We start from the raw sequence: 243,793 nt of genomic DNA, 5'->3' as shown, positions 1-243,793 counted from the left end.
AACAGGTGAGAGTGGAATATTATTTCTTAAAAATAATACGCTGTCTTCACATCAGAGGTTTAGCAATGTTGTCCTGTCTGGAGCAGAGGAGGCAATTTCACAATTGGAGAGCCAGAAGGCTGCAGGATGGGTGGAGTGATGGACAGGATGCTCAAGGGAACACAGAGCTACACATGGTGGGAGCAGAGTGACGGTGCTGGACCTGGTCTTGAGGCTCTTTGAGTCGCTGCCTGTCATGTTTGTAGCAGCAGATTGAGGAAGAGATGAAGGTGCAGAATACCTGATGTGGAAAAGAGACTGCAACCAACTTCTTCACACAAAACTTGCACACAAAAAGCAAATAAGAGTAGAGACAGAAGCTGACATAGTATGAGGACATTTATTTTGGAGATGGTAAAAATGATGTACTGCATTAATTATTGTTAACCAGTTTTCAGCTGTTGATATAAACTCTTTCCAGACACCCTTCAAATGGCAAAAACATTGTTTCATAGCCGCCAGAAACCAAAGATACAAATGATCAAGTTAATAAACACTGTTGTTTTCCTTCCTGAGAATCTTAACCGGAATGCAAATGAATACAAAATAATAAATACAACTGGCAACAAAAAGGAAACACTGAAAACAAACCAGTACAATGAAAAGAGATTTGGATGGTAGAGTGATATATTAAGATGATGCACTCGTAGCTTATGGTTACTGCTCTCTGGATGGTTTTACATGAATGAATAAAAAAAAAATGCACACTAAATAGCTGCTGGAGAAAAAGCAACATGTTAGCTAGGTCTGGCATCACAGAAACAAACTCTTCAACAGTAAGACAATCCTTTTTTTTTTTTTTTTTTTACTTTAAGGCAAATTAGTATCCAGTTTCGTGACCATTTGGCTGCTGAATTTTACAAAGTCACCACAGAAAAGTGCATTGCAGTAGAAACACTGATATTTGGCAAACTTTTCATCTTTGGGTTAAACGAATGACGCATCGTGAATGCTTTTTCTTTTAGGTGTTTGACCTTAAAAACAGCCTATTTTTCATTTTTTAACGTAATAAATCAATACTAAAATACACTGTTGGTTTGGTCAAACTTGATTCATTCATGCACACATTGTTGGAATTCTTTGAATTCATAATTGAGTGCTTACCGTTTAACCCTCATTTATACCTATGAATATCTTACAAATTAGACAAATGATATAAACTATAACAACTGGCAGAGGATCCTGACAGTTGCTGGAACTCCGATCGAGATTTGGCACTTCCAACAGTCCTAGACAACTAATATACAAAAAAGGGTTTTGGTATGTCTTTACTTGTGGATACAGTACCAGTTCCCATTCCAGCTTTTAGACCACTCAGCCTCTCATAAAATTATCCTCTGTCTTGGACAATGTCTCAGAAGTCCTCTCCTACAGCAACCAACTTAGAGTATTTCCCAACATAATCCAAATGTCACACTAATCTCTCCTGGAGATTACAGCAACAATGTTTATTTTGTTTTATTAAAGGAACCCAAAAAACAAGCTCAAATTGAATCCAAACTTGATCAAGGATATTGAGTTAAGCATTATTTGCCATAGTCCTTGTTATTGTTTTTGAATAGAACATTATGTCCTTCCAATTACTCAACCCTATAGTCCTCAGAGCTGTGTCTGTCATGATAGGAGTATTTTGCAAATGTAAAGCAAACAACCCTGTGTTAACACGGGCATCGTGATCCTCACACCGCTCACTTTTCCTAGGAATGCTGAAAGACGGGGGAACGCTCCCCTCTTCGCCCACAGGCCGCCTCCAGCTCTCTCCAGACACTCCAAGCCAATTAATTTAATTGGCTACGTCCACTTTTTTTCTCTACTAAGTCCTTAGGAATGGACCAGCCAGCTGTTGGCATCCTCCAAGTCTGTGTCCAGCTCCTCGTCTTCATCCAGGGGCTCCGGGGTTCGGAGGGCCAGCTCTCGAAGGAAAGCAGGAGAGTAGGCGGTGGGTTGGGAGACCGACTTGAGGCCAATTTTTTTCTTCATGAGGTGGAACTGGTCACGAATGAAGTTGTAGAACTCGTACTCGTAGCGCATGCGGTGGTACAGTACCTGCAAGGCCTCTAGAGTGGGCGTGTGTTTACGTACGGTGCCTGTCATGTTTCCCATTTTCCTGTAGTCTGCAGAAAGAACACATTTCAAATGTTTTAGAAAAATGCACTTGCATTATTTTATCTTTTTTAGGTTCTTTTTTTGGGCTAAATGTCTTAATTTGAGACAAGACAGTGTATATAGGATGATAGAGTGTGGCATGACATGTGACCAAAAGAGTCGAGCCACTTTGAGGACTACAGCCTCTGTACATGGGGTGGCGCAGGATGAAACTGTTGGCTACTGTTGGCTACCTGGTGCCTACTACATTTTTATTAAAAAAAAAAAAAAAACTGTGTTTCTGCCAGTGGTCTGTCCACAATATTTGACTGGGTTGGGCTCAGCTCAGTCAATGCTTTATATATTTACTGTCAGACACTTGGCTCCAATCCAAATATAACTCTGCTGCTATGAGGTCTCTAACACATATGTATTACAGCTTCACAAACCTAAAATAAAAATTACTCTTGGATAGTTGACACAATCTAAAGATATTTCCACAAAATTATCAAGATGAATGAATTCATGAAAATACGTACTAACAACTACGAACATAAAGCTAACCAATTGTGCATTACATTTCTGTGTATAGTTTTCAAAATAGGTTTTGACATATAAATCTAAGTAGGACACGACATAGAAATGCCACAAAGGTCTGCAGCCTGTTGCTAAACAACCCAATAAGTTCAATAGATCTTGAGAGCTGCCTCGGACTGGACAGATAAACATTCATGGTTTGTGACACCTGGGATGTCCAATCAGAATTTAGAAGAGGCCCATGCCATCCTTCTTCTGAAACTCCCCTGATTTCAACATAGAGCATTTTTGAACAAACACCTACCAGGGCTCTTGTAGATGTTGAGTACTCCAGTAAAGTAATGAGGTAAGAGCCTCTCCAACAAGAGGAGAACATCCTCCAGCTCCTCCAGGATTCCCACAAGAAGGTAGTTCTCTAGCACGTTCTGTTTGGCCCTCTCCAGAGCCCATACTCCAGGCTCCCTGATGGTAAGAGATGGAAAATAAAAGGGTAAGGGACAGGAAACCCAGAGAAACCGAACAATAAAAACGGAAAGAAGTACAACAGCAATGTCCAAAACGTGAATAGAACTTGTCATGCAATACCTGCATTGAGGATGTTGTCCACAGAAATAAGGGATGATGTAAAAAACTCTTGGGTTGGAGCACTCTGGGTAATTCTCTAGAATGCACACATTGATATCCTAAAAGCAGAAAAAAGACATACCTTTTAATATTACACGTTTTATTACTTCATGGTTCATTCAATTAACTGTGTATGAATCCCAAACAGATTGCATTGATATGTGTCTGCCACTAGAGGGAGCCACTCGCCAGTACTGCTGTGAACACTCTGATAAACATATGAAAGGCAAACAACATCCTGAGCACTTAGATAAGCTCTGCCCCTTCACCCCAGCTGCTCTCTGAGGTGCTAAACAGCAAATCAGATTCCTGCTCACTTGAAAAAGATACATATATGAGATTTAAGGTGGAATTACCATTGTCCAGCTGCATAAATCAGAATCAATAGCTTGTTGTTATGCAGTGATTATGCAGAGGTGAACATTTTGTAGCAATCCGGACAGATATGTGAACTTTAAAACGTGTCAACATGTGGGGGGAATCAAAAAAATGAAAAGGAAAAAGTAGTGGAGAGATTAAAGACATGCATGCAGGAGGAAAGCTAGCCAGCCACGTTGTAATGTGGAACTTACAGTCAAATCCATGTCAGGTGACGTAAGCTTTATGGATGGCAACAAGTCCTGAGCAACAAAACACTCTGAGAAGCATTACTCCATGTGTGCGGGGACACTGTACAACCAGGCTATACATGCATGAAGCAAAAGGTGCTGACAGGTCCACATGAGTTCGAAAGTGGAAGCAAATTCAAAGTGTAACCTTGCCCTTAAGGATTTATGCCCTGATAAAATTGGTAATGGCAGATTTAAACAAGAGCTATTTTTCAAAGCCAACACTGAGGCAGACATGCTCCATCACAAAGACAGAGAACCAGAGGCTCAGACCTTCCCAAAGGAGGCAGACTGCTAGTGAGGGTGACATGTGAGGTGCCTGCGGGTGAACACAAGGAACCAAGTGAAAGAGTAGTCAAAACCACAACACCGTTGATAATGTAAAGATGTATAAAGGTAAGAAACCATGTTTATTTGAGGACATATTCGCTGGAATTGTGTGCCTTTAACACAGCTACACTGTATAGGATACTGTTAACCTTGAATCAGGTTGCTTTGGTGCATTTTAGCTACATGTCACGATAGCAATATCATTTTAATGTGATTTTCGCTCCAGGAGACAGGAAACTATACATCTGGATAACTCTAATGCTACAACCAACAGCAGGAAGTGCGCGGATACACACACTGAAGTCTTTAAACATAAGCTGGGATGACATAAATTATGCACTTGGACGGTTATCTTTTCCTCTAAGCTGAAAACTGTGGTGCAATTGTGTCTCTGATTCACCAAGAGGCTACAGGGTTTGTTTGAACTTTATGACTGAGCTGCACCAGGAACAGAATTTAGTGATGCTCAGTGAAGCACGCCGCTGGGAAGTTCTTCAAGGAAACCACAACAAAACCCCAGAAGAACCTCTAAAAAACAGTCCTGCATAGCACCATTGTTGTTGAGCGGGTCGTGTCCTGACTTGTGATAAGTTTGCCCTGCTTGTTTTTCATTCATAATTTTTAAGAATGATTTTCTTATTTTCTTTTATTTAGATTTTTCATCAGAGAACAAGAGTATCGTCATCACATCCAGTATTATCATATACTGTTTTAAAAAGATATCTGGCCCACAGGCTACCGTTTCCAATCTTAAATGAGCCATAAGTTTTCCATGTTTTGTAAACTAAAGTTGCATTGACTCATTCTCACACACACTTGCCATGCTAGTAAACAGACACTGGCAAAGGACTTTAGACAGGTTTTTCCTAATATAAAGCAGGATTGCAGCTTAGCACAAATGCTCCCAGGAAAATCACTACGAACCGAATAAGAGACAGAATAAGTGAGAAAAAACAAGTGAGAGCCAGAGACAAGGAAACAGAGAAAAGCCTACAGGAAGTGACACGTGTGACGCCATTCACTGAGACTCAGGGCGCACTGCCAGGAAATCCCCCTTTCGGCTTTCTGCGACACTTGATACTGGACCCTTATGCCTCAACATTTAAGGGACCTCTGGGAATCAAGCCACAACTCATTTATATACAAGTACACACAATCAAACTCACACACATACACACACACACACACTTAATAGACAATAAGCACTTTCTTTAAAGAACCCATTAGTATTTCGAAGAGAGCTTCTGTGTGCCTTCTCAGGTTCATTGTTCCTATTCTCACTGTGGATTAGGCCAACTGAGCAGTCACAGAAACTGTAGAAAAAATAGACCCTAATCTCTACAATGGGCTCTATTCCACTGAATGGAATGTATGCATGACTTAAATCAGAAATAATTGATGATGTAGACCTTTCCCGTGGGACAATTTTACTCCGTTTCCACCAGCGAGCGTGGGAGTGATGCACCTTGGGCGAGGGAAACAACCTATTAACACATCATTAATATTTTCACCCTGAGGCTAGTGGAACGTGTTAGAAAAAAGATGCTAATTTAAATATGTCAACAAAGTGCGGAGAAATGTGTGGCTCATTTTAATCATGTTTCTTTTCTTTGAGGAATAATTGCTGAATATTTGCTACTAAATTTTGAATCTGTTTTTCTTCTCCATTAAATCCTAAACTAAATGTCAGACTCTGTAGTTGCTAAATGCTATGCTGGGATAACCAGCTAGTTTCTAGCTCTGTTTTAAGAGTAATTATTTGGTTTATATTAATTTATTCTCCTTTTTAGCTAAGTTGTCCTCTCCACCAATTCCTGAGCAGAATGTCCAACTCTTTAGCTGCTAAATGCTCTGCTATGATTGCTAGCAAGTTGCTAACTTTTGATCCAGAGTGAATATGTATTCTGCATTTAAACATTTTCTTTAAGATTTTGATCATGATCAAATTCTATTTTAAATGTGCATCTCTTTAGTGGCTAAATTATATTGTGACTTTCAATTACCTACTCAATGCTCTGCTGTTTGCTAGTTATTTGCTAATATTGTCTTTTTTAATGAGTAGTAGGCTACACTAATGAAAAAGGCCAATATTTTGCAACATTGAGCTACTAGAAGTTAGTGAGCATTTGATTATTTTGTCCCAGGTTTATTTTATTTTATTTTATTTTTTTATTTCCCTTTTTAATTTGTCTTGTTTAGCAGTTTGAGACAGGTGTATGTAAAAGGTGCTATACGTTTCTTGCTTTATTGTCAAAAAGCTAGAATAACAACAGCAGAGTTGGTTTGTAACAATTTCCAATACAACACCTTACAATCATCCATTGTTAATAAAAAATAGTTAAAGCTGCTTTAAACTTTAAATTCCTAGCATTTACTCTACTTCTCCACCAGTTAGATTTGTTAATGCTTCCAGAAAATACAAAAACAGCTTAGCCTTCACTGATAACTTCACAAAAATTATGTGAACTACTGTTTTTTACAAACTCTCTAAGACAACACCTTACAGTTGTGACCAGTAAGTAGGAAGGTTACATCTTTGGCAATCAATCTGTTGACACCTTACTCAAGGCAGGTGAGGACATGACTGATACCAGTAAAGCTTTTGTCAATATTGTTTTTTTTGAGTATGCGTCATTGTAAATGTCAGATGAATCAAGATGATTTTAAGTTGGCATGGGAATCTCAACTGATCAAACCAGTATTTTTGAAGTGTGTGAACTAATCTGTGCTCCTTTGGTCCAGAGACACTGAATTACATCATTTTGCAATCATTTGCATGCTCGGTGTTCAAACACAAACACACACATTGTGGTAGGCTTGGCAAGTCACTCTCAACAACTCTTCCAGTATTAATCATTTTCATACACACATAACTCTTTAAAGAGACTGAACAAGCCATTTAAACCCCAACTTCTTTCAAAATAAGAGCTCATAAATTAAGTGATAAATGACCGTTCATACATATGCCTTATCCCATACGTGTGTCCAGAGCATGCCTCTGTACAGTGTGGTGTATGTGTGTGTAAGAAGGGGTGTGGGGACTGTTGGAAAATCCAAGGCAACCACAGGAATGTCTCAGTAACACGTGCATCAGGTTTCCACGGCCCCTGCTAGCAAACTGACAGTGTTCTTTCATTGACACCTCTCATATACACGGAGCGCAGGGCAGGCCGGGCTAATGCACAGCAGGCAGGGGATAAATCCAAGACTATGAACTCACTGTGTTGACATAGCAGGGCACTCACACTGATACACACACATCTGAACAACTATATTTGCGAGGACATTCAGAAAAATGTATGCTCTATATTAAGTCTTATTTTGGATTTTGAATTAGTTTGCTCTCTGTTGTATTCAGCCCGACTAGCCAAACATCAAAGTTTTATAGCTCAAATTAAACCTCCTTATCCTCGTCAGGGAGCTCTCACTCGTCATCATTTCAGTCATGTACGAATAAATAAATGTATTAATATCACCCAGGTTCAATTTTATTTGACCGTTTTCTAAAATACCTGCTCACCCTACATTACAGCCATGGACTAATGACTTTTACAAAGAGATACAACTTTTAATTGAAAAGTAGACTAGGTTACAGGGCAAAAGACACATACAAGGTATATGATGTCGGTATATGACACCTCCGGTCACAAGATAGGGTCGTTTGTAATGTTTAATGGAGGCAGACTGACTGACTTTACTCACGTAAATCTGTAACTTTGTTTATGTTATAATGATATGATGCCAATCCCTGTTCAGAAAAGTCATGATTGATTTATATTTTTACTTGACTGAGCATTGGATTTAGGCTTTAAATCACTGAAGACCCCTGTATTTCCACAGCCATTCATTGTAGAAGGACTGTTTTTATCCAGGCAGGGGCAGTGACTTTTGGGCAAAGAACCCAGATGGGGTTGATCTCATCAACACAAATGATTTAGCAGGTAGCTGCAAGCTGTTTGTGCTCATAGGGTAAGCTAGATTGTTGTTTATAACAAGCTCAGTCAATATAATAGGAATACTTTTCTAGACAGTGAATCCTAGATTTGGAGGCCAAGATGAATATAAGTAAAGTAAAAGTGGGTAAGACTCCTGACACACTTCAAGGCAAAATATCACACACTGTACTCTACCTAAACTACCCTCCTCCCCCCCCAAAAAAGAGCTTAACACACTTACTGAATTTGAGTCAGTTTCAAACCCTGTTTAGGACTCTTGGGCAATATAGGGGTAGAAGAGAGCACACACACACACACACACACACACACACACACACACACACACACACACACACACACACACACACACACTCACAGGTAAGCCAGTCTGCAGCCTCCCCGTTCCCCTCAAACTGCAGCAAGGGGCCCCGTGGTCTGCATACTTTAATAACTCAACTCACATGGTCCAAAACTCCAGGGAAAGCAGTGCAATACTTAATTACAGCCCGTCAGACGCGAGCCAGCATGACATTAACTCCTCCTGTAGCCTCGCAGTATGGCCTTCTGAGCTCTGACAGTGAGGAGGAAGGTCTAGCAGTGTACCTGTGATATCGATTTGCCTTAAGATCTTAATACAATCATTATTTTTTTGTGTGTTTTATTGTCAAAATATGTACTTTTTTGTCTTGGTGTTTACCCTTATCTCAACTGCGTCTGTTTGTCTTTCTTTAAAGGAGTTCTAACCTCACATTTGATGCATCACTTCATGCCAACTGTACATTCCTGAATGTTTGAAACTCAGACTGCTTAAACAGCTCCTCTGCTGTGTAACACTCACACAGAGATTTAAAAAAATCAACTTTTTCATTAAAGTGAAGCTTAAAAATGGCATGTACAGTAAAATATCAGACTCTTTGCCTCGAGTTTGTTGCTACAGGGGTAAACACCCCTGGGAAACAGATGAGGAATACTGAGTTTTTTCATGTGGTTATACTAAATAAGGTCTGTAATTGGAATCATAATCACGTTTAAATATTGGGTTAGCATCAGTCTGCCATGGCCTTACAATTTTCCTTCCTTCCTCCCTCCCTCCAGCAACACCACCACGTGTTTAACATCTTCAAAGAGAGCACAGTGTGCTTTATATTTTTGTTGGAGAAATACTCTGTTGCTTACATTTGAACATTTGTTGATATTTATTTCAAGATGATAAAAACATTTGAAATACAAAAAAATGAATTATGTGGCTGACAGAGGACATCAGTGATTGAATTCAGAAATCAGAGAGCCAATGGGATTATTTTCTTATTACAATACTTTTGAGGATTATAAATTGAGTTTACATAACGTAAAACAAGAGTTTCACTACTGTTCCTCTTTGGCTTACATGCCTCTATAATTAGTGAATATCAAGGTCATACCAGAAGAAAGAGAGAAATGAGTATACAGCATTTCAGTTCATGCCTCGACTCAGCTTATAAAACTACCTGGCTTGGAACCAAAACAGATAAAGCAGTTGTTGGCAAGCCTGTGATTTACTCATAAAATGACCGTGCGGATCCGTCAGATAGTGCAAACACATTACTATTTCAATCCATAAACAACTCTGGTATTGATTGAGTTTACGTTTTATAATGGTTTTCTACACCGTGACAAGTGCTTAATCGACAGTTTATTTGTGTTTTTCTATTACTTTTGTAGTTCACGAGATTTTCTCATCACACAAAATTCATCCTGAAATAAAATCTGGGTAAACCCATGTGCTTCATTTTTTTAAATTTCAGTACAGAAAGTGGTCAAACCGAACATGATCTCCTGATTTATTATCGGGAGAGACACTCGTTTAGTCTTCTTCATCACAAAATGAACACCAAATTATGGAAAAAGATGCGCTGCTCTGTAATGAAGAGAAAAGTGATGGATGCAAGCTCAAACTTCACAAACTGATCATGAATCCCTCCAAATGCAACCAAGGCAGGTACAAAGCTTTGGCCACAAAAGCCCAGCTGATTAATCAACTTATGTGTCCGACACGTCTGCAGTCTGTGTGAGACTCCAGCAGAGAGAAAGATAAAGATAAACTTTATTGATCCCCCATGGGGGACATTTTTTCGTTACAACAGCTCAAGCAAAACAGGAAACAGGAATATAATTATTAAAAATAACAAGGAGTTAAAAATCAAACATATTTACATCAGTTAAATAAAGGAAGAAAAAATACAATAAACTTATAATACAAGGTATGTACACCTCCACTTGTGGAAAGAGTTATTGTTATTAAAAACACACACAGTGTGTAGCATGAGGTGGTGATGCTGTTAAAGAGTCTGATTAAAGAGTCTGACTACAGATGGAATGAAAGACCTGCGGTAGTGCTCTGTCTTGCAGGGTGGGTGTCTCAGTCTGCTGCTGAAGGAGCTGCTCAGGGCCCCCACAGTGTCATGCAGGGGGTGAGAGGGGTTGTCCATGATGGATGTCAGCTTCACTAACATCCTCCTCTCCCCCACCTCCTCTACAGAGTCCAGAGGACAGTCCAAGACAGAACTGGCCCTCCTGACCAGTCTGTTCAGTCTCTTCCTGTCTCTCTCTGTGCTCCCTCCTCCCCAGCAGACCACTGCATAGAAAAGTGCAGACGCCACCACAGTGTGCAGTCTGAACCAATCACCATCTTCTTTGTCTTGCTGGCGTTGAGTTGAAGGTGGTTGAGCTCACTCCAGTCGACAAAGTCCATGATGACCTGCCTGTACTCCTGTTCGCTCCCCTTAGACACACACCCCACGATGGCTGTGTCATCGGAGAACTTCTGCAGGTGGCAGCTCCCAGAGTTGTAACTGAAGTCCGAGGTGTACTGGGTGAAGAGAAAAGGGGAGAACACTTTCCCATGCGGGGCCCCTGTACTGCAGACCACCATGTCAGACTCACAGTCCTGAAGCCTCACGTACTGTGGTCTGTTTGTGAGGTAGTCCGTTGTCCATGCAGCCAGGTGACAGTCCACTCCCGCCCCCTCTAGCTTCCCCCTGAGCAGTGCAGGCTGGATGGTGTTGAAGGCACTGGAGAAGTCAAAGAACATGACCCTCACAGTGCTGCCGGTGTTCTCCAGGTGAGTCCAGGATCTCTGCAGCAGGTAGATGACGGCGTCATCCACCCTGATGTTCGGCTGGTAGGCGAACTGCAGAGGATCCAGATTTGAAGTCACCAGGGGGCGGAGGTTGTCGAGGACGATCCTCTCCATGGTCTTCATCAGGTGAGAGGTGAGGGCAACAGGTCTGAAGTGGTTAGGCTCCCTGGGGTGAGGTGTCTTTGGGACTGGCACCACGCAGGAAGTCTTCCACAGAGTCGGTACCCTCTCCAGTCTCAGGCTCAGGTTGAAGATGTGCAGAAGAACCTCACAGAGCTGGTCTGCACAGTCCTTCAGGAGTGTGGAGCTGATGCCGTCGGGACCTGTGGCCTTCCTCGTCTTGATCTTCCTCAGCTGACTTCTCACCTGATCAGCTGCTATGGAGAGGCCGTCGGTGGAGGAGAAAGAGGAGGAGGAGGAGGAGGAGAGGGCTGTTGAGGTGGGTGGCAGGGTACTCAGGGTACTTAGATGGAGTGTCTGAGAAGCGGGCTGGTCTGCGCTCTGGTGGGTGGGGGTGGGGTTGGGAGCAGAATCAAATCTATTGAAGAACAGATTCAGTTCATTTGCCCACTCCCACGACCTCTGCTGTGACCTGAGATGTTATTCAGGCCCCTCAAGACTTCTCTTGCATTTTTATGTTGTAATTGCTCCTCCATCTTTGCCCGGTAGCTGGCTTTCCCCTCCTTGATTTTTTTCTTGAGCTCCTTCTGCACCCTCCTCAGCTCCTCTCTATCTCCAGATCTAAAAACCCTCTTCTTTTCCAGCAGCAGGGATTTCAGCTCAGGGGTCACCCAGGGTTTGTTGTTGGAGAAACACTGTATTTTTTTGGTGGGTACAGTGTTCTCAACACAGAAGTTTATGTAGTCTGTGATACAGTGTGTCAAGCTGTCGATGTCCTCCCCATGTGGGCTACACAGCACCTCCCAGTCAGTGGTGTCAAAGCAGTCCTGCAGCGCCTCAGTGGCCTCCTTAGGGCGCGGTCTCACAGGCCATCTGTACCATGCTGTACTCAAGCACGATTGCCCCCCCTCTGCGCCATTCCCACGCTGGCCGGCACGGCCCGCAATCATACTGGCCAGGACTAACCGTGCTTAAGCACAATTACCTCTTATACATAACGTCGTTATACAACACATAAAAACACAGAGAGCATGACAGCTACTTTACTGACTTTGCGGCTATTTTTAAGCCATTTTAATCAGACACAGCAATAAATAAAGGTAAAAATAAAATAGACGTGAGTCCGCGCGGACGCCCGCACATCGGAGAACAACACAGAGAACATGACAGCTACTTTGTGGCTCATATTGTGTCATTTTAGTCAGATACAGCCATGAAACTCTGGATTTCTCCATAATGAAGGCTGTCAGCATTGTGTACCCGCGTGCTTGTGCTCGTGCATGAAGTGTACCGTGCCGAAGCACACCTCTCCGAAGTGTGCCAAAGCCAAGGAAGTGTACTGTGCCTGAGCACGATACGGAGCGGTCACACTGGCCAAATGAACTGGACTTTAGCGTTGAAGCGTGCTTGGGCACGGTACAGATAGCCAGTGAGACCGCGCCCTAAGGGCTTAGACCACTTCTTCACATACCTAGTACAGACCTAGATGATCTGTATGCATCCTTGGTGTTTGCATACAGTAAGTCTAAAGTTTCATTGTCCCTGGTACAGTCAACATACTGAGTGAAAGTAGGGAAAGTGGCAGACAGGGAAGATAGGAAAGATGTAGATTTCTCCAAAGCATCTCACATTTACTGTTTGTAATAAGCTGTTAACAGACTCGTGTTAATATAAACTTACAGCAAGATTTAATTCCCAGACCGCCGAACATTTAAAGACACCATTACTTAAGGCTGTAAAGCTTGAAGCCAAAGCATCCAGACAATCTGTGAACCATATATTCCTCTGCTGCAAAAATGTAAGGTAAATCTATGCATAATTTCCTCAAGTGAGACAGGTATATACTCAGTGAAAAAAACACTCAATATCAGACAAATAGCTTTGTCTTACAATCCAGATACAACAATAAACCGATGCTGTTAAACAAAGGCCTCACCAGATATCTCTCATCATCCTTCATCCCCGGCGTGCGGATGAGGTGGTTCTGCTCGCCCCTCCAGTCACCAAAGCGGCGGAAGAAGTAGTTGGAGAGGAACCGGTTGATGGGGTCCCGGATTATGTTGATATAGACTGGCTGCTCTATCCTAAATCTGATTAAGACAAATGGAAATACAAATGTACACAATGACACATTTTAAGAGGTGACCAGAAGTTTTGAGGGCAACATTTCACTTGCTCATTCCACTGTACCTGGTGAAGTTGAGGAAGTGAACATGCCGCGTATATAGAAACGGCTGAGGAGAATTACTGATGTTTTTCATGAGATCCACCTGAAAAAAAACAAAACAGAAAGAAAACTCAGTTGAGCTGATGTTTCAACAGAGAAATCAGCCATGTTTAAAAAAAAAAGTCATTTGACGCAAATGGAGATCAAATCCTAAGCTCCAGTACACAATAATGTCATGGTAGAATTCAAACAGTCATTACAGTTGTTGATGAAAACCAAGAACAAAGGCTTTTGTTTCAAAAAGGAAAGGCAATATGGGAGTTCCTATAACCTGTATTATTTATAATTACCAGCAGGGGGGAGACTACACTGTTTGCAGAAAGAAGTGCGATTCATATGAAACCAGATGGAAAAATTAGCCTATTTCTCACTTAATTTAAAACATATTTCTATAGTCTCAATTGCATGTCTCAAGTCTTCTTCAATACAAGGTGATATCAATTTATTAAATACTGGTCTTGTGCCATTCAGAATCAGAATCAGCGTTATTGTCCACGTATGCTCACAGTCACACATACAATCAGAGTAAAATTAACAATAAGCAGTGTAAGCTTTAGGTTGTGGTTAACTGTCAAAGAAAAGTATTATAGAAGCTTTTCAACCAGAATAGAGTCATAAAGATGTTTATCCACCATGCTCTCTAAATATGGTCTCTTCTGGTTACATGAAAAACTGAAAGATTCAAAGGTGGCTCAGTGGAGACTTGCTATTGGACCCAAATGCAGACCAAGAAAAACATTCATCATCTTTAGGTACGGTCAAACGGAACCAAGATGTCACTATTTATTGGGTTAAATGTTTGAACTGAGTTCATGGCCATTGATGAAACGCACTTTGTTTGTGGACTTTTTCTGGCTTTGTGTCCACCTTGATTAAATTTGCAGAATCGTCTTCACCACGGACTGACCTCACCACAGGTCCAACCTCTGCCTCTTCTGCACAAAAACACCATTGTTATGCCCAGCTAACAACATTCACTACTCTACATCGAGTTTCTCCCTAGTCATGCTCAGGAAGGCCAACATTTTTAAAGAAATTATTCCAAGTTTCTTCTTCCTCTGCTGCTATGAAAGATAAAGAAAAAAAAACACCCCAGAGGCTTTCCAGTTCTGCATGGAGAGGCAGGCTCACAGTAGCCAAAACAAACTTTGAGGTATCACAGTAGTGCCATATAAAGCGCAGAGTCCTTGCATGAGCTCTCTTAATAAGGCCATTCAACTGAAATCTCAATTTTAGTCACATATAAAACTTCATAATGGAATAATTCTGTATTTGATAGCCACTTATTCTAGTGGGAAATCAGTTGTTTTGTCTCTGCACCGGTGGGGCTTTGAAATGGAAAAAGGTGAGGCATGCCAATGACCCCCCCCAACCCAACTACTCCAATGTAGTTTTTGAACACAGAAGGAAGATTTCCTAATTGTTTTGGATACTTATTTTTTCTCCTTCTGTTGGTAAGAATATGCTAAAGTCCTGCTGCAGCAACTTTGACCAAACACAAGCAACAGAACCTCTGGAACAAGAATGGCTCCCCAATGGAATAAAACTTCCAATTGAAAGAGACAAACACACTGTGGCCATCAACGCTAGAGTTCCTCTATGAGTGTAATATTTCATTCAATCAATGCTTACTGCTAAACCTAAGTACCATGAATTGATTTTCCTTCTTTTTGTAAAAATGGACCTAACTTTGCAAACAGAGCGAGCAGAAGTGACAGAGGGATGCAATTTCTTCTAAAGAAACTAATAAAATGTTTAGAAGTTGAACATTTTACGGCAGGAGAGATGGTTATAAAGTGGAAGCATGAGTGAGTGGAAATGTACTGAGTTTATAGGGAAGAGGGAGGGTGTGAAGCCTGAATCTGACTGGGGCCTCAGATTAGCTGCCCTGTGTACATAAACAACTATACATATTACTGTTGCTATCCAAATACTGCTGCTGACGTAATAGGTGCCTATGCATAGTTTATGGGGCAGGACATTCATGCAGTTTCTTCTTCCTGAAAGTATTTATTTAACAATCTTTTGATCTTCATAAATTATGCATCAAAGAAGTTGATTTTCCCAATATCTTAAACATAAGTTCATACTAATTAGACCATAGCTAACCCCAGATAACCCCTCCCCCACACCCAGGTTGATGAGCAGACACTGAACACATTGGGCACATTTGGTGTGTTTGTGTGTGTGTGTGTGTGTGTGTGTGTGTGTGTGTGTGTGTGTGTGTGTGTCTGGTTTGTCTGGCCAAACTCCCCTCTCATTTAGCAGGGAAGGCTGCAGGGAGACAGGGGAGGGAGAAAGTGGAGGACAGTCTGAGATTCCAGGCATACCTGCAACCCCATCGACCCCCCCATCACCCCCACCCCACTTCTTCCTGAGCCCCTGTGGCGTCCACACGGGGCTCATCAGGGGAGACGGAGGAAGAGCTAAAACCACGGAAAGCTACTACTGCTGCCCTGCTTCACCTCAGTTCAATTTGTCTTTGTATCTGGTTTCAAAGACTGAAGACGCCTGGATGATCTCAGCTGCCGTGTGGCAAATCTTTCAAGATTTCACACTAAATGCACCTTCAATTTCTCAAGTGCTGTAAAAATGTTCTTAAACTGTAAGAGCGTTACTTCATAAACTAAAGAGATTATATATTTCAATGTTTTGCCTCCTGATACAGATTTGTTTACATATAGACTGATGACTGATTAATATTTTTGAGGAAAGACACTAGTCGCAGATGTTTTTCTGGCTTTTTCCTACACTCTTTTAGCATTTCAGTGATTGACCTGAAATGTGTCCACACCATGGGGGGTTATAGTAAGTTATGCTATTGGATTTGTGCAATGACTGGGTGATGAATGTATTATACTTGATACCCAGTACAACATGTTAGGCTGTATCAAAGGGAGATAGTGATATTTATAGCTACCCTTAATGGTTTCAATACGGATATTGATACGGTTACAAACAGGGCTTTAAATTAACACCTGCCAAACAGCCAATTGGGGGTAAAAATTAACTTTTACTAGTTACGAGCCATTTTGGCTGGTGATGAAGGAAGCAAATATCACTGCATCTGTTTGAATCAGCAGGCTGCAGAAATGATGCAACAAGTGTTGCCAGATTGGGCACATTTGGCTGGTAGAAAATCTGGTTGGCTGGTAATTTTAAAAATCTACTAGCCATGTTGGCTGGTGATCAAAAAAGTAAATTTAAATCCCTGGTTATAGCTAAGGATAAAGGTCCTGGTATTGTATTGTAACAATTTTTTTTGTTGCTAAAAAAAGTAAATCTAAGTTTTAGCAGCCACTTCTAAGAACATTTCCAGTTATTGTCCAAACCAGTCAAATCCAATTCCCTGTAATTGACTAAAGGCAAACTGTTGCTTTGAGAGTAGAAGTTCTAATGCTACCAGGGAAAGACTATTTACAATCTTTGTTTGTAGTAGGGACAGACACTTCCCTGTGTTTGCGCATCTGTGGTGATTCAGAAACACAAGGTTCATGGCTGCAGCGCATTTGTGTGCTGGTAAATGTTTTTGGTGAGCGGGAGGAAACAGGATCCCACATGAACGCAGACACTATCACAATAAAGATGCTGTCTTTCTGTTCCTGTAAGCATTTAAGGTTTTTCTCTAGTTTTTTTTTCCCAAGGAAACATCTCTCTCCCTCTCAGCATGTTTCCCCCCCTGTCCTGTAATGGATAGACAGTTCCCTAAACACTTCAAATCGGCAAAAAGCTCTGCAAAAAAAGTTCCAGGCACCTTCACTTCTGGCAAAAACCTAGCACAGGGCATCAACTCTTGGCAAACAAATCAGCGGCCTAGAGGGAGAGCCAGCTGGAAAACAGTTGGAAATGCTGCTGTCTCCAGCCAGAACCACAACTGATGAGACCAGCATCTCTAAACTTAGACGACGCGCGTCTGGATCTGCATAAATCAACACACAGAGAAGTACACAAGCAAATAATCACACTAAAACTGCAAACCCACTTTGCAGAATCACACCAGCACATACAAATACTCGTAAACAGACTCCCACCTTGCAAAGAAACAAGAATGCACACTCTCTTTCTGAGCATGACACATTCACAGTGATGTTTTATGTCCTTTGAATTAATGAGTCGGACGGTTTCGGGCCTCTGTGTGCGCAGCGCCAGTTTGATGAATGGGTAAACAAGTCGCTGTATCAATATTGGCTTTACATTTACATTGGATTGGTAAGTAATGGCTTTTCATATTTAGCATCTACTGACCATTCCAGTGGTTTTGCAGAAGCTGATTCCTGAAGGCTGCTGTCAATAACGTCACAAGAGGATGTGTGAGTCATCGCCGTAATCCTCCCACAAAGTTAAGTCTCCTTCTCATTGAGATGACTAAAAGGAGGCAGCGCAAAAGTGGTAACTGTCCCTGAGAGATGAGGAAGTTGGACCTTGCACTCAGGAACCATAACCTAAATGAACTTCTGCACTTCAAAAAATTGATGACCTTCTTCAGCCCCCACATAGACTGTATAACACATAGCAGTAGTCCAGAGGAAGAGTTTAGAAATGTCTCCTATTGGTTTCTATAGAGGCATTTTGAAGCCTGACAATGGCTGTTGGCATATTACAAATTAAATCTCAACCTAAAGCAGTACAGGCATAGAGGTGGAGTTCAGGCTGGCCTTTATCCTCATGGCAAAAAAAAAACCTCAAACCTGCACGCCTTACAACTCAACCACGCCTCTATAGTACTTAGGTAAATGTATGCATATCTCTAAGCCTTAATGTGATTATAAAATAAATTAAACCATAATACATGGTTTTACCTAAGAAATTACGTATTTAGACAAAACTCCTTGTTGAACCAGGCTGTAAAGATGTTTATTTTTGGTGTAAAAATGGGCTTTTAAAAATTGTCCCAATGGGGATTTCTTGGTTTTTGAGACACTGTGTATGTGGGGGTTCCCTCCAGGTACTCCGGCTTCCTTCCACAGTCCAAAGACATGATGTCAGTTTAATTGATGACTCGAAATTACCTGTAGGTATGAATGTTAGAGTGGCTGCTTATCTATCTCAATACTGTATGTCAGCCCCTGATTGACTGCCGACCAGTCCAGGGTGTACCCCAACCTCTCGCCCAATGACAGCTGTGAAAGGATCCAGCCCCCCCCCCCGCGGCCCCGAACGGGACAAGCAGACGGGACAAGCAGTATAGATAGTGGATGGCTGGAGTTACACATGTGGACAAAGGGATTTTGTTGATAGTAGACCTGCACTATCACCAATATCAAATTTTGAGTGTAGGACTTTCACTCACTTTTATTTTTCAAAATACAAGCACTGAATACTCGTAGTTGCTCAATGACATTTCGATTAAGTTGTTTGTTGCTCTCAGAGAAGTCTTAACCCAAATCATCTGGTCCAGTCTGGGTCTCTGGCTGAGAGTTATCCTACCAAAATTGGGGCTTATTTTGGAACTCATGTTCATGACAAACAGTGCCCAGGAAATCCAACAATAAAGAAGCTGGAAAATGTTTAATTATTAGTAGTAGTTTATTTTAGTTATTATAAAGACTGTATAAAACTACAGTGTGCCATCTAGATCAGCTCTCTGCACACTAGTGCTCGCCCTGGCACTCCTACTGGCACAGGGCAGCCCGTCTCGATGTCTAAAAGGCTGCGGTTTTTTAAAGGAAAGCAGTTTTTCCTCTGTAAAGCCAACACTCATGTCCTCAAGATATTACAGGAAATAATAAAAAGAGATTCCCTGTTCTTGAGCCTTGTTCTCGTACTGAATGAAAGACAAAACACTGAGCTCCTGCTGCTTTTCTCCTCGCTGTGACCACAGAGTTAATGTGCAAAATATAAATCCATTCAGCTTTTTCCCCCCTGAATACAGCAAGTGTAATATACCTACTGTAAATAACAGGGGTACAGTTTGTTTCTTTACGGATTTAACAACAGCAGCTGTTTTGTTTCTGACTGTTTGGATGAAAGTTAAATGAGTTCAGCCTGTAAAGATAATAAACACATCAAGTGAAAGATCCAGAAGTGGGACATAAAAACCACAATTGGCCATACAATTACAGACAAGCCCATTTTTTTTTGTAATGTGCAAAAATTCTAAATGTGTCTTTCCGAGATTTGGGTAAACTTCATGATCTAATCAAGATCATTCGATGTGATGGACAGCTTAAGTGAGCAAACAGACGTGCTGTGTGTTAATGTGGTTAAGAGGCTGGGTTTGAAACTGTGATATCCTCAAACCTTTAGATAAAAAAAACAAGATGACAACAAGATGACAAGTTACTTTATTACTCAAAAATATGTCATGAATAGTTACAGCTTTTCCTAAAGTCCCCCCTCTAGTCCCATCCTTCATATGTGATTAACAATAATCAAAACACTAAGTGACCCCCTTCAGCTGTACTGAATTTCAGATCTATCACCCACAGCGTCTTGTGTATCTGACCTGTTCATGTTTGGTGAGCCGTGTTTTATTGTGGATGTCTGAGGAGACCAGGTTGAACTGATGTTTCTCAGCCAGTAACCTCAGCAGGATGACCACCGTCCGGCTGCCGCACTTCCCCACACGGTTATACACCACCTGGCTGGGGAAAGGGAGCACCTGCAAGCACACACACAAAAACACACACACATAAACAAAACAAATACAGAGGGAGGGGGAGACAGTAAGAAAGAGCTTCAATATATTTAAGACGTTCAACAAAAAGTTTTTCAAATCTGTTACTCTTACTGGTCCCTTTTTCTGTACGTTAAGACCTTTAATAAAAGTTGTTGTAGCTCAAAAAGGAGAAAACAACACAAAAAACTACATAAATTCATCAGACTGTGACTTGATTGTCTTCTCTCATTCTCTCTGACCTTTGACCCCTGTTTCTCACATGAACTCTGCCTGGGGCTGGACTCAATTGACCCTGCAACATATTCTCTTTCAGTTACGATAGGCACACGCATGCACGCACGCACGCACGCACGCACGCACGCACGCACGCACACACACACACCAAAAACTGAGTGCTTTCATCTTCTGTCCTTGCATGCATTTTCCTCCACTGAGCCCAATGAGTCAGAGATTCTACTGATTTCTCTGCAAAGCGATACTGACACAAGCGTCACTCTCTCCCACAAACACACATGCACACACGCGCACACACACACACACACACACACACACACACACACACACACACACACACACACACACACACACACACACACACACACACACACACACACACACACACACACACACACAAACACACACAGGCACCCAGGCACACACACACAAGCTGCAGCAAACGAACCACATGACTCACCAATTAAACAAGTAGTTCAGCCATGAATGAGACACACAGATGAGGTGGATGTGAGAGTGTGTAAATTGTAGTTTCTGTTGCACAAAGCAGGAAGTTTTTGGTCGACATGCATACTGAACACAAACTCATTTTAGCACCAGGGAAGCAAGAATGCACTAATTTGGCAATTATCCCTGAGGGCCTTCAGGGTTTACACAAGCGGCCCCTGAAGAATGAACACAATCTGAGGGAATTCACCAGTGAGATGAGGAGTGACAGAATCAAGGGAAGACTGGGAGGGCGAAAGACAGGTCACTTTAAAAGCATCTGGAATAACCTTTAAGAGAGATCTCCTTAATTAAAAGAAGACGGATCATTCCCATGCGCCCTTGAAAAGCTTCAATCACTTCCTATTCCAATTTCCTAAAAATGAAACATGGGAAAAGTCGCACAGTTTTAGCTGACATTCCACCACAAATTTGACACAATCAAAGCTGCTCTCATACATTCCCTCATCTACTCTGGACTTCTGGGCACTTCTTTCTGTATATCTGTACACCGGCCAGAGAGCTAAGAGCAGCGATACACACACACACACACACACACACACACACACACACACACACACACACACACACACACACACACACTCCAAAAGCAGCAGTAAAAACAGCAAGAGCCTCTTTGAATGCCAAATCAGTGCAGAAAGACAAAAACAATACAACATGATTGACAGAAAACAAGTGAAGAAGAGACAAAAAAGGAATGAGAGGAAACAGTTTGATGACAGGGCACTTCCTCCCTGATTTTCCCAGAATCAGCATTTATCTAGACGTCATAAGTGATTGAACCAGCTCAACACAATATGAAAGTGAGATGTATGGGAACATTTGCCCCAGGATGAGGGAGGGTAAACTGGAAAAACAATTCAGAGGCGATATTTGTGTTTAAACAAGCTTATACAGGCTTCATTGACAGGCATGCGTCAGCATGTGTCACTTACTGTAAACGCAATTGCACAATTCAAATGTTGCAAAAAGTTTTTAGAGAACAAAAATGATTTAAATTCATTAGAGGTTGCTGGTGTCCCAACACCCCCGAAATAACATTAACTGGGACACATTCCTCTTGCATTTCGGATGATAAAACAGAATAACAATCTATATTTATGATTGTGTGAGTGCTTCACAAAGACACAAAAGTAAAACAGGCAGGGCACAAAAAAACATCAGGGTTTAGTGAGAATTCTTTTTTTTTAAAGTCTTTGTAGCACATGACATATGTATGGATGCGATAGGAAATTAAGATACTGAAAATGTAAATTCAAATATAATCATAGCAGGCTGTCTGACAAACTCTTGTTTTAAGAAAAGAATCATTTGAGCAAACAGGCGGTGGTTCACTTGGACAGCACTCCAGCATTCCTCTATGTTTTCTAACACAATCCTCAGCTTATCACAATAAAAATGATCCGGATAAAACACAGGCAGTGTTTTGCAGGATAACTTTTCCCTGTTGATATGATGAAAAGAGACTGTGTCAGACCTCCAAAGGCCTGCTATTGTATAACACAAGAATAACACCAGAGATGATATCAGAAGTCTTAGACTAATAGTGTCTAACATTGACAGCTCAGGAAGAGTAAGCTCTTACTTTGGGCTTTCGTCATTCTGTCTCTGCAGAGCTCTGGTTTCTGATGCACAAAGTAAGTATGTTGCCACTAAGAGATTCAGTCAATAGTCAATCCTCACTGAAAAAAGAAGGTGGTGTTATGTAACAGGTTCGTTTCTCACTGTGTCAGGTCTGGGTGCTCCTGCTCCTGAGAGTAGGCCTGTTGTTGTATAAACAGATCTGATGTCGATTTTGAGGAGATGAGTCCTGCTCCTTTCCTCTTTTTCACTTTCTCTGTGTTCTCTCTTTCCTCACACACTGCCCACACACTTAAATCAAAAAGCTCCAAACATTTCATGCTGTTTGGAGAGATTTTCTGTTTGAAGTGACATCGGTTGAAACTATGCACATAAATGATCATCTCTGACCAACCATTTCTGCAAAGAATGAGCTGAGTTGGTTGGCTGGCCAATTAAGCACAGCAATACCATGGTCTGCAATACCAGTAACTGGTAGTTTCATTACTGTGGACAGGTGCAAACTCCTGCTGGAAAAAGGAAATGAGCATCTCCACAAAGCTTGTCAGCAGACGGAAGCATGAAGTGCTCTGAAGCACTCCTGGTAGACAGCTGCGTTCACTCAGGACTTGATAAAACACAGTTGACCAACACCAGCAGGTGACATGGCACCACCAAAACACTGACTGGAAAAATTCTCACTGGGCTTCTGTTGTCAAGAGGTGGATGAGAGACACATGAGCAGACGAGCTGAAGGCCACTATCAAAGCAACCTGGGCTTCCATAGCACCTCAGCAGTGCCATAGGCTGATTGGCTCCATGCCACGCTGCATTAATGAAGTAATTTGTTCAAAAGAAGCCCCGACCAGGTATTAAGTAAACATACTTTTCAGAAGGTCAAGATTTCTCTAATATTTTAATTGGTCTGATGTAATATTGTTACATTTTGAGATACTAGATTTTTTTTATCTTCGCTGTAAGCAGTAATCTGCAAGATTTTTTTTTTGTAAGTCTTGAAATATATAATTCCATATGAATTAAATCTAGAATATAAAACAGTTTCACTTCTTTTGAATTAAACTACTAAAAAAAAATAACTTTTCCACAATATTCTAATTTTTGGAGATGCACCTGTGTGTTTACAACTTATCTTGCAATTTAAAGAAATTAAATCAAATTATAACCATTAAAACAATTCAATAGTGTTCTTATGCTGAGCAGAGAATAACTACAGTGATGGAGCAGTTATACATTCTCAGTTCTTCATGTTTTTATGAGCTATCTAATCTGATAAATTCATTGTGAAGGACTGAGACAAAATTGAAAATAATGATGTCTTCAAAACTTTGTCTGAATAATTCCATGTGGGATGGGTCACGTAAAAGACCGCCCATCGATCCATCCACCAATCCATTTATTCTTTCATCCATTCATTTATTCTTTCATCCATCAATCATCCATCCTTCCTTCCATTTATTCTTTCTTTCATCCATCTATCCATCCATCCATTTTTTTATCCATTCCTTCATCCATTCATTCTTTCATTCATCCATTTATTCATTAATTCATTTAACACCACTAATGTTCTTCATTGTTGATTGTGGAATTGAACGCGTTCAAGAAATGGAGATCAAAATGATGTTCTTGGTAACCAACACTTTGTCAAGTGTTCATGAACACTAGATTGATGGTAAGAATATTTCTGGGCGCTCCTGTATATTTTTTGTTTCATTAAATATTCAAAGTGTAAGCCCGCTACAACACCATGAAAACTTTTCTACCAACCCTCATCAAATCTTTGAAGAATCTTTAAAGGCATCTCAGCTTTACGATAGATTTTCTTTTTTCTTTAAATCATTTTATCTTTATTTTACTTTTCTCTTTAGAGCAGACTTGATCTGATTCAACATTTCAGAGTTCTTCTAAAAAAAACATACTTCTGGCATTGCCTTTAAAAGTACCATGGATGAATAAGTATGTCAAAAAACACAATGGTGTCTATATCTGGTTTTCTTTCAGATTTAGTGCATGTAGGGATTAGGAGAAACATGCTGGAAAAGTTTTCATAAAGTGGTATTTAAAAACACATGTAAAAATGTCAAGGGGGAATTCTTGTCATGCTTGCACACTTAAAGACTCATAACTCTATTCTGAGAGCTGGGTGGTTTTTCCATATGCTCTCATTTACATCCAGCTTTCAACTCCATTCCTAATCTTTCCCCACATTAACCAGAACATCAGCTTTCTGCAGTGTGCACATGCTGCAAGATCGATCTCAGCTGCAGCGGTACGTCAACAAAAAGATTAAGAGCAACACGACTGATTGACATGGCATTAGCATCTTGTGTCTGCTTGATGAGCTGATGACGGATATGGAGTCAGTCAAAAGGTTGCAGCTAATGTTTGGCAACAGTCAGCCTTGTCTGTGTGTTTATGAAGGATGTGTGGAGTTGGGGAAAAAAAAGCTAATAAATTTAAAGTAATACAGCCAGAGGGAAAGGAAACGAGGGAGAAAAGTTTGTTCATTTTAAACTTTGGATACTTAAGAGGGCTTGGAAATAAGGATTGACTTAATTTTAGATTCATATTGAACACATTCATTTAAAAAGGTGAATAGTTGGTTTGAGAAGTTGTGGAAACAACAAAAGTCAAAGTTAATTTCTATTCTTCGTTCAATCATACAAATAACAACGGATGATTTTATTGGTTATTGTGCTTTAAAAAAAACGACCTCACTTAAAACATTTTGATATATAAAAAAACAATTGTATAAATAATTCAATTACTGCTAATCGCTTTATTCACTTTGTAATGTTGCATTTGCAACTTACCAAAGGTTGTTACTGCATTATCTAGGATTAATGGTCAATGCTAGTGCAACACAATTGAAATGAGAAATAAAGTGTGAATTATTTATGAGGTAGAAGTATTTGTAAAGCCGTGCATAGTGTCTGCAGCTCTTTCTATCAGGCCGCGTGGAGCCTGGACGCTCCAGCAGTCACAGGAAAGGGCAAAGTATCATCTTTGAAGAACTTTCTCCTTTTTATACACATTTAAAACCAGCGCCAGATTTAAACAATTATTCAAATGATACAGGAACTTTTTTAAGCAAATCAGTCTTCGTGAGTGATCTCAGCTTCTTGAAGACTTTACCCTGCTTTAAAATCTAAATGTTCAGTGTCAGAATGAATTCTATGTTTATATAATAATATTCAGAATAGTTAAGTATGGCTTAAGGACACAACTAAGATATAATAAAAACTACCTGATTTATTTGACCTAACTACCATTCAATATCTGCAGGCTTTTGCAGAATTGACAGCTTGACAACAAACCAACTGTGTTTGATGTAAAATGTCATCGTGAGCCTTTACAAAGGAAACATCAGACTTTTAAGATGATGATTTCTCCGTAAAATAAAACCAGCAACAACTAAATCCAAGAACCACTCTTGAGTGAGCCACAGTTTGTTTCATAAAAATAACACTCCACTTCTATCTGTGTTACACATGCACTGTGGTCGTCTGGTTTGGCTCATAGAGGCATGAACAGCCTTTCAGAGTAAACATAAAACTCACAAACAAAGCCAGATGTTACTGAACTGTACAGCGGCTGAAAAACAAACCTGTATCCAAACAACATAAAGCTAAGCTACATGCTAAATGTTGTGCTTTAACCGGATTAATAAAGAGCACTGCTGTATCAGACTGTGAAAGAAGATACAAATGATACAGGAGGGTATCAAAAAGGCAAGAATGGGGTGAAAATGAGGTGGTGATGGATTAAAGGTGGAGATAATGAACAGACAGAGGGAGAAAGCAGTTGGCAGGGAGAGGAAGAAGGAGCACAGAGAGGAGATAGTCATGCAGACGTGCAGCTGGATGAATACAAGGCCCCTGTGTAACGCTCAGAGGATTACTGTAGCACTCAAGCCAGGTCTAGTTGGTATTTAGAGGGAGTTTGCACGCAGCCCCCTCGCACAGACTGAACCCTTATCCTGCCTGGACTGAACTGACTGGAAAACCAAGGGCAGCTCATCAGAGACAGGGAATCAAAAAAGTCCAAGGACAAAAGGGTAAACATGGGATAAAGGTGAAGGAGGAGTGAAAGGGATATGACATCAAGAGATGGGGAGAGGTAGACTTACTTTTGGAACAGGGGGTCCGTGGTCATCCAGATACGTGGACTCACCTGCAATGACAAGAAAGTATACATTTTAGGATTCAGACAAGCAACTGGAAGGGAGATCAAAAGGCTCCAACTTCAAAGCATTGAATACAACAACTTCTCAGCATTAAGAATCAGGCATTTGAACAGTCTCCAGATTGAAACCCCTAAAGGCACTGAGAATGATATAAGGAGGAAACACTGGCCCCTGATCCAAAAGGCATCTGAGCAAAACAGCAAATGTAACTGCATCTCTCCAAAAGCTTCTTTTGATTCCCCACATTTTTACTTTTCAATAAATGTCAGAACAAAAAAAACACACATTTGTTTCTCAAAATGTTGATAAAAAATGACGGATCATGTGTACATTTTTAGGCTGTAGAATATTCCCAATCAAAGGATACACAAACCATTAAAAAACATTTTCTCTGTGAAAATAAGTTGATTTGGAATACCATGGTTACAGCAATGAAGTTAGAAAAATAAATTGGGGGAAAAAAAGTGGCTCTTGAACTCTCCCATGCCCCCCTGTAGAAGCAACAAAATAGTCAATGCTCCCAACCATCATGGGAATGGGTACCAAAACAAGCATCACATGCCATGCAATATTATTTAGCTTTTTGTTTTTTTAGCTACATGCAGTTTTATTAATTTGAGTCAAGACATGTCTCTGTTATGGTGGTACTGTAACTTCTCCAAAGACTAGCCAATGTGGAAGTACTTTGAGACCGCATTCTTTGTAATGGCCAGCATAGGGCCACTCCACTAATGGCAAAGAAGTCTGAGTATATGGAACCAGATGATAAAATTAGCCTACTTATCAGATCGTTTACTACCTCAAGAATTGTTTTATGTCAGAGTTAATGACCTCAATAGCTAGTTTCAAGGCCTTGTATATGGCAGGGTGTTACTTTTGTAAATTATGACCCCATTGAGTGTGGGATTAATGACAAAGCAGGGTATGCTTCAAGGCATGGCAACCTGTTGTTGCTATGGTGCCAAACAGGGTGGCTATGTCCACTTCTTGGTCTATGGTTGGCCTGAAATCATCATCACTACTTTGTATTGTGTCCACATAAACCACATTTACCCACCTATAGTAGAATTATTAGTAGACTTGCACTTCCACACTCAATACATCATTCCCATCCTCTCTCACCCAAACAAAAAAGTGCTCCACTACATTATATCAAATAAGACCAGTTTTAACCTTTATATACAGTATATATTGAACACTGTGAGACTGTTTTGTCAGGGAACAATGGGGTCCATTCAAGTCTTTCCACACTGACAGTCTATGTTGTGGTTTCTCTCCAAATCCAGGCCCTGGCTTCAGTTTGGCCCTTTCCATCCAGACACACAAAAACACAGACCCATCTCCTCCCGTCACATTTACAACATTCAGATGTTTTACCCCGCTTAAAAAGGAAGACAAATTGCTGCATGTTGGGGGAGTGAAGCTATTGAGAGAAGAAATATAACACAAGTGAACAATCCCTCCTTGTGTGTCTGAAATGTGATCTGACAGACAAGGATGAAAATAGCAAGAAATGATGCATGAACACACTCATCGGTTCACCAGCCAAAGTTTCCAGCTTGGCACCCACTCAGAGACATTATTCAGTGTGCTTGTGCTGGAAGTGTATTGGATGACTTTTTAAGTACTGTTTATGCTAAGATAGTGGTGTGTAAGATAAGAGTAATTAGTCTAACACTGAGATCCAATCTGTGTCGGTTTGGATCTGTTACAATATCACACGCGCACACACACACACACACACGCACACACACGCGCACACGCACACGTGTTGTGGCTCATTAAGTCATCAGGTGTATTAATTATGACACAGCTGCACCCTTGAAAGTTTTTGAGACCTTATCCTGCATCACTTTTGTCTCTTTTTTTATGACTTAACACACATTTTCTGAGGAATTCTGAGGGAGGCGTGTGCATGGTTGCAGCTTCTCTCAAAGGTATTTAAGGTCACGGCATGGCGAGTTTGCAGGCAGGTCGACATCTCTGTTCCTTTCTCTGTCATCCATCACGAACAAGCACCCACCTCCCGCGACCTCCAAACCAAACCCCCCCTCCACTCCATGTCCGTCTTCTGTGTGTGCTTCTCATTAGCGCTTTTTTTTTGGATAGGGGGATTTGGAACTAATTTTTTCCAGGGCACGAAGCTCGTAAAAAAACCTGACAGCTGCCCTGTGCCCCCACCACCCACAGAGAGGGAAATGAACTTAAAGAGCCACTGTACAGAGCTCACTGTACTCGTCGACCTCATTGTCCTGTGATCCACAGTGAGAATTCAAGGAGGAGGAGGAGGAGGATGGAGACTTTCATGGGACTTTATAGGCCTGACTCCAATTCCAAAAAAACGAACAAAGAACACAGCAAAGAAGAATTCAGACTGTACTCATTTGTCTGTGTTTTATTGTTCTCACATGTTTTCATACTAATCCAAACTTTGATGACTTCAGTCTGAGCCCTACACTTCACCATCTGTTCAGATTCACACACAGGAATGGTTTTCAACACCAGCACGGCATTTGACAGCTTTCCTACATTTCAGTATAAATATACTGTACACCCAAATAAGTGGAAGGAATAAACCTTAAAAACTCACTAATATACATAAGCAATAAAGGTGCTGGTCGCAAAAAGGTATTCACAGGATATAAATGATGTCTTCCTTTGATATTAGCAATCTACCCTGATTTCTACCCTGAATATGAACCAGCATGTAAACCCCGATTAAAAATGGTTATTTTCTGTCTTCCTTTTTTCACACTGGTCCATTACTGTTGAAATGAAACCCAGTAATAAACAAGAACAAATATATCCATTATTAAGATTTTGAGTTAGTGCTAAGTATTTTTTGTTGCCCCAACACAATAACCATGGCTATAGCCTTTCCACATGTTTCCAAAGCTTGCACTAATCCAAATGAGCATCAAATCATGATGACAGTGGTAAAAAATATCTTACAATCTAACTGCAACATCATCAATTAGTATACTTCCCAAAATGGTGAACATTTCCCGTAAACTTGTTTGAAAGCAAAACAGCTGGAGGAGAGGTTTGTCACTGAGGATCTGGAAATAGGATTAAGACAGCCTCTATTCATCTCTTACAACAACAGTGCTCAAGTTTCTGCACAACAACCCTGAACAATATGAGGAGGAACTTTGAGTTTGTTAAAATCCATTCAAACGACTCGTGGGAAATTTTGGATCATAGTATCTAATTGAACCGGGATTTCACCCGTTATTAATACACTGAACGAGGCTGTGTCCTTTAAAGAGTGGTGTTCAATCTCTCCGGAGACAAATATAGTCTAAACCAAGGATCAAGTGCAGAGGCTATAGTCCATGTCGCAGTGTGCATGGTTTCAAATCCTACCTCATGTCGTCCCTCACTCTCTCCTCCGATGTTTTGTCTCACATGTTTTGTCTCTCTTCAGCTGTCCTATCCAATACTGGCAAAAGTGACATACACAAAAAGACTGAGGCTATTTGGGAGGTTTGCAATGACACATAAAATGACCAAAGCAGTTAATGTTGGTTTTAATTTGTCACCTTTCTGTTTTTTTTTTGCTAATAATATATAATAGGGGTCATGAATGGTCAAGTGGAGGAAAGGCTCAGGTATGAGAGGCCAAAGGGCTAAGCCAAGAAGTGAAGAAAGAGTTCACAAATCAAACCAAGATCAATGTTCACTTTGAACTCATCCTCATGTTCATCCTGTGTATTCCATGTGTGTGTGTGTATGTGGGTGGGTGTGTGAGTGACTGAAGGAGAAACTAACAGGAGTGTCAGTATGCATAGGCATGTAGCTAAATGGTTAATTGGATTACTGTGTCACAAGATCCATGGACTGGCCTCAATCTAAGAGCAGCTGCAGAACCATTCCTGAGTACAATTATCTAATCAATACGGCAAGATGGAAAACATTATTCACTTTTATGTGTTAATCAATGAATTCTAAAAACAGACTATAAATAACCCAGAAACGTCTAAAATACAAAAGAAAAACATCAGCACATCTGGTAACCAAAGTATGTGAGGCTGTGTGGATGTTGTCCATTTTGGAGTGACAGAACTAGCGTAACAACATAATTTAAAAAAATAATCTATTAATGCTACGTCAGGAAACACTACAGCAAATTAAAGCGAAACATCTTCCCAACGAGACGGTTTCCCAAATCCACATGTTCTATGACTTTCTGAATAACACATGCAAGCAATGCAAGTTGAAAGCCAATTCAGCACATGTTCAAGCACTGTGATTTGTTTGGCAGAACAAAATGTCGAAACTGTCAAGCTGATTAGTGCCATGAAATTCACCAGGTTCCAGTTAATGTGCATCATGTAAGGGAGAACACAAACTAATTTTCCCCCCACAGATTTGAGGAGAGGGAACTCAAAATGTTTGTCAAACTACATTCAATTCCTGTCAACAATCTTCACACTGTTTCTTCTTCTATCCCACTTTTCTGGGCACATCCATTCAACACATTAGGCTGTCCATCGATGAGTCTGGTCCTGCTCGAGGTTTCTGCCCGCTAGAATAAAGTTTCCTTTGAAAAGTGCTCTCTCGTGGTTTACTTTACCTTACTTGGCACTTTATCAATAAAAAATGGCTGACTGATTGATTGACTGACTAACTGAAACCTGAATCCTCGAGTCACAAAGACAGAAGCATCACATTCAACTCAAAGAGCAGATTCAGGCAAAGAAAATGATCTTTCAGTAGGAATTGCTGTTTTGGATCAGAATCAATAACAGGTAACAGTATATGGACTAAAGAAAACACAGCAGAACTATATCCATCTGCTTCTGAAACATGATAATAAATATTGTCTTAAAAACTTAGACAAAGAGAAACCCTAACCCTAACCCTAACCCTAACTCTAACCATTGCTCTGTAATGTAGAGAGATCCACATTCATAAAGGAATAACCACTCAAACTTTCCCAGAGCAGGTCCCTCAGGCTCTGGAATTTTCCCCTTTGGTGTTGGCCTGTGTCAGGAATGCTACAGTAAGTTTTCGGGAATTTCATAAACATGTATTTAGAGCATAGAACATTTCATTTGCTCCGTGAAATTGGCAACCTAGCTAAGTAGAGCTCAGGAAAAGAAACACACATCCCAGAATAGGGAATAGAGGAGGAGGCAGCGGAAAACCACACAGGAATGGCTGCTCTTCTCGGTTGAAGTTAAGGGGCCTTTTTTTTTTTTTTTTTTTTTGCTTTGCTGTGGGGACATGACTCGGAGCAAAAGATGTAGGGTTACAGAGCTGAAGTGCTGGAATGTTCTACAAGTATGTGAAACCAGATTACAGGTTATACAGATCGTGAAGACGAAGCTTTCACATCCTCAACCACATCCTGTTGTAGATGCTGTATCTACTACAGACTGAAATGAAGGAACGGAAAATGTGTACTTGCTTACTGACGTTTTATAGTTGGCACATTTCCTAAAAAAAAAACATTCAAAAATGACACAAGTTCTGCCTATATGGCTGTAAAAAACCCACCCAGTGGCACCTATCTGTGGTTATAGACATACGTGGCAGAATAGAAAGCACATGTAAATTAAGTATATGGCTTAAATACAATCTTTCCTGTGTGTTTTTGTGTCTGTGATGTGTTTGTGTGTGTGGTCGACCAACCCTTTGATTTGGAGAGTGGGAGTTGCCCTCCATTAGTGCAACCCATCCACCTAATTACAGAGGAGAGTTAAGCTCAAGGGTCAGGGTCTCCACCTACTGCGCCCTGCTCTACGCCTCAGTCACTGGAAAATCAACAATGGTCTATAAAGGTGCTATGTGAAATAAAAATAAAGGCAGTGTAACACTGTGTTATTGCAGGTGAGTATATAGGGACCAAAACCTGGTAGGGAATCCAATTTGTGGACTTTTCGCTGCCCTAAATTTTTGGTAACTGAAATGGAAACATGCATACAGATGTGCATATAGGTTTGGAGGCTTCTGGAAGACTGTCAGTATGTCATTTGTGGACATCTGTGGTTACCCTTGTATAAAAGAGAGGAATCAGGAAACTAAGACCAAAGCGGAGCTGTGTTTAGAGCCCAATATAGCAGTCGAAAAAATAAAACATGAACAAGAAGAAGTTACATTTAAAGTTAAATATTTTCCAAAGCTTTTGTTCTGCTTCTGTAAGGATGAAAAAATATTTAGTTCAGGGGGAAATAATTCATTTGAATGCCTACATCTTTGTGTTTTATAAATAGCTAACGTTTAAGTTTGTGTTATAGTTGACAGAGATGCCAAATGACAACCGAACAGCATTTGTAAACACACACTAGGTGGATCTGAAGCAAATCGTGCATGTTTAGTCAGATAACGGTCGATCATCTCTATCTATAGGCAACACTGCGTTTCTGAAAATGACACTCTGAATTGTCACACTCAAAAAAATGTCATACTTGATGTGCTATTTGATGTACAAGAATTTGAAAAAGGCAGTGGATGAGAAAAAAGCTGAGCAAAGTGAGTCAAGTCAAGAAGGACAAACATGAGGAGTAGTAAAACCCAAAGGTCACTGAGCTCTTCAATTTAATGTTGAAGCCACAGCAGGTTTTCCATTACCTTCACATTTTTAAAGCACAGAGCACTAACTACTCTCCAGGAGCATGTCAAAGGGTGTGATTTTTTTGCAGTGTAATCAGCTTAATTTAGTCGGTCAAAGAACATCAAGTATTGCTACATGCAACATCATCTTTTTACACAGTTCTGATTTCTTAACAAAAACATCTTTGACTCATCACAACATGAGACCAAACTCTATCTCTGACTTCCTCAGAAAACCGCACGGCTTTGAAATGAAGAAATGAACCATGAAGTAGAAAACAGGCCAACAATTGAAAGCATAACTAATTTCTGACACATAACTCAATCAAAACAGGAAGCATGACTTATTAGTAGGTGAGGGATTGCTGCGAGTATTCTTTCTTTAACACGTTATCCTGTGGGTGACCCCCGAAGTCACCCACAGAGGAACATCAGAATGAAAAATGTTACTATTCACGGGATGTGATGCTGTAAGAGATTTCCGCTTAGCTTTGTGCTCTGTCAGCTACATCTGGACGAGTCACTTCCCGTTAAGTGCTAAAGTGCAGCTTTGTACGTACCTCTTCTCAGCTTGTGGACATGAGGGCTAACACCAGCTGTCTTTATTGATAAAGAGCCTGCTGATCACCATTTTGACAGACCATTGATTTTTCCCGCACACCCCTACAAAAAAGGTCAAATGGAGGAGTCCTATTATGTGTTACTTCAAGATTTCAATAAACAAACATATGTGCATAGGTGAGGAAAATTTGACATGAAGAAATGTTGATCTGTCAAAAAGGGCTAAAATGCTGAAGAGTCAAGAAAAGAGGGATAAATATTCATTCAAATCATGGAAGTGTGTTGATTTCTATATTCTTCAGAAAAAAAAACTACAATATGATTTGGGTCAAAATTAGTTTTCAAAAATGTTCAGTAATTTGTGACATTTAAGATATAAATAATGGTAGACCTTTTCACAACAACAAAAACAACAGGCGCAGCTCAACTTTAACAGCCAAGTCGTTAAAACCAACCGCAACTGGGCAAATGCGAACCCCCCTGCTGCTTTGCATAAGCTCAAAAAAAAGTATGCTCGATTGGGAAATGCCAAAATCTGTAAACGGCTGGGCCCCACACAGTGTCACAAAAAGACGACACTGATGACTGATGAGCACTGGTATCGTACTCAACTGGCACTGGAGCGGAAATTTTGTGATTGTAGTGAGTAAATCAAAAGTAGTTGGGCAGTTGTTGCGCAATTAGCACCTGCGAGATGTTTTCTCTTCATAAACACCCTTTCTTGTGTCTGTTATTTGGTAAAATGTGAAAACAAATATTTAAAAACCTAACATTTGACATTTTTTTTAACCAGGATCTGTGTTTTCTTATATTATACTTACAGGGAGATTTACTGTAATAGCCTATAAATGTACCGACTCATTTGCTGGGCGGCTGTAGGCTCTGCCAGAAGAAGCTAGAACAACTCCCTGCTTTAATTGTTTGTTTACAATACAGATCCTCTGACCCTGAACCTCAACCCAAAAATTAAAATTTGAGAGACCCTTTTCTTTTTTATGAACACTGGTATGTTTATAAATCTTAGTCTTTTCCTTTTTTTTCCCCCTGTTATATAGCAGTGGTTATCCTCATGGTCTACATGTTGAACCCAGAAACAATCGGTAATGAGTGTACATACTTTTCATCAACAAGCAAAGCTGACCATTCCCCCCAAAAGACCCTGTTAGACGTGTTGAGCGCTTATCATACCATAAGCAAAAAGGACAGGCAGAGGAGTTTGAAATACAAACACATTAATCATGACAAATTTTGATCTAAGATCAGAAAACAGGCAGGCAAGTCTAACCAATCTACTCCCTTGTTTCAGCGGTGACAGTGCTGAGTCACAGCTAAGGCATGCTAAAGATACATCTGGGAAACACACAAAGAACTGGGTGCACACTTATGCCTGGATGCAAAATCATCACAAAACAATATAATTTTAGATTGTTGGTAAACCAAATCTTAACATCTAGTTTGTGTTTTGTTCCCTTTCTCTTTATGTTTTCCATGAATCATTATGCCCGACAGTCAGCGGCATGCTTGTTTAAGGTGTCATGCTTGAAAGTGCACGTAGCCAACAATTAGGCCGTAATCAGGAAGACACTGACACTGTCCTGTCATCATTGTGCTGACAAGGACACAGCCAAGGACATAAATATCAAAAATAAACATGTGAAACACATCTGTGAGGAGCTGGAATTGTTCTACAAATGAGTGAATCAGATCTTAAAGGAGCAGTTTGAAGATTTTGGGAAACACTTGTTAGCTTTCTTGTTGAAATTTGAGGGGAAAAAAAAATATCCTCATGTTGGTATGCTAAAGTTCAACCTGATGGCTCCTGAGCATTGCATATGGACTGGAAGCAGTGTTAAACTAACCTTGCTCTGTCCAAAGGTTTAAATAAAAAGTCAGGACTTTTTAACCTAACTTTAGCTTTAGAGGTGCTGGAAGTTTTACTTTAGCTTTTTCAACATGGCCCATTCTTTATGTTTGCTAAACTCCTATCTAGCTCCTGAGCTCTCAGGTCCTGTAGGTTCCTTGGGATTGTTGGTGAGGATGGCCTGCTGCTATGGACCTCCTTACTGTGCCAGAAGCCCAGTAGGCCTTGTTGCGGCAGCAGAAGCCAGGCTCTCGAGTAGACGGAGCTCCACCAACCTTCAGCAAGGTGATCTAGCACTACTACCACCCGACTTCCCTGAAGCCCAGCCACCACCGTCCCCACCGTCCCCTGGCCTAAACCCTGGATATTTGCACCTCTGTAACGTCTTGCCTTCTATATATGAGGTGTAACGGGGGGACCAAGTCGTCCCACGTCTGTACCAGCATCAGAGACAGAGGTGTTATGTGGGTGGGATGGGGATCACTGTAAGACGGCGCAGCCAGCCGGAGAGAACAGTGTAGTGTGTGCATGTATGAGTGTGTACTGTATGTGGAGCTCCCGCTGTTTCGTTTACATGTCATAACTTTCTTGCTTCCGCAGCAACATCATGCAACGTTAAACACTAATATTACCCCTTTGCGGAATCAATACGAAAGTACAAAGGCACATGAGTTTCGTTACGGCAAAAAAGACAGAAACTGCACAACATAAAAGAAGCATCCTAAAGAGAAAGTGAATTACCATTTACAGCAGCCAGAATTCCTCTGGGTCAGACATGTGACCAAAGAAACAGATTCAGGAAAAAGCAGCAGCTGTAATCTACAGAACAGCAAGGAAATGAGAAGAAAAAAAAATCAAGGGGATCAGAGAGAGCGAGAGGGAAATGGGAACAAAATTTTATCAAATCAGTTTGTGAGGCCTCTGCGGAGGTCGACAGAGGAAGATGAATTGCTCTATCTGGCAGCTAGACATTCCTCACTGGCCTGAAATCCCCTCGGCTGAGAAAAACATAATGATTTCACCAGGACGCACTGATTCATGCTCTAACAGGCGTAGATACAACGCTGAATACATGCACTGGCACACACGTAAGGACTGAACTAAGCAAAGAAATACGCAAAGAAATATGACAACTAGAGGTCTTGTGATATCTTGTGTGATTTTTTTAAATGTAATGAAAGGTAAGGAGCTCACACAGTACTCAGTTGATTACAAATGGCTGGGATGACGAAACAGTATGGAGTGTGATTGATTTTTATTGCTTCCTGACAGGAAGTGCTGGCTCAGGGACCAAGCAGCTGTGAGAAGGACCCTTTCTGTATGCATGACGGCAGGAGACAAACGCATTCCTCTGTATATTGTCATGAGCAGTGACAGAACTTTAATCATACCATATGTACATGTGGTATTTAATATGATGCCTCACTTCATAGAGTTAACATCTAATCTGAGTCCATGTCAGCAGCCTTAAGAGCTACAAGTCCTCATCAGAGTTCGCTCACCAGCTTGCGCGGCAGGAGTGGTGCTGTAGCTCAGCCCTGCAGAACAAACAGGCCGCATAAAGAGTGCCTGTGTGGTGCTAAGTCTCACACTGAAGTGAGGGACTGAGAGAGAGAGGAGAAATAGAGCCAGGGATAAAGAGAGGACGAGAAAAATGAAAGCTTCAGAGAGAAGATGATAAGAAAAAGTGCTACTTTTCTCATGGGCCCCGACAATAGACCTTTATAGGACTGTTAAACTGTTCTGTTTGACACGGAGGAATATGATTTCAGTACACAGACGATCCATTCAAAGACAAATATAAGACAGCGGATAAAGGTCAGATTGATATCACTGACTGTCAACCATCTGAACACATGAGCCAAGCACAGGATTGTCTTGGTATTTCAATCGTAGTTCTATCTGAAGAGAGTAAAGAATATTAAAAAAATGAACCCCACAATAACTTGCACATGTTAAATAGTTTTTTGCTTAGAGAACCAAGCTTTAATCAAGAGAAACAAGTGTACACATTTTCCAATGCAAAGGGACAATGTCCTCTCTCCTCTCACTCAATAATAAAGAAACAAATCAACTGATTTGCATTAAAAAATAAATAATACAAAAACTGTCCCATAGCGTGGGAAACATGAGAACTTTGGTAACCATTTATATTCCCTGTGGAAATAGTAAATACTTGTGGGCAATTTAAGTTTAAATGAAGTAAAAAAAAAAAAAGATGTGCAAAAGCATGTCAACTGGCAGTAAAAAAAAAAACATGAAAAAAGATTGACCACTAAATCCAAAAGCTTTCTTTTGCAATCGTGTTTTCATCAACAAACCAACACACCATGAACAGAGAGTCAAATACAATCAGGTGCCACAGTCAGAGAAGTCTCAACAGACTGTAGAAAGGAGCAAAGCCAACCCAAGTCAAAGACACAACATGCTCCAAATGCCACAAAAATGTTCCGCAAACGTTTAATAGCTGATTCGTTTGAATGAGAAAATAGCTTTCCTTTTAATTCCCCTAATACATCATCATTATGAACAAATTTGGAAGAATTCAACTCTTCCAAACCGTGACGCTACTTCTCCACATGCGACTGTTTTCCGTACACTGCAGATGCTATTTGCCTGTGTGCTCATGCATGAATGCTTCTGCAAAATCATAAAACATGCATTAAAAAAAAGTTTAAAAAAAAGAAGCATTTATCCGCACACATAATGCTTTGAGTATATTTGAGTCACATATGTGTGTGTTTTTACATAGCATGAAACCCCATACCTCTCTCCTATTACACAGTGGATGGTGGCTGAGCCTTTGCCTCTGTGCCTGTAGCATCTGTTTCATAAATACTGGTGGCTCTTGACGGAAACTGCTGTCAGGCTCCATATAGGCTCACATCACAGCTCAGGTCAGTGTTTAGTTAAACCGCCGCTGGACCGAGGCACTGCCCCTCCCTCGTTTTGTGCTCCATTTTCAGGTGTGAAAGTAGAGAACATGTACAACGTGTCCGAGGGGGAAAATAAGCAAAGAAAAAAAGGGATGCATTATTGTGTCCATATGTGCATCTGAGAAAAAGAAGAAATGTGTAGTTAAAGCATGCGTGTGCCATTGTCAAAGTGTGCAAGGACATTTTACAGTGCCCATTACCAGAAGCCACAGGATGTGCGTCTGCAGCAGACCACCTTGTACCCAATTACATCATCGTAGTGCCTCCTGTAACTCGATACACACACACTTCCCTACATAATGTTTTCCCGTCTCTCATCAGATGCCAAATAAAGTGCAAATGCCATGTGTTCAGCACATGTTGCTGATGGTGAAGAAAAGGAGGCGAAACTCTAACAAATTTTCTGAATAACAGTTGAGGTATCACGTATCATCCTTGTAAAATCAGAAACAACTTCACAATCTTCTGGACATATCATCCTGTCTGTACGTTTTTGACTTGAACAACCTCAATGGAGAGAAAATGTTTGGTGATAATGTATTGACAGGCGTTTGGCACCTCGCTGGACCACAGTGGCCAGAAAAAGGGAGCAAAGAGCAACTAGCAAGCAATAAACAACAGATGGCAGCTCACACTTCCAAGAACTGCAAAAAGAGTATTTATAGATGAAGCGTCTGAAACAGGCTGCACAGTGCAGCAACAATGGAGGCTTTTTATAATCAATCCAACATCATCATAAATCAAATTTAAAGGCAGAGTCAGAAAGCAAATTATCGTCTCTGCTGTAGACCCAAGGCAAAAAAATATATCCAAAGAAACAGATTTGAAGATCAAATTGAAATGACAGAATAGGTAGTGTAGTTAAGTTAGGACTTGCAGGTCGATTCATGCCCAGGGGTGTATAATAATTTTGACCATATATCAGTGAACATAGTGCACCGCGCACATAAAAACAGTCACATGCTATTAAATGTAGACAATTGAAACAAGAACAAAGCACTGTTCTGTAGAAAACTGATTCATACAGTCTGTGTCGTAATCTGATGGTGTGATGTAACAGCAAACAGAAACACGAACTTGAGAAACAGAGGAAGACATATTCATCAATAAAGTACTATCCTATTCATCCTTGCTGAGTCAGCAATCCTTGTGAGTGGGTGTTATTAAGAAATTCTAGAAATTCTAGATTTTGAGCCTTCAAAGATATTCTTCAGTGTGTATTATATAACGTACACAATAAAACATAGAGCTGCAAGATGCATGGTGGTTTAATTGTCTATGCCACATTAAGAGCACATAAACACCTTACACTAGACTGGCTATAACACACTCTGTTACAAAGGTGTTTCTCTTACACATCCAATGTCCACGTCCCAGAAAGGCTGAGCAATGGTTTTGCACAATGCAGATGCACTCATATCGCACAGACCCATTGAACAGCAGCACTGGATTTGTTCATTATTATATGACTCATATACATTACTTTCCACCATGGGCAGTTGGGCACTAAGCTGTCAATCAAAAACTCATTAGTCAATGGAAATGTACAAAAAAAAAAACAACCAGAGGTTTGTGTCACACCTTGATTTGTGTCAAACAAAAGCCAGGCAATGCGACATGTACAAATGACAAATCGTTGAGAAAGAAGCTTGAACTGTATGTATAAGAATCATTTCATTAAAAATAAAACTACAATAAAAGACACATTTCTTACAGAGCAGTAATGTGTTGGCAAGTTGTAATCCTTTTCCCCTCTCAATATTGTTTTTTTGTTTGATACCAAATTAGTCTTGGCTTTTAGGTCTACACAAATCTGATTCCATAGAAAGCTCTGTCCAGTAGCTGATGTAAGTATTGAGAAAAGGAGGCTAAATCAGAGCCCTGCAAAACACTCAAGTATTTTTTTTGGTCAAATCATGACAAATCAAAACTGACACTGGTACTTAAAACCAAATTCTTCTTTTGTTTGGTTTGACACAACACATGCACAGTTGGCTTCTGAGCATGACTACACATTGGGCACTTTTCCTTTGCCCACTTCCTTGCCTTTTTTGTCTCGCACTTTCCTGGCATCTAAACACAAACCACAAGCTCTAAGAGAGAAGCAGTGAATGAACATACACACCTATTATAGTTCATTAGAAGCTCAATTTTCTTCATAAAGTGAGTTTCCTTACAGTACCGGCAGTGCCGGGCGTGAAATTTACTCATCTATGTTTCTTTTATCAGCGAAGACTTCCTCTGCTGTTTTTACCACACGTTTATTTGATCATCTTGGTTGGAGCACACTGAAGCCCTGTACTGTGCTCCCTTCAACAGGCACCCTGCTGAGCCCGACACACACACTCTCTCTTCCTCTCACTCTCACACACACATACAGCTAGTGTGCACATGCATGAGAAGCAGAGGCAAACAAGCACAGCATCCACACGACGACCCTGTTGATTCATGTTAATTATGGGCCCGTAGAGCTGCAAACTGTTAAGGTGAGGGAAACTCTCTCACCCTTGACTGGCCTCTCGGAAACGTTGGCACGACTTCAAATCCAGGCCTAACACTAGCTCACAGAGAGAGCTGCAGAAATAAATACATATTGATAATGCTGCTTTTGCATCTTTTTTACTCCAGACAATGAGAACCAGAATAGATGCAGAAAAAAAAAAAAACATAGTGCACCCACACCCAATTTTAAACATCTTGGTTTTGCATGGGATGCATCCAAGTGAAAGACGTCAGCACTGAACCACACACCAGCTCTGCTTCTGCATCTGTCCAACTGTACTTGACTACTTGTGGTCACTCCTGGTCATTTCCGTCTGTATGCTGCTCCTGCTCACAGTTCACAGACTCAGACAGTCTACCCTGGCCTGTAATCAATGTGTCCTGTTGCTTTTAACCCTGCTTATAAATACGCAAGCAGGAATCTGTCCCACTTTTTTAGTCTAGGAGACGACATTGCCAAGAGGGATTAAAGAAAATGGAAGAGATGAGAGATAAAGAGGTAGAGAGAAGAGATAAAGGGAGTCAAAAAGCAGAGGACATCTGGATAACGAGGCGAACAAGGCAGGCAGAGGATGTCCTACTCTTCCACCTGTTTCTGAAAAAAAAAAAGTATTTAGTATTTCAAAGAATGGACATTAACCAGAACAGAAAAAGTCCTCGAAAGCCTGGTTTGACTAATGTGGCTTTCGATCCCTATGAGGGAAGGTAGTCATGGAAAGCTGGGAGTCGTTTTGTGGGAAGAACAACCCACATGGGCCCAGGTTTTGCTGCTCCTTCCACCCCTTGATTTAGACTGAGCCACTGGGATCCTTTACTCTTTACTCTAAATAGACAGGCAGCGACGTGTACACCGCATTCTATTTAAACATATGTAACTGACACGTATGTGACTGAGCAATGTGTGCCTATCCATTAATGAAGGGGTATTGATGCTTGGCACGGGGTAAAAGCTTACAGTCACTACTGGAAAGACGTAGTATTTAAAGCTCCTGTTAGGAGTTTCTGGCTGGTTATGAAACATACTGAAATTTATGATTATGCTTTTATATGACCTACAAAGCAAAAGAGACAATCCTCTAAATGACTTATCATTTCTATGAAGTAATTTTGAATGCCTAAACATTACTGCCAGGGAGGTGCAATCGAAGCGATTAGAGGCAGTAGCGCGGGGCGGTAGTAGCGCGGGGCTAGTGCATGGCGGCAGTAGCGCGGGACTAGTGCGTGAGGCAGTAGCGTGGGGAAGCAGTAGCACAGAGCAGCTGTAGCTCAGGCTGTAGGGACTTGGGTTGGAAACCGTTGGTATGGTAGCTAGGAGGTGCCAGGGCGCGCTGCTGGAGAGGTTCAGCATCTCTCCATTAAAGCCACATTAATCTCAATCATCCCATCAATCTCCACAGGTCCTGTTTGCGTATGTGTGTAATTTCAGGCCTATGTGTTCGACAAGCATGTCACTCAATAACAGAGTGTAAACCAGAATTTTAGTTTATATTGTGTTTCTGTTTTTTACATTTTTCCACAACAGAGAATATGAAGAGTGGTACATTTGACTGTGAAAAAACAGATCAGTCACATCCTTAATTATTATCAGTGTGAGAAGTGGAAGAAATATGCATTATGATAGTATGGGGGGAAAAAGTCTTCAAAGATTTGACCTGATCAGATAGTCAACTGAGTTTAATTTGTGCTCTGTAAAGTAAACACAACCTTTGTAAACGGAAGAATTACTCTCTTTCTCATTATCATGTCCACATGCTGCTATAAACAACTGTGGTCAGTGAAGTTCACCAGCATGATTTCACCACTGGATTCTTTTGTTCAACACTAACAGAAGACACGAGACATATAATTCCATCATGCTGCTTCGTATAACAACAGAAATAAACAAAAAAACAATGTTCCTGAATGTTTTGTATGTTTACTGCTCACTAAAGTGCACCAGGCTGCGGCCTGTGACTGCAGGCTCCAGCTAAGCACGGCCTTGAAGATTGAACCACTCTTTAATTTGGCAATCTGGGTAAGGCTACACTGGCTCGTGGTCAGCGGTTAGCGTCAGAACAGAAAAGCTAAATATAGACAAGCTGACACTTAGCTACATGCTAAAGCAATGATGCTTGACAACCTGCATTAAGATCTAAGAAGGCGACACAAAAGTTGTAGAGAATAGATTCGATTGTTTCACATTTTCTTGTCAGCAACTCTTGTGACAAGTTTTTTAGACCCTGAATAGTAGAGACAGAAAAATAAGGGGGAAAAATACTAGCTGATTGAAATTGACTGTGAGTTTATTATGTCTGTTATCTCTCAGACAGTATAGAGGACTGCAGATTTCAGGCTTCTTATGAAACTTAACATTATTTGGAGCAATTTTGTAAACAATCAAAAATGGCTGCCGCTTTCCTGAAAGTTTCTGTTGTGAATTCTCTATCCTGCAAGTGTCAAACAAACTTGAAGATATTTGAAAAACAATCCAGGGTTGTGTCGCTGAAGAGTTTGCTGTCCAAGAAAGACGTAGCATGGGCCCCCCTTGAAATCCAAAGGGCCAACCCTGGTGCCCCCCCCCAAAGTCCAAAATTCTGACAGGCTGACAGGCTGAAATCAACTAGGCTACTAGATTTTGTTAAAACAAGCTACATGGCCTAGCAACCCACTTCTTTTTCTCAAGTGTATTTGCTAAGATTGACTACTACACTTGTTGATATCACCCCTTAAAAATTAAAAAATGTCCAATCCAAACTATCAATCATTTGTAAATAACTCCAGTGATACTTGGCTTAAATAAAGCAGTGCCTAGACGCAGAATAAAGGCAAGATAAAACATGCATAAACAATAACACATGTTCATGAATCATCAAGCCATTGGGTGGAGAAAGACTCAGCAGAGCTCATAAGGACAGTGGTTTTTGGTTGATATGTCATGTAGTGATTAAAGACACAAACCCTTCAGCTGGCAGTACCACACAGCCAATGTGCACAGTGGCACTGCTCTGTGTTTTTGTGTGGTTGTGTCAAACATATCCACCCGAGTGTGTAGAATAAAACAGAAGCTGCATCTGTTCAGTTAAGAGTTTGATGACCAGGAAAGAAGGAACTTGTAAGTTGTTTTCAGGCTTTCAGGTGAGAAAGTAGGAAAAAAACAATTAGTCATGGTGAAAAAAATTGATGCAAACCAGGGGAAGAAAATAGCAAAGGAACAGAGGGGAATGGAAAAGATGAATGGAGAGAAAAAGAGGGGAGAAGATGGATTCTGGGTCAACAGTGGCACCGGGCAAGATATTTCTTGGGGTGATAATTTGTGGAAAAGAATTAGAGCTGCTTTCTGCAGACGAATGGATGGATTTATGGAAAAGACAGGTCCAACTGGCACAGGATTGGTCCAGTCCTTACCAGACTGGTGCGCAAGGAAGGTGCTGATGGGCCAAGAGGCAGGCAAGTTGTTCTGGGCCGGGTCAGTGGAAACACACTACACAACCAGGATCTTAGCCAGTTAACCAGGCCAGACACAGGATGGCTTTTCAAGGGCCACCGCAACAGTGTGTGTGTTTAAGTATCATCCAAAAACTATAGAGTTACCTATTTAACCTCAACCTCAGTTTATCCGAGTTCCTAACATGACCTTAGGTCTCTTGTTAAAGTCTGAAGATAAACCAGTTTACTGTGGTGTTTTTTTTTTTTTTCACTCCTGAACTGAACTGGGAAGATAAGAGGTTGAAAAGTTTAAATTTGAATCGTCACTCTCTCTTTCAAACATTCACTTGCACTGGTCAATTGCAGCTCTCAAACCATGTAATTAACACCACCGACCACGCCCGCTGACTTCTCAGCTGAACCAATCCCCTGTTGAGAAAAGGACTCAACCTCAGTCCTGACCAGAACAGGAAAAAGAACAAGTTCTTGGAAGCAGGGCGTTTGTGTATCTTTGGATAAAGACTTTGTTAACTTTGGACTGTTTAGTTTTCGCTGCAGATGTCTCATCAAAACATCTGGAAAAATGTGGTTTCATCGATGGACCTAAAGAACCTTTTTTTACAGGGTCAAGGTTGCAGCTTACAACTTAAGCACTATAGTTGAATGTTTGCAGCAGCAATTACTTTTGGAGGAATCAGGGAGAAAAAAACACTTTGTATTATATTGTTTAGTTTGTAAGGTTGACAGGGTGAGAATTTTTAGCACTAGGTCATGCTTTTTGGCAGATATGATGCTATCCTGTTTCCAGGAGACAAATGTTGAGGGAAAAGTCTTATAAGCCTAAAAAAGAGGGCCAGTAAGAAAGAAAGAGAGAGAGAAGATTGAGAGAGAGATAGATTGAGAGAGACAGAGAAGTGGTGGGAGAAAAAGGTTGGTTTCAGGAGAGAAGTGCACATTTTGTGACAGAGGTGTGAGATTTGGCCTAGGTGAGGTTTGCTTTCAGCGGAGGCCGGCCACATTCCATGGGAACATTTCAAAAATGCTTTTCAGGCCATCTTTGGAGAGTCCACCCCCTCCTTTTGCCATCAATGCATGAATCTGTCTCTGTCCGAACAAGAAGCTGTGGAGCAGTGAAATGTCTTTATTCTCAATGGGTAGTTACAGCAGTATTCCACTTAATGCGAGCAGGGACAAATAGAGTCTCTTCTGATCAAAATATTAGATGAATGTTCTGGAAGCTACGCAAAATCCCATACAGAGTTTAAAGAAGAGGTTAGTATTTAAGTTGAAAAAAAAACGGCCCCAGATTTGACCATAAAGTATCTTGAATAATCAGATTGTGGATTGCATAATGGGATATTATGGTACACATTTCTGCAACGCTGTCAGTGTAAACATACTGCAGTCTCTGTGTCTTTAAATGTGTCAAAACCTTTAAACTTAAACTTATTAAGTAACCCCCGATCCTGAGGTAGACAAGCACCACTTCAGGCTCCTGTCTCGGTTACAGAGTTATGACTTTCTGATTGACGTGCAGAAATGAAGACCTGTTGCGTAAGCCTTTGTTTGGACGGGTGTAGGGAGGGGTTACAAGACTTCTTTGGAGGTTTTCTTATTATTTAGCTTGGCCCTCAGATATGTGGAGTGCCTCTGTAAAAACTATCATTCTACAAACAAAAATAAATGCATTCTTTGTAGCTTGTGTGAAGTGTTTCCTTTCTTGTAAAAAAAAAAGAAAACTATAGTGCAAGGTACAGACCTGCTCTTGGTCTAAACCCAGGAAAAGATTGCAGTGCTATGAAATAAAAAGGGAGGTAATTTCATTTCTTGCAGCACTTGTTTATAATCAGTGAAACAATTAAATATGTTATGTAAGCTCAGCAGCTGCTGAAGGAGTGTGAAAATGTGTGTTAGTATGTTTGTTATCCCAGTCTTCCAATAAATCTGAGTCTTAAACCAACTAGAAGCTTGAACATGTTTTTTTGAAGATGCTTGCAAATGAATAAATGACAGCAAAATCAGAACTTATACTGTACAGTCTTTTTAATGTACCCATTGGGCTTTTTAGGGCAAACAGGCTTGTGCAAAGTAGATGAAACACTCCCAAACCCCAGAGGCTTGAAGCTATAGAAGATGATAACCTGTAATTTGGTATCAATTTACTAAAAAGATAAGATAGATGTTGTTGAAAGACCTACAACTGACATTGCCTTGAGTGCTTAGTCCTGGTGTCAAAAACAAAAGACTGTCTAAGAAAACATTAAAAGTTTCTGTGCATCCTATTGACTTTTACAACTGAAAATGATAAATGGTATAACAAATAAACAATAAATAAATAAACAATAAATAGATGATCAATAACATGATATAGAAATAAATATAATAAATTAATAAAGACAACAGAGAAACACAAGCCCTACCATGGTTTGATTTAGCATTTAGCTTATTCACTCAAAACATCCAAAAGTTAAAACAAAACAAGAGTTTGATTTGATAATCAAAGCAATATTTGGGGCAATGTACAGGGAGTTCATTTTTTTGTAAGTCAGCCGTTTTGATTTCATGATGAATGAGGCCTATTCATAGTAAGGGTGCCTGCCTAATCTGACTGACATCGGGCACAATGTAGCTGACAGGAGGCTTAAGCTAGGCCTGCCTCAGCTCCCGCTCATCTGCTGTTCTTTTAAGACAGCAGATCCAATATGGCGTTGGCTACTGTTGTGCTTCAAAACTCCACTTCAGAAACCAACGGGTGATTTCACTGAGACATTGTCCATGTTTCTATACAGTCTATGTTTATACCATTTTATGCTGTTGAACTTGTAAGCAAGCTAAGCTAATGCTACAAGAGTCATGCTTTGTCTCGAACAACTCCTCATGGCTAATTGCTCCACAATGTCAATCTCCTTTACACTAATTTAGGCAGGCAGTACATCCATGAGGTCTGGATATAGTGCCGATGAGAGTAAAACAAAACAGTATTGTGTTCACAAAATCACAATATTTAGCAAAAAATAAGCTAACAATCCTCTAAGAGCTGGGTTCAACTGCAGTCAGGTGATAGGCAATGTAATTCTTGGTGAGAATATCTCTAAATGATACACTTTCAGACGAACATAATGAAGTAATCCATTTCTACCACTGATATATTCATTAAAGTTGCTTTAAAGAGTTCTTTTACATTTTTATAGAATTACTCTGTTAAATATCATCATTTCTAGAAAACAGCAGAACAACTTTCTTTCTCTTTGAACCCAGCTGAACCCATAAAGGGCACAGACTATTTAAAACTTTAAAGTGTAAGGCAATACATTTCCCTCAACCAGCACGTTGTGGTTTCACCAACATGGGTTGGGCATAGCCTCTATATCTGCCCTGCTGTATATTTAAGGCTTCTATTTTAAACCACTATATATTTTTTCATTGCCCAGAAATGAGGCTAACAGAAAGGGCTGTGGTAAATTACCCAGAATAAAGATAGGCAAAACCCCTTGAACAAGGTATTTCGTTGACCCCTTGGTAACATGTTTCCTCCCAACAAGTCCCATAACGACCAATTACTTGACTTTGGGTTGTGTTTGCCTCCCTGGACTCTGAAGAGAATCCAGTTCTTAACTCAAATTGGAAAGTGATTGCTTGCTTCCTTGCTACTGTTTAATGACGAGTGTCTATGTAGCCAACAAAGTGTAAACAAAAAAGCAACATGTCGCTCTTCTGTAGCAATAAACAGAGTAATGTGGAGTGTTTCAAAACTTGCCAAAGTAAGCAAAGAAACTTGTTAAATAGGCTCACAACCCCAATGCGCAGAGATATCAGGGGAACAAGGGTACAGCTAATCCAAAAACCAACATTGCTCCCAAAGCAAACTACAATTACTATGTTTCTAATTATGTCATGAGAGGACCTGGACATAGATTAGAGGTCTGGTCCTCCTGGGCGAACAAGGTTGAGCTGTTCAAAGCTTAGGGCATTCAATTTACACAGACACCTAATTTTCTCACATGAACTCTATTTATCTTGGCACTGGTCTTTTAAATGATGGGATGTACAGTACCTGGTTACCCTTTCAAGCATCAGCCAGGGTACCACCCAGCAGCTGTGGGCTCTTAGCCACACCCCAATTCACGAACCACCGCAGAAGCTAGCATAAAAGTCACCACAAGCAGCCTTCATCAGTGCCTTGGCAACCCTTTAAAATAGTTCCTAAAAAACAACTCCCACTTCTGAGCAGCATTATGTTTTCTTGACTACATGGAGGATAAATGACTCAAATAAAAAGACTCAATCTTAACACACCTGACTTTAACAACATAAAGTTGAGCTATGAAAGCCTGCAAAGGATTACTTCTCCATTTGGAAATACACTTCAATTATCTTTGTTTGATGTGTCTTTGCATTAAGGGAATAGTTTGTGAAGTACCCTTTTCTTTTTTCCAAAGACTTACAGAACTAGATAAAACCCTCTCTGATTTCATATATGCTCATATTTAGTATACTATTGGGCTACCTCCAACATATGGTTAGCTTTGCACGAAGATTGGAAAAAGAGCAAAACAGCAAGCTTTCTTTTGTTAAATTTTAACAAGGTCAGCCTACAATCACCTGTAAAATTTACTGAATTAATACAGAATATCTTGTGTCTTTATCTATGTTAAAAAAATGGGAAACTAAATATTCAACATTTTATGCAGATGTGTGTGTATGTCAATTAGCTTAGCATTAAGAAACATCTAAGTTGGCAACACACAGTTCAAAAATGTGCCTACAGTGATCTCTTAAGCTTGAATATGAACTTGATTTTGTTGTTCAAATCCTTTTTTCATTTTTTGATTAAAATAGAAGGATGTTCATTAAGGACAATTTCCAAAAGAAGTAATTAAGTCGTGTAACCGCATGAAACATTTTATCATGCAGTTTTTAATGGGGGAAAAGGGAGTGGGTCAAATGCTAACAATGTCATCTAAAGTACAGTTAAGTATAGTGTGTGTTGAACTGAGTATATCCCATACATATTTGTAGAACAATAAATCACTTGGCCACAATCATACATCATTAATACATACTTAATTTGATTAAGAATTTTGAGGTTATTTGTCAAAAGCAAAGGCAGTAAACATGCAGAAGCACAGCACACGAGTCTGGTCACTAACTGTTGCCCAAACATTTTCTGAGATTTTTCTCAGGTTATATCAGCCATAGCTCAGCAAGCTTTGAGCAGCACTTGCAGTTTAGCAGCGTTGGTGCATTTTTCTCTCCATCTGCTCTCTTTTTCATGTGGTGAAAACAACTGCACTAACGCACAGTAATTGCCCTGTGTTGTTTTAGTGTTTGCCCGTCTCTCTGGAGAGGGCAACAGCAGCCTCTAAGGCATGGAGATGCTAATTGGTAACGCTAATTGCTACTATTATGTAAATTGCAGAGTCAACATGAAGCTATGTAACAAATCATTTCACAATTGAATACCAAAAATAAGAAAGCCAAATGATCATCAATTATCAAAGCAACTTTAAAAAAAAAAAAGCAAACGATAAATCCAATTCCAACTTTTGATTTGTTTGAAATCCTCACATTAAAAATCTGATCACCATGGGTGTTTCTTTCTTTGGTTTCCCAGCTGAATAAAAACTTTGATCCCCTTATTGACCCTTAAACCCAATTAACAAGCTGGCATGCACGTTAGAAAGCGGTCAAACAAACAGAGCGTGGCTGGTCTCGGCTCAGCAGGGAGGGCTGCTTGCTTTACCAACCAAGAGGGAATTACGAGCCGTCTGATTGTTTTGGCGTTTAGACTGGATGTGTCGCCAGTAAGGAGTTGTTTTGGGGTCTGTTAGAGGTAACGCTTAATTTTCCTTGACACTTCCATGAGGATTTACAAACTGTAGATGGAGGAAGTAGGCCAAGTCATCGCGCCTTCACCTGCTAATGAGCCTTGTCAGTCCGGAGGTGTCAGATGGTTGCAAAAATATTATTCTATCTACACCCTCTAAACATGAATTTACCTTGGAGAAGCATTTATATTTAATATAACTATATAATGTCGCCTTTGTTTGTCAGCTCTTCTCAAACATTGCACTTACAAATAACAAAAATTAAAGGGAGTTAAAAAATAAATGGATATTTTAAGCATTTTTCCACCTTTTTCACCTGGCAACCCATGTTTGTTACTTACTCTGTCACTTTGGTCCAAGTCTCAGTGCAATAAATTTTTCATTTTGAAGAATAGAAATGTGACTAGATGAAATAAAGACCTTGTTTTTTAATATCCTCTAACAGGAAGTAGGCGTTCTGGTGTGAATGGAGTTGCGAGGTTGCTCCAAAAATCACACTTACATGTCTGGCTCGCTCGACAAAGCACTTTTGCATGTGTGTAGTTTGTGGGTCAGTTTCCTTGGTGCAGTATTTGTGTCTGTGCACAGCACTAAGATACCTAAGTAAAATGTATGTGCTTGTTTTTAAATCACATTTATGTAAATGAGGGCAAATCAGGTTAGAGGTAGGTAGAACATGCTTTTGACTCCAAGGAAAAGGTGGAGGTTTAAGATGCTGAGAAAATAGGAAAACCGGGGGGGGGGGGCTATCCCATTTAACTGTGGACATGGTCTGCATTGAACAGTTCCAACAAGTTTGGAAATCTATTTGTCAACTTTACTCTAAATGAGAATGGCATTTACAAATCGAACATGGTGTTAAAATGGGAAAGACTCGAAACAAGAAACTGAAACAATACGCTCATGAGGTTTTTTTTTCCACTAAGTTAGCAAATCTTATCGAAATAAGTGTAATTTGTTCATCTTTGACTTTCTTTAGACAACAAATAGAGTCCCCCCCTTCTGGTGCTTTGAAAAATTGCCCATTTAGGAACTTTCTTATTGGCTTTACTTTTTAACTCAAGAGGATGTGTCAACTATATCTAAACAGTCAAAGTGTTAATATCACACTTGTTATTTTCAGTGATAAAGTACACAGGGATACACCCTATTCTAAAATAATAAAAGTAAGCAGAAACTAACTGAAAATGTTCACATATACAGACATTGTATCTAATAGATTCAAATATCTATAATGTTATGACAGTTTGTTTGACTAGTGTGAGTGCTCGGTATTGTGCTCAAGCCAGGTACACTTCCTGGGCTCTAATATTCAGAGTCAGCTGGATATAACTAACAGGAACTTCTGCGACTACCTAGTATTACGGCAATGAGGCACACACACAAGGTAAACCCTCTCCAACAGTTACCTCTGACACTCAGCACTGCAGTAAATAAGAGAGAAATTGGACGAAGCAGTAATATTCTGAAGCTTCTTCTGTGTCCACACATACCTGTCTAATCCCCTCCATCGCCCTGCAGTCTGCACCTCCAACCCTTTCCCAACACTTTCTGGCATCTTAAATTTATGTGTGTGAGTGTTAAAGGTTACAGAGTTCTTTTGAGAGGCACAGAGATGTAAGTAAGAGACTGGCAGACATGCCAGATTGTTCAGTGTTTAGGATTTATGGCAGAGGGATAGGGAACTGTAACAACACACAAACACAAAATAAGAGACCTGTGTACTTATAGTCCTTAAAATTCCACTAGATGTATTCATGTACATAGACTCATAACTGAAAACAGATTCTGTTTCTGTTTTGATGGTGGCAATATCATCGAGAAGGAAAAATCCACAATTCAAATTCTCTGAGACCATGACAAAACTGAGAGCAAAGTGGTATTGGAGATGTCACAGTAGAGGTATATGTGAGGTGTGTGTGAATAGAAAGTGAAAGAGCCAAACTCAAGATTCACAGTTTCAAAAGCAGGGTCAACACTTTTTCTAAAACCTCTGTTTTTTTCTCAACTTTGCTTGATTTTAAGACTTTTTTTTTAAAGATTTCATGTTAGAATTTAAACTATGAACATTATGTGTATATATGACTTAAAGCTTTATGTTACAGGAAACTTAACAGAGGTCAAACATCTTTAGTTGCACACTTGAAAACAGTTAATGTTCCAACTGTTGACCAAAGCCTATGACAGGAAAAGCATATGTTAAAATTCCTGAAATGTTCTGGTTCACTAATGATGAGGAATGGATTGTTTTTTGTTGTTTTTTTGTCTCGGGAGGTTGGAGCTAATACTCACAAGTGGTGTACTTCTTCCATGTTATTTAAAAAATATATATGTTGTGTGGTCTCTTTCTTTTATTTAAACTGTTTTTCTGCATTTTTAATTCAATGGGCAGTACTTTGGTAAACAATGTTTTTTGGAATGGGTTTGGTTGGTTTAACCTGATTTCTGGCCTCTCTCTGCATATAGTGCTTTCTTGTGAGTACTGTTTAGGGCTGGTAATCAGTTTATTAAACATGACACACTATTAAATTAAATTAAGTTGATAGTCATTACTAGTAATTCAATCATTCACCAGTATTTACCCTCTGACCTGAGAACAGCCAGTGAGGCCTAAAGCAGTGAAACAAGCTGTCTACCTTTCTATGAAACTGAATTTCATAATTTTTCAGAGTAATACCTCCCAGCTCAGCTCAGCTCAGCCAAGTCAAGCTTCTGGGAGAATCAGTGGAGCACAGCCAGGTGTGATGTGCATTCACACATGGAGACACACACCTTGCCTCACTGACACATCTGACCATAAAGTAAGGAATATCTGTCTGTCTGTGGGCCCTTTGATTTTTCTCCACAAGCTTTTATCCAATCAACTTCATACCTGGTGCAATGTTGAGGAGCCGAGGAAGTCCAGAGTTGAATTTGGTACAATTTCACTCTTGGCTCTATATGAACAATCTTCACATCCTTGGAAACAAAATCGGCGAAATTCCCTATACAGGTAAATCAGTCCAGATGAATCTATTGATAAAAGCCCTCAGATCAACCATCAACTATCCGCCATTTGAGATTTTGAACAAAGCTGATTGTTTAAACAATAAATCAGAGCAAAAAATGCCAAATTTGGACAACAGGTGGCCAAACAACACCAGCATCATCTACTGTAACTAAAGAGGAAGGGATCTCTGACTGTCTTTATGTGTTAATGTGTGTTTGACAGTCCTTTGCATTTCCAGAGAACAATTCAACAGATCATCTTGACAGGTGTGTTGCTGAGGCCTCGGTGGAGCAGTGTTGATTGGATAAGCAATTTTTTGAGAAGCCATAGCAATCTGGCCACTCCAAACTGGCACCTACATGAAAAGCTTTCTGGCAAAGAAGCTGTATTGTTTGAGGTGAGAACAATGTGTTTGTGTGTGAGAGAGAAACAAAGATTTTAGGAAACGTGTTAGGGAGAATCAGTGGAGGGGAACACACAGTGGCGAGCAGGCTGTGTGGATCCAGGTCTAAAGGTCTGCACGTTTCACTTACTGCAGCTTTACGTTGAGTGACACTTTCACACACCAGCCTCCCCTCTAGCCCAGACAAAACAGCCTCTGTTCTCTCTGTGGTGCGTCCAACTGAGAGAAATTCACAAAGGCTCACACACCCACACAAAATCCACCCACTATTCTTGTTTCCCATGCACACCGACAGTCACTAACCCCGACAGGAATCCTCACCTTTATCCTTGCAGAGTGAAACCAAAAGTAACAAAAGTCAACTGAAGGTAAATAATTCAGCTAATCACTGGATGCCGCCTAACACACACTTAGATTAAATTACATTTGAGGGTTAATAAAGCTGAATAGTGTCTGTTTTGTCTTAAATTCCTGATTGCTGGGAAAGCAGTTTCCTCTCTACGGGACTGGCTGCTGACTCACCACCAGTGAATGACGTATACCAAACTGAGAAAAAAGCAGAATAAAGATTGAAAGAGACAGAGATGAAGGGTGAAGGAGGGTTTTAATCATTAACGAGGGTGAAAGTGACAGAAAGAAAAAACTGTCCTCATATCTTTCTTTCAAAGTACCAGTATGTGACATTGTGCCACCAAATATAGAGCACATTCTGCACAGCCAGCTCCAAAGGTTTCCTCTCTTACCACAGACTTTTCTCTTCAAACAACACAACTTAAATGTATCGATCCACCGGCCTTTCAGAATGCACCACAAGAATATCTTTCTTCAGGAAACTTCATAATAGTTACCTGAAAGTTTTGTGGACGTTTCAACTTGCAGCAGTCTGATTCTAGTTCAGGACCTTTTTTCTCCTTTCACCAGCATCATAAATGAGGGCAGACAATTACTCATTCAGGCCCCCAGAGGAGGGTCTTCAGTCTGCTTGTGACACTGTTATATAATATAAGAAAGCTCCCTCCTGAAGGCAGTAGAGGAGTCAATGTTTGACAAGGTGCAGCCTCCTCAGGGTCTCTGTGTAGATCACATCATGCAGGTTGACCCTGACACTCTTTGATCTTCTTAAAAGAGGGATTCCTTGCCCTTATGGTCCCCATATGTTTGAACTCTGGTGCATTGAGACAATGCAAAATAATACATTTGTCTCTGTATGTTGGTGTTTTTAATGAAAGCCTGCTTTCTGTGCTTAACTGTTCTAAACATTACATACATCAACCTCTTCCTGTATGTCAAGATATCCCAGATAACTTTAAGTTTGTGTCATGGTTCAAAAGTGTTTCCCAGATAAGAGTGCTAAAACATTAGCTGACTGTGCATGCATTAGCTTTGTGCATTAACTCTGAAATAAATAAAGAAAAAGGAACTGCTGCAATCTCTAAATCAAATTAGGCTGCAAAGATCAATCAGTGTTTGTAGTGTCTGCTCAGGAAAGTATTAACAGTCTCCATAATATGAATCAGAATAAGAATCAGAATTATTAAGGAAACAAAGCCATAAAACAGGCTTTAAGGGGTACACAACATTTTTAAGGATATACTTTGATGCTCTGTAAAGCTACATGAAGGAAATGTTTGCTAAAAACGGAGTTAATTCAAATCAGGATCTTATGACAATATCGTGCAGCTTAAGTGTGCAGGCGTCTGTGTGCATGCATGAGTGTGCAGGATTTGATGTGTGTGTGTGTGTGTGTGTGTGTGTGTGTGTGTGTCTACAGGAAACCAATCTGACCCTCGGGATTAGTGGACAACTTGGTGAGTGACTCTCTTTCTGTTCCAGATGTTTATCACGTCATAAAGACCTCAAGAGAAATAGGTAAGAACACAACCTCCTTTCAACACACACACACACACACACACACACACACACACACACACACACACACACACACACACACACACACACACACACACACACACACACACACACACACACACACACACACACACACACACACACACACACACACACACACACAGCAGCAGAAGTTGTTCTGTAGTAGTGACAAGTCGAAAATAAATCCCCTCTGTGTAGAGTATCAGCATCACATGTGAACCCACAACCACAAACCTCCTTTTTTTGTCCCTTGATCAGGGGCGTCGTAGTGGGGGGAAAAGGGGGACTGACTACCCAGGGCCCAGTGGGGAGGGGGACCCTTCATGGGCCTGAAATAAAAATGTATTTCTTATTTCGCTTTTTTCTCTAAGTTAAAACTGCAATAAGATAACTTAATTTGTCTGAATGACAAACATTCAGAATTCCTTTCTGGAAAAAAATGTGGAGTCTGTCTCAAAGGCCCCTCTCCCCCCTTCTGAATGCACAGAATGGTTTAGTCCGCCCTGCACCTCTCGACTGGATTGAACTGTCTCCAGTCAGTCAAGTCAAGAGTGAGAGATGTGGCAGGCTGCAGATTAAACCAGTTGAGGAATTCAGCCAAGAATATCGTTTGGCTCATATTTGTGTTTTATGCATAAATTCATCATATGAATCCCCTTCATAGAAACGATTTCATATGACCCTATTTTGTAAAAATATTAGCCTACATCACGGAGTCCACTTTTGGAGCGATATTTAGCGTCTTTCCCAGCGAGCTACAACATATTTAACTAACAAACAACATATTTGATATCAACAGATTCTTTGTAAACTGTCAATTCATATGATACCAATGTTGTCGCGCTAGCATCAAAACTGAGTCCACTACTTTTGCCCAAAAATCAGTATTTTGAAAGTCAGGTGAGACAAATGATAATGGAGTGTTAGAAGAATTAAAGTGAAGTCAGAACTGAGAAGAACTATTACAGCCTCATTTTAAAGTCATGCTGACAAGTGTGGTAGAATCTAATTCACATTTATTGTATGTTTATAGTTTATCATTCATGCCAGTAGAATTTTTAATTCAATAAGATCACTTTAGACAATAAAAGCCTTTAGAACATTAACTATAGCAAGTTAAAAAGTTAAATAATGCTGCTGGAAATGCTTTAACTGTCTGAAAGGTGCATTATGTTACAAAGTTTAAATTATTTTTGAACTATGAGGAAATATCACAGTGATTATTTATCTTCCATTTTTAGGGTGTAAAACAAAGCAAGTTTTATGGTTCATTTGTGTGATGGAGGTGCGGTTATAGAAGTTTCCCGGGTTAGTTTGGGCCGTGGTAGGGGCCCAAATGTGATATATTTTCATGGGGCCCGAAATTCCTGGCGGCACCCCTGCCCTTGATACATCCTTAAGGCTCAAATCCAGCAACAGATATGCAGATTTAGCAACACTTGAGGCTGTTTTTACAACACCTGCTGTATCCACTTCCATCTTTCTATCGCTAAATATAGTAATTATGAGGGAGCCAAATCACATCATACCCAAACAAAAACATGCCCCTTCAGGACTTCATATTGTAACTTGGCTCTTTGATAGAGAAACACTTGGCCCATTTTCCTGAAAACACGTCCACGTCTTTCACTTAATCAACAATAGAAACGTCGAGCAGAAGACACAGAAAACTTGGCTGTCTCATTTCAAACACTATTGCGCCTTGTTCCGCGGTTGCCAGCCGTGCGTAATGAGCGCTGTGTGGCTGGAGCGCACCAGCTGGCTCAGCTGCATAAGAAGAGGTGTCAGTCAGCACACACACTCACACACACACACACACTCACACAGTATCAGACTGAACAGTTGCTACGTTCTTGTTACCATAATAGTCCCAACCACGCGCTTGACAAGTCAGAACTGATATTGAAAGAGTGCAAAGGGGAGCACTTCCCTCAGGTGTTGGGAGTGGGATTTGATCCGTTTTTGTAAACTTTTGAAAAAGAAGGGGAACTGTGCACAAATAAATGTCTCGATTTTGAGGACACTATTGATTACAAGACAGCATCAAGACAGCCACGTTGGCCTGCGGTGGATTTCCCGAAACTAGACTCGTGCACCTCTCATTCAGCAATGCACGAGTGTTTTCTCTTAGGGGCGTCTAGACATGCACTGCAACTTTGTATCCCAAAGAATCTCTTTGATGATGACGCGCAACAACCAGCAGCAGGAAAAGTTAAATCAATAAATACAAACAACTTACCGAGATACTGTCGGATGTCCAGCAGGATTTTCGGGGGTCCTCCGTTCAGCTGATAGAAAAGGGAGCCGAAACAGAAGAAGAAGAGCGTAGCCATGCAGAAACCATAACCTCGCAAAGAGAATCGCAGCGGTATCGCAGAGAGTAAGCTGCTGTACTTTCTGTTGTTTCTCTCTCTGATGTGGTTGGGAGTCTGGTTGTTGCTGTTAAGGGGACTGCTGCTAAAATTCTTCATCATCTCCTCCTCACAAAGCGCCGTGGAAAGTCACCCATCCGCCTGTGGAAAGTGAAACTTGTCGCTTTGAGATCATTTGACTCGGTCGGGCAGTTCTTTTTTTTTGGGGGGGGGGGGGAGGACGGACGCGCAGGCACCCAGCTCTGCTCCTCAGCTGCCGCAGCCACGGGGTTGTTTTTCGCTTCTGCTCGGCCCCTCTCGTTTGCGCTCGTTGGATGACTGCTCCTTCCTTCCTTCCAGCCCGAGTTAAGGGTCCATCCTTCTACTCGGAGTCTTTTTGGGTGTCAGATTACTGGACGTGGAAAGAGGGAAAAAAAAAAACTTCCAGCTCATGCAGGATTTGGGTTGGATTGCAGTGCGTAAAATAGCGTCCCCCAGTGTTCAGGCAGAGAAAGGAGGAGTCTGTGGGCATTCAGTCGAACGGGGTTTGATTTGTGACAGTCTAGACAGAGACTGTCAGGAGGTATGGGAAGAGATTTAGCTCCCCTGTGAGAGTACAACTTTCATTTCAGTTGATATAACAGATCGGTATAATCATCCTTTACCATAGCTTGTCAGTTTGGTTAAACAAGACTGCATTTTAATTATATATTTACATTTTTTTAAAAAGTTTTATTCAACTTGATTCTCATTAATCCCCTTCCTAAAAAAAGGTCTGAATTAAACTTTTTAATTAAATGTTAAATTCTGTACTTTACAACAGAACTCATCACTCACTGTGCTTCTCATTTAATGATAATCTTCTAATAATATCGACATTTTTTCTTGAGGATTTTTTTTTTTTTTTTTTTTTTTCAAATGTTTTAACTATATTTATGTGTACTTTAGAGTTCATGTTAAAGGGTTTTATTGCACAGTCTTGTGATATGGTCTTTACATTTTACTGCATGTATTTTAAAAATATATTAAGATATTTCAAAGCATTGTAAAAGGTTTGGAATGAGGATTTTAAAGGGCAAGATTCAACAGACACACGAGCAGTACTAAGGTCTGGTCCATGACATTTAAAGATGCAATTGAAAAACTTTTCACCTCAATAGAAACATAAGAGTGACCTTTAACCTTTGGTAAGAGTTTATATTTATACAATGAAACAAGAGGCGTCATTGCCACTTTAGAATGAGGATTTAAAAGTTTGATGTGCGTTGAAAAGAAGCTGCTGAGAAGAGTAAATGTTTCCATCTTCTGTGTGTGTGTGTGTGTGTGTGTGTGTGTGTGTGTGTGTGTGTGTGTGTGTGTGTGTGTGTGTGTGTGTGTGTGTGTGTGTGTTTGTTTACAACTTTCTCCTCTCCCTCAGGCCGGCTGTAAGGACTTTACACTGAGCCATATATCTTTCCACAGCCGGGTTGGAACCCACCATTAAGACTACACCTGCACTTAGGAGGCGACAACAACAGTCATTCAGCTCAGTAACTACTCGAGAGAGAGGCTGACACGCTTTCACTGGCGACAGATACAGCAGTCAGGGGAGCAACAACGGGGGAGTAAAACAATTTGGTTTTAAAAGACTAAAGGTAATAAAAAAGAGCTCAATGATTCTGTTGAGGGCCCATTGACTAGACTTCTACACAGGTAAATTAATTGTTAATAGAACAGTTCTGTATTTTGCTATAGGCATAAAACATAGTGTGGACACATTCTGCCATCCAAATCACCCGTGCAGCACAGGAGTTTATTACACAGACCTGCAGTATGGGTGTTAATGAGCTGTAAATCAATGCTTTGTCAAATCAAAATCCACCAACTGCCAGTTCCAACTAAGTCTGCCTGGAGGTAAGTGTTGAAGAAATACTTGACTCCACACAATAAGACTCAGTTGACTAAGATGGCTTACGTTGATGACAGTTTATACATCAGATGAATACTCGAGGTGACATGATTCAAAATCACACTTCTGTACTCGTGTCTTGCTCAATCACAGTTGCAGAACTTTTCGAAAGGCATCGCATATATCCTAGAAGACATTATCAGGGTCGTATCACATTGACCCACCTGGACTAAACTGTGATGTCTATAACACTGGAGCAGATAATACGTCTACAGAACATCCTTGCAGATATCAGGAAAAACAGTTGACACTCTCTAAGCTGTCCTTGGTGTTCTAATAACAACTGAACTCTCTCAGGTCTGACTGGCATTAGAGAACAGTGAATAAACCTAATGACTGTTCATTATAATCTAAATAACAGACATTCCACCATGGTGAGAAACCTGGAAGAAGTAAAGATAAACTCCACAGAGACAGGACAAATGTTTTAAAAAGTGATGAGACCAGATTTTTGCTGTTAAATATTTACCCCAATGCCTCAGGTCACATACGATTAGTCAGTATTTAGACATATCTCAGGGGTGATGGGATTCAGCAGGAGTTCCTCTGAGTTTGCCGTTTGTAAAACTTCACATAGATTCAGTAAACAGTATGTCCACCCACCTGTGCATACTCAGAGCTATTGTGTACTCTGGTAAGGCCATGCCAGAGTAAAGAACATTTGGAAAGATTGAGGAAAATACGCCTTATTATTGTCATTATGACGAATATACACCTATTTTATGGTACTGGAATAACATTTGGAGCAACAAATAAAGCTATCAAGATTAGCCTTCCTAGGCTTTAAAACTTCAGACACGTTCAGAGGAACTACTTCAGTATTCAGAAAATCTGAAGAGCTATTTGGCCAATCTGGGAATAAATTCCTTACCAAGATAGAAAGTTGGGGTACCAAGACCCTTAATACAAAAAATCGAAAATGTTAACAAAACAATTGGACTCAGAATCCTGTAAAAACCCTAGTTTGACCCCTCACAAGCTACCTTAGGCAGAGGTTAACATTTTCAATTGTCTTTTACTAATAAGGTTATGGACATCCGCACTTTGAGCAGCTCTCACAGATTTTCCTACAGGAGTTGATTTGAAATCTTTAATGTGTGTTTTTTTTATGAACAAATTGGTGAAGAAATGTATTGGTAAGGAATTGATTCCCAAATTATTGCAATATTCCCTCACTAAAGTGACTTCTGACCGACCATGAGGGAAACAAGTGGCAGTGAGGAGTTTCCCTGTATGGATCTTTAACAGTATCACAATCATTACAGTTTATAGCTGAGGAATCTTAATGTGTGTTTTCACTCTAATGTGCTTTATGTCCGCTTGTTTTTCATACTCTATAATGACAGAGCATGAATAAATATGATTCAGAAGTATAACTTAAACATTGAAGGTACTTGTTGGAGGAAAAGTAAAATAAAATGGAGATCTTTAATACGGTATGTTGCGATCCTTAATCACAAATGGGTGAATTCTCGTATGATTCAGAATAACCGTCATCTTCTCCAACTGAGATATTTCCAATTGGAGGAACAACCGTATCTGTGGAAGACAAACTAAAAAAGCTAACTGCTCATAACAGCATGGACCAGTATGGACAACTATTAAGCCAAGACAAACTTAGCTGGTGTTTCTCTTCAGATCTGTCTTTGCTTTTCCTTTCAGAAGATGACTAAACCTTGGCTAAAAAAGAAGTTAAGCATGTTAAATCTTTAAAAAAGTCAAGTCTCTTATGGTGATATGGGATTGAAATTGAGGTCCAATTAGGTCTCAGTTTGACACTGGCTGAAAAACTCCTGCATGGTTTTATTTAGCTGCGAAGCAACAAGAGCCAGACAGGCAGTCTTAGTCCTGAGCTGTTTTCTAAATGAGGCATTACAGGCCAGATATAATTGGGTTTTTTATTAAGCTCCACCTGCCAGCTGAACTTTTGACTATAGTTTGTGTAAAGGTCCCAAAAAAAGTCACAGAATTGTGTTCTATTGTTTCTTTTGACCAAACTGAAGAAAATCATTGGCTGCTTGTATTTTCTTAAACCTAAGAATAAGATAATTACACATTTGACGTGTTGATATCAATTAAATCCAGTCTTTATCATCCTTTAGTTGGCAACCCACAATTTTAATTTTAATTTAAAAATGTTAAGAAAGTTATCAAAAGGGTCAAAGTTAACCACATTGACGACTAAACCCACATCTTTTCATTACACAGAGAGTGTGTGTGTGTGTGAGAGAGTGTAGGGTTACAACCAGGAGCCCAACCTATGGCAAGAAACAGTTTTTATTATGTTTCAGAATGACAAATAGCTATGGACATTACTTTTTGTTGTTTCAATACACAAGCAAATCTGTATGGACAATCATTAGGTAGATGAAAACCAAATAAAATAATTTGTACAGATATTTTACAATACATACTGTAGTTCCTCACTGGCTAAAGCAATATGCATTATGCAGGAAGGTATTGCTATTCATATAGTACAGCTAATTACAGGTGATAAGAAATAAAAAGCTAAAATAAGTTATTTAAATATCAATTACATATACAGAATGTGCAACTTCTGTTAACCATTTCATATATGTAATTAAGAATTCTTTTTTTTTGTAAGTATGCAAAAACAAGCCGGGAGTGAAGAGGTTGAGCAGGTTAACCCGTGAATGGTTAGAAAACTTGGCAATGGGAACTAAAATAAAACACCAGCATAGCCCACTTTAAACCCTTTAAACCTGACAACAAGCGTCCATTTATGGACATGTGAACAAAATGTAGCCAATTTGCTTTTATAAAACAGCTCGTTTTCTCCTCTAAAGTGCATTTACAGTGTCAGTATTTTCATTTTTACAAAACACTTGTTGGGTCTTTTGCTTCTTCTTTTTTTAAATCTTTTTTTTAAAGACCCGGCCCTCACCCTACTCGCTTTCTCAGAGCACCACTTTGATTGAAGAAAGAAAAATAAAAAGGCATCAAACTTTTTGCACCTTGAAATAAACTAAATCTGCAAATTTCAGGAATAATACTTGGTCAAATAATTACAAATGAAATCATGGAAAATGTTTTCAATTCAAAACGAGAGAAAGAAAAAAAAAAACCCTTAAGTAAAAAAAATAAAAGAATAGAACCACCTTCTCAAATTTCAATTGTTAAATCCTTGGAACATGTCTTTTTTTTCATCTCTGAAGGTGAAAGACAAAACTTTACTGTTAGAAATTCAAGGAGAAAAAAGCACATTCTTTAATGTTTGCTAAATAATTAATTTCTGGTTTAATTTATTTTCCCATAGTCTTTTTTCACAACAAGCTCTTCTTACATAATTCTCCCTGATTTGCGAGACTACTTCGTGTCATAATGTGTACGCTGACCTTTGAGGTCATCTGCTCTGCTGATATAACCGTTTTTACCATCTACCCTCGTCTTTAACAAAAATCCTATTAAGAATTCCAGTCCAGCATTGATCATGGATACATTATGTTAAAAAAAAAAGTCCCAAACAGCATTTTATCAGCTATAAAACTAATTCCTCAACACTGTAGACAGTCCAATAAATTCCATATATGACGGCGCAGATATCAGCTGTGTCGTTGAAATATTTTCTCTTCGTCCCACAACATGGACTATGTACAGTGAGCTTTGGGATGTTAGAGGAATGTTAAACATGGGGCGACGTCAATGTCGGGCTTGTGGTTTTGTGGCTTCGCAAAGTATAGAAAACACGATTCCATCAGAGGAATTTTTCGCGGTTCCACAGAAATGTGCATCACTGAAATTATCCGGTGGAGTGTGAGGTCGTAAAATCACAAATTTTTTTCTCAGACACATTCAGAATGAAAAGGCTTGCACAATTTAACCTCAGTCATGCAATAGTCAAAACTATACATATGTTGTATTTAATAATGGTAAGGCAACGCAATATGTGCTTGTATACACAGGGAATGTATTGTTGCTGTAAAATGGGATATTGATTACTGAAGTAAAAGCGCTTTCTGTGCATCCAAAATACAGAAAGTAGAAGCGGACATTAAGTATACTGGAAATATAAAAGTGTGATGTCAGCTGTTTCAGCTTAGCAATGACCAAGAGCTTGTCTCAACATAAGGCTGCAACATTCAAAAGACAAACACATTTTAGCATATAAATCATTTTAAAATCAAGATATGCATTATCCTATAATACAGAAAATTATACAAAACATACCTTCTCAAAATGACCAGTAACTTAAAAGTTTGTGTATGTATTTAGTTGGTTAAAAGTCCAGATATGAAGTTTGCTGAATTCCTGTATGTGGCAATGACGTGTTGAGTGAGGAGTAAATCACTTTGGCGGAGCTACTTCCTTAAAAAGACCCTCAGAAAAATGTGGCCCCATGCCACAAAACACTTGGAAATGAAGCACTTATGAAATATGCAGGAAGTAAACCACCTTTTTCTGTATCTTAAAAAACATCCATCCTACAAAAAGAGTGTGCAATGTTCCTTCAAGGCAAATCCAAGTCTTTATTATAAGACTTTCGGGGGTGTCCTCAAGAGTGGAAGCCATCCCACACAGTGAGTCTTTTATCTTGAAAAGGCAATAATCAGACATCCTGTCTTGGCTCTCAGGAGAAAAAACCCTTCAATGGTGTAAACATTTGAGAAAAGTGATGAAGAGAGAAAATTGGAGATTAGGGTTAGCTCGCTTTGAGTCATCTGACACGTGCGAGACAGGAAGTAATGTAGTGCTGTGGTCAGTTGCGTGATAATCAAGTCTTGTTGCCAATTTGCCTTTCGCCTACTAACCATGTTTAAATGAGATGGCACTGACCAGTGACTTGATACCTGTTTTTTTAAGTGACTCTGCCCACACACTTAGGACTGCACCTCTCTGTGTGCGCTGACCAATCGTGCCTCACTGACAAGTCGGTGGGCGTGTCTTTCATCCCGGACCCCGGCCTCCCACACACTCCTCTCCGTTAACAAGGCCACATGACTCAGCGTGTCGATTCCTGCCGCCGTCAGAGAGCTTGTGTACATTGGCAGGCCGATGGAGATGAGCCAATCAGAGACTGTGCGGATGTTACCTGGAGGCAGAGGTTTACGGCACATCTCTGTTAGACCTCCAGATGGAATCTAAATGACAAAAATGTGACGGGAAAGCATTAGTTACCGTGGGTATTTTAGTGATGTAACAATAGTTGATAAACAAAGAGATATGTGTGAAAAAGCAGAGGTTTAACATTTTCAGGCTGTATTTGACCATATCGCATTGTGGTAATTTTCCTCTCATGTAGGCCTAAGTCTCTGGGTGGTTAGCTAGAATGCTATAACACTTGAAATGGCTTATTACAGTGATTGAGCTTTAAACCATATGAATCTAGTGGATATTACAAGTCATTATCATGATACAGCTTCCATAATCATCAACAAATTTGAGTGAAAATCGGTAGCACAATAGGTTATATTTCAGGTTCATATAATTGGTAATATATTAGTTGCTAACAACAGTAATATTAGCATTCATCAACTTCCAGTCTACATTACCATGACATAGGGACTGGCTGAATCCTGATATCACCAATTGATAGTGTAACTTGACACATTGAAGGGGTTATACATTTCTAGCTAACTATCATGTTAGCTTGGAAGTGGTTGAATGCTAATATTGTTTGTTGTTGAAAGGTAGCAAATGAGCTGTTGAAATATGTTGCTTTGAAGTGTGTCACAGTGTCCCCAAACAAGAGTCATTGTGAAAAAGAGAAATGAAAGAAGATATCATCCCACCCAATTCATCGCTAATATTGCTGTTAGCTATTTTACAAATACCTACATACCTAATAGGCTAATGCTAGCAAGAAAGTGGTTGAATGATAATTTTGGCAGTTGTCAAAACAGTAGCAAATTAGTTCTCAAATATGTGGTTTAAAAGTCAAACTACGGCTGGATATCCCTCTGGATGTTAACTAGGCTTTATCTTTACGAATGTCTGATTCCCTATGTACACAAACAGCTTAAAACCTGGAATACAGCAGACTGATACTGAAACACTTTTTGGCTAACACAAAAAGAAAATGGCTGCTGTGTAAAAATGGAACCCTAACCCTTATTATAACCACTACACGGAAACTGTTGAGGAAATTACTAGGACTTGACTCCACACAATAAAGCCCTTTTCACACATAGGGAAATCTCCTGAAAAACTCCAGAGATTTCCAGGAGGAAGCTGTATGTGTGAACGCAACAGCCGATTTTTTTAACTCCGATATTACCCGGAGTTTATCCTGCCAGACCCCTAGTATTTTTTCCGCAGATAATCCGGAGGAGTTTATGTCTGAAAGAAGCCGAATATACTCCAGAGATTTTCAATTCGAGCCAATGGGACCCGAGTGACGTTTACATAGTGACCGGCTAAAGTGTCTGCCCGCGACCACTACGATCTCTGTGCACGTAATTAAACGTCTGCATTATGTTTTCCTCCACTCTTTTGTGGATGTTGTTATTCCATTGGATTACACATAGCATTGATATAAAGGCAAATATTCTCATTATAACGTCGTGTAGCGGACTCTGTTGCTTCGGTCGCTACTTCCGTGATGGGAAATCCCCCGCGGCCCCTCCCCTCTGACAGGGAAAGTCCCCCGCTGTGAGGAGCATATGTGAACGGCTAGTTCGGGAGAATCTCCGGAGAAGTCCTCCTGTAAATATCTAGATATTATCCGGAGTGCATATGTGAAAACGGCTTAAGACTCAGTTGACATCAGATGGCTTACGTTGATGAAAGTTTATACATAAGAAGAATACTCATGAGGAGACATGATTCAGCATCACACTTCTGTACTCGTGTCTTGCTCAATCACATCTGCAGAACTTTTCGAAAGGCATCGCATATATCCTAAAAGACATTATCATTATCAGGGTCGTGTCACATTGACCCACCTAGACTAAACTGTGACGTCTATAACACTGGAGCAGAAAATACGTCTACCGAACATCCTTGCAGATATCAGGAAGAACAGTTGACACTCTCCAAGCTGTACTTGGTGTTCTAATAACAACTGAACTCTCTCAGGTCTGACTGACATTAGAGAACAGTGAATAAACCTAATGACATCTGTACATTATAATCTAAATAACTACAGAGATTCCACCACAGAAACTACAGTCACAACTAGCCTACTTTTTGGAAAGTCTCAGTTAGCATTTGTCTATCTTATAGCTGCAAATATCGTTCCAACATGGTCTGCATGAAACAAATATAATCAGCGTTTGATGCCTTACAGCCATGCGGTGTTGTTTACGAAGTTCTCTGACTCGGAGCTGGTCCATGTTCGAGGCCACGTCTTTGACAGGCTGCTCCAGATCCTCAGAATAACGCTGCACCAGCGGCTGCGGGATTCCACACCGGCCGTGCTGGAGGAGAAAAGGTAAGGGGAGAGGTGTTATTAGACAAGACTCAAAGAGAAATACATTAAAAACAACTTTAAATGTCAAGGGCAAGACCGTTAACAATGATTCGTTAAAAAGAAGTGGATGAGCAAAAAAGCCAGTTGAACAAAGGAGCACTTTGACTTAAGACTTGAGAAGATTGAGAAATATTTGTTCTTGAATGAATGAAACAGCCTAATTGGATCTAATTACTCTTCTGAGACATCTTCTGACCAAGTGGTGATGACGATTCTACAGGGAGTATAGGACAAACCCTTTACAATATAGACAGTATAATTGTACTTATTAAATACTCATGTCAGCGTGTTCTTTTCATATCCATTAAAAACACACCTAAAACTTAATCACTGACACTGTGAGTAAGTCAAGGATCATGTTTTGTATGTGTAATGCTGTGATTAATATTTAGTTTGATGTGTTTTTTTTTTTTACAAACGAGATTGTATCACAATTTAACCTATTGGCCTAATACCTTTTGTTTGAGGCTGAAAGGGTGGGTGGAAGATAAAGAGAAGGTATTTCAAGGCTAATTATTAAACGTACAGGACAATACAGAGTCAGATAACTTTTAGGCAAACGGCAATGAGTTAGAAGAAGAGTTGGAGTATTTTCAGTTAATTCTCCTTTATGCTTCGGGCTGAATATCTTCTTGAAATTGAATAATATTATTCTGATATGATATGTGTGAAATTCTGTATCTTCGATCTTAGATCAAATAGTTTTCTACCACCTCTTATTTTCCATCATTAACTTCTTGTTTGATCAGTGTTTGCTGATTTATTCATTCATATTAGCAGATATTGTACCTTTTACAATGTGACCATTGGTAAAAAAGACACTTCCTGCTTCAAGCACAATAATAATGGTCTTATAAGTGCCAATGTTTGACTCAGTTTCAAAATGTTTTAACTACATTACCTTTGAAAGCATTCATATTAATTTGGGTTTAAATCCTTCATGTTGCTACTACAGCTGCAGCGTGGCTCTCGTGTCTGCCAATCACCTCCCTTACTAAAAACAATCCTGCAGAGCTGTGCTGTGGTCTAACACATTATTTCTCACCTCATCCCTGCATGCCTCTGTGTGTGTGTGTGTGTGTGTGTGTGTGTGTGTGTGTGTGTGTGTGTGTGTGTGTGTGTGTGTGTGTGTGTGTGTGTGTGTGTGTGTGTGTGTGTGTGTTTTTTTTTTCCCTGGCAGCTTCGGGGCCTCAGCCGTGTTAAAGGGGCCCAGCCTGGGGTCTGGCGAGTGGCAGAGGGTTTTTACAACCCCCGTCTGCCTTCAGTAAGATTCAACCCATAAACTTAACAGTCTGAACCGCATCATAGTGAGACCCAGCCCGCAATTTCACCCTCAGCTCCAGGCTGCAAATTTATTATTGTGCACTCAAAGACACACTCACAAATGCACTTGCATACAAAAGAAAAGAGAATGCAGAAGCAAAGAAACAAGACATTTTAGACTCTATCAGTCTCTGTTTTTAACTTAAAAATTGGCCTTAACAGGGAATCATTTAGATCCATGGAGCAGTAAAATTATGACTGAGTTAAGTTAGGCATGTTACGATTCTAAACTGAAAGAGCCCGCCGCCAGACAAGTACAGCCCCGAGGTGTCATAGAGCCCTATTTTCACATTAAGCATGGAAACATGACTTCATATGTGGTTGAAATGTGTCGGCTCAGATGTGGTTCTTAAAAGCAATCCTTACCTCATCTCTATACCTTATAGTGCCCTTGTTTATATTTGTTACCAGCACGAAAAGTTATATAGCAGTGAATAACTTTACTGTACCCCACTCGACTGCTGTGAAGTGTTTAAGGAAGTATAAACAGAATACAAATGGTGCAATCTGCAGTTATTGTTTTTGTAACACAACCTAAAGTCATGCCAAATTGAATTTGCAATCCAAAATGTGAGGTGATTTTTCTTCTCTGGTATTCAGATGAATGATTCCTTGCTCACCTTGTCAGAGTAGGGCTCCTCCGTCAAATCAATGCCCTCGGCCTCCAGCCGTTGTTCCAGAAGGGTTAGCAGGTCGGGGATCATTTTTGTGTGTGAAGCCTTCCTTGAAACTGCCACCTTACCCCCAAAATCTGACATCCATGGAGGCTGCACAGCCGGAGGACTGCCTAAGTCCTCGCCCATGGATGAGGCAGAGGAGGTGGTGGTACAGGGGCTGGCAGGGTTGCTCAGGGTCTTGGCGGGCAGAGCAGGGGCACTGGGACTGTGGCTGGGGCTGCTGCTGCTACTACGGATTATGGGGCTGCTAGGGTGAGACCTGGCGAAAGAATGGGTGGGTGAAGGGGTGGGAGACGGTGAAGAAGGCAGGGAGAGAGGAGGGGGGTGGCGCAGGCCGTTGGCTAATCTTTCCTTAGACTTCTTGGCAGGAACAGGAGGCGGGACGGGCGGCTTTTTTGGATGAGTCCGGATGACCCTCTCCCCGCTTGACTCAGGTGGACTGGGAGTAGGACTGGATAGCTCTGATGGATTTGGGGACTGGGTAGCGGCACAAGGGGGGCGAAGAGGCAGCTGGGAGGGGATGGGTGGTCGATCTGCCCTTCTTTTCGGGCTCAGTGTTGGAGTCCCATTCTGGTTTTGAGAAGCCTCCTCTCTGAAGACTCTGTTTGGGCTACTGTTGCCGGATTTGGGTCCTTCCTTTGCAAGTTTTAGCTCCACCCCTAGATCCTTCCGTTCATAGTTCTGCAGATCTCCGAGAGAGTGGGAGCGTTTAAAGGGTCCAGCAGACTGCAGAGGAACATCCAGGTCCTCACAGCTGCGGCTGGCCGGGATGGGGGACCGTCTTTGTGCTTTACGCAGCCCCAGCAGGTTGAAGCCCTTCAGGGAGGGTTTGATGAAGAAGCTTTTTGAGAACTTGCTGCGCTGGTTCTTGCCGTTCTGCTGCAACGCCTCTGTTGAAAGGGTCATGGGCAGGGTGGGGTAGTCCGGAGACTGGAGACCTGCTGAGGAACGACTGCATCGGGAGGTCTTTTTGCTCTTGCCTGCAAAAAGAAAAACAAAATACACCAATAAGTAAAGAGAAATAGATACTTTTACTCTCATGAAACCAAACCCCTCAACAGTTTGAAGTATTTTCCCTTTAGTGAAACTGCTAACAGAGACTAGGTCATCACTCCAGCATGCTACAATCATGCTTTAATTCATTTAAAAATCAAATCCTTATTGATAAACTAAGTATGACATATTTTGCTTTCTCTGATGCCATTAATTTTTTTGAAGCTGCAGATTTTGGCAAAAAAGTGGAAGTTATTACGATGGAGAAATGAAAAAAATATCTATGACAGGCTAACATGTTTCACAAACACTCTGGATCATATGTGTTTCATCACTGGAAAACATGCACACAACAACAATTATTTTTAATCATACTAGTTATTTGAAAAAATAAGCCTGCTCTTAAACATTACATTATTATTGTTTACAGCTTATCTGTAAACCACAGTCTGGGGCTGAGAAGTGTTTATGAAGAAAGGGTGGGGTGAGCCTGGAATAAGATAAGCTCTTTGACACATAACCGAGCTGGCTGATTTGCTGTTGTCATAGCAGTGATCCCAAATAAAGAAATCTGGATGGGACAGTTCAGAAACATTGGAACAAAAAGGACAGAAGCAACTTACCATCTTTCCTCTGGCTTACAGAGCATAAAAATTGGATGCATGAAATGGATGGGCGCCACAGAAGGGGGCTTGCCAAAGAGTTGAAATGGCAGGATGACAGAAAGAAGTTCAATAGGTGGAATGTCATGAAATAGCTCAGCGGTTCCCAAAAATGCCAAAAGGAGTCAAGCGAGTTGTTGTTTGTTATGGCAAATTAGGTACAAGGAGTAAAGGAAAGGGAAACTATATTCTCAGAGCAGAATGAGGCCAGCTAATTTTTTAATACAACTCAAAATTGAAAAAGCAGTATAAAGGTTATAATCAGTAGCTAATACTTTAAAGGTCACATATTATTCCCCTTTTCAACATGTCTGTGACATTTTTTGCTAAAAATCCACTCTGTAGGCATGATCAAATACAGGATCAAACCCCTCTATTTCAACCCTGCTTTCTGTGTCTGTACCTTTACATGTAAATGAGATGTGTTTGACCACACCCCTTTAAGGATTGAGTTGCTTGGGCTTTCTTGGCATATTGTTTACAGTGGAAAGCAGACTCAGAGAACAGAATAAACACCTAACTGTGGGAGTATCACCCACCTGGGGGAGGAGTTACCCCTGTGATGTCACAAAGGGAAGATCTTTGAGCACACATTTTCTGAAAAGTGGAGCAGGCAAAAGACGGAGAGGTCGGACTTTTTTCGTTATGGGGGGGGGGTTGTAGACAGACTAGAGACACATAATAGTATTAGAAAACCATGGTTTAGTGTATTGTGCTAATATGTGACCTTTAATGCCTTTATAACTTCATATTTGATTAAGAGGATCACTGACTGAGCGTCATCTTTAAACACTGTTCAATCTACTGATAAATACATCCTCATATATGTATGCATGTATGTATACATGAAATGATGACAGAAGTCACTTAATGATATGTGATAAATGAACACAACTAGTAACAGGAAAACATATCAGACATGTATGTTAAAAGGAGATCTATTGATTAAACGTTTATACATTCAGGGCTCTACAGTGACTTTTTTTCCCCGAAAGTTTGAAAGTTTAAATGTGCATTTTTAATGAGCTTCTATTATTTAAACTCAAATGTGGTTTAGTCTCTAGACCAATCAATATTCAGGAATGACCATTAATATTCAGTGATGTAGCTGTGATTTTATGCATTTGTACTGTGGAGCCCTGAAAGTGACAGAAGAAATGCAGAATGTTCTCTAAGTGTTATGCAGCTGGTTAAGCAGCGTTTAGCGGCATTGGCAGGGAAAACAGAGAGAAAAAAAGAGGCAAAACATACAAGTCAAGCAAGCAGCAACAGAGTCCTTTTTTTTTTCTTTTTATAGAAGTGGCTTTTATTCCACAACTGAATTCTCTACTGATTGCACGCTTCACTGTTGAACCTGAAGGACACATACATACATAAGAAGGGGAACCTAGTAAGTTACCCAACAGATATAGAGAGGACAAAGCAGTGATTTATGAGTAATGGAGCTGTTAAAAAGAATAAAGACAGCATACAGTCTTATGCAGGAGGAGAGAGCAGGTTCAACAATAAACAAAAAAGAAATCTCACAAGTAAGACCTCAATAAACTTCTGTAATCAGACTTCTTTTACAATCTATGCACTACAATTTAAAAATATTTTCATCTTTTTTTAGGCACATATTGATTGGATGGTGCAAACATGGTCACTATAAACACAACAAAGGGGTACGAAGACAAGAGATTTCAATGGCAGCTGCAACCTTTTTGAAACTTTTCTTTTTAGAAACCTTATCAGCCTATAGAATCACCACTGCAAAAATAAAATCAGGCATTTATTGGCATGCTACTCTGCAGGCTGCTCTGCTTAGACTCTATTAAAAACACTTAACAGAAATACTCTCTGAGCTCGTAATCATCCTCTCCGTATCCTGCTAGCAGCCTTGCATCCACAGGAAGAAGAGCTTGGAATCTGAGTCCATTATTGGGCAGAGAGTTTGTTCTCGTCATAAGAGTTCTGTGCATTGGGGAGGATGTCTCCCTCTGTGCTCCCAGCATTGTGTGTCGGACTAGGCTTAGTGGTCTTGGAGGACCTGGCTCCCTCTCTGATACAACTGGACTTTGGCACTGACGATACAGAATGCCTATAAGATGGAAAGAGGGGGTGAAGAAAGTGGAGTGAAAGGATAGTAGAAGTATGAAGAAATAAGGGGGCACCCATACTAGAGAGATTCAGGTGAGGTTTTAAGCTAAGATGGGGCTGCAAAAGGAACGGGTTTGGTCCAGAGGAGTGAGATGGGAGAGGTGTTGTATAAGCATGGCAAGAGGTGGAGCAGAGGTGGCAGGCAAAGGGGTAGGGGACTGGCACTACAACACGCCAGGGCCAGACCAGAACTAGGTCCTAGCTAGGCTATTTCCCAGTGGGCATTGGGTAATGGGGGTGTAGACTACGTATAGCTTTCATTACCATTCTCCAGGTTTTCATTGCTCTCGTAGCAGCCTGAGTCTCTCGGGGAGTCTCCCACCAAGCCCCGCCCTTCCGACAGCAGCTTCTCCTGGGAGCCCGACAGGCCGCTGCGCTCCGGATCACTGCTGCCTGGAATTACAGAAACGAGTTAGAGCTTGAGATGGGATGGTTTTTTATTTGCAGGCATGTAGCAATTGTAGCATGAATCGTTTGCATAGTTTCTACTGAATTTATTATGAATTCAAAAGCGGAAAAAAACATGTAAAATGCTGCAGCTGATTCTGTTTTCTTAAGATAAACTATTTAATTCCTCAGTGTGCTTTAACACAAGTGGATAAGGAAAGTCCTCTGTTGGAGGAGATTCTTCAGCAAACACCCAGATCTTAACTCCATACTGATACTGATACAATGCCTCTCTTTAGAAGAGAACTTGAGAAAGTTATAATCATCACTCCTTGTGTTCTTACTCTTCTGTCCAAAGTCTACTTACTGTCGTACTCCTGCAGCAGCTCGACGGCGGTGAGCAGCACAGCTCGGTGCTGAGGGTCTCTGATGTTCAGCTCGTCCAGGTCCTCCTCTTCCAGCAGCTTGAATGTGTCCAGGTCCTCGTAGCCGTTGAACAGGAAAGTGGGCATGTGCTCCTGCATGACAGAAATACAACTTGTGGGTTAAAGTTTTTCTTTCGAGGAGGAAAAAGAATGATGTCTGAAATCTAACCTGCAGGAAAACACATTTTGAACCTGAGTCATGAATGACTTAAAAAAACAAACAGAAGCGTGCACACCTGTCATATGGTAATAAATTCTTATCTATGTTATTTATTTTTAAACTCCTAGTTAGCTTAATCCAAAGTGCCGTTTGATTTTTAGATGGCATTAAATTACTATAAACCGTTGCTAATTCCGTTAAGGCTGCCTCATCCATCAGCACTTTAATACGGCACAACCTTTCTCATGTTGACAGGCACATAAAAGTGAGTTGTAGCAGCATTAGCAAGCTAGCAGTACCACTCCAGTAACAGTGTGCAGCCTCCTGCTGTTTGAGACTGAAACAGAAATTAAATGGAAACCCGCCAAACACAATGTGAGGGAAACACTGACGGTGGAGACAATTACATCAAAGTTCTCTCCAACCACAAAAAGCAAAGTTTGTCACTCGAACTTTTGTGTTATCTGAGAGGGTCCAGACAGGGGGGAAAACAAACAAAGTTTAGGTCTTGACACGCCCTGTGTGAGTGCACAGTCAGCTATCATTCAACACAGTCCAAACCGCTTCCACTTTGAATATTGCTGGGCACAGTGTTTGTGCGACCCACGCACTCTGTTGGACGAGCACATAGACTGTGTGTCACCAGCGAGACCATCAATTATAACGGTCGAGTCCGCAGTGGAGAACTGAGTGTTCCCTCTGGTCTATTTTCCTCCGGGTGGTTCAGGACTAAACAAAGGACCACCAACTAACACAAACAACAGGCAGCAAAGACCTCTCACTCTCACTATCTGTTTTGTCCTGTTAAAAAATTCCAAAGCCAAAGATTGTTTGGCAGATAATTCATCAGGGGAGTGAGACAGGAAATGTTGGAGTGTGTGTGTTCCAAATGTTGGTTTGACCAAATTTCACTCTGCACGTCTTCAATTACCCAACACAAATGTTTGTATTTTTCTTTATCTCTGTCAGCTTCATCATGACTCAAAGGTTTAATCATTTTTTGTCAATATGGACAAACAAGCTGTCTCTGCAGCACTGCAGAAAATAAGAGCTGCCTTTCCACCAAAGCTTTAGCCGTAACTTTAAAAATGTCAAATCTAAAAACCCTCCAAAATAATATTACATAATATTTACAAAACATAACTCGTGATTTCTTGCACTGTAAATCACCATCTGACCCTAAAAACCTTTGAAAACGTGCTTGACAGGATTATTTATATTGAAAATTAAAACTTTCAGTTCAGCTGTTTCATCAGCAGGACACAGATCCAGAGAAGAGGATACAAGCCTCGTGAGAAAATAGTGATGTTCTGCAAGGTGGGAACTCTGAAATAAACATTCTTAATTCAGTCTTACTTGCCCACAGAAAAGATATAATGGCGCCATAAGGGACACGAACACCCTGACAGACTTTTTTAAACGCCCTGGATCGCAGCTTAGAAAAAAAACTCTTACTCATCGTGCTGTGACGTTAATAACCATCTCTAAATCTCTCATCTGCGTCTTGGCCGACGGGCAAAACTACTCACAAAGACTTTTCTCTCTATTTGTGGAGTTAAGCCTGCTGGCTGCCTGAGTGGGAGAAGGATACCAAGCTCACAGCTACATGTAGGTTTTAGATGAAAGATGTGGAGATAATTGTCGGGGCGTGGTGTGAGAAAGTGGGTGTTAATGTTTATGTATTGTGTCAGATCAAACGTCCTGAGCTCTGCAGCCTGTGATTACCTTTACTATATTTAACTCGTTGTGTCTGCATATGTGGTTTAAGGATATTTGGATGAAAAAACATTTTGATTTGGTTTGATTTCTCTTTTTAAGATTACGGATGAAATGTAAAGCTCCTATGAGGAGTTTTTTTAACAGGTTATGAAACAGGCTGTAATTAATACTGACGCCTCTTTATGGCTGCTGGGGATAAGTGTGAACTGCGCGCTGCTGATATAACCTCTTTATACTCTTTATTCTTTTCTGGCAATTATTATTATTTATTTTTTTTAACATTTATTTTGGGAATTTTGAGCCTTTTTTGGAGATACAAGACAGTGGACAAAGTAGGAAATCAGGGAGAGAAAGAGTGGAGAATGACATGCGGGAAAGGTGTAAAAAGGTGGGATTCGAACCTGGGCCACCCGCCTGGAGGACCACATCCTCCATACATGAGGAGCGTACACTGACCACTGCGCCACCAGTGGCAATCATTCTTCAATGACGCTGTACATACTTCCGATAAACAGGACAAAATCAACAAAGCAATAAGAGGTACCACTTAGTCCACAGGGGCGGCGCCAAAATCGAGAGCTCATGTGAGGAACTGAAAGTTCCTCACATGAGCTTTAACATGCACTATTAAATCCTAAAGTCCTATTTGATAAATCCTATTTGATACTGAATGCATGGTAAGACTTTGTGAAATGTACCTTGAGGTTAATGCGCTCCAGCAGGTCCTCCACTGATTTGGGCTTGGGGGGTCGGCCCTTCCTCCTCCTCCTCACAGGCCTTTTCGGCTTCTCCTCTTCTTCACTCAGCACGTCCACATAGATGAACTTAAAGGTGCCCACTTTGTTGTTCAGTAGGCCCATCCAGGTTCCCATGGGCGGCTTGCTTATTATGTCAATCACATCTCCACGCTGGAAAATAACAAAGCACATGGATCTCAGAGGGATTGAACACATGCTGTGTTCTGAAATAGTTGGTCATTCCAGCTCTTTGACCAATCTAGGGCTCTCATTTCATTTAAAAATGAAGCCTAAATTCATTGTAGTGTTGTGGTAGGGACTTCCAAATTTCCATCCAGGTCACAAAGTGTGTGTTACCTTCAGTTTGAGGGAGTCGGAGTCGTACGGGCTCGGTGTGAAGTCTGTATGGACTCGAGCGCGGCCACAGAAGGGTCCTCTGTATGGAGGCTCTTCATCATCGCCATCCTCCGACTTCACACTCTCTCTGTTACTGGCTGACGAATCTGTGGTGCTCACCGTCTGACCACCTAGACACAAACACACAGAGATTTATACAAGCTTAAAAAAGACTCCCTGTATTGCCCCTTTTTACAACAATAAGCATTTATAAGATCTGAAAACGAGAGGCATCTTTATGGCTACTATCCAATGGCATTTCATGCCTCAAGGAACTAATTGAACACTACTTAGGTGTCATTTTGTGCACCTTAACTCTTTTTAATTGTTGATGATTTTGTATCAAAAATGTCTAAAACTTTAACCGAATCTTAAAAGCTTGACATAATGCTCTGAGGAGGAGCTGAGTATTGAGGAAAGCTGCTGAAATTACATCTTCTGCTGAGCACGACTTCCTACCTAATCATTACCGCATGTCTGCCAGTGTGTGTTTGTGTGCTCGTTGTACAGCATTGAATCACTGTAAGACGGCCAAGTCTTGAAATAATGAGGGCTATTTTACCCACAAGGTCGTGACAAACAACAGGCTGAAGTAATCCCAAGTTGTAGTGAGATAAAATGACTTGAAAGCTGTATGAAACTACAGCACGCGAGACAGCTGATGGGACTGGGAGTGAACAGGAGAGATAATTACTCTGCAGGACATCACTTCTCAAAATTGGTCATTAGTACATATATAACACACGGTGCAGCAAGGAGGTTAAGTCATCTGTATCTTAAGTATACACAGATGGCAGCACATGTTACGAGCACCACCTAGTGGATATTATTTCTCAAAACAGGCTTTCAACAATAATACATGAAGAAATTACTAAGACTTGACTCCACACAATAAGACTTAGTTGACATCAGATGGCTTACGTTGATGAAAGTTTAATCATCAGATGAATACTCATGAGGAGACATGATTCAGCATCACACTTCTGTACTCGTGTCAATCACATCTGCCGAACTTTTCGAAAGGCATCGCATATATCCTAAAAGACATTATCATTATCAGGGTCGTGTCACATTGACCCACCTAGACTAAACTGTGACGTCTATAACACTGGAGCAGAAAATACGTCTACCGAACATCCTTGCAGATATCAGGAAGAACAGTTGACACTCTCCAAGCTGTACTTGGTGTTCTAATAACAACTGAACTCTCTCAGGTCTGACTGACATTAGAGAACAGTGAATAAACCTAATGACATCTGTACATTATAATCTAAATAACTACAGAAATTCCACCACTATACATACATCAACTTAGAGCTCTTTGGGATTGCCTCTTCCTACATGCATGTATTTTCAAATGGATAAAAAAATCCCTCAGTATTTATTTGACAAGGCATTGGAAACATACTGTGAGCAACACAGAGGACTTCTAAAATGAAAGTGAATACTCTTATAAAACCATGTTTTTCTTCCCACTTACTCATTGAACTCTGTCCGCTGAGTGAACTCCGCAGACTTTCCACCGAGCCTCCGGCCTTCAGCTTCGGCTTCTCCAGAGAGTCAGTGTCGGGCTGCGGGGACTGAGGGGAGCCAGGAGTTCCATCTGGACTCGACTGAAAGACGGGGACAAGGAAGGAGATGCAGATGATTTAGAGAAAGGACGATTGGTGGAGGAAAGAAAGCAAATACTGTTGGTTAAGAGTTTGAGGGATTGGGAAAATGTGGTTTTAGATGTTTGGACATGAGGGGTAACCGTGGAAACAAAGATGGTGACCATCAATTGAGAACGTGGAAAGAAAAAGTGGGAAGTGGGGATCGATTGGGGTTTTCAGGCCTCTCCTTAAAACAAACTACATATTTTGTGAGCTTGGCTCCACAGAATTTGTTATCAATAGTTAGCTTTGAGTTTCTTAGCCTGTATATATATTAGTTAATCTTTTTTGCTGTCTACAGAGATCACATTAAAATGATGGATTCAGTTATATCATTTACTTCACAGTGTTATATCACTGCATCTCCAAACTACTGTACAAATGATTATTTAAACCTCTTCAGATCAGTTTGGAAGTTCAAATGAATGTCTCTTATAGAGAAGCAACAACATGCAGTACATTATAAAACCATACTTTTTCTTCAGTGATCCACTAGGTGGCACTGTGGTCTATACAATGACTGTGGTTGAAACATGGTCATTAATTTGTCTCTGCTCCTTTCTAACCAGCGGCCCTTTGACTCATGCCAGAACATGTGGGTCAGAGTTCTGAGACCACCATGATGGACAGATGTTGAACTATTTATTAACGACACAATCTGCAGGGCAGCTTCAGACTGCAGGACTGGACCGGTCACTCGCAGAGTCACAATGGATGCCCGGTGAAATTAGGCCAGGGCAGATGATGTTGCCATTATACTCTCACACTTCCAAGTCTCCAAGAGCGAGCCTCTGGGAGGTTTGCATCACTGCATGAGCTCAGCATGAAGCACACACACTCCACCCTTTACACAGGACCCAGAGAGAGGGAGCCAAATGTGTGTGTGTGAGTGATTTATTGCTTTATGTTTATTCTGTTACCAACACAAATACTCCCACCCACTCACAGGCAGCCTGTGGACAAAATATGTGGCTTACACTGCAAAACATCCTTTTAAATGTTTGCAGAACACCGGGAGCTTTTATGTCTTCACAGCAAATGCTTGCTTTGCCGTTTTTTAAGGATTAAAAACATCATCTGAGGATTTGGGGATCCGTTTATTTCTTAGCTGCTTTATTTTGAATAAAGTTCAATTTCGACATTACATTTACTCATGCTTCGGTTGCCCCTAAAACAAGGAAAAGCTATGAAATCATATCTCTTCGTTCTCGTAACAAAAGAAGTACCATGCTCAGGATTCTGTGCGTTCAAGTATTTCCCTGCAATCATATGTTGTAGGATTATCTAAAAAATGGAGGTTTGTCCAGCTCAATTTAACATGAAGGTTACTTTAATCAAAACAACAACTGGGAAAATCCAGAAAAATCTTGGACCTGTCTTGAGTTGAGGAAACAAAGTTGATATTTTACAGAAACACGGCCTAACACAGTTAATTATAGCCTGATGGCCAAGATCTTTTTCATAATTTCTTGTTTTTTTGGTGTTTTTGTTTTTTGCTTATTGGCCTAATTCTCTTTTTTTAAACAGTGAAGAGTTCAAACATTTAGTAGATACCAATGCAAAATAATCTTATTTCTTTCTGAATAATAAAATACGACCCATTCAAATCAAATGAATGACTTCCTAACCTCTGAACTCTAAGCAACCTGTCGGCATTTGAATGCAGCACAAATGTCTCACCTGCTCAGACAAGGAGCTGCTGTATTTCTTCGACATGCGTTTCCTCATCGTCTCCTTGACCGACTTGACCTTCTTGCCCAGTGAGATCCGAGACGTGGTAGGGGACTTGACCACTTCTCTGTATATGGCCTCCTGGTCTTTATTCTGTAATCAGAAAAAGAGGAGGGAATATGTCAGAGAGGATTGAAAAGGAGACGAGAAAGAAGAGGGAAGATCACAAGAAAATAAAAACAAAGGGGAAAGGATGATTCATTGTTATAATCTGAACTCCTTGTACCCTCCTCGAATTCTGAAAAGCTGCCAGCACTTACGTTGCCCTCTGAGCTTGTGTTGACAACATGGAGCGATCGGTTGGACAGGTCAAAGCCCCCGAAGCTGCACGTTCTCTGTGTTGGGGAGCAAAAACACAAATCAAATGAGTCACATTCAAGAAGTCACATTACAGAAACCTCCCCCCCCATCCACACCCACTGAGGGTCAACTCACAATGATTCATGCTTGGCACAACACAGGCAGCTGTTGGGTTAATGTACATGGGTATATGGTTTGTGTATGTGTATATATATATATATATATATATATATATATATATATATATATATATATATATATGCAGGGGCATGATGTCATGAGGGGACTGTGGACAGCCGACAGACATGATGTAAGAGAAACTGTTATATGAGCAGCTGTTTAAATTACGACTTACTGCATGGTCCTCAGAAAATGAGCTGTTACATTGACCATGGAGAGCACACAATATGTCGCTCTTTGTGCTTTATTGTTGACTCCCTGTAGATTACACAATCAGACGTTTTTGATGTGTCCAAAAAATATAACCGTGAATTTATAATATTGAATTTCAATATAATACAAAACGTCTTCTATACAAGGAGACTTTCTGTCATTTTGAACATGGGCCTTATTTTTATATTGTTTGTAAATGAACATTAAGTTCTCGCGTGAAAATTGCTCCAAAAGATTGCTTCAGTTGGTCGAAGTGACATGGCTGTTAAGGCCATCCTTTGGGGGCAATTAAAGGTGCTTAAACTTAAAGGTGCACTTTGTAGATTTGGGAGTGAAATTTGAAAGTTGGAGAAGTGAAACAATTCTATGATATATTTTCTGAACTGAATACACAAATCGTATTCAAAGAAGAAAATTATTCCCTGGATCCCTGTTTGGAGCTTAAAAAAGCTACTAGGAGAGTTATGGTCTCGCTCTTGCGGGCCCCCCACCATAACCTCTCGCGTAGCATTTTATCTTCAAACAGTGTTACAGGAACCACATTTTCCTCTGAGGACAGTTTGTGTATAGAGTAATTAACATATACCACAGAATCTGTACATTTCTCCAACTTTCACATGTCTCTACCAAAACTCCATAGTGCACCTTTAAAGTGCTTGTTTTTGCCACTGACAGGACTTCAGACTTCCTCTTCAGCAAAGGCACCAATTAAAGGGCCTGCATTTATAGGAATACTGTAGGGATGCTGACTGTTATGTTTTCAGAAACTTAGAATAATCTTCTGAGCTTGTAGGTAGCAAAAGATAAACACTTTTCATGGACTTGCTCGTCTGTAATTGTCCCAAATGATTACATTGTAGCCATTACAGTTCTGTTGTGACTGCACACTAAAGCAATCTACTGGAGCAACTCCAAGGCTATTTGAGCCAACTAGTTATTTAGACACCTAAATATATAAAACAACAGGACCAAGGTCGTAAAATACTTGAATTGTGCTTAAATTTTGAAATGCACCACCTGACTGAGTATACAAACAGGCACAACATATATGTTGGAAGTTTGAGGGTTAATAGTTTCTGCTGAGAGGACAAGGTGATATGGAGAAATTCTTCTTGGCTTTGGAAGTCAACAGCAAGATAAGGGGTAGACACAACAGGGAACCATGGCATGAGAGGGAAAGGAGATCCAGGCCTTTATCACTAAACTAGCTGTTACTTTGTGAACCCTCCGTGAGCTCAGATCACACACAAACATGTAGACACAGACATGCTCATAGGCATCTGCCAAAAAACCCCCCTCTCAGTTCAAGTGGGACACTTGATTTTATATCTTCCTCCCTTCACAGGCATTCACTCTGAACTGCCTGACTAAACTCGAACAAACTCCAGGACAACGATCCTCCATGTGAGAAAGAACAGCACATTAAGAAAATATATTTTTTTATATCAAATGTCCACAAGCTGCAGTCCACTTCACAACTTCCCAGGAAAAGCACAGTTTGGAGAACAAACATGTTTGAAGAGAAGTCCAAAAAAAAAAAAAAAAAAATTAGAACTCTGAATGTCATGGCGATGTTCGATGGAATGGACATGCACCCAGAAAAAAATGTCTGTCAGAGATAATCAGAGGAAATAAAAAAAAATAAAAAGAGAAAAAAATCACATCTGCAACCATAGAGGCACGGGCCAAATAAGGACACGAAAAGCCACAACAGAAAAAAGAGTTTTTGGATGAGAACGACTTCCGGTGATTTCACTAGAACACGATAGGACTCAGGTACCCTCAAAGCTGCAGGATAGCTCCACAATATCACCACCTAGAGTATGTGCAACTCCCTCTGTCTGTACACAAAGGATATTCAGATACATGTGGGCAATAAGTGAGTTACTTGCGATGCAAATATTCAGTGTGCATACTTGTTGGCATTATAATTATGAGCATAGACAGTTAACCAGTTTTGCTCGTTAGCACCTTTTTCTTACTATACTCAGCCTTACTAAGTCTATAAAGTAAAAAAGCATAAAAACTCTATTTTAGAAGTTAATTTAAAAAAGGCATCTGAGGCAAGGTGCTGAGCAGTTCTAAGGAAGAGAAGTTTCAAGCTTGTACAGCATATCTCTTGCCCACGGGGATCAGTGTGACTGTGTGCTTGTCCTTCAGGGATCTGACATTTATAAAAAATAAAATAAAATAAAAAAAAAGCCTCTATAAAACCTCAGCTGTAACTTTAACCTCCCGACTGGGCCACTGCACATTCCATAATCACTTTATATTCAGCTGAAATAAAAAAAAAAAGGTTTAAAGCCAAAGACATTCACTTAAAGGTCAGAGAAGATGGCGTTCCTCTTGGGGCAGTTAGGTCTGTCATAGACATGCCAGCCTCAGGAACTTCTTTTTATACGTGAGCACGGCTGCAATACTTTGATGTGGACGTCTTACACAGACCATATCAAATGGATCAGTTGAAATAACGCTGACCTGCCGTGTGTCTTATGTGTGTATGTTTAACGTGCTTCACCTCTAACCTCTGAGCTATTCTGCAACTTTAAAGGACCGCGTTCCTGCTCACACGAGGCGGTCGATTTTAAACCTCTCGGCCCAAACTCACAGACTTCTGCTGGATGCGCAAGAGCACACGTTTGGTGCAGCGGTCCACACTGGCCGCCCACTTCCTGTCTGCCTCTCGGTCCTCCTCCAATAGACAGCGGCGCTCTGCGCGGCTTAGGGTAACTGGGCGGACCAGCTGTGCCCAGTTGAGGTGACCGTATAGGCTCCGTTCTACCACATAGGTGATGTTCAGCTCACTGACTGCCGTTCGACCACGCAGCCTGCGAGAGGGGAACACCCATCCCCCTCCGCCGCTGCCAAAACCTTTTGATTTGGCTATGTCACAGCGAGCAGGGGAGGAAGGAGTGACAGACAAAGGGGAAACAGGGGTCTTGGCATTGCGCGAGCGTTGGTACTGTAGATGCTTAGTGGAGTAGGCGTAGTTAGGGTCAGGTTTCCGGTGTGTCCAGCTGCCGTGGTGCCTGCTGGCAGGTTGGTGTTTTGGGCTGCCCGGTGGAGTGTCATCCAGCGAGATCAGGAGGCGGGACTGTGAGTGGGGTTTAGGGCGGGGTTTTGTGAGGCCATAGTAGGCATAGAGAGCCTCGTTGTTACTTACCCCATGGGAGATTGAGCTTAGGGCCTTCCGCATCTCGCTGTCTGTCGTGGAGCGTGACAGCTTTCCCTCCTCGTCCAATCCACAGCCATCCAGCTCCGAGAAAGAAGAGCCACTTTCTCCCACGCCGGAGACGGAGCCTCCGGCCTCCCTTCTTTTGGGCGGGCGGATGAGGCCGTGGGTGCTGGAAGACTTACTGAAGGTTTTGACCAGCTTGTGTCCAGACCAGGTGTCCAGGCTACTGGAGGAAGGGGAGTTGGTCAGACTGTCTGTGTCCCCATCCAGAGAGAGCTGGTCCTGGGTGAGGGATGGCAGGGAGATCTCCTGGGGCAGAGGGGGCTTTTTTAGGACCCCAGTGTACAAAGCTGTGTTGTCCTCACAGGTGGGGGGTGACTCCAAATTCAGAAAATCTAAAGAATATGACAAAAACAGTTTGTTATTCAGGAGTGTTTATACAGAGAACATCTTATGACCCATCTGTGGTTTTCCAAACCACAGCTAGACAGCAACATTTCCACAGCACATTCTTTTAGTCTGAGTATTGGTTAAAACTAACATCCAGATGAGAATGCTATACACAGACCATAAAAGAAAAGTATCCTCATTTCTGAAAAGGAGTCAATGACATTAGAAAAACTAGTTGTACTGTAACTTAACTTTAGCTCCAATTAAGATATGATGAACCGCTCAACATAGGTGTTCAAAGCACATTTTTGACAAGCAACACAAGCAGAGTTGAATGGAAACCACACTATAACATATACAACATGACATATGGCGAACATTAGTCAAATGATTTGGGATAAATAATAAATCCCGAATGGTACAAACCTTCAGAGCCATGTTTCTTGCCCTCCTCCACCTTGATGAGTTTTTTCCTGACCCGACGGGTCGAGTTAACCAGCTTGTGGAGCCGCTTGAACTTCACAGAATCCTCTGATTGCTCATCGTCTGACTGCTCACGAGACTGGTGGGAGAGAGAAAGAGGGAGGGATGATAAAAAATAAAAAGGGACAGGCATCCAAGCTCCTCTCAATTACTTTAAGGAAGAAAACAAGTAAGAGAAATGTGTGGTTGTATCGGGAAAACAAATGGAGAAATGTCTTCCAAATTTTTGAAACGTTGGGAAAGATGGTTGTTTAGGATGGAGTCAAAGTTAGTGAGGTGAAAGGTGGAGTGTTGGATGGGTGGTGGCATTGTGTCATGCCGTTGTGTGGAGTAAACAAAGATAATAAAACTGCACTGAAATAATGAACCAGAAAAATGGGCACAACTGAATGTCACAATAAATCAGTGTTTCAGTAAATGGTCTGTTTGGCATTATGTTTGTAAATGGAAGGACACTGGTTGTATGTTATGGGTGTTGGCATCCACATTTTATCCTCATTGATGTCCACTGAATTCAAACACTCTGCGAAGAGCATTGGCGTGGAAAAAGATGGAATAATGAAGTCACCAACAGTTTCATCACTCATACACACCCACACAAACACACAAAAACTCCCCAAGCTGTATGTGAAGGCCCGTGTGGGTGCACACAATATCGCTATGGCCTCCACAGGATGATAATGATGATGCTGATGAGCCAACTTTGGCCCCGAAGAGTTTTCTGGCAGAAACTACATCATTATCATAGAGCTCAAACAACTTAATTTGTTTCTATTTGCCACTGGTTTCCATAGCAACACGGCCTTCTTCTAGTCACACACTGCCAGCTCCGTGGTTGAGGTTGACTGCATCGCTTGCAAAAGGGACACATATTCATGCTCCAGCGCTCACACACACACACACACACACACACACACACACACACACACACACACACACACACACACACACACACTGAACTAGACAGGGCAGGCCTGCAGGGCTCGGCTCTCTGTCTGACAATCTTTTCCTGCAGCTCTGGTGCTATCAAGGAAGTAACCACTTTGTTACTTTTGTGGAGTTTAGACCACAGGCCTGGCTCAGGGGATGCTGACATGCACTGGTGATGATGTTAACAACTGCGGCTTGGTTCGGTCAAACAGACTTTCCGAGACTCCTTGACCAAACCAACACAGACATGTGGTTACTTTCTAATTTTGTGTGCAAAAGCTTCATCAATATGGCATCATTCAGGTGCATCCTTTCACATGTAGCTTCCTTTGCTTATAGTTAAACAGTTGTTGCAGACCAGAGCTAGCATAAAAACATTTATTTGGGCTTTGAAAAACTGAAAAAAAAAAAAAAGGGTCGGAAAATCAATAACTCCATGATAACAACTCAACTGAACAACATAAGTCTGGCTACAGTAGTGAATCACTTAACTTTCCATCTGCTGTGAATTAAATTCAGAGAATATAATGTAAGAATGTAATAAGACTGTAAAAGACAACTGTTAAAACAGGCAATGCAGTGACTCTGAGATGAGCTGGATCACCAAAGGCTGGTTTGGAGGAGACTGCTACATCTTGATTCCTCTAAAAAAATAAAAAATAAAAAATAAACTGTATTTAGAAATGGAAAAAAAGTGTATGTCTCATAAAAGTAGGCTCTGATATGTGGGCAGAACAATGTGCCAGACAGCTGCACTTTCCATTTCATGGTTTACCAACAGGATGTGTTCTCTTACACAGTCCTGAGGAAAACCATCCATTGAGATGACCATTTAAACTGGGCACAAGACACACATAGCAAGAAGTCAAACATAAGAGGCCATGAATCAAGCAGGGTCCCAACAAAAACAAGGTCAGAGCAACCAGTCTATTATAATAATACCTCACGGATCATTCCCATCACTGTGGGGATGCATTAACTAAGGAAACTCCACATCAACATCCTTGTGATAGAACCAAAAATCTACCATCTCTTAAAAATGTTAAAAAGGATCAAAGCTTGAAAACTTACCACCTCTTTTAAAAGAGAAGGGTACCACTTCCGGTGTTAACATCCAACAGGTTCACTAGAGTGGACCTGGCCAAATCCGAAGCGCGCCCCGTCCGACCACATTCTCAAACATTCAAAATCAAAAATAGTATGCGTGCCCCTGTGCTCATGCTTGCGGATACAGATGCTGCCTGTTCGTGCATTCAGCTCTGAGGAATGAGGGGCAGTTTGGAAGCACCGTGCCGCACAGCTAGCAGAGAAAAGGCGTGTTGTGCATGGAGAACAATCCCAGCGTTTGAGCCCCTCTGACCCTGCCTTGGCCCCCACATCACTAATGGCCAGTCCTGGAATGTGGCCTCTGATCGCCGAGGGAAGAAGACAGCAACAGAGAACGGCACAGAGGAGCTGAAGATTCAATATAGGAACATTTCAGTTACATGTCTTGTATATTCACATATATGTATGACACGCCCAACTATTTGAATTTGGGAATGACCTAATTCCATTTATTAGATGGAAGAGGGGGCAGTGCGTGACACCAATACAGGCCCCAGCAGAGAAGCAATATTTCCTGAAGTGGCCAATTTTGGATCTCAAAGCAGATATTCCACCCCCTTTGCAAGGCCTTGGGGTAACTACAAAGTTTTTATCTTCTCTATATGTCGCTCCCTCTTTTCCTTTCTGCCTCAGGCTCTTGCCCTTGTTCACGGCCTCCAGAGTCAAGTTGTGTGTTCCTCTACACAATACTCCTCCAGTAACTCTTCCATCCTGTCTAAAGTCTGTAAAGCCCAGCCAATGGATCAATCTTTGGCCCCAAAGGAAGTGAGTAGCTGGCAGCAAAGGGACAAAAGACTGTAAAGATGATCAGTAAACTTATGCACAGTTAACAGAAAGCCAACAAACCTAAGCTGAAGTAATGTTTGGCGTCATAAAAATTTTATTTCACAAGAATTGTCTTTCATCACGCAGAAGAACTTATTGCAATAAAAAGAAATTGCACAATTACTTGTTCATTGTTTAAGTGACTCAGTTGCAATCTGATTTCTTGAGTTTATTGATGCAACCTCTAACTGGAGTGGGAGAGTGGCAGCAGTAGCTTCTATGTGAACAATTCTGCACACCCTTCAGTAAATTTAACAAAATCATCAACTTCACATGAATTTCTGAGGATGAAGGGAAGCTTTTTTTCAGAAGTGTCAGCGCTGTGTGTAGTCAGGAGTTAGTAGCACATTTCAAAGCAATAATGCAAGTGTGCAGGGAGATATTTTCACAGTACTTAGAATTTTTGTGTTTGGATAAACTCACATCCTGTCAAAAAGTGGGTCAGTGTGTGAGCCTGTATGACTGCTCACCACTCCCACATGATGCCATACAGTACAAAATGAAAAACTGCTGTGACCACTTTGAGTTCTGAATAGGCTTCAAGTGACCTACATTTAAAAAAAGAAGGAAAAACATCAAGATACTCAAACACACGCACACACACAAGAGGAAATTGGCTGATTGTCGACACAACAAACTGCATCAGACAGTGCTCGATTGTCTTAGCTCCAGCTCTACAACACAAAGAATACTCAAAGGTCTTGACTCACTCAAAGGTGAGAAATGAGGTTTGAATGTCTTCTCTCTGTGGATCGCAGCTGACAAAATCCCCGCCAATAAAAGCTTACACTACAAAAGATTTCATGGGAATATCCACTTGGAGTTTAGCAAGTTACAGGACCTTACTTAAATTTCCATGAGACAGTTTTCTGTCATCCTACAAGTTTCAAATGAGATACCCGTGACAGCATAAACCTGATAAAAATAAAAAATTGGATTGTGACTCCATTCCAAATGCAGCAAAAAAAATATTCACATAGCAGCCCTTTTCCTCCCACGCCCAGGTTGGGAAATGTGTATACCCTTACCATTTGTTATCAAATTACTGCTTCTGACTGATTATCAACTGACAGTGAAAATTTAGAAATATTTCAGGGTAAATGTGATAGCTTGTGCAACCAGCCAAGAAACGGCACTAATGCTATTGTAAGCGTTGAACAAAATTCTAACTAATAGGACTGTTAGCTAGTTTTTAAAACGTACAGCTTATTGACCCTATCTAAACTGTAATGTCAGTTAGTATGTCAAAATTATAAAAATGTAACTGTATGAATTCTATGCTAACACTACAATACATGGCAAGACAACATGACCGTTGGCTAGCTAACATAACTATTAGCTAGTTTAAAATAGCATTAGCTTGCAATACCTTTTGTATTTTGCTGTGTTAGACTTTCAAATGTTATGTAGGCCTATGTTAGGCTGTGTTAGCTAGAAAGTGGTGTAATGCGAACTTTAGCATTTGCCTAAAGGTTTCATTATGACATGACCTGATGTCTCTCCCAATTTTTATTATTTTCTTATTTTTGACATTAACAAAAATAAATCAACGAAGATTTATCAGACTCCCTGCTTTTATGATTTGACTTTGAACACAGCATTACAATATTATTAATGTAGCTTCCCACTCTGAGTCTAATGACAAAAGAACATGGGTACCATTTGCTGTATGGTCCGAGATTCACAGTGGTCAAACCCATGCCATAAGACGCATGCGTTCTGACATCACTGTGAGAACGCATGTGCAATGACAAAAATATAGTGTAGTTTGAACAGGAATTCAGAACAGAGAAAGAGAGAAGAGGAGAAGAAGAGGACGAAACACTAAAAGTTCACTGAAGGCATGTAAAACTGGCCCAAAAAATGTTTTTAAAAAGGGATCGCTACATGAAGAATGTACTGTTTAGATATCAATCTAGTAGGTTCCGTTACATCTTAATAAACACACTCATCCATTTGCACACATGTCAGAAAAACAATAGTAGTCCTCCTCCACACTTTGTTGGCTGAAAAAAAAAACTTAAAAGGTGAGAGTGGTCGAGGTGAAAGTGTTCAGGGAGGTAGAGTAAAAGGGAAGGGGTCAGGGTTTAACGGGGTGTGGGAGGGTGATAGGGTGGGGTGTACTTACGTTGCAGTTTGAGGACTGGTTAAGATTGGCCGCAGATCCATCAGTCCACTCTGCAGTTTCAGTACTGCTGGACTGTCTGCTGCGCTCATACTCCTTCAGCTACGTGGAGAAGAACAGTTTAGAGAGGCAAAGGAACAGGACGGGGCAACCCACTCTCACCGAGCATGCTACATCTCTCCATACATGAGCAGATGATTGATTCACGTCAACCATGTGCAAATATAGTGCATGTATATGGATAGAACAGAGGAACTCAACCAGGGATGTAGTGGTGAATAAACAGTGTAAGTGGTTACCAACTTTAAGCTTTTTTTTGCATGAGAACCATCAAATTAAAGACTCATATTTTATGCAGATGTCAATATTATTCTTCAGATTGCATTGATTTATTTGCGTTACAACTTTGCAAAATGAAGCCTTATGTCTGCAATGCAGAGAGTAAAGAAATCTTAAATAAAATAAATAGAAAATAAATAAAAATGGTTAATGAAAGTATACAAATCTAAATTATTAAAGTGTGCTAGTCCACTACATCCCCAGAGATATACATACAATTAAAATAAAACCTAATAATAAAGACCAATATAAAACTTGCCAGGAATACAAAGAACACGCTAAACAAAGACCCCAAAAAGCACAACAAGGCGTCAAATCAGCTATCCACAAAGGCTGATTATTGATTGGCTTAATTGAGTGTCAATCAGAAGCAGGGTTCAAGCTACTGGCCAAAAGGAAATCAAAGTTCTGTAAGAAAATAATTTACATCTGCCTTGTGGAGAACAATCATGTGCTCAAGTGCAGTCATGCTATCCATGAGCAAGGCGTTGTAAGGTGATTGACAGGAAAAGAAAGAGGGTAGAAAAAAAGTTTAAAAAATAAAACAACAAAAGAATAAAGACCAATCACCAGAGACTGATTTAGAGTCAGGTCAGAAAGAGATGAAGGAGAATTTAAATGAAAGCAAAGGAATCCACAACGTCCACACCTGGAGAGAAAAACCACAATGCACCAGAGCATCCCCGCCAACAGAGGGGGCTATTGAGTTACTATGACCATCAACCCCATGGTTATGACCCGAACACACCCACACACACTCCATGAGCTCAGACCCTGAAATCCCCAGACTCCCATTCCCTGGGAGCACTAATAATGCCTTTAGTTTGTGCGTGTGTGTGTGTGTGTGTGTGTGTGTGTGTGTGTGTGTGTGTGTGTGTGTGTGTGTGTGTGTGTGTTTGTGTGTGTGTGTGTTTGTGTGTGTTTGTTTAAAGAGGACAAAGCAAGGTTAAAATGCAGGGCCTGGTACAGGTTAGTAAGAGTGAGTCGTTTTAGTAAGCTAGGGCTATGATGGGAATCCAGAGGAGAAAAGTGATGGGAGGAGCGTTAACAAATCCAAGGGGAGGTCTGTGGGTTGAGGGGAGCAACGGGGTGGGGTGGGGGGGTTGGAGGAGGAAGGTGCAACAGCGGGTCAGAGGAGCTTCCTACCCGAGCTAGAGCTTCTTCCACTGTGATCATCTTCTCTTTAACCATCATCATTAGCTGAATTCGCTCTTCATCACTCATGGTGATCTCACTGGCCACATAGCCAATGTCTTCTCCTGAAATGAAAAGGCCATAAGGTCACATTATGGCAAAATCTTTCCAGAAATGTAGATCTGAAAAATGAATCCACACAAACCTTTGGATGTTTGCCGCATAACTGGTTTGTGCTGAGACTTGCGGAAGTTCTGCCAAAAGGATTTGTTCTTCTTCTTATTGTCCCATTTACCTAAAAGGAGGGAAGGTTAAGTGAAACAGGGGGAAGCATCAACTGACAAACAAATATGCAGCGATATTCCCTTTGTGTGCCTAAAGACATGAATCTGTCCATAGACCTCAAATGACTTTTATTCAAGATAGGCAAATACCGTTGTAAAATATTTGCATTTTTTTCTTGGAACAATAAAGTTCATGCAAACATGTCTAGCTATTCCTTTCTTTGAATCTTACTCTTACAGGCAAAAAACAATCACACAGCAGAAGACAATGCATTATGAAAACCTGTCTCAGCTTACCTCCAGAGCCATCTTCAGAGCTGGATTTGTGCAGAGGCATTCTGTGGGAATACGAGTAGAGAAGCAAGTTAGGGGAAAAAAAGCCCTTTTTAATATATATACATTTTTATCTCTATCAACCAGTGTTTCAAAAACCTTCACTTAGGCCATAAATATTTCCATTTTGGCCAAAGGAGGGGGCGCAATTGTGTCTGTTCACCACTTGAGGTCAGTGGAGGTACTTCTGTGATTGTAAACCAGGCTCTTCAGGTTTAAAGGAGGAAGAGGAAGAAGGAGAGTAGAGGGAGAGGAGAGGAAGAGGAGAGGGAGAGGGAGAGGAGAGGAGAGGAGAGGAGAGGAGAGGAGAGAAGAGGAGAGGAGAGGAGAGGAGAGGAGAGGTAATATATGTGTTTAAGAGGCGGCAAAGAAAGCAAGATCATCAAAATATATAAAATGGGGGAAATCATGTTAAAGTGGAGAGGGTAAGTATGGAATTAAGAGAGAAGCAGGAGAGAGAGAGAGAGAAAGCGAGAGAGAAAGAGAGAAGGAGGAGAAACCACAGGGCAGACTCAGCCTGTTTGTGTTTCCACGTCCCTCGTCACGAGGAAGACAGAGAGAAGAGTGGGAGAGGAGGGAGAAATGGAAAATAACTGAGTTAAGAAAAAAAAAAAAAGTCCTGACATGTCGGTAAGCCTCCCCAAATAATAATCAGACCCAACAGGGATAAATAACAACTCGTAAAAACCTTGAACAGCAATCAATATTCACGTGTAAGAAGCCTTAACCAGTTGTCTGCAGCATTGTTAGCTGTGGACGACTCTCTCTTGTTCTTGGGGAGTCTAAAAAACCACATCAATAGAAATCTATTTGTGTCTTCTTTATTAAAAAAGGGGGTGGGGCCTCAGTGGTTCATGTTCAAAGAAAGCTGCAACTGAAAACTTCACGAAAGGAAAGAACGTTTTTCAGATCAGAGTGAGTGGGCTGAGCAATAAAATAAAGAGGCCGAGGAGCTTCAACCCTGATTAGCTGTGTTGCATGTGGTGATGATGACGAGTCATTACTTAGTGATTGATCGCGTTTGAAGACTGGGGGTTTTCTTTTGACAAAAACACTATAAGCAAGGATACCATTGATACTGCAATAGAACTTAATTTGCCTTAATATGGCACTTATCCTTCATTTTGCATTTCTATTTTTCAATATCTACAGTATAAAGGCCGTTTGCTTGTTGATTGATCATGAATCATGGTATCTGCACAGTGTGTGGTGAAAAGGGAGACAAAGGGACATATTTTTTGTCCAGTTGAGACCCTCACAGACCTTTTAGGTTAATGTCTTCCCAAGAGGCAACTTTTACTTATCCACTCACCCTTCATGATGTTAGCGGAGTGCACATGTGCATTCAACCGCCGGTGGCTTCCAGAGAAGCAATAGTTAAGTGTGTGACAGGACCAAAACAAAATGAACAAGTCACTTCCCTCTCCAGTGCCTGCCTGCATGTGTGTGTGTGTGTACCTATTTTTCCATGTGTGTTGTTCAGACATGGTAGCCATCTCTGAGAGCAAGAGAAAATCTTCACGCAGCTTAAAGCCTGGCTGCCATAGCAACATAATGAGATGCTAATTGAATGGAGGCCTGTATGGTTTTGCCCCCTCTGTGCATCCCCTCTCTCTCTGATAGGCTAAGGCCAAAGCTAATGCTAATAGAACTCGTTCAATAGAAGCTTTTCTGTGGCAGATCTGCCCTCCTCCTCCCCCTCCTACACGCTCTATAAATTAAGTGTCCACACATGCATGCATGCACTCACACACACACACACTTTAAAAACCCCTGAATGTCTTTCAAAGAGTGTGTCAGTCCAGGCTTTGTGCGGCTAGGCATCTTAATTGGTTTAACCTTAAATCTTTGCCATGCCTTTCTATTTCTTTTCATTGAGCGTGAGACATTTAACTGCTTTTTATCTCATTTGCATAAGAAGCCAAGTTTGTATTTTCTGCATAAGATGAAGTACTGTACAGTATCTAACTTTTGCTGAACCTTTACAGGACAGGTGAAAGTTGCTTGCTATGACTCTTGCATTGCGTTGTCAAAATGTTCTGTGTTAAATCATAGGTTAATGACATAGGAGATATGCCTGAATTACAAGGTTGCACTGTTAAATTGATGTGTCTCTGACATGACTTTACCTTGCTGGTATGCTAAAACTAATCATTTTAAGTTATAACCTGTGAGTGTGTAGTAGAGGCAGTAGAGCTGTAGGGAGGAATCACAAGTAATCTAGCAGAAAAATGGGGGTATGCTATGCACAAGCACAAATAAAAAAAAACACCACAGAACCACACGCAGGTCAATAACGCGTAAAACGTGATGATTGCGTAGTCAACTATCACCTGATACAGCATGAATCACATGTCTAACAGGTCTTCTCTGCTGAGTGACATAGCTGCTGTCCAAAAAAAAAAAAGAAGTAAATCCAGAAGAACAGTGTGTTGTTAACGCACAGCTGTTCTTCTCCATGTTTCCCTCTCTCTGTTGTTTTTATTGCAGACAGTGTTAATCCAAGCATTGCGGATAGATTTGTGTGTGTGCGCATGTGTGTGTGGTGATTTAGTGTGTGATTACAGGGCCGTCCACCTGCAGTGCGAGGTGTTGAAAAAATCAAAGGCTGGGGACCCTGTGTGACAGAGGCTATGACAGGAAGTGCAGAGGGGTGACCTCTTCAGGGGTCGGGGAGAGGGTCATAATAAGTCGCATAGAGGGGGAAGTCAGAAAATCACATTATTGTGCTTATGAATGTATTTGCTGTGCTCCAGTCTCACAAGACTAAGCTATAATATGCTGACAAGGTACTTCAGTTTTTCCAATGTGGTGCTCTTGTTCTTAACAGGTTTTTTCACATGGGACGGATTACGTTTCCATCTGATTATTTGTTATGCAAGCTGTGGTTCCCGTAGTGCAACTGTCTCAACACTTACAATCTTACAAAATCCTTTTAGAGCCAACAACTTCTAACTTGTGTCTCCAAGTAGCACAAGTGAGCTTTCATCAAGATCCATTTGCCTCCATTGTTGACCAAACTGATACACTTTTAGCATAAATGGCCACTAATCCGTCGCCCTTCAAAACAGGAAGCCCCCAGCTTGAACCTCTCGGCCTTCTGATGGTGCTCTGTCATCACCACTCACATCCCAGGCATTATGAGAGCTATGCCCACCTCCTGCCAACGACGAGGAGACACACAGACAGAATGGGGGGGCGGGGGTCTGGAGCAGCCCAAGATGAAGTCTGGGTAATCTCCTCTGGGCGCCATTGTCCTGCAGTGAGGTGATGATGGGGGTATCCGTATCTTGTTGTGTGTGTAAATGTCTGTGTGTGAGGCTGTGAGGAATGGGTCGCTGTGATTATAGGGGAATCGTCCATCACTAAATCACAATACCAGAAGCAAAGTCAAAACAGTGGATGGGGCACATTTTCAGTAAACACTTAAATCTTTTTAAAATAGTTTTCATTTTGTGCTTGCACAGAAATGGCGGTTTGGGCTTTCCTGTAAGTCACTCAGAATGTTACCTACCTAGGGATGAGAGATTAGCAAGAATTTGAATTCTTGCCAGCTTTGGCATTTTTTCATCTTTTTAAATTCATTTTTTCCACTGGTGTTCATCATCATGTTCTGTCTGGCAAGCTATCTCGCTTACACGATAGCTAGCTAGATAACTAAATATAGCAGCTAGATAGGATAGATGGGTGTTTATATAGAAAGCTAGACAACATAAAAGGATGGAAGGATGCACATGAAAGATGCTCAAGTTGAGACAAAGTGTGAATGTTTATGTGAGCGAAACATACGAGTACAGAACCCGAGGACGGACAGAAAGCAGACTGACAGGGCAGAGAGAGAACAACAGATTTAAGGGGGCTCTTTCTGGGACCCTCTCAATCAGCAGAGAGACGTCATTCCAACATTTGGCATCTGGTTCCCATCAACCTCAGCATTTCGAGAGTGTAACATAAGCAGCCATGGGAGAAGAGCTCATGTCTGTGGTATGTGCTTCCTTTGCTGCACGTGGTTGTCACGTGAACATGACAGTCCCACTTGGGGTCACGCAAAGGGTGATGGTCATGAATAAATGCACAGCATGAGAAATGAATCAATTCCATGTTTAACCTAAACAATAAATCCTACAAATCCAGCACCTAAAAAGGGGTGTAAAACAATGATCTCATGATGGGCAATGGTGCAGAAATTTCATACACACAAAACACGGTCTGCTGTGCAAAGACGTGACACAGACTTTGTATTTCAGGAACCAGTGAAAAGGAACTCCACCCATGCGTGGTTCCATCCTGCTCTTTCGCTCATGCCCCCATTGCTGTAATCTTTCGGCCATCACACTCTATGTCTCCCCTTCTGGACACAAAGGCAGGAAGGAAGCATGGACGGCCAGGGAACAGAGAAGGGCTGCTAGGACCGAGCAGGTCAGCCCAAGGAAGCAGTCAGTAGTTTTCCTTTTGAACCACAGCGGGGATGTGACGGAAAAAGGCTTAAAGGGCCAGATACATGTCTTATGTATGATTGCCAAGGGTCGACTTCTTTATTGACACTTCCTCCTAATATCAATGAGATTTGATGTCATTAACATAATGTATTTGTTCTCAGCTAATACCTGCAGTGTGGAATTAATTGAGTAAGGGAATGTACTGTGTGTAATAGAGGTCTGAAAAAAATTTGTGAATGTAAAATAAAAGAAACAAAAAGTTATCAGGGGCTTATTATTTAACTTTAGAGTTGTGTGTGTGCAGATTTTATTACCTTTAGAAAAAGCTAGGCTTGATTTGTTTTTCTTTCCTCTCTTTGTGCTCAGCTAAGCTAACCTTCACAGCCGCTACAATAGCTTAGAAGACAGTGGTATCAATCTTTTCAACTAATTCTTGACAAAGTGGAGAAGCATATTTACCAAAATTATTTACAAAACTACTCTTATATTATGTAAGGTTAATGTGTCTCAGTTACTAAAATACAAAGCTCCTAATTACAAACATTAAAAAACAGTCTACAATATGATGGGTGATGTTTCTATAAGAATCCCTTTCATTTTGTTGAGATAGAGATATAAAGAATTTGTAGTAATTTACTGCAATAACATACAGAAAGACAATTTACATATCTGCCTGCCTGAATGGGTATGTATTTTTAAGTAGGTACAAACTCATCTACAACTACTTTTTCCCACCTGAGGATCTGACCTTTACTCCCTATGGGCAAGGTCAGCACCCCTTTAAACAGGTCATCATGTAAGAGATCTATCAATCACACCAGCTGCATATGGAGGTGCATGTATTTCCATTTACACCTCTCCATCATTTGCTTCAGAAGTGGTGCAGAAGGCTCAGTGTGACAGTCATGCACGGTTTGATGCTTTCCAGACACAGGTTGTGGGGCACATTGTTTTGACATGCAACAGACACACATTTCAATCCCAGCATATTTCATGGTTTCACACTGGCTCCAGTCACATGTCACAGTGATAAAATGGAAAGAGAGAAAAAAAACAACATACTTTCTGTCTGTCTCTGGAGTGGACACCTCGCTGCTGAAGCCTAAAGACTCCTGGAGAAAGACAGAAGGAGGCCGGTGTCAGGTTGACTTTTTTAATCAAATGTTGAAAATATTTATATTTGACACACGTTAGTCCCTTTATTTGTCCTCATAGCATCTCCATCTACCTGTATCTCTGAACGAAGCTGCAGGGATGTGCTGCTTGGGTCCTGTTTCTCCTGGGGGAAAAAAGAGAGAAAAGAGAGAGAAAGTCAAAAATCAATGCACTTCTAGAAAATCTGAGCACAGAATTTGGAAGATTTTAAATTAAAACAAGACAAAAAACAGAGGCAAAGGGGTTTAGTTGAATGCAGAAGCACTGGAAGGTATGTTTAACAATGCCCTCATGTGTGAAGGACGTTTACCAGTCAGGTTCATGTAGACACACCTGCATATATGAGTGAAAACAAACACAAGCACGTGCGTGCACACCACGGACCTACCCAGACGCATCAAGTCACGCCTTGGCTTCACAAACTTGCAATACTTGTTCTGATTGTTAGTGAATACCACTGTGGAGTGTTGGCTTTCCTCACACACCAAGACATGTTAGAAGCACCTACGTAACTGGCTTTATGGATTCCACAATGACGGTAATGTGCACCTCCCTAAGTACAAGGAAACACCTGCCAGTATCTTTAGAAATACAGCACTCCAAATGGGCAAACTGAGACGTTGACCATGAATTTAAGAGAACAAAACTATTTAAAAGACTGTACTGAAACAATGGGGGAAATAACATCAAACTTAACTTAATACAATGCAACTTAGTCTAAACGTTGCTGAGTGTCTCCAACCCATAAATTCTGTCAGGGCTGTTTCTGCCATTGCACAGGGCGCTTGCATAAAACAGGTCTCCTCATCATGGCATATCCAGATGCAGATGTGCCCCAACCCAAGTGCTTCTGCAGACAAACAAAAAGGGTTATACAATCCCCGAACGAGTCTGCAGCTTGGATTTTAACCTGCAGCATGTGATTATTTAAAGCCAAAGACTGGCCTTAAGGGATTGGTTGAGGGCATACTTTCTTGGTTGTGTGTTCTTGGGTGCTTTTTGAACTCTCAAGAAGGAGATTACTGAAGTCCCTGTACTCACACTTGCCAAATGCTGCAACAGTCTGGCACTGAGGTATTTACAGAAACAGATGGGATCAGCACTTTGCTCTGTGGTGGTAACCAGATTTTTTTTAAACTAAAAACTTACAGGCCTGCACTGTTATATAGAGGTCACAATACTGTGAGTAGTGTTCATTCTATATGACCATTTTTGTTACACATTGTACAACGTCAAGTTTGTTTCTTTTCTATTGTTGGGACTTTAATCCTTTTGTCATGAGCTAACGGGTAACCAAGGACAACCAAGCCCCTAATACTTGCTCCAAGCACAAAAACTGAGATGAAAACTATTCTGAGAATAATCCATACATTTAGCTGGCTTTAATATGAAGTATGCAGGGCAGGTTATAAAAAGGCATGCAAAATTAAATCAAAAGGTCAGGTAACATGATGTTTTAGTCAAAGTTATATAAGGAAATGTGCTTCCCAATGACCTCTCTGTTAAATATTTTGGGCAATTGGTGAGGAAGAGTCAACGTCATGGTCATTGGGTCTCAATGACAAGTTCCTATTTTTAGTTTCTGTCTGACATTTAATATTTTACAAGACAGCAAAAATCCCACAATGCAACCTCTGATCCTACCATTTTATTTTGATACACGAACTGCTGATCTGTTTTTTTAGTATATAGGAAATGAAACTAGATTTAAAGGAAATAACCCCAGATTATTTTTTCCCTTGCATACCACTAAGGTTTGGTACCCTCAAAAGAGTAAATGTATTTTTGTCAAGGCTTTAGACTACTTTAATACATGACAATGCCTTTTGTGAAATGCACTAATGATGGACACTTCAGTTGTAATGAATTTCCTTATCCTTTCCTGATTGGACAGTTACAAGTCCCTCAGCGTGGAAGTCAATGTTGCATTTTAAGTTGTCATACTGCAGGAGGTATCCCAGTTAAAGAAGACATAAGCCAAGTAGGCTAGGTCAGTTGAAGCATATTTACAGCTGCAAAGTGTCCAACTTCATTAAACCATTAAGTGGCACTTGCTGCTGCTGCAAGAAAGGGAAAGAGAAATTAAATCTGGAGTTTCCCCAAATGTAGCGCAGAATAAGGAAATGAGTCGTGTTTGAGAAATGTGCATCATTCTCCGTCCACACACATCCAGGTATTGTGGGATTGCAGTCACAGGAAGCTGTTTCTAGAACACTTAATGGTCCATCAAGCTTCCTAATAATCAGAGTGACCTGTAGTAGCACCTTTATTCTTTTTTCACTGGGCCTTGGTCAATGGAGTAAAATCTTTCTCCACCCTCTAAGCATGAGTCAGTGAGTGGGTTACAGTGAAAGAACTTAGGAAGTGACATGAGTTCTTTTAAGAGCTCTTTAAGGAGCCTGTAGCCTGCAGGTCAAAGAAGCAGGAGACCTTTAGTGCTGAGGTTGTCAAAAGCATCAAAATAAGCCTGAACCCTACACTTATCTCAACACACAATCAACTGAATGCAGACAGTAATGGTGTTTGTGAGACAGTCTGGCTGGCTTTTATCTTTAACTTGAGCACCACAAGTCCTCCTGGCCTATTTACCAGTTTTGTCTGTTACAGTGATCAAGCAGACGAGGCACGGGTCCGAAAGTTCCTTCGGAAAAGTAAATCAAGCTATGTCGGAAGAGCTCTGAAACTATTTGTCCATCCCAGGGAATATGGCGACTCCCATAAGTTGAAGTGCAGGTGCCTCTTTGAGGACATAAAAAAAAAAAACTGCTTGTACCAGACCAAAGAGGAACAGGCTTGAAAATCTGGGACATACCAATGTGCGTTATTCTAACTGTGGCAGAGCTTATGTGAGACACAGAAACAACACATATATCCCTTAAACAAGCCAAGCGTTTGGCAGCCAGCTTTGTTTAAACAACTGCACAGGGCAAAATAATGTGGATGTACTCAGAAAAACCCACATCAAGAAGGAACAAGGTGTGTTATCACACGCACACACTGGCACAGTGAGGCCGTTCACAAAGGTAGCAGAAGATTGGTTTTGCTATCAGATCCTCTTTGATGGCTTCTCTGCAGTGACAGGAAAGGTATGCCATTCTTGCCAATGAAACGCTACAGAAACTATGCTAGTTGGTTGTAAAAATTATTGAAAACACACCTGGACAACACAGACATGGACAACACAGACATAAACCTAGACGGACGCCCAAAACCAAGGAGAACCTTTACTTGCACACACATTCATCTCACTTCCACCTCCACAGACAGAGCCCCTAAGAGAGCCAAAGACACAAAGCCACTCTCTGTTCTTCCAACTCCTCCTCAGCTTCCCTTGACTCCCCTCCCTGTCTGTGCGTGCCATCTCTGACATGGAAGGAGGGGGTTAGAGGACCAAAAAGATGTGGAGGAGATCAGTGGAAAAAAACAAACAAAAACCTACATCCCGTTTGCCTCTCAATGCAGATTTGGGAGATGAATTTGTCACAGCCCAGGATGTGGACAGAACATTCTTGTGAAAGCTTCCCAAGGAAACAAGACAGAGAAACCAAAGTGAAAGGCAAGAAGTTGGAATCAGCGGAACTGACACTGTTTCTAAAAGAGAATATCAAATGGATGCATTTTTGAGTGGGATGTCTGTATGTGTGTTGGAGACTTAGATCTCACTACACACACACACACACACACTCCCAGAGGGGGTATGTTATCCTTTATATGAACTCACCAGCATCAGTTTGGAAAAGCTGGCCTACTTACCCTGAATTGACACACTTCTTGCGTGTGATAGTGCATGTGCTTCCCCTCCAGATGTCAACAGGGTTGTTTGCGCACGATTCAATTTGTGTGCATGTTCGTGCGAGTGTGATGAAATCGCAATGCTCTGATTGCTTAAGCGTGACTGAATCGAGTTAAATTAACGGGAGAGAAGACAGTAAGGGAGCATTCGAGGGAGAGCTGCGGCTAATGAGGATCACGATGTCGGCAAACAGGGTGAGCTAGCATCTGAAAAGACTTGGGGGCACACACACACACACACACACACACAGGAATGCATAAAAACACAGAGGCATCAAAGCTCTTGTAAAGCACTACCAGTGGTTTCCATCATTAACTCAGAACTATCACTAAAGTCTGCTTTGCCACAGCAGGCCTGTACAATATTAGTGTACAGGTGTATTAGTATTAGTATTAAAATAAGAGATGGAAATACATTAAGATTTTAGCCTAAAACATGTCTGCAAAGCCCACCAAAGGAGGAGTTTTCACAGTGGACTTCCTGCCAACCAATGTAGGCGGGTATGCTGCAAACTATTAGGACCAGGTGGCTCAGTGGAGGAAAGCCAATGAGTGTGGTTGGGTAAATCTGGGCGGGCAAAGCTGCTAGGTAGGGCTGGTGCATGTGGAGGGACGGGCACCAACTGGAAAGCCTGGTACATACCCAAAAACAACGTTACCCACAGGACCAGTATGGCACGGGTCAGACCTGCAGAACCGGCTCATTGGGAAGATCTCATTGGAAGATCTGTACACGTATACTCATGTCATGTCTAAACACGAGCACTTATTTCCATTTACATCTCATACATACAAGCAGGATAGACATGTTCTCAGTGGGCGGTATAAACCTGAGATTGCTATGCCACCTCTGTGCTGCTTCATGGCTACATTTATTTACGAGAAACAAAAAACCTATCAGCAAACTCTGTAAAACCTCGTCTTACTTCCTTTCCAAAAAGATTGGGAGTGTGTGCTTGTGTGTTTGTGTATACGTGTAGCCTAGGCATGCATGCTTCCAAAGTGTGGAGCATTCCTAAGCCTTTTGGATCATGATTGTTTTGGTATTTCAAGACAAAATACCAGAGTTATTACAAATTCCAATGACTGGGTCACAATCCTAATGCTGACTAATAAATCATATAAAAGATTACAAATATATCATTCGCTTTCCATAAGGCTTATGCCAATAATGGCGCTGTACCAACATCGTTTGAAAATGATCTTATGGCAACAAAGGCAGCTGTTTGAGCATGTGGAGTTTCGACTCAAAAGCCTGAAGGTAGAAAGGACAAATAAGCAGCAGAATTCCCAAGTCAGTTTGTGTTTCTTTTTCACTGTAGTTTTAACCCAGCTGAACTGACCCACTTTGAAGAATGTACCTCATGCAGGCCTTTAACCACACTGTTTCCTCACCTCATGGCAAAACAAAATACAAGTCTGAACTTGAGTCTGACCCCCCCACCCAGCTGTCAAGCTACTCAGCTAAAAAACCATTACAGAGCATACCTAAGGCTGGCAGATCAATCTGACACCAGAAGAGGCGTGATTGGTTCAACATTTTCCAATTATGTAGCCAACAGTGAGAGCTACACAACTTAAGTATTTTCGACTAAGCTTCAAAGGATTTAAACATCAAGTACTTTTAGGTTATCCATGACTTTAAAATTACACATGGATGTTACCACAGACACTGTTGCAATATCTCTTTATGGTTAACAGCATGTAAAAATGTGTTAAGAGGTTTGCTCCACAACCACAAATTCCAAAACGATCCATCACGGTTGTGTATGATGTACTTCATCTGTTCCATCACTGTGGTCCAAGTGACACGCCAATATTTAGTTTGATGTTTTCTACCACCATGGTTATCCACCCGCCCAATAGAATAAATAAAATGACATGCAAGTATACAATGACATCATCGACATATAAGCTAAGACATTATGTTGTTTTCAATGAGCAGTCATGTTTTTTGTTTTTTTCTAAACACCCGACCTTTCATTGAACTGTCCTTTAAAAACAATGTTTTAGTTGCCAACTCTTTGCTGTGTTTAAGTATTTCCTGACACTTCATACAATAAGCCTTATGGATCACCAAACCAGCATGTCAGAGAGAGCTATGCAAAATTCTCGCCAGCTATAGGAACGCTGGGAAATTGTGTGCGCTTACACTAATCCATAGGTCAAATTCCCAAAGGGGGATGTTTACTTAACCCCCCTTTGTCCCTGATACTCAAAACTAACATGAAGATGCAGAGGAACAACCCAGCAGAGACCAGGCAGGAAGTGGGTACATTGATAGCCATCTCTGAAATTGCCTCCATCATCAGCTCCTAATAGACTTTTACCACAACAGACAGCTATCATTGTGTTAAACAAGAGGCCCCTGAAGAGCTGACAGACAAGTTGTGAAAGTGAAATCAAGCACAAAATGTTAGTGTTGCAAGAACTTTTCTCAAGGCTGAGCCAAAAAAAGAGAGAAGAAATTCATAGTCAACTTGAGAGAGATTTAGGGATCAGAAACTTCAATAGAAGACCTTCTTCATTTTCTGTAAATGTCATCATGCTGACCCACGTTGAACTGTACACACTTTAGCTCTCTATTCAGAATTTAAGAAAGCATATTGGTACTTTTAATATAACAGTAATCATACAGTAACCTTCAACTCCTCTCTTATTGCACCTTACTGCCCTTGTTCTGCACCTCCTTTGTCTTGACTTGAGCCTCTTCATGTAGTCTCAGTGTGAAGGCCAGGAAAAGGTCAAAGCTAAAGAGATCTTTACTCTAATAAGTCGCCAAAGTTCATTTGGTTCAACTTAGGCCCCAAATAGCTACCGCAGGAGCGATGCTTGAAGATTCAGGTACAAAAATAGAAATGAACTGACCTATAAATTTGGTGTGGTGACAAAAACGATGACAATGACTGGAGAGGGAGTGGTTCTCACTGATTGCGTCACCTGCCATCCTGTACCCTTTACCAGTGACAGGTTTCTTTTTGAAGGCCAAGTCCCTCAGGAGTGCCACCTGCTAAATGTATCCCTATTACCGTGGACATTGTGACCTTCTCAAACCATCTGCTATTGGTCCTGAGCGAGGCGGCAGCATAGTGTTGGCTCACAGCCACTACGCACTTGAGAAGGTACGATAGTCATTTATTACTCTCCTTTGACTGCGTGTCCATTCTGTACTTCTTATTCCTGCTTTATCTTGGTCTATCGGGCTCTTCCAATTTCGGTCCATACCTAGTCTTGTGTATTACTACCTCAATATAAAGTATATTGCAAAAAAGGGGATACATTTTGTCCAAACTTATTCCTACCCTTAGTAGCTTTGTATGGAACAGGCTTGGATATTACCCAAATCTTATTTTAGAAAACAACCGCACTGAAATGTGAGGCAAAGCTAAATCCATATAGCGTGGGTTGATTCTGCACTTCTAAGAACTCTCAGTAAGGTGTTGTCTGACCCATTCTCCTCCCTTTATGTTTTCATCTCTCCTCCTCTCCTATATTTTGCTGCCAAACTTTGCAGAGTGGAGGGACAGCTGCAGGCTCTCAAAATCTCCAACTCATCCCCCTTATCCTCCTCCTCCTCCCTTGGTCTTCCTCTGTTCACATCCTTATCCTCCTCCTGTGCTCGGCTTCAGGCTTTGGGCCCAGTCAGCTCTTTTTCTCTTTTCTTTTTACAGAGAGCTGCAAAATCTGCCCGGTGTGCTTCCTCTTCCTATGTTTTATCTCCTTAGGATGAAACCTTCTTAATTATAAAAAAAAATGTCCAGAGGTAATTCCCCATCACTGTGAAGCTCACGTGATAGAAAACTACAGACTGTGGCCACACAGAGTCAAAACACTTAACCTACGATCCAACTGAGATGAATTTACGTATCCACAGTTATGATTTTCTTTATGGTTTCCAATCCCTCTGTGAGCTGTGAGAACAGGATGTCTGCCTGCGGCCATTAAAGGGAAGAACATGATAAATCAGTAATCCATCTAAGCCATACCTGTCAACTCAACCAATACCACATGGCTGCCTCCAAGCAAAAAAGGCCTCCTATTAAACTGGAAAACCAGTAATCATAGACAAAAATATACGAGCACAGAAAGTCTGGAGAGGGGCCAACAATTAAAAGCTGATTCAACCTGTCATCAATGTGAGTGAAATTGTATTTAATCTGGAAATGTTCAAGAAGAGCCATTAAATTGAAAAAGCTTATGTCGGAAAAACACAACAAAGTGTCAATTTGTCCACCAATTTGTGCAAGAAATTAAGCCAAAATGGCACTTTCTTAAGGTTCTAAACTAATTACAATACAATTCCCATGAATAAGTCATAGGGCAATTATGAAGTTAGCTCAACGCCAACTCTTGTATACAAGGACCTACTGGGTAGTTTCCTGCACAGAGCTAGGCCCTCTTTAGAAGCCCCAGCAGCATTCCTTCATACGTTTGAGCGCAGCTAGGCAACCAAAGGAGTGCCCCACTAGCCTACATCCTTATGAAAGGGACCCCCAGACCCCCTCCATGGACCTCCAGAACACCAGCACATTCACAGAATCCAGAAAAGGGAAACTTTCTTTGGGGAAACGTTTTAAAGCTCCTAACACATTAATATGTGTTCTCTTGCTGTTGTTCCTTGCCAGCTTGTTGGCTAAGATGGTGGAAATTACACCCTGCAAAGCCCCAAGACTGCTTTGAAAGTTTTTTGTTTTTTTGTGGAGTTATATAGAGTTTTACAAAAAATATATTGGCTTTCCAAGGGGGGGGGGGGCAATTGTTGGCGTTGAAGGCTGTCTTCGCTCAAACCATGTTGATATTAGAGTTTTCTGTGAGTTTGTGGGATTGTGGATTTACCATATCTAGCTCTTGGGAGACTCGTCTTTTGCGTAGCTCCTCCATGCGGTCGTTGACGTCGCTGAAGCAGGTGTTGTAGTACTCAGAATACTCCTGGGCAAGGTCATCTATGTTGCCCAGAGAACCATCCTGCAAAGAGGAAGAGAGGAAGAGAGGAATTTAATTAGAGAAGCACAACATCCTGGAAATGGAAAGCCAGCTAATTAGTACTAAAAACTTGATTGTGGTCATTTAATATTGTAATAGTAAAACACAAAATAACCTCTTGTAAAAATAAATCATTTACAGTTCATCAGATGCAGGAAAGCCAGCTTTTCATGCTTCTTATATCACTTCCAAAATATCTATCACTGATTTAGAACACTGTAACTTTTCAGTTACAGTAAGCGCAGCTTAATAAGACAGCTATCACTTAAAATTACTCGTCTAAGTGTTCCTACAGCAAGCATCCAGGCATGGCTAGAGGTGGCCACCATCACTCACATATCGCAAATTTCCAGAGCTGACTCTCATGTTCAATGACTCTACTGAATATTTCATTTTTCTTACAGAAGAGTTTGACAAATTCCAAGCTGTTGCAACTACCCCCAAACTGATAAAACTCAGTACAGAGGCTTGTGTTGTTTCAATTTACCAATATCCTCACACACTCCATACACTGAAACAGGACAACCTAGAATATCTTTGTAAAAGGTCTGAATCTTTTGGCTGTTTAGAGATTCTCATCAACTCCCATTCAGTGAGTGTCTTTGGCTGAGGTTTTGTCTTTGTTCAGGCTCATATCAAGGATGACCTTTACCTCTTCAGACATTCACCAAACTCCAACGCAAACGCACACTTCCTGTAAGATGCAGTTTCGGTCAGCAGAGTTCCTGGCTTTGTGTGAAAGGCGGGTGTTTAGAATTGAGGGAGGAAGCTGTGCTACAAACAGTAAAGATGTTACCCAACAGAATACACTATTGATACAATGCTTTAGAAAGGCCGTTAAGTTACTATTGGAAACACAAACTGTTTGGCAGGTTCAAACTAGGGTTCTGTACAAGAAAATACAAGAAAGGGAATGCAAACTGCCAGCACAAGGAGTCTGTACTACGGAGCAAGATACTGAAGTTGCTTCTGATTGGTTAGTATTTTTGATAAACCTTCACTATATGAGAAAAAAAATTCAAAGTGTTCCAAATCATGTCTAGCTATTGGAATTAGTATCAGAGAGGGGAAATGAATCCAATAATTTCCACTCTGTATTGCAGTCAGTGGGTTATTTGACTAAAGTCAGCTTCACTGACCAGATCACTGATGAAAACTTAAGCCCTTAAAATTTTAGCAGATGTAAACAAATGTTTTTTTCACAACGTTATAGAGAGAAGACTGCATCCAATCTCTTTTCTAGGTGAAGATGTCTGCCATTCTGGCGGTGGTGGTCAACTGTTGAATATTCATCAGTGTTGATCTAATCTGTGCCAGGCAGACAGCTAGCATTGAGTCACTGTGCAGGGTCCAAACAGTCTCTCTCAGTCCCTGTCTTTCTCAACTAGACTCACTATCTAAGTGCCAGGCCACAAATGAAAAGGATCACTGTGAGTGTGGGTTAGTGTGCCACACACACACATTGGGACCCACACATGGGCATAGGGCCCCAGTGAAGTAACATTAGCATGCACACACATGCATGCAGGAGATTTCAAAAACACTGGACCAAAACAAACATACCAGACACATCTCAGGGAACTGAGTTATGGCATCCTGCTACTGATTGTGCATTGAATATCTCTGACAAGTACTCATGTTCTTTTTCAAAAGTCCAGTTTTTCCAGCTGTGATCCATCCTACCCTCATTAGTTGAGAAACTCAGTTCTAGCCAGACATAAATTGAGATGACTGAGATTCCTGCTGGGAGACACGTGCTTTTTCCTTCATCGCCTGAAAACATTCTCTAATCACAGAACTCTCAGATGTTTTTTATCATCGTGCACAGGCCAGGCGACTGTTGCTCATCTATTCGCCACATCTGGAAGATAAGAATTAACCTTGAGTCTTGAGATTGGACCAAATGTTGATCGACACAGGGCCACTTTAGTCGGCGTAGACAGTGTTTGTTTAGCATAATGAATTCATCAATCTTTACCATGTTTCCCTCTTCTCCCATGGGAATCTTGAAAGTTAATCTAAGATGTGGACAAGTAAACCTGCAAGTGCTTTACTGCTGTTGGTCAGATGTGTGTCTGTGACTGAATGCATCCAAATGTGTGCAAACACTCGTGTGTGTGTGTGTGTGTAGATAACTGAGATTCCTCCAATTCTCCAGTGGCATGAGCTCATGAGGCTCCAACACAGCTGACCCTCACACCCCACCTCCACTGCCACCTTGTAAAGTGATACAGTGTACGCTCAGTTATGAATATCAAGAATGAGACGGTGCACGAACACAAGTTAAGAGAGCATGAATGTCTTACAAGAGAAGCACAGAGGAGGGTGATGAAACCAGTATAGAGCAACTATTGTCTCAGGTAGTTGGAATGGCTTTGTGAGTCAACATATTAGTCCACTTTTTTTATAGAGTCTGTCAACCTCAGAGTGTAGTTGGAGGGATCTGTCAGGGATCCACATATTCACTTTGGAAAGGGGAGTGGGAGATTGCCAGACAAGGGATGATTTGTGGGATACTGACTGGGGCAGCTGTTGGGTAAGAGGAGGATAAAACATCTGGAATCTGAGAATAAAAATCTATAAAAGAGCTTTAATGGATGAGTTTATAATCCCCTACAGTTTATCTACACCTGGAAAGCATATGGGTGTCTATGCTAGCATATTAAGCTAACTAATAACCCTTAAAATAATACTCTTAAACTATAATTTGAAACTATTTCAGAAATGACTTTACTAGAATAATAAATTTGAACATAGTTTGTAGAAAAATGAAGACTCATACTCTTTGAGATGATGTAACTGCTCCTCCACCCTGAATGCTAGGGAGGCCAACTCCCTGCTTTGACTCAAACAATAGCATCAATAAGCAGACAGAAAAGCAACACCCAAGCAAGAATGTGTGTGTAAGTTTGTGTGCATTTAAAGTAAAAGACTGTGCATGTGTTATTAAATTCCAAGACAAAAATACTGCGATGGATATTGTGGACAAGCACAAAACTGGGCTCGCCTATCATTTCTTTTCCAAGAGTTTAAACAAGTCAATCCAGAAGAAAGGTCTATAAATGATGCGGGATACCACTGAGTGAGACAACTGTGAGAAGTTTGTAAAAGTAGTAATAACTCAAATTTAGTGACAGCCATGTTGTTTCACCATCAGAACACAAATTACTGGTGTTGCACCACATTGGATAAATATTTCAGCCATGTGTGATGATTAAAACTGGGTCAAGTGGTTTACATCATATTCACTCAAGATTGTTTTGGCAGAATGGAGATGATGCGGAGAAATGTCAGAATTCCAATAAATGGATACAGTTCAATTGTCTCTCCTGTAAAAACAAATATCCACAGCTTAAATATCGGGATATACACGTATGTGATCTCTATTGCCAAAAAGTATTAATTAGTAATAAAAAGTAGTAATTGTAATCAGTAGCTTCTGCTCACTTATTCAATCAGCTATGGCATCCCTGGTATTTTCCTACCACAAAAGTATGACACTCAGTCTAAAGGAACATCAGTGCAACTGAAGGAAAATCTCTCCATCGTATGTCTCAATGCAAGTTAGAAATATATAGTTCAGAATGGTTCTAAGGTTCCTTGAAATGCTGAGTCTTTGTCATAACCTTATCATAAATGGTCATTTTCTGGCAGTCAATATTCAAACAGACTCTGCTATTGCAGTAACAAATATGCACTGTTAAAATTGGTACATGTCACTCTATGAATTGTATATTGTTTTAGCAGTTCATTATACTGCAAAGTTCCCAATCATATTACACTGGAGAATTACCTCAGGTACGTTAAAAAGCTGTTTGTTCTATAATTGAAGGTACACATTACCGAGAATGTGCAGTATAGCAAAAGTGAAAAATTATTCATATTTCCATGGCACACCACTTAAGCAATGCCTTGCAAAGTTATTAAAAAATTCCACAGCCAGCATGCCAGGCACTGATATCTGGTCTCCTTACATTCTCAGGAATCCCTGCCAAGGCTCAAAATGAAATCTCACAACAACAACAACAACAACTAAATTTGTGTTTACCATATCTAGTTTGTTGTCGCCGAGTCTGTCAAAGAATGTGCTTGTTTATGTTCCCAAAGACAAAAAGCCATTAGTCCTGGGTCTAGCATCTTTGTTCTGGTCTTTCCTTCGGGCTCACATTCCAGACAGTGCCATCAGTCATGTAGAGGATGAATGGTAGTGTACATGGTATTAACTATTGTTACAGCGCTAGCCTTGTGATAACCCATTCTCTGGGGTAAAGAACAATGACAACAGTTTACAATGGAGCCGTGTATGTGATGTAATGTTGGAACGTCAGTAGTAGGATCACGTTCACTTGCTCTGCAACCTTAGGTCAGGAACCGCAAGTTGAATGTGCAAGCAAATGTCTTATAATATGTTATAATCAAGAAGAAACCAAATGAATTGTCCACATTCAATCAGAGTCAAGGGTACAATATTCTAAACCCAACCCGCAAGAGCTCGTCAACAGTCCCCACACAAATCGTCATAAAAAGAAGGATATGTAATCGATCCTTTACTCCACCCAGCCCTCAGCCCATCCAGTTCTCTGAGCTCCTCCGATGGCAAAGACCTTGACCATGCCCACTTTATTCCTGGACTTGTACGATAGTGTAGAGTTGTTAGAATACAGTTATAAATTGATCTGATTCCATGCAGTTATCAATATGTGCCTCCAACACTGTCTAAAATGTTATATATACTTTTCTAGAAATAGAGATATGTACTTCTTTTTTGCACTGTTTTAGGGGAGATACATGGGATCGTCAGATTCTCAAGTCTAGGTATGGAAATTGGGATGGTAAAGGTAAAATTGTGACAGAAACTACTGTACTACAAATCAACAACGAGTTAAGATGAGGAAAATGATTACACAAGATAAGAGGATTTGAAAAAATATGACCCAACTACATCATTCTAAAAGAGCAACTTGAATTTTAACTTCAAGACTTAGTGTTGGCCCTTGGGGTCAATTGGGTGAAGACTTTTGAGGAAGGGGAGTTGACGGGGCACAACCCATCCTTTTTAGAGGGCTTCCTGAGGATATCTGTGGCAGAAGCAGTGCAGTGCGATGCCATCCCAGCAGAGGAAACATACCAGATCTCTCCGTGACCTAAATAATGAAGCCAGCCAAAGAGGGAGGAGCAAAAGAGAGAGCTGGCAACAACAGAAAAAAACATAATAACTTAACATAGTTTGGCAGAGAAGGACTTAAGAATACGCTGCCAATCTGTATGAAGTGCTATGTGGGAGGAGGCACGCAGGGATCACCTCATGATCTAATTTTATGTTACCCAGACAGAATCAATAATCATGTCTCAAGGAACAGCATCCATTCTTTAGGTTCAGAAACAGAGTGCTTTTTGGTCCATAATAAATGTTTTCCGATTTGACAAACTAGACACCCAAGGAAGGATTCCCTGCAGGCAAGGCAAATAGTTCCACAAGACCTCTGATCAAGATGACCTTAGCAAACCAAATGGGATGATTCATTCAGAGAAGCAGGGGGGGATGAGGGATGACTGTCAGCTGTCCAGGTTTGTGATCAGATCAACCACACTAGGATTGAGCACAATTGGAAGCATTGCCACAGTTAAGGCACATCCTAAAACTTTCTTCGATATATGGACAAGTCAACTTTGATTTGAGCTAAAACTGAACTGCACAGGGTCAGAGAACATTTGCCAACGAAGGTGCAGTGGAGAAGAACTGGACTGAATATTTCAGAGATCTTAAAGTCTTTACAATTCAAGAAACATTACACTTCATGCTCAAGACAGAATTCTCTCTTTCCACTCAGGCACTTTAAAAGCGTGTCATTAACCATTCAATAAAGAGAGTTCACATCTGAGGAAATCCTTATGTCTTCCAGAAGTAGGTTGGGGAATAGAAACAAATCCATCTGTAAACTCAACCACTTAGAACAACTGTAGCTCCTGCACCATATCCTCCTAAACTGCCTTTGACTCTTAATTAGCTCCTGGGTTATTTACTCGGCTTCAACCACAAATAAATGACTGGCATTCTTTGGTATTTCTATTAAACACATTCCACAACACGGCTGCTGTGTATGATTAACCTCAAAGGCAAGGGGGGCCCTTAGAAAAGGACTGCAAGTCGAAGTGGCCCTTTGATTTCCAGTCAAACCATGAAGAATTATTTTGAAGGTGCAGTTCTAGATGACATTTGGTGGACTGCCTCTTTTTGCCTCTGCTTGTTTTAATGCAATGCTCCCTGTCACCTGAGTGTGAAGAGAAGGCCTGGAGTCTGGCTTGTGTTCTGCAACATAAAATAATCAGTGAGAGGCAGCGTTTAGTAAGTATGTGGAGCGGATCTCTATCAGGCTAGATGTCTATCTGTACAAGTATGTGGGCCTGTTCTTGTGTGTGTGTGTGTGTGTGGGGGGGCCCCAAGACCAAACACATTTGTTACAGTGAATTAGGTTAGGTCAACAGGCTTGGGGTAAACCCAAATTTTAAAGGGCATTCTTGTGAAGGTTCCCAAGCAAACAAAAGCTATTGAAAGTCAAAGAGCAATCGTTAAATATAGTGGATTTATTTTGCTTTGCAGACGTTTCTTGGTGTTCATTGTGCTCAGGGCATTCATCTTATAGGTTGCTTAAAAATAAGCGGCTGAGTGCATTATGAGAAATAAAGTTCATTACAACGTCCAAATTGAGAAACGTGTTTTGTGACTTCTTGTTGTCACTGTACGATTCTATCTGGCAATTTTGAAAATAAATCTAGAATACCTTTTCTAGGCTGTGATAGAAATGATTCTGTACTAGTCTGGAAGCACAGGAATACAGCAAGACGATTAAAGTTCTAAGCTAATTATTTCATCCCTGCAGGCTGTCATCAACTCCAGCCATTTTTCACCGAAAGTCTGTACAGTCTGCTTCAGAGAAGAGCAACCAACAGAAATCATGCATTATTTCCACTGTCAATGAGTTAGTTCCAAGTTAGTGCTTGTCTGACAAACTGACCGGCTGAACTTTTGAGAGACACTTATAGGAGCCAAGGCGAACCGATAAGAGTTTCAGACTGTCACACTTGTAATCATTCTCGTAAAGTTCTGTAGAAAAAGAAGATGGCCACAGCTACTCAAGACTTCACAAAACATTAATATACTGAAACTGTAAAACTCAGTTTAAATAAGTCTGCAATGCCTGCTGGTGGGATGATGGTTGTGAACTGACTGTAGAGAGTGTTGCAGGATGTTTATTGGTAGAAGAGTTAAAAAAAAAAAAAAAACTCTATTAATCTTAAAATGACTTCATGACCTTCTGAAATGTTGATTTTTACATAACAAAGTGATGCGTCTTTCACAGATATTTGTGACTGAGAATAAATAAGAGGAAATGCTAATACCATATGTTTGCTAGGGTTTGTTGCTGTCGAATGTATGCATGTCTCTGTGTGAATGTGTTCTTCTGGGGAAGTAGGAAAAACGTCAAAGATGAACACAGCGTTGAAGACATTTGCTTCCAAAGCAATAAATCTGGAGAAATTGCCTGGCTGGGAGCCAGGTCTCACACTCAGTGTCAGAGGGCAGGATGGCCACCCCCTCATACGCACACACACACACACACACACACACACACACACACACACACACACACACACACTAACACACACACAGCATTTACACACCATTCACCTCTTCAGTGCCAGACCAAACCAAATTAACACCTCTGTCTTTACCCAGAGTGGAAGTGACTGTCTGCAACACATTTGGTCAGCAGATCAATGAAACGCCTGTAAAATCAAGACTTCAGCCGTCAAAACAAAAGAGCAGTGTTGCAGAACAAGTGCATTGTTACAATATGCCACATCTCCAAAGTTACACTCATGTGTAACTGATAATCTGACGCTCTGGACTGAGATAAGAAGAAAACAGGGCCCTTCAAATATAGTACGATCAAATGAGGCTGCGAAATGATCAAGGTAAAGAATCAAAGTTAATATACAGCACATGCAGTTTAGAAAAAAATAAGATTTATCAGAATAAGTAAATATGGGATGAAGGATTGCTGAGTAATTGAGGACAACTACAAAAGGTCCAAACATTTCGATATAAAACAAATGGTACAACACATCTCCTTAGAAGAAGGCTTTTTTTTTTTTTAAGTGGAATCACAGAACAAAACTGAGATTCTCCAATGGAAACATAGCACACATGGACATGCACCAAACGCTCACCGGTCATAGAGAACATGGCAGCACACAAAGGACAAAAACACACGCCACACACACACACAAAGGGTAATGTTTCAATGTGCATTGAACGTACCATACTCCTACTCGTTTCCAGTGTGCATAGAGAGACCCGACTCCTTCGGCACTTACGACTTCAAAACAAGCACCTGAATCCCCTGACCACATGCAGAGTGCGACTCTGTTTCAAAACTTTGGGCCTATGAGGACACACCGCGAGGAGTTGTTTTGATGCGTGATTTGCATGCACCGACAAGTTGGCTACTCAATCACTCCGTCGACAAATCAGTGTCAACTTTGAGGACGAGGGTGAAAACTCGCAGGTAGTTGTGAGACCATGATGTCAATCTATGTTGCTGTTGCTGTTGCTGTCCCCCCTCCCCCCTCAGAAAACTTACCAGCATCCCCATAACGTCCGTCCACAGTTGGGAAAAACTGTCGGACGCAGCAGCGCTGTCTGCCTGGGGATCGTCAGAGGACGCGCCGGTCCCCTGATCACTTTCCATGGTGTTGGAATACTTAGTGTTCAGTCAGACTAATCTGGTGCAGAGCTCGAATCCAAGCCCACAGGCAGGGGCCCGATCACAAACAGTCAACGTGAAGTCGGTGCCAAGGCTGCTCCTAGAGAAAGTTGCCCTTGACGCACCGGTGAAATACTCCAACATTGCTTGGCACGATCCGACGTTTAGTGCGTAAATTGCGACCCGACATTGTTTACGATACACCCACGACAACCTGTAGGTCGAATTCAAGTCTAATGCAACGTAAATATCAGACACTAAACAGGTCGTAAATCTGGGAAAACTTGCAAGCGAGGTGTTCTCTTCCCAGCAATCCGCTCTGCGAGGATTCCTGCCCGGGTAGAAACCAAACCCCACACCGGGGTGGGGGGGGGAGGGAGGAGGAGGAGATGAGGTCCAAGTTGGCAAAAAAGTTTTCAAAATGTTACAGAACTCCCTTGATGAGTGTTGGACAAAACTTTCTCAACTGGTGGAGCGAGCGACACGTGAGCTTATTACCATTAAAAATTCGTGTGAGAGAACGCCCGGAGCTCAGAGCAAATTCTCCAAACAGTGCGCCTCCCCCCTCACTCCACCCGCCGATTCTCTCTCTGTCTCTCTCTCTCTCTCTCTTTCTCCCTCACACACACACTCACTCACTCCTCCCAACAAAACATTACAGCTGAAAGAAAACACTTGTCCCGTGCCTGACGAACAATGTGCAGGAATTAAATCACACCACAGACGAATTAATCTTCCACTTCATAAGATTATAAAGAAAAGTTTAAAAAGAACATTTTAGATTGACAAATCTAATTTAACTTGAGTTTAATACATTTAAACCATGAAAGTGATTCTAATGCACCATATGAACTCGTTTATTTCTGCTTTATTTTCTGTACAGTGTCCGAATTCTCTTCAATTATATTTGTATTTCCCATTTTGACTCCTATGAACTTGAAATAATTGCAGTTTTACTTTGACCTACATATTCTAATAGCCAGTAAAGGAGTACAGTCCATTTATGGGATATTTTACACACCCTGAAAAACTCTTTATCTCATGCTGACACAGCTTTCCACCAATACTTCTCTCCAGCCACCACTGAATGGGGTCTGTGAACAAAGCACATTCTCCACACGATTGTATAGAAAACAAAAGAGCACAAGGGAAAAAAATGTTTTCAAGGGGCTGATGCATACTGTGCCCTTTCGCCTGCCATAAATCTGGATGAAAAGCTGGACAATAACAGAAAGAAAAACATGAAACTTTGACTTGCTACTTCAGTGGAGTTATTTTGCCTGAGGATATTTTTGCAACTCACACATGCATACACATCACAAAGTGTTTTTTTTTTTTTTTTTTTTTAAATATAATGCAACAGCTTATGCTCCCAGATCTCATTTGCATACAAGTAGGGGGAAAAAAGAAACAACACGCTACATGTACAAGCATGAAATTGCATGCCTATCTTGTCTCATCAGCCGTTTATTATGCAGGCTACTCTATTGTAATGAAGAAGTCCAGAGACTCTCTGCTTCTCCCTGTTGTTGTCAGAAGCACAACAGCTGCCGGGTCTTGTGACACATGCCAAGGAAGTGCAGCAGAGATAGAGCGAGTGAGATTGAACTTTTTTAAATCACAGCTCCTCACTCTGCTGCAGCTCCCTCCCCTGCTGTTTCAGGTCAATCTTTAAAATGCTGCTTCACCTGCTGTTTGCAAGCCTATCAGCCTCCAACAACACATGCAATAAGAACATGCATTTAAAAGTAACACATCCCAAAAAGAAGAAAAAAAAAAACACGCCAGAGCAACAAAAAAAAAAAACACATTCTTTCTGTGAGCATGTAAAATATGATCAGTTACACAATAAGCCCCAAAAGAGTGCAAGGAAAAAGGATGCCTTCTGTGGATTAGGCAAGCTGTAAAAGGCTATGCCAGCAGATGGTTAGTGTCAATGTGATGATTTGTTTGTTAATAGTCAGACCCTTATCATTCCGTGTTTCCTGGGAGGCTTGTATAACTGGAGGAAAAATAGAGAAGATCACCAAGTCAGAGGGATTTATCATGAGGGGATCAAGAATGTCTGTACAAAGTTTCATGACTGTCAGACCAGCGGTAAGATATATCAGTCCAACACAAAGTGTGTTTTACACTACACAAGGACTTTGCGACTTTGGTTAAAAAGTTTTTTTTTTTTTAAAATGTGTTACCTACTGTGTTTCTTATGCACTTGGAATTATCGCCCAGCTACTCCTCTCACTGTTTATATCAACACTATCATGGTTCAAAGATCTTGTAGGTGAAGAGTTACTCGGATGAGCGACAGCTGTTCAACAGTTTCCTTCTTACAGACTAAACACAGAGAACACACGCGCAGACAAGAGCCGCTTTGTGTCGCTGGCGAGTGAGTCGACAACACAGGGTCTGCTCTGCCGTCCTCGCATCTGTAACCTTAGGCTGTCTGCAGTGGACTGCTAGGATGTGCATGTGTGTGTGTGTGTGTCCATACTGCCATTACATCATTGTGTTATCCATCAGTGTCCTTTTTCTAAAGAACGTTAACCACATTTTTTTCTCTCCCTTATTCCTGCTGAATTGGGGTGTTGGAGGTCACCAATACACACACACACACACACACACACACACACACACACACACACACACACACACACACACACACACACACACACACACACACACACACACACACACCCAAAATATCTTCCTGCAGAGACCCCCCTAATCTAAATACAAGACAGTGCGACCCCACCTGGACCAACTCAAACATAAGGGTCAGACTGTTAATGAAAGGAGGAGGAGGCCTGTTGACTCAGTGCACACTCATCAAACACTGCTGGTGTGTGTGTGTGTGTGTGTGTGTGTGTGTGTGTGTGTGTGTGTGTGTGTGTGTGTCGGGATGCCAGCTTTCCCCTTCACTCTTCACACTATAGCCACAAATCAAGGTGTCATGTTGCCAGACAAGAGGAAACAAGACTTACTTTCTGCTTATTTCACAATCTGTGAAATACTCATTTGTTACATGTTCTCCTTTCATCATTGAAACATTTTGACTGAACTGTGGAGATAACTTGGAGAGTATGACCATGAAGAGGATACGCCTGCAACCCCTATATGTGTCCTGAAAGTACAATTTGAGACCTAAAACCTATTACATGGTTCTGGAAATATATGGGGGTTCTTGCATGGAAAGGAATGATGTCATGAATATAAATAGCTAACATGGGACACTTTAAACGCATGCAGCCTTTAGATTTGGACTCTATCCTGATAAATGTCAAGGACGAGAGTTGTGTCGACACTTTTGCTGCCTTTCATCTTTCTCCTTTCATCTCTTCTGCAATCTTTTATTCCATCCATTATTAATAGTTTCATTGTCTTATCATGCATCCTTTTTTCTCTTTGTGCTGATCCTGCTGCGCTCTTGTAAGATTGCAGAAAGATGACAGGGTGTCATCAGGTTTGGGACAGTGAAGAGGCACTGATATAAAATAGTAATTTAACAAGCTGAATGCCTCCATAAACCAGCTATTTAAAAAAAGCCAGGGAACAGGAGATATCATTATGAACAGTCTAGGACAAGATAACATTTCCATCTGTAGAATTCTTTTTAAAGAAGAGAGCATGTGTTTTTTGCCGGTATCCCCACAGACACAAAGGCATTGTAGGGTCCTTACATCTACAAAGCATCAACTAATATCCTGACATGTCCTTTTATTAACAACTCAAACACTCCCACAGGCTAGCTGAGATAAACTTCCGCTGAGGTGATAGATTTTCCCATAAATGCACTCGCCCTGGGTGACAGTGTATTGCGGTGTGTAATTTTCTACTGTAGATGACTCAGCAAGATTATCACAAAACCTAGGCGGCGTGTCTAAACACACTCTGATAGGTGTGGGGGGGGGGGGGCAAGGTATGAAAAGAGAAAGGAGAGGAAACAGAGGGAGGAGGAGATAACAGAAAAAAAGTCAGGAGTTAGAGAGTAGAGTTTTTAACACAGGAAATCTGTGGTTCTAAAATATATTTTGGACTTTTGTGATACTTTGGAAGTTATTTCCCTTAAAATAACCAACACACAGGAAGTCAAAGCCCTCCAATATTTAGTTCTGAGTATGACTTGTTGGGACTAAAAGGTGAAGCAGGCCTAAGAGGCATGAAGAAGAGCTACAAGACAGTGAAGATAAACCATTAAACTGAGCAGAAACAGAGATTTAGAGATAGAAAAAGAATGCAGGTGGCGTCAAAGCGAAGCAGTGCTGGACCTCCCCTGATAGTGAGAGTGACCCTGCTTAGAGGTCAGTGACCCCCAGGCCCTAAAAATAGCCCCTCGGGGGGAGTCACGAACCGTGCTGCCAGAGGGGAATAACAACGTTGTGGGCAGACATCAAGGGCACCACCGACGCGCTTAAGAAATGCTACACAAGACCACACAGCAGTGACACATATACTGAAGCTGTATTTGCACCAAAACCTGGACCCTTTTTCTTCAAAGGGCCTAAACGGTTCCTTGAGCCCATTGTTTACTATGGAGAGACTACTGTTGGAGACTAAAGGTCTATGAAGATGAGGCAAAAAGGTCTGTTTAATACAGTACAGTAACTTGCTGCTCTGTTTGTCTTCTCTATGTTGACAAAGTAGAAATGTTAATTACTTCCAGGCCTCCCTCCAAAGTCCCTGTACTTTCAGAAAGTACCACACCAACAGAAGGGACCTTTTGGGTGGAAAAATAAAATCCATGGGACTCCACCTTGACCGTAGTTCCTGCAGTGGAAATGCATCATACCTTGTAAAGTTCCTGGTCCCAATGAGGAAGTTCCTGCAGTGGAAATGTGGCTTTATACCCTGCAAATAGTACTACAATAACTGAGATTCATCAAATGCTATGTTTTGAAGATGCCATAGGGTAAATATCGGTGGTCTTTGATTGTTTTGATTACAATTTCATCCATTCATCTATCCATTTTATCTTCATGTTTCTTTAACTTCTTTATTTGAATCAATGTTTTAAAGGCTCACAACAAATGCTTAATTTTATTAAATGTTCTTAACCCTTATCTTATAGTTTCTGCATTACTTTCCTGTGAGGATAATTGGGATCAAAAATCAGATCAATATTTCTACTTAGTCTATGGGACAAAAGCCTGTCAATCCCTTGGCATTTCCTTTGAACCAGTTTAATGTGATCATTTGTTGTTCTTGTTTATTTGTGTGCGCATAATAGCTGTGTTCACGTGTAAGAAAATGTGTGTGTGTGTGTGTGTGTGTGTGTGTGTGTGTGTGTGTGTGTGTGTGTAAAGAGGTGGCCAGGTCAGCCCCACTGTGCTTCACACACCGCTGATTCTTGTGTGGGAGTTATCACACAAGCCCAATTAGCATGACAACTAATTACTGATTCTTTGGTCCCCTCCTCCAGCGAAGCAGGTCAGTAAATTAAATCAACACACTGGTTTTCTGCAGAAAACAAAGCTTTCGGGGAGAATCAAATTAATGCCTGGTGCATGGTGTTCGTGTGCTCAATAGGTATTTTTCATAGCCTGTTCAACCATAACACTAGAGTCTCTCGATAACGCATAACAACACAGGAATTACTTCAGGACAAAGGGGACAGAGAAAAGAGAGGAAGAGGATGACAATAGAGAGGGTGCAAGATAAACACATAAAGCGATATGCATAGGCAACAGGGAAAACATTGAAAACAACAACAAATGGGTCCAGGAAAAAAGAGATAAAGGTCTGCCTGAGGTATGATGTGCATGTGCTGTTTGTAGCTGAAAACACACCGTCTGTTCAGGCTTGGTAAACAGTGGACGGTATGTTGGCAAAAAACAAGCTGGATATCGAGGGAATGTCAAAGAGACCATGCTAAGTTTGAACGTCTGTACCTATGAAATGCAGCACAATATCCTGTGCGTTCGCAAATGAGATGCAGGAATTCAGGGACTAGATGAAAACAAAATATATTTATATTTATAAGTGTTCATCGAGATTCAGTAAGGATAAAGGAGAACTGAAGAGGTTCTCCAGGTTTGTAGCATAAAACATGACGCGATGAGTCAACTAGAACTAGAACTGTGTTGCATTTAAGAAAATTACATTTAATCTTTAAAATATCTGAATGTATGAGATTTTCAGACTGTCTGTTAACATTTAAAGGCTACCTATTAATCAGAAAATGAAAACATAATGAAGAGTAAAACATCTGAAGGGACACTGGGACATATTTCAACAAATTTGACAACTTTAGACGAGAGCAAACGTTAGCTTTTATCGATTACTATCAAACATCGTTAGCTAGAAATTTGCACTGTGCAATAGGCTACTAACCATCTGCAGTCATATTTGGGAATCGGTTGAATGCTGACATTAGCTATTTTCTAACTGTGGTTAATGTGTAATCAAATGTATGTTGTTGAACGTTAGAACGATGTTTGCCTCAACCAATTTCCAGCTAACATTAGTGCTAACACTGATAGGTAGGACTTTGTATCATAAACAACTGTCAAATAGCAATATTAGCTGGTAAATGGTTGAATACTTACTTAAGCTCTTGTCTTACTGTAGCTAATGGGTTGTAAATAGCAATAGCCTCAACTTAAAAGCTAACATCACTGCAAACTTTTTGCCAGGAATTTGTAGCTTGTGATATTGTCAAATAGTAACATTGGCTAGAAATTGGTTGACTTTAGATGTTATAAGATTATAAAATGATTATCGCTATGTAGTTTTATGATGAATTATGGGCCTATATGTCCCTTTCATTATCCATGTCTTTTCCATTATTGCTCATTCAAGAAGACCTGAAGTGTTAATGCTAAAATTCTTTGAGATGTTGTGATTAGCTCAACAGGAATAGAGCTCTGGGACATCATAATGGCATTCGAGCTACACATTCTGGTTTAAAAGGAAAATGGCTAACTTCTAAATATGGTGAATGACGTGTAGCCTATATTGTCTACTTTTTAAGTAAGTCAACAGTAAATCATATTGTGCCTCCCACAGACAAAAGAATTTCCGGTGAGAGTTAACACGTACTAATCCGTGACTTCAGTAATATGGTGGTCATGGCAGGTCCCTTTCATGTTCTTCGTGTAGAAAAAACAGGGAATAAAAAAAACAAAGCATAGTTCTGTTAAGCCGCGGATTGCTAGATTCTCCATGCAATCTACGCCTCCATATCCATGTGGTAGGTGATTGTGTTACACTATTGTGTGAGTGTGAGTGTGTGAACTCAAATTCCAGGGTGTTTTAATCAGGCGCGACTGAAAGGACAGATGTTGCTTTGGATGTAAGCGAGCTTCTAATAGTATGAGCAGCACTGTGTGAAAGGACAGAGTCCTTGTGTTTTGGAGCTGGGTGCATACTTGTAGAGAAATGCTTGTGAGAAGAATAAACTAGGATTTTGTTTCAAATGCAGTTCACAGGCGTGCTGGAACATGACATGAATAGGGTATAAAGCATGCGTTTGTTTGTTTGTTTGTTTGCTTGTGACTCCACAGGTGCAGACAGTGGAGATGTGTTGATGTCCCAGTGGATGGAGGTCATGAGACCGGGCTGGCAGCTGTGTTGGTGTTAGAGTGGCAGTACCAGGCTGACGGCAAATGTCCAGTATGTAATCTCATACTGGATGGACTGGTCATGTCATTCTTTGTACTGGAGCTCTTTTAGATGTGCTGTTGTTAGCTGGTATCACAAGCAAAGAGTATGTTCATGGTCTAAAATTAACCTTTTTTTTTTTATAACAATGAATAACTTTGCTTTAGTTTGACTTCTGAACATATGGAAGTACCTCAAATAACTTTGACTTATGTCACAGTTATACTAGATACATTTTTAAGAACCTTACTTGTTTTTGTTTGCTAATTTATAACCTCCAAATCAGAGAGTTCCAAAAAAAGAAAGTAGAATACAAGTTAAGTGTTATTTCTTTTTAAACTGTCTGATTTTGCTTCTTTTTTTTTAAACAATGCAAAGCCATTCTTCTCTTGAAACTTAAAGAATTGGAAGAGTTTCAGCACAGTACCAACTCAAGTGAGCAAAATGATTAACATTAAGAAAAACTTCAGATTGACCATAACTTCAAAGAAGATTATAATGAGTCTTAAATCTAAAACTGACCCATAGACATATTATCTGGTTAACCTGAGACAGAACTGCAAACTGTTTTCGGTTTTGCAACAACAACTCTGTTATGTCCTCAGTGTCTGGCTTATCAGCTTTCCCACGGGTTTGTTTATGCATCTTTCATTCCCCTTTTCAAACCTCTTTAAAGTCTTGCTTCCTCTCTCTATGTTTTCTTCCAAGTCCCTCTTTCTGCAAATGGGGCAGTAAAATGGGACACAGTGGTGCCACCTGCTGTTGTCAAACATACTTACACCACACAGAGCACTGGCCCTGCTTGGCTATACAGGACAGTCTATAAAACCCTCCTGCACATCCTGTTCTGTCAAGTCAGCCACTCTGCCATATGTTAGCCTCGGAGCAAGTTACAATAAAAAAAAAAAAAAATAGGCTTGGTCTCAGTGTTATTAATGACCATGTGTGCTGTGAACACATAATGATCCCCTGCAGTTCCATCCCAGGCTCAGTTTTTATAGTACTCACTTCAAGTTTATGGGACACAAACACACACAAGGGAAGACAAGGTAGCTTTGACTTTACTGTACAGATCCAGCACTAACAAGACAGTAGCCAGTGGGGTTTAATAAACAGTGTTTACAGGTCTATGTCTGCTTGTGTCATTACCTAAACACTCTCACCTGTTGTGTCAACGATACAATTCAGTCAGACACAACAGAAAGAAGCTGCAATGATATAAATGAACGTATTTGGCCATTTTTCATTTTGTATTTGTGCAGTTGAAATGAAAAGATAAGAGTGTATTTGCAACATTCAGTTCCTACAGCAAGAGAGAAAACAGGGATTCTCTTGTGGATAGTGGTTTCAGAGGAATGTAAGTATTGGAGATGCCACATTATTCCTGGCACTCATACATAAACACACACAGACATACAACACACTGCCAATGCACCCATTGAAACAGAATAACGCATAAAATGCAAATCAACAAAAAATATGTCAAGCCCACTATATCATCTTTTTATATTTAAATCACACGTGCATTTACACATTCACTTTCTCTGTAGCTCTATATCACAGCACACACATTAAAAAAGCTGCAGACATGTAGACATTTGGTTATGAATTAGATGTTATAATAACTTGTTTCTTGGCCAGCCTCGAGCTGCTCAGTGGTACAGCCTTCTATCATTACTGTCAGTATTCAACAAGCCATCATATATCTAACGCACAACCCGCAAAACATTACCCCGTCACATTTGCACATTAGAAAGCAAATAAACGGCCATGTTACACTATATGCTGACATGCAAAGAAATCAGCTTCTAACTAGCAGCAGTGGATGAATATCAAAACCTCAAAGCAGAGATTTTCAACACTGACATTCTTCAATTCCATAGCGCTGTGCTGTTAAGAGTTACACCATCTCTTGTTGGAAATTCTGGTAAGTATTGGACCAGAACTAGGGCTAAATAGTTTCCCCATACTATAATTCAGTTACAATAGCCAAAAACAGAGAGCTGACCCTACTTTCTTCCCAATCCCCAGAAATCACGATCCTCCACATATCAACCAATGAACCAAGTTGCTGAAAAACTAATAAACATTTCTTTATATCAATTTTCAGTCTTTGCAGAAATATTTGACATGTAAACACTCCTTTAACATTATAATACATTCCACGTCTGAGTTTATTTCATTGTTAAAGCTACAAATTCCATTGGTGCAGGGCCTATCTGTCCACTGAGCTGCATGGAAATCCATTTTTTAGATATCCTGCTGACAAAAAGCCAGACAGAAAATCTAAACATCTGATGTTCACTGTTCTTTTACATTTCGTTCCAGAGATCACAAGTTCCTTAGAAAGAGTCAGTAGATGCTTAAAAGTTTGTAAATGTAGTGTCACACTGTTTTTCATCCCTCAGATATCCCAGACTACATCAATGACTCACACTGTATAGCTGGATCTGTACTCCGGATTTAACTGTGGTTCCACAGTATGTACTGTACTGCATGTGGGCGGAGCACATTATATAAGAAATCCCAACTGACATCAGTTTGGTTCAGGGTCTAACCTTGACCACAGCTCACTGAGCCTCTTCCACATTTCCTTTCCAATATTCTTTTCATTGCACAACCATGTCTATGTGTATTAACAGGGTCCATTAAAGCCTGCCTTTTGCAAGAGATCAGCGGTTTTATGAGTTTAATTATCCCCGACTTCAAGGTGTCTAATTCAATTTCCAATGTAATGTTTTTAATGCTGTCATATTTTAAGTCTTGCAAAATGATATCTATTGGTGTCAATTTGTTGTTGAAATGTTCTGTATGGTTGTGTCTTAGAAGTTCAATGGGCTGCATGTTTAAAAGCTAAGTTGAGTTGAGTTCATATTTGTAAATAATGAATGAAAGTTGGTTATCAGCTCACATGACTGGCAGACAGGGCGACCGATCAGCGTCTCTGCCAGTGTCTTGTTCCACTAAACAAACTATAACTACTAACCGTGTGTGTGTGTGTGTGTGTGTGTGTGTGTGTGTGTGTGTGTGTGGTTGTGTGTGTGTGTGTGTGTGTGTGTGTGTGTGTGTGTGGTTGTGTGTGTGTGTGTGTGTGTGTGTGTGTGTGTGTGTGGTTGTGTGTGTGTGTGTGTGTGTGTGTGTGTGTGTGTGTGTGGTTGTGTGTGTGTGTGTGTGTGTGTGTGTGTGTGTGTGTGTGTAGCATAGTCTCAGTCAGTCTGTCTGGCTGATTTTCAACACAAAACTCAACCGCGCAACACACAAACATAGTGCAAGCTCAGCTCAACCACTGTATCCCTCTACTTTCACAGGAATTCCCCCCTATTTCAGCCCAGAGAAGCCTGCTTACAATGGTAAAATATGAACCCAGTGGCAGCGCAGAGCCACAAAAACACAGAACAAAACATGTACACTTTCCTAATTGCTTCAACAGGTTCACATGGTGATGCACTGAGTCTTGGCGAAATGTGTTGTGCTCTAAAACTACGAAAAAAAGTCCACTGAGATAACTCTTGAATGAAAGCTTAATGTATTTACAGTAATCAACAGCTAACATTAGCATTCAAACACTTCCTGTCATTACCATTAGCAAGAAATATGGAGTTGACCAGATGGAAAGTAAAACAGATAATGTTAGCTGAAAGTGCCTTTAAGCTAGCAGTCCTTGTCTCCCTTAGCTCAGAAGCATAAAACAATGCTAACAAAATTATATTGGCATCAGTGAAATTCCCTCTTTCTATCCAACTAAGTGTCCTTTAGCCACAGGAGGTAACCTTAGCATTGAATCCTTGCTGACATCAGTCTTTGCATGCTAACATTACAAATTACTAGGAATTTAATTCAGTGTAATATGTAGAATCAAACAGCAATTTTAGCAAGGACAAAGTTAATTCCTTAAGTTAGCAGTTGTCTTAGAGTAGCTAGCATGTTATATTTGCAAGGGTTTATAAAGTATTTGGGTGTTGAGCTTTGAAGTACAGCTCTAGTTTAAAATCCTTTGTGAAACTGATTTCAAAGATATACTTTTTCAATCTCCTTGACTTTCAAAAGAAGCTAAACCTCAATGATACCCAAAGGCAAGAAGCTGCAAAAAGTATGTGACACATACTTGGCATTTGATGCCATCTGATTCTCTTGAAAGTTTGGTACTCAGTATTAAGGACACATTTCAGTCCATGAAAGTACCATGTAATCTTTGATATATCTCTGACCCTTATCTCATTATGAAAAATTTACTTAAAAACTATCCAGGATGACTGTAATGGGCCAGGGGGTATCATGACGATGCCCTGATGCTTGGCATGAGCTGTGGTGATGGTTGCTCTGACCTGATAAGATCTCATTACAGGCTGGTGGGGAGTCCTGTCTGAAATCCACGCTCCAGATGGTCACTCGGAACCAATTAACACACCTCTCTGACTCACTCTCCCTAACTGACTCCCTCTGTCACTGTCATTCAAGTCCCCAAAGGAACAACATGCTAACACACGCAACAACAAACAACTTTCCATCCATGCTGACGGAAACAAACAAATGGAGCAGTTAGTGGTCATTAGCATTGTGTGTTTAATGATTAGATTAGGGGCCAGCAAATACACCAGTAATGAGTCTTTACCACTGCTCCCTCACCCGTCTGGAAGACTGGAGCTACTCTGCAGCCAAGACGACTCAGCGGGACCAGAAGCAGCAGAAAGGTTAATGTGCCCACTGAGATTAAAAGCAGGTTTTTGACACAGATGGCTTTGCCTGAGGTAAGAACACATTCCTAAATGCAGACAGTGTCTGCATGTTTATCAGTTTAAAAAAAAAAACTTAGATCTTCAAGTTTGATTCATTTGTTTACCTATACTGTAAGTCGAATAGGACTACTAAACTGGGTGAGTTTCTGCAGATGCTAAGAAACCTTTTTGAATCGATTAAAAAAAACAGATATAGAAAAGGATCAGGGATAGTCAGACAGATGAAGACAAGCTAAGGGTCCCTGGAGGACACCTAAACACACATTTTTGCACAAACTCACTGAAGGCTTGTGTTGGTACAGGAGAGCACCGCTGCAGGGCTTGGTGCTGCGCCCATGCTGGCTAAAAGATATCCATATCCTGTGGCACAGAGCTGGCATATAGCCCAGACCAAGAAGTATTTACCTTCCTTCTCTCTGCTATATCCCTCCTCTCTTCTCCTGGACTTTCCCCTCTTCATAACAAAACCAGCATGGATGCATGCATGGATCTACTTTATCTGACATTCACCCTCACCACTGTCAACATCACTTCGAAATGCATGAAAAATACTATAGTTATGACCTGCAACTCTTCCAAAACAATCAACAACTTGAATTAACATTTTGTCAACAACATTTCAACAGACAGTAAATAGAGGCAGTAAATAAGTGGGACGGTATGCAACAGCCCATAACAACGATTTAAACCAGGAGATTACTATTAAATTGGGTGTGTCTTAGACCAGTCGGCCATAAGGACATCCTTTCTCCATTTTTTCTCTCCATTTTTCTTCTCTTCTGGTCAATATCTAGAATCTTTTGAAGCTTGATCCAAATGCAATTGGACTGGACTGGACTGGACTGGACCCCAGTTGCATTTGGATCAAGCCTCAAATTACAATGACCTTTATGACTGAGAACCTACACAGCCAAAAATCTGAAATACATTGAAGAACAGCTGCAAGATGATAAGATTAGTTCACGATGATGTCAAAGCAAAAAAAAAAAACGGTATACATATAAATGTAAATGAGCACATATGGCTTGTAAAGCACAGACCTGAGATTGAATCATTTAAGCTCCCTGTATCATATCTGAAGGAGTATTAAAAAACAAACTCTGAGTTAGGCAGGGTTATTTGAAAATGTGTGTATGTGATTTTATGTGCGTTTGTTGTGCGTCTGTGTGCTTTTTGAAGAAACTTTTCTGGCTCTAATCTTAGTTTTTGGGCGACTGAGGGGCCTACAGGTGTAGCTGGATGAGTTTTGGGGTAAGTAAGTATAACATCCAAAATGCAAATAGCTCACGTATAGACAAAATCAATACTTTAGAGTAAATAAAAGCAATATTCATGAACACAAAGCCAGTTTAGAGGCATTATGTTTGCTATCAAGTTAGCCACATTCATTCGTGGAAAATTGACTTTGTGTTTAAGAAGATATATCTAGACAACCAGCCTGCAGGATCACACACACGTACATTTGTTTTACTTTGACACTATACCTATCAATACATGGTTTAAATGTGAGACAGATAAAGGCTTCAACTCACCAAACGCTGATGCTCAAAAACATCTACAGGGATACAGCTTCGGGGACTGCAGAGTTACACCTCTCCACTGTGCTGCACTGACTCACAGTGAAGAAGCTACAACAAAGTCTGCCGAGCTTCAAAACTGTCTCGTTGTACGGTTTAGTTCGCTCAGTCATAACCTCAACCAGACTTCTGATTCAGTCTGTTTTTATGAACACAAATGACTGGCATCAGAGAGAAGGCCATGTGGTGGAAACATGTTTACAGCGTTGCAGCCGCCTGACTATGAGGTGCAATGTCAGGGCAAAATAAAAGATCAGAGAGGTGAGTCTGAGTTTTAAGACATGGGTAAATATTTAGAAAGCATCCTTTTTACAGGCTTAACAAAAAGATATTGAGACTAAGAAATAGGAATATAGGGGTTAATATTGATTGAGAAAACAGATAGTAGAGGACGTTTCAGTGATCAAATGGGGCCTGGGCAGGGCAGGAAAGGTTATTTAAAGTCACAGCTAGAGCAACAGCTCCCCCTGGGGCACAGTTCTGAAAATACATAAGCCCTTATTAGATTTGACACAATTACTACCAAGAAACAGTGTTTTTTTTTCTTGGACGTCTTGTAATGAAGTAAGATATATACTCAGCTGCAAAAAAAAATTCAGAATGACAGATATTTCATGATACATTTGTCTTTAACAAACTATACTGGTAAAACTTCAACATAATCAGACTACCCAATTTCATGCTCGCAGGTTTACCAAGGACCTCCACATAAATTTCTCCTCTCACTCCTCCCTGTCTCCCACACTCACTCTGCTTTCACCTCAGCACTTTTATGTGTTTACCAACCTCCCTTTTAAAAACAGCCATTAAACACCCACCTTTGAGTAAGACCTTAATGCAGAGGGAAAAGAATTCGCCCTGTGATTCATTACTGGCTCTTGATCCTTTAACACCTCATAAGTGCTCACAACTTACTTTACACAAGCATGAACACAAGCATGAACACATGCGCTGGCCTGTGCCTCAAACACACATTCTTATCTTGTACGTGTGCTTGGTGCTCCTAGACGATTATTTTTCCATCCATGGATGCTAGCACAGCTGTCTTGGCAGGGGCAAACATGCATTTATTATGGATCGACTTTTTCTTGAATCGAAGGTAAGGGCTGGACATCATCTCTCTCTGCCAACCTGGACGGAGGCCCCCATTCAGAGACAAAAAGGAAGATAATGTCAGTGCAGTGCTGTGACTTGTGTGTCAGAAATCTCGATTGAAGTGGTTTAAATATCAGCAAAAATACAGTGATGCCAACAACAGACCATAACACGGACATGGCTGCATACACTGCCCAGTGAAAAAAAAACAAAAAAACTACAGGACACATGTTGCCAGAAGCCAAAAGCCTCAAACCAAAGCTGATGAGCATAACCACCATCCTGCTTACAGGAAATACTACTTTAACTACACCCTGTTTAAATTACAGCATACTTACAAAAACTGACCATGTTGAGTTGTTTCATAACAAAATGATACACTTACTGAATGAATGCTTTCCCTTGTTGACAATGTCTGGACAAACTTGACCGTCTAAAACACTGTAACTGCTACGCTAACAATAACGAAAGCTTTCTCTTTCGGCTCGCACTTTCCTACAAGAACATTTGTACCATTTCTCTCTTCATTAGTCCACAGCAGTATGTGGAAATGTAAGACAACCAAAGGGCTTCATGCATTAGATGTCAACCTCCTTCTCTCCCACTATAGACAATACACAAGGTGGACCTAGCCTCGTGCTTTAAGATTGAACCATGTGAAAGTGACTTTAACATGTATTCTTACTAATGGCCAGCAGGGGAATGCTCTACTTGTTGCAAAAAGAATAAGAACATTTTACTAATGAGTTTACGGTCCAAATCGCTTAGTTCAAGTCCTCTTTGTTACCACGTGTGGCTATATTCGTAAAATATTGTTCCATTTTGAGTAACTTGACAATAAAGCAGAGTATGTTTTGGGGAAAAGAATACCTTGAAAAGTAGCTACTTTGGTAGCCTCAGTCTCAACTAAATAAAAGAGGTAAAATGCACATCAACCCTGCTGTCCAAATATGGAAACATCTGGAACCAAAAGACCAAGATAGCATCTGTCAAAATGCCAAACTAGATACTTCAGAAGAAGGTTTTTAAAAACCAATGACTAACATAAGGACGGCTGCATCTGCTCCATTATACAGTCTATGTTTTATACTGGCTTGAATACCATAAATCTAAAACATTAAACAAAATGAGCTGTAGTGGCATAAGAGATATGTACAGCTGAGTCAAACATATCTTTTAAAATAAACATTAGCAAAGACTTGCTTGAATATGAGGTGTTATCAAGTACGTATTTAACATAAATCCTGACAAAAAAATTGGCACATTTTTCAATATTTTCCTTCCTACAATTCTTCATTAATAAATGTGTTACGTGCCAACCCTTGTTTTGAAAGAGGGACCCCCTCATAACAGTGCTCTACAGCGCCACAATTAATTACATCCACAATCGTCCTCCATATATCACCTGCCCTCGGTTTTGTAACATTAGACAGTGTAGGTGTGTGCACGGGACTGTGCATGTGTGTATGTCTGAGGTCTCTTACATGCTTCATGCTGGTGGTGATGTGATTTGTGACGCCTATGTGGTCGACCAGGGGGTTGGAGGAGGGGTTCGTGGAGGGTCGGGACTTCTTAGCAACAGATACTGAGTGTGAGAAAGTCCTGATGCCGAGTGCTCACTGCAGCTGATATGACTCCTGTGGGACTTACCCTCCACTGAGGTCATCCCCTCACTCTCCAACACTCGTACATCACTGCTGACATCACCAACACTGCACGCCAAGCCGTTTCCATGGGCAACACAAATAAGAAAAAGCATATGTGTGTGTGGACGCATGATGTTATGAGTGATCATGAAAATGTATAAGTGTAAGTGACACAGTATAGTCCATGAATCCTAAAATTTAACCATCCGTAAAAAATTTTTTATTAACTCTCTACCATAAAGCTGCTTGTGTTCTGTGTTTGAATTACAAATGTACACAACAAAACACATTCATAATTAAAAGCAAACATGAAATGGATAAAACCTGGAAATGTAGGCTGACAGTAAAGCAGATTAACCTCCAAGGTGCTAATCACTGTGTTTGATGTGTGTCTGTGTGTTGATATGTTACAGTACATGTGTGTACGCCTACGCCCTTTCCTTTCCTGTGCCCCCCCCTGCTGTGCCTGTCAATGCTTGGTATCCAGGGAAGAGGGGCGGCAGTGCCAGCAGTAATCACAGCTCTTTGTATCCACACACACACACACAGTCGCGTTATAATTCTGAATGTTCTTTTTTTTTCCATGAATAACCACTGTAATCCTCTCATACCAATATTATGTTTAACCTGTGCCACGCTCAAAACTGGGGTTTTGCAGGAGATTAATGCAGAAGCCATAGCTGGCCTGTTGACTTGTCACAGAATACTGAGAAGTAAACCACAGTCTGGTGGAATGGGGGTGGGGGTGATCCTGAAGAGAGCAATGATCTGTGATTACTGGATGTGTTATTACACGAGACCAAAAGCCCATTTGCATTAAACAAAAACCATCAACAACCTGTTTTGTTCAGTAAGTATTTACCACACTGCAATGCTGGACATCATCCATTTAAAAACATGCAACATATATCTTTAAAAAAGGTGTATGGATTTCACACATATAAAATATCCTTTGCAAAAGAAAAAAAAACAATTGTTTCAAACCCATCAAAAACAAAATAGCAGATAACAGGCAATGACAACACTATTTTAGGTGCCATTTGCACACCCACACACTCCACACATTTCTCTGCAAAAAAAAAATAACACCATCCCGCTCATTGTCGTCTGCAAAACGGAATTCAAGAACATTCGATTTGTCAGAAAAGTTTTCCCTGCCTGGAGAGGAAAGTCAAAGTTTACCTCCATGCTCATACTTTCACGTCTTGCCTTGGTTCCAAGACTCACATTTTGCGTGCAGTCCAGTTAAAAGAAGAGCATTATTTTGACAAGTTGCCTTTGGTTTACCATCTGGGTGAAGCTGAATGATTTATGTCCATCAGCTTGTTCTGACATATGAAATGTTTTGGATTGTTCATGTGCAGCTGGACCCCAAATATGTCTTAGCTTTGTCTAACAAGGGAATTCCTCTCTGTAATGGGAACCAACCGTACTTTACTGATTATGAGCCAAGAGGCAGAAATCACATGAAAGCTGGACATGGTTAACCTTCAGAGAGGATATTAATGGTACTGCAAGAACATAACAGCTGACAACAAAGACCTAACAAGTCTTGTACATGTCCATGTTCTGCACATATGATGAAGCACACGTCTGTATTTCTCAGTGTGAATGCCTTGAGTATTTTTTTTGTTGTTGCACTGATCAGAGCCTCTCATTTGTGCTGCAATGTGTCCTTGTTCAGTGCAGCCAGGAACTGACTTTGACAACTCTCCAATTCAAGGCAATGGAGATCTGTGTGTGTGTCAGTTTGAGAGGCATCGGCATGTGTGCTGAGATAAGAGCAGAAACATAAAAAGAGTGGGTCAGGGATCAAAACCAGAGACAGAGAAGCTTAAGGTGCTGCTCTCATCTCAGATTCATCCGTCTGGAAAGAAAGAAGGCGAGACGAATGACGAAAGTAAGAAGAAAGGAGAAAGATGGGAGGATCAGTAAATTCCAGCTGGAGTTTCAGCTTACATAGTGAGAAGCTGACATTGGTTATTTATATATATTAAGGCTTAATATAAGTAAATGTTACAAAGAAGAATCCCCTCCCCTTTTATGCAACTATGTGAATTTGTCCGATCACTGTTGTCTGATACTTCACTAGATTCACTTCTTTGCAAATTTTGTTGAAACAAGCCTCAAAATATTGCAAGTTAGTTAAAGATTTTTCATCAAAAGCTGCAGAAAAATGTGGCATTTTGAGGTCACAACAACCCGAAAAAAATGCCTGTTGAAATATCAGCACGACTCACAAATACCAAAACATGTTGCAACGTAAACTTTAAGTCATGAATGTGTCTGAATGCCAACAAAAAACATCCATATGCTTAACCCAACTTTAACTATTTACGTTTTATACTTCACATTATCATGCATGATGCACTTTTTGATTGACATCTTACAAACTGTTTATTGTAAAGGTCTAAATGACCTTTAGGCTTGTGTATGCTCACATGTATTTCCATTCATACATTCATGTTGTCCCTCAGTGGTGCTTTTGTTCTACATCTACTTTACAATGTTGTTGCTCATTGCTTTGACATCACTGCTGAGTGAACGTTATTACGCAGGCAAAACAAACTAGAGCTTTGTTACGAACAAGAACACATTTCACACCGCATTTGTTAGCATGCACACATTCTGTGAGGTACAGTGCCAAATGACACCATCTCATTGGCTGCAGGGCTCGATCTGCCCAGTGACATATACTGATGTAATGTAAGACATACTGACAGGGCTGATGTCACACCAGTAATAAGACTTCCATAGTACTGGGATGACCTGGTTTGAAATGGGGCAACTGTCTTGATGCATCACTTTTATGTTACTCTATGAAATGTTTTATATCGGACAACAGACTCGTATAAAAAAAATACAATATGCAAGACATTTGCAAAAGAAGTAACAGCTGACGTTGATGTCAGGTCACATTGAGACTGTAAACCAACTGGTTGACCAGTGCAGTAGTGACTTCAGACACACCCAAGCCACCTGCATTTTGTAACATCATCGCTGCTCTCCCATAAATCAAACATTCAAGCTTTTAAGAGCGAGAAATGAACTGAAAAGTAGCGGTATATAGCCCGACACAGAACAGCTGCACTGACAGAGGGAGACGACTGAAAAACACATGCACATATGGCAGAAAATGCAAAGTCAAATAATTCTTGGGAGGCCGAGGAGGAAATGAATGCTGGTGTTTTATCACTGTCCAATCACTGTCACCAAAGCAAACTCAAACGTGCTGCTGGAAAAACCGCAGGAGCAGATGTGAGAGAGACTTTTTACCCCTTTATATAAGAGCATCCATGCTGCAACGCTAATGATGTCAACACACACCTGTTGCCATGGCGCTTGGCCCTGCCCTGGTGCAGATAAACATGCACAGAAAGTGGTTGCCCAGCTTTGGCAGAACATTGCAACAGCAGCTGGCATCTGCAGTTTCGTCTGGCGGAGATAATGAAAAAGCATGGAGAAGTGAGTCCGAGCTATAGCCGAGTGATTCTCTTTTAAAAGTGGAGCTTTTCATTACGGGGCCTCGACTTCAGGGAGTCTCATCAGAGTCCGGCCACGGGCTGACACTCTCTGATGAGCTCAGGGCTGCAGGAAGAGTAAAGAGACTGACAGAGAACAGGAGTTGCTTTGACAGCTCCAGCCTTGAGCAAAAATTCCTGTTGAAAAGTTGAAACGCTTAGGCCAAAGCATCTCCACAGAAGAACTCTCTTTTTCTGAGCTAAATACCACCGCGGCATGAGAGTCAGTTTATTGTTAATAATGTTTGCTTCACTGCAATTATACTTAAACAGGTCTTAGTCTCTGCAAGGGTGTGGGTGCTTCCCATCTGTGTGTGTGTGTGCAGTATTCTTGTTTCCTCTCATACATCTGGCTTACAATGACTTTGTAAGGTTTGGTCTTCCTGGATTTAAGGAAGTCTATCAGAGTGAACTCTGGTCTTTGTAAACTCCCCTTCCTTACATTTATTTCCCCCCTCTCTCTCTCTGCTTCCCCCCCAAAAAAACATGCCTGCTTCCTCCCTCCATCCGCTCCCTTGTTCCTTGTCAGCTGGTGGGGAGATCCAGATGTGGAGGGGGACTTGGACAGGAAAGGGAGAGAAAAAGGGGGGAAAAAAAGAGTAAGAAAGGGGGGAGAGAGAGAGAGAGAGAGAGACAGAAAGAGAGAGAAATCCACATCCCCCTGACAGACAGACTTCATTGTCCAAGACCTTTTGGACAAGCCCTTGCACACATACACACAAACAATTCTGTGCACCAAACAATAGAGTCCCTCTAGACAACAAGGCCCGATTGTGTATGTGTGTATTCGTGTCTCTATTTGTGTGTGCTCATCATGGCGACAAAGCAAATCAATGAACAACCTCTTGCAGGAGATTTGGTGTTGATATTTTGCCAGCTTATTTACTAGGGGGGGGGGGGGGGGTGTCTTGGCCAGACGTGAGGCTGTTGTTCTCAACAATCGATAAGAACCTGAGCAAGTGATGGCTCAAGGTAGCAAGAGCGTCAGCGTCTTTACTTTCTCCTTCTTTCTCTCTGTCTTTGCTTTATTACCACATTTATAAGAATACGAGAGCAATGCTTTTTGTTTGATTGACACTCAGTCATCAAATGGAAGAGGGCAGACAGGCAATGGAAGAGAATGACTTCAGCACAATGGCAAACACATGTACACTACACACACCCACACACAGCATGGAGCCATGTGTATAACGTTAATAGAGTGAGTCAGCAAAAAGAGAGTCAGTCAGTCAGAAACAAGGCGAGAGTTGGAAACTTTCTCACTGCCAGTGTTACAACTTTTTCTGTAGCCTACAAAAGATTCTCTCAGCTCTTGTTACAGCCCGGCAACATCACTCGTTTCAAAACTCCATATTTACAAGAGCAAGGGACTAAAATGAAGAAAAATCTGTTTCAGAACAAACAAATGACTGAGACAATTCTTCTTCCCTCCTGACAAAAGCCCACCAAAAGCAAGTTTGTACTCACCGCGAGGCAGCTCAAAACTTTCCTGTAAGTCAGTCTTTTCCAGCAGCGCCAACACAAACTAAACTCTCTGAGAATGGGAGCAACAAGTAGTGTACAGTGGAGAACAATGCATGTCCGCCAGAGCGTAAGCAGCGGAGACACAGAGAGGGCCAGTCATCGGGCTGCTGCTCACATGGGACGAGGAGGGGAGAGGAGGGGAAGGAAAGGAAAGGAATCGAGAGGAGAGGAGGGAGGGTGAACTAGAGGAGAGGCTACAGTAACGAGGGAGGGATTTTATCCTTTTCGCTCAACATGTCTTGCTCTTTTTCTCCCATCTTTCAGCACACACAAGCACACATTTCAAGCTGGTTTCAAAACTCACTTTCCTTTTGCCGTACAATTTCTTGTCTCTTTTGTTTTGCACCTCTTTTTTTTTTCTTCTTCTTACTCCCATGAGTTTAAAAGGTTCAGTTTGTAAAAGACAAACCAAAGTGGTATAAATGTGTAAAAAACAGATCAAAGATAAACTATAGCCTCAAACATAAGATACCAGATAAACTGTAAACAAATAAACACAAGATAGATAAAGCATTCAAAAGTAAAGCACCAGATAAAATACACCAAGGGGGAAAAAAAGAGGCACAAACACACAACGGAGATGTTTAGTCACTTACACAAACTGACCCAGCTGGCTGCAAGAGGCAGCACAATCTCCTATTGACTCATTTGTCTGCAACAGTCTTACATGCAATCATAGCAACAGAGCAGAAAATTACAGGCCTACTCAGGTTTTGGATCTCTCTCTGATGTCACCCGTTTTTTTTTCTGCCTTTTCGCTCAAAGGCCCTAATTCACCAGTGGCCCAGATACCACACTGAACCGGGGATAAAAAAAAAAAAAAAAAGGAAGAAAAACAAGAAACGAGTCAGAGAGAAAGAGTAACCTGATACAGCTAAAAGCAACAATTATTTGAATGAGTCACTCAGCAGTGAGGTTTGGAGGTTTTTTCGTTTTTTTGGATGTTAAATCAGGAGAAGAAGAAGAAGAAGAAGAAGAAGAAGAGCGGGGAAAAGCATCCCATTTTGGAACCCTGCTTCTTCTGAAGACTCCCTGAGGTCATGGGAGAGGAGGAGAAAGGAGACATGAGTGGGGAAAAGGGAAAATAAGCACTAGAGGGGAATGGAGGGGCAAGTAAGTACGGACATAGGCTTAGAGAGGAAACTTCTTCCACCCTCCAGGATACAGGGAGTCAGTCTTGCTGACAGAACCTAAAAAACATTGGGTACAGCATTCTGCCAGACTCGTGGGTGACGGTGAGCAGACACTGACAAACTGTGGCAAATAGGAAACAGATCATTGACATTACACATGGGACAAAAACCATGAGAAACTCAACATGATGTGCAGACTCAGTTTGAACTTAAGTACAAATTGGCAAGACTTGATTTGGGTTTTCTTCTAATTTCCATTGAAGCCAGAGACTGTTGCAGATTACAAAACTTAAAGACAAAATGCATACTTTTATGGCCATATTTTAGGTATGTTTTCTCATTTCATTGGCAAAACGTATATTTGCTGCAACTGTGGCTTACAAATTGCAGGAAAAAGGAAATCACTTAGATTACCTAGACCTTCATAGGAATAAGCAGAGTAACGTTTTGTCAGCTACAGGTAGCAAAACCAGGTTGAATGCAAACACTCGATCTATTTTATCAAACAATGAAGTCAAAGTCTGTATACAATGATTACAAAATGACTTGATCCAAAATGCAACCATAGCCCAAATAAAAGCACATAGAAGAATAATATGCACCGCTAAGGGTAACCCGTGCCTGATTAGAAAAACAAGCCTTGCACCAATGACAAAACACCTTGATGCAAATGAAGTTCTGATTAAACCTATTTGCATGGCACAAGAAATTACAAGATCATTTTACATACAAAACTAAACAGAGTCGTTTTTATGGTGATTACAGTACTGGTACCAATAATAGCACCAACACCAGTATCCGTAGGTGATACCAGTACCAATAGAGTATCTACAGTATATTGAACTCCCACAAGCCCTGGAATAGATTATGTGTTACATACAAGTGTGGATTCACCAATCAGGTGAATTATCATGTGAAGTCATCTAACAACGATATACGTGCTAGCAGAGAGAGTAATATCATTCAAAGCTGCCATGATGTGAGATTTTTTTGATTAACTGGTATGATTATGATACTTGGTATTGGCAGAGTCTTGGTATCAGAATCTATTTTGGTAAAATTAGTGGTATCAGAACATCTGTAGGTTAACATATCTCTGCTGTAAGATGCTATAAGGGCTACATGTAGCAGTGTTGAGGATGTATAGTTTGCAGTGTATTGAGATGCTTCTCTTAAAAAGCGTTGTCCTATAGCATAAACACATGTGATTTCAGCCCAGTGACCCTCAGCCCAACCTGTTTAACTCTTCTATAAACTAATGAGTTGACCTGCATCCTGTTTAGATCTGCCGTCACAACATTTAGAGAAGGAAGTATCGAAAGAAAGGTTTATCTAAACACACAGTGAAGGAGTTACAAAAAAAAAAAAAAAAAACGCCTAAGGAGACTCTCAAGGATGTGCAATGTGGCCAAAATATACAAACAGGCAGTATTCGGGTGTGTGTATGCACACATACTGATGAGGGAAGGGCAGAGAAAATGTGGTCAGCATTCTTTTCTCAAGTGACTGGAGAGGACGTATCCTGTGTATGAAGAAGAATATGTGTGTCTGCAGCCACTGATTGAAGAAGTCTCTGATTCTCCCTGTTAGAACATCTGGTCAGATATGTCAGTTGTAATTATGTTTGACTTTTCAAATTAGAAGAGCATTTATTACTGTAAATGAAACCCTCCAGCATTTACACATTATCTTATATAAACAGGAGTCAATTAAATGTCATTGAACCCAGACATACTAAAAGGCTAGATACAAAGAGTGTAGGCAGCCTGTTCTCAGGCCAACTGCCGCAGCTTGGACATTCGCCCAAGGCGTCAAAATGTGACACTAAAGGCAAAGATGAAAGTCCAACCAAGATGGAGGTCCAGTGCAATCGATGGTTCAAAGAAACAAAAGTCTTTCAGCTGGTGCAACACGGCTCAATTCCCTGGGAAGACGACTCTTTTTAAGATATGGAATGTATATCGATTACAAAACAAATGTATGTTAAGAAAGTCATGTGACCTCAGTGCTTACTAAAACCAAAACCATGACCTTTCCCGTAAACCAAGCAATACGTTTTGGTGCCTCATTTCAGTGTCTAAACCTTAAAAAACTGTATAAGGGTTTCAAACAGTTAAACACATGTTAATTAATGTTGCACATCAAAAAGTCATAAGAAATTAAATGTCTCTCAGAAACCTTCATTTGAAAGTCTTACTGGATATTGATGACTGATCGCAGCCAACTTATCTCCACTTAAAAATAAACATCTAAACTAAAGTTTTAAAGTTATTGTTGCTAACTTGACCACAGAACCCTGGAAATTCAAATGAGTAAATACATAAACAGACAACTTTGACCTGTTGGTAACTTTACACAAAAAGCAGTGGGCTATAATTTCTGTCAATACATAAAGAGGCAGACACATGAAACGTTTATCACAGTCATCTATGTAGTAAGGTGATTTCTGTATGGCAGGTAAAGAAACATCAATGTCAATCTACTGGTGGAGGCCAATAATGCCGCTGAAATGGTTTTCCATGCATGATTCCAACCCCCTCATAAGAAGGGATGATAGTAACCAAGACAGCTACATGTACAGTCTACTTTGTATAACTATGGCTTAAAATGTTCTTTAACAATTGATTCTAAAGACAAGAGCTTTTTCTACAAGTCACAATACCTCACCTCACAAAATACGTTGTTCTCTGTCATTACATCATTGCAGTACTGTGTTACGTTAGATAATTAAGCTTTTATAGTGCACATAATATCTCATGTGAATCTTTTTGTTGTTGTTCTGCTATACAGCTCTCTTGTTCTCGCTTTTAATACACAAACACACACACTAACACACAAAGGGCTTCTGAGAAAAAACTCATCAAAAGCCTCAGAATCAATTAGCAGAATGTAAATAGGCCATTCAATTACTTTTAGCGCTGAGCACCGTCCTTGTTCCTCCTGAGGCAAACAATCAAGCCGGAGACACAAATTAACACCGAACAAGAGTACTTGTCTAAAGTCTGATCACACACTCACCACAGACTGGAGCACCAGGGCAGGGAGTGTGCGTGCATGAGAGTGTGGGTGTATGTTCTGCCAACAATCCTTTTTATCCGATGTGCCCAAAAAAATGTTTTCTCTCTCTTTTCGTTGTTTTTTTTGGGGGGGGGATGATAAAGTGATGGACACATGTTATTTGTGAGACAAAGTACTCGCACCATAGTACTGCACTTCCCATATCACGAGTCCATTTTTAACAACCCTCTCAGACCCTCCCAGTGTAAGATGACAGGCCAGCCAGCTTATTTAGCGACCACAGACTGTTTCAGAATACTGATATAGATATATTCAAAAAAGCTGTCCTCAACCATACGCACATGGGACAAGTCTCCCTTCACCATCTGCTAGCTGAGAGTGTGTAATGACTCTGAACCCAGAGAAAAGGAGAGAGATACTGTAGAGGACATGGGGAGCTCCAGAGCTTTTCAGAGACAAAAAAAGAGAAAGAATATCACACTAAATTCTGTCTAAATGCCTATGCACACGCACACCTGCCAGAGTTTGTTCATAAATGCATCAAAGGATTTTTTTTTTTTTTGACAGCTAAACCGCGCCTGACAAAATTCAAAAGCATTCATGAATTTTAAGCAAGTGTCGGCTAAGGAACTTAGCAGCAGCAGCATCACATTTAAAGCAATTTATATGCAAATGTGTAACAAGTGGCAGCACACAGAAGGACTGGAGAAGAATTAGTGCTCGCTCATTGACTTAACTGACCTGCTACACTAATATGGACTCCCATTAATGAGCTAGCAGACACAAACACACATCCCTCATGTATAGGACGAGAGCAAACAAAACACTTAATGACATTGTTTTTGTTATATTTCATTTTTTTCCTGCTTGGTCAAAGAGGTGATCTCATTGACCCCATTGAAATATTTTAAGCATCAAACCACTAGATGGCAGTATACATCTGGTATTACCTACACACACATAAACACACACACACACATACTACACTGGTTGGCATGCCAGAATGGGGAGTGAACGTGATGAAAGACCACAGTAGAAAGCAGACAACCAGACTCAACCGCAGAACACGTAGGCTTGAGGGTTAGACACAAACAGTCCAAGGCTTTTTTTCCCTCTCACACTCTATCACTACACACACCACAATGATAAAGTTCACATCTCCAAAAGCCTGAGCCGACATGCATGTGACCATAAAAAAAGCAGAGGCTATTTTTTGCCCATCAAGGCCAGTAGATCAGCCTGGTGGTTGTTCTTCTTCTTCTTCTTGAGTGGCATCAGAGAGCTTGGCTATAAAAATGAAATGCACAACCACTCTGCTTTCCATATTGGTATCAGCGCTGCAGGCAGCGTGGGGGGGGGGGGGGGCTGCTTGTGTGTTGATGAAGAGAGACAGGCGAGCTGGAGGAAGCAGTACTCCATTAGATTAAGCCTGGAGGGTCGAGGAGCCACAGCGCCATGGGCACACAGCGTCAAGTGGTACAGAACTTTTCTATCACGCAGCAGAGGTTTGAATCATTTCTCGACAAAGGTTACGAGTCGCTTTTGGGGAGTTCAAAGCCAACTTGTATGGAGAGATTTAATCATTACGTCATTGCTTTTCCCTTCCTTGTATTATATCACACAGGAGGAAAACACTGGATATATATCGCATGTGGTACTTCTTTTATATAAGCAGTATTAGCTCAATTTAGCTAATGCTAATACTGCGTTATAAGGTTTAGAAACAATTGAGCTAACTCAGCTAATTGCTTGCAGCTAAATAAAGGCATGTTTGTTGGTCTGTGGGTATCTACAAAAACAAATTCTTAAATTTCCTCAAAACCTTACAATCTAATTTAATTCGGGACACCAAAACCATGAATTCCAGACTATTATGTGTACTGAGGGTTAGCATGGATGTACTAGGTACTCTTTTTATAACTTATACTTTGGATCCATTACAATTTCAAGTTTTTTTTGCCATTCAGCCTTGGTCTTTCAGAGACAAACCTTTTTTATGATGGTAAGAGTTCTGAATTCACCCTTGGCAATGTCACCAGTTTCACCTCATAAACCAGGCGATTTAAGGGCACTCTCATCTACAGTAAATCACAGGACTCTTCCATTCATGTGTACTCTATGCTATAAATCTTCATTGCAGTAATCCTCCTTCTTTTTCTGTTGTCTCTCACTCTACCTCGCCGCTCAAATCACAGGTCTGGGGCCAACCAGCAGAACCAGCAGCAGTTGAAATTCAGTAGGAGAGCTGATGATTGCCTGTGATTACAGTCGGCATCCTCTCCTCCCCCGGACCATCTCCTCTGGGCTCATCTGGCCTGGCCTGGCAGAGTTAACGCTCTCCACACTGTAGAGTCATTAACTAGAGAGAGAGCGAGCGAGGAAAGGCTCACTTGGGGGAGGCACTGACACGTTTCCTTCACCTTGACATTGCCTGGAGGTTACACCATTCATTCGGCAGTATAGAGTACAGCTCTGGGAGGTGAGAGTCATGTGAATCAAGGGGGGGGGGGGGGGGGGGGTTTCTGATACATAAAGGGTCTCTCTGTGTGAGGTAGTCTTATTCCCCGGGCACTTGATGCTCCGTGCGCTCTGAACTGTTGGAATGTGTGTCGATGAAAGACGTCTGGGGGTATCTGTGTGTGTGAAAGACGAAGAGGGAGGCTGCAAATCTATGTGGATTTATGAGTCGATATGTGCACATGAGTGAGCGTGGTCAGTTTACAGAAAAAGTGTGGAAAGTGTGAGTATTGGCAGCTAAGACACACACTTGTCTAAGCCTTACCTCGTGTCCTTACACACCTGACTATTGTTTATTTGAGCATTCACACATGTTAGATATAGCTGTTCACCATTGTCTGTCAAACACTGACTGCCAGCTGAATAGCAGCCTTCCAGGATTGTGCAGACTTTTTCTGTGATTGATGCTGCAAAAATTGCTTGTTTTTGTAACGCAAATTGTGATGGTTTGCAGATTATATCTGGCATGTAACACACTAATCCTCGACTGTAAGCAGCTGAAACAAATGTTATTTTAAAAAGTCGTCCATTTGGTTAGACGTGCTGTTTGTCCTCTAACTGTGTCAACATGCCCAATAAAATGTACAATTTTATCAAATCAAAACAGATGACTTATAATAACAATTCCCACGTTCAGTGTGAATTAATAAAGAAATTAAAGAAAACTTCACACTAGGTTGTAAACATGTTTCTTCCTGCTTTTGAATCGGGCTTTCCAATGTGGGACCAAATGGCCTCAAGTGGACATGGGAGGTACCTATGTTTTTTGCACTTCTACATTGGCTTCATTCTTTAACATTGGTTGGTGAGAAAAGTAAGAAATGTCCTTGAGTCATGAGGTATTAGAGATTTATATGTAAGACAATGATATGGAATTCATTATATCGGGTATAAGAGCCTGCTGGGAGTGATTTGCTAGTCACTTGTAGCCTCGCTCTACAGTTGTTTTAACAGCCTGTCAGTCAAAATATCAAGGGATGATCGACAGCTGCCTGTGGCTCTAGTAGACGTGTCGGCGGAATTAACCCCTTGCTGCCCTCAATGAGGCTTGCAATCCTCCAACCTCTCTCCCCATCCATCCATCCCTCCCTCCCTCCATCCCTCCCTCCCTCTCTCCCTCGGGGGTGTTTAGGTAGGGTAATATAGAGCTGCCATCGTGAGCGGCTGGTCCTGACGTGTGCTTTACCTCGGCTCTCTCTCGGGGATTGGAAGCCAGCCAGCCATGTGTAATTAAAAGTGCATAAAGACAGATCAAGCTCTCTGCCGCTCTTTGTATTCAAGAAAGCCTCCGGGCTGAATTCAGCCTGTGTCCTGCTCCGTCAAGCTCCAGAGAACTCATTTATTAAAACGCTCAATACCTTTATCTTTGATCGTGATGAGCATAATGAAAAATTGACATTTCTCTACAGGATTTAGACAATGTTTTGTCTAAAGTTTTTTTTAAGATTCATTAATATTACCTTCAAATATTTTCATTGTAGGCTGAAATTGATTTATTACATGTTTAGATGTATTCTAATAATCATTTTTAAATAAGCATTTATTTGTTTTAATGTAAAAACAAACAAACAAATAAAATAAGGGGAATGTAGACTTGTTTGCTCTTATCCTTATTTATTTATTTATACTCCTTCTACTGAATGTTACATCTGGAAGGGGGATTCCCTGACCCTGCCTAAAGTTTACTCAGCAGTTGTAGGTCAAATTGAGTCTGGTACGCAGTCTTTCTCTCAATTTTTTGCAGGTTTCAATTTCAATTCCACAGCTTTTCATCTTGTGGGACTATTGTGGCCGAGCAGGCCGTACAAAATCGAGCCTGTCAGGTCACAATTCATCACTCAGTCACTTCAGTGACTCACTTTGCACGGCTATTTCTCCTCACCTGTGCCTGTTTCTTGTCCTTTGATAAATCCAAAAGGTTGTAGTCGAGCACATGTGTGAAACCTGAGTCCTTTCAATTCCAAACTACAAATATTGCATTCAGAATCCATCTTTCTCTTTGTTTTACAACATGACTAATCAATTTCTCTAATTGAAAGTGGATGTGTAAAACCGCTTTGCAAAAAAAGTCATCTAAATGTTGCTACCAGTAGACATATATTTAATTTCCAAGGGCTGCCATGTAACTAAATTAACATTGTACTGTTCAAGGTTGTGCGGAATTCTGATGAACCAAAAAAACGCTCCCACTCTGGTTCATTTGGCACTCATGCTGTATGCAAAGACGCGACGAATGCATCTTGGCATGCCGCGCAGATCCCTTTGCCAGTCAGTGATTGTGCTATAATCTTAGCTTGCCTCTGTCTCAAATTAGTAATTTAGGTACTCTTCACGTGAGCCGAGGAGGCATGCTGTTTTATCTACCGAACCCTTTTCATATCAGAAGGGGTAAAATGAGAGTTCAAAACTTCAATTCTCACCTCCTCTGACAGGCTGTATTCTTGTCATAAATCAGATTATTTTACACCCATGGTGAGCAAACGTCAAAGTGATCAACAATTCTCCGGCAGCTGCTGGAAGAAATACGGGGAGGAGCAGGAGACGATCAAACTGCTGCGGAGTGACTACATAGAAGAAGGATGTAAGAGGTAAGATGGAGTTCATCTTTGAACCGTTGCTGACTTTGGTTGTAAAATTCTCCTCCAATGTTGGCAGTGATTTACATGAACTATCTGTACCCTCAAGGCTTTCCCAGCAAAGAGAGTGCACAGGCTGAGAGAAAAAGAAGTGTATTAAATAACCAGAGTTAGACCACAGTTAATGATGTGTTGTATATTTTGCAGGCTCTGTGATTGGACATTAGTAGAGTCTCTGCATTTGGAAGGTATGGTGGTTTAGGCTGCAGTGGAACGTAGCGATGATGGTTGTTGAGGTTTATTTTGGGGTGGCTGACATTTTGTTTTCTGCCAATGGACTGAAACTCAATTGATGGGAAAAAATACAAAGAAATGACTCCAAAAGGTTCCTGGAAAACTATTGATTCCTCATGTTTTATGGTTTGAACTTACATAATGAATTGTGGTTAATATAAATGCAGCAGTTGAAATGATTGTGGGGAAAGAGCCTCGCATTAAGTCATTCAGTTGGTAGCTGTTTTTCGAAAAAGGAGCCTTCAGGAGATAAATAAGAATTTATAAATGGCTGTTTGTCTCACTAGCTGCAAATGGCTTTCTATTTTTCAAAACAAAATCGAAGGATATCAACCCAAGGATGTGTAATCAATGTATATTTATGAGTGTAATGTGATAGCCATTTAAGATAATCAATATTTACCGCTTCACTGATAACCAAGGCTGCATGTTTATGGCAGCTAAGCCATGCCCTTGAGGCTCTATTGGGAGGTTTGTGTCCTCATACATCACCGCACATGCACAGACTTGCGTATATGCAGCCTAAACACACCTACACACACTACGTGTGATAGTCCCAGCAGGTCAGAGACCCCATTACCGCGACAGGTTCCAATCTTGTCCAATTGTGGCCAGCATGGGCTCACAGACAAAGACAAGGCATGGGGTTACACTCACAGAACATGGGAATTAAGGATTCAGGACTGCAGAGGGAGGATTGGAAAGAAAAGGGGGAGAGATTTGTGTTTTATGAGTGTGAAGAGGGTTTGCTTGAAGATATGTGATGCGGCAAATAGTGTGAGCTGGTGGATCTTTATTTACACACACCTACACACACAGAAGAAGCATTGAGGTGCAGGTTTTCTAGAGGAGAGAGTACTTTCACTAGTGACAAAGTAAGTTCTGCCGGAGAAAATGTACAGCAGTGTGTGTCTGAACGTTCTATGTGTGAGCATGAAGCTTTTTAATTAACATAACACCAAATCTTAACAAACGTGGTCTCATCACACGGTAAACAGACGTGCCCAAGTGCTCATCAGCACTCCCATTTACATACCACCGGAGTAGACGCGGGAGCAATTTGGGTTTTTCAGTGTCTTACCCACGGACACTTCATCTTGTGACTGCAGGAGCTGGGGATCCGACCCCAAACCTTCTGGTTTGAGAGACGACGAACTCTACCAATGAGACTCAACCGCCATGTAGAAAGGTCTACACCGTACTCTGTGGAATATTATTCTCAGGGACCCAACTTTAATAAAACATGAGCAACCACTTGGCAACAGTGACAGGAAACATTTCATTTGGAGAGGCAGAATTCTCAAGCAGAACCAGCCACATACTGTAGGGTGAACGGCCATCAAAGAAGCCTTGAAAGTGGAATAAAAAGGGAGACAGAATGAGAGAAAAGAATGGAGACAGTCAAACAAAAAGACAGAGACAGACAGACATAGACACAAGAGATAATAAAATCTATTAGTAGCAATGTCAACCTCACCCTCAGCTGTTGATTATAAGCCATCTTTGAAAATCACCAATGAATTACCTTTTTTCTAAAAAAGGAATGAGGCCTTGTGGGCGAAACTGCATTGTATTAGTGTAATTACACGCAACCCTGGGGGCCCTGAAAAGGCTTTGCTGTCAGCTGGCCTCTCTGTGAAATATGGACACCTATCCTGAGCCCTTCTCCTCTCTCGCTCCATCTCAGTTCCCCTTGGCTGCCTTTAATTACAGATAGAAGGATAATGGAACAGCAGCAGGTCTGACCTGCCAGGAAAGGTGGAAATAAGAGCGACCAGTGGTGGTCAAAGGAGCCAGTAGGGTGTGGGGACTAGAAATAACCCTTTTCCTGGTGAGCAAGTATGGGCAGTCTGGGCACAGTGCATGTTGTGTACCCCCCTACCCACTATAGAGACTTATCAAAAAATGATTGATTGCTGTGTCTTTGGAAGAGATGGATGCATGCTGCGGACCCCGTGGGCAAGGTAACAAAAACAATGCACAATGTTTTTCACTGCTAGCAAAGCCTGGCAAATTTTGTGAGAGGACTTTAGGTAAATGCGAGGCTGAAAATGAATCAACACCAGACGTCACAAATTTGGACGTTTCATGTTACAGTATCACTTTTCATTTTGTTTGCAGTCACACACTGAACTGCTATTCTGCACTTTTTGCAGCCAATGTTTCAGATACATTCTAAAAATATGGAAATTTCATAGCAAAGGCCGTGACTGAGAGTGTGATCCATATATGATTTCTGTATATGTTGATGTATAGTGAGGTACTGTATGGGGAGCTTGGAAATATTCTTATCTACCAAAGGGGGGGGGACCACTGCATTAGCTGGAGAGTAAATTTGTAGCATTTATGCTTCTACTGTTGTATTGTGTAAAATAATATCAGCTTTCAGCCAATAACTAGCTAGCAGTTATGTAAGCCAATTGGCTAATGTTAGATATTGTCTGACAGATAAGTTATAAAATGTTTATTTAACTTGAAGTCTGGCTGGACGCCATTCCGGATATTCACTGTTTATTGTCTTTTCAGATGCTGATCAATCTACAAACAGTGAATGTTGTGATTTTCAGACAACCCACATTTATATGACTTACAACACTGAACACAGCAGCCAACTATCACAACAGCATTTGAGTTTCCGACTCTGAACATGACGGCTAAAAAATGCCCACTGTGTCAATTTAGTCGGTGGGAAGAGATGAGACCCTTGGCTCGACATTATTCAAAGGGAATGAGGCGTAACAGGTGAGAGGGTGAAATAATTCTAAGACAGTGTAACCCCCTCTGTTCTTGTTATGCCTCGCATTGTTTCTGTGTGGTCTTTTCCTCTGGTTTTCTCAAGGTTAATTGATGAGAAAGAAAAGGAACGTGGGGCTGGGGGTTTTGTGGTGTTTGCTGGAATGTTTCATAACCAGCCCCGAAGCAACCCAGTGGCCCACAAATTCCATTTAATAAAGATTAGCTCTCTTTCTCGCAGACCTCATTCTCCTTCTTAATTAAAAGATGGAGATAAAAAATTGGTTGGCTGCTAGTATCAGAAAATATCCTCAGGACTTCTTACACAAAACACAGCTCAGCGTTGCCCACATGAAAGGCTGGGACACATGCATATTTAATGCCAATGGGAAACAGCTTAGATCAGTTCCTGCTGCCGAGCGCATTGGGAAAACTGAAAATACTCTTACTATAACCCTCTGCTCCCTAGGCTGTGTGAATGTTTATGTGTGCGAATGTGCATATTTGACTGTGTGTGTGTGTGTGTGTGTGTGTGTGTGTGTGTGTGTGTGTGTGTGTCTGTGAGTGAGAGAACAGGTATATACTACACCTTGTGTGAGTGTGCATAAGAGTGTGTGTCTGTAGGGGGTCCAGTGGGCTTCAGTAAGCATGAATGCACAGCAGGACTTAGTTCCTGTGTAAAGGAGAGTAACACAGTGTGTACTGTATATACACACACACGCACGCACACACACACACACACACACACACACACCTATACATTACACCTAGAACCATTGTCCACACTTCAGAAAACAGATTTCTTTGTCTTAATCAAAGTGAAAAACATTTCTCTGACAACCAGTAACCATCATTATTGTGGCCCATAATGGAAAGATTACACTTTGCTTAGCAAAACGTATTTGAATGAATGAAAGACCTGATTTTGAACCAAGGAGTAGGTAGTAGGAAAAGGTAGTAGGTAGAAGTCAAACTTCTACTGTACATTCCTACCCATATATATGTATAATGTGTAGTCTTGTGCTAAATCCTCACTCATCCCTATACATGAAAATATTATTTCTAACTTGACAACAACAAACATCAGGTATCACTTATCTGTACAGATTTTCTGCCAAGTCCTATGAAGCATTACATTATTGACTTTAGAGCAACTAAAATTCCTCATGAAAGTTTACACCAATGTCTATGGCGAAACAACTTAACACTATCAATATAAAGCTTCTGTAGGATGCACGTTATTTTTAAAGTGGTCAGTATTGGGTAGTTTGTGAAGTGTACCTTCATTTTATCTGTAGGAAAAGCAAACGGAAAACGTATTTCAAACATCAGCGCACACTTTTAGCCAACAGCAGCATATTCTGATATACTATATCAGTCAGTCTCATAGACACAAACGCATAGAAACACCACCTGAGTGTTCTGGCATAACTAGAATCAACACACATATAGCAAGCATCAAAAGACATGATCTCCAAGAGGAGGATATTTTTAACAACACATAATTAGTGGACAGTCATCTTAAGGATTATTATGTAAGTCAAGTCCAGCCATTCAAATATTTCAGGTAATTTCCATCTCCATGGCTCCTCTACTCCATCGATCTTTAATAACCATGTCGCCTCCTGCTCCTTCATCTCTCTTTCATCATTCTCTTACTGATCCTTTTCTATAGCAGCTAGCTCTGACTCCTTCCATATCGAAGGTTGCTATGACAGCAGTATTACAAAAATATAAGGGATGGGTATGTGAGGGAGAAGGGAGTCAGGAGCTTAAATACTTCATGTATCTCACTCCAAACCAAATCTGTGAGAGTGTTTTTGCATTTTTTTAAATTGAGAAATAAGGCTAAACATTGAGTTAGCATGAGGTAACACTCATTTGGCTTATATGTTTGTACATTTATCTTAAGTCAGCATGATTTTGTAGATGTTCCTCTTGAACTGTTGTAACCCATAAATACTCTATGGGAGGCTGGAGCTTTACAGGAACATTGGGCAGATGGTGCACTTGACATCCCAACACCAGCATACACACACTCACACTAAAGAGTTATGGGCCATTTAGGGAACTACAGTATGTAGAGACCTGCTGTGTCTGCAGTAGCATGTACTGTAAGAACCAGGCTGACCAGGATGGCATCTGGCACCACCCATAAAGTCAAAGATTAGACAAAAATTACACTCCTATTGTTGTATATAAATCACAAGGAGGTAGATGGGCATTGCCATAACACTCCCAAAAGGTATCCTAATAAAGAACCTGAGCACACCTTGTAACTATGATGTTAAGAAATAGGCACAAACACATCATCCCTACTAAGGAGCCAAACAAATTAACTGGTTAAGAAATCTCAGAACCCATCGGCGATCATCTGACAAGGGTACAGTATGTGCCTACCGGAGCGCCTTGCCAACTTGAAGGGCTTCTGGTGACTCCCAGCAAGGATATTGTTTAACAGTCCAACAAGCAACTTGAAAGTCGAGACTAGAATTAGAGTTGATGTACAACATCTAAAGGGGATTACAACCTGCAAGTTTTTGCAAATATCTTTTTATTGGCACTAATGTTAAATCACATTCAGATGATCAGTGATGGGACTTCAGATTACACTTCAACCACCTGCTTTGTTCTCAACACTTTTGCCTAAGCACAGCAAAAGCCTGCTGAAAAGTGAGTGGACTATACTCCTCATACTCCAAACAGAAACCAGAACACTGCAGAATACTGCATCACTATATAGCGACATTTACTTTGTCTCAGAAATTCAAATCTGTATTGAAGTGTCACAGTAAAAGCAGACTATAGAGGGCACATCAAATACAACAGAAGTTAGCGTTGAATAAGTGAGCAGATTATTCTTTCTGAGTGGAATTAGATAACTCCCTGAGGAGACAGTGCTTATTATGCACCACAGTGCCACCTAGCAAACATTATTTACGTTTATTGCAGCACAGTAGGGTGGTGAGTTCAGGGAGCAGATGGATCCTTCTATAGATATTCAAGGTCATGGGTTTGCCTGCAGCAGAGCCCCTCCAGCAGGTGGCTCTCCTTTCTCCTGGGACGAGCAGCCAGCAATAAAACACGGAAGAACATCTGTTTGTCCGGCGCTGGTGTCTATGTGAGGAAATGACACCAAACACAGATGGATACACACAGCTGTATTTTCTGTATCAGGTTTCCAACACTCCCAGAGCGACTGTCAGGGCCCCTTCCAGCCCCCATTGAGAGTGACTAACTTCATTTTAGATTCATTTGGTGGCACACAGAGGAAATAAAGAGGATGGAATTCAACAAACAAGTCTGCCCTTCATTTTATCGAGAGTGAGAAAACATCTCAGACTCTGCGTCGCTGTTTGGAGCAGCAACCTTTGGCATGTTGAACTTTACCGTGAATGCAAATCAGAGAGGCTGGAGGACATTTGGAGTGGCTTCCAGGAGCTGAAGAGCTGTTGGGAACTCTCCAAAAAGCGGCAGACGTGCATGCCATTTTTTCCTTTTTTTAAAAACAGAAATCACACTCTGCCTTTTAAAATCACACTACAGACACCACAAACCGGAATCTGCTCTTTTTGTTCTTTGTAATTGTGTCTTCCTATAAAGAAAAAAGAGTCTTTGCTGATCAGTCTAACAGCACTCTAATCCATCTTCCATACAACCAGTCCAGTACGCAGATCAACCAGTCTCCCATACAATACATGTGCACTCACTAGAGGCATGAAGGATTATATTGAGACCCAATTCCCTCCTCAAATCCCACCAACTCCATGATAATTATTCAAAAATAGAAACTCGTTAACACAGTAAATATGATGACCTCATTTTGTTGGGATTGGGATTTGGAATGATTGGAAGTGTGTGCTCACATGGCCATGTATGTGCATGTGAAGGTCTGACATGTAAAAGGAAGAAATACTGTTTAAGGGTTGCCAGGAATGCTTTCAGAAATCTGTGCAGCCTGAGGTATTTAAATGGTAGAAAAACAAGTCTTTGAACAGAGAAAAGGTCACTGCTTTGGCATCATTTTAATGCTATAAAGCCACAGTTAACCAAATAAAATAACATGTCAAAGAGGTAAAATCAGAGCAAATGTTTGTTCAGATGTGTAGTGTGTGTGTGTGTGTGTGCAACATGCACTGATGCATCACAAGGATTGACAGAGAAACAGGATGTGTACACACAGCCATGTCTGCAAATGTAACTGTGTGCTTGTGTGTGTGCGTGTATTGTAATGAGAGTGTAGGCCATATAATGAGAGGCTGTGTGGCGCTAGCTCCTCTGCAGAGCCGTGCTGGGCACACTGTATTGATCTACTCCACCACTGGGATGACTGGAGCTAGATAATGATGACTATCTGTGATCTTTCTCTCTCACCCTCTGTCTCTCTATCTCTCTTTTCTCTTCCCTGCATGTCTCTCAGTCAAAAAAATACATAAAATCAGGATGAAATCCAGTCCCTCTATACCAGACATTATGTATTTTTGTGTTTAAATCTGTAATGGGCGTTTTGATCATCTTTCCTCGAAAAACCTCGGTGGAGGGATTGTATTTTTCCACTTCATTTTTGCTAAATATTGTTTTTGTTTTTGGTCCCCAGCAGCGCAGTTGTTGCCCTAACAAAGTGCTGATACAGTTCTCAAAGGGCCCACGTCGTCAAAGCAACCAGGCAGCTTTTATGTCAGCACCAGCCTGACTACTGGAAGTCCTTTTATGTCCTTAACGCAGCCAGATGTTTTAGAAATGGCACAGATTGTTTTTTAATCCCCCCCCCCCCACTTCCAGACACAAAATATAACACCTATAAATACCTTTAACTCAAACCACAAATACATGTAGAGGGGAATAAACAATATTTGCATTATAAATAGATAGAAGAAAGAAACCTTGTAAATGTTCAGATATAAAATCTTAAAATCAATGCTTTAAGAGCATAATAAAATTATTTATATAGAAAAAATAGAAAAGGGGACAAAGTTGGACGCTCAAAAAAAACCTTGACCTGTGTACGAACGATGAAAGCAATCAGCTCAAGACAACTCAAGGTGACAAATCCATTCATAGATTTATCAATAAGCTCCCGATCAATAAGCCAATTCATATTGAGTGAAATTTCAGCAATACTTAACTCAAAGGTGCTTTAAATCCAGGAGAATAAAAAGCCTCTAATTCCACATAAAAGACGCCTTTAATCCCGTCTCTTTCTTTTCAAACTACATTAACCAATCCGACGTGAATAACACAGACATCAGCTTGATGAGGAACCAGCTCTGGTCATTTGTCTTCCACGTCTCAGGCCTGTTGACAACATGCTCAAACATCCTCCTCCTTTTTTTCCGCTACATGCCGACAACGACTGCAGTTCTAATGTCCCCATCATGTCCGCTTCATGGCTGGCTGGAGTTATCATTAATTGCTGTCCTCCAATGATGATTGGTTGAATAATGTGAATAATTGTTTGCTGGTAGGAAATAATTGGGTGTTTCACATGTCAGTCAAGTTGATGAAAGCTGAAAGTGTGCGTTAAGAATGTGCACAAAATGTAACATGACATAAACCTTCACAACTTCTATCTCTCCATGTTCTTATACACTTAAAAGAAATGTATTTTTTATTCATGTTCAATTCCTATTTCCTGCTGAATGAAGTAAATCTATGATGCATTAAACTAACTTTAATGTTAAGTGTAAAAAATGTCATTCTGCATTGAGAACATGATACATGTATCATGGGTTACATTGTGAGAGTGTTTAATAGTGTATGTTGAATTTCTTATTCACCAATCTAAGATGACAAAAATCACCTCTAACTTTATTAAGGTGTTTTTTAAATAGTATGAATTTAAAGACAACATGAAATCTCTCAAACTTATAAATACAGAGTGAATGGAGCAGTTCTGTTCGGGAGCTTTTTCAATAAGGAATGACCTGAGGCTCTTTTTTTAAGATTCTTTCCTTTTAACAAAACATGACTGAAATGTCCTTAAGAATCAAGATGAACTTGTTTGGTCTCATTAAGTGAGAAATTGGTCTCGGGCTCTTAACCAATGCTTCAGCCATAAAAGGCAACAATCAGCATCATTCACATTTAACATAAAAAACAGACATTATGCAATAACATTAAGAAAAAAAGGGGAAAAACAGAGAATATAAATGATCTTTGTATTATCGACACTGTATTGTTTTATTAATTTTGATTTTTAAAAATGGAAAAGGAGATGAAATGTGTATGAATAGAAAGGCTGTCTGTGTTTTGGGGGTTTTAAAGAAGGTGGATGAGGAGTTGTAAAAAGGTGTTATTTGGAAAGCAAAGAGAAAGAAGAGAAGAAGAAGTAGAAGAAAACAGGGAGAAGAAAAGGATTAGGACGATTAGTTAGCTAATCGAGTGAAAGAAAAACACCAAAACTGTCTCCTTCCATGCTAAAATAACATCTCTGTCCATCATCCCCTTCTTTAAGGCTCTTATTCATAAACACCTCATTTAAGAAAAAAACACACAGGCGGCGGTTAAAGGCTGCATAAACTATATTTGTCTTTATAGTGTGATGATGTATAAACTTGGCGAAGAAAAACTCCTCTTTGTCGAAATCTCCATTCAAACTCGAAAAATGAAAATAAGTAATGATGACCAAAGCAGATGTCCAGCAGTAAGTCAGCGCTTACAATCCAAAACACACAAACACACACACACACAAACACACACACACACACACACACACACACACACACAGCTCATATACTGAAGACTTATGTTTCCTTGTCCTGTGTAAATAATGTTAAATGGTACACTAAAATGCAATTCTCTTTAATGAGGCACCCGTGTCTACTTTGCTGTATGAATTGTGGTAGGTTGTCTTAAAAGGGCCGGTTCACCTATTTACAATAAAACACATTTATTTTCATTGATGTATGCAGTGGTGATTCTAGAGTCTGTTAGGGCCCTTGGCAAAAATGAATTGGGGGGCCCTCCAACAAGCGTTCGTCACCATTATGTCTGCCAGCCAACGCTTACTCCTCTTCCTCTTTTTTTTTCTCCTATAGACGGCTAATTCCTCATAACTTTACTTTGTTGACTTTCATTGACAAACTTAGGTTTCCACACTATTAATGCATGCAACGCTCAGCAGGGTAACAAGTGAGTGCTCCCTTAGGGAGGTTTCTTACTGTCATTTCAAAATGTTCACATTTTGGGCCACTGCTTTGGTTTAAGTTTGTGAGCCCTTAGGGGCCCCCCTACTGGTCTGGGGCACCAAGCAGTTGCCTTCCCCTGCCTGTTGACAAGCAGTGCCTCTGGATGTATGGCAGATTGGTTTTATTCCACAAAGTTTAAGAAGACTGTGTGTGAGATTTCAGCCTCCAGCAGATTTATCAAGTCTTTCTCACATGTCATCAAGAAAATGAACAAATATCCCTCAATGTTGAATCAAGCTTTTAATCAAACTTCATCTATAAACCTTCCTTTTCCGCTGTAAATAAATGTATTTTTTTTCTCAAAGGGGAGCAGAGTAGAAGTAAGAAAAATAAGGAAAATCCTCTGTATGCAATCGGACCTTACAGGTTCAACTAAGCCAAAAAAATGTTTTTTACCTGGTTTACCTCAGGCCATTCATCCTATTACCCAAACCCCAATTAAAAGCTTATTCTCTGACTTAACCATGCAGGAAGTAAAGTATCTGAAAGCACTTGGGCAGAAAATAGCAAATTAAAAGTGAATATTCGTATGCTAATATATAAATAATCAACCTGAGTATGTGTATGGGAATGTGTTCAAGAGGGACAAAGTGTGTGTGTTGTGTGTGTGTGTGTGTGTGTGTGTGTGCCTGCAGCAAGAGTGTGTATCGTCTGTTGCTGCATGTCCTTGGGGAGCAGAGCCATGTTATTACAGGAAGTAATCTCATGAGGAAGTGGAATATTCATGAGCGCCACGCTGCCCTTAAAACAAAGCTCTCCAAAAGTCTCAAACGGCAGTCCGAAGCAGATAGAAAAGCGGACTGGCATTTAATGAAATGAGAGATCTCACATGCATAAACATTAAGTAGTGTATGAATGTCAGAGGAGAGCTCCATTTCAAAATGAGGCATCTTCCATGTGTGTGTGTGTGTGTGTGTGTGTGTGTGTGTGTGTATGTGTGTGTGTGTGTGTGTGTGTGTGTGTGGGGGGGGGGGGGGGGGGGGGATCTTTCTTTGCAAAGCACCCACTCTGGCACCAAAATAACTGCTTATAATTTTAAAATAAGACCCCTCAGATAGACTTCTTGGGGGAAAATAATTAATAAAACATAAGCCCTTTCCCTTACATGTTCCTGTATGAATAAAAATAAATCTAGAAAATGTAGCTGCATGATCGTTGTAAGCCGGAATTAGCTATTTATATATTTGTTTCCACCTTGGAGCGTCACAGAGAAGGAACAGGAAGCAATACGATGGTTATTCTACCAAGATGAATGACAGATTCTCAAGACTATTCCCTGTTATTTCCTTCACATTCAATCTTCTTTCTCTCTCTCTCTCACACACACACACACACACACACACACACACACACACACAAACCAAAGGACCTCAGCAATTACCCCTGAAATAACCCCCTTGATTGATATCTCAATTACGCGACGCCATTCTTGTGTGCTATCTTGTCTCGCACACACTCTCCCCGTTCCCCATTCTCAGCCGTTCAATGGATGCTCGAGTGGGGATGGGGTGACCTTGTTGTTGTTGTGTGGTTATTTTATTTTTTTTGTCTTGTGGATCATCTTTCCACAGGCCTTTTCAGCTGGATTTGCTGAAAAGGTTGCTAAACTAGAGAATTGGACAGCAGGAGGAATACATATAAGTTTCAAGGGTTTGTTGTGTTCCGCTGCTTTAAACTAAACGCAGACAGATCCCCCCCCTCTCTATAAGCTGCCCAAAAGCAGTGAGGGGAAGCAAAGTGGGACAAAAATCAAGTTCACTGAATCAGGTTAGCGGTGTAGTGACACAGTCACTCGGTGTTGAAGCAGATGTAAGGCAATAACAGAGGAATAATGAAAACAAGTTCTCCCATGTGTCTGTTGAAGGTCCTGTCTCACATCTATCTGAACGAAAGACAAAAGGCAGAAAAAGGCGAGAAAAGGAGGAAGGATTCATTTTTTTTTCTTACCTGAAGAATGAAGAAAAGGAGACATCAGTCACAGCATCATCAGGCGAAACATGGAAGAAAACAAAGAGAAAGAAAACAGGTTTCAGTGCAAATCCCCCTCCTTTTGAAGTCACTTGATCAACTCTACCTATATCATTAAAACAATTAACCATTCATTAGCAAGGCATCAACAATTAACACTGTGTTTTGAATTAGTGATGGTGTCGGCTGCAAAGTATAAGCAGCTAATGGTGCTTGGGATTGCTAATTGATTTAAGCTAACTGCTGCAATTACTCTCAAGTCAGGTGTGTCAATAGTCCAGAGAGCAGGAGCTGCATTTAAAAACAGGAGTTCAGAATTAGTTCAGTACAACTGTTTTAAAAAGCTATTTTCTTAACTGTACCCAGCTGGTTTAAGTCTCATCTCGAGCCGCGGGACAGCTGACAAGCAAATTACTCCCCACGTTTTATGAGTGCATTTTGAGCAGATTTGGATAAAGTGCAGAACCAGGCAAGTAGCAGTGTGAGCCAGTGACAAATATTTAATGAGGTATCCCTGTTCTTAGTTTAACAGACATGCAGATGTCACTGAATCCCCCCTCGCACGTCGGGTGACGCATCGCAAAGCTGCTGAGATCCGTTTACCAAAGTGAATGAAAATAAATTAAAGTCTCATGCACTCTGCAGAGGTAAATCGCTTGTGGCATTTGCGCACTTACAGTTAACAATTTCATGCTGTCAGTGTGGCTAGGCCCATATTCAAGGAAAACCTCTCATTTAATCGCCTCGCTCTTTATAGCAGACATCCAGAGCAAGACTGATCACTTGGAGAAATATGACCTTTCTGTTAGTAATAACATACCAAGTTATTACTCCCTGTCCGCTGTAATGTTCTCTGCAGCCTGCTGGCTGGAGTGTATAGCCCCATGGAGGTACAGTTGGACTTGGCTCGGTCTTCAGCAGCCAGCATGCAAGGTTTTTCATATTATTTCTCAGAGAAACTTATTTTCATAGCTTTTTTTTTTAAAGAAAAATTCTTCTTTAGCGTGGTTAGTCAAAGAGCTTAAACAGAATCCCTCTTACGTTATGGCCAAAACCAAAAGCTGACAAACTACAATATTATAGTCTTAATACTAAGAGGCTGTTTCTATCATAAGGCAAGTTTTGTTGGCGTAAAATGTGAGAACTATCTCCACTGCAACACTGAGTTACTTGGAGTACTTTTAAAGTTATGATTAACTTTTTCTTGAGCTGCAATGTTGAACTAAGTTTAAAAACTTCTGTTCTTTTTGCTAAAATTAAACTTACTGATTTCTAGAGAGTTTTAAAATAAGAAGAAGAGATCATAACCCATTTACTGCTTCTTTCATTTCCACACATAAGCCCTCAAGACAACCTACAATCCCTCATCGAAATGGCTGAATCAGGCATACTTTGCTATCCATCCATCCAGCCGTTCATCCATCAATCATCAAGCTTTGTCTGACGCTGCAGATACCTAACTATAAATTCAGATCTACATCTCCCATTTAAGTTTTTCAAGCTACTCCCTGGAGATGCTGAGGCCTTCACAGGCCAGATGAGATCTATAATCTCTGCAACTATCTATCGTTTGGAAATGTCCTGAAATGTTGTTGCGATGAACAAAACCACCCCCTACTCCTTCAGTGCCAAAGAGAAGCAGCTGTTTATGGTGTACTACTGACAGGAGAATGTCATACAGGTAAGTCATGACCTGTCCTGCTGGCAATGAAAGAGCCAACAGAGGTTATTTCATGCTTACCGACTCTTCTCAGTTTGGATTGCTTGGTCTCTAAAGAAAAAGTGTTTCCTTACAACATAAAACAAAAACACATCTCATCCTGTCATGTTTGTATTTATTCAAGCTTGGGGCGCTGGTTTGGCTGAGTGTGTGGCTTTTAAATGTAAGACTTTTATATTCCTGGTGAACACAGACTGTCGCTGCAGAGGGATACATAGTTAATCCTCTTCATTTTAGGTGATTGAAATGTTCGCCATCCAAGTACAGGCTCCAAAACAATCCTAAGAAAAAACACACTCCTTACCAAAAAAAAATCTATTTTCATTTCATTTTGACTCCAAATTAGCGCAGCATCAGGTCTTAACCAGCAGCAATTAAATCAACGACAGCTGAGCCAATGTACATCATTAAATCCCCCATTAAACTGAAAACACCCACTGATGCAAAATGTTCCCAAACAGTAATTAACAGTTTATTTATCAAATCAACACTTTCAGTTTCTCCCACTTACAGACTTCTAGGAGACACTAACAGCTCTAAAACTGCTTTCTGCCACACAGTCACACACCTACAGTCACATTCCTACACAACGTTCAAAGTTCTCTGTCCTGCTCAGTCACCGATGATCTCTTCTACACTGAAGGGGAAAAGAACACAGAAGAGGAATAATCGCGTCACCACTCTTACTCTGTCATCCCACTTTAACTAACATAAATTTCCTTCAGTACCGATGCCCCTCAGGCCCAAACTTGGTGGTGATAAATTCTCTGGCATTAACATAAAGATCAAGTCATGAGGTCAATTGTTCAGACTTGCCTCTCCTGCAGGACTCTCGAACCTGTCAGAGGGTTGCCAAATGCTTTATGGCCTGCACCCCTTCCCTCTCCTAAACCAATGTGACACACTCAGATGTACACACACTCACACAAACACACACACACTCAGTGCAACTGTGTTTCATTACAATAATATTCCTATTTAAATGCATGGACTGCTATTTTGCTAAAGGCCCTTGTGTGGAGTGGGCCTTCATCATGGACAGATGTGTAGATAGATATTTTTTTTCTCTATAGGTCACAGTGCTGACGCTCTCAGAGGCTTTTCACAGGTGCAACACATGCTGAATGCATGAAGTCACTTTGTCTGTCGCTATAGTTACAGCTGTCTGTTGAATTATAAAAGCAACCATTATGCTTTAGACAGCACAATGTATCCTCTAAATAAGGATGGAGCATAAATGTGGAGACAGACAGTAATTATTTAGTTGTAGTGGCAGACGACTGCGGAGGATTATGCTCTTATTCAAACAACGCTCCGGCTCAGGATTCTGTTTTGCTGAAATGCTACATTACATCTGCGAGAAAGCCGGCCAACTGCTGGTTTCTGTCCAAAGCTCCGGGCTCCGCCTGGCCAACTGTGATTGAAGTTCAAACCTTGTATCTGAGGAATAAAATTCACTGTTACTGACTTGTATTCACTTGGAAAATTATTTTACGAGGCTGCAAGAGGCTGGACTCTGATCAAATATAAGAACAGGCACTGGGATTTAAAATGTATGGGCAACATAGAGAAAGATCTATGCAATTATCATCACTAAAAATGTAGTAAGCATTCACTTTAAGATTTAGGATGTATGTAAAAATACAGAACCTGACTGTTTCTTCATGATAAGCCTTCAGTATGGAATTCTTGACACATGCTGTAAATCTGGACAAAACAGGAGCTCAAAGCAACGTTATAAAAAGCTGAAATTCCAAAACACCACAGGGAAGCAGCCCAGAAGTCAAAGGTCATGGACATCCATCAACAAATGTGTTTGTCCTCACAATGTTTGAAATAATGGAGCCATAAACTGGTGTTTGCGCCCCATTAGTGAGATATTGTTATTGCCGCGCTCAACAATACAGTGTGCTCTTTTCGCCCCAGGTTTCCACTGAGCTCCTATGTTTTCTCTCCACAGGCCGCCGTGCCACTGTCCTATTTTCTCCCAGAGACAGGAAGCAGGAAGCTGAAGCACCCAAAGGAGGGTTAATTCAACAGGAAATATTACGTCCAAAATGTGGCAGCACGCTATCATTTGGAACTGTGTGAGGGTATTTAGTCACTGGATCAAAGCGTGGGAAAGGGGACAATATAAGAAAAGCTTTTGAATAAATCTGGTAGCAAAAAGGCAACTAAGAAATAGCCTAATGTTGTTTTGTTTTTTTAACAAGACATAACGCTTAAGGAGCAGAATAAAAAAAGCAGATATGAGAACCTGCATTCCAGTGTTAGCCACATAAACATATCCAATTGTCAAAATATAACGCCGCAGCAGGAAATGTGTCACAGCGTGTACGATTCCCTGATGGGGTGGAGCACTCTGCCAGCACGATACCGCTGGGCATCTCTCACCTCTGCCCTCCATGCATGACAGTCGATGGCAAAACATATGGCAGCACCAGCAGACACGGTGTCTGCATAAAGGGGGAGAAAAGGGAAGAAGAAAAAAAAAGAAGAAGTGCCGGGCGGCGTGCAACCACAGCCTCGCCCGGGGTCACACTGTTTCTGGAGATGGCACCTGCAAGGTGATGCTGAGGGGCTACACAGGCGAAGGAAAAAGACACTGTGGTTCCTGCCACAAAAGGGAGGGGCGTGCTGTCAGGATGACCTTCACACCTGAAACACCCCGAGACAACTGCTGCACCTCGAGATACAGAGAGTGTGGAAGAAAAACATGAAAAAAGTAAGAAGGGGGAAAAGTGTCCCTGTTTATGACGACCTATTCTGCTGCAATGACTGCCACTTTACAATGGAAAACTTTAGAGAATATAATGTTACAAGCTTTGCTAGAAAGCTTAATTTCAATGTTGCTCTCAGGGTTATACATTGTAAAAGACATTCCAGTAAAGGTAAAGATATTCCACTCCATTTATGTCTAATACCAACAACAACACCAAAACTAATGCCTTGTTGGTGAATTAGGACTTGAAAACAGCTGAACACTATTATCTCTGTATGGATGTTACAGAGTGGATAAAATGGAATCATGAATCCATAATAATGAATGATTTAGTGTGGAGAAACATTTGTGTGACTCATCTCTCTTGGTGGTTTCACACAGGAGGAATGCTGCTTTTCAACATGAAATTACTGAATTTAGAAAAGCTTCAACAAGGTTACGTTCTCTGCTAGCACTTCATCACTTCATGACAGGTCACATTCTTGAAATGAGTTCTTCTTCTGCTGCTCTAAAACAGTAGTTATAGGTGGCAGCCATAATTCCTCCATTGTGGCTGTACTGTGCAGCTCGCTCGCTGCGTATGGCTACTGATCAATTCTTAGTTTTATTTACAAGACCATTTGTTTTCGAGTGAAGGAGACCTCTGCGGTTAAATTTGACTCCTGTTATAAAAAAGCACTTTCCCACCTATAGGAGAGAGTACTGGAATTCAAAAAGAAAAAGAAGCTGATTCATCTTTAGTCTACGTAAAGAGAAATTCTTGACATAAAAATCCATTTTCAGCAAACATAGAAAACTCAGAACAGATTAGACGGAATTTTCTCCATTACCATCCTGTGTCAGGTGTCAGGTGTCATTTAAAATAAAAACTGTTCTTCCTGTGTTGCTGGGCTGTCATATATAACAACACGTTTCTAACTCTTTATACAACTTTTTCATGCCGACTGACTCTGACAATTAACCTCCGGGTCATGTGAACACCTGAGGCAAACCCAGCGAAGCCTCTCCAGCTACACAGGACACTTGAACGTTCACACACACACACACTTCCTCTTCTGAGCTCTGAGGAAACAGTCACAACCATCCATCTTCATCATCTCACACTCACTCTGTGCTGACAGGTGATGGATGTGCAAAGAACTTATTTTTCACGGGAGGCAACAAAGTGTGACGGTGCGTGCATGCTTGTATGTGGTACTGTGCATGTAAATTATTCATCTAATAAGTGTGTGGTTGCTTGTTTGTATATGTGTGTGTGTGTGTGTGTGTGTGTGTGTGTGGCTGTCTGGATGTTAGGTTTATCCTATTATGGCTTTAAAACAGCTTTTTTGTCCTCCAAGGTCTTGACTGTCTCCAAGCCTGAGTTTTTAAAATGCCGGCCACATCAACAAACAATTACATTTTTCCTCAAGGTTACATGTCTGCCATCAAAACAACTGCAACACACTCTTAAAAAAAGTACTATCTCTTTCCAAAAAGCTCTGCAAAACGCTCAGTGATCCCGTATTATTACCGCGTTTTTATCTGCATCCTGACAAAACCAATATTACACACAGACAACTTCTTCCATCACCTCTTTGTTTCAATAGCAATAGCGGCATAATTAGCTGGTTTTTTTTTTCCTTGCCAGCCTTTCCCAGCATGGAGCTTTGTGATAAAGAAGAGTGGTTTAAGATGAGGAGGAGGAAGACAAGGCCCGTCATGTTCTGCCTGGAACTGTGACACATCAAAGAGGAGGCCTAACGGGGAAAAAAAATCTCATGCTTTCAAACCGTTTCTGTGCTGATCTTGCAACCCTGGACACGCTGACACCCCCACACACACGGCACCTGAAACTGTGCTCACTTCAACATGCATGCACGCACATATTTCAACGGCGAAGTTCTGGTTTGATTGCAAACTTCTGTCAACACGTCTCAGATCTGTGAATTGAATCTGACTCACTGTGAAGAAGAATCTTAAAAATAGCTTCTGCATGATTCTCTATTTGATAAGGGCAAATCAGAAGAGCATCACGTGTAACACTTTCCAAAGCAAGACTATATTAAGCATTAATAAGACTGCACAGTGCCAAATCAAACAAAAGAATGTCAGAGCAGCAACACAAGTAATCAGTCTTGCCGAAACAAACAAATAAAGTGGGTATTTGTGGACTTTTTCAGCACGAGCAAAAATATAATGGTCTTTTTTTAAACACCAGCATATTGGTGGAAAAAGAAGCTACCGCTAACATGTTTGACAAGAGCCCGGCCAGCTGCCTGTCTATCACTTCTCTGCCGGCCAAGAAAGGACATGTGACAGACAGGCTGGCAGCTCTAAACGCCTGCAGCCTTCTCTGAATCACAGCTGACTGAAATCCCTTCAGCTATAGTGAAAGTTACCTGCAGTGTGACAAATAACATTTCAACTAAAAAAAACAACCCGCCAATGATCACACACTAAGGTAATAACATCATCAAACAAGGAGGTGATATTAAACTACAGACTCTTGTAATTAAACTGCTTGACACATTCATCAAACTGTCACAGTGTAATGGATGAACTCGGTCCCTGCAGCAGCCAGAGGCGTCAGCTGCCTTAAAAGTGCCTGCAGGAACAAGCACACAGAGAGACCTGTCATCAAGCCTAAGCCGCCCCCCAAGAACCTTTCAGGTCGACTTCACTGCCGATAACAGGGATGCGAAATATCAACATGAAAGAATGTTTCAGTGAGGAGGGGCGGAGGAGAGAACACAAGTCCTCACCAGTCAAAACATTAGGATAACAAGTTGGTAACCACATTTAAATTTAGCCTCCAGAGACAGCCGCTTTTGGCTGTGTGAAAATAAACTTTTTATGCCACAATTCTTTCTCGATTAACAGTTTATTTTCTTCCCTGTGTTGCATGAAACTGACTTTGTCTTTCAAGATACAGATGCTCATCTATTGCAGCCAGGTTGAACTGGTTTCATCATATGGTAGACTAGAAAAAATTCAATCAAAATCAGTGTGTTGGACTACAATGTAGTCTCATATTGTAGCCTTGTATTACAATTCAGAGGTACATAATAGGACCGAAGATGAAGGGCGTCATTAAAATGCTGTTCAGTGTTGTGTCTGAAATGAGACGTCCACTTAGTTTCATAAATCGATGCAATCCCATTCCATTAGGAGAGCAATTACACACTGATGTTTGATTTATGTGACACTGCTAATGTTTGTGTTCGAGCATTTAAGCTACATACTGATGGACACGATGCAACTGCAGCTCAGCAAAAGAAAAGGAATCAATATTTTCGGAGTAGTTCTTCAAACAGATGGAGAGATGTAATTAATGGGTGTGTTTGGACTGCATGAGTCTGATGGTGCGAGTGTGTGATCGTCTGTACTGGTGAGCAGAGGAATGGCTGTGGTTTTGTGATTCAGGTCTACGTGCCTTTGTGTGCATGTTTACGTCTGGTAGTCTTAGTCCCCCCCAGACGGTACACTCAGTGGATTGCACTGCTTTTAAAATTATCAGATCCAAGCTCAGGTTAAGGGGAAGTCATTTGTGTTTAACATTATATTTGCAAAATGACCAGTGCAAGGATCCAGTGAGTGGAAAAAATGAGGTTACAGGCTGCACAATGCAGACCACAGCTGTGGCTGGTCTGTCCTTTTGACCCTGCAGATGTGACTTGTTTCATGAACAATAGGCCAGCAATGTAAATGTGAAATAGATCACAGAAAAAATGATTGGCTCATTCACAGGTTTCTATCATTGATCTGGATAAACTACAGGAGGAACCGTTGCATAGACGTAGTTCACACAGCAGCTGTGTCCATTGTTAGGGAACATGGTTAAACTGAAGTCACTCTTACAATGACTTTACTTCTATTAAATGCAACATGAATTATCTGAAAATGTGGCTTGACATTGTAAGAAATTATATGAGCAATGATGGTTGAGAGGCTTGGTTAACATTTGCAAAAATCTGAGAGGAACATTTAGGCAAGATGGTAGAAGCGTGGGCAGTCACTTTTTCAGCAGTCACTTCTATAGCTCATCTACAAAAAAACAAAACACAAATGGAAAAAATTATTAAAGTGCATCCCTGAACTATTTTTGTGTGTGTGTGTCTGGGAGAAGTCTGAGTTAGATTACGAGGAGAAAGTTGAAGCCCTGCCATAAAAAACATCCATACTAACTAGTCACTGAATGGTGGAGTTATGAAATGCTTTGCTAAGCACATCATAATCAGCAGTTAGCATGTACATGCTAATTGACAGCTCAATATCTAAGCTGTGGGCTACTATTATATTATTGAGCTAAACTCAGTGTCAGCTAGTGCTCAGTGTCAGCCAAAAATAGATCATTAACAGCCAGCACTTAAGTCTGAAAACAGGAAACAGTAAACCGCTGGTGGCACAGAACTCTATTTAATGTCAGTACTTGGCCAAAGTACTATGCTATCGCTAGCTGTGAACAGCTGAATAGCTGCTGTCTGACTTTTTCAATGATTTTCTGATAGAATTAATTATGTAATGAAGAACCAATCATGCCCAATTTAACCCAATATCATGAGAGTTTACAAAATCTTTAATAAACATGATTTAAATTTGGATGGAAACAAGGTTGTAGTACTTTTTAGATGCTAACTGTTATGTGCAGACCATAAGACACTTAAATGAGAAATTCTTCATCACAAAGGCTGTGGATATTTACTGCCTCTCACACCAACTCCACCAGGAAATATCCAACCAGTTTGGTCATGGTGTGAGCACGGGTTAACGCAACTTGGGATGTGCATTTGTTAAGTGTGTGAGACAGAGTGAGAATACCAAGAACTGTGGACATCATTATTAGAGATGGAAACAAAAGCCTCAAGCCTGAAGTGCTTCTTCCTTCATGTGAAAGCCTGCTGCTTGTTGACATACAACTCTGTGGATATTAGATTGGACTGCTGTAAAAGATTCTGCACGGCAGGAAGGGGAGAGCATTCTGGGACAAAGAGATCTGGTTGTATAAGAAGAAGGGAGAAATTAAAACCATACAAAACTTTATAAGGTTACTTATGCACTCTCTTTGTGCTATAAAAGCATTTATTGCCATGACCAGATCAGTGAAAATAAACTTCTGCTCAAATGTATTCCTTAGTTTTTTTGTTGTTGACCCACTTAAAATGTCAAGTGGAGAAAGTCTTGTGAGAAAGCAGAGCTCACGAGATTCATTGAAACTGCAAACTTTTTGACATAATTCCATGAATCCAATCGCAATTCAAAGCGCTTCTTATTAATATTTAATTACAGATCCTTTTGCAGAGCATTTTGCTCTATGTTCAAAGCTCTGATCTTTGGGCCAGATGTTGATGACTCGAGTGTTCTCTCTGAAGAGGAAAAAAGACTAAATGCTAAAGATGCCAAAACATGGTACAAAGGGAATGTCTGATTACAAAGAATAACAAATAACACCTTCACATTGAAGAAATCTACTTTTCTGTATGACACATTTAAAAAGTATGACGTTTTACAGAATTATATGAGCACATACTTAGTTTAGATCAAGAATAGTACGAAAATATTTTTTAAAAAGCTTGTAACACCTTTATATGAACTATGCTCTGTTTCTCAATGATTCAGGACTGGCTTGTCGTACATGACCGCAATTCGAGAAACTCAACCAAAACAGTGTAACTACAAGATTTCCAGTTATCGTACCGATGTAAGAACTCCTTACAAGATACAACCCGAGCAGCAAAAATATGATTTATGACAGAAAGACACGCAGTATCACATCCATTAAATGATTAATCATATCAAAGGCAATTATTCTGCTGGGACAAGTACAACATTTCTTCTTCTATTTCTCAGCTTCTTTGATCCAAAATTGGATGGAGCCCAAGCAGTAGCATTCCAGAGGCATTTTTAAGGATTAATCATGCGTTCCTGTATGCATCCATCCTACAGCTCCCAGGAGTGCTGCTCACTTCATTAAAAAACCTGAAGGGGTTTTCCATTGAAAATTATTTGGCTGTGGAGTAATTACAATAAGGCATATTAAGACTAAGGATACAGTCGTTTTATTCAACAATAGAATGATACAGAAGGTGTCTTAAAAATGGATTGTATGTTTTGGTATTTTCCTAACTTCTCCTTGAGATGATAAAAACAGGTAAACTGGCCATGAATATTCCTGATCTTTGTACAGACTTCAACTATTCCTGAATATTTCCTGATGCGTTCATAAGCTTACCCTGACTTAATGTCGAGTTTACTTGGGGTCTGGCAGGAAAAATTCTGGTTAAAAGTCGAAGTTAAGAATTCAGCTGTTTTGGGTTCACACACGCAGCTCAATCTACAATTTCAGGACGTTTCTAATTGTTCTGTACAAGTGTGAAAGCACCATAAGTTAGAGTGAAAACCTCCGCCATGCAGAGATCTTCCAGCCATGGTGAACTGAGGTGAACTTAAGAAGGGACTACAGGAGTCGGCATCTTAATGAACACAGGCCTCCTCTGAGTGAGTGAGTTAACTGCACTTTGTTGTGTAATCTGGTGCAGGTAGAGGAGGGGCTATAGGGCTGGATGTCGTCTTTTCACCAGCGCAGTGTTGTCCACCGGGATGCCCAGAAGGCTTACCACGGTGTAAGAGAGCCGTCTTGACTGGGAGCCCCGCTAACCCCGAGTCCCACCGAGCCCTGCAGGCTGACGGTGCTCAGCCATCCACAGCCGGCAACAGAGATAATGGATGGCAATGGATGACAGCTCTCTGAGCACCCCCCCACCTCCCCTTCCCTCTTAGCTTGAGAGAGAGGATAAAGGGAGGCTGGAAGCACAGCGAGATATACGTCCTGCAGTTCCTTTTGTTGGACCAGAGTGGTTTCAGAGGATGGTAGAGATTTTGCAGGTGGATATTTGAGTGAGTCCCTATATAAAAACAACAAATGTTCCAATCAACACCTTGTATTGTGTATTGATTGGAGCTGCCAAACAGAAAATGTTGTGCTAAAATGAGACATATTTTATACATTTTCCAGAAGAGGATCAGCCAGTTTTAATTATGATGCAAATCTGTTACCAAACTTTGGCCGACAGGAGGAAAAACATGGAAAGATGGGGACTTACAAATATCTTCTAAAAGCTGCAAAGATGTCATAAAAATGTGACGCCTTGCAGAATTGGAAAACTTCAGAGGATAAAATATGTCATACTAAATCACTTAGAGAAGATTTTTCTTTTTATTTGTTGAATCCCCTCACATTCGTCACCACTTCCAGCCTTTTCTTGAATCCCAAATCAAGCTGAAACAAGTGTGCATAATAAGACATTTATAGGTTCTGATGTCTCTCATGATGTCTACTATGAAAGTTTTTGTATGTAAGACTACTGAGAATACAGTTATTTTTCCAACACAATTGTTGTTGGAACTAACAGTACAGATAACTCCAAAAAATGGCATGATGGTGGTGCCCCAACATGAACTACAGAAAAGATTAGTACTAACTCGTGTGCTCTGAGATGAAATGACACAAGAAATAATGAAAAAAATCAAAAAAAAAAATCAGGAAATTTAGAGTTTGTGTGCAAACTTCTGCGTGTAGCCTCACATTATAGGGATTATCCCCCAGCACTGAGATTAAAGTGATTTATAAGTGTCTGTATTTCTGCACAGCGGACACGTTTGATCAGCCGCTCTAGTAGATTTGGCTCAGTAATCTCCTTAGGAACTAGAAAGAGCACGTCGGAGCAGCTTTAGCCAATTTTTACTCACATGAAATGTAAAACACAGCGCTCCCAACTTGTTTTGTTTGAGACGCGGAGCACAGGTGGCCATCTATCATTACACTTGCTCTCCAGGTGACAGTACCATCTGCTGCTGCTTCCTCACTGCCAGAGTCTTCCTTACATATGTAGATGAAGAGGAAAAGACACTTTACAAAAGGAAAGATAAGAGAACGTACATCTTGTTTCCTTGTTTCCTTTCGTTATTTCCTTTAACGGCACCTTCTTGTGTGCGTTCCGTTTTGATTTTATGCTTATTCTAGATTATAACGCAGGTAATATGCAACATGTTACATCATCTTCTCTGGATGCATCAAACAAATATTTTACTGTACTTCAGTCTGCTGTACTCGCTCACAGAATCATTGCCCCCGTCCCCCGGGCGCCATCGCTGCCATGTGCTACTCTTTTAGACGCATTGACGGAGCAAAAACTGAATAAACAAGTAAATGAAAAAAATAAATAACTCCTTTCATTTCATGATGCTCTCTCGTGTTGCCCTGCAGTCGTTTCTGTAGACATCTGTGCTCCTGTAAAAAAAATATGCCGCTGGCAGTAAACTAGCTGAGATACAAGGGCAAGGTTGAGCAGGGTGAAACCGCTTTGTCACGCCCAGAGGAGAGGAAAGTGATATCTAAAAAAAAAAGGCCCGTTGAATGGTCCCTTGGTTAAAAATGGAGTGTAAGGCACGGAAAGAACTTTTAATTAAACAATTGAAGACTAAATGGTTGGAATTGATGGTTTGAATGCATTGATTTGTACCGTTAATTGATAGTAGTGGTATCCAATTTGTGCAGAAACAAAGCATAATCTCAGTTACCAGGAAGTCATGAATAATAAGGAGGTTCAAACCACAGAAGCTCGGTATATTCCACGGATGACTGCTTAACTCATTAAAATCATAATGCATGCATTCACACTCTCCTGGGACTCTCCTGGTACAAGACTGACAGTGAAGTCTGCATGTGAAGTCTGATAGAGTTTTAGTGGAGGGTATTTTTCTGTGTCATCTTAAAAAAAAAAAAAAAAAATCAGAATGGTTTTATGAGAAAAACAAATCTTTTTCTTAGTCTAAAATTCAGGGTTGTGGTCTAAAAAATGTCTTTAAAATAGTTCAGAAGAGGCTGTTTTTCAGATTTAGTTGAGGCTTAAGTTCTGTCCTAGTTTCCCGAAGCCCCCTTGGCATTAAGTCTTCTTCAATCAGGATTGGCGTTGCTTCCATAAGATTTCATCATCAATTAGAACAATGCATGTTTGAGAGAATACGGAGCAGGCTGAAAGAGAGTGATCCACAGAGGCAGACAGACACAGACCAAAGGAAAGGTCCATCTTTACAGACAACTGTATGTATCTGGGAGGCACACTTTGTCCCACTTGTCTTCAGTGATGAGAAAAAAAAAAAAAAGTGGCTGGGGGGGGGGGGGGGGGGGGGGGGGGTTATTGAGGGTAAAGGGGGAATGGGGGGCTGTGGAGGGTTGGTGACATCAGTGCCCTGTTTCACTGGCCTCCACGGCTCAGCACACAGACGCAGAGTCATGCAGAGTGGCAGTAATTGGATCCAAGAGAAGCCAATCAAAGAGCCCTTCAGGTACATGTCTGTGCAGCAGCATCCCTCTGAAAGATTACAATCAAAGCTAAGAGGACCTACATGTTGAGGACCATTATTAAAGCTGACATTTGTTGTGCATTGTATTCATTATATCAGTCAATCATATGTTGTTACATCAAATAAAAAAAACAGCCAATTAAGTGACTGTAAAATCTCACCAATCAGAGCTCAAGTGACTTTATCAATAACAATGACAACTGGCAATTCAATCACCCTCTAAGTCAGGCGACATGTTTACATTTACACAATGTTGAAATAATCAACTTATCAACCGCAAACCAATCAGCAGCTACTCAGGTCACTCATTATTAATTCATGTTTTTATAAATAAAACGATGAATTCAGTTGCTGGATATTCTCAGTTCGAGGCATCTTTTGTCCTTCGAGTCATGTTGTGTCTTTCCCTTTAAGGATCCCTGCTCCTTCTTTTATATTCTTTTATTGAACATTTGATGGCTCAAGAGATTTATTGAAGAACCGAACCAATTGACAGATTAACAAAAACAATCCTCAATTGCAGTCCTGCATTCATGTTTGTTACAAGGGCATGTCTTTAATTTGCGTTGCGTGTAATGGAAGGAAAGTAAAGAACTTCCTTCATTAGATATCATCTTACTTTTATGTGCTGAAAAAATATCAAATATTTTTTTTAGTCCAATTGGGCTTCTGATGTTATATTGTTTTTGGTATTTACTCCTATAAAATATCAGATTCACAGTCAATCATAGCTATAACATCCCCATCAGAGCATGTTGATGTTGGAATAACCACTCTGGACTACTTTCTGTCATCTCTGATGGAACACAAAACACAAACAGGACAAATCAGCCAATCGACTCCCAGCACAAATAAACAGCCAGAGAAATATGAGCAATTGCCCTGACACAGTCAAACCCTCACACTGATTTATACGACACCTTTATACTTCTATTCGCACCACAACAATCAATCGTTCCTGGTATTCTCTGTGAGTATTCATTTCTGTGAGGGGTTGGAAATGACAAGAAATGTTGAACACAGAGTTCAGACTGGAAGGCTGCAGAGAAACCTATTGACCAGTTCATCTGTTTTCCAAATGCTGCCATTTTAGATGTCGGTGTAATTACAGCCTCACCGGGCGATATTTGTCATTGACTGCCTCCTTCAAATAAACACCTTCCCACAGGCTGGGATTGCTGCTGCTGCTGCTGTTGTTGGCTGCTCCCAACCAGAGTGACAGGGGGGCTATGAAACGCCCCCCTGACTGTAAAAGGTTAGAGACAAAGACGCCTGTATCTGTAGGGACAAAGTGACATCATTGAAGAAAGAGGGGAAATAAGTGAGAGCAGACTCCAAGTGTGCTCAGGGTGTGTGTGTGTGTGTGTGTGTGTGTGTGTGCCGAGGTCCTTATTGTCACAAGCAAACATGGTCATTCCCACCATTCTCAGAAAGTTACAGAGAAGCTTAAATGTAATATTAGATCATTCCTTTAGAAACCATGTCATGAGAACATGTATTATTTATATACTGCAGCAGATAACATGTAGCTTAAGGATGATGTGGTATCAATTTAAGTGGCTCATCCTAAAGAGTGGAAACATGTGCATAAATATTCCATTAAAAAGAGGCTTTCTGTGCATTTAAAGAAAAAAAAGATAGCATTTCCATGTTCAACATCAGCTGCTTTCAGTGTCGTTTTGTCGTTTATAATTCAGTTGTTTGGAAACACATGCCAGTGTATTGTCTGGTTGAATTTCCAAATCCAAACAGCTGAATATAATATTGAACATTGATGGGTTGCACATTGATGGGTTGCAATGTCTGCCAAAGGGTCTTAATACACAGCTTGAGGTCAGTGCCACTGGACGATGGTATTCAAAATGACACATAACTCAAAGACACTTTTACCTCACCCACTGTAATGACGCAGCAGGAAATGGGAGATCAACGCCTTTTTTTGTCAAAAAAAATCACACCTTTGCCTGTTTCAGAATATTCTCATTAGAGGGACATCAAGCCAAGATGACAGCTCAGTATTCACAGTGAGGGAAAGTAATGGGAACATCTGAGATTTTTTTTTTTTTATACATGGTAGGAAAGTCACCTTCCTTACTGCATGCAAACTGTGTTCATTTTTTTTCCACTTTCAAATCTTCTCCAACTAAAAAAAAAACCCATTCTACTACCCTAGCTGTGGCCTCCAATGATCTTAGGATCAATACAGTATGCAGGGCTGTGCAGGTCACACTGGTGCAGAATACATCTACATGTAAGATGTCACTGAGGTCAGAGTATAACTATGTGCTTTAATAGGCGCCAAGGGGCTCTGCAGCAGCTTTTTACTCCTGCTGGTCATTTATTCCTGCTGTCACCAGACCTAACGCATGGATATGAATGTAAAGTCCTATGCACATATCTTTGTAACATGGGTGTGGTGCAGAGCATTACTTTCACTCTCTGGTCTCTGTGCTGCAGAACTCAACGGGATGCATTCAAAGAGTGTTTCATCAATTTACAAAGGTTTGCTTTATTGTGGTGTGTTTGAGTAGTAGATCCTATTAAAGGGGCTTGAAAACATTCGCTGTAACTTTACAGGATATACTGCAAGTTTTTTTTAAACCCTCGCATCGCTAAGACGTCAGGGGTCAACATTTGTTGGAGAGCAGCTGTGGAGATTACACGTTTCACTCAAGTACATTACAGCGTAGTCCTCCGGCAAAATAATAGTTGCCTCATGACTCACATCACCCCCCCCCCCTAAAAAGGTGATTCTCTTTTGAAAAGGATACAAATCTTTTTATAGCGACTTTGCTGTAATGTTCCCCTGTTTTTACTCATCCACAAAACGCTCCTCTCAAAACCTCAGTGATGTCTCTTCCTTTCTCAGAGGAGATGAGCATCTTACCTTGGCAGAGTGAGCCTGACAGGGCGCTACACAGAGAGTTCCTAATGAGCTGAGCTCAGGGCTGTTTGGCTTCTCTCTCTGTCAGCATGTAGAGTGGAGGAGAATACACATGACAGCACAAAGATGCACTTTAGGATGCTCGATACAGCCACTAGATTCAGTACAAGTAACTTATGGCTCTACTTTAGTCTGTGGTAACATGTCAGGAGAGTAAAAGCAACATGGAGATCATTTTTCGATGTAAAACTTTTGCTTGAATTATCCAACTACATGTATGGCATTCACCAGAAACCGGCCATATTTGTTAATTCAAAAACTTAATTTATCATTGGTGCATCATAAACTGAATGAAAATGGTTCTGTGCATAATTGTTACTTTATCTCTGCCATGTAGCTTCCCCTTCCTGAAATTCTACAACTTTATGGTCGTTAACAATTTAATGCTGAACTCAGGAGAAAGATTTCCATTGCAAGGAATCCAAATGTTTATTTTATAGTGTTGGATCTGCACCAGACTGGAAGTTGTTCGACACATGAAAAAAATAGATCTTCATGATAAAAAAAGCCTGAATTCAGAATTTATCCTTTTAACAAATATTCAGCACTTACAGCAAGCAATGAATTCCCCAAATGATCACAATTTAAAACTCCAATATAACCTTGACTGTCAGGCACTACATTTTGGTAAAAAAGCAGGACAAAATCAAAGCAAAAATGAGTTCCACTGTTGAACCAGGGAATAAAAAAATCCCTTTGTCTCTTCTCCACTACAGCCCAGTGCTGTAAAATAAATGGATTTGACAAGACTTCCCAAAGCCTTTCATTGTGCCTACCGGTGGAAACGCTCACATTATTGGGAGCTGTGATAACTGCCTCTGTCAGCACATTGTGGCCGAGGGACGAACAGGGGAGGGCCAGAAAAAAAAAAAAAAGAATTAGAAGAAAAAACTTGTTCCTGAGAAAATTGAAAGCAGAGGTTTGAGGAAACAGCATTGGCTCGCTTTGTTGCAGTCAAACGATAACTATCTGGATGCTGGAAAAAGCTGGATTTCCACACCTCGGGTGGATTGAATCTTTCTTCTGTTACAAATGGGTTTTTTAGGAGAGACAGAGGAGTCCTGCAGAGAACCACATAATGATATGGTGGCCAGTTTGTCGGAGGGGTGCCGATGTCTGGCTGGACCACTGTGATGATGTCACTGATGAAACCTTCCCCTGAGGCCCTGCAGTGCACATCTGGGACATGTTACTGCGGTGAAAACGGAGGATATTAAGACTTTATACCTCATCATTTTGCCTTATCGTTTTCCCCAAATCCTTAAAGTGATTTTGCACACAATACTAGACAGCTATTAACTAAAAAAGAAATGCTGCTGTACACATCTGTTTGACAAAGCTATTACTATAAATCTTCAGTTAAAGTGGTTACATTGATACAAGCATAAAACAAATAAAAAGGATCATGTCTGGATGCTAACTCCCGATATGCTGCCACATATTCTGCAAACAGGGCTGCAGTTTTATGACAGCCATTAAAAAGACGAGGCAGCAGGGGGACAGAGGGGTTTCTGTGACAGCGGGGATCTGGGAGATGTAGCTCTCTGACTGGGAGAGACATGACTTCAAAGCAGTCAGGATCAATGATGCTGTTTGCCTATTGATTCCCTGCACCTCTCAGGAGAGAAGGATTCATCAATAGGGCTCAGCTACGGCTGGAGAGGGATTAGGCTCTCAGCTCTGATCTAAGTCCCTTCACTAAATTTGGGGCTAAATCCTCTTTGTAATGAGATGTATAGTATTCATTTAGTGGGTGGAAGACATTCCTGCATGGCCCTTTGTGTAAATTACAGAGTTTGTTTTTGCCAAGGAGGAAGTAAAACAAAGGATTAGTCTGTTTGATCGAATTATGTGTTCAGGTAAGGGAAGGGAGAGCAGAATGAAGAGCTAAACAGAATCCAGGGTTCTGCAAACAAGAGGTAAGAGGATGGACTGTATTCCCTTGAGATGAATATTGCCACTACAAACTGTAAAGTGAAACGATAAGGAACGTTACGAAACGGCACAGTTTACAATACAAGATAGACATTTCTTTCTATGTTTTGTACTATACAATAAGATGGGCTATGATTCAGTAAGATATAGTACAATACGATACACGGAAGTACACAATACCATACAAACTAGAGGTGGGGGAAAAAAAATCGATACAGCATAGAATCGCGATATTCTGTTGTGGCGATTTTATATCTTGTCATGGCCACCAAGTATTGATATTTTAGGGCGGAAAGATGACGTTCAAGTTCGATTAGACTGAAATACAAACAGTTCAGATTGTGAGGTGCGTGCCGCTTTTTTCAGGGTTTCACTTTTATCACCGTATGGGTCAGTCTGTGATCCCGTTGTGTAGAAATAAAAAGACTGAAGTGAGATGACTAGACTTAGAATTTTTTGTATCGAGGTAATATCATATATGGGGGCTGATTCCCACCTCTGATAGATACAATACCATATTAAGAAATACACTTTACTGTCACATAATTAGCTGTTGTCACCATAGTAACCTTTGCATGATAAAACAAACAACAAATGCAAACAGCAAACCTTCATCTTTAAAGAAAAGCACGTACAAATACAAATGACCAAACTGGACACAACCAATATTGCACATCTCCAACACACTGTAAAACACAACCGTGACAAGTGATAATAGATAAGAACACACAAGGCTAGCACCCACACCCAAGCCACTAAAAGGTTAAGCCACACATGAGATTGGACCCTGCAGACCTTTTATTCGTTGTCCTGAACATAAAAACCATCCACCTTTCCGTCACTCCTCCTACGGCATAATAATTGATATTTACTAATTACATCCCCCATTCAGCAGGAAATCATTTCCGTCTTTCCATCTGAACCGTACATGAATTATGCAATGAAGGATGAAAGAAACGCCTGGCACGGGAAGCTCTAACATACGAGCCACTTTTGTTATATGTTGTAAGAATTTATTGCTTCTTTTTTTTTCTCAGTAGGAAGAACTTCCAGTTGGCACTCCCATCTGTTCGCCGGTGGGGTTTCTGTAAGCAAAGCTTCCTCTGGAAAGGACTGAGCTGTACTGGCCTCAGAGATTGGGCATATGTTATAGATTACAATGGGAACGACAGTGGCAGCAGGGAGCATTCTGGACGCTTTGTTCATAATCTGAGAATTCAAGTGCGCTGGCAAACGGAAATAACTGTGGTGAGAAAATGTAAAATTCTTGGGAAAACGTAAGCGATTGATTGGAAACTGCAGTCCCAACCTTGAACCTCACTTGAGGAATAAACAAACTCCATTTTGATGCCCATAATCATGACTCTATTAGTCAACTGTCAGTGGTGTATGGGAGGAGGGGACCACAGAGGGATGGCGTGGTGTTAGCGGTTAAAGCTTAATAGCAGCGATCAGGACTGGGCTGGATGGCGGCCTGCTGCCTCGGTCTCTCCTATTGATCAGACTCTGGCTCTGTGATTGCCAGGAATTATTAGCAATCCTGGCCTCCCACTGAATCAGGATTGGGAACCCCCCCACCCCCTCAACCTACCCACCCCCTTCACAAGTGCAGAGGACAAAAGAGAAGAAATAAGTAGGACAGAAAAAGATGATGACAATGAAAGAGGCTACTGTAAATGCAGCCTGTTTAATAAATTGCAGAGATGGCCTTCAGTTTGCATCATGTGTGATTGTGGTGTAAATTATGGGAACACCTAACATTGTATTCTTCAGAGATTCAGGGAACAAGCGGTGTTCAAACAAAGGAATCACACATTAGCACAACATGCAAACAAATGCACAATAAACTGTACAATATCTATGCTTGCCTGTGCATGCATGCATGGATGAAGGAATGTGAATTTGTGGGGACAAATTATTGAGAATAAATATGATTTGTATCTCTAATTACATACCCAAACATCTTTTTTTTTCCTTTTAGTTTTTTCACCCATTTTCTGTTGCTCATTCTGTCTCTTTTCACGATGAAATAATTAAAACAAAAACAAAACAAATGCACATCCATAAGAGACTGAACTGAAACTAGAAATCGCTTCCTAAAGTTATGGGGTAGAGATAACAACAAGTTTCAAAAAGTTGAATGTGTAGCAGCTGTGCAAGCAAAGGTGATAGTTAATGCATTTAGCAAGCAGAGATAATTAATTCAATACAAACAGCAGTTTGTAACTTCATCAAATTTTTTACAACTAAATACACAGTGATGAACCCACTAAATCCCCTCAGAGATCGGTAAGTTGACACTGAATGAAAGGAGGCACTGAAAATAGAAAAACCTCATCCCTCTGTCCACTTGTTTCATATAAAATATATTATGTGCATTTTTGAAACCAGAAAAAGACCCATTTCAGCCAAAAGTAACATTGAAGAACTGATGATCCCACTCTGAATGAGGTACTAATAACGAGTCCCATTTCTCCTCAGGAAATTTAGTGGTGCTCCTGAGGACATTTTGCAGACAACCGCATCTCTCTCGTCTTCCACTCTGGCTGGCAAAATGATCCCCACATAAAATCTGTTTCAGGGCCCAGTGCCTCTTCGTGGGCTTCCATTTCTTTATGGCTTTTCCAGCTGCCAGCCATTGATAACAAAAAGCCATTGGCTCCTGAAGAGCCCTCTTCACCACCGCAGCCAATGGCTGTCATCCATCGCGTCATCTGATTTCCATAACAAAGGCTGTTTATCTGCAAGATTTTCATCACGGCACAAATACGTCTTTCTCTGTCATCCTCTTCATCTAAAGAAGGCCTGCAGGTCCTCGCTAATTTAATATTTACATTCCAGCGCCACCATACAGCATTTGATCTCGACTATTTTGTCAGTTTGGACAGGTGTTAAGATACGCTAATGCTAATGTTTTTGTCATGGTGGCTTCTTTTAAGTCACATCAAATGTTCTTGTTCTGAGGATGCTCCTCCACTGTGGATGATCACAAGTTATTTTTAGTGCTGCATGACAAACAACCAAAACCATATTACATTGTTGTTTGTGCATGACTGGTGGCACAGAGCTAGTGTTACTAACAACTGAAGAGAGCAGCAGTGGGGACTGTCAGCACAGATTCTACCAACCAGGTTACCAACTAGACAGTTGGTATTTAACACTGTAAGACGAAACGAATTGATTAACCATACTGCAGCACCGAGCCAAACCATGATGGGGAAAACACTAAAAAATAATCCAGCCACCATCATTTTTTCTGCTGTTTCTCTTCTCCCTGTGTGAGGTTTAACTCGATTCCCCAGTTTAAGGCAAAGTTGCAGAGACACTCCTGTGTGCCAGAGGAAGTCCAAGCCATCTGTGACTAAAGTGAATGTTTTCTTTTTTTGTACATGGGCCAATAGATGTGGGCACGTGCGTCGCATGCAGATACACACACACACAGTGACACACCTGTGCTTTCACAAATATGTGACAACCCAGAGGGAACAGAAAGCAGACGGAGGGGTTTTTGTAGAAAACTGCACATCTTGAGTCACTTGATCATTGATTAAGAGCCACAGTTAGAAATGATCGTTAATGGAAATATGACATTACAACCAAAAAGCTTCAATGCAATGTTTGAAAACTAGGTATCATTCATGTTTAGGATTTCTCTTTACAAGGAGTGAAACGTTTCAAGACAAGATTGACATTTATATATTGTGTTCAAAGCTAGTTCCAGTTCAGATTTTTCAAGAACCAGTGCAACAGTTTTTCTGTGTGCATCTTTAAATATGTGCATAAGCTACCAAAAGGGCAGATATTTTTTTTCACTCAAAGCTCCCAGCGGCCAAAGAGTAAGTTGATAAACATCATGTTATTAGATTAGTGATTTTATGATTGAACTTTTGAAAGACAGAGTACTTGCAGTCATACAAATTTGAGAAAGCTGAAATATTCACCAAGAGGAAGTGAAGTGTTCATAATAGATACTGCTTATTATAGGGAATGTGTAGAAGAGCAGCAGAAGTACTGCATGGCATGCTTCTGGTCTTCCGAGCTCAGATTATAATAATTGGGGTATGTTTAATTTTTTCATATGAAAAAATACTTACTGAAATAATCATTCAAGTTTACATGAAGGACTTTGTAGCTATTGACTGACAGACACGCTGTATCTACCACCCCCTTCCTGAAGACTCACAAGCTTCTGACAATGTTTTCATCTTTCAAATATGACTAGAAAACACTCACAACATTCATCCTCTCCACATGTCTCTTATTTCTCCTGATTGATTGTTTTTACAACCCCTTGCTTCTTTTATCACCTGTCTTTCCTCAGATGTCAAGGTTCACTTTAATGTCTCTTCCACACGGCAAACAAAAGACGTCTACCACTTTATATTCGCTTCTCGTGCACTACTATGGAACCAGCTATATAGTGAAAATAGATGGAGCTCTATAGGAGCTGAAGGAAGGACTCAGAGGAGTCAGGGAGAATATGGAGGTTGTTTGATATTATTCTGTTTGAATCGACCTTCATACTTTACTGGTTGCTTTCTCACACCAATCTGAAGCACCGTAATCCCTATCAGTTGCAAAAAGTTGTAGTTGTTTTGGGTCATCCAGAGCGGCTGGGACTCCTGACATGGATAATGTCAACACAACACAGCCGAGGCGGAGGGTCAGCTTAAGAGGCTTAGCGAACTGTCATGTCAGCTACATGATACACACGCACACCGGCACACATTCCTCACCGCCGCACTCTGACATTCCAGGAATTTACTGTCAAACACAGAGCTTCGAATGATGACTAAAAGCAGTTAAATCACATGACAAACCATGGATAAACACACAATCAGAAGCAAATCACCTCTAATAGGGTTAAGATTTGCACCGCAGAGGTCTTACATGGACATGTCGGCATACATGCAAGCTGTGTCTGAGGGAGAGCTTCTTTTTAAGGTTGAATGTCAGTGACTATGCAAGGTCTAATTTGGGACACACAGCCTCCCTGTACTCTGTTTTCCTCCTCGCACACTTAGCTTATTGGCTCCCAGTCCACCCACCCTGCACGTATCATGTGTAAAAGTGTGCGTGTTTACACAAAACAAGATTACTGACAGGGGATCACTGACAAGTGATTAAAATCTGGATTGGCTCTGGGCAAATGTTGTGAGAAGGATATACACAGGGACATGGTTGTGTGGTATTTCTGGTTCAGGCTTTGGAGAGCACAAACTGATTATTAACTGTCCCAGATCTGAAATTCTCTTCCATGGAACCACTCTGACATCCAGAGTTTTTGTTGATTCATTTATTAGGCTTTTGACAGTGAAAACAATCATATCAAAATACTGAGCTGTGCTAACCAGAAAGATAAAAACTAATAACGTTTTTTTTTTTTTTTGTTTGTTTGTTTCAATCAGAAATGAAAATTAGATTTAGAAAAAAAGCCTTCCTCATGATGAATGAGGTTCCCTTTAATCGATGAAGCAGATTAAAATATGCAAATCATTCTGCATGAAGGTTAATTGTTTCCCGGAACATCTTGATATTTATGACACCTGCACAACCGGGAGAAGAAATCAATTGAAAAAAGGTCAGTCACTAAAATGAAACACAGCTCCTCCAGTGAAATATTAATGCCCTGCCACTGAATTTGCAGCGATTTTAAATGAGAAAACCGCAATAAATTGTTATCCTGACCTTTTGCAAACATTTTGAATTATGAGCTGATTGCTTTGTTTTTGCACAAGAAATTACAAGCGATTGGATAATTGCAACTGGCAGTGATAAGGAATTTCAAAGATCTAACAATAATAATATTGTGAATGCTGTTGGTAGCGCTGGGACTGCAGGACTTTGAAGTCTGAGATTAGACTGCACAATCCATCACGTCTGACCTATCACCTCCTTGCATGCATGTGACTTGGATTAAGTCCAGGAATCAATGCATGCACACAAAATAACACTCATCCTCATGTGGGGAAAACCCATCCAAGATGCACGGTAAGCCACAAGAATCAAGTCTCAAGAACTGAGTGAGACGTTCAAATACACTCCCGGAAACCTCATTCCTCAACATTGTGCACTATGCAATCAATTTCAGGCCGTCTGATCAAATATGTATTGAAGCTTTAAAACATTTAGGTGTAGAGTTTTCTCTTCTTTATGTCAGCTACACGGGCGGTGAGAAGGCAAGCTGAGTCTAGCAGATGCGGGGCCACGCACACACGGAGATGTGTCCACAGTGCGACCTTTTCAAACTTGCAGGACATGTGTGTTTTCCATCCCGCTCTCTCCTTGTCTGCTTGTATACCTGCAGCGTGGATTTTGTCTTTTGTCTATTTTACGCTGCGGAGTCTCTGGAGAGGAGCTCAGCAGCGGATTTGTACTGAATAAACAACTCGATCTGCAGGATGTTGGGATTGTTCTTGGACTATTGTTCAATCTATGCGCCATTACCCAAAGATCAACACTACAATAAAAGAATGTCTGCTCGGTTTCAGCTCAATTGACATATAATATCCACATATTATTTGCGTTTTACTGTAATCTTCTTATACCGAAATGGTCCTTAAATAAATCTAATGCAGCACCTACTTACAGTGGCCAGCTACTACTAAAGCCATCACTTCTAGTAAATTTAGCACACTTTATTTATATATTTATTTCTGTATCTGTGTATTATTTTTTTAGTGTCTCTACCAGCCTAATGACTATGTGCTATATGTAAACTATCATTATTTCCATCTTTGATATGCATCTTGTACTTTTACAGAGATGTTCATCAACATCAAACAAACACATGAGTAATTCATTAAACCCTGCGGTAAGGCATTGAAAATGTAAACATACGTTGAGTACAACCATTTGTTTGTTGGAGCTGTACACCGTTACCTAGAATGGACAAATCCAATCCGACAAAGGCTTTTGTCTCAGGCAAATCTGAGACCGATCTAATGACTACCCACAATGCACCGCGAGACGTATGAAGAGAGCTGCTTTGCATAATCAAGAGGAAGGTCTTATTTGGTCCACTTCTGCCTTTTGTCTCGCTTGTCAGGTTGTCTGTTAAACAATTATTTCACTCTCACTTTTGCAGTGCGCGCTCTCTCTCTGTGTCACTCACAGAGTGTGCGACGCCGGCTGCACAGTCATTAGCTTTGTTCCAATTTCCTTTTTAAGGTGCTTTAAGAGAGTTCTTTAGTGGACGGGGGTTAATCCCAAGAGAGAGCGTGTGTTGGAGCAAAAGGAGGAATGATTGTAGTATTTTAAGTGTTGTGAAGGGGAGTGGTGAAGCCGCTTTATTAAATTAGAAATGTAAACGTTTTAAACATGCATGTCATTTAGTTGTTTAGTAGATTCTTCTTAAATGTGCAAAGGGGAGTTTTAACACTGAGGTTGAGATTAAAGTTAAGAAAAAAGTCAGTGTGTTCCTCCTTTAGGCAAAACAATCATATCATTCCATACTTCTTCATAGGTGGTAAATCCTTAAAAAAAAACAAGGATATGAACATTTATGGATCCGATTGACAAGCAGCAAAATCCATTAGCCCCTTATTTTCGATGGAGGAACAGTGAACGCCTCTCAATCAATTCTACATATGCCACCTTTTCACCCCAACAGTATCTGTTTGTGCTCCAAGTACAAAAAGTGAAGCGATCCATTGGAGTGAAAAAAAAAAGCAAAAAAATAATCATCTATGCTGTCTGTGTGTGAGCAGCAGTCCATTCAGCATGTGTGTGTATAAAGAGGAGTGTGAACGGTGTCCTGTGTTGAAAAATGACTCAGTGTTCAAAATGATTCTGCACTTACCACCCCACAGCCCCCTCAGACCCCTCACGGCAAAACACATCCACTTACCTGCAAGAGAGGAGAGACAAGAAAATCAATGACTGCACACTCAATTATATCACGACTTGCCAAGCAGGTGCTCCCTTTGTTTCCTCCCGAGGAGACGCCGACCACTTTATAGCTACAAAATTAGGTAGCGGCTTATTGGGAATTACACTTTGAGGGTGTGTGAGCTGCTTCTTTACAAAAACAATACAAACAGAAACAAAAGAAATGGTCCCTTATGATAGAACAAAGCATAGCCTGGCAGAAGATTGTGTGTCTCAAGCACTAATAAAAAATGCTCTGCCTCTACTCAACAAGGCACAAGGATCCATTGAAATTTGCATATAACCTTGAGTCTGCTCTTGAGTTCAATCAAGATGCCATAAAACCAGATATAACTGTCTAGATGTCAAATGTAGAGTGAAGACAATCTAATGCACATAAGGCAGGAAACAGGGCCAAATGACAATGAAACAAGGAATGATTGGATTCATCATGTTGGGAAGGGAGAATTATCGGGCCCAGAGACCCTGACCTGGTGGCACTTTTGGCAGCACGTACCCACCACCCCAGGCAGACCTGAGAATGGTTATGAGAGTCATTTCAACAGCAATGCTGATATCCAAAGCTATGTGTTTGAAAAACAAACTGGATGTCAAATTTAGGATGTCATGAGTTCCTGTTATGAAGCACATTTTGTCCTTTAAACACAAGTCATAGTGAGCGTAATGTACAAGGTACCTCCATACTACATAAATTAACAGCTTTTAGGTTTGTGCTGCATGACACTTTGATGATTTCTGTTTTAAAGTAAAGGTTGGATAGATGCATTGTAATACAAGACATGTGCAATCCTATCGATAAATCACTTAAAATAGTATCAAAAATACTGTAGGCCCTAAACACAATACAAAGTAATTTTCCTCTGGAGTAGCATCAGCAAAAAAAAAAAAAAAAAAAAAACTTTTTTTTTTTAGGGGAGCCTCTTTCCATTTTAAAAGATCCCAAAACTATTTTGACATTAACAGCTAGTAGGGCGCTAATAAACCCTGTTGTCTCTGGAGTTTAGCACTCTATTAAACTAAGCAGCAGTCAGGGATGCTCAGTGAACATAACAAATATACAACAGTGGGACTAACACATAATGGTGTGAGAGCAAACAGTGATTACAATTTCTATCTGCGTGTGTGTGTGTGACCGTGCACGTGTGTGTGTGTGTGTGTGTGTGTGTGTGTGTGTGTGTCTCAGGGCCCAGCAGGGAGAAGTGTAGAGACTCAGCGCCCAGCATGAGGTCTTTGGTGAGTGACTTATCTCTGCATAGCTGATCAATAATTAAGCATGGGACATGCTCTAATGAGGACGATAATACATTGTTAGTAAGATAACACCTCAGTGCGAGGTGCTGGACTGGTCCTCTTCATTTAGAGGCACTCATCAGGCTATTAGGATTTGTCACTTGGTGGATAAGCATACCTCTATTCCCTGTCTGGCTCTCATTTATGTCTCTTCCATTGTTCTTTTGCCTTCCTGTGCGCCTGGATTTCTCAAATTCAAACATTTCTTTCTCGACTTTGACAGCATTTTGCAAATTGTTGGCTCTTCCTCTCTCACTTCTCGATGCAACGTGCTGTAACAGAGCTTGCACCTCTCTTTTAAACAGCGCATCAATACAGCTCCAGATGCTATATGACACATGCGGTAAGGAGCATTTCTGAAACCATCCATCAGAGGGAGGACGAGCCCTCGCCCCATCCCTGCCACTCGTCTCCTCCGCCTCCTCCTCCCCGCAATCCACATCCAGCAGACAGGGTTTAATAGGGCCCATTAATCAGGGGGCTCGTCTAGAAGAGGCCAGACTATAAGTCAGCAAAGGAGAGGTGAGGCTGATCCTTGAGGACATCCTGTGTAATAAGAAAGCGCTAACCTCAGCGTAGCACACGTGCATCAGCACCTTCAAGCATGGACACAGCACAGCTCAGGACTTACAGGACAATTAAGTTTAATGTATAAAATCATGACTGTTATGTCTCTGATTAATTCATCAGACATTTATTATTGAAGCCAAGCAATGGCAGGTGATGAATGTCTGGTTGTGGTGACACTAATGATGGCTAGCAGAAGGCGGGTACTGATAACTGCCTGTAAAGGTTCTGTCTGTGTCTTCTTCTATTGCCTTCAATGGCAACTCCCTGTGGGACTATTTAAAGGAAGTACAAGGAGATATCTCTCATTCGGTGTAACTCCATCTATAAATATTGGGCTGTTGTGGAGGAAAGGGAGGGAATGCAATTGATGACATCCTGACAAAGAAATGCAAGACAAAGACCCGCACACACACACACACACACACACACACACACACACACACACACACACACACACACACACACACACAACAGAGTTCATCCTAAACGAAAAGAATCTTGCATCAAAGCCAAGACCTCTGTTTTCTGAAGATACCTCAGGCTCATCCAGTGCCATCTGCTACACCAATACCTTCTCCTAATGCAGCTCAGTGAGGGCCAGTTGGCACAGAATCTGAGTACAGCCAGACTCAGGAGATGACTGGCAGGAGAAAAGCGCAGAAACTCAGCCAAGTTTCGGCTTACATAAATATCTGCTCCCTTGAAAGATAAGACTTTCTGTTTAAGGAAAATATAACTTAGACATTCTTCCCCCTATCTATGCAGGTGCACTGGGTCGATTTCCAAGGCTTTATCCTGCTAGACAGTGTGCCATTTCCAGTTTGTAACATCTGCCAGTGGTCGGATTTTGCAAGATGGTTGGATTTTCTTAAAAAGTTGCCTTCAATACAAGCCCCGGGCAGGAAACATAAAGAAAGAAACTGCAGAAAGAGATACTGTGTTCCTAGATTTCATCTCGCAAAGTCTCCCTCTATGGTCCTTTGCATGAAACGCAATAAATCAGGAGATAAGAAAAGAAGTAAAAGAGCATTGCTTTCCACCAAATATTATCACTGGGGTGCCTCCACGTGTGCTTCCATATCATACATAAACAACAACAATGGGCTACACCAGTCAGGCAGATCAGTCCCCAGAGGAGATGCTTATAAAGACAGCCGGTTAGGCCATCAATAATTAAAACAGATGTAATTCCCATTAGCCGTGGGAGTAGGCACATAAATAGTTAATGTGCGCCTTGTGTCCCTTCCCCCTCTCCATACATCTCCTCGTCGCTCCTTTCATCTTTCAGCTCAATCCTCCTCTTCTGCTCCTCATGCTTTCTCCTCTCTCTGAGCGTACCCACTCCTCCGAGGACAGTTTTGAGGCAGCAGGGCTCAGACACAGACACACACCACCGTACTGATTATAATGGTCCCACTGGGAAGGTTGGATAGGACGAGGAAGGAGAAAGAGAAAGAGAGAGAGAGAGAGGGCATCCAGAGGGAACAGAGGCCACGATTTATGAGCTGGCGTCATGGGACTGGTTAGCTGCTGGATTGGGAGGCTCTAGTGTGTGCTTACACTTCATGCTGACAGCGATGAAAAACAGGCAGCTGTCTTGCTTGAAAGTTAATTGATAAGACCAAACAAAGCAAGTTGGAGTTGTGGTATAAAAAGTTTGTAGGTAGTACACTTACGCTGGAAGATCAGGAGGAGGTCAGAACAGGATGAAGACTCATCCTTGGTGTGAGACAGGAAATAAGAAAAGGACCAAAAAGTCCAGGTTGCCTCTCTCTGTATTTTTCTTCGTCCTGCCCAACCTTACCAGGCATGAAGAGAGTTTGTAGCTAGTCAAGAAAAATAGGAAATATCAAGAGGTCAGACTGGGACAAAGACTGGTGTTGGCCTCTGAGACGCAACAAGAGAGCAAGGCAAGAGGTTTCAAGTGGAGGAGAAGAAGAGTTGTACTTCTGCCTGATAAATACCAGACAGGATGTAGAGTGGGATCCTGGAATTGAAACAGCCGTCTGCTGATGTCGCCCCATCAGTCACCAGACGCCCCTCATTAATCCACACTCCCCCCCACACTCCCCCTCCCCATTCGTCCGTCCTCCCATCCATCCTCCCGCTGATGCTGGCCTGTCTTCCCTGTTGAAAGAGCCGCCTGTGAAACAGTGGCGCTATCGGAGAGCCAAATGATGAGCCCACTGTCCATCTATCTCCTTGATGACATGGGGCCTAATGTGCTGGTTCTACAGGCAGCCATAGATGTAGGCCTCAGGCAACGACGACTAAAGAGGAGGGCAGAGAGTTTCGCAGAGACCACAACAAACTCTCACACACAAATTTTTTTTATTATAGCCACAGGCAACGGGCACACATTATCACTGTACAGCTCTTACAAATCGCATCAAAGGCACTTTATCTTCGAGGAAGATCAGACGATCACTTACATTCTTATGTGGTCATTTGTTCTTCTGTATGAAACAGTCTTATTGATGTAATGGAGTCATGTCAAGGCTTCTTGACATGCACTTTCCTGTAGACATGCTACATGCTGTTAAAGCTATGCCCGGGCACTGCGATGTCAAAGTGAAAAACCGCAGATTTAATTTGTTTGACCTACATAGCCATCAGCATAAGCACGCCAAGCCATGCCGTTAATCAACCTCTACATCACAGGGTTCCTCTGCATCCGTCTGAGACGAGGTCCCTTGAATTATAATCTGCTCTCCGGTTGCTTTCGTGTGATGTTTGAATATTGAAAAAAAAGGGGCTGCACAGATAATCATAACCCACCCGTGGAGTGTGTCAAAATGTAACAGATAGCAGCAGAGAGGAGTTTGGACGGACAGAAAATACAAACGTTGGTTGAGCTGACAAATACAGACAAGGAAATATGTCAGCTGCCGATAGATCAAGGTGATTTATAGTATATGAAAGAACCTTTTGAACCAGTACTGTTTAGTTACGCTCAAGAGAAACACAGAAAACTGATTGAAATGGCAAACGGGCTTTACCAAGAAGATCACTAAAGAGGCTACACCTACACATGCTGAACTTTGTGGAGAGACTGGAGACAGTGGAGAGAAATTGGGACCAAGTAAAACACATTTGATGGTTCATCAGCTAACATTAAATGGCAGCTAACGTAGGCATTCAACAATTTCCTTTCTAACATACACATTTGATACCACAGCAAAGGCAAAAATGCCAAGCTCTCCGTAATGTAAAGACATAGGAATAGGTCGATTGCTACATTAGAGGAGAGCCTAGTAAGAGTTCAACTAATTCCACAGTTGATATTCAGTTGCTTATCATTTGAGAAGTGGTGAAATGTCAGTGATTTGTCAGGCCTCCTTTGTTTAAACCGTTTGTAAACGTTGAATCCATCGGACATAATAATAGAAATTAGGCGATAAAAGGCTATTGTGTGATTGCTGTAATGAGCTTGTGTAGCGCTTTCCTTGTCTTCTGTCACACCCACATATTCACACACTGATGGCTGGGGTTGCTATGTTAAATGTCCATCAGCAATGACTAATCCGTTGACACCCCGCCGACGAAGCAGAGGAAGCAACCTGGGGCTTTGTGTCTTCTTGCCCAAGGGGACATCGGACATGTGGCTGCATGAACTGGGGATTGAACGCCCGACATTCCAGCTCCACTTTCCGGAGACGACTGACTCTACCACTGAGTCACAGCCTGCCCCCAAATATGCTGATTTCTAGAAAAAGATAAGCTGCTAAGCAGAGGTTTTTCATCATCATACTGTTACTCCAAAGCCAAGGTTGAAGGTTATCGCCACTCTTTCGTTCGTCCACCAGAAGGGAATTCCACTCTCAGGGGACAAAATCTCTCCCGCAGAGGTGGAGCTGGCAACTCTCTAACAAACACACCAAGTCATTCATCATCTCTCAAAGGAGTCAGCACCACATCAATCTGTCTGTCAGCAACTCTCCACACCAATCTGCCTCTGCCTGCCTGTGTACATTCCATGCCAGATCTCAGTACTGCACAGATTTAACTCTATTTGAGGCCTGCACTCATTAAATCACCAAGGAGGCTAGCAATGGAAGCATAGCAATAACTAGCATTCCCTCCGTTCTAGTAAAACACATCGGCTGTGCATCCAGACACTAGTTACCCTCTTAGCGGAATCCATGTGTTAGGGGCTTGTAATAATGCATTTCATAATTTAAAAATTAGATTAATTAAATTAAAAGGCAACAGGGATGGGGTTTAATTTAACAATACCTTGATGTTCCATTAGATTGAATGAGAAATTAGACCACGATAGGTTAGACAGTAAAAAATGACTTTAAATCAGAAAGAACAGCATATAGGCTATAGAAAAATTGCTGATCTATGTGTTTTTCCGATTTTCCCTGCAGGGCAGTTAGAATACTACTTACAGGTACAGTATGGAGTTCAATGAACCAGTAGAACCATTAAGGAGAGCTCTAAGTATTGGCAGTCCTAGGGGGATTGAATCTGTGTGGAAGACACAAAATCGTTGGGGGGGGGGGGGAAGGAGCACCCACAGCACCCTCACTTTCTGAGTATCAGCTATTTGCTAACTCAGCATCCTACTCTGATTAGGAGTCTAATGGGGTCTGTAGCTCATCTCACACCCCAACATACATGCACACACATGCACACAAACACGTTTACTGCCAAAAAGGCTTCAAGCTGAACATGGTGCTCTTGTCTATTTGACAGACGCTGACAGTGACAGACAGCTATTGTAAACAACATGTCATGATGGATGGACTGTATGCTGTCAGAAGTATAGTGAGCCCCCTTGAGATTTTAAGGGCCAGAAACAAAAAAAACTTAAGCAGATTATCCTCTAAAGAATACCACTCTTTCACATAAGAGGTTTCTGTGTTTTTCTCTCTATGCAATAGTTGGGTCTCTGTTGGGGAAAAGCAACATCACATATTTCCACGAACTATCAAAATTGTTCAAAGTAAGAATCTAAAGCTGTATCCACTAATAGTTGCTAAGTTATTTTCTTACAATGCCATGAAGAACCACTGACCCAACTTGATCAAAGGAAGCCCTCACAAAACTAAGGAAACAGTTGCAAATTTTGAGCACAAAATTGTTACCATATTGCGTTTCTTTTATGCCGATGTATTCTTAATCTGACAACTATTTCTAGAACAATCTCAGAACCAACTAGCTATCATCTACAGATGTCATAACAAAATAGCCTCTGGAAAACATCCTTTTTTCAAAGTCCGACTAGACACTTAAGAGAAGCTCACTGAAATGCCTGTGGACAATGAATCTCAAACTGTAAACAGAAAACAGATGGCTTTTAACTCCAAACATTTGAGTCCCTTGCCCATAAGTAGAGATCATTTAATCAGTAAGTATTACCATGCCACACCCATCAGTGATGTCACTGTGTACCAACACACCTATTAGTTCACTGATACATCCCTGCAGCTAGGTGAGTTTTAAATTATACCACTGGATGACAACCACATTTTCTGTGTATTTGTTATGTAACTCTGCTCAAGAGAATATATTAATGCCATCGAAAATAATGAAGCGTCTAAAAAGAATAATACAAGTTGAGTGCTGTGTGGAGAGCAAGCAGCATGCACCAGACTTGAAAAATGATGTGGAAATGCAAAAAACTGCTGGTCCTCAAGTGACCAGTAAAGGCCGGCTGCAAAAGCCAGGGAATACCCATTATGGCTCATATTAAAGGTGGAAAGGCTACAGGAGCAATATGAAACACTGTCACAGCAGATTCTACAAAGAGGTTCTGTCTTAAACACAAAGGATTCGGGATAAGAGAACCTCTAGAAAAACAAAAATAGCATGATAAAAATGAGTTACTGAGACATGAGGTAATTGGGTTTTTATGCTTCCTGAGCAACCCCTGAGTTAAGGTCTCCACTCCTTGTCGAGCTGAAACAGCTTTGAATTTCATTCTGCTGTTGTTGCGGCAAGCCGACAATCAGATCAATGGCAGCTTTGCATTCAAATGGCAGGATTAAGAAACAGGCAGTGGCAGACCTCTGCTCACATCCCCCATCTTTCACTTTCTCATTCCATCACTTCAACCGGCTGACAGAGTGCCACTGACAGTCACACCCTTCCGGCGACAGATGATTTGTGGAACTACGACTTGATTCAGGCCTTTGCCCCCACCACCATCTTTTTAAAAGCTCTTGTCAGAGCGATAGGAACTTTAGGTTTTAGAGGTGGCGACAAGCCAAAGGTTTAGAGGGGGCACACACAGGACTTTTATGCATTAGCTGTAATCACTCCTTACCCTTTTCCCTTAACACAGAAATGGTGGCAGACATGTGTACAAGAACAAGCAGTGCAGAGCAGAGAACTTGCAAAAGTGTATTCTTGAGGCACATCACCAGTGTCACTTACTCAGCATCCTCCTGCTACTGCACATTCCTGTCAAAAAGTTCCCTTTACTTTTCCATGATTAGCCCAGTTAATAGGCCATTAAAATGCTGCACCATCAGAGTGAGACTTTTATTCCCCGCTCAGTCTGGCCTTTCATTCTGCAAGAAAAGCATGTAGCAGGGAGGATATAACAGGAGGCTAATCCAATGGGATACTCCCCAACAATAAAAATACCTTACCGGCAGTGCCTGGCGGAATGACCCATTTTAATTGTGCGTACACTAATCTATCCCACAGCAAAAAGTGCTGCGGTTATATCCAGTACTCTTCCTCTGTGGCTCAGTGGTGCATTGTGTGGGTGTGTGAGGTCTGGAGGATCAGCAATATTGTTTTTGTGGGACTCGGAAGGGCTTACAGAGACATTTCTCCCTCTGGGGGCTGCAACCGTATTTAATCCTGTATCAGGGAACTCCTCAATAGGCGATCATGGATGGATTTGATCATTTAAATCTGTGAAATTCATGTAGCCCTGTTTGGAAGAAGAAGACAATAAAAAAAAGAAGCTGAACTTGAAACCAGTCTCACTTGCAAGCTGATGGGTCATGTTTTTGTTGGCTAATCTCGAAAGCCGGTCTGCCAAGTTTGACTGTAACTGAAAGCATATTTTCTTTTCACAGGAGTCTGACTCAGCAGCCTGCCTCTAAAGATGGACTCCCGGGTTAAAGCAGGACAGCTATTAGAGCCTATAGCCTATAGAGCATCCAATAAAGCCACTGAAAGGCAATAAAGGTGCAGAATTTCTGGGAAGGAAATGCATTAATAACCAGCTACTAACAGACCTCTCTATCCTGGTTTTAAGTAGATCGGCTCTATAAAATGTCAGCACATTCTGTTCTTTATGAGGAGAACAGTCTGGCTAGGTGAATCCAAGGAAACATCTGACCTATTGGCAGTTATGGATTCTGCTTATTAAACTCTTCTCCCTCATAACAGAAACATATACAACGTAGATGAAAGGAGGATTGGCCTTGTTAATGTTGTCCCATCCTTGTAGGAAATATTCCTAAAAAGGGTTGAAGCTCTGAGTCACTGTCTCTATGTAGAATGGACTGAGTACACAAATACTACCCTGTGTTTCCCCTGAGGTCTAATACAGTAGCAAATCAGCGTTTGACTTGTTAAATGCGGTACATAAAACCTCTGCCCCTTTTTGTGCATCGGATTCTGCCACAACATCGCCTCCGGTTGGTGCTGACATTTGGCACCTCTCATTTATCTCGCTAAAGGTCATGAATTGTAGCGGGTGCTATAATGAGTCATGTGCGGGATGGATCAAAGTTCACACCAATACCGGAAAGGTCAACTGACAGGGCATGATGCCCCACAGGCTCATCTGTTGCCCCCTCATTTAATTAAATGATGGATCTATTGATGGGCGTTTAAGCTACACATCCAAACAGTACGCTAGCACACAGTGCAGCTATCAGCACCTTTCGTTGGCATCATTCCTTTTAAAGATGAGTTATCATTGCGTCATTAGAGAGAATAATGTCACAGATACAACATGATGTGGGTTTTTACAAGGAATAGACAAGAGGAGGCATGGTTATGTTTCAACATGTAACCAAGCGTTCATGCGCAAGGTCTTCTTTCTTCCCCCTGGCACTACGGCTTTCTTTTGGACCTTTTCAAAATCCTTGGCATGGCCCTTCACTCACTGACACGTGTTAATCATGCTTGTCATAACAAACACATTTGGCAGTCAGCACTTTCAAAGCCAATGGGGGTTTGACAGGGACACCTGGTGTGTGGGAGAACTTTAAAAATGATGCTAATAAGTTAAGTCATGTGCTTATTCAGATAGTAGAGGAATTAATTAAGCAACCCTTTAAAAAACACACCCCACACATAGCTGAAACAAATGCAATCTAATCCAAATTTAGAACAAGAAGTCCAATTTTTGAAAGACTTTAAGCTCCTGTGAAGGATGTGTGGTTAGGGTTGGCACCCCATGTGAACAAAATGGTACCTCTTATCGTCGTTCTTGTCCTTTGTACGTGTAAGGCGTGTTTTCTGATGAATAATCTCCTCCTGCTTTCTCTGATAATCAATGGAATCACTCACAGTGAACCTTTTCTGTGAAAAAATGTAGTGTGCAGTCGATCATATCAATCTGTTTCATAACCAGCTAAAAACTTCTCACAGGAGCTTTAAACTGGCTTTCAATGTATTTTGTCATTTTTTGGGGCTTTTTGAATGCTTTTGTATTATAGACGTTTCTTTGATTTGTGTATCCTACACCCATTCATATAAATTGGAAGGAAATCTAATAAGATAAGATGATATATACGTTATTGTCCCCTTGGGGAATTTTTTTCTTGGACATCCTGCAATTTACAAGCGATACAGAAAACAGAACAATTCCACAGAATAAAAAAGATAAAAAATCAGCAACTGCAGGCAGTTTGCAGCAGGCAAGGGGGGGCAAGGGAAAAATAAAAACAATTCACAGAAATTGAATTCAATGCATACGCTTGTCCATGCATACATATTTACACATGCACACGTTATGGCAGTATTTACAGATGAGTATTTTAGTTATGTTGAGTGGGTATGACTATTGCACGGGTTCTGCATAAATGTGTGTCAATCTAGTTATTCTCAGTTAAGGCCCTACTTAACTTCCTAGATTCAGTTGAGTAATTAACACATTTTCATAAAGCTATACACCTCGAGGTCGGCGGGGGCAGCCGTTGTTTGTGTTTCACAATATGAAGTAATGCACTGTCTGGAAAACTGTTTTTCAATGTATCCAAAATAACTTCCCTCATCATTCCAATATTCAGCCTGATAGCTGCAGGTACAATATCAAATGTTTTTTTAATCCTTTTTTTGGATTTAACTGTTGGATATATCATTGTCCAGATGAGCAACAGAACTCTCTGCCAACTGGATGGAACTAAACATCAACAGTGTTGCTGGCACAAACATCATGAACACCTGTGTAATCCAACACAATCCAACCCCCCTGCAGCAAATCACAACTTTGTCCAGCTCGACTCTTTATTACAAATCTTTTTATTACATTTTTTGTTGGTGTCAGACAGATGCTGGGTCTGTTTCTAGGGTGTAGTTTCCGTAGTGTTGACATATTGAAGGCTTTATATTGAAAGCTGATCGACGTACAACATGTTACCTGTAACATGAACACCTTGTTATTTTTGAAGTTAATAATCAGCAGACATGATGCCCAACAACTGCCAACCTCAAATCCTTGACTGAATGTTACTGGAATCCTCTTTCACACACACACACACACTCACACACACACACACACACACACACACACACACACACCCCTGTTTACACACTGAACAAAATCTCTCCTCTAAACAAACTGCAACCAGAGTAACACAGTTAATAATCTCCCTGATATGCTTTCCACACTAAGCTAGCCAGCGAGCAGTGTTCCTGATATCCTGCTTAGCGGCTGTCGGGCCAGTGTCTGTGTTGCTCTACATCCTCTGTTGCAGATAGGAGATAAAGAGCAGTCCAAGCCGGTGCCACTGGTTCAGGCTGATAAGCACTGCTAGATGCCTGCTGGTCCGCTGGCAGCTCACTGTCCACAACATACTTCAGTCACTGATAAGACCTCCCTGTCCTTACAACACCTTTGTGTGAAACAGGCTGGAGCAACGATAAAACAGTGGAGGAAAAAGAAAAGTTGTGGATTTAGTTTTTTTTTGTTTTGTTTTTTTTAGATGGTATCATCCTGTTAAATCTTGGGATGAATCCTTATTGCGGTCAAGTACGGCGGCCAACTAGAGCAAACACAGTGCAATGGCCAAACAGTTTCTAATTAGAACATGAGGGCTGAAAATTCAGAAATGAGGCGATAAAACAATATGCAACAACCAACCAAATTTTGCTGCATATAAATAATTGTGATGCAAAAAGCCAAAACGAATTGAAAGCAAACGAACCAAGAATGTAACTATGCAAAGCGATAAATATGCAACACGAAATTACAGATGTAACAGATGAACAATAAAAGCTCCACGCCTGTGGGGGGGCGCAACTTTAAACTGGATACTGGCGATATGCATTGTATCGATAATTTCCATAGGAGATTTGCCAATCGAGCGACATGGTTTTCTTCATCTGCTCAGCATGTTATTGAAATATCCTGAGGTCAGAGCTACAGAGGAAGCTGCTCTTTTGACCAAACAGGAGTAGAAACGAAAGCTACCTAGCGTTTGCTGCATCTGTAACATCAGTGTTGTATCCCGAACTCTGTTGACTGGATGTCACTGAGTTTTGTGTGTTCAAATGTGGCTCAGATTCTTGTTCTATCCAGAGTGAGTTCTTCAGGGAGCTACTTCCTGAAAGTTCCTGAGAGACTTACATCAGCCAAACCTTTGACTCCAAAGTCTTTTCTGTCTGTTTGAACTTGTAAGCCCCCCTCAAGGGATCGTGCAGACCCACACTCTTCAAACTAAAGACGACGACAAGACAAGATAAATGGAGAAAAACAGATTTAGCTGAGAAAAAGAAGGCATAAAGGTATCTTCAACTTTATAAGAAAGATCCACATTTGGTGTAGTGGAATGTTTCCTTTTTTCAAATTGAATGTAAAACAGCCTACTATGCGCAATCTGTATTTGTTACGAAGATTAGTTTTTGGCTCTTTTAATCAAACTCCTGATTAAAACAAATCTTGCTGTAGCTGGAGCCAATCTTTTCTAACCAACAATCTATTTCCCAGCAGCAGCTGTCCAGTGGCAAACCAATACTCAGAACAATAATTAGGTGAATCTCATTGGAAGAGGAAAATTGGCTCATTGAGATTAAATAGCAGGCTATTTGGCCTAGGTGCAATAAAGCATCCACGACAGACAACGGCACTAGCGATTTGATGAACGTGCAAACGTTTGTGAATGCTGTAGGTGTAAATATAAGGACCGCAGGGTGCAAATGATGCAAGCCTACACAGCAGATGGCGTGTGGAGCCATTCAGGAGCCAATCTGAGGTAACGTGGCATTAAATAATTGGAATTCTATTCAAATCTGCCGTGCGTAATGGCAGATAACAATTCTCTGCCCATTACGGAGAATTTACAGATATCTGGTTGGTGATGCATGAAAATGTGTCAAAGTGCACACCCAGTGTCAAAGAAAATTACATCTAATTACCAGGTGTAATTTTCTGCATTCTTACCTGCTCTGTGGTTAACCATTACCTTAATTTTTAGGGAGTGACTGTTTATTTTCGTTTTTCAGATAAAGCCGATTATGTGTTTCATTAGTGTGGTTGTACGTTCCAGTTCCACTTCAGAGCTTTTGAACAAGAAGATTTTGAATGGTGTCAAGTGTTTTTTCCCCTCTGTAGCGTATTGCAAAGATATCAGCGAATAAGGGAGGGAGTTAACTAATATTTAAAAAACCCACAGTTCTTTGCTGCAAACCTGGCACAAACCATCGACTCCCACCACGACCACCTCCATCTCTCCCTCTGTGCCTGTGCATCTGTTGCAGTCTCACAGGCAGATGTTCCTATGAGGAGAGGCAGCAGGCAGATATACCCCCTCCCCACCACCCTTCATCCCCCATACCATTACCTCTCTATCTATCCGACTGCAACAATACCCCACCGACCCCGTCCAAGCCACGCACCTCTCCCTGCAGCAGCCCTTTGTATGAGCTTCATTGACCCCCATCTCCAGACAATTACGCCGGATAACAAGACATTGAGGGCCCACTGCTTGCTTCGAGGAGCCGCTGATAGCAACACAAAGGCCACTTGACTGTCAAGCAGAGGTGATGGAGCATTTAGATGTGCAGACAGGGAGTTGGACGTTTACTGCCTACAAAACTATCCTTATGAATTACCATTTAAAGTGTAATTGCAACACTTAAAGACGTATTATAAAGGCTCAACATGCTCAAAAGTATATAACAGAACTCTTGCCAGGTTACTGCTTACATATTTCACCTCAGTGGATTAAAGCTTTGGCCCAGAGCCATATCTGACTGCTGTTAGGGAGAATAATGAAGAATATCTGAGGTGTCATTAATCTTTGTAAGGTGTGTGTGTGTGTGTGTGTGTGTGTGTGTGTGTGTGTGTGTGTGTGTCCTCTCTTACACCACTTTCCCCCCAGAGCCAGGTGGTGACCAGACAGCACAAGGTCAGGATTAGAAGGTCAGAGAGCATCATGAGCTCCTCATGGGTGACACAGTGACAATAGAAGACACATGCATACAGTTACGCAGAACTGGTAGTGGAATCAATCTCAAAGGCAGTGTGTCATTATTCTAGCATTATCACTTGATAGTTTACGACTATAAAAAATAAGTCAATATGACATTACATAAAGGTTAAAAAAAAACACAAAAATCAGTTAAATGAGGTAAGAACTAAAGTGAGGGAAGAATTTAACAAAGTGGCCTTATGTTCTGCACATGCAGGAGTATTATTATTATTTTTTTTACAGTTCTTTAATTGTACATTTTTCAGTTAAAAGCGTTGCGTACAAAAACTGCTTATGATCCAAATGAAAGAAACATAAATGGATCAGAAATAACCTATGAACAGAATATGAGTAATGGGCTTGGATAATGTCAGAGCATTGGCAGGTACTGTTGTACCTTTTGTTCTCCCACACAGCAAGAGGGCATGGACAGCCTGCAGTGCTTCTGATCTGCTTTAATAACTGAGATCTTGGCTTTGGCTGGTTTATCCAGTGCTGGAAGATAGATAAAAACAAACATAGCTACATTTGCTGCAGTGTGTGCCAAAAAAAAAACGGAGCTAGCTGCCTGGCTGAGGGTGAACCTGTAAAGACTACAAAGATGTGACAGCACAGCTCGGACTGGTTTATGTCATTTTGTATTGATCACAATGAGGGGACTGAGGTCAGGACGAAAAAAGAACACACCTCACTGCTACACCTTTAATACGTGCGGCTGTATTGATGCTGAATTCACAGATGGATGTGTCATGTATTGGGTGTCATTGTGAAAAGCTTTCATTTCTCCTTCTGTCTGGTGAAAAAAAAAACCCTGCAGGCACATGTCAAAATGCACACCCACACAGAAACTGATGCACGCAAAAAGCAGTCACCAACACACGCACACACACACACACACCAATTGCATACAAAAATCGCTCTGCAGTAGCTTTGGTTCTGCTCTGGTTTAGTTAACTGATTCCTCACAAGCCACTCTTCTGTCTGCATTTCAAAAGATTCATAATTCTTTCTGTTAACAGCTCGAGCTCTGCAACAGGCCCCGCGGCTGAGCTGTAATCCCAAAATGAACTCTGCATCACCTCCAACACAGCTGAAGGGAACAAAGTAACGCAAAAGGAGAAGGCAAGGAAAGTATGCCAACTGCCCACTCAGCCAATCACGCTTGGGATTTCTATAGAGAAGGACGTCCAATGGGATTGGAGGAAGAACCCATGGGCGACTGATAACCAAGTTCAAGAAGTGCTATAGGCTACCAAGATGCCTACAATATGTTCCAGAGCATTGCTAATGCATTGGATTCTGTCGTAGGAGATTACTTCTGAGGTTGGATTAAATTTATCTTCTAAAAAAGGCACTGACTTTTTGTAGAAATTCTGTTACAGAGATGACACCAGTTTCATTCCTTTTTATTCATGCTTTTTTTTAAATGCCTGAAAAAAGTGCATGAGCCTCACTGCTATCATAAAGTTATGTTTTTTCATGAGCGCAGCGATGCTATAATCTGAATTTACTGTGTTGTTGAATTTCAGAGGAAGCAAACAATTCTGTGATGGGATGTGCAGACATCTCCGCTCTCCATAAAAAGGAAGGTTAGCAAGTCATTCCTGATACAATTTTAGGCATCAAAAGAATGAAATGCACATTAATGGGAAAAAAAATTGCTTTGTATTCTGTTCAAGATACTCAATTGTTGTTCTGTTTTTTTTCTTCAACCTGCATCCAAGTGAGAGAAATTACAGCTCTGTGCCCCTGAACCACCTGCTTCAATGTGCTCTGCATTTCAACTAACCAAACACACAACTTGAATACACAATCTATGCAAACAGCAGCGACAGGGATATTAGTTATCCCCAAAGCACGGTAGACAATGGAGGAAAGATGAATGGCAATGGAGACCTGAGAACTGGTTGCAGCTTCATCATTTATGTTATTTCGGTATTTGATTGAAACTAAAACACGGCCACCTGTCATTTAGATCTGCCACGTTCCATATAATGCAAATGTATGCATAACTCTCCGTCTTAATACAATCTAAATGGATGTGTTTAAAAAAATAATAAAACTGCTATACAGTGTGTGCCAATAAATACGTGACCTATTTTGACCAAAACCATTTGTTGAACCTGGTAGTAAACATGTTTATTTCTGCTGTCAAACTAGGCATTTTAATATGGGTGTTAAAGGGACTTCCTAAGCCTTTGCAGCAAGCCTCAAGTGGACACTCAAGGAACTGCAGATTTTTGCACATGCTTCATTTGTCAACAGCGAAGGTTGATGCTTGAATTGAACCCGCCTTCCTGCTAGAATCTTATTACAGCAGAGATTTAGAGGAGGCATTGTCACATACTGTGATCATATTCCCTTTTATTATGACACCCCCTATCTTAACACACAGGCGCTGTCTCAGGATATAAACCCAAGGCTCAATTTAGTTTTAACGGTTGGCTTGGAAGCAGCTGTTCTAACATCGGCGTCATTAAACCTGCATCTGGTGAAAGCAGAAAAGATGCATGTTCTTGTGTCTTCTGAGCGTTTGTCCAACTTTATTGTAACCCTCCTTTCTAATGTTGTAAATGAGAATATATGCCTGTGTTCTTTTGTAAAAGTGGGGTTGGGGTTTTAGGGGTACTTTTCAATAACATGGTTTACATAAAAAGACCTGCTGTAGACTGCTGGTAAGATTTGTAAGCGCTTGGTGTGGCAATTTTCCTCTCTGTAAAACACTGTACAGATAGGGGGGTTATATTTTCAGACCACTTTGTCACCTTCGAGTACGACCTTCCCTGCAGTTAGATGTCTGTCTGTTTTTTTCACAGGGCCTGAGCTGTTCAATCTTTATAGAGGGGGGTGAGTAGGGTACTACACTTGACTGGATGAGACGGTACCGAGTTAATGTAGTTTATCAGGAGATGTAAGGTTGAGCTAATAGGTGTGAGCAATTTGTCTCACACTTAGTAATAAAGGAAAGACAGAGAGACCCAAAAAAAAACATGATAAAGACTTACAAGCCTGTTTGGTTTCTCTAAATAAAATACGTAATGCAAACTATCTACTACACTAGAGAACATACAGTAATACTGTAAGGTGTTTCAGAGCAGTGTAGATATTCTCCCATATATTAAGGGAAATAGAAAAAAAGAGATAGGATTATGTGAGTGTTACAATGTGATTCGGTTGATATAGTGCAGCTTGTGTGCAGTCAGTGGGGTTCAGAGGCGCAAGTTAAGTGGCTCATTAATGGAAACCTATGGCCTCATCTGTCAAGTCTACAGTCTGTTTGTGCTATTTGTGTGACGGCGTGTGTGTGGGGTTGTGAATGATCTATGTGCACCTAGTCAGGCTCCCTGCATAACAATAAATTTAACATTAACGTCATCATTTTAACAGAAGCAGCTATTTCATTAAATAGAAAGCAGGATTTGAATTTAAGCTACAGCACTAGCCAACATTGAGCGCACACACAGACACAGCCAAAGTCTGCAGAAAGCCCCACATATACACTGTGGAAGAACCCCCCCCCCCCCTCCATCGATTGGGATCACCATGTTAGCATTTCAGATGGCCATCGTGTGAAAGGTATCATGTGGGAATCAATCAAGGCAGCAACATTTGAGCTCCGTAGATTCCACTGGGATGAGTCTGCCCAAATCTGAAGAGCTAGGATTTGGCACTCCAGAGCTTTGCTTGTCACAATATTGATTTAGAAATAATTATCCAGACTGCTTAAAGTGATTCCTTGCATGCTCGCTTGTATTCTGCCTCTACCTCCCTCCTGCATGCCACCGCAGTGAAACCAGCTCTTATTTTTCCCCTGATTTGATTTACCAAACATAATCTGTGTTGGAGCTATCTGTACTAACATACAGCCGGAGCAGGCATCACCTCATGCAGCAGGGGCTAACAGAAATGCTAGTAAGTAATTAGCATCAAAGCTGGTCAGTTAGCATGCAAAGTATGACTGACAGTTATAAGCTCTCCAACTGCTGCATGAACACCATCTTTACAGAAACTCAAATGATTCAAGTACACCATGAAGCCAACTGACTGAATGTCCTGGGTTGCTCTACTTGCAAAGTCACATGAAATGACTTTTAATGACTGAACATGATGAACTTCAGCTTTCCAATATGCTACCTGTTGCTAAAATCAAGCCAAAGAACATCTAATTGTAACTTCCTAAACTGCAGGGCAACATTGTAATCTATCTGAAAAAATATTCTTAATCTACATTGACATTGATATTGTAACCATTCCTACAGCATCATTTGCCTCTGGTGTTATCATCAGGTTTGGAAGTACTGTACAAATGCGGCTAAAATGTCTGCCAACATTTTTTTTATGTTAACCTTTTCCTGATTGATCAACTGAAAAGTCAATGGATAGTGGAGGGACTCAAGGCCATATTTGAAGGTTGAACTACATTTTTGTCAACTCATTAGCTACTGTAACATAATAGCTAATGTTAAAATCAGCTACTTTTGAGCAAAACATTTCCACGTGATCGTCTTACATGGTATAGGAAAGGTTTACATTCCTAGCTAAAATGATTTAGGCACAGTTGTAAGAACCAATTGTTAGCTAACACAACAGTTATCTAGGTATTTACACCTTTTGTTATTGTGTCTTCAAACAATATCATATGATAATGTTAGCTTGGAAGTGCTTGATGCTAGCGTTAGTCTCTAGCCAACGGTAGATATGAAATTTTAACTTGAAACTGAATTCCCTCTGAATTTTCACTTACTATCGTCTCTTCACAAGCTGATTATTTGACAAATGGAAGAATTATATTTAAAGTCATCTTGGTTTATGTGACTTTAGAACTCAAACACAACAATAAAACAACAGTTGAGCTTCTCATTGTGGGCGTGAACGCGTGATCTAAGAAGAAAATGGATGCTTGTGGGAAAAAAGTGAACCTACAGTACTACACATAGAGAAATCAAGTCACAGAGAACAAGGCTGTAAATCATTTATCAGTTTACTGTGTTTGCTTTTTAATGATCACAGTTTTATGATAGTAAGCGAGGTAAAACAGAGGAAGCACCATCTGTAAGAGCTGCTGTGTGCTTTAAGCTTGCACGGCATCATAAATATCTTTATCATGACTGAGAAGGAAAAGAAGCATGTGTGAAACAAGAAAAATGTGTAGTTTGTGTTTCTACCACTGTGGTTTGTGTGGTTTCTGGCTGATGAAGAGTACACGCAGCCCATAGCTGTTCAGCAGGGCTAAATGATCGGGAGACATGCAGACTTTGTGGACATGCAGTGCTCTAATAGCACTAGATCATATAGCCCATCTCTACTGCCTTGCTGTAATAGACTAATTATGGCTCTGTGCAATACAGCAGGCAGAAGCTGAGCACACTCTCCCTGTTGCAGCCTCCCAATCCATTTTCACGCTTTCTGCTGTGGTAGTGCCAAAGTTAAAGATGGAGCAAACTGAAACCCCCCCAAAGGATATACAAACTGGACATGAGGAAAGGGAGAGATGAATTTCAGATTTGTTCTTCGCTGGCTTAAACAGAAACCATGTGCTACTCTGATAACATCTAATGGGAGGGATTGTAATGAACAGAATAATTGGTGTTTCTGCCACAGGACTGAAGTCCTAAACCTTATCATAAAAACGGGCTCATAAATCCACATAAATCTACCAGTGGTCCTTTAAAAATCCATTGTGATTTAGTTAGACAGCTTTTACACACTAGTTTTTTGAAGTAGTCGTGACGCTTAAAAGCGAGTTTACTAAAGTAACAATATTAAACGTATCTAAAACATTTCAACACACAGAATAAACAGGAAAATGTGTGTAATGTCAAAATCCCAGGGAGTTTCTCTAACCAGATGCTATGCGTGTCATTTCCACCACACACACACACACACACACACACATCTAATAATAAGTGTGGCATGGCCAAGGGATGTGTCTAGACTAGCAGAGAGGTTTCTGATCAGCCAGAATTTCTTCTTTTGACCTCAATACAGAGCCTGACAGTTTAGATGTGATAAGGAAAAGACAAAGTGGAAATTTTCCACATGAAATTTAGAAGTCTCTTTGAACTCCACACCGTGACCAAAAATGAAATAGTGGCTCACGGCTGAGCAAGAACAGGGAGAATCTATTTCATGAGTTATGCAAATCCATGTGAGTTAGTTCAAAAGTTCACTCCTGAAATATTTTCATACTTGAGTTGTACTTTCTGTAGATATACTGTATATATTTCTTTAAAGTCTCAAGAAAACTATTGAAAAGTTTGCCTGCAGAGCCACTACCTAACTAAAGCCTGGCGCACACTAAAAGATTTTTGAAATCTTAACAGCTGTTGAAAATGTGAGAGACCCTTATTTAACAGTTTTAAGACACTACTCTCAAAACAGGAAATCTCACAAAATCTCTCATGGTCAAACGCTACTTTGGCAGACGACAACAATTGGCTAACTTCATTTTCAGACTACTTTGGACAGGTCTTTGGAGAAAAAATGAATTACGGATGAAGTCGTAGAGACAGGTAAAACATGGGCTGTACTTGCTACATTACAAGCTACAACTGAGTAAGAATTGTTGTGGTGTGTCCCTGGTTTTACCTTCTTCAGTCGACTCGCTCCCAAAGTGGCCTCTGTTTCGTTTCATGTCAAAATCTGGCAAGATAATCTTTTGACCCATCAAAAAAGTCAGAATAGGAATGAGGAGATTTGTACAGAAAGGGGGAATCAGGCCCAGAATCAGCCTGTTTAATCTTGTAGTGTATAACCCACTCAAAGTTTTAGCACTCTGAAAGAATAAAAGCAACTTTGTTACTGACAGACTTTAGGTTCCAGCTCCCCATAAAAGACTCTTCATCTACATTGAAGCCGTTGTTATCCATAATTACCCTATATTTACAATAATGATCCTATTAAAAACTCTGTGTGACTCAGTTAGGTTTGTGGAGACCACAGTGGTGGTTATTTAACCCCTGCCAGCTCATCTGGCAGGGCGGCCTAACATCAGCTCTGGTCTGAATCCTTCTCAACAGTCCAGAATAAATGAATCATCATGTTTTCTCTCATTGCTCCTCGCCTCACAATGAGTGCTATTTACTACATCGGACTAACAAGCAAGCCTCACAATGGAGCAGCGCCTCTGCTGCCCTGACTACTCAACACTGCCAAGTTAATGACACATCTGTGCAAACACAGAGGCGCCGAATAACCAAACCAAGAGAGCTCTGGGCTAATTTACTTGACTGGGCTCATCTCTATTAACCCAACTCTGTTCCCTCTGTGGTAATGAGACGTGGCAAAGCTGGCAGATGGTTGTTTAACCTATGATCATCTGGACTACACAGGGAACCCAACACTTCTACTGATCAGTATAAATCAGACCTTTTAAGTAAAGTCCAATCAGAAGGATCTAACATATACACTACAGAGGCAGGGGAATAGGGCGAGTAGCCTCTATTGTACCCATTTACTTAACCACTGTAGCGTCACACATTCACATGACCTATAAACCAACAGTCCGTCCTTGATTTGATAGATCTCACTCAATGCTCAATCATTTTAACATGGCCTTTGTGTGACCCAGGGTGGTTGAGGGGGTATATTGACCTCTATAATACAGAGGCTGCTCATGACCGCCAAGTACAGAGTTGACCTTTTAACCTTTGCACGAGTCCCACAAACTAAGCAAACGATTAAGTGATGGTCTAATTTAAATGATTAAAATATGGCAGGAGAAAATGTTTAATTACATCACAGATCATTCTCACACTCAATTCCCACAAATTGCTTTATTGTTGCAACTGCATTGTTCAGTATAGTTTAGCATGACCAGAGTACAACATGTTCACAGACAGTGAGACGGATATTCATTTTTGTCTACAGTTCAAAGAGTTCTTGGACGAACGTCTGGCAATTCATAACAGATAATGATAATGGCATTTCAGTGCAGCGGATATCATTAGCTCCTAATGGGCGCAGCAACAGGGTTGAGGGTCCTGTTCAAGAATTACAAATGAATGATCATGATCTTTGTCTTTCACTAACAATTCATGAATAATAACTTTGCTGTTTTAGCATTCCGAGTCGTCTGTGAAATTTTTCTTTTTATTAAAAGTTGAAAGAATAAAGTGTCAGTTAAGGTAAGAGGAGAAAATGATATGCCTTACTAGAAAGAAAAAAGCTTAAGTGCCCACTATTCTTGCATATTATGTAAATGTAGTGATTCACCTTCACCAGAGGCAATAAACTGAATTTAAATAAAATTTAATTTACATACATTAGTGTGCCGACGTGCAAAAGTTTAAATACAAGTGGATCCAGTAAAATTGGTCCCTAAAGCACCTTGTTCTGCATCACGTCCCTCGGTGGTCATATGAACGTATAGAGAGGCTGTCATCTGAATTTAGGATTAAGAATGTCTGTTTTTTTTGCAATCAGGAAGGGAGAAGGGGGGCAGACAGGAAGCAGACACAGAGTTGGGGCTTCTGTGGGGCATTTGCACAGCTCTGTTGTCACAATGTGACTCATTAAGTCTCAGCAGGGCTTTCAATTAGCAGTGATTAAAAACCCCCTTTGGTGTTCCGTTTAAGGGTTAGCTGGAGCTGCCTTAATCTCACAGAGGAACTTTCTCAGCATTTATTCCTTAATGTCCAATAGCAAAACCATCTGTATGCCTGATTAAATACTTAAAAGAATAATTATGAACTACTGACATTATTAGACTATACAGACTAGACAACCCTTTTGGCTTTTGGAAAAAAAGCTCATACTCTGTATTTGCTGAATAACCACAAATTACTGTTGCATGTGGCCTGAAATGTGCCATGAGATCCTCAGACTCTCCAAAGTTGTGACAGATTTATTTGGCATTATTAAGGAAAGGAAATTAAAGGGGCATCCATGCAAAACAGGCAAAACAGGCTGCTCCAAGCAACCTTGATAAATAGAGACTGGCATACAGAGAGTAAATCTGCTGCAGCTGTAAATGACTCTGCCGAGCAGTTTCACACCAGTTACATCTTCAGGAAGACATGCACGAGTGCTCTGCAGAAAACCAACAAAGACAGGCCATATTACAATTTTCTATGAGTTGGATTCAGTCTCCTATCAAGACAATCATGTTGTTTTTACTCAATTTGTTCATTTTTCAGTCTAAACCTCTACTATCTAGATCCATTTGGAGCTTCTTTAATATTACATTTTTAAGAATCTTTGTTTGATGCTGCATTTTTCATGTTTTTGTATGTACATGTATACGGTGCTTCAAATCAACTGCCCCCTTGTGGGACTCAAAATGTTAAAACTATTAAGGCATGTTATTCAATTCATTCAGACTCAAATACTTCATTTATTTTTATTGACAGTTTAAAACATTTGGAGACAGAGACAGATCTGATTCAAAGATATCGACTTAAAAGAGATGACAAACTGCAGCATGGGTTGTTTTTTCTTGAAGTGTTTAGCTCAAAAAGTTCTCACAATGACATCATTTTCCATTCTTGATGTAGCTATGACTGTGAGGAATCCTCTTCGGTTGTTCTGTGTTATGGTTCATGTTATATCTGAATTGTTCATACATAGTAAATAGGTTATATTCACAAACAACATGTCAGCTCGAACCCAAGACAAATCAAATCGTCTTTTTGTTATGTGTATGACAGACAGTCTCCACTTGGCTTTCTAGATCTGTGTGTTTGCTGCCTATGTTGTCACCACTTCTTACATGTTTACTGTGTACATGTGCCCCATGCATGCATTAGCATAAATGCATCTTAATGCAAACTAAAGTAAATCAATACTTAGTTAAATACCACACAACGAGAACTGCAGCAGCCATTCCAAAAGCGACACAGCACCCTGCTGTTCTGCAAGCCAGGAATTACATGCAGACAGAGTTACCACGTTTCACATTCATCACAGCACAAGCAAGCAGAATCAGAGCAGACACTAGAGAGCATCGCTGCTGTGAAGAATTTCACTGTGACTGATATGAAACAGAGAACGCTTGTCACAGTGTGCGAGGGATACGGCGCACTGTGTTGTGTTGTTTACAGTGACCTGCAGCTGTGAGGGAGATTCCTGCAGGACCAGTCAGATGACCGATGTTGTTTGGAATCAGAAGGTGGAGTAGCTAAGAAGAAGATAGTGCTGAACTAGTGAAATAATGCTACTTTCACCCTTTATTGGTTATTTCTTAAGCCTAGGTGATGTTGATTTGTGCACAGTTCAGTCTGATTCTCGAAGAGGAAGGCTGTCAAACTTAAAAAGAGAAGAAAGCAATTGTGCCGGAACAATAAAAAAGAAAACGTGAACTTGCCTCTGCTTCCTCTCTATTCTATAGCGCCTCCCGGCTGATCTTGAGCTTTATTTCCCCTGACAAAAGTGCAGACAGAATCCCTCGACAGCCTTAATATTAAGGATATAGTCTGGTCCCACTTAGACATTAAATTGTGAGAGAAGCACATAATAATGTTCACTTGTACATCAACACAAGAGAGAACAAAAGCACACTGAAGGCCAATATTTGGCAACACACAAAGAATTTTGCCCAAGTGTCATGTGACAGACACATCTGCAACCACTTCAATGACAATAGTTGCCATGGCGAAGCTGGGGTACTTGAATCATTGGTTTCAGTTTATCCTTTCCTCTTATGCTCCTGATGGGACACTGTAAAGCCTGGAGCGTATTAGATTTCTGCTCTATCTGACAAAGACTGGTTTCCTGTGAGCCTGTTTTCCATTTACAAAGATTTTGAGGGGCAATTTAAGGATGAGTCTGAACAGAGATTACTTATGTGAAGTGCAGTAAAGGGTGGAATTTAAAGCAAGTAGCCTATAATAAAAATGTAGCTCATATATGGTCCATTCCTGCGACAGCTAAGGAGCTTGGTCTTGTTCTTCTGCAACAATTGTTATGATTCCATGCATGTTAAGACAGGAAAAGACAAAGAGCCAAAAGTGAGTGAGTAATCCTGCAAACATGTGTAAGTACTTTCGTTTGTCACAGAGCAGGATCTGCCAATGAGAAGTGGAAGGCATAAGCAGGGAGACTTTCACACATGCACACACTGAAAATATCCAAGCATGCATCCCAGAGGGGTGCAGGTCAGCGTCTCACTCCCCCGAGATGTGAAAGCACAACCGACACAGGTTATCTCCTACTGTGAGGTGCATGTGGAAAAGGCAAGTTCCTGAAAATATCAGGGCCTGCATGAATGTCCTGAAATTGTCAAGACAATGTCAGGAGTATATGTGTGAAACTCTTAACCCCATTGAAGTAAAATCATGTTAACAGACAAGCCTCAGTTGTCAGTTTCAACAGCAGTCTTAAAGAACCCAACACAAACTGTGCATTCTTATATAAAAAGGTGCAAAAGCTTCTTAAAAACAAATATCACAGTAGAGTGAAACTCCGTCACAGAAGTGCTTCAGGTCAGCGGAAAAAATGGCCGCTTAACACACAAGACCCGACTCCTATAGATGAAGAGCATGAAAAAGCACGCCCCCAAAGGTTTGTTTACCAAACAGGAGAGGAGAGTGTGAGGGTCATGAATGAGTTCACGAATGAGGTCACAAGTGGATTTAAGCAGCACTATGTAAATGACCTTTCCTATAGGATTCCAATGAGCACTAATCTGCCTGTATGACCTAGTCTCATCTCTTGTGGCCCCCCTATTAACAAAGAGCCTCTGTCAGCAAGTTTCCCTCCGCTGAGAGAAAGAGGGGAGCAGACACACACACACACACACACACACACACACACACACACACACACACACACACACACACACACACACACACACACTCAAACGTACACAAACAATGGATGGAGCTGCTTTGCCAGGATATGGAGATTAATAAATAAGCCTAGTTTTTCTGTGCTCCTTCTCTGCTGAACTGAAATTATAATGAAGCTGCAACTCTTTCAGAGCTAATACACTGATGAATTCAACAAAAAAAAAAATCAGACTCGAGTAATTGATGCAAATGATGCCTCAAATGCAAAGCAATGTGTATGGAGATGAGACAAGGCGGCATAAATTGAAATTCACAGAGTGTTGTTTTCTGCTGTGTAACCTTATGAAGCCACTTGAACAATCACTTTACACCAAAAGTATAAGCGGTTAGTGTGCGCCATGCATCGTTCCTTTCTCTCATACTGACCCACATTGCTTTTGGCAGCTCAAGCCAAACTCATGATATCTCTCTGGGTGTTGTTCTTATTTACAAAGATGAGATAAAAAATAAAATAAAAAGGAGGAGGGGTCATATCAGACTTCAAGCTGGCACTCGTCCATAATATTGAGGCCATGTGAGAAGGACAAGCCTTTTTTTTTTTTTTGCTGGTGTAAAAGCCGCGACTTCAACCAGAAATGGAGACAAAGAGGAATACTGAAAGTGTCTTACCTTTATGTGAAAGCGTTCCCATCATGGTGAGCACCGGAAAGAAAAAGGAAAGTCACGGATTAGTAAGATGTTTCATTGATCTCAGTGGAATGATCTGAGAAAGTTCTACAATCTAGACAAATGCCCTACGTTGTATGTATGCAAAAGAGAAGTTTATGCTTCCATGACGTGAGACCCAAATCTTTACTGCACTCAAAAAAACGAAACACACCTTCACAACGATCCCCCAGCTGCCCCTAACTGAAAAGGCAAGAGTAAGAAAAACATTCCCCTCTCTCTCTCTCTCTCTTTCGCTGAATAAACAGTATATTAATGATAACTTCCTGCATGTGTGGAAATAAGAGGGCTTGGCATGCTCCAGGCCCCCAGTGCTTTTATTTAAGTCACGGCCTTTTCCGCCTCTGCAGAGACCTGATGAATGATTCCACTCGACCTCTGACCTTCAGTGGTGGAGATACGTGACACGCAGTTAGGAGCACATTAGCAGCTGAGAGCCTGTGGGCATGCTGGGATTGGCTGAGTCAGGATATTCCTAAAGGACAAGCGTTGAGTCCAAGCCTTCAGTAGGATTGTATGACCGTTGGGTTTTCATCTATAGTAACACATTCCTCCACGGGCTTGGTATTTAGCAAGGAAGTGTTTGAGGCACTCACTCTTTCATGGCATGGTGACCTACTTCTGCAGCTTTGGCTTCCATTTGTTTAGCTTTCCAATCCTAAGGTGTGACAACCAAGGTGGAAACCAGTTGGAGGATTTATAGCAGCGAGCCTAAGCCACCTACTGCCTGTCAATAAATAGCACCTCAAAAGCCCCAACCGGTTAGTAAACCTGATCCCAGTCATTATGATTACAGCAGCAGGCATGTCAGTGGTGCCTGTCACGAGGCTTATTGTCCTAGGATCACCAAAAACTCTCAGCACAGTTCCTACATGTTGCCTTGGAAACCTATGACAGTTAGGGAAAAAAACATGTTTCCATGGCTTTGAAAAGAGGACGGATGCCAGACTTGACATCCCATAATGAGCTGGTAGTGAATGGAGTTCAGTGGGGGGGCTTCATTCTGGGCTGGGAGGACTGTCAGCGTGAATGCCCGGGCTTCATGCTGCCTTTCAACGAGGAGAGAACACCCGAAAGAGAGGTTGTCACTGGTTGTCCAGTTATAAAGAGGTTTAAAGCATCAACATTCTTCAACTTGTTTACACTGAAAGATGAGGCTGGGGTGTCAAAGTGGTAAAGTAGCAGACATGCAGGGTAGATGTCTGACAAGGGCTGGAGGACAGAGGATTCTGGGATGTCAAAGTGACCAAAGCCTTAGTAATAAAAAGAAAAAAAGAAAAGAAAAGCACTTTCACACCTTTTACATCCAAGGGCTGTTTTTGTCTCCTGGAGGGCAAGAGTGCTGACTTGATAGGAAGAGTCCTTGGCTACTTTTATGAGATGCTGGACTACAGAGGCAAGAGGCTGAGATGCTGAACACGATCTGTAAGTCAACACTACAGGGAACGGGGAGGAAAGTGAACTCCTGCCCAACATTGACTGAATACACAATTTCCAACAAATAACTTTTTTTCCTTTGGAAGGACGACAAATGAGACAAAAGTACATCTCATTTCTTCATTTAATCTAAGAAGTTGTTACAACACTGACAACATTGATTCAATATCTGTATCTATACTGATAAGATTAAGATAAGATATATTTATTGCCACTGTAAAAGTACAACGAAAATACTGTTGGAGCAAGCCTGCCGATTCCTAACATCAGTGAATACAAATACTAATTCAAATTTACAAAATACAGAATACTAACCCTTACCAATATACAGATTTACATGGGGTGGGGGGGGTCTGAGTCCGTGAAGGAGTACTGATACCAGTATTAGCATTGGCCTCCAGATGTGTCAGTCTATGCATCTACCCAATACTTAAACATCAAAATCTACTAGTTTCAGGTACAATTTTGAGTGAGAATAACAATCAACTGTTTGTATTTGCACTAACTGTTAAAGAGGTACCAGGGATTGTTCAAAAGTCAGGACAAGGTATCAAAATGATTTGGTAAAGGAAAAAAATGGAATTGGAGAATCTCTACACATCCTGATTCTGGCTGCAATATCTGAACGAAACCTCCAGAGAGAAAATGCTTTTTAAAACACACTTGCCCTTTCTGACAGCCTTGTTGATACTAAGTTGGTTACATAAGATGTATTCAGAGACCCCATGTGGCCCCAGTAGGATACAAACTGGTACTGAGATGCATGTCTGCCTCCTCACGCAGCAGTCGCAGTGATGTGCATCCAGTGTAAAGGCCTGTTTCACAGCAGGCATTACACGCCAGTGATGAGACAGCTGTAACAAAGCAGCTAGAACAAAAACGTGCCACTTCCTTCTGAGGGGAGGCGAACACAAGCAGCAGACTGTACAGGCAGGATGGAGTTGTTCATTCTGAGAATCAGTAAAACACTTTTTCAAACATAGTAAGGGCTCATTTTTTAGCCTGTATTGTTTTTTTACACCGATTTAAATTGAACCCATTATTGTTCAAAATTTAAAAGCACTTGTTCTAACAAGTAGGTGAGGGTGGGTTTATTGGCAGAAAGAGTGCCTGTGTGGGAAGATGTTATGTAATTTGGATTTTTAAAACCTAAATAACCAGTTGGATTTTTGTATTATTGGTTGGCGTTACTGTTCTTAGCACGAGTCACTCCAGCCACATTTGCTGAAACGCGAAGACAAAGAACAAAGCAGCACGCAGAAAAACACATACCGCTGATGGAACATGCATTTAAGCTTAAGAAGTGAGGCAAACATCTCGCAAAGATGCCACTTCAAAACAACCACAGCTGAGAGCGAGGCAGTATGGGACACTCTCTCAATCTCTGCCTACAGATTGTGTAAACAACTTGGCTGGTGGGACTGAAATAAGCAGCCACATTTGATTCCCTGAGGACCTACCACCATTTCATAACAAAAGCATGTCCTCAAGTCAAGAGCGTTCATCATCAATTTCCTGATTAGGAATACAGGAGAAGCCCCCCCGTCCTAATCAACAGTAAGAACACTCGAGCGCCTGTTGTGATTTTTTTTGCAGAGAGATAATGTGCAGAAACAGTGAGAGGCTTTGATTTCTAGACAAACATGTTTAAGAAATATAAGAGTATGTCTGCCCTATATGAAACTAACAAAGAGGAGAGGCGAGACCACTTTGTTCTACAGAAACAAACAGCCGAGGAATGAAGCGATTTGTTTCCGTACGCGCAGGTGGATTGTAATCAAATGAGGTTAGAAAAGACAGGAGCAACGCAGTAACAACATATTTACAGACATGTCTTCCTCTCCTCGTCTCTATATCATCTCCACACAAAGCCCTAAACCCCATCCTCCATTTCAGGCAGATTGTAAAATATGAATGGCCGCTTTACATAACAATTGGTCGAAGCCCCGGCTGTGGGATTCCTGCATGATAATGAAGACTGTCTTCGCACATAATCGCTGCCCTCAACTTCCACTGCTGTATTGTAGTATACTTCCCCAAGACGCCAGAGAAGGGCTGCAACTCGAGCTGCTAAAGACCTTTTGTGTCATCTGCAGGGAAGTATTAGCAAGATAATCTAGCTCTCTGACAGAAACCAGAGTTGTTTCACATGACGATGAGAGGTTCAAAGCAGGCTTTCTAGGGAAGTTTTAGGAATTTGTAGAGGTGCAATGGATCACAAATCTCACCGTTTAGAACGTATCGTAGATTTTTGTCACAGATGGGATTGTTTTTTGGATCAGCCAAAGAAAAATATATTTAAAATAAAACATTCTACTCCTCAGTTAGCCATGACTCAAACTGTGCATTTTGACAGCACAACAAATCAAAATGCATCTTCATGAATCTTAGTAATGTATCACATCCTCGATTATTTTCACTGTACTCAATTCCAATAAAAACATACAAGCAGTTAGATAAACCTGACCCCCCCCTTTTAATTTAGAATAAAAAATCTGAGTACAATAGATTGGAATATAAAAAGCTGTTACAATTACATTACTATTACAATAACGTTTAACAAAAATTAAAGATCTGAGAATAACAAGTTTGCTGTAATCTACAAAACTAAGTTTTTATTTCTTCTAGGAGCTTTGACCATTTTGAACACACATTACATACACACACCATTCATTTAGCACGTGTGTGTGTGTGTGTGTGTGTGTCCTGCACCTGTAGCGTGTGTTGAGTGAGGAAGATAAAATGGGGATGGTGCGTTTAGGGGAAACAACTTCGACGAACACAGCGCTCTGTAACAGACTTTTTTTGTGCTCAATTTACCACCACAGATTCTATCAGGCTGTAACTTTACTGACATCAAGTTTCTTATTATTGTCACACCCAGCCACCAGCTGACACCTGCATGATAAATACAGACACACTGAGATACAACGGAGAGAAGTCGTAGCACCGTTTGATAGGAAGTAACTATACACAATGACATATCAACACTTACATGTAACTACCCGTTTCTATAATGAAGGGGCAGTAAATTTGTTTCAGGATGATACATTTTCCACTAATTCGGCATGACAGGCAACCCTTACATGTGTGTGTATGTGTGTGTGTGTGTGTGGGGGGGGGATCTGAAGGAATCATGGATGAACTATGATCTGTTTGGGTAAAGCGAGGGTTAGGGTGGCACTTACTTGCTTTTGCGAGGTTGGGAGCATATAAAAAAAAAAGATAGGTGGGAGAGCTTGCATTCAATTGCTCTAGAAATGGAGTGGACAGGGATCAGAGCTGCAGGGGCTGCTGGGAAAAGAAGCTCAGTCCAGCAGCCCATTGTTCAGAATGGACAGTGGTTTCTCATTTGAGGAGGGAAAAAATGGACAATGACCTGGACAAAGGCTCATATCACAATACAGTCCGCCTGAGAAAAGCTCAATGCCAAGAGTTCCCATGCTACTGTCCAAGGTATACACGTTTACAAAGTGGTCACATTTGCGGTCATATGAAGATTAAAAAAAAAAGACTAACCCTAACCTAAATCGTGATTAATTTCACTGCAAGAAAAGTGGTTTTTAAATCAGGATTTCATCTTTAAGGACTAAAATGTACGGCAGACGTTCAGATTGCACGATACAGTTTACTCTCCCCACAGAAAAGCACTTTACTCAGTCAAACCTCAGCAATCATCCATTCATGCTTTATGAACCGACCCATGATCTAATGCTTCCTGAATTAATTATTCAGCTTTTTAACTGCCTTTGGAGCGCACATAATGAGAGTAATAGCCTTACACTGAAGGCTGCATACACAACCTTGTACATGCAGATGAAAACAGGTTGTTATAAATATATCATGGCTCTGGGTGTGAGAGTGGTGAGCTTACTTCAAAATGACTAATTACTAATGAGTCTTCAGACAGTCATCAGTCCAGCTCTGGGTTCTCTTTTCATCTGTTTCCGTTTGTCTAAGAGTTCCTGTTTGTCTGCTCATTGGGCCAACCATCTATCTTTGTCTCTTTGCTTCTCACTGCTCAGCCCTGCCAGTCCGACTATTTTTATTTCAGCCTGTCTTCCCTGTCTGTAAGTAGTTGAAAATGAAGTGAAACTGGGTAATTATGTTAAGTGGAGTAGAAGGAATTCCTGAAGCATGACCCCTCTGCTGCGGCCTGGACGGCAAGCTGTCAGTCAGCCAGTTTATTGTTTGGCTTTTGGGGGTGACATCATCTCTATACTGTGTGGATGGATCTATAGCAAAGAGGTGAATTAGCAGATTAGCTACACTTCCTCTGCCACCAATGGCCATGGCTGCTGCAGGGAAATCAGTCTCAAACTAACCCTGGAATATTCCTCGTAACCCCCTCAGGTAAAAGGACAAGTGTTAAGTCATATTCTGCAAAACAGTTCTGAGAAACAGTCTGCATTTATAGCACTGAATTATTCCATTTGAATAAACCAGAATATGCAAATTCTCACAACAAGCTTCTATCATAAAAAAATTTCATAGCTCCCTATGTGGAAATAAATATGGCTTTAGCCTAATCCTCTTTAAACAAAGCTTGGTTTTAGGAAGCTGTCACTTGACTGGTTACATAAACTAGCGCCTTTCAGGGAAAAGTATCACCAGGCCCGCTGCATTAAGGACAAGCTTTTAGAGGACTGTGTTTACCAATGAGAGCAAATTTAATTAAGGCAAGCTTTCTGATGACTTTGTTCACACATTTAACTCAAGCCAAGACTCTAAGTCAACTGTGTAACATGAATCTCAAGACTAAACCGAGGTTGGAATGATCCAAGATCCTTGGACGATGGCGCCAGGCTCCGAAGGCCAACCCTATTAAGTCAAAAAATAAACGCAAAACCTGAGAGGATACTATGCACTTCAAGATTTGTCAGAGACTTTCCCTGAAGAGAGAACTCTCGAGGGCTATTACAGTAAACAGACTTTGGTTTGGCACAGCACTAGTTTAAAGATCTGCTGACATGAAAATGGTGGTTTTGCGGTTCACCCACTGCAGATGAAGCGGCACCAAGGGAGCACATCTCAGACGTTAACAAAGGGTGACCTTAAATGGCTACATGAGTATCCCAAAATACACAAGTATCCATCAAAAAATGTAGTTCTACCCAGAGGGAAACATGCTGAGGGACTAGACTGCAGGAGAAAATAACTTCCATTGCAATGTTTGTCTGGTACAGTATATGTTCACTTGATCTCGCATGAAAGGCTTGTACTGTGGATACACACCCATACACTGTTTCACACAAATTCTCAGTTTATACAGTATAATTCAATGCCTGAAGAGTTGCCTCACACTGTGTGTATTTGAAGTAAGCTTAGAATGTGTGAATTGAATAATATGAAGGATAACCCAAACAAAAGCCAACTTGACCAGACTTTTCTCTGCAGAAGCCACATGACTTCAACCTCCACTGAAGCTTTAATGATGTGGGATCGAGGTTTTGGGACAGCCTCAGCAGTCACAGTGGAGTCGCCCATTCATCACCGCATGAAGCAGTGTGGTAAGCGATTAACATTTAATGAATAGAACAATTAACTCCGACAGGTACAGAGGTCAAAAAGCAGCAATTAGTGGGATGAACTTCAGCCTTCCATACTGAGAATGTCTAGATTGATCCACTAATGAACAGTGTGACTGGCTGGCTCCAGCTCGGCTTAACTTCCTCTCAGAGAACTATAGGTAGGAATAGTGAGGATACAAACCCTATGTCACTTATGCATATTTCTGTTCATTATTCTGTACTGTACTCTGTCTGGCATTGTATTAAGGAGAAAGTATGTTAACAAGAGGATATATGCCTATGGAAACTAAGAACATGTCACCAGCATATGCTCCAAGCACTTCCCCAATTAGTACACCTTCGTGAGACTTTGGCAGAATCCCACTTCCACCCACTTGGCCCTAGTCCTAGTAGTGCTGGATTGGGAATTGGGCCTTCATAGCGGTGCTAGATGGGGTATGGGCTGAATCGGTTCCAAGGAATCGAGACATGATTCTTTATGTGATATTTTGCAAGAACAAATTACTGAACATGGAATTTCTACTGGACTGTGACTCACAACTCATATTCTGCACAGAGTCTTATTGACAAAGTGAATGCTGATTTTTTTAAATGCTTGGTATAATTACCTAATTACATATTCTTATGAATATGGATGTTATTATATTAAAAGCATTTTTTTCTTGTTCATGTCACCACATCGGTAGCCATGTCCCTTGTTACACTGGGGACAAACTCAATTTGCAAGGTATTCTGGGAATTTCAGCTTTCACCGACGTAAGGTTGTGGTGAGGACTAGATGACTACTTCCCCTCATTCCCCAGGAAGGAGCTGCAACTAAAGACTGTTTTGATTATGAATTAAATTGCTGATTGCTTTCCTGATAAATTGGTCCATCTTTCAGTCAACAGTCTCAGCTTTTAGTTTGCAAGTGCCCAAGGTTATGTCTTCAAATCAGTGATTTTGTTCAAACCAGCAGTCCAAAACCAAATACTCTTCATGAACTGTCATAACAGATGATGAAAAAGAGAACTTGTTACATTTAAAATGATGGACTCTGTAAATGTTTGACATTCTTACTTGAATAACGACTACAAACAATTAATTGCTTATCAAATTGGTTGCAATTTCTATAGACTCATTGATTGGTACACTTTTAGTTTAAGTGGAAGGGAGGCACACTCAACAAACACTTGTCTGAAATTTGTAAGAATGCGCTAAAGCCGTTAAATGTTTTGTAAATGCTTCTAATATTACAAGCGGCAAACCACACGAGATAAAAGATTAGCTTCGAAATGCCGCAGCTGCTTTAATAATGTGCGATACATGTGTGAGTGTGTTTGCGTGGGCGTGTTCGAGGAATGTACTAAGTGCCAGGTAATAAGGGTTTAGATTCAGGTATGTGAGGCCGCAGGGAGGCCAGAGCAACAGACAGACAGACAGACACTCAGCAGGTTTAATACGGCTCAATCCCCTGCCAGGCACAGCCACTACAAAAGCACTCAGGTAGGGACACATCGACACTGGTGTGGTCTCAGTGATCAAAGCTTTCAGCGCAACCCTGCCCTCATGCCTTGGAAATGGACCAATTAGGGATAGGAGCAGGGGGGGGAGAGGAGAGGAGGGTTGAGTTGGTTGGTTGTGCTGCGTTCCATACACCAAGCTGGCAGCAGCTTCAGACGAGGTAATTATACACACTCACCCTGTCTGTCTCTCTAACACTCATACTCACTGCTATCATGCCTCACTCATCTCTCTACACCCCTGCATTATAGCCCTTAAACACAGTCCAGGATAATATGGGCTGACATGAGCCAAACTGTAGCTACATGCAGGGCTCTGTCGTACGCAAGGGCCACTTTAAACCTCTGAAGAACTGCTCGAAGCTTTAAAGATGGCACCAGCAAAGTTACAGGAGGCCTCGCAACCTGTGTCAGGCTTCAACATTCTGATATATTATATCTGAGCCCTTTGCATTGCGAGACAAATGTGGTTCATTTACAGCAGCATCTACCTGTATATGTGGAAGCAAATTATTTCATCTACTTTGAGCAGAGTGTCATTCATCCAACACAATCAAAACATTTGCTGCTTTTATCCTCTAAAATGTGCTTTCTAGTCAATTGTATCTTTGTAAATTGAATAACTCTCAGGTTTGAACCATTGGTGAGACAAAACAAGCAATTAAAATGATGCCCTCTACGCTAGTTAAATAAACAAACAACAGAGGACATGATGGTGGAAACTGTCTTTAGTAGTCAACAAGTGGTTGATAATTTATGGCTTGACCTCGATAAATTAATACTGCTCGTCAACAGAATTAATTATAGTCTGAACAAATAACTGTGTAGGAGGCTGAAGTAATATTTAAACACACATATTGCTTCTAGAGTTACAGCACTATGCTCAAATCTCAGCCTTCCGTCTACCATGTAAGAGGGCAAAACACAGTCTGTAGAACTGCAGGAACGTATGACTTGATGCTTAAATATCTCCCACTTTGTCTCCAACTTCAACTTTGTGAGACCTTTCAGCTTGTAAATGTGTGGGAGTCAGGGGTAGTTAACCTCTGTGGACCGCAGGTCGCATCTCACCATCGTAAAGGGAAACAGTGCAAACAATCTAAGCCTTTATGTAGCTGGGCATGTTTCCGTCTTTACAGCAAGTTCTGTTCCTTTTATTATGAGAAAATGTAATGATCCCCTCCAGAGTAATCACTGTGAGTGTTGTAATGAGTGTGTGTGAGACAGAGATGTAGAGAGAAGGGGAAACATGTGCGGATGTGTTGATTCGCAGAGTGTGTTTGCAATCTGGATCATGGCACAGACAGATGCTTGAGCCTGCTCTCTTGTCACTCTCCATGCTGCTGGGGTGGCTTGATATCTTCATATTACAGCAACTCCGCTGTTCAAAGAGGACTACAGGGTCATTACTGTGAACATGTGATGTAGCTATAAAAGAGGAGGTTGTTTACAGGATTTTTTTAAGGTTGCACTCGGCTCAGCTTTGGATAAAAGCAAGCTGATGTTGGTGTGATTTGTATTTGCAAGCACAGTGAGAGCTGGTGAAGAAATGTGTAAAAAACAAACATGTCTACGGCAGCAACTGAGCATCCAGCCTCTCTATTCTTTTTGCACTATAGCAATCTCCCTTCTGTGCACTGAAACATAATATACAACCTTGATTTTACAGTAGAGCTGTACTTAGCTCTGGATTAAACCAACAAAACTGAATTAAGTGACAAAACACTGAGCCTGAACTATTTGTTCCCTGTTTTTCAGTTCAGTGCCACAAAAAACTGCAAGATTCTCATTTTTCACAATGAGCCTGTGAGCCGTTCATTAAAGTATTTCCAGCCTGGTATTTTCTTCACATTTTAAGTCCAGTCACAGTCTTTTGTGCTTAATTATGAAACCAGACGAAGGATCTTAGTCAGCTAATGAGCTAAAGTTAGCAATTATAGCTCCACATGCAGCATGGGCCTAGCTTTGTGAGTTTTCAAATCACCAGGTCGGTTTGTTTTGTAGACCATGAGACCTCTGTGGATTATTCAGCTCACAGTAGAAACATTGTGAGAGTTTGTAAAGTAAATCTTGTACCACGCTGTCTCTCCGGCATATCTCAGCGAACCCTGACTCAGCAAAAAAAAAAAGACAATTGTGCAGATATTCAACTGACAAGATTTGAGCAGACTCTGGGTTGAAGTAGACATTTGCTAAAAAAAAAAAAAAAACAGATGTTAAAAAATGTTATCCATAAAGCAATGTGCAATGTTTGCAATCCTGCATGACACCAGTTCAGTCACTTTTTCAACTTTTAGCTGAGTAAAAATTATAAATTGACAAGGTGACATAATATGAGTGAACATGCCTCTCTGATAAGTATTGATCATGTAGCCTGCAGTCATTCCCTATATGCATTTACTATGTGTTCATGTAGACAGGCTGTCTGGAACTGGCAGAAACCTTGGACCAGAATAGCTCTGATAATGTATCTGTCATGCATGCGTGTCATCAGGACCTGTTCCCCAACACACTGTGGAAAATGAAATGGCTGTGCTGACTGCCTGTGCTGCTTTATTTAAACCAGTTACCATGACTGCATAACTTCAAGTGACATACATATACAGTATCTCACATATGGTATTTAAATATATCTCCAAAGGCTAAAAGGGAGTGATGGTTAAACTACCACAAGCATTAATTCAAATGTTCAACATCAACTAAATGTCTAAATGTTGACATTATCTTGGCTGGAAATCTCTTGTTAGCAAATAGAGACAGGGCTCAGGGAAGACAGGCTGAATGGTAAATTTAAGCTCGGTGAAATTTCATCTTTTTTAAAAACCAAGTTCAGGTCCGTGAAGTAAAAGCAGCCAAGAAGCCTGTTGATCGTGTGAGAAACTGCACAGCAGGAGGCAGCCCCTCTCACCCTGTCCTGCTGAAACGAGAGGGCCAGCTGCAAACACAGAATAAATGCTGCTTTCCCACATTAGCACACGCTCCCAGGAGATAGGTGGTCAAGTCTTCTCTGAACAACACATGCTGTACAGAAACTCGTTCAAAACATTACAACAAGGGGAAATACATCCGGTGATGGAAGTAGCTCTTAAGACTACTTAACTGGGCTTTATCTGAAGTTATTTTTATTTTTTTATTTTTTTTGACAAACCGGAGCAAAGATGTGCACATTTTCTCATGATTTTTTTCACACACTGTTTCCGGCAGATGGGAAAAGTGATCACACTCAATTTAACATTTGCTTTGCTTCTGCACCCTTTGAGAACCTGAACCTTTTATTTCCTTGGTTATGATCACATCAAAGCTTTGTGTTTTGCTTTTAACCAAAAGTCAAAAGCAGTCAGGTCAAAGGTCATGGTGATAGCCATCAGTTGCTGCGCCACAAAGAGCTTGTACTTGTAGTTTATGCTAAGCTGGTTTAAAAAGGCCCATAAACACAGTCTGTTTACAATAAGAGTACTAAGGATGTGTTTATGGGACTTTTACCATCTGATGGGAATCTATCCCCTTTAGTGCTCTATGTAACCCCGCTTCTCTACAATGTAAACAGCAGCTCGCCTCACTTTGCTAATTGACTTTCTCTGTCCTCTCAGGACAATAGTGGCCGGTCCTTGGCTTCTTTATGACTTCCCCCTTTTCTGAGGCCTTGCTTGATTATGCCTTTAAGGAGCCTTTAATAAAGACTAAGCAAACAGAGCCTTTCAGCACAACACATGAAAAACTCAGAGGCTGATGTGAAAGGATTTTCTTCCTCAGTATGGCAAAATGCCAGGCCCATAGCTTGGAACAAAGGTGACGAGGATAGAGCCAACACACATACTGTAGACCAAAAGAAAAGCCCTCAGTGCCGGAAATCACAAAAAGAAAAAGCTATAGCCATATACTAAGTTTAAGTGTTGTTTGATGATGTAGATGAAACTAAGTAAACTCAAGCGTTTTTAAAAATGAATGGTGCCTTCATCTTCTCAGGAACCATTATTAAAAAATTTGGTTGAGGAGTTGTGCAATGGGCTCTATTGTTTTCTTGTCTCTTACTTTTTATCATTGTAATGTGTATGGAGCATGTGCAATTGGATTCATATCTGGTTGTGATTTGTATGTGCAACACTGCTACTCTGTTTACAAATTTAATATTAAAAAAGTCATTAAATTGCTATGGAAACAGCTTAATCTGCGCATCTGGAGTACAAGACAAATTCCCAAATCGTGGTCGCTACAGTATTCCATACAGCAAATATTTCTTGGTAAATGGACAAGAATACAAAATAAACAGCAGAACCAATGGAGATTGGTGTCCATGAAAGCTTTCAATAAAATGTAAACTCTGCAATTACTGGGTGCTTTTCTAGAGTTTGAGTTTAGCCTGTAAATTTAAAGATTTGTAAGCTTTGCAGTTGAACATTTTTTTATTCTAACAATGTGGGTATTTGGACCAAAAGCCAAAACTGCACAAACTATTTTTCACATTAAGCCTTGGCAGTGGCCCAGTCAGCCAGAGAGCCCTTAACAACCATTGAGGGCCAACAGGGTCATCTTAAACAAAAACCTAATTTCCTGCCTGGCAGGAGTGCTGGGATATTAATCAAGATGAAAGGCCTGAAACAGGAAGTGAGGTGAGTGTTTGGCATGTAACGTGATGAACGTCCTCTTTACAGAAGGATCACAATACAGTCAGTTAAGAGCTGACTTTATTTCTGCTAACCCCCCAAACAGATGCAACACCTCTGGGTGTCTGCTGCATTTTTTGCATTCTTGAGGCCTGTAAAGCTGCAGGCCTCTCGTGATTTACACCTACCACATTTGATCAGCTGTTCTGTGGGAGTCAGAGAAAGGCCTAGAATGTCTACCTTGCCAAAATGTTGGTGGCTGTAGCTTCCCTGCCGAAGCACCCACCAAACCTTTCGTTCAGCCAATAAAAATAACTTGCCTATCTATTTACAACCCTGTCTCTCTCGGCATGACACCCAGTTTCTATCACCCACCCATCGGCACAATGCTGGACACTTGCCTCTGCAGTCGGTTTCAATGGACGGAAATTGGGAACGCAAAACAGAGCAGCAGTGAAAGGACATGTGGCTCCATCAGCTTCCATACAAACAATGGAGAATCTCCCAGTGTTTAGCTTCCACTTCCTCCAGCAACACAGCGCTAACAATGAGGCGCTATTATGACTGACTGTCTGTTTCCAGCTCTATTCTGTGGATGAGAACACATCTTCAGATTGTGTAGCCTTGAGCAGAATCATCTCGAGTTGAAGTGGTATTTTGTCTTTTCTCTCTGATGGAATAAAAAAAGTTGAATTCCTTGGAAATGTGATAGGAAACAGAAAGAGAAACAGAATTTCCTATTTGGCAAATACGAAAGCCTTCAACTTTTTGGTTCAAATGGGGAAAAAATCGGTCTTGAAGGAAGCTAAAAGACCTCCAAATAAAGATGGGAAATTAAAACACAGTATATTACATACAATGTTAATCTCACAAGGATTGGATCAGCCTTTGGCAACCACTGTGGTTAACAAAAACAGATAATAAAAGCTTAAAGTTAAAGTGAAAAATTTCTAATGAGGTTTTTCAACTTCATTAAATACTCAAACAACATTCCCTGGATACAAATTACTGCACCACTCCGAAATAAACAGAGCATAATAAATATTAACCAAAAAGCTGACAGCAATACTTAAATGAGATCAGCCGGGTTGATAATTCCTTCTTAACAACATTTGTACTGCTGGTACAGCATTTCCAACTTAATATTAAAGATGATATTGACTCTACCAGTGCAGTCCATTCAAAGACAGGCACACTCCCAGGACCATTTTCCCAGCTTATATTGTCCCCCGATGAGAGATCTAGAAATGTGCAGCTCTTAGCACAAGTGTTTGTCTACATCCCAAGAAATAATACTCTCTGAAACAAGGGGTCTCTGTGGCCTTGATAAGGATCATGGGTATTTATTTCCCCCAGCAGAGCCCTTTCAGTGAGTTGTTTGATAATAATAATAATCCAGCATAGAGAATTTCTCCCTGTAAGTGTTTATATTAGCTGTGATTTTTGCATAATGACAAAGGGGACAAAGACGGCGACACAAAGATGAACCGTCAGACCACAGTCCATGAAGAATCCAGGCGTATTGAGAGCACAGAGGACAGTTTAAATGTGGTTGAGATCTTGGTTATACTATACAATGAACATCCCCAGAGACTGACATTGTGTGTCCTGTAATTGCCCCGAGTCTGCTTCTCCGGTCGCAGTCTCCGCTGGGGGCTGACATCTCGTCTCAAAGGCAGAGAGAGGGGAGATATCTGCAGACCAATCACAGGCTGAGTAAGTCAAACCTCCATCAGCTGGTCACAGCTCCATCTCTTAGCCTCCTCTCACTCCTCCTGGGTAGAAAAGCACTGGGCTGGAGCCAATTCCAAACTGTTGGGTTACACTTACACACACACACACACACACACACACACACACACACACACACACACACACACACACACACACACACACACACACACACACACACACACACACACACACACACACACACACACACACACACACACACACACACACACCAAACACACACAGGAGCCAGAGACAGACAGAAAGACCTTGACCTGCTCATTCCTCCTCCAAAGCCTCAATGCCAAAGCTCTGGCTCTAAATAAATACAGCCTTCAAAGAGAGGGATCGTTTAACCCTCTGGAACCAACACTTTGTTTCAGCCCTGGTTTCCACAGATAATCCCTCACAAATCCCAAATCTCTGTGGGATTCACAGTTAGCCAAAGTGGCAGAAATATGCAGACAGAGCTTACGAAACATGCAGAAATTGGAATAAAGGCCGGTATCAGTTTGAAAAGTCTAATTTGGAAGCAAGAAGGTACCACACAGTGTATATGTTACCAAGGTTTGTGAATGATAGTGGAGATGTATAAAGTCATGACACAATCAATAAATGACCGGCATGTTCTAGGGGTGTGTGCCACCAGTTATGTGGATTGTCACCCACACATGAAGAAGATCAAACTGACGCTCTCACAGGGCCACATCCAGTGTTTAAGTTCATGAACACTATATAGAACATTTACTTAAGGGGACCCTGAGGACTGGTGGCTCAGAGACTTAAAGCCAAAGTCAGATCCTTAGACAAATTCCCTAGGAAGTATTGTCAATCAGATATCAAGGAACTGCTGAATGAGCACAATCCTTGTATTCAAAACAAGCTTCCAATCCATGCCCTTGCATAAGTGAAGACTTGTTTGCAAACAAGCTTCCTCCTATCAGTGAAAAGTGCACATGCAGCATCTGATTGTTTATTCTGTGGTAAACAAAGCCGCATGTTGCAAACAGATAAATAAATCTTAAGGACACAACTTCTACCCTCTCAATGGTCCGTAGACCGGCCGCTCACAAGCCTCCCTGTGTGTAACAGCCGTGATTCAGTGGAGCCCTCTCAGCTGGTGAGGCATATGATTCAGACACTTCTGAAGAAAAGGTCACTATCAGTCCTGTGAAAACAAGGGGCCCTCTCAGTCTGCCTCCTGACAGGGCTGCAATCGCTCCCCAGCTGGGCGCTCCTCTTCATTTACTACCCCTGCCATTAACGGCCCGCCGCCCATTCATCACAGCAAAGAACACCCGGCTTATATGCTCGTGGGCCTTGTTGATCCACCCACGCTGAATGCTGAGGCGAGTCACTGCTGGACAGGTGAGGTCAGGTTAGATTAATAATCAGAGTGTAAATCTCCGCCTGTAGGAAATCACAGCTGAGTTTGAAAGCTCCTCAGGATCTGCTCTGTGCTCTCTGCTTATCGATCTGCAGGAACTTCATCGCCATCATTCAATGTGACTGCAACCACTCGCTTCTTCTGCAGAGTGCAGCACAGCAGGGCTGGAAATGTTTAGGGTGTCACAATGGCATTTACCTACGGCTCAGTGCTGTAATATCATCTCATGTTGTTGAACACAGCAGAAGGTGCAATTTATGTGAATGACATGTGGGGACCAAATGATGGCGGATGCAGAGCAGGTGACAGCCTCCGTCTGTGCCACAACACACTGCAAATACAGACACTTGTAAAAACCACTCATCTACTTTTTTTATGACAAAAGAAATCCTTTGAAAGTGAAAAGAAATTCTGACTGTTACTTTGAAAAAGTCAGGAAGGATATTTTGGATATAAGGATATGCTTATCTATCACAAATCAGTTTTTTAACCTTTGTTTGATACCACTATAGTAATTGTAATGATAAAATCATAAAGATGTATGTTTTTCTTTTCTGTAGCTAAGTTTTCAAGTTTAATTCGTATCATTTTTAAGCATCAAGTAACAGGAAAGTTCACATAAATTGTGACTTTTGTCCCAGTAGATATTTTGCTTATCGTGAGACCTTTTGGTTTTCTTTTATGGCAGCATTTTGATACAGTGTTTTGAAAATATGTACTGTTTGATTATTTTGAAGACTGAGATTTCCCTGTCTGTCTTCATTTCTTTAAAAATCCAAAGCAATTTTGGGTATTTTCAAATCAGGTGTTGATTCTCACCAAAGAATATAACTTCCCCTGTAATGGTTATTTTAAAATAAAAGCTTCTGAGTTGAATGCAGCTTATATTCAATATAAGACGATAAATATATCAGGATTATTTGCATTGTATGATTATAAACATGATGCACTGTGTAGCGTGGCTTCATCCATTGTTTACATGCAAGACTTTTGCCAAGCGACGCGCTCTGCGTTATGAGACCGCATCTATCCAGGTCTCAGTTCTTACCTTATTAGAGTAGGGAGGCTTAGCCAGGTTGATGCCATCTCTGATGAGCTTATCCCTGATCATGATCTTCAGCTTCAGCTTGGGATAAACCACCAGCTCCCTCCTGTTGCCGAGCGTCAGGTTCCTCTGCGCGCCCAAGTACCCACCATTACGCCCCACACGGTCACTGTTGGGCTCGGTCCAGGACTTGGATCCCCGCAGTCTGGACTCGTACTGGTCCACCATGTGGCTGGTGTAAATCTCAGCCGCAGGTGGCATGGGCTCCAGGGTGAAGTAGAGTCCACTGGCCGTCTCCTGGGCGTCCTCTTTCAGCCTCCTGACCGCGTCGTGGATCCTCTGCCGGTGGTGAGGGATATACACGCCGATAGCATCCAGGTCCGGGTCTCCGATCTGTTTGCAAACCTCCAGATCGTCGTACCCATTATCCACAAAGGACTCAACATACTGAGCAAGCTGGAGGGTCTTTAGCCACTCGTAGACGATGACAGGTCCGTTGCTTGTCATTTTGGCTGTTGCCTTATCGGCTACAACTCGGTAAAAGACGCACAAGTGATGGTGACTTTCCCAGTCAACGTTTCAAACGCATTATAAGATCGGTAATCAAACGTGCGCTTTCACTTAGTGTTTGGAAAGTAAATAAAACTGGATTACACAGTGTTTGGATCATCCATACCGATGGTTTGGTTACCATCCCATCCTCTAGAGTCCGCGTTGTTTTAAGCCATAAAGAGAGAGCTTTAAGTGAATGAAATGCTGTTCCTAGCACGGTCAGAATGACTTCTACACCTGTCAATATTTACAAATGAAAATCACTTCAGTTCCACTTGACAAATCCAAAATGTCATTTGAAAACATCAAATTTACTCCCCCACGTTGACTCACCACGCACAGTCGGTTTCAAAAATGATGCCTTTGACAAATAAGAGCGCAGTTGCCTCAAACTATTGTCATTCAAATTGCTGTTTGACGAGATTTCGTCAGTTACGCACGGCGTCTGCTGCGTCTTCCAAAACGTTTTCACGGATTATTATCCTTCCTGAAAATCTCCTGTAACGCCCAACGGCGGCGCATTGAAGTAACAAATCCAAATGGGCTTTGAAAATGACAGAAATTCGGGTCCAGAGGTTTGACAGACACAATACAGTTCCGCGTCCGATCGCTCAGTCTACGCGTAGTCGGGTTCCTCCTCCAGCCGGCACATCACCACACTGGAACTGCAGCCAGGAGCCAACATGCTCAGCGCTGCTCCTCTGCCGTCCACGCCCCCAAAATCTCACATTTAAAAATAGTGATGCGAGTCTCTTTTTTCCCCCTCTTTCCAAACTTGTCACGCCGCCTTGGGAGCGCAGACTGACTCGCCGGGCTTCCACCGACTTGGACAAAGTTGGACCGGAGAAAGGGCGCACGTTAAACCTGACGCACAGCTCAAATTGATGTCCTTGTTGCCGGTTTGTGTCACGTTATTATTATTCCCCTACGAAGTGATTTCGACTCTCTCTCTCTCTCTCTCTCTCTCTCTCTCTCGCTCTCTCTCTCTCTCTCTCTCTGCCTCTTGCTCTTACACACACTCTCACTCACTCATTGAGCATTTCCAGGCTGTGGTTTCTCAGGACGCATGAGCTCCCTCTATGTGTGGACAGGAGAACTGTTTGTTTCTGGAACTGATGTAATAGGAGTAACTGAGGTGCTACATCCATCTAGCCATTATCTATATGATCAGACATTTCAGGCATCTACTTTTTGACTTCTTTTGACTGCAACTGTGCGTATCAAATAGCACTGCTGGATGCAATCATCGTTAGTTAGAGACAAACTGTCTGGAAAAACGAGCGAGAGAGAGTGGCACAGGGAATCACACTGCCTGAATAAGACCTGTCCACTCCGTCCAAATGGATGTCAAGCCAGTGGGTGCTGATGCATGCTTTATCAAATGTGAGCTGACAGCTTGTTAGGGGTCAGTTTGATACAATCACTATCTCAGCTCGAGCCTGGAAGTGATTTGCCTCGGCCCATTATGACATGCGGCAGGGGCTGAAGAACAAACACGTCAGGCAGGGAAGGAGGAAGAGTGGGGAAGCATATCAAACAGGCAGTGTTTTTTTTTTTTTTTCATGAAGGAGATGAGGTGCCAGAATCATGCCAAAAATTGCACGCCGTGTTGTCAGAGGAGGAGGTGCATGCATGTGTAGACTCTTCTTCACGCTCACAGTCCAATCAGATTTGACATTTTCTGTGATTTACCTGTCTGCTGCTGTAATTGTAATTACACAGAACTGCTCTATTGTCTCTCATACTTTGTAAATACTCGTATGAAACGGTTTAACAGACAGGAGCAAAGGGGGTTAAACGTGCAGAGTGGGATATGATACACACAGTATATACTTGGATTGACATGAAATCTATGATATTTATCCTCTTTATGAATAAAAAAACAGTCAAATATCTTGGTTTACGCTATAATAATCCATATTTTTGCAACCGCTGGTTAAAAAAGGGAATATTTTGGGCAGATGTATGGCTATGTCTCAGATTAGCCTGAATGTCACGGAATATAGACAAACAGTGGTTTACACACACTTTGAACACAAGCCTCTCATGCATTGGATTAAAACGAACACTTAAACATCCTCTTGGGTAATCTAACATGTCATAAGATCGGTGACAAGAGCAAGGGATTATGGGTCGGAGAGTGACAGATGGAACAAGGAGACTGCTGCTCTGTGCGATGGGTGGACTGAGGGAGCGTATACCAGCAGTGCCAGGAACACTACGTTTCCACTCTGCTGCCCCCGGGGCCGTGGAGCGCGACAGGCAGGGGCCAGGAGAAGCAAGGGTGGCAAGTTGCAACCGTACAGGGGTACAGAACAGTATGGAAATATGTGTGTAGAGGACTGTTTGATTTTAAGACAAATATTCCAATCATGTCTAACCAGACAAATGCTCATCATAGCACTGCAGGTGTGCCTGCTCTTTGGCGAGGGGGACTTGATGACAATTGAACAAATTGGTCAGGGGCCATGTCAGTAAGCGAAAAGTATGTAGTATGTAAAGCTTGCTATAAGAAAAATAAAGTGTCAACTAATAAGAGAACCCAAGCAATGATTTTGAATCTTGTTTATGTGATATAGAAGGGGAAAAAAAGTGTTGCACTATTGAATATCAATCAGAAAATAATGAAAAATATTGAAGTTGCAGAAATGATTTTTTTTTTTGTCTTAAGAATGACTGACATAGGTAATTTTTTATTAAAATCTCAGTGTATTTTTCTGTAGCTAAGCTTATTCATTGTGGTACCAACTCCAGCCCTAACATTCTGTATTATGTAGCTCTTATATGTAAGGTGGATTTTAATCTAGTACAAGGACTTCATTTAAGTGCACTATCATATTGTACGAGTTGATATTGTACTGTATCATTTCTTTATAGCAACATAAAAAGGCAGTCTGTGCCCATTTAGAGCAACAGAGCCATTGCTCTTCCTGCTGAGTGGAGTGATATTGCCCTGGAGCCAGGAGGACTACTGCCACATCAATAACTCCTCAATAAGCATCCCTTAATAAAATCTGAAATGGGCAGCCGTGGGCATAAGAGCAGCTAAATATGAATACGTGGCAGTGAGAGTGCACATTACAACTGAATCTGGTAAATATGTATAGTGTGCTTTGACTGTGTTGATTGAAAGAGTGTGACTGCAGCAGGTTGAAGGGAAGAAAAAGCTCCAGTAGACACAGCTGGAAGGGGAGAGGGGGAGAGATGCAGCCCTACAGACACAATAGCAGCTCTGCTTGACAGCCAAGCTCTTTCTATGCTAATAGTTTAGCGCTGTTTCTTTTCTGAGAGGGAAGACTTGGGTGTTAGAAGGTGGGGATTTTTTTTGTTGGCTGGAATTTTAGGCTTGCTCTGGCTTCAGACATCGAGGTTGCACCTTTCAAGACCTCAATTTTAAAACCCTCTGAAGCAGAGAATGGCTTCTGTCCACCCAGATGCAGAGACACCATGAAGGTCATGGATGTCACTTTCTAGGTCGAGGCTTTCACATGTGGCGCTCTCTGTCAGCCTCTGATTGATATGTAGACTCTTTCGCCAAGGTGGATATATAAAACACAAATCACAGTTCATGCTTTGAATTGAATGTGGTCCTGTGGTAGAGATATGGTTAACCGTGTCAGCTTTTTTCTGACCGCCGTTCTTGCAAAGATTTACAGTCCGTTTTTTTTTTTAATGCTGCCAAAGCACAGTTAAAGACCAATGTATGATTTAAACATGGGATCAGCCTGTATACAGCTGAAAATAGAAACAATAACTTTTTTATGCAAACTGGGCAGATTTATTTGTGGTTTTTCCTCATCAAAGGCTTCAAGTTTGTGTTTTTTTTTTCTTTGCTGTCTCTTTCCGTTACAGATTTAAGGTTTGGCAGGAAATGATTCTTCAGGAACAGCCAAGAAGACTAAAGGAAACAATCCGGGAGTAAGATGGTGATTGCCTCTGATTGCTTGTATATCACATTTGGCTTCATCAGGAATAGTGGTCCTGGATAGCTCGAGTGTTTTCACCAAATGAATTCTCAGAACTGTACAATGAAACACGGTTGTATGACAAACCTGACTCAAATCTGAGATAGATCCAGAATTGTATTGTCCTGGGACGCAATTAAGAGCAAAAACTGAACTGTACTTAAAAATAAAGCAGCTCTTACTGGAGACTTCCAGCAGAGAACATCCAGCGGATTCTTTTGCAGCCCTCAGAGATACTCAATGGAGAAAGAAGGAAAAGGGCTTGATCTGTCTTCAAGCGCTTTTAATTAAGCGTCTGGCTGGAGGCGAGAGGTATAGCGAGCACGTCAGCACCAGCTGGCAGCTCAATATCCCCCCCAAACATCCCCAAATCAACAGGGAGAGAGAGGGTGGCAGGTCGGGGTTAATGCAGGGATCGCATGTCTAAGCATATCAGCCCCAGACACCTGTCAATCACTGCACAGGACATGTCATCCAAGGCAACAGGTCAGTTATGTGTTAGCATTCTCACAGGGGCGATAAAAGTGATGCCATCAATCAAACCACTGGTCTGAGTAGCAGTGGGAGCTAACTTCTCAGCTTCTCCTGAGGTCTGGTTCAATAAGAGCTGCAGGGGGTGATGGATGGATCTCCGATCGCACAGTAGTGGTGATTACCTCCAGTGGAACACACAGGCTGATGGAGTGCAGACTTCTGTTCAGATCAAAATCCAACTCCTGCAACTTGGACAGAGCTCCTTTTTCATTTTCAGCAGCTATCAAATAGGACTGGAAGGAGCCTCGCAGCAATGAATACTTCAGTATAAAATAAGTGCAGAACAGAATTACACATGCCTTCTTATTGACTTTGTGTAGAACAGAAAGTCTTTGGCATCCTGTTTTATCCCCTCACAACCTGATTATAAACTGGCAGTATACATTTATAGCTGAAAGCCATTCCAAAGGAGCAAAAGAATGGAGGCACATAAAAGAGATGGAATTTGTGCGGAGACGCACTACAATAGAGACATTGCTAATTAAAGTCACTGCTGCTACAAAGTAGCAGTTAAAATTAATTGTATTTATTGTGCCGGGAATTAAAAACTCACACGGCAGGCTAATGAGCTGAAAACATTTAGGCATACGGTTTTCATAACAGGTTATAAATATATTTTCTTTAAGTGGGTCAGACTGTCTTCAAACAATTAAATGCTTTCACTGAGCTCCTACGTGTTGAACAGAGCTAGAAACAGAATCACAGCAAAACAGATAAATGCCAAAACTCCCGCAAACCGAGGCAGCGAAGGAACCAAGCTGCTGCTTTTTGTAGTCCTAAACCGCTATCATGGCGACTCAGGCTGTACCAAAGAGAGAATTATCAGGCAATATGACTTCTGTTATTGCCTTTGGCGGGGCTTTAATAAGACCCAGCTAACCTGTGACCTGCAGCAGCAGAGGTAGTCAGAGGAGAGATTTGGTGACTCAAAGGGCCTCGCCTTGCCCACAGGAACCCTCACTTAATTCCCAGTGAGCTGCCATTGAGGTGAACCAGGGTCCATGTAATTAGTATGGACGGCCATGCAGTGACCGAGCACCACAGCGTAAGTGGATTATGAATGTATGCAAATTTTTTGACACATGGCCACTGGCCGTTTCAGACATGCAACTGTGAGTATCGTGATGTAATGCTTAAACGTGTGGCATATTTTTCTCATGCAGACGGGTGCTGGGAAATGAAGCCTTGGCTTGCATTTGCATGGAAAAACAGCCATACCCTGTTTATGGTTATGAGAAATCAAATAAAGTCTCTTTTCCTTTTAATCCCTCATCACTCTTTTTCACACAGACCCACACACAGAAAATAACACAGTGGCGCCAGAAGGCGTTTTGAAGTGGGGGGGGGGGGGGGGGGGGGGTGGCGACGACATCCAGTAGTAGAAGTAGAATCTTCAGTGTCCACATTGAGATCTTTTTGCGATCCAATCACACTCTTTCATGCTCACATTCTCTTCTTCTTCTTCTGCTACTACTTCTTCTTCTTTGCCTATTATGTTCATGACTAATAACATTCATCACAAACAGTGATACGTATTTAAACGTATCAACCGGAGCATCCACAATAAACACTCAAAATAAACATTGGAGGAGCACAGTAACAGCTGTTTACTATTTACAGAGCATACTATTAAAATATCTATTTAATTCATATTAATGAAGACTACAGAGAGTATTCACCCACATGCCAGCATAGCTCATGTAAAGTCATCAAAACTCACAGCTTCAGGCGTCAACATCTTTCTCTCTTATTCCCTCTCTCTAAAGTCATTTTAAAACGCATCCAAAATAGACAAACAAGCATCTTAGAATAGTCCTACTTCAACAGGAAGGAAGGATCCAGAACAAAATAAGCACTTGTATATGTTTTCTTTAACGATATGCTTTACTGTATACTGCTATTAAGCTATTAATCTACTTTATTTATCAGGCATACAGGGTATCACTATGTTTGTGAAGGTGTTGACCGCATATCTCTCTCTGATTAGATGAGTAAGCATCATGCTAACGTTAGTCTAGTGTGTTGCTACATTTCCACTGCCTCAAGGAATGGATATTCACTTTGTTTTTATCGTAAAGGTTTACAGGGTTTATGTAGGGGAGATTGTAGCCCACTTTAGTGCTATTTAATAGTGTAAATGTCAATAAATATCCATGAAAAGTTTCTCTAGTGATTTTTAAAGGAGATGTGATGGAATGGAAATCAAATAGCACTCTACTACACTTCCCCAGTTCATACAGACTATAATTCCAGGTACAAGGATAATATAGAGGGGTCAGGGTCTGGCTAGGAACAGGCTTGAGGGTTCTCAGATAGGAGATATCGACATAAGGCAATCCCTGCCTGATGCACCACCTCATGATCTTCGGCTGAACTCGGAGCACAACGGCACCCAGAGGTATATGCTTTAACCGCCAAAGCTGACGGCTAGCTTACAGATTGTTTCATTGCTTTGGACATGTAATCAAATCCTGTGAGACAATAAAAGACAAGCCGATAGAGACAGAGCGATGGGAAAATGCATTCCAGCTAGAAAAAGACATGTGAACTGATTTCACTATGATGGTCCCTTGCCTGTACGTGAGTGTGTATGTGGGCCTTTTTTTCGCTAAAGGGAAGGTTTCCAGCTGATGATAAATGAACCGTCATGTGACTTCAGAGAATGTTTTATAACAATCCCCACAGCAAAGCAGCGGTGCAGAAAGCCCAATTAATAAAGATTACTCCTTTTTTTTTTTTGCTCAGGCCTAGTTCTCCTTCTTAATTAAAACAAGGTGATTGAAAGTGAATGAAGTATTATGCAGATCTGTGGAGCCATGTTTCTTTATCTAGAAAATTTAATGAAAGACAGAAACTTCCCAAAAATGATTGATGGTGTGAACCTGAAAACAATTCAAGGATTATAGGTAACTGTATTTCATGGCAGGCATTGAGCAGAGTCACAAAAATAGATATACTGAATGATAGATGTCCCAAAATCAGATTAAAAATACCCAACTGAGCATAACATAGGACATCTTTCATAAAATGTTAATAAAATCGCAAAATGCAAGAATAATACAACATTTCCACTTGATTTTTTTGTTGCACGGAGCTGAATAAAGACAGCATACAAAGTATAGGATTTGTAACTAAGCTGCAGGTCCACCCAAACTCAATTGTTCCTCGGAGGAATTAAGACAAAAGAGCAATTAGACATGGCGGCTACAGAGTCTCTCTTCAATAAATCTAGTCCCAATTGGATGGGCAGAAAATTGCTGCAAGCCCATGTTTGTTAACATGTTATTTTAATGAATCAAGCTCTCAGCATTTGACCTATCCAACAGGTCCACAGGGTCTGTGTAATGGTATGATGTATGAGTGGAACACACATCATACAGGACATGGGAAAGTCTACAGCTGTGGACAAAGGATGATTGTTGAGTGAAATAACTGAGAATATATGATTGAAATTATTGAATGAAATCACTGCCATCTGAGAATATATGAACCTTTATTCTCTATGCAGGCAGATATAGGCCAAGTGAAAGGGGGGTGAAGTAAATGGGTTATTGAACACAAGGTTCAATGGCTGTATTCATCTCTGCAGTGCCACAGAATAGACAAATGCAAAGAATAAAAGGTCAATCTTTCATTAGGGGTCATTATGGGTGACGTTGATGACCGTGGATAAGGATTCCATCATAAGCAGAACGATTTCCCAACAAGAGCATGACACATCAATCAGACTGTATGTCTAACTATTAGCTTGGCCTTGGGAAGATCACATTGTCTGTTTTTTCATATTGAAAGAACAATAAATGCTCAAGAAAAGAAAAGCAATCATTTGAAAAAAAAAAAAAAAAAAAGTGGAATGGGATTACCAGACACATCTTGAGCATTAGGCTTCACTCTCTTCCAAAGTCAAGTCCAAGGTATACTTTCCAGTGTAATCATTGCCAAGAGCACAGACTTGGACTTGATTTTAAATGGAGCATTTGTCTTACAGATACATAGAGAATAAAATGTTCCAACAAATGTAACATTATAAATAAACTAATATAGTGATAGTAATTAAAAAACAATCTGTATCATCTTTGTGAAGCTAAAAATATCAGCATTTCTGAAGATGTTGGAGAGGGCATGTTGAGGCTTCAGTGTATATGGTATGTTATACTGGATTGGAAGGTTACACATTATTAATCAACATGATACATGATAATGATCACCTGAACTGTCTTAGTGTGTGTGGAATCCTCCCCAGTGAATTAAATGCTGTAGTGTCCAATACAAGAGAAAAGTTACACATTTCTTCTATGCAGATGATGTTTTGATATAAAGTCCCAAAAATATATCATCCCCCTGCTTTTGTATAAACGTTACTGGTGAGATCCATTCAACTGTTAATGGAATGACCTGAAAAGCTGTGTTTCGAAATGTATTCTGTACAGGAATACATTGAATTTGTAGATGAGCTGTATGAAAAACACTATTGTGGAGAAGTGCTGCTAGGAAAGTTTGATCTAAGTTCCAGAGGAAGAAATTATTGACTTTGAAAAAGACAGCTGGATTCAAGATATAAATACTGTATATTTAAAGCTCACATCAGCATGTAGGCAATGTAAGATGTTATGTTTGTGCATGAGAGATTTGACAGGAAGTGATGACATTCTTTTAAATAGTCAATTATTGGTGAACACATGCTCAGCAAGGGGGAAGAAGCAGTCAAATATATATAGTGCAAATACCAGCATGATTTAGCAAGAACAAGTGTAAAACTGCTTTTATCCTGTTGATACCATAACATCATCAAGAGCTTCAGCTTTCATCTCCTTATCTCTGTAGAAGCCACCCTGTTGCCAACCCCCCTCTGCTCTTAAAAGATAGCATGAGTCTGATGACTTGAGTGTTTTATATTCAATTTTCTGCTCAAGTAAGCTCCTTCCAACGCACAACACAATTAAGGAAATAAAGGGCTCAACTACATTTGATGTACTGCAGAGAACCCCCGGGGACCTGAAAGTCTCACCTAGCATGTCTTAAAGGCTCATGCGCTCCCACGCATTCATGTACACACAATCTCAGACCCTAACCACATATTTTTACACTGGTTCATCAGGGGTCTGGCTTTTGTGTCTGACAGATGCCATTTAATCTCAGTAAGACACTATTCTTTGATGGATTTCAGAAGCATTAGTTCAAATAATTGGGAAAATCTGTAGTCATCGACTGTAGGTAGTGTGCTCAAGCAATGGCAAAACACATTTGGCATCAATAGCTTCTGGTCCTGATATAAATCCTATCACGAAAAATACTTAACAATCTGCAGTGGGCAACCAACAAGGAACAACAGGAAGGGATGGAAGCAAGTATACAGAATAAATAGACTGCCTTGTCCAAACATAATCAGCATCTGTTTTCATCAACTGACAATCACTTGTGCTTGTGTATAAGCCTTGTAGGACATGTCTGAACCAGTATAAATGTTATTACTTTTGGGGTGAAATTTGGATAATTTTTAGGGCTTACTGTAACAGTAGTAGTTTATGTAATTTATTGCAATTCTTATGCATATTCTTCTTGGAAAATCCAAGTATTACCCTTCTATTATGCAATATATGAGGCTGTAGCACAAAACCAAAACACTGCTTAGGACAGCATGCTAACATGTGTGCTGATGTAGCAACCATACGTTGTGTTTTACAATACTTTCATTTGCAAATAAAACATGTTTTCCCAAAACTATCCCACTCAGAACATACATTTGTACTTCACAAAATGTCCTGGCAATCAAGTAGTTGCAGAAGTATTGCAGAAAGGACCAAAGTGACAATGAACAATACGGTAATCCCTAAACCAAAGAGTTAAACATATTTTTTTAATTGGACTTAAAAGACCTTCTACTATTTATCGATGTAACCAATTATCTTTCAAGTGCCAATCACATCACACATGTCCAATGTGTCCTTGGGCAAGAAACTTAAGTCCAAATTGCTCCGGCTGCTTTGATGGCGGCCTTTGAATGTGTATAAGTGGGATTAGTTACTTCTGATGGTCACTTTACATAGCAGCCTCTGCACATCAGTGTGTGAATGGGTAGGTATGACCTGCGGTGAAAAAGCTTTCCCTGAAGTGCTTTACAGACATCTCAATTAAAGGATTGGTTTCAAAATGACATTTTGCAACACACTTAATGTGAAATTTCAGCATCTTGACATCCATAATAGCTGATCTATAAAAGTGACTGCCCAATTGGGAGATTAATAATGGAATCAACTGGAACTACAACAGATCGTGCGCATCGTGGGGTCAAATGTTTGAGCTCATTTTGTCTTGGGGGCCCTGAACAACTCTAAAACCAATTACAGACTAATGTTTAATGGCATGTGGAAGAGTTAACAGACTGGTAGAATAGCAGAATCTATAAGTAGAATGTATCCATCATTATAATAATACTCCTATTTAAATGCATGGACAAACGTTTTGCTGTGGGGTCGTCACATGCATTTATGAGTCTCCAGTTTGCATTTCGATTGCTGTGCAGATATTCATTGTGGTTACAATCAGCACAAACTGTTGTGTGACCTTTTTTGCAGAGAGGCAGGGTTGTTAATATTTCAAGGGGGTCTTCAAGTTGAAAACAGCTTCATCTGTAAGCACAATTGTTCTGCTCAAAGAGGGACACCACCTTGAAGAGCTTCAGATTAATTTGCATCCATACCATACAGTACACTGAGCGTTTTAAATATAAACAGGCCTTTCTGAGGGCAACATGTTCCACATGCAAGATAAGAAAACTAATTTTCCTGTCAGGAGTATAAGTCAGGTTTTCAAACAAACAATTTCATACTCCTTTGCTTCTTTTTATTGTAGCACTTCTCCCGTTGCACTTAAAAGTCAGCATTGGTCCTATTCCAGATGCTGTATTATATCCAAGAGCATTGCACAGCCCCAGAACCTGTCTATGTCTAAGCTATCCACCTGCTGGGATTGCTTCTTTTCCTCCTGCAGTGGTATTTGTGTGAAATGGCTGGCTGTGGTTTACAGGGCTGTTTAAACTCCAGGTTTTGTGAGTGCAGTATGTTGAGTACAAGCGTTGGTGGCTTGTTATGCACTAGTGGGAAGCTGTGATCTTTGGATAAGTGTTTGAAAAAAATTATGGCCATCCAGTGAGTATGTGGGCAGAGCAGAATTAAATGCTAGTCATCAAAAGCCAGCACTTTCAGAAACTTTTCTGAGCAAAACAGGTGTTTCTATGTCAGTGTTTAAAGTTTCACAATGTGTCTCACACTTTTTTTTCAATAGATTTAAGTCTTGTTGTCCTGAGCATTGGCTGAACCAATGGCTTGTTATAATCAACATAAAAACTTGCCTCCCAACGTCACATTGTGATACACTTCTGCTCTGTACCAGTGGATACATCATGATAACCCTACTTTTTTATGATTCATGTCAAGATAGCTAATTATTAGCTATTATCATTAAGACTTTCCCCAGGAGTCTGGACATCTTCAGAGATGTTATATCAACTCAAGTCACCGGTTTTCTACACTACTGTAGCTATAGCTTTCAATATCTTTGCTAATGTACAAGCTAACAATAACCACAAGTATCAAACTCAACCCTTCAATAGAAAAACATTTTACTGTTCAGGGCCATGTCTTGTTTTGGGTGCTGGTCATTTGTTGATTTAGCTAGCTTTGCACTCTGCTACCATCTGAGCTAAAAGGGCAAGACACTCAGAAGTGCCCAAAAATATCACCTCATTGAGGTTTTTGTAATTGTTTTCCTTTGTTTTGGCCATAGAGACCAACTGACACACAACATGCACAGGAAACTCATGGAAGCAACAGATTCAACCCTCACCATTTTAATCTGTATACTTCCATACTGTCCATCTTATTATCTTCCACTTATCCGGGTCATTGCAGCAGGCTTAGCAAGTTGCCCCAGAAAGTCTCTGTAATAATTACATGATGTTTTTTTGTTGTCATTGTTTTTGCAACAAGAGAATAATTTTTCTGAAGTGACTACATAGACTTTATCCAAATTAAAGTATTCTCAATTATGTGGAGGTTCTTTACTTAAAATGATTGATTAAATTTAGTGTATGACATCTGGCAGACATTTCCTGTCTGGAAAAGTCGGAAGATAAAACCTTTCTTTAAATGTGCGATTGGTTTTTCCAAGAATAAAATCTTTCAAACGAATATTTTGAAAAGAAAAGCAAGGACAGGATGACATTTTGTAAAACAGTGACAGATTGAAGAGCAGACTTGTAGTAGAGTTTAAAGTACAGTAGACATTCCTGCTGTAGCATAGCGTAAAGCTTTTCCCTGGAGAGGGTCGGCTTTTTACAGCAAATATCTGGCTTTGTGTGGAGGGGGATAAAATATGCAGAGTCACACAGGAGAAAATCCTCGTCTCTTGAGGGCAGATTAAATAAAGAAAATGGATGTATTCTGCAGATTAAGTGGAATGTGCTTAATGCTAACTGCAAATACTTGTATTGGTATTCCAGGAATACTAACATTGTGCACACAGAGAAAATGCCTTAACAGTTAAGTTTTTGAATATCTGCATATTTATTGGAGGCTTATGACAGGTTTTATTTTTATATCAACTGACTGAAGGTGGCGTCAGAATGAGTGTTATTGCCTTTTCAGATATTTACTCCATGTTTGATGCAATTGTTAATTGACAATGGAAATAGCACTTGTTACCTTATAGGTTATTTGAACAAGCACTAACTAACCCCAATACACAGCAGACACATGACAGACATTTTATATGAACAAGCACAAAATGACAACCATTGTGGGCAATCTTTAAACATCCAGGCTCTGCCAGGGATTCACCTTACTTTCTTGCTGATTGGTTTAAAAGATTAAAGGCAAATTGTGTCCTTCCTTCAGTGAGGACAGTTTCCTTCAGAAACAAATGTCTGACTTAGTTGTTGCTATGTAACATATTTGCTTATATGTCTATATTTGCTATATATATTTGCTGTACATATTTAGATGCTTTCGTATATCCTCATTCTGATTAATTCCAGGTACCTGAAGCAAGACAAGGTTGTTTAGAAGCTCAATCTTATTTGCTCTATTTTGATGTCCATGCCCATGCGTGGGACTCCATGATTGTGATAAATAACACCTGAACCGGTTTTTTGTACAGCACCTGATGAAGAGCCAGGTCGGACTCGAAACGTTGTGTTCCTTAGAAATATCTGCCTTTACCTCAACACCCAGGACTCGCAGAGCAACATCATACAACTGAAACAAATAGAAACCATGTTAAGATCTTTGTTTAAAACACTTTTAAAAAGTACTAGCCAACAAAGAAGCTCAGAGTATTTTCCACAAATTTGAAAAGAAAAAGAACCAAAGAAAGGTTGTGTAAGCTAAGAGGGTGTTGCTAGCTGAATATGGATTTCTGTGCACATCAAATGCTTGACTGTTAATCTGGATTATAGGTTCAGATTATAGAGCCGTTATCTTGTTTATACTCACAGATATCTTGTGGACATTTCCACACTTAAAGTGATTCCTCATCTATTTCC

General features: G+C 40.9%; 2 protein-coding genes across 7 annotated transcripts; both read right to left on the bottom strand.

The window, feature by feature from the left end:
* Positions 1-360: 360 nt before the first annotated feature.
* usta (uronyl 2-sulfotransferase a) lies at positions 361-58,889 on the bottom strand. The gene is made up of 8 exons (XM_020632886.3): positions 57,920-58,889; positions 26,691-26,734; positions 20,069-20,224; positions 13,587-13,666; positions 13,333-13,486; positions 3,247-3,344; positions 2,966-3,123; positions 361-2,153 (listed from the first exon to the last, which is right to left on the bottom strand). The coding sequence occupies exons 1-8, from the start codon at positions 58,152-58,154 to the stop codon at positions 1,861-1,863; spliced, it is 1,218 nt and encodes a 405-aa protein (XP_020488542.1). The 5' UTR covers positions 58,155-58,889; the 3' UTR covers positions 361-1,860.
* A 3,349-nt stretch (positions 58,890-62,238) lies between these two features.
* sash1a (SAM and SH3 domain containing 1a) lies at positions 62,239-230,713 on the bottom strand. Of its 6 annotated transcripts, none has more exons than XM_065963716.1 (20): positions 229,205-230,713; positions 106,450-106,578; positions 97,895-97,945; positions 97,729-97,778; positions 92,192-92,232; positions 91,816-91,905; positions 91,623-91,735; positions 90,141-90,239; positions 85,094-85,229; positions 83,711-84,672; positions 80,670-80,744; positions 80,359-80,502; positions 78,507-78,639; positions 76,988-77,157; positions 76,592-76,801; positions 73,957-74,107; positions 73,467-73,595; positions 69,352-70,388; positions 67,224-67,355; positions 62,239-65,078 (listed from the first exon to the last, which is right to left on the bottom strand). In XM_065963716.1, exons 1-20 carry the CDS (start codon positions 229,706-229,708, stop codon positions 64,818-64,820), a joined length of 4,617 nt encoding a protein of 1,538 aa, XP_065819788.1. In that variant the 5' UTR covers positions 229,709-230,713; the 3' UTR covers positions 62,239-64,817. The 6 variants fall into 6 exon arrangements, with proteins under 6 accessions (XP_065819788.1, XP_020488484.2, XP_065819789.1 ...); XM_020632828.3 differs by having other exon boundaries at positions 84,266-84,672; positions 229,205-230,708; XM_065963717.1 differs by lacking the exon at positions 229,205-230,713 and adding an exon at positions 137,003-137,158 and having other exon boundaries at positions 84,266-84,672.
* Positions 230,714-243,793: the final 13,080 nt, after the last annotated feature.

Source organism: Labrus bergylta, chromosome 15 (assembly GCF_963930695.1).
Source record: "Labrus bergylta chromosome 15, fLabBer1.1, whole genome shotgun sequence".
In the NCBI taxonomy this organism is placed as follows: Eukaryota; Metazoa; Chordata; class Actinopteri; order Labriformes; family Labridae; genus Labrus; species Labrus bergylta.
This window is presented reverse-complemented; position numbering and strand designations above follow the sequence as displayed.

What these genes read in the sequence shown, in the direction of transcription:
- sash1a (XM_065963716.1), bottom strand. Translation starts at nt 229,708, where the DNA reads ATGACAAGCAACGGACCTGTCATCGTCTACGAGTGGCTAAAGACCCTC. An exon ending in AGCTTCGTTCAGAGATACAG is followed by an intron (nt 97,779 to 97,894) that starts GTAGATGGAGAT and finishes GTCTTTCTCCAG; the next exon opens with GAGTCTTTAGGCTTCAGCAG. An exon ending in ACCAGTCCTCAAACTGCAAC is followed by an intron (nt 85,230 to 90,140) that starts GTAAGTACACCC and finishes CTCTCCCACCAG; the next exon opens with TCTCGTGAGCAGTCAGACGA.
- usta (XM_020632886.3), bottom strand. Translation starts at nt 58,154, where the DNA reads ATGATGAAGAATTTTAGCAGCAGTCCCCTTAACAGCAACAACCAGACT. An exon ending in ACGGACCCCCTGTTCCAAAA is followed by an intron (nt 20,225 to 26,690) that starts GTAAGTCTACCT and finishes GTGTGCTTGCAG; the next exon opens with GTGCTCCCTTTCCCCAGCCA. An exon ending in GGACAACATCCTCAATGCAG is followed by an intron (nt 3,124 to 3,246) that starts GTATTGCATGAC and finishes TCTTACCATCAG; the next exon opens with GGAGCCTGGAGTATGGGCTC.